Raw genomic sequence first — 278,208 nt, forward strand, 5'->3', positions numbered from 1 at the left:
CAAGTCTTGGAGGTATCTATAATTAAAATAGATTATTAGGAAGGGGGACAAGGCCACAGGGGATGGACATTATTTCTAAGTAGGTATCTACAGCATCCCATGGAGACTGACAGGATTAGCAAGGAAACAGCAAAGTCACAGTGAGGCTCAGGTGAACAGGGGCATCCAAAGGCACCCTGCACCTTTGAATACCTTGCAAACCTTAAAACTGCTGCTAGTTCTTGTGCATCTATGCCATTGTATTTGTTCTATCAGCAGTGTCAGCTCTAGCGAAGAATGAGCACTGCTGCTCTTTACCACTGTGTCATCTCAGCCACCTGACATAGCTGTGAAAATGCTTGTCTGCACTCTACAACCTTCAGGCAGTTCAGAAAAAGCCTGCTTTGGATGCAACATCCAAACACACCACGCCATGTAAGCCAGGGCTCTCAGTACTGTATTTATGCAGAGGAACTATTCATATCAAAACCACTAGGTGCTATAGATAGATAACATTATGGACTAGCACTTATAATGATGGCCCTTTAACCTTTGTGGATTGAAACTGTAGCCTCCAGGCTAGTAAGATAAAAAAACTTAGTAGTGACAACCTGAAATGCATGTGGATTAGTCCACTGTACCCTGGAACAAAATACAAAGAAGAGAGGGCTGCCATACTGGTTCATCCAGGCAAGCACTCTGTTTCTGAGCAGTAGGCAGAGAATTTGCACACCCAGCACTGTAAGAAGCTGCAGACAGAGGAAGTGTCTTCTCAGCCAGGAACAAGAGGTTATCTTAAAAAGCAGGCTATGAAAGTTTATATCCTTTCCTGTGTCACAGTGAAATTTATCCCACATCACTTGAGCCATATAAACAAGAGGCTTAGTGTAAACAAGTGGCTTGCTTATGTCAGTAAAGTGAGAGGAACATCTCAGACAGATTTGTCTCTATCCCAGGTTAGGAGAGAGCAGCACACTTTTCAGAGGTGGTTATCACTGAGTATTGCGGTGTATATATCTGACATCCATGAGAAGAGAAATGAAACCTTTGGTTCTGTCATTGTAGAAGTTTTCTGCTATCATTGCTCCCTGGAGTTGCTTGAGCCTGGTCAACATTACTTACCCAAACCCCTCTGAACTTCTGCAGCTTTGAATAAGCCAAGAATATGGGTTTCGGCATCTTGTCCAAAACCAGTGTTTTTCTGATATCATATATCCATGGGCATTGAATATGTACAGAAAGGCCACGTGCGAAGTCTCTTATTAAATGAACTGCTTTTTAAATTTAAAAAGTTAGCAAGAATTATTAGATTGCTGGGTAAGCGTGTGTGTTTAAGTATGACTCAAATTTTGCTGCAGTGCTACAGCAAGATGTAGGAGAGGACAACTGGCCTTGGGCAGCGGCACTGCTTTTTCACCCGTTGGCGTCCGGAGGGCTGCTGGAGTCCCGATGCCGGCTTTCCCAGATGAGCTCCCCAGGTCTGCCAAGCCATCATCTGCGGCTCCTCACCGCCTGTTTCAAGTCTGGGACCCGGGACGGGCCCCGGGGTGACCGGCCGGCAGGGTGACGCCCCGGACGGGCACGGGGAGCAAGGGAGGCGCGGGGCGGGGGCTCAGGGGTCTCACGGCCGGGGCGGGAGCTGGGCGCGGGGCGCACCCCTTGGCGTCCCCTCGGGGCGTTGTTCGCCCCCCGCGTCTTTCCTGCTTCCGGGGGCCGCCGCGGGGAGGATTTGCCGCAGATGACATCAGCTGTGGATGCTGGAAAGGCGGCGGCGGCGCGGAGGATGCGCCGGCTCCCCCCCTTCCTCCTCCTCCTCCTCACCAGGTCCCTGCCCTGCACCGTCTCCGTATAAAAGCGCCGCCGCCTCCCCGCCCGCCCTCACTCCCTCCTTGCCGCCTGCGGAGCCGCCGCCGAGTGGCCCCTCTGCTCTCAGCGCCCCGGAGCCGCGGGGCGGAGGCGATGGCCACCGTAGTGGTGGAAGTGGACTCGGAGCCCTCCTGCAGCATCCCCAACCCGGCCTCCACCTCGCCCAGTCTCTCCCACCGCTTCCTAGACAGCAAGTTTTACCTGCTGGTCGTCATCGGCGAGCTGGTGACCGAGGAGCACCTGCGGCGGGCGATCGTCAATATCGAGCGAGGTGAGGCGGCGGGAGCCGGGGCGCCGCAAGCAGCGCCGCGACATCCCCCGCCGGCGCCCTGCCCCTCCCTGGGCGCGGTCGGGAGCCGGGATTGCCCCCGACACCCATCCCTCCGAGCCGCGGTCTCCAGCTCTTTATTCCCCGGGGGGTCCCGCCGCAATCGCCCACCCACTCACCTTCCCCCGCGGGGTGCGGGCGCTGCGGAGCGGGGCTGCGGAGAGCCGCAGCGAGCCCCCTCCCCGCCATCGCTGGGCGGAGGGGCCGGGCCGGGAGCGCAGCGCCCGCCGCCGAGCCCGTCCGCCCGGAGACACCGGCGGGTGGGCGTGGCACGGTCCGCACTGCGGTCCCGGTGGCAGCCCGGGGCGGACAAAGGGCGGCTGGGGATGGGGTGGATGGGCTGGGCTGGGGGGCGGCTGCCGCCCGCAGTCCGTCGTCCCCCACCGCCACGCCAAGCCGGCGAGGTTCGGGGCGTTTTCCCTCTCGGCGGCAGAGGCTGCGCGGGCGGGAGCGCAGCCGCGCCTTTGTGTCTAACTTTGGGCGCTGGGACTTTTCTGTCGTCTGGAGAATTTTTCAGGACCCAAGTTCTATACATGCGTATATATATTCCAATAAAGAAAACCGATTTGAGTAACAAGGCTGTTACTTGAGTGCTCAACCTCGTTATTGTCCGACTGCGGACTGCTCTGACTCGGCGTTTATTTGTCCTTTCCTTAAGACGGCGATGCAGGATGGTATTGCAAGTCAAATGACAGTTTTTTGAGTTTTCGTTGTGTTTTTTGATACAATAGATTGCAGTGTATATGCGGATAGGAGAAAAAAAACCCCAACCCGTTGCGGTATTAATGGAATAAAGCACAAAGAAAATTATTGCCAGACCTTACAGTTTGTTAAACTCACTTGATACATGATTGTATAACATGTATTTTTTGTTCTCGGCTAGTGAAAACAAAGATTTCAGAAACTGCCATTGTTAGAATGAAGAAGAGATCCCGGAACGGGGAATTGGTAGCAGCCTTGTCATGTAGGTGTGGTTCAGCAGTCCAGCTAGGACTTCGTCTGTCTCTATTGTTGCTTTCTCAACCATTGTTGCTTTAGTTGGCTATTTCTCTGAATTCTTTTTCGTACCTGTCTGAGGTAAAAGGCATTCTCTCTCCCCTAACCAGTTTCATCATAACCTGTTCATCTTTATTGTGACCATTGTCTCCTGGGAAGAACTACTGAGGCAGGTGCTTTGTCATTCAGAGCTTCTTCAGCATTGCACTTCCTTAACTCTATCTAATTTTCAGTTGTGTTAGAAGTGAACTGGCTGCATTTTAATTAAATTGTTAAAGATTATAGAGCAAATTGGTAAAATTTCTTCCCTCGAGACAGCTAATACCCTTCCTCTGAAGAAATGCTCTTCAGTCTCTTCTTGAATCTTCTATTGTACAGTTGCTGCTGCATAGCTCAGTTGCTGCTACCTCTGCCACTAAGCATAACACCCGCTTATGGGTTTAGATGTTCAGAGGAAATATTTTGGCCTTTTAATTCATCATTTTGGATTAGAAGTCACTGTGCTGCTTCTAGTATCAGACCATCTGATTGAGATTTTTGCCTGCTAAGAAAACTCTGTGGTGAAATTTTGAGGTACATTGTTTTGGATGAATACAATGGGAGTCTGAAGCTCTTTCTGCGTGAGGCAGTTATGGGCTCAGCTAATATCTTTCTCTTTGGAAAGTCTGCTCTAGTCTGGAAAAAACCACTTCTCGCTACCGTCATCTCAGTAGAGCTTTAAATGCATTTTGGTTCTTGATAACTCTGCCTCACTGTCCTCTCTGGTACATCTCTTGAGTACCATCACTGAAAACTGTGGGTTCATGCGCCAAACTGCAGAGCAACGTGTCAAAGAAAACGTCTGCTGATAACACATCAGTGGCGTGATGCTACGCAACCTGGTGGAATGCAGAGTCATTTCTTAAGATATCGTGGGGAGGGAATGGCATGGCAAGATGTATTTTCAGTAATTACATTTGGGATGTGACTTTGCTAAGGGGGCAATCCTCCAACCCACCATCCACCAAAAGAGACGAGGGGACTCAAGAGAAAGCTTCAAGATTTTTCTACTGGTTTAGCAGATGCTACTGGGTGTGCCCTGCCTGCTGTCTCATTAGTGGCATTGCATTCCTAAGACTGCAGAAAGAAAGAAATAGCTCCAGTTCAGTCATGTTTACAGCGGTTACGTCCACACTGCTAATCCGTCATTGGATTGACCTTGGATTTTAGTTCCACGTTTACCTTTTTTCTGCCCAAAACATGATTTTGTGATATCATGCATTTAATGCATTCTGCTACTCTATGGTACACATGCGTAATTTTTGCATCCAGACTGCTGAATCATGCAGTTGCAAATTTTGGATAGTCTACCCAAATTCCAGCTTCAACTTCTAGGACTGCTGTGTGCATAGGGCATATAGGCTTTTTTCCCCTTGGCTTTGTTGTTTGGGTATTTTTTCCCCTATTTATTTTGTGTTGAGTCCTGTATTTTGGACATTGCCTGACTCAATGTTCTTGACTACATCTGATCAAAATCTTATCCCTGCAGCAAATTGGGATCGCATCTAAAGCAGCTAGAGATGGTGGATGACTCCTATCATTAGCAGCATTGATGAGTCATAGTCCATGTTGTTTAACTGACCTCCAGAAGGCTTTGTAGTTCCTCCACCCAATCTTGGTGTCATAGGCCAGGGAGCTGTTTATCTTAAAGCTTCTTGAAGTTCAGCACTCATTCATTCAGCGTTCTTCAGCTTTGTGATCAATGTCAGTTTCACAGTTATTGCTTTCATATGTGCTCTATGTGTATGGTATTATATCATCTTGGCAGTCTTGCTCTCAAATATTCCAACACCTGGAATATATTAAAGCCTGTTTAGACATATTTGTCTGCCAAAACTCATCCCAAAAATGCACCATATGGCCAAGAGCTTTCTGAGAAAACGAAGTAAGGAGAGTTGCAGAAGAGTCTTGCTGCTTATGCTTCTGAACAATGATGCATCAGTCAGGAAGTGGAGGTGGCTGTTTATAGCTCAGTTATTTTTCTCAAGTGGTTATGGAACACACAGGCAATACTCTATTTTCAAATTTTTCTGGAGATTGAAATGGCAGCTACTTAATTGTTGGTAGCATGTTACAGTAAGCTTGCTACTACCTTTACTTGGATGCTCACAAGGAAAAGCCCTGGATGCATTCTTCTTGCAGAGGCTTCAGGCTGTTGAAATGCAGATGTTCATATTTGCATGGAGAACCTACTCAGAGCTGCAGTGGGAGACTGGCACTGCAGATCTGGTTTCTCTGCTATTCCCTCTTTTCTCCTCATGCTTCATCCCTGCAACAGGGCTTCTGCCAGTCTAAGTCCTGACATTTCTGCTGCCTTGAAACAGAATATAGAGCATGGGAAGTGGCATTGACAGTAACATCCACAGCCTGAAACCCTGACAGAGTTACCAGGAGTGTTAGTTCTGGATGAGGGGTTGGAAACACACCTCTTCAGGCATCTCCTGGTCAAACCCTAAAGTGGTCTAACCCAGAGATTCCATGCAAAGGATGCTCATGTGGGGAGGGGCCACCAGACATTTCCTCACCAGAAATCCCTTTTATGTTTGCCAGTTCATTTGTGTCGATGTAATGATGTTCTTCTAGGACAAAAAAATGAGTGCAGTTTTGGTTTTCAAAACTGCAGCAATGCCTGGACTTACTTGTAGTGCTACTGCCTGCTCATTATTTCAAAACTAGAATATTTTTCAGAACAATTTGAAGACAAAATTAGAGAAAAATCCAAAGTATGTTCTTTTTTTTTCCTTCTTTTTTTTTTTTTTTTTCCAAATTATTCATCAAAATCTTACGGAAAGGAGCTAGAAACTTGTCTTTTGGCTGCAATGACTTTTTTTTTCCTGATCAAATGTCAATCCTTAAAAATCTACTTTGGAATAATACTTTTTTTGGTCATATAAGTGCCAAGTGTCTCACTTTTTAAGTAGCTGGGGGAAAAACAGTAGGGAACAGAAATGTGCTGTTTAGTTTTTAAAAGAAAAAAGATCAAGCACAGCATTTTCAAATCTCAAAACTAGAGTTCTGACACTTCATAAATAAAAGATCACTTAAATTTTAATTTAAAATATGGTATGCTTCAAAGATATTCAGTGGAGAAGTCAGCAATTTAATACTTTTTATTTAAATATTAATTAGCAACATGCTAGGTGGTGCTGTCTTTTTCTTCTTGGAAGGGCAACATGACTGAAGTGTCCTCTGGTTTTGTGAACCTGTATATTGCTATTTTAAAGTCAAATCAGGGACATTGGTAGCTTCTTGTGAAGTGGCTACTACTGCAGTTCTAAAGCTGGGGCCTTAAAGACTGGTCACCTTTGGAAAGGCAGGTTGTCTTTTTCTGATTCCTGCCAGAATCCTTCCAAGTGCATTTTAAAAAATAGCTGCGTGCCTTGAAAGGAAGTGAGGCTGGGCTTGGAATTTAGAAATATGCAAATAGCATGAATACAAGTAGAAAAATACTTGGTTAAAGCTTCCAGTGCTCGTGTGTCAAGCTGGATGTGTTTTGTATTTTGAATTTTAGGGATCCGATCATGGGACACAAACTTGGTCGAATGCAACTTGGATCAAGAACTGAAACTTTTTGTGTCTCGCCATTCAGCTCGATTCTCTCCTGAAGTTCGAGGTGAGTTTAAGAGCAGAACTAATAAATTACACTCTGAAATTACCTGGCCTGTTAGTTTTAGGGCCTTTTCAAAGTTAAGACAACTCACTTTTTGATTGAACAGTTTCTTCATGTAGCACCTATCTAGTAGTCCAGAGTCTGAAGCTTATTGTAGTAGGTAGAGTACATACAAAACGATTAACTGGAAAGGTTAGCTCTATAGTTTGGCAGAGCCAGAACTGATGTTGCAGCTGTTGCACAAATGCAGCTCAAGCCCTGTGTTTCTTCCCAAAGGACTTGGACTTTTCTCTTTCTTGGTATGAGAAGCTGAGTTATGGTGAGTCTGCCTGTACTCATAGGAACTTTCTTTGGCTTGTATGAGGAGATCAGAAATTTATAGGGCTAATAAGACTAAATCTCTCTTGCTGCCTTTTTTCCAAGCCCATTTTTCCTTGAGAGGATTCATTCAATAAAATGAAACATTTGTTTACCAGTTTTGTGAAGTGTAAAATTTGGGTTTGTTCTGGTTTCATGAGAATGAAGTGTTTGGTAAGTTTCTAAGATCTCATTACTCTTAATACAAATGTGAATGAATTTAATCAGGTTTCTCATGTGAAAATCTCTGACTTTCTCAGAGTAGTAAAGGTTTCTATCATTGGTGAAATCATTGTGGCCATGTGCATGTTGAGTCCTGTCGTACAGTACAACCTAGTACTGATGAGTGTTAAAAATTCCAGCTTCTGGGATATCTCTCCTGTGGTGAAAAAGGGCTATGAAATTTTGTATCATTCTACTACATCATGTTCCTGAGGTCAGTTGCTATACACTGTTGACAAAGAGACCCTGATGCCTTGCTAGCATGACAGCACTGACCTGATGGTTTTGAATAATGTACAAAAATGTCTTGTGTAACTAATCCTTTTTCTTGCAGCATATGTTAAAGCAGTTTTTGCTGTATCTCTCCGTATCTAGAGACAGTAAAGCACTGCCAGAGTTAAGAAAAAATTATATACTTCTATGATTCTTCCTCTGGTTTGAAAAACAACATAACTAATAAAACAATACACAGCATGAAGACTTTTGAGTAAAGACATGTAGCTCCTTATTTACGTGGATGTAAACTCGGGCCTAGAATACTTGTCTTTCATTTCATTTTAAATGTCATGAAGACAATTCAAATTCTCAGTGACATTTGTTGCTTTGCTTTACAGAGAGGGAATTTATCTTTAAGAAATGGAAAATGCAATGTATCCCATTTTTAACAAATCTGTGTTTTACTATAAAACTTCAAGATTCTATGTTTCTCCTGTAGCAAAAATATTACAGCATGACTAGTATTTTTGCTGTCTCTTTTAGATGATACATTCTAATACTGCTGCATGCATTAAAATAAAGCAAATACTCTACTTTCATGTAATAAATAAGATAAGATTTCTTTTGCAGCAGAAAGAATGTAGAAGTATTTAGGAATTTTTCTCTGGGAATTGTATTTTTGATTGATTTTTTTTTTCTTTGTTTGTCTAGACTTCCCTGTTTAGTCTTTCATTGTGTTGAATTCCAGCTTAATTGCATGTGACTGGAATTCATCAACATCTCTGACAAGCAGAAATGAATGTGTTTTTCACCACTGCTCAATCTTTAAACAATAAACTGCCAAAATCTGTGTTTGAAGAGCATTAAGGGAGACTGAAACTTGAATAGACGCAATATCAAGGGATAAAGCTATCCCTTTTGACCAACTTCTTGTCTAAAATTTTGTGGAGAAGCACATTTTTACCTCCAGAATCTCACTGTACAGATCAGAGAATTATTTTAGTTTCTTTCTGCTGTTCTCTGATGTTGAATTCTGCAGGAGGCTCCTATGTATCTTCTCTGCTGTTTGGCAGAGAGGCTTTTTTGTTGCCACATTTTAATAAGATTTCAGAATGTTTAATTTCTGTTACAGCACCCAAATATTAAACTGTGGGTGTTCAACTGTTGACATGGTCGGCTTTGATACTAAAGAGATGATTGTAAGTATGTATTGCTTTATGGTCCCAGACTCAGATATGGAATTTAGGTAACTAGGTGACCTTTTGTCCAAGGGAAATATTCATCCAAGGTGATGGGGTTGTCTGTGGAATGTAATTAAACAACTTCTTTTTTTTCAGCCCTTTGAGTCTGAAGTCTCTGTGCAACTCACATACAGGGACAGTTTACTCTTGAGCAAGGCTCCTGATGTAGTCTGGTCAGACTTCTGACTGACTGCAGCCTCTTTGATTATCATGTTTAATTATGGTAATTGCAGTGCTGGCTCAGTAATGTTTGTGTACTTCTCAGAACAGCTTGAGCATACATACAGCAGCAATGTGAAGGGTAGGAATCTTTCTCTAAAAGGAAGCTTGGAGGAAATGGGGCCAATCCTGTCCCCATACCATACGTCTGTGATGTCAAAGGAGAGACATGAAAGAGATTGTCTGTCAAAGCATTTGGGTGTTTTCACTTAAAGAATTTAAGGTTTGATCCTTCTCCCTGTGTAGTGAATACATACTGGTACTGCAGGGAGCGTGATTAGATCCCAACATTTTTTGTGTTCTTTTCAAAGGGATGGGTTACCACTGTAGTATTTGTGCACATTGTGTTCAGCTGTTGGGCAATTTATGAGTGATTTATGATTCCTGAAAAATAAGATTCAGAATGGAAATGCCAGCAGATCTTTTTTGCTACCTTGTAAAGCAGCTGAGTTAGCAGACTCCTTAATAATAACAGATCTTGGAGAGGTGATGTTGGCAGGCGCTGGTGAAAACTGAGTAACACAACTAATTAAGTGGTTGCCACAACAACAGGCAACATGACAAGGGGTACTCCAGTGGTGCCTCTGTTTTCTTTGTCGTGTACTGATAACTTCCATATTATAGTAATATCAAAAGGACAAAAAAATGCAAACAATGTACAAGCTGGAAAAGGAACTGTGCATCTGGTAGTGAGGCAGAACAAGTGGAGAGTCTTGGAAACAGCTCATTTGAAATTGCAGCTGTACCTACCAATCTTTGCTTAATTAACAAGAAAGTTTCGGCTGCATAAAGCAGCTTCACAAAAGACCCTGGTTTTGGGTGGGGGAGAGTGAAGCCGTTGAGGGCCCTTCTGTAAGGCTTTTGCACTGCTGTTTTATCCCTCAGTTTCGACCTGGAGACACTTAACTGTTGCACTGGTGCATGTTCAAGCCCTTGTCTAAATCCATTTTATTTAAATAGCTGCTCACCCCCAACCTTCTGATAAATACTGCTCGAGCTATACACTGTGGCTACTTCGTACTTTTTCCTGTGGTTATAAAGAACATATATACGTGTTTTGTATCTGAACAGTACCAGGAGGCCTCCTGTTGCCTATTAGCCACTGCAGACACCAACTGCTGACATGAGTCCTTCTTTACCTGTTCCTAAGACTTTTTTATTGCCAGCCTGCCTGCAGCCAGAGGGGACCTTGGCAAAGTGCAAGACGTTTTATTTCCTCTTGGCAGCTACCTGCATCAGCAGCAGCAGTGGGCTTGCCTCCTTCAGGCTTCCTAAAAAGTCTTTTCTCTATGACATTGTCATTATTCCAAAAAACCTTAATGACTTCCCTTCTGAAAGCTACCACTTCAAAAGTTACTGTTTGGGACAGCTGGAAACCTGTGGAGAATTTTTGGATCTGGGGTTTCTGGTCATCAATGCACTCATCTGTGTACTGCAACAAAGTGGTCTATAGTGCCATTTCCTTTGTCAGAGCAGATCTCAAACCAGTTAACGTCACACCTAGTAGCTTGCCATGTGAGCTTGTGGAGTCACTGATAAAATCCTGAACAGCACGGGTTTTGTGCTGATTTACTTGAAAACGGCAGTTCACCAAAGTTCCTTAAGTCAGGACACAGGTACTCGAGCTAAACCTATGATTTAAAATGAAAAAAAGGAAAAAGAGACAAGAGGTCAAGACCAGATTTCTCAGGTACTATCAGAGTGCCATAACTGTCTAGAAATTAATTTTGCTTAAGGTCTCAGGTAGCCTAATATGCACGTTTAGGGACATGCTACAAATATGATTCTTCAGATATTTAGAGGCTGTGATGGTAGCTGGAGTATCTATTAGAGTGGAGTCATTTTAGCTCATTATATGTTTGGAGAGGTTAATTTTAGTTGGCTACTAGACTTCCTTTGTGTCTCAAAGTAGTTGTGCATTGAAATAAAGAAAATGGAGGCAGACTAGGACTCGAGAAGGTAATTGAGCTGACTCATGCTGCAGTAGCTGCGAATGGTGTCCCTGCGGGGTGACCTGCAGCTGTCCGTGGTCCAGGGCTGCGGCCGTGGAGCTGCCCAGCAGCACAAAGCCAGGAGCCCCTGGGTCCTGGTAGAGGGATATTGATGGGAGCACATGCACTGGACTACTCCTGAGCTTTTTGTGGGGGGATGTTACCATTTTGGTGGCTTGGGAGAGGATTACAGTGTAATAGCCTATGTGTTTGGATACAAGAACTGTCAAAGCCTTCTTTTCTTAGTACTATTTAAAATTCCAGAGATGGGCTAAGAAGTCACTTTATCATCTTTTTTACAGTAAGTAAGGTGTTGCGTTTATGTGACAGTCATTCTGGCATTGACTTCCATTTTTGCTTTTTTTAGGAAAGATCTCAAAGAAAATTAGCATGAATTTGCATTCAACGGTACCTGCTGATGCTAAGGTGTTAGCGTGAATCAGCAAAATTAGTGAGAGGTTATTTTTAAGTGCCTTGTACCACAATTAAAGATAGAAAGTTCAATCATCCTAGAATAGCCCATGTTTTATGGGAACAGGTCTTGGCTTGTGTGAGGCAGCTACCAGAGGCACGGGATTAAGTTAGTTATGAATAATGATGGAATTTTAACTGCATTATGAAATTTGAATCCTCATTCCTCTTTATTGGAATGAAAAATAAGCATACCTAATGGTATATTCACAAAGGTTATTTTGTTAAGGGTTATCTGATAGAATTATAATTCTTAGTATGTCACTTGTGAGATTCCTCAATCTTTTTTGTAGTATTCTGTCTGTATGGGATTTCTGAAACTGAAAATTTCAACAATATTTTATTTTTGACCTCTGCCCAGTACTCTTTACAGATGATCTACCTCTCATCTCTTTCATCATGGATTTATTATAAATGTGTAACCAGAATATAATTGCCACTTTTTAAATCTAATTTCTGTTTTCCATGTGCAACATTTTGTTAGATGGCTGTTTTTCTTAATTTTGTTAAGACTGATGTACTTTACTTGTCTGGAATTTGTTGCTTTCTCATCTAATTTATCAGTTACTTGAGAGAAACATTAAATGTTTTAATTGGACTTTATAATGAGAAGAGACTTGATCCAAAGGCCACTGAAATAATTGGATTGGATTTTGGATTAGAGAAAATACAATCTAGTATTTTGAAGGTAGAACAAAGACCAAAATACAAAAAAATACCAAAATAGCAAAAAAGTGAGTGTTTTACCTTCCTTCTTGAATGACAAAAATGTTACTTTGTTTGAAGTGAATTGCCTACCACTATATTCAGAAATCTAACCAGACCCAAGTAACAAGAGTTGAGACACTCCGTTTTCAGACTGGGTGGAGTGGGGAGGTCATGTTTATTCCCGTTGCTATCTGTAGAATGAGAGTTGCCACTGTGGCTACTGATATCAACCTTGCAACAGCATGAAGAGCTCCAGTTGTCATCGGCCTTGTAGAGACAGATACAAGAGGTGCATCCATACTGGCTGCAAATCCATGTGATCGTGACTGTAGACTGGCAGGAGTATCCTGCAGTACCTCACAGTCCCTATGAGTAGGGGAGTCAGTAATAGTCACAAATAGAAAGCTGGATAGTTTTGTAACAAAGGTTTGTGGTTTTGCATCAACCCTCCAGATGGTCCCACCAAAAAGACAAGATGGTTAGTTTGGGGCTGTAGTTGCTGGTGGTAATCTGTTCCTAGAGCTGAGAAGAAAAGCAGTGCTCCTGGTGACCTGGATTTGCAGATTTAAATCTGTTTTAGAGTCAAAACCAGTCACTGATAGAATAAAAGACTAAGTGTAAAAAAACTGTATTCAAGTAATAACCAATTCATAAACAAACAATTTGCAATTTTATGTATTTCAGTACTTGAAAGCTTGTCTGTAATGGTGACATGAGTCGCCGTCCTGTGTCCCTGTCTCCTGCATGGCTGTGTGTGGGACATTATACCCGTCAGTAACGCTGGAAAGCTTGGGATTTTATTTGATATAAGCAATCAACCCCACAAAAGAACCCCCCAAAGCAAAACAAAAAAACCTCTTGCAACAAGATTAGCCATATTCTTAGACTGTATAATATCTGAGTGATTCTAAGGAGCTATGCAGACTTTCACCTGGAAGTCAACTCCCCACTGTCAAAGGCTGCCTTTGGAAGCTGGACCAGTATTATGGCAGTTGTAGCTCTTCTGGACAAAAGACTCATCCCAGCTTTGGCTCCCATGTCCTGAGTCAAAAATAAGCTGTCATAGGTCTTGTAAGCTCTTTATGGCAGATGGAGTATCTCCCCCACACCTGAGAGACTGGAAGGAGCAAAAGTAAGAAAACTCATGGGTCCAGATAAAGGTGAGTTATTATTAGGTGAAGTGAAAAATGGCAAAACCAAAGAAACAACCAAAACCAAACCAACAAGCACAGTGAAGGAGATTGCTCAGCGCCTCACACAGGCAGAATAATGCCCAGCCAGTCTCTGAACAGCCCCCACCTTAGTAACTAATAATCCCACCTTCTTCCTCTACGCTAGCTTTTGTTGCTGAGCATGATATTGCATGGTGGTATTTGTGTTCAGGTCACTGGTTTTTTTGCTGACACCATTGTTGAACTTCTTGAAATAAAGGGGATGAAGTTTGACAGAGCCCTAAGAGAGTCCAGCTACCGGAGTCCTTCTTCTGATCTTAAGGCTTGGAGACAGAAGCACACATCCTGTCATGGGTATTATGGCCCTCCAGCTTGCTTTCTTAACCTCAGACTGTGTCCCATAGTTTCCCTGGTCCTCTAGAACTTGCACAGCACTTAGACAAACTTAAAAAAAAATATTTTGTATGTGGCCAGTACTTTAAATAGATATAGAAAGCAAGCCTTCAAGAATATCTCAGGATAGGATTTAATGCTTGTTGCAAACTAATAATTTAATGGTATTGCTCATAATAATTTGTATGGTGCTATTGATTTTTTCCAAACCTATCGTTACTAGCTGCAAAGCTCAATTTCTAAAGGTCATTAGACATGGAAGATTTAAATATTTTCAATACTAACTAGGCTTTTGTACATATACCATTTCCAAGCAACTTTACAAATTTTAATCTTCCTGTCCACTGTTTCAACAATTCCATTCTTTTTATGTTTCAATCCGCTAGCTAGCTAGTTATCTATCCAAAACCTGCCTGAACTTGTATGAGATGGCTTTTTTCATTGTGTCCTACAATGTGTATTGCAGAATCAGATCAAAAACATGTCACCTTTCAAAATAACACATGAAAGACATCAGCGTTACCCAAAAGAAATCCAAATGGAGATGGCGTATTACTGAAGTGACCCCTTAAAAAGTAAGGGTGGGCATCTTTGATCATAACACCATCTCAATGGCCTAAATCATCTGGCTGCAGCCATTTTATTCTTGAAGACTCTAGTGAGAATAGTTGCTCTGCACCTAAAAACCCTCTGTACCTATTAAATCCTGTAATTATAACAAGAATCACATTTTGCCTTCAGCTTTGGTGGAATAGTGTTATTGTATGTCAAGCAGGGGATTATCATGTGAAAAGAGACTTTGCCGACATTCTTATTTTGTGATGAATAGCAGGATCTGATAGTATTAATCCGTTAGGAGCTGTAGAGTGGGGGAAACCCATTTACTGGGTTGTGCTAATGGGTGTGGGTTGTGGATTCTCCACAACTGTTTATAGACAGTAATCACAGGAAGGAGACCAAGGATACCAAGCCATCAAATTTCCTTAAGCAGTATGGAATTACTCTTCAGTCTCTTGAACAGTGTAATACAACCATCGTTAGACCTCTGCTTACCTAAAAAGGTATTGTTTTGATTTCTGGACTGTTTCATGACCTTTGTGCTCCCTTTGTAATTAAATTGCTTTGAATTGAAAGTAAATTCTGGGCCAAGGAATGAGCTTCTCTCAGAGAATCTAGAAAACACTTAGAGATTTACTTTATTTTATGCATGTCTACTTTTTTGAGTTTCACACAGCATGTTACACACTTGCGGAGTTGATACTCCTCTGACTTTCATTCCTAACTGGAGTATGTTTCCGTTTGGTGTTGGAGACAGCTGGGCATCTATGAAATTACCTGCGTCCTCATGTACCTTTCAGGCATTCCTAGAGTGCTCTGAGAATCAAATGAGTTTTTAACACAGTGCCTGCTGCTCTCCAGGGTAGCAGTATTCCAATATATTGGGCAGTATTCCAATCTTGGCAGATTTAGCATTTTCTCCCTTCTTGCCTTGACTTTTAATCACAAAAAACCCCCAGGGACAATGTCAAAAGAGGGGGCCACCCTATGATCTTTCTTTTGCAATTGGAAGTGAAAGAGTGGTGGTGCAGGGCAGTCCTGGGTAGAGCTACCCTTACAGGCAGAGATGAGCTGGTACCTCCACCCGGGAGAGTGCAGCCCCAGACTTCCATCCCTCGGAGAAGAATGATCTCATCAGTGATGAGCCTCTCTGAAGACCCATCAGGAGGGTCTCACCACACCAGCATTTACCTTCACCACAGCTCTGAGTTACCAGGGCTCTGCTGCCTTGTTTCAGACACAGCTTTGGTATCCCTGCAAGGATAGTTTTTGCATGGACAAAGCATAGATCAAAGACTTTATGCTGTGATACTAACATTTAAAACTGTTTTTCCTGTTTTCCTGATTTTTTTCATTTCTTGAGCACATTTTAAACCTTGTATCCTGTTCCCTTCTTTCCTGAAATGGGTGAAATGCTGAGTTTTCAAATTAGCAGATGTTTTCAAGACTTCAGAGAAGCTTGTATTCATCCTAGATGACACTTTTCTTCCTTGTCCCATGCTCTTCATCCTGCGGTCTTCCTATATGTCAGAGTAAGTCGTGGTAACTTACTGGTAAAATGTGAATGGCATCTTTTCAGTATTGGATCTTCTAGGTTTGCTGCCTTTCTTGGAACCACACCACAGCTGACAATAAATAAATGTGTACTTTCTAAGAGATGAGTGTAGGAAAAGCTGTGGTCAGGGATGACTCTGCTCACAAATTATGTTTTGTAGTTTTTTCTTTTGTTTCTGGCTTCTCTCTGCTATTAAATATGTTGGAGTTGACGTCTGTTACTTCCAGCTTTTTTGTTGGTCTTACTTTTGAGCAGATGGATGTTTCTTTGTCAGTGATTGTAAACCTAATCTAAGCAATTATCAAATTATATTTAGACCAAAGTCCTTGCTGAGCCCCACCAAATCTTACTCCCTGTACTGTCCCACGTTTCTGACTGGCTTGCAAAGATGGGACACACTCAGAAAACACTCGAGCAGTATTAGACGAGTTGTTTTTTGTTAGATAGTTTAGGTAACTTGGTTGATTGTTGGCTGTGGAACTGGGCACAATAAAACATTTCATCAGTAATCATTGAGGGGGAAAAAAGAGAACGAGAAGATGTTTTCAACCCAGCAGAGACAGTTTTGAAACCAGTAGAGATGTGGCTTCTGTGGATCTGCCTTGCTGTAGTCCTATGACAACAGTCACTGTTTTGTAAGTGGAGTTACCCGACAGGTATTGTCCACTATTTTTGGTCAAATCACAAAATGGCCACATAAAGCTTGGAATCACAGTTGCTGTAGGTGATGGCACAATAATAAACAGATTCACTGCTGGGTTTGATTTCTTTTTTTTTTCAATTTCTAGTGTAGAGGTTTAGCCTCTCAATATTCTCACCAAATAGTTAATAAAATCTTGAGTTATTTTTGAGATCCTGTGAAATAGGAGAATCACGGAATCATAGAACTTGATGAGTTGGAAGAGAACTACAAGGATCAGCAAGTCCAACTCCTGGCCCTGCACCGGACCTGCCAAGAATCACACCATGTGCCTGAGAGCATTGTCCAAACACTTCTTGAACTCTGTCAGACTGGTGCTGTGACCACTTCCCTGGGAAGCCTGTTAGAGTGCCCAACCACCCTCTCTGTGAAAAACCTTTTCCTGATATCCAGCCTAAACCTCTCCTGTCTTAGCTTCATGACACTCCCTTGAGTCCTGTCACTGGTCATGAGAGTGGAGATTGGGACCCGCTCCTCTGCTTCCCCTCATGAGGATATTGAAGACCACAGTGAGGTCTCCCCTTGGTCTCCTCCAGGCTGAACAGCCAAAGTGTCCTCAGCTGCTCTTCATACAGCTTCCCCTCCAGAAGAACAGGAAAGTACAAGCAGTATCAGTCTATCAGCTCTATTTGTATTTCCTCATTATTCATTATGCCTTTTAAATTGTTACTATTTTCAAACGATAGTCTTTTCCACTGCAAAATAAAGCTGTAATACTCTTCTTGTTGTTCAAAATCCATTCCCCACCAAAGTTTCTACATAAAATTCATTATATCATGCAGGCAAAGCTACTTTATTGAAAAAAACTTCAAATTAACAGTTAAAAAAACCCAAACCAACCCAAACCGAAAAACTGACAATCCACATCATGTTTCTTAATCTTTCCCTTTTTTGAAAGTTGCCTACCAAGGAATCATGCTTCCTTATGCTGCTTTTGCCAGCAGATGGCATTCTGAGTGCCCATGCTCACTGCTGTGCAGTAAATGACCACATTCTAAAGTCAGTATGAATACTTCCATAATGTTTTGAGGTCTTAGTTCTTAATGTGAGACATATGTTTCTATTTTGCTCTGACATCTTACTTGAAATTTAAATTTCAGGGACTTCAACTCTGTTGACTGTGAAATATGAATCCCTCAATGTGAAATAAGCTCAGCAAACTTCAGATCTCTCTCTGTTGATGGAGAAAAAGCAGAGTATAGCTCATTCAGGTCACGAACTTATTCAGGTTGAAGACCACAGATAGTGATCATTTTATGAAAATGCTTAACATTAGCTCTGCAGAGCTAGTAGGGAGAAAAGCAAGATCATTACACACAGCTAGATTTGTGCATAAATTAACACATCTCTAGATACAGGTAAGAAAATCAGCTTCACAGATCATGTATTCTCTGTATTTTCTGGATATTTCCAAGAGGCCTGAGCTTCTCCTGTTTAGAAGCTGCAATATAAACCACATCAAGACCTAGTGCCTCTCTCTCTCTCCTAAAACACAGCATGAAATAAAAGACCTGAGACCTAAGCAAGTGGAGTCTGACTCACTTGTCAAGTTTAGTATATCTCAGTTTTTTTCCCCTGTCTCAGTCTGTGCTATGACAGTCTGTTAGGAATATAGGAGTACAGTAGCAGGTAGTTTGACAAAGCAAATCAGTATTGTCTGTCTAAAAAGGTAAGTGTTTGTACAAGTCCCAGTGTGGCATTTTTCCTTTCTCAGAGATGCAAAAAAAAAAAAAATCACAGCTTTCTAGGTGACTGCAGAACACATGGTATGTCATAAATCAAGAGACCTGAAGTTTATTTCTTAATTTTTCCCCTGAACTATGTAAAAACTGACTGTGGCAGTCATGCTCAGGCGCTGTGGACAACTCATGATATTGATTATTCAATTGCAGTAATGTAATGGCATTTAATTCTTTTTGTCTTACTTCAGCTTTCCATCATGGCCAAGTGTGCCAGTAGGGAATCTAATGTCAGTGATTTATGCAGCATGGTCTTCATTAAAATTCAAAATGAGGCTACCAACTCTCTTCAAGTAATCTAGTAAGCTACTAGCCAGATGTTAATGTAAACACTAAAGGGATCGCTCAAATTGATTTGAAAATAACAGTAACAGAGATGAAAAGCTGAGATTAGCCATTCATGACATTGTGTAACTCCTTCAGATTTCTGAGCTGTATTAGGAAGAAGTACACGTGAGGCCCTTCTTATTAAACAACACCTGCCTACAACTGCACAGGCAAAATCTTTTCATATATGCAAATACTGGTAAATGGACAATCAAATACTTTTAATCTCATTTAATTGTGGAGGAGTAGCAGGGCTCCAGATGCTTACTGAAAGCAGCTGTTTGTTACCACTCATTTAAAAAACACACAACCCAAACAACATACAAAAAAATCAGAAAATGCCCAAAACTATAGCCAGCAGTTTATCTTATTGTGATTACTAAGAAACACTTCGACAAACTCTGCTTTGAATGAGTGTAAATTACGGGAAATTTCACTGAAAACAGGTCTCTCCAGATCTACCCTATTATATGTTAAGGCAGCATTGGAGTGCTGTTGAAGAACTGCAATTTGTAGATCTCATCTATAGAGAGTTTGAGGGAAATGGCTGTGGGAACTATGGTTTGTAACTGGTTTCTACATATAGTAACGTGCAACACTGCTGGGTTGCTGTGACACCACTTGAAATAAAGCATGGCAATTCACTTCTGTGGTCTCTTTGCAAGTCTGCATGGTGCTGGAGCTGGCAATAAATTGACTTCTTTTAGACTTAAACCTCTGTAGGAAGCTGAGTGTCTTTACAAAGCGTAAGCCAAGCTGGTGAAATACTGCCTGCCATCTTTAACAAAGCTCCGTGTCAAGTGGGAGTGAAATGCTTTTAAATGCTGCCATGTGGCTGAGGAATCGTGTGTTTTGTGATTGCTAAAACATTTTTGCCTGTCCTAAATCCAGGAATGCTTATAAGGTAAAAGTTAAAATGTCATGGAGAAATTAAGTAAATGACATTTTGATTGCCCCTCCGAGTTTGGCTTAGTGATTGACACAACCTTCAAATCCTGAGGAAAGAGAAGTGGCAAGGAGTAGTCTTTCGCCTTTTGTCACATCTGTTGTGCCATCCCTGCCTCTGCACGGCTGTTTATCTCATGGCTGTGGATTAATTAGAAGAATTTGAGGCTGAGGATGTGGAAGGGAATTTAAATTGCATCTGTATGGATTATGATCTGGTGGAGTTCATTAGCATGCAGGCACAGTTCCTGTGCCTTTCTGCCTCTCTTCCCAGAGCTTGCAACTTCCAGACATTTCCACACTCCCTCAGATCTGTTGTGCCTTATGGGCCTGGCCTGCAGTTTCATATTAGCACAGTTTAATTAGGCAAAGAGCGATTGCTGTGACTCCAAAATTACGTATGGTTATGATAGATCAAAATTTATTACAGAGATTTTTTTTCAAATAAATGTCTTCTCTGTTGGACAGGTTTTTCTCATTCAGAGGCCCTAGAGCCATTTACGAAACAAATCCTCTCTGGTGTGAAGTGAAATTTTAAGAATGATTAACACTGACTGACCATGTATTCTCTCTAGTTTCATCTGCATTCCTATGCTTTGCTGTTTTCATCTGATAGGTTTGACAGAGGGAGCCAGGTTCAGGGACCGCTGCCCCTTCCTTGCAGCAGTGCAGAGCCTAGTGGAAGGGTGTCAAATGGGTCAAGGCAGTGGCTAAAAACTGTCAAACCCAAATGCGAGTATGTAGCTGTAGAGTAATTTGCAAGCACTGCGCTGGGAAGAAGTTTCTATAGCTCGATTCCATTAAATTTATTCTGATTATCTAAATTTGATGTGGAAGGTGAGTGTGATATTGTCTAGTATTCTAAACACTTATGTAAGTGGCCAGGTTTACAGAGGCCATCCAATAGGTGCCAAATGAGGAGAGCTTGCATGACCATGTCATTGTCAATTTTCTTTTTGTGGTTTTTCTTTTCAAATTAATTTTAGTGTTTTCTGCAAGGTAAGTAGTTTTCCCTTTTGGGAGCATGTTGGAACAGTATGCAAATTCTGCTCAATTATGAACAGTCACAAAGGTCTTGAAACAGAAGCCATAAATCATAAGTTTTTAACAGAAAAAGAGTGAAAGATTCAACATTTAGTGCATTTTTCTTATGTAAGGCTTTATTTAATGTATGTTTGTAATACCTTATATGATAAATATTTTTATTTTTAAATTTGCATTTCTCAGATTAATGTGTTTTATGAATTACACAGTAATGTAACTTTGTGTAAGTGTAGCTGTCTCCAAAAAATACAGTAAAGATCATAATCATAAAGTTTTAGTATGCTCAAACTGGCAGATAAATCTGATTTGACTAGTACAGCACTAGTACTTTGACTAGTACTTTTCTTTGCTGGAGCCTTCAAGGATAAACTGAACTTGTAGCAAGTCTTGTGTGTAAAATTGTTCCTTTTGGAAATCCATCAGAAATTTGCACTCAATCCCAATGAAGGCAGGGTCAACCCCTCCGCTGTTTATTTCTTTTCTCCATCGGTAAGTACATTTTTCTTAAGCTAAGAAAGAGCACTTGTGCACTTGTACTACTTAGAACTACAATCAATCACAGGTCCATTCATTGACATCCAGTAAGAGTACTCCTTTTATTGTAATTTCCTTTGAAAATTAAGTGTGCCAAACTTCAAATGTATTGTGGTTAATATGGAAAAAAAGAAAATATTGCAACTCTGCTTATCTTGCACGACAACAGAAGCTTCCAGTGGAAATCTAATAGCAACATTTCTATTTCTTTTGTCAAGAGAAATATTAAAAGTCATGAGATCTCTATTCCTCAAAAAGGAGAAAATTAATACCTCATTGCTTTAATCTTTGGGGGAAAAAGTGCTACTATGTTGTTTCCATATTCCTTAAGTGTCCCCCCATGTTGTTTTTTTTCAAATGACGATGATGATGATTCTAACAGTGTATTTGAATTGTGTTCATTTAATATTGGGAGGGTTAAACATCTCACCAGTGCCAACACTTTGTCATTAAAATGAAGTACAGTTCGCAAGTGCCTGTAATTACACAGCCTGTGTACAATCGCAGAGTTTCTAAAGGGAGTCTATCACATCTAAAATAGCACTTTCTTCATTGCACAGCCTTAATTTCACCTGACATTTTGCCAGCCGGGGCAGAAACTTTCTGCAGGAAGCAGGGCAGTATGCCTGGTCTCCTTTAGACAAAGGAAGGTGGAAAATTAAGTTATTGTAAATCTGCTTCTAATTATGTTAATGAAATATTACATCATGTAGATTGACCTGCTGTAGATCTTAGGTATTTCTTTTATTGTTTTAGCAATTTGCTCTATTTCTTATGCGTGAAAAATATTTTTGATAACCCATGTTGATCGTACTTGCTAATGAACCAGTGCCTACAATTACTGCACTTAAGCATATATCTTCAGAACATACAATATTAGAGGGTTACTAATGAGCTCAACAGTAGTTGAAGACACTAATTAATTTAATCTGGGTTATTTTGCCTGCCAAAGTATAGGAGGATGGATGCTGCCACTGGAAAATGCTGGAGCATTTAACCTGTGGCTGTGTATTTAAGGAAAAAAATTGGTTGTCAGTCTGTTTCAGAAACACTGGTAATGCAAAATGTTTTCTCAGTTATAAAGGCAGTAGATATTTACCACCTTACTCAGATCAATTTATTATGAGGCAGCATGACACTTTGTACTGTGAATCTTAATAATGTCCAGAGGCCTTCACATGAAAATTGCTCATTTAATTTTCACTGGACTACTTTTTTCATTTAAACAACAATAATAATGTGAAGTTAAGTGCAGAGCTCAAATAGCTTACAAGGGTCCTTTCCCAATATCCTTAATCTAATTTTGAAATATTAATCTTTTAGAAATGCAGCTTCGCATTTCAAAGATAGATTTAATTTTATTTTTTGTTGGCCTTATGTGGAAAGCTTGTTATTAATTTTCTTAGTCCAGCCAGAGCAGTGTCCTTATCACCAAAGCATATAGGATGTTTTTTAAAGGAAAACATCTGTCAATCCAGCAGTTTGAAACACAACTTGCCCTATGTCAGTGATTTCCAATGTCAAAAAAAAAGCACCCAGCATAACACTTAGATGTATGTGGTTGGAAACCAGACATGTAAAAGATGTACTTTGTCATTAAGATGGATATTGCTGGTGGAATTGCCTGTGAGAGCGTTGTCCACCAGATAAGGAATAGATCAGCTTTAGCACAGCTTCTGGGGCTGCAGACACCCTCCTCTAAGGCAGAGTAGGAGTGACCTGTACGTGACAGGAGCTCTCAGGGGAGGAACAATAGAGACTGAGAAATATATCAAGAAGGGGATCAGTGGTAAACAGACAGACTAGATAGCTTTCACCCACCTTCTATGCAATCTCTGAGTGTCCCCCTTGGCTATAAAAGAATAAAATGGCAGAAATTTACTGTCATATCATTCACATCTACACGGGCTGAAAGAATGCCTTCAGTTCCTCAAGATTTAATTATGTCCAGTTTTTGTGTCTGCTACTGGAAGAAGCCCTGAAGAGGGAGAGAGGTATTTTTTTCCCCTTTTTTTTGGCCTTCATTTTCTTCCCTTTGTTGTGCTCTTTCCACCAAAATGCCCTCAGGCACCAATCCAGGGAGCTGGAGCTGTGGTCTGCTCAGACCTCTTGTGGTACCTGCTCATACTTTCTGACAGGCTCAAGTACTGAATGAGAGTGGCCAACCTCCTGAGATGGGGATGGCCAGAGACCCTCTCAGTTTTCACAGCTACCAGCTGCTTTCTTGCTCTCTCAGTTATAAGTACAAAACACAGAAGCCAAAGTAGACGCAGGCATCAAAGTGAGAGCCAAGTTTGTCCACTAGTTTTCTGCATTTTCTGGTTGAAAATCATCTAGGTAAGGCTGCATGAAAAGAGCTCCAGAATCACTCTGAATGTTGCAAAAAGGGCTTGGATTTGTTTCTTGTACAACTTTGTTTTGAGATAGCTTTTAAAACAAGACCACACCAAAGTGCTAAACTTGGTACATCCATCCACCCTGCAGCCAGCCCAGAAGAGAATTGGTCTAATGCTGACTGAGAGGAGGAGAAGCAGGTGATGAGGGAGACTAGAGGAAAGTTTCTTTTCCCTGGTGTTACTCAAAAGCTCATTGAGTGGGCCTTATTCATTACAAGCAAAAATGTTTTATTGGTTATATCAAAGTGCAGTGTAACTGGTATTGCCTTAATTCTACTTTTTTTTTTTAAAGCTAGTAAAAAAATTCAATCTAGACTTTAAAAAAGCCCATTATTTTCTTATATCAGCCCAAAGGAAATCTTGCTATCACAAAAGTAATACATTTTTTCCCCTGTAGGCAATACTTAGTAATAACCTATGCTGAAATTCAGACCTGGAAATAGCTTTTGTGTTCCCATGGAAAAAAGAAGTGCATTATATACTTCATGTTACATGTGCTCTTCAAACATTATTTTCAGGTTAATAAGTACTAAAGGAGAATTCTTGCAAAGCTTAAACCTTTAAAATTTTACCAGGTGAGTGGCTCTTCACTGGTCAACCTGTTCAGATCTGTCATCAGCATAAAAATATTTGCGGATGGAGAGAGGTTCACTGTTTTTGTGTTTCTTTATAGTTGGATTTGGGTTTTTTTGTTATCTCATTCCTTTGCTAACAGCTCCCTTCTACTGTATGTACCTGATAACTGGGGATAAATTGCAGCAAATCTTGATATGGTCACATACTTCAGAATATTAAATAGTCTGTTTAATTACAAAGAAATCTGCATTTGTTAACAGAGTAATAAAATGCACAAATACGGAATCAGTCCCCAAGTGGGAGACCATATGTGCCCAGGAATGCTTAGTCTGTATGAACAGTTAGCAGTTTATATGTGTATGTATAATTTGCATTAATTATATAGAGGCCAAAGTTGACACAAGACCCTTGTGAGAAATTATTTTAGTATTAAATTTTCTTCCTCTTTAATGAAACATGAGAGGTGGGAAGCCAAACCTTTCTTTTGTGCCTTATTTAAACAGATTTCCATCCTGAATTTATGTAGAAAGAAGGCTGAAAAAACTTTCATTAGTATCAGAGGAACTCATATAGACCATACAAATATGACTAGTCTTGCTGCTGCAAGCTGTTATATCTACAGGTAACTCTGCTGCTGTCACATTGGTTATATGGCCCATATGATTATGTGGACCACCGTGTAGTGCACACTAACAGAAATGAAGGCATACACAGGAGCTGACTTCCTCCATGGAGCATCCAGGTGTGCCCTTGTTCTGGATGCACAGGTCAGGGAGTCAAAGAGCCCATGGTGTATGTTTGACCTCTTGGAAACCCTTGTTCCCATTGTTACACTTGCTTGAACTTGCTCATATGTTTCTTATGTTACTCCACATCTTTTGAGGGTTTCCCATCGAGTTAGACTCTAAGCCCATCAGCATAGGAAATATGTAATTGTCATAAAAGACGTCTGGATTACTGAAAAGTCCAGAATTAGATGATTCACAGGAAAACTTTGAGCTGAGAGATGTAATTTTAAATGAGACTTCATGTTTTACCATATATATAGAAAAAACAAAAGCAATTTGAGCACTAGAAAAGTAACTGAAACCCAGTGTTTTTGTGAACTTTAATTATTCATTTCAGAATGGCACGATAGACTTTTAACTTCCCATACTTTTTTCCTAAGGGAAGCAAATTACTATAGTCAAATGATAAAACACTCAGAACAAGCTTACGAATAAAAACCCTGAAAATGTCTTATTTGTGTCTGTACTCCTGGGCCATTCCCATGATATGGTTATGACTCAGCTTTGATAGGTATACTACAAATGATCTTACGCTGTCAGATGAATTCTGAGTCGAAATATAGCCAGATCCCAGGAGGAAATAAAAGAAAACAGGTTTTTTTTGGTCAGGAAATTGTATTATGTTTGTATCCATTCTGTTGATTTCCTTTGCTAGACCACTTCACATACATTGCCATGGATGCAGATGTTGTCTTATACTTCCTCCTGCTCCTCACAGAAAGCAAAGATGGCAGGTCATGGTAGGCTTACGTGCAAGCCTTACTCAAACTGTTTAATGTATTGTTATAGAAGGTAGCCAGAATTTTTTAGATGAATCATGCAGAAATATGATACTGGGTGAGCATGAGATAACAATGCAAGAAACTCAGCTACTTCTCATCAGACTTGAGCTCCAAACCCTTCACCAGCTTGCTGCCCTTCTCTGGACCTGCTCCAGCACCTCAGTGTCTTTGTTATAGTTAAGGGTCCAGAACTGAACACAGGATTTGAGGTGTGGCCCCACTAGTGCTGAGTACAGGGGGACAATCCCTGCCCTGGTCCTGCTGGCCACACTGTTGCTGCCTGGTACAGGCCAGGATGCCATTGGCCTTCTTGGCCACCTGGGCACACCCTGGCTCATGTTCAGCTGCTGGCACCAGCACCCCCAGGTCCTTTTCCTGTCACTCTGCTTGTAGTGCTTCCTGGAGTTGTTGTGACTGAAGAAGAGTTACCTGGGAATTGTTGAAGTTCACACTATTGGCCTCAGTACAGCAATCCAGACTGTCCAGATACCTTTGCAGAGCATTCATACCCTCCAGTGGGGCACCATCCAGCCTGGTGTCATCCACAAACTGACTGAGGGTGTATTCGATCCCCTCGTCCAGATCATCCATAAAGACATTAAACAGAACTGGCCCCAGTACTGAGCCCTGGGGAACACTGCTGGTGACTGGCCACCAGCTGGATGTAACTCCATCCACCACCACTCTCTGGGCCTGGCCATACAACTGGTGTTTTACCCAGCGAACAGTGCACCCATCCAAGCCTCCAGCAGACAGCTTCTCCAGAAGAATGTGGGAAACAGTGTCAGAAGCTTTGCTGAAGTCCAGGTACACAACATCCACGGCCTTTCCTGTATCCACTAAGTGGGACACTTTGTCACAGAAGGAGATCAAGTTAGACAAGCAGGCCCTGCCTGTAACAAACCCATGCTGGCTGAGCCTGATCCTGTACATGCCTTATGATGACACTCGAGATAATCTGCTGCATGACCTTCCTTGGCACCAAGGTCAGGCTTACAGGGACGTGCTTCCCTGAATACCTTATGGCCCTTCTTATAGGTGGGCCAGTGTCACATTTGTCAGCCTCCAGTCTACTGGGATCTCCACGGTTACGCACAACTGCCAAAAATTGATGGAAAATGACTTGCTAAGCACTTCCATCAGCTCCCCATGAGTGGCTCCCATCCATCCCTGTAAGGCTTGTGCAGGTCTAAGTGGTGTAGCAGATTGTTGACCATTTCCCCTTGGATTATTATTAGGGTTTCATTCTGCACCTTATCTCTGTCTTCCAGCCCTGGAGTCTGGTTACTTGGAGAACAGCTGATCTTGTATTAACAAGAAGTACCTCAGTCTTTTCCTCACCCTTGGCTGATATGTTTCCACTCACACCCATTAAGGGAAGGAGATCCTTCTTAGCCCTCGTTTTATTGCTTCTGTATTTATACAAATGTTTTTATTGTCTTTTGTGTCAGTAGCCAGGTTAAGTTCTGGTTAGTTGGAATTTGCCCTTCTAATTTTCTTCCTGGCTAACCTCATGACATTCTTGTGGTCCTTCTGAACTGCCTGCCCCTTCTTCCAAAGATCATAAACTGCCTTTTTTTCCTGAGTTGCAGCCAAGACGCTGTTCAGCCAAGATGGTCTTTTTCCCTAGCATCTTGTCTTTTGGCACATAGGGACAGCCTGCTCCTTTGCCTTTAGGATTTCCTTCTTGAAGAATGTCCACCCTTCCTGGACATCTTTGACCTTTAGTACTGTCTCTCAAGGGGCTCTGTCAATCAGTCTGTCTGTCGTCTTCAAGTCAAAGGTACCGTATCAGTTCTCCTGATACCATACCCTATCCTACCCTACCATACCCTCCTTCTCAGAGTCAAAAATTCATTTCATGAGTGCTGTGTCCAAGATAGCATCACCCACCAGTCTGTAACTGTTCACAGTCAACAGGTCCAGTGCAGAACATTCCTTGGTTTGCTGCCTCACCAGCTGTGCCAGGACATTATCTTACATACACTCCAGGAACCTCCTAAGCTATTTTGTCTCTGTTGTGTTGCATTTCCAGCAGAAATCCATTAATTTGAAGTTCCCCATAAGAACAAGGGTCAGTGATTGGGAGACTACTCCCAGCTACTTACAGAATATTTAATCTGCTTCTTAATCCTGGCTGGGTGGTGTATAATAGACTCTCACCAGGATATCTGCTGTGTTACCCATAAACACTGAACCCTATTGTGACCATCATTAAGCTCAAGATAATCAAAACACTTCCTAACTTGCAGGGCCACCCAAAAGCCTCTCCTTCCTTGCCTATCCCTTCTGAAGTGTTTATAGCCATTCATTGCAGCATTCCAGTTGTGGAAGTTGATTTTAAGGTAATCTGTAGGACTCATGGCCTTTTTTTCTCTATTGACCTTCAAGGCATCTGAGAGCTAGACTAATTACTGGTTGCTAATAGCACTTGAGGTGGTATTGCAAGAACTTGAGAGATGTCAGAAACAACAGTATTCACCCTTACGGATGAGGGTAGAAGTCTGACTAGGCAGCTTCTTTATATTTAGCAAATCCCTTGTCTGGTCTTGTAGAAAATCTGTTATGCCTTTATTTTTGTGTCAGTTGGTAAGCTCTGTGTGGTACAAAAGGAGATCAAAAAAGACAGGCATGAATAAAATCAGACATGCTAGGAGGTAAGAGAGGGAAATGAAATAACTTTCCTTTTCATCTTTCACTTGTCCTTAAGTTGTCGCTGGATAAATATCTGATATGATTTGATTTGTCTTCAGCAGCAGAAGAGAACACAAACTAGAAGGTAGTGTTTGTGGACCAAAGAAGGGTACGAATATGGGTGCTGATTTGCACATAAAATTAGAGGAATAAGCACCTGTGAGAGTTAAAAGATAATGTTTAAAAATAATTAGCACCTTCACAAACATTTTTCCTAAAAATGCATTTTTCAACATTGCCTAAGGCACAATAAAAAGCCAATACTTGGGATGAATAGGTATGAAATCAAGAGATTGTCTCCTGAAATTTTTGTAATAACTCTAGTATCACTAAATTTCCACTACTACATGGTTGGGTCTACTTCTGAACTTCTTACTCAGGTGACTCATTCCATGGTCATAGAGATTTTGCTGGATCCTGTCCCTCAAAGGTTTAAACACTTTCTTGTATTCTCATGTATGGGTTTTTTTTTTTTAAAGAGATGTAAAAAATAGCTCTTTAAAGTGTGCAGGTTTTTAAACATTCTGTCTGTCTTCCAGCTTGTCTTCTTAGTCTTCTTGTCTTCTTAGATTTTGTTGAGAAGAGCTTGAATGAAATGGTTAAAAAGGATGCCCACATCAGCAGGTGCTTGGACCTAAATTAGTAGAATTAGACCAAGGCCTTTAATTTTACTTGGCTTTAAGCATTCTTCTGAAATACTGTTTCTTCTTCAAACTGTTTGCAGCAGCTCTTAGTCCATCCGATAGCATTACCAGAGGGTTTATGCTGGGACCACTGCTGTACACGTATGTTGCAGAACTCAGACCACAGGGGCTGTTTAGTTACTAAAGACATTCTCAAGCAGAATTTCTTAGGCCTCTTGCTAAGTCCGTGCTAAACATAGGATGTAAACCCACTGTTGCTGTGCCAATTTACATTAGATGGAATCTGTGCCATGAGAGTAATTTCCATATAACTTGCAATGGCATATAGAGATATATGAGAGAGGATGAATAATTTATGTCTGAATTCACAATATTAGACCAAGAACCAATTCACAGTTAGCTTATTCTTGAAGTCACAGGAAAATTCACATTGTGGTGCACAGTGAATATATTAATTCATTTAAAATCTGTCAACACTAAGTTTCTTTGAGATTGCTAATGAGCAAGTTAAAGTACTTTTGGCAGTGTGAAAAATCCTGTATTTTTATCTTGTAAGACACATGTTCTAGACTGTTGTTTCTAATTAATCCAGTGAGTTTGTCCACTTCACTAAAGTCAGTGAAGAAAAGGTCTGTTGTCTAAAGGCCAGTGGGAGCTGCATTTATTCTGCAACTTGGGACGTTTCTTTCATTTCCAGCATGTGATAGATGGTGCCTGAGAAAGGTATACAGTCAAGTTATTTCTGTACAAATATTGAAGGAGGAGATTCTGCCCCTCTGCTCTGGTGACATCACACCAGAGTGGAGTACTGCATCCAGATCTGAGGTCCTCGGTACAAGAAAGGCATTTCTTGGCAATTTTTATTGGAACAGCCTGTTGGAAGCAAGTCCAGAGGAGGCCATCAAGACGACCAGAGAGATGGAACACCTCTCCTGTGAGGAAGAGTTGAGAGAATTAGGTTTGTTCAGCCTGGAAAAGAGAATGCTTCGGGATGACCTAATTGAGGCCTCCCAGTACCTGCAAGAAAGATGGAGAGGGACTTTTCACAAGAGCATGGGGAATGCAAGAGCACAAGACAATGGGGAATGGATTCAAACTGAAAGAGAGTAGGTTTAGATTAAGTATTGGCAGGAAGTTCTTTGCTGTGAGAATGGAACAGGTTGCCCAGAGAAGTTGTGGATGCCCCATCCTTGGAGGTGTTCAAGGCCAGGCTGGATGAATCCCTGAGCACCTGGTCTAGCGAGAGGTGTCCCTGCCCATGGCAGAGGGATTGGGAAGAAGTGATCCCTAAGGTCCTTTCCTACCCAAACCATTCTATGATTCTATAATCTTACATTCTTCTACGATTCTATAATCTTATATTCTGTGATTCTATAATCTTACCTTCTGTAGTACTTCTGTTGTTTTTATTGCAAATCAGGTACTATAGCTATAACTGGAACAAAGATCCAGTTGCATAGCAAGTTATAAAATGCAAGTATTTCCTAAACATTCATTGAACAATTTTACAAACAGAACTGTAAACAGTAAACAGACATTGCCTTATTTGAAGTGAAGCTGTTTGACAACTTTTTTACAGCACCCAGAAAATTATAACAAAAACTGGAAAATATATTAGCCAGGGAGATTCTAAGTGGGCAGAAAACAAACTGCTTCTGGGTAGGCATTAATTTGTGACACACGAACTATTCTGCAAGATGTCAAGAGACGGTCTGTGGACAGGACCTTTATTTTGTGTCTAGCTGAGTCACCACAGTTCCAAGTGCATCCAGACATCTTTGTAAGACATCTATAAAGAGATGAGATGAGTCCCTGCAGGATCGAGCCATCCTTTGAACTTTTCCCATCAAGGACTGGAAGGTAAAATAGTAACCTTGATTCTGTCACTTTCTACAAAGATCATTTATCTAGCATTATGTCAGCTTGAAAGAGGAAAAAAAAAAGGAAGGAGTCAAGGGAAGGACTAATGCTGAACTATTTGTACTAAGGGTGCGCTGAAGAACCTAGAGGTCCATTAAGAAGCAAAGTACTCTTGCTATTAGTGTCCTAACCATCAGCTTAAGAGATCTGATGTCATAGCCACAGGATCAGTGGAGCCAATTCAAATCCTAGTGCTCCCTCACTGCCCTGCTCACCAGGGAATTATTTTGTCAGAAATGTTCTTTAGTATTCAGATACAGTATGTGTCATTTGGAGGTACAGCAGGGCATGGATGACAGTGCTGCCTGGAAGTAGGGGAGAATGAACAGAATTAAGTGTTAGACGCTTGAGACTGTTACAGGGTGTTCTCTCTGACTTTCCTGCCTTTTCTATTTCCTGCCAGAACCTAGACTTATAACTGCCTGCAGTTTCTCTGTTACACCTGACACTAGCCTCCTAAGCAAGTTTTCAAATTGTGGATCAATGCAAGTGAGAAATGACCTAAAGGATATGGCAATAGGGCTGAGATAAGTATTAGGCTGGGAACCACAAATCAAACTTCCAGGCAGGAAATGCCGACTTCTATAGCATGTGAAACACAGACCAGCCTAAGATACTGGACAAAGAAAATGGAGTTACTTACTCAATTTCTTTTCTATTACACTATTCTTGGAATTGTATTTTGAAGTATTTAAGCTGGGCTTTAATCACATAGGTGATTACCTATTGAAAACTAGGTTACCAGCAGCTGTAGAAGTTTTTAAATTACAGTTTTTGACAGATAAGTACTGTTGGTCTCACCTGATATGGTGCTCAGCATTAGGGACTGTACAGTCTTACCAAGTTTTCAGTCTTTCAGTATTCCAGCAGCTGATTCAGATTAAAAAGAGGCATTCATTTTCTCTGTAGAACTTCAGTTTGTTTTGTAGTTCATTGCTTCCATTAATTCTGTTTGAAATGCAAATAATGACAGAAACATAGGCCAGCAGCTGCAGCTGTGAGACACTCACTCCAAATGTAAATGTGGCACACACTGGGACTAGCCCCCTGTCCTTGTGGCCTGAAGGGGTTTTGTCAGGAATAAAGCAAGCAAGTGCTCCCAGGAGCTCAGGAAGTGAGCTGGAAGGCACACTTGAAGGAAACCAAAAGTATAATTTTGACCTTTTTTACTAAAAATAAAGATTGCAAAGCTGCTCAAAGGTTTTAGCTACACATATTTTGAAAATGCCCTTTCAATAGAATTCACATTTTGCCAAAATTTCTTATTTTTCTTTTTGTGCAGGATTTTCTGATACAAGCAAACATGTAAAGTCTTACCTCCTTTTTGCTGCCCCCACAATTTCCAAATTGAAATGGTGTAAAAAATTAATTCCATTTAAAAGCTTTTACCAGAAAAGCATTGTTTTCTATCTAATGTAAGCCTGGCTTTATCAGGGACATTTTCACAAAGGTCTCCTTTCCCTTAGTGTATTCCAGAGCGGGGTAAAAGAAGGAAGGTCTCCACAGCTGAGGCATGAGCACTTATCCTGACCATAAGTAGTAGTGACAGCTGTGGCCTCATGTGCTGATACTGCCCATGACCACTCCTCTGGGGGCCTTGCAGACAGAGAACGTCCCAGACATGTCCTCTGCATCAACACACCTAATACATGCTGGGATCATGGGCAGCACAAGCTGCTTTTGTGTTACTTGTTTATATTGCATGTTTGTGTCAGCTCACTTACTTCTCGTGTGAGCTCTTGCCCCTGAAAATTACAGTTTGGACAGAAAGGAGACAAGGATCAAGAAGAGAAAGGAATGAGCAAAGAAATGAGGGCAGTTTTGTAATTAATCAGCATGAACATATTCAATATTTTGTGATGCTGGTGGTGCAAAGGAAATAAAATTCCATGAGGTAAAGTGGGGCAGGACACCTCATCCTCACTGTAAGGTCAGAGAGCCAAACCTTCCCAGGGGGAAGGTTTCTTACTGCTTTCCTATTTCCTTCTAAGTCACCAGGAGCTGTGTGTATCCAGCAGTGGATTTGGCCAAGTAAAGACAGATCCTTGCAAGCCCTCAGACTGTACCTCAGTGGTGCAATTTGTCTGACTGGTGTGTTCACATCTTGGGTTTACAAACAGGAAAGATGCAAACACTGGAATTAAATTGTTCAGAGCCAGAATTAAGATCTTTTGTGATTCAGAAGGGTTTAAATTTACTGCCATACAAACTGTGGAGATGTACTGCAATCCATAATTTAAATTTAAATGAACCTATTGTTTAATACATTATCTGATGGTGAGGTAAGAAATTAATGTTATCTTGGAGATTAAAATAACAGAAAGACGGGAACTATAGAAATTGTAAGTCTGCGTATGGATGAAGAATGGCGTATACTGTAAGTCTGATAATAGTGGGGTGGTAAGTACCCAGATATCCATAATGGATAGGAAAAATGTGGGCATATTAGTGTTGGCATACATCACCATTTAGAGAAATGAGAGCGAAGCACTATCTCATAGGAACATGGAAGTCAAACGAGGGAGAAGAGAATTGTATCAGTGTAATTAGAACTTAAGGTCAGACCTACTAATTGATTTTGTGCCCGTGAATATATCCTTCTGACACACTTAAGTGTGCATATGCAATTCATGTGGCTTGAAAACTGACATATGCTCTGAAGATATAAATGAGCTCTTGATATTTTAAGAACTCATCTGACTCAGTTGAATATTGTAAGGTGTTTCTGAGAGTTTCTTGCATTAAATGAAATATTGCAATGCCAGTTGAATTCTCAGTCTCCCTAAGTAAATGAAAGCAATTAATAGAATTCAAATGAGAGTTGCATGGGATGTTTTCTAAATATTTTGAAATAAGAGCAAGCATACTGTGTCTTGATGATATAAAATGTAAGTCCCCATGCTTTCATCTCAGTGAACAGCAGGGATTTGTTTACAGTTGCAGATCAGGATCTAATACCCATGAACTGCAAATTGATTAAATCTATAAACAATGAGAGCTATGCTGAAGAACATGTGGTTTGTTTTATAACAACCAGTCCAAGGACAGTTTGTAAGTAAGTGTGCCAGTTTTCTGGAGATTCTTTCGTATTATTTTTTCATTCTTTGGCACATAAAAGAGGAACATTTCCCTCAACTGTAAATATCATTATGAGGGCTTTATTAGTGAACATATTAAATATTATCAATATGTCAGGGTCTAATACTCATACCAGACAGTATCTTTGCTTAGACTTTGATTGGACTCTACCCCATGCTTCATTGTCATCTAAATTAAAAACAAAAGCACGGGCACTCACATTATTTGGAGAAAACAGGCCAAAGAAGACCTGTTGGAAATCCAGCAATCTTGCTGAGACCCTCAAAGTCTGAATTAAGAGATGCTAGAGAGGGGGTCAGAGACATTGTTTTGAAATCTAAATCTGATTTATTCCTACCCTGTTAGTGATTTCCTAAAGCACTGGAAAGCATGGGTCTGACTCACCAGATTTTTCCTGGAAGCGATGGGGCAGTAAATTCACCTCAGCAAATCTGCTGATTGTCACAGAGGAGGGGTCCCAAAACTAGGATGTGACCTCCCAGTGGATTCGCGATGTGAAGTATCCTGAGACAGTACCAAGGCCCTCTCTTGTCTGGGTGGTACCTGCTCCTGTCAAGGGTGATCTTAATATGTTTCTAAACTCCACAGGCCTTGCAGGTGAGTAAATAGGTCTTCTTCTGGTTCTCTCCTTCAACTGGTATTTACAAGCAGCTTTAGGATAAGCGCTGAATGTTTCCAGCACTGCAATCCTAATGAGAGGATAAACATACATATATTTTCATTCTATCTTTCTTAGCTATATGCAGAGAATATATAAACCTCTTTATGGAAATATACAATCTCTTACCCCATGCCTACCAGCAGTCATATTAAGTTTTAACCTTAGCTTTCATAAAAAATGAATGAAAATTTGCCCAATAACGTATTAAAAATTGAGTAGCAGCATATGGGATTTAGCCACACGGCTAGGCTTGTGGGGGGAAAGCCACTGTAATCAACGGCTCTTTTTATAATCACCAGGGATTTTTTTTTCCCAGGTGCTTTAAAATCAGCTATTTCAGTGCCCGTTCTTTTACAGATGAGGAAGGTACAGGTTGTCTGGGTTGGGTGAGGTTTTCTTCAGCCTAGGTAGGACTGCATAGTAATGAGGGGAGTGGGATATGGAGTGGGATATGGCACACTGTGAGCTAGAAGTTGAATGACAGTAATTTTATGTACTAGCTGGAAAAAAACCCAAAACCTGAATAAAAACCTGTGCACTGACTGTACTTTGAAGAAGAGGTCTCCAGAAATTACCCTTAGGTTGAGAAATGCAGGCGATACAGAATACTCAGAGAGCACAGTGAAATCTCACCCTTTGAGCAAAGGCCGTGTTTTCTTGCTCCCTGCCACCTCTGCAGATCTAGTGCATGCTCTTCACTGTAAGACAGATATGGCTTGAGGCGCATTCATTCTGAATCTGTACAGTGCTTGACTGCCCTAATGCTACTTTTAGACTTGACTTCCTTCATTTACTGTGTACACATCTGTTCTTGGACAGCATACAATGCTGCACCATCATATCTGAATCAGGAAGATGTTCTCTTGCTTTTTCTAGAGGTCTCCTTCAAAGTATGTTGAAATGGACCTCCTTTTGTGTGTGCCTATTACAACTTCTAAATATCCTCATGGAGTCTTGCCAAATGCTATAAAATTCCTACTTTAGACTCTGCAGAATTCTTGAGGGGAAACTCTGCAGGAATTTTTGGGACTTAGATAAATCAAAATGTAGATGTTGTTTATTGATAGATAATTTATACTTAAAATTTTTCTACAAAACTACCATTTATTTACCGAATTTACCGCATTCCCTCACTCTCAACTATGTGAGAGCTGAGGGTTTTTTCCATGTTATCTGGATTTTCTCCTTTAAGAGACTCCCAAGACATGTTCTTTTTCTGGCTCTTGTGTTCCCCAATTTTTTTATCAGGGGAAACACAACATTAAGATAACTTCAACAGTATGATCCTTGGGGATACAGGTAAGAACCTCCAGACTTCAGAACTCCAGGAACACATTTCCAGGTGCAGTCTGTGCACAGAGGCAAAGGCAAAGCTTGAAGCTTGCTGGGGAGAGGGGCCAAAAACTGTTCTAAACACTCTGATTTAAATAGAACCTTTGTATCTCTAGTATCCACTCTATATTGCTCAAGAGCTACCGCTTAAATAAATTGTCAGCGTCATTATGAAATCCCTAGATGGGATACGGATATGAGACATCTTTTAAAACACATTAAATAAACTGTATTTTAATTGCAGTCCTCATTGCTGTATGCCTGTATCAGCACATCAGCTCTATTAAAAATGCTCTCGCAACACATTTATAGATTTCAGTTTTGACACTTAGAAATGTGTCATCTTGGCAATCCTTTGCTGGAGGCTACTTGGTATCAATTGCCAGGTGTAATTAGAAAGATGAAATTTATTTAAAAGGTTGGTGGTCACCATTCTTTGTGCTTTTACCCTAAAGCATCCCAACAGGATCCAAGCCAGAGGAATTAATTTTAATACAGGACCTAGTATGAACAAGTTTCTTTTTAAAGTTTTCTAGGTTTCAGATACAGAAACAGGAGTTGCCAGGGGTAATTTTTTTTCACAGCATGATGTGTCATCTTTATGATGAAACCAGCTTTAATTATTCAGTTGGTGCCTGCAAAGAGTTGCTTAGTGATTGTGTCCTTTCTGTTCAAATCTGCAGTAAAACTCATTTGTGTGCTAGGTCACTAGCTGTTTTAAGTCAGCATTACCCTGCTGATTTAATTGGCATACACTAAGAAAACCTAGTTAAAAATACCTTTGTAAATTTAATACTTATCTTCTATAATACTTAGAGACAAGACAATGCTGACCAATCAAAGAAACTTCTCATGTGTTTTTCAGTATACTAGTTTCTCTTTTACAGATGTCTTTATTTTCACTGACGGTTCTCCTGAAGAGTACTTAAAATCAGCCCTGCAGCAATTTTACTTTTGGAAAGGACTAGATGAAGCTGATCATATAATCATTTGGTAACTCAGGAAGACAAGCCTATGTGAAGTTTGCCCTGGAAAGCATCACAGTATATTAATTCCTAGCTAAACATCTTTGTATTTGAACTTTTTTCACAAAGCTCTATCGTTCACTTAAAAATATTAAAACATTAAAACAGAAACACATGTTCTTCTCAGTGGGAGAGAAAGTGTCAGGAGAATAGATCCATAGCAGCTTACAGATTAGTCTCTCAAGAAGAGCCTGCTCTGTGTCTGTGTTGTAGCAGGAGCTTTCTAGTTACAGGACACCAGGTGGTCACCTATAGTTGATCTGAGAAGCAAACACTGCCACAAATGCTATTAGTAGTGTGTAATGAGATTAACTCCCCATAGTATTTGCAATATCCTTGAGGTTTTTTCACTGAAGCAGGACAGGGCTGATAGCACCCCTTAGACAATGAAAGAGTTTAATCTTTCATTGTTGTATGCAAATAACTCTCATCAGCATTAATAGGAGTTAAGCATGCACAAAAAAGGAAGAATAAAGCTTGGAAGTTTAAGCAATCATAGTATGCTAGAGGTTTCCAAGAGTTTCACAAAGGACCAGGCCAAAATTGTATGGCTATTCCTACTGGGTGATGTTGGGTATTTTCAGAGATTTGTATTTTTGAGACATAAAGGGTGATTAGGGGTTCCAAAATAACAACGAAGATTTAGTAAAATGTAAGAAATCTTAGCGGCAAGAGACAGAACCTAAGGCAGAGCTCATATTTAATTAAATGTTTTGCTTTCTGTGACAGGGCAAGATTTTGCTGTCTTTCATTTTAATGTAACTAGTTTTGATATGTGCTGAGCATTGTGGTGGGCTTTCTGGGAGTTTGGTGGATCTTTATCCAGTTAGAGAGAACACAGTTGTCCACAGTGGTTCTTGCATATACAGGAGTAAACTGTTGGACCAGGTATGAGTTCTGTTTCCTCCTGTAAATGCTGTGACTGCTTAAGCAAAAGGGATCCTCCTATTACAAGTCTGCAAGAGTAGTCCTTCTCAGCTCAGAGGCTGCCTGAACTATTTCTGGGGGCACCTGCTTTTTACTAAGAAGAAGATTTAACAAGTTAAACACTTGAAGATTAAAATAGATGCTTCCAGAACTAGGTCTGTTCCTCACTCATCCTTATGTACAGAAGTTGGTGTAGGGAGAGGATACAGGGCCAGTAAAGAAGTAAAATCATCCAAGCTAATGCTTGACTGGCCTCTGGAATCTGTCCACTTTGGCATTTAGAGGGCCGGTTTTTGCTGTCACACTTGCTGGTTCATTGATTCCTGGTTTCCAGATCCTCTGACTTCTGTTGCTGGGTATTTTTTTCTTGTATGAGTGGGTATGAGCTATCGCTATTTGTTGTTCATGCATTGCTTTTTGTTACGACAGTTTCAACCACTGATAGGGATAATTGCTTTGTGAAATTTTAGAGGTATTAAAAGGTAATACCTATTATTTAGGTATTAAAAGACATTCCCTGTGCAAGATAATGTTTGAATATGAGTTTGTATTTCCTGAAGATATGTGCTGGTTTTCCCCCCTCTCAGTGTTTTTTATAATCTAATTAGAGGATAGTACTGTCTTTTTCTGCCTTATAATATAGTTCAGTTAGTTGTACTTAAGCACATCATCTGAAAATTAAAGGCCAAAGACTGGAGGGACTACTTTATGGCTTGTTTTAATTCCAGAAATGAAACCCAAAAGAATGTTCCCTTGGTGCTGAAACAGGTGTGCCCTCTAATTTCTTCTCTGTAAAACCTAGACTTAATTAATAGTACTTGCCTGTATTGTACACAGAGGCAATCGATTTCATATTACATTTTCAATTTGTATAAAACCATCACAGTGGAGAACTGCACACATCCAGTAAAGAATCAGAGAAGGAAGGTGTTTTGAGGCTTTTAAGAGAATCTCTCTTGTGCTCTCCCTGGGGGTGGAACAGTTGCTCTGCTCTTTCAGACCAGGAAAGTGGTTGCTGCTAGAAAGGGAAAGTGAATTTAATCCAGAAATTGATTAGCAACACTGTTTATATGTAAACCAGAATAAAAGCTTTGGGCAATTTTTGCTATGGAGCTGGGAATCAGGTGATTGCCAGGGGAAAATCTTATACCTGGTTCTCATTAAAGGCTTACAAACAGAGCATCTTGTTATATTTCATAGTGGTTGCAGAGGCTCAGGGATATTCCACAGGTGGTGAATTAGTTGAAAGTAATACTACATTCAACAGAATGCCAGTTTTCTAAAATGCACAAATGCATACCCAAGTATTAAAAAATACAACTTCTCCACTGTAATACAGTTACGATGATTGTGTGATTTGTTCAGGGAATAGCAATAAAGCTGTGATGTTACTTGAGAAAGAACTTCACAGCTCTTCAAAGAGCATCACTAGATAAATTATGATTTAAGGAGATATTTTGACAAACAGCAGAGGGGTTTTCTGGTACATAATGAACATTACAGTACAGGTATCAAGGGTGGGTTATTAACTGTGGGGTTTTATCCCCAAGAAAATTTACTGATTGCCAGACCGTAGGAAGATTTAACCATAAGTAATTTTAAAATACTGCAAAGTAAAGTGTCTAATCTGCAGTGCAAGGCTCCTGCAACAGCCTTAGTGCTTGCAAACAGATCTGTCATTCATTATTCATGCACTGCCAAGGTGAGGAAATCCTCTCTGATTTGAACTAGTAGGAAGAGCAAAAATTATACCTAAACTGAGAAATTTTAATAAATACATGGCAAAGAAAATGTGCTCTAGGGAAAGAATAGATTCCCTGTGTGTGAAGCCATTATAGGTTGTATTGACTTGTCAGATTTTCAACAGGAATGGCAGGTGAACTTAAAACTTAATTGCATGTAAGGTAATGACACCAAGACCAAAAGTGTCCTCCACAGGATTTTAATTGGCGCTTTGGGTTTGGCTTCAGCTGCCATAGTGATGAAAACCCATTAGTAAGACGCCTGCAGCAATTTAGAAACATTAGCAGAAACCTTCTGAAGTGATCAAAATGCAGATACTTCTCCCTAAGGAGAAATAAAAGACTAAAAATATATTCAGGTAGAGATGTCTGGGAAGAGGAAAGGCTAACTTCTGGAATTACTTTTTTCTGATATATATATGTCAGTATTTATCCCTTTGCTACATGTTTTAAATTTACATAATCTTTTCCCTGATGCTGCTGTGCTCCATTTTGCTTATGAAGGTGGGAGTTGCGGTGAGGTGCAGGGAAGCATCTGCAGAGTGTGCTGCAGAGAAAAGGAAAAAACTTCCCTTCCCTGGCAGTCAGGATGGTGTGGGCTGAACAGCACAGCCAGGCACTGCAGCACAGGGAGGTGAAGTGAAAGGATGTAAAAAAGAGGTTTTAGCATTGGCAACATTTGAAAGGAAATAAAATAAATTTAACTGAGGTTGTTGGGTATTCTTTTGACATACAGGAAGGCTTTTGGCTACTAGGTTAAATATCACTACGGAGAACCATAATTGCTGATGTTTCCTATCTTGTTTTCAACAGCAGGTCTTTATAATCAAAAAACCTTTTCCATTCCTCATTGACCTCAGTGACAATATTCCTGTGGAGTACACTTGGATTTGAGGTAGATGCTAAGCTAATTAATGGAGATTAGCACAATCATACTTTAAGATGTAATTAAATAAACCAGATAGTTTGGTTGGTTGGGCTTGTCTTTTTCCCATAAAGAGCAGCCCTTGGAAAAACTGCCAAGGACGTTTAGTGCACAAATCTGCTTAGCATCTTCAAAAGCCCAGTAAACAGTTTTGTCTGTAATGTGAATATACCGGTCACTTGGTATAACAAAAGAACACTTAAGCTCCTGATCAGTCCTGTGAATTATGAAGTATGATGTGTTTGCTAAACAGTGAAGTATGAGATAGAGGTATTGAGAAAGAAGTAGCATTTTTCCCAAATAAGATTTTATTTGGCTATTTGACAGTTGGGAGAGATTCCTTTTCTGAATAACTGACCAAAGTTAAAATACCATATTCCAGGGACTATTTCAAATAAATTATCCTGGGAAGTGGTCTGCTCTCCTCAGGATTATTTTAGTTCCTGGGTCTGAGATGTTTTCCAGAGGTAAAAGAAGAAATTTTCCTTCTTTCTAGATGGAGAAGGCTGTGGAAGAGGTCTGATGTTGCGCAGCTCTCCTTCTCTCCCTGCAGTACTGTAATGCAGTAACTGCACTCCCAAATGCAGTTTCAGTTGAGGGCTTTCACTGACCTTCAGGGCTCATGAGTCAGCTCTGCATTACTGCAGTCTCCCATCGCGGTGTGTGCTGGCTTCCAGTTCCTATGCAGTACCAGGGCACTGTGCTGTGCTGCTGAAAATTAAATCTCCAGGTCTACGGATCAGTTCTGCAGTGCATCCTAGAGCAATCGTTGCCATTTTCTATGTAATTAAGATTTAAGGATGGGAGAGAGATTAATGAGAGACAATGAAAAAGCCTAAAAATACAGGGCTGACCGTGGTATACTGCCGTTGATTTACTATCTTGCTTTTAAGAGCTTCTTGAGATTATTACTTCTGTAATCTTGAGATGTGTAACTCAAGAAAAATGCTTGCAGAGAATCTCACATTCACCTACCTTCCTGCCTCAATTTTGTGACATGCAGAATCTGTGAGAGGAAGAGATGAAATTGCTTGGCTTTATCCCAGACAGTCCCATACAAATTTCTCCTAAATTTCACTGGATGTTGGTTTCTGTTTTCTGTTGCCATTTGAAGCTGGAGTTTCTAGGACTGCAGTGATAACATTGTTAGTGTTAAATAACACCCAGGAAAGTAGTTTATAGAAGAATTTCAGCTCTGGGAATAGCTAACAGGTTTCATTTAAAAAAAAATCCATTATTCATAGCTTAGCTTTTTAAGTATTCAGTATTTTCTAAAACACAACATAGTGATGTACTTGCAGAACCAAAAGCTAGCTACAGCACTCTAGTTGGCTTCTAAAGGTTCATGTTTCTGTTTCTCTGTGACCTTGGAAATTGTTTCTCTGTATGTATTTTATGAGATTAAAATTCTGTCACACTTATCAGATCTGTTCTAAAGATAAAATAAATTGTGAGAGTAGTCGTTTAGAGATCACAGTGTCTATAGAGTTTTAATATACAAAAGCAATATGTGGAAATACTCTACAACAAGATTAAAATATTCATTTCAGGAAGCCACTCTGAAACTGAATATATTGGAGGAAAATCTTAAATTTTAATTATCTGGAGCATTAATAAATGCAATATATTGCCTTGAAAACAATGGAAAATGCTATATAATTCATATAAAAAGGATCAAAGGGCAAGCCAATTGATGAATGCAGCAGTCCCCTAGCATCTCTGAAACTGCTTGTTTCAAGGTTGGAAGAGTGATTCATGAGGGAGATGGTGGCTTCAGGTAAATGAATTGTTGGTGAAAGCCCATGTCAGACACTTGGGTTGGAAAGAGGTGTTGTCTTCTCAAGCTACACTGACTACAGCCATGATGTTGGTTAAGGCAATTCTCATGACTAGGAACGTTGCATAGCCCTCTAATAAACACCCATCACTCTTCCCTCTCTTTCTGCCCTGATAATAAACTGCTCCATTCTCTAAACACTCCTTGTTTTCCCCTTCCTGTAATCACAGGAGATAATTTCTTGGAGTAGGATCATAAAGCTGCACTCTCTTTCTGGAAAGCATAATTCCAGCTATTCCTGTTCATATTTAAGACCTGTGCTTGCCATCCTCTGGCTGAAATCACAGTGCTGCTAAATAGTGGTGTACAAGGCTTCTGGGGTTTAAGCTTTACCTGTCATGTGAATTGTAAGTGACACAGGTCAATGGAGGAACAGAAATGGCAGAATTCAGAGACAGCCATGCAAGGCTGTGGCAGCATACAAGAAAGCAAAGACTGTTGCCAGGGATCTGTTGTCTCTACAGCTGGCTAGGATATTGTGTAGTTTCCCCAGAAAGATGAAATCATATGTATTGGGAATAATTGGTTGTCATAGGATGGATCAGGAATGTTTGATTTCCTAATCCAAGAAGTACTCCAGCAATCAAAGGCATTCACTTCACAAAGAGGCTGGTCTTTTTTCGTACTGGTAATGAATTTTAGTGCTCCACAGCAGTAACTTGTAGCTGAACTCATTGAACAAATTGATGCTGTTGTGACTGACTATTGGGTATATTTTTTTCTTAAACAAAATAAAGGGTGAATCCATTTACTGGAAGCATTGGATTCCACTACTGTTGCAAGTTCAGTATATAAACAGCAAGTGTATTTTTTTTTGACTGTCGTTTTATTGAGGTCTTCAGAAGTATTGGTTTTAAATTTCACTCCTGTCCAGACACTCAGTGAAATCAGTAATGAAAACTCTAGGCTACTTGGTTCAGTTTTTGTAGCACATTCCCTTTTTTGGGAGATAAATCTATTTTAGTAGGCATTAAAATTATAATACGTAAACTTTTCTTGTTATAGTACTTTAGTCTGATTTGCTTTGACTTTTCTTTTCAGGGTAGTCTTTGATTTTTAATGCTTTAGCAGTTCTTCATAGAGTCCTGAAATAGTAAAGTATCGAGAATTGTCTGAGAAATACCATTTTCTGAAGGTGAGAAACAAGAGTTGAGAGTACTAATTTTCCTGACAGTAACAGATGGGAGTGAAAGGCCAGCAGTTTGCTTCTACTTGATAAATGGCTGTATTTTGACAGCAAATTAGATGTCGCACAAAGTTGGCAAACATGCAAGAAATCAATATTTAGTGTGAAAAGATGATAAAATTAGTCTGTTGATCAACAGGGTGTGAAAAGGGTGATGTAATGTCTTGAATTAACTTCAGGATATTTCAGGGGGAATGGTCGCCGATCAGTGAGGTCCCTGCAATCACTTGTAGTTCTTGCAGCAGCTCCTAGCACAGCTCAGTTCATAAGTCTGCAAGTATTAAAGTTTGAGGCAGAAAGTACAAATCCACCTATGAAAATTAGTGCAAACAGGTCAACTTGCATTCTCTCACTTCTGTCTAAGAGTCCTGAGCAAGGATTGGTGAACTCGGTTCGTGTACAGTAACTGGAGGCTGAATCTTGCAGTCAGTGTTCAGACTGCATAATCATCTTCTGTCTAACCCCCCACTTTCAGGGCTCTGTTATTATCTGGAGGTATAAACCAAAATGAGATCTGACAGATAAGGACTTAACCAAGAACAAAAATGAAATTGTATGCAACTGGCTTTATTTCATCAAATAAATGTGAGCTTAAACATGAAAAAATACAACACACTGCAGGACATCGCCTCTCAGGACTTGTAGTTAATAAATTGTTGAAAGTCAAATGTGGATAGGAAAAATATTTAACTATCACCAGGCTGCAGCTGAACCAAATTAAACTCAAATATCAATTCTATTCATGCAGGGAGAGAGAGAAAATAAACAAGACATTTATGCTTTCTGGAGAGTCACAACACAGTTTAGTATTCCAGCTGATCAGATGCAAAAAAGATTAACCTAACTTTGCAGAGATAACACATAATTCTCTGTAAGAATCATATTAGATATGAATCCTAACTAACCATCAGGTCCAGAGCAAGCAGGTTTAAATGATGGCAAGGAAAATAGTCACACTTTGCAGTTAGTGTCATTCTCCCAAATCTTGGTCTCCATCAGAGGGCTCAGCAATGTTAGCTCATTGTTAGATTTGTTCACAGGTGTCACACTAGCTCAGCATCCTAACAGGATTTTCTTTTCACCTAGAAATGTGTAAAGTATTCTGATATTTGTACATAGATAGGAGTTATTGCTGGAAAAAAATTACTACACCTTCCTTGCAGACAGCCTAAATTTAAGACGCCATTGGGCTGAATTGAGCCCTGGAGGCAGTGAATCTATCATCTCTGGTATAAATGAAGTTATGCCTGTGTTATGCACTCCCCATTGTGTCAGCTAGTTGCAAGACTGAATGATTCCGTTCCGCATTCCCTGGCATCACCTACAGGGCTTTCAGAGCTTTCCTGGAATAAGCTTTCTGAAGTCCTGTTCTTGTAGTCCAGTGCCTGGATATTAGATAGCCATTTCTTCATCAGGTCTGCAAATCATTTTCTTCTTACTTGCAGTTATAGAACTCCAGATTTTTACAACATCAGAATTTGCTTCAGTGACTCTGTAAAATCACTACCTTCCTCAGCGCTGTACACTTACCGGTTTCTCCAGCTTGCAGTTTAGTTCAGCAGGAAGCTTAGCATGCTCAACAAAGAAGGTAAAGAGGATGGAGTGCTCCATATCATTTATGCAAGATTTCTTCAGATAATTAATAATCTGCTGTAAAAGGGGATCTTGTTCCTTTCTCTGTGGCCTGGAAATGTTGTTGCAATGTAGTGCCTCCAGGCAGACAATGGGGATATTTGGGGCTGGTCACGATTACTGTATTATTTGACAATTTATACCCATTGATCTTTGTATTGAAAACAAGGAAAAATAGATTTATTCAGTTAGTACAAGACATAGCAACCATCAGATGACCAGTCATCCAGACTCTGAGCACTCTGCTGATAACATAGAACAACCACGAAGAACACAAAGTTAACACATCTGGTTTTGGAGGACAAATTTGGAGTCTACACTAGAAATAGCAGATGAAACAGTGAGCAGTTTGAAGTTACTTAAAATGTGTGAGTTATTAGATTACTGTTGGCTACACAAAAAGCTCTTTTTTTTCCAAAGGAATGTATTGCTTTAAATGTGTCATGTGCAAGGGGTATGATAACACTCCAATAACCTTCATCAGACGTGGTAAATCTGAAAGGGATTGTAGTTGAGATGATTCTTAAGCATCAGTTATTGCTTCCCAGCACAGTGACTGGCAAGCTCCAATACTGTCTTTCAAGAGTCTCAGCATCCTTAGAACTCAAGGGATGGATGTTTTATGGTTCATTTTAGAGGATTTCTCCCTGAGTGTCCAGAAATTCCTCCACAAGACAAGGGGCAGATGGAGGGACCTGGGCATTGGAGCTACTTGTAAGTGCAGAGCACTGAACGTTTCTAGCTGCAGAGAGGTCATCGCATATTCATGGATTGTGGGAAGTTTCATTAGCCAGCCTTGCAAGCTGTGCCATCTGTTAACACCACCCAGCACGGTGGCTGACGTAACACAGCAGTCATGTCTTCTGGTGGTGAAACGATACTTTGAAGTTCTTTACAATGAAAAACAAGAGATGTTTAAAGTTGCCAGAGAAATGTGTTTGAATGCCAGATCAGGTGTCAAACAGTTACCACCTTCAGGGAGAAGGAATACTTTCAGGGAGAATACTCCTTTCACCCTTTCTGCCAAGAATCACCACAGGATTTGCCGCTTCCTCTGTGTTTACTTTGTGTGGAAATGGCATTGATAGGGAACAAGTGAATGTTGATGTCTACCTGGGGTGGCAGGAGAAGCTGGTGGGAACCCCTGTATTGAGTAGCCTCTTACAGCATGCACACCCATGGGTTGGGTCACACAGGCATGCCCAAGAAAAACTGTGTGTCAGGAGTGATGCTTGGTTAAACAAAACTTGAATGAGGACTGATTTCTTTCCCTTGCCATTCATTTGCACTTTGTGTTTGCATGAATTTAACATAGTCACTGTTAAAAGTGGCCCTCATGATTGTGCTGCTTGATTGGCCTGAAAAAATTGACTGTGTAAGATAAGAAATCTGTTCAGTCACTTTTCTAGGAAATGTGACTAACACTATCCCCATCTCAATAATCACACAATAGATGCCATTGATATTTGGATGAGCCGGGGGACATTAGGATCCTATGGCCATAGAAATTGGGTTGATGAATGCAAAAGCCACTCTTTAAGCAATTTTTACATGCTTATTAGTCCTCTCTGTTCTTGTTCTGAATCAAACAGCTGCCAAGACTCTTTGCTCATATCAGTTTTTCATTTGAAGCTTTAATTAATAAAATCAAAATATGAGCAGATACTTAGATTTCTTCCAAACAAAAATAGTATTTAGATATGGAAGTCTTTAGAAGCGGCTTTGTTTCTGCTTTCCAGAAACTATAAACAGGTAAAATCTATCCACCCAACCACTCCTGTGCAACATGGAAGTTTCTTCCTTTCTTCCTCTGTCAAATCACAGAAATGATCTGTCGCATGTGTAGAGAGAGGCTGCAAAAATCCAGTAGAGTTGAAGCAACCCCAGATCTACACAAGTCTCAGATTCTCCCACTCCATCTGTAATTTAGTAAGTCGCAGTCTCTCGCCAGTTTATGGAGTGCTGTTGCTGCTTTCTGTTCCCACACTGTGATAGTTAATTTGTCTGATAAAACTGTTCCTATGTGAGACTTTCTTTCGTTCCAGCTGAGGATATCAACCTGGGCAGCAAGCCTGTGTTGCTCCTACAAAGTTGCAAATAGTTTTTCAAAGTCTCTTTTATTATGCAATCGGTGACATGGGACCATGTTATTGACATCAGCAAGTAGCTGCAAACTTCCCAGGTGTTCCATGGCATGGGAGCCCTTGTAGTGACTCACACCCTGCCAGTGCTGGGTCCCCACCCTGTATGATAATCAGTAACATGTTTATGCCAAGGAGTTGAAGAGGGAGACAGTCACACATGCATCTCTGAGTGGGCACCATGTACATGGTGCAGACAACACCTGCCTGCCTCTGGAAATCAGTCTCAGGGCCCATGAACCCACACAACTGCTACAGCAGGGAGTCTGCTAGGATGTAAGTAACCACCATTAGTGTTGGTCACCAGGAGCTGTGACTCCTCGGGTCAGATCCTTCCCAGCTACACAGACACACGACTTGGAGCAGCTTCAGTTAAGTCCTAGGTGTGTGCTTTGAGCCTAGTGAAAGCTATGCATCTTTGTGTAACTTTGCATGTGGCTAATTGCATTTCTTTTCTACCTGTGTTTAATCTGTTCATGTCTAATGATATATGAGGCTTAGTCTGGCCTGAAGCAAAGTATGTGCTCAGTGTCACCAATTATTAAGCAAGAAGTTTCAGTGTCTGCTAAAGGGTGATGATTTCTTTCATTTCCTTGACGATTAGATTCAATAAACTCTGCCTAATCTCTTAATTTAAGTGAAATCTGGCAAACAACTAAAATATCAGAGCATGGATCATCTTCTGAAGGAGTCTGCAGTAACAGAGCTATCTGGATGTTTTACTGACTGGAGCTTTATGTGTGCATTTCTGATAGGCCAGGAAGCAAAACTATAAAAATAAATTTAATTGCAAAGGGTAATACCAGAAATGGATGTTGCAGGGGGAGAGAGACCTGCCCTCTTCCCCTTTTGTAATATATAATCTGTCTCCTTCTTTCAAGGAAGTATAGCAGAAAAAATACATGTTAAGAAAACTAAGTTTCTTCCAACTAAATAGATATTATTCCTAAGTTTCTAGGCACTGTCATGCACAAGAGAATAGACTACAACTCTATCTCACATTTTACTTGAAAGCACTATTTTTATTTTCTTTCTCCATCACCTTCTATCATTTGATTGCAAGCTCACATGCTTATAAATGTAGAGATTCCCCAGAGCAACAGCAACAGACACAGCAGAGTGGGAGCTCAAGGCAAGGAGGAGGAAGAAGGCAGGAGTGGTGCAGGCAGGTCAGCGAGGAAGAGGGCATTGCTGGGGCAGGGAGGGCAGCACCGAGCCTGCCCCAGTCAGGGACACTGTGGGAATGGCTAGCTGCCCTTCCTCTCACACAATGCTCTCAGGCATGTGGAGCTCTTTTCAGCCTGACCATCCTCAGCCTTGTTAATTTATGTCTCTTTACAGGGGAGTTTTTCTAGGTTGGCAGATAGGTCTGTGTCCCATACTCCCTTTTAAGCCTAATTAATTATTTTAATTGATTAATATTGCGCCAAGCAGTTTGCTCAGAAGGGAGAGCTCTTCTGGTTTTTTAGACTAATTATCAGTCTGGGTTTCTGAATGACAATCCAATGCTAATTAATCTCACTGCAGTTCTCACAGAAAGAGACCCTGATAAGAACTTGCCAATTAACATAAGGGGAAAATAAATCAACAGTCCTGTTTTGTTTTTCTGGCATCCACTCCCAGTGAGATGAATATCACTATTAAATACTGAGACAAACTTAAGTATGAAAGCCAGTATGCTGCAAGGCTGCTCCAAACTTGCCCAGAATTTACTAATTCAGGATCTAGATGTTATTTGTACACCCTGTCACTCTTGTTGCTTGACGTTGCTTGCTCCAGCTTTTGTAAGCAGGAGGAAGATGAAGCAGGGCAGCATGGCAAGTGTCTAACAATCCCCATAGGGAACTTTTTGCAGGGTCCCAATGTTAATCCATACCAGTGGAAGGCAGAAGGGAACATTTTGGCAGTGTGGGTTCTAGTTTTCACTTGGTTTGTCAGGGTCAGATGCTCAGCTGATGATGGTTACTCCCTTACCTGCACCAGCTCTGTGAGAAAAAGGTAAGTTACAGATACTCCTCCAGCCAGGGCAACCAGAGGGCTGTGACACAATGAAACATACAGCAAACTCATGGAAAATCCTGGTTTATAACGGTTGAATTTAATTTTTCTTTTTTTCCTCTCTGCACTTGCAGGTCAGAAGATTCTTCACCACAGAAGTGATGTCTTAGAAACTGTAGTCCTCATCAATCCCTCAGATGAAGCAGTTAGTACCGAGGTAAGTCAGAAATACTTTGTTTGACATATCACAAAGGCTCCATTAAGTGGACATGTTGAGAGCATTGAAGCAGATGTGGTGGAGGTGATTATGGAGCACAGTCACTGCCTGCCAGCTTAGAGACTGACAAACTCAAATACTATTTTTCAAAGTCTTATCAGACTCTGAGAGCAGATCCTGACTGTCAGTGAAAGGGTATATTTGGAATAAATACCATGAAAAATGCCACCCATCCCTTGATCTTTTCCCTGGTTTCCCAGACTCATGACATATTGTCAGAGGCATAGGACAGAAACACACCTCTGATCCCAGAATTCCTTTTCTCATAATGCATCAAATTATCTTCTTCATGGAGTGGAGACAACTGTGGTGAACCTGCCTCTGCTATTCTTCTGCTTTGCTATTGTTTGGTAGCTCTGGATGCCTATTTTATGTATGAAGAAAGTGCCTGAAGATGCCCAGGGACAAATTTGGGTCTCTGAGAAGAATTACCAACTATGTGGTGGTGACTCTAGGTTGTTCAAAAAGCATGTGACATGATTAGTGAACCCTGGAGAATGCCCACAAGAGGACTGCCAATTCCTTATGAACTCAGTAGGGTCAAAGAACTGATTGTATAGCTCAAAGACAAAATTGATCTATTTAGCTAGTGAGACTGAAGGTTGAAATAATAGGGATAATTGCATTGCTGGTCTGTGCTGGGAAGCACTGCCACAGTCTCATTCTATGGGGAGATGAAGTGATTCTGCTGGTGGTAACTGGTGAAAAAACTATTTTGCTGTCAACTGCTGAATGATGTTGAACACAAACAGAAGAAAGGACTCCAAAACAAATGAAATTTCTGAAGCTGTAGAAATTGAAAAGTCACCTTAGTTAATGGCAACTTATTTACTAAAATACAATGCATGGAGATCTCTTACAAGCCATTAGAGGTGCTTGGTAAGGACAAGGGGGTCACCAGGATAGCAGCTCTCTATGCATTCATTCAGAGTAAAAAGCTATCAAGTGTGTGCGTGTGTGGAGGGGTAGAAGGGACAAAAAACTGCCAAAAGCAGGGAAATGCTATTTCTGTTACTGTTGCTTGTCATTCCTTTGATGGATGACTACATGGAAGAACATGATCTGAGCCCCATTAATGATTTCTGAACCCTGGGCTTACTCCTTTGGCTCTGGAAGATGTTTGGCTATGTTACTGTAAATTTTATCTCACTAGACTGTGGGAGGCAATTTTTACTTTGCTTTCATCCTGCCAAACTGGTCACAGTCAGATGTTACAAGATGAGATTTAACTTGGCTGGCTAAGCAAGGCTCTGAATAGACAGAATTCAGAAAGAGACGATCAGAAAGAGGTGGCAGAATTAAATCAGAGGTTGGAGTAGACATTATCTGTTCACTATGGCAAACGTAAAACTTAATTTCATATATCAGAGATTTCCAGGGTCTGGAAATCTGGGGGAGACAGAGATACACCATGAAGTTCTCACTTCACCAGAAGAGGAACTGGAATCTATTCACTCAAGAAAAAGCAAATCACACAAAGAAACAAAACACAAACCAAAGTAAAACGACAGCATAAAAAGAAAACCAAACTGAAACAAAAAAATACCCAGAAAGAAATAAAATATACCTGCTAATCTGGCTGCTAATAGCCTTACCTGCTGGTAGTCCAAGCATGGTTGTGCCCAGAGCTCCTGTCATGTTCTGTCAAATGCCAAATACCTCCCCTAAGAAAGAGGCCCAAAGGGAGAGAGATGGTTGTTTCCTGAAGAAAACCCTGATGAACGTTTACTTCCTTTTTAGGAAGTCCCCACTCTGTTGCTTTAATGTTCCTGTGACTGTACTGTGAGTCTGGGAAACCACTGACCTGCTGATGTGCCCGTCTCTGTTCATACTCCATTTTAACCTCTGTTTTGTCTGAGGCTACATCTTGCTGTGCACTTACTTGAACCAGTTTTGAATTTCAACCAACAGTTAAACTGAATGGAATTACCAGATTGCAGTATTTCTTCTGAAACTGAGTGGTCTTGAAATCAGGAGACAAATTCCTGGTAGTCCTTCAAAAAACCTTATTTGTACCCAGACACAGAATTTATGTGTCTCTTAAGGTCTTCCATGTGAACACATCATGCTCTGCAATCTGAAAATACTTACTTACTTTTTTTCTTGGCATAGTTTGCTAGCTCTGCAGAACATACTTTATTGTCAATTATTAAAGTAGGTTGAAGGAGAATTATATGACAGTCACATTATCAGTGGCTCACAAGTCAGGAAGTAGTTTTACTGTTGGAAAATGTATTGAGGTTACACAAAAGTTATCAGACTGGTGTGCACTGCTCATCATTTTGTTGGCAGCAACAAAAGAAAACTTAGAAGAGGAAGGCAGTTCTGATACAGTTTTAATAGAGTGATAACAGAAGATTAGAGCAATGCACATCAGAAAAATGTTTGCACTTACCTATATTTTTGTCTGAAATAGAAATAGATACACTCAATCCATACATGATCTTTCTGAATTTATAATTATTTAGTGCAATTAGTGGCAGACCAGCATTAGTCCTACATTTAGTTAAAGAAACTTTCTGGTGCCCAGCATCAGGGTCACTTATTTAATGAAATAACAGTGAAGACATGGTAGAGTTGGGACCTTCTTTTAGATACATACACTCCAGTGTCTGTTTTCTAGTTGTACTGAAAACATGAGTTGTTCAGCAAAGATTCAGGTTAAGCCTTCCTGGCTCAGCCTCCCGGCATTCTCAAGAGTTATTTAGAACAACTGATTGCTTAACAATCAATATAAACCTTGGGAAGAATATCTTGCTAGGAGAGCTGAGTTGATTGTGTCATCTCCATGGAGATGGAGCTTGGATGCAATATCATGTGGAGCTGTCCCAGATGGATTCTGCTTATTTGCTCATTTAGTTTAATATGTCAATAGCCTTATTCTGGAATCACTATTCTGGTTTGATTTAATTCTTCCTTAATAGAGTAATTAGTGGACTTGAAATTCATAGCTTACCATAGGCTGAAGTGGTTTTTCAGTGTTCAGTAAGACTTTCAAAGTATTTGCAAAGCATTTACTTAACAGTACAGAATCTTACAGAGGTTTTGTTTAGTTTTGTTCCTAAATTTAGACTATATGGCTTTCTCTTAGCATGCACATAAGTCTCCCCCTTGGGAGTGGTAAACAAGAATAATTAGTAGCTGTAGTGAGGGTCAGATAAAGTAACAAGCATCTGCTCTTAAATAGTTTACCAAGGTTGTCCTGATACAATTCTGTAAAAGTAAACCAAGAGCTACACTATGAATAAGTTTGTTGTTAAAAAAATTATTTCTTCATTCAAGTTGTGTTCTGTTCTGCTCCTTGCCGTTTTTTCCATGTCATTAATTTGATTTATTATTCAGACCTTCTTTCTGATTGCATCTTGCCCTTCCTTTTTTGCACATTTTCCCCTTTCTCTTTGTCTTTTGTAAACAGCGCTATAACTCCATAATGTTTTGAGAGTCCTGTTCCAGACACTGGTTTTAAATTAGGACAGATAAACTGTGTGTTCTCAGTGGAATATTGAAACACGTGGTTGCTCCCATTATTGATGTATTTCTCTTCTTCACTTTAGGTGCGCTTAATGATCACAGATGCTGCAAGGCACAAGCTCCTTGTTCTAACTGGCCAGTGCTTTGAAAACACAGGAGAACTCATTCTTCAGTCAGGATCCTTCTCCTTCCAGAACTTCATTGAGATCTTCACAGATCAAGAGGTATGTTTAGAAAGTCTCCCATGAATTGTAATGTGCTGGCAGAGATTTCTAGAAGACCCAAAATGGGTCTCTGTCTTGTTAGAGTTAGCATAAGCAACCTGATGCTGCTGCTCTTTATTCTTCATTAATAGGCTTTTTTGCAAAATGTTTCTTTATTTTACTTTAGTTTTCATGTAAATTGCCTAACAAAATAATTAAATATTAATTTGGGAAATTAAATTACAACTTTCAGAAAGAGAAAATCAAGGAACCCTCAACAATGGAAGGAGATAGTGCTGTATTTAAAATACACAGGTTGTTTATCTAAGGTGCACATACAAAGCAGTCAAATTGTACTTGACCTGAGGTTCTTGCATGTGGCTAACTAGTAAGTGGCATTAATAAGACAGAGAGTGGCCATCAGAATAGCTGTATTTTTTGCACCATCTATGAGCTTTGTTATAGTAGTGTTTAAAATATGGCCAGTGAATCTGTAAAACGTGTGATTTTTACATACCAAAAAGATAAGCATGAAGTATACCAGTATTTAATGCCATTTCTTTCATAACTTGTTACTTTGCTCTCTTCTTTAATGTGCCTGCAGTAGTGGGTGTGCAGGGCACACTCGCATGGGCTATGAGTAAGGCTCATTTGGCTCATTTCTGTGGCTGGCAGCGTGCTCACCAGCCAGCTGGCATGGCTCTCAGCAAGTGTTGGCTTCCAGCCTATTGTTTCTGAAGCCTCGGGGTCTCAGTGTGTCTGCAAGCTTTCATGAAACTGAAGAAAGATCATGTTGCCATACTGCAGTTCATGTGTGCAACATTTTTTAAAAATTGAAACAAAAAATTAGAAAGAAAGGTCTAGAAAAAGTGGTTACTCGTTTTCTATGTGGTGATGAGATGGAAGAATTACTGTGCTGTACTGATCCTAGTGGACTTGGCAGTGCCAGATTTACAGTTGGACTCAATGATCTTAAGGGTCTTTTGCAACCCAAACAATTCTATGATTCTATAACCATGTACAGTGGAGTAAGTGTTTCTGGCCTCTGCCCATTTTTACGTCACTGGGCTGAACCTGAACTAAGGTCAAGGAATGTGCTTGCAAATAAGTATCATTTTGGGAGATACTTGTATAAAGTCTAATTCAGAAATCCATCCCTAGCATGCAGAACTCCCTTCAGGCAATGCCTAAAAGCAGAATTTTCAATTTCTCCTGTGTGGGAAGGTGTAAAGTGTCTCATTCCCCTGCTTCTGTAACAGCAGCTAGAACAGGAAGACCTTTCTTTGTACCTTTGTGGTTCACGGTAAGAAGTAATACTGTGTTTTCTCTGAGAAGCCAACTTACTGTTTGTCTTCACTAGCTGTGACACCTTTAAAACGTAAGGATTCTTCAACAGATGTCTCTCAAATGTTTGAAAATACATTCAGGTTTACAGGTATATTTCTTTGCTCACAGAATGGTTTTGAATTTGGAGAAGAGAAAGAATGGCTACCTCACTATGTTACTGTCTATCCCTAATGTCACCATTTGAAATTCAAATCCATTGATACTTTTTCTGAGGCATGACTGAACTTGCTATTCCCAACAGTTATGATCTATGCCTCAAATAAACTTTCTTGAATTTTTAATTAGCCTGGGCTTCCAGTGGCTTAACACTGCCTGCATTATGCATGCCAACTTTTAGGAGCAAAAAAGTCAGAATTTAGAAGTATGAAGCAGAAATCCAAATATGGTATAATATAAACTGGAGAGGACTCACTCCAAACCTTGACATGGTATATCCATTAGCCCAGTATGTTATCATATAATTTTTTAAAATCTAGACAGAAAATTGGCCCTTTGTGAGAAGCAGTGTGTACTCAAGTTTTATTTCCTTATGTGTACAACAGACTTGGATTTATTTATTCAGAGGAAGTGATCTTTTATTATATTTGGCTCTCTCTATAAATGTGTTTTCAACCCTGATCAGAGACATATCATAAGGAGTACTGTTGAGATTGTAAATCCATTTCAAAGCTGTCATCTGTGCTGCCTCTCTTAATTCTGCAATAAAAACCAGCAATGGTTTCCCTATTGTCCTTATCTTTCAGCCTTTTCAGCCTCTTCTCCATTTATTCTTTCTGCTTTGTTTTTTCATTTGCTGTCATTCAGACAGGGCCATGTCTGACATATTTATAAGATTTATTTATACTCCTGTCAGATGGTTTAGATACTCAGTAATGATGATACAGGAAGGTAGAAAATATTTATTTGGGGCTTCATTTATCTATTGGATGGACTTTTTTTATAACAGCCAGTGCATCTTTGTTGAGTTCTATGTTTGGTAAACGCTAAAAATAAGTTATGTAACACAAAGAAAAAAGTGAGACCTACACACAGAGAGGCCCAAAGAGATCTAGCACAATCAAACATCATTAATCTTTTATATATTCATTTCCTCTGTAGATACAGCTTGTGGTCCAAGAATTTCCAATTATTCAGCTGTAGTGTTACCTATATCATCCTTACGAAAACTGTTCTTAAAGCTTGAACTGACAACTGAGTCTCTGCAAAGAAGGTTGTGGTATTTTGAATGATGATGTGCTGGCATGTTTTCTGCTGACATTTTATATCTGAATACTTCTTTATAGAAGTTTGGCGGTCTCTTTGTTAAGGGCAAATAGAGCAGAAATGAGCTACATTTAACTGAATTGTCAGTTAAAAAAATCAAATGAAAATATCTGTGGAAATGAGATAAGGTAAAATATGTCATACTTTTTCATGTTTGTCTACTTATCTGGGACCGTCAAATACAGGATTTTTTTAGTTTAGAGTGGAATAGAAAACAAGTCTTCATACTGTGGCATGGAAATTCATATTTTCTGTGCCTTTATTGCAGCAGTTGTTTCTGGCAGGTTAACTAATAATGTCAAAATTAATGGAATTACTCTAGATTTCAAATTTTGTGGTCCATGAGTTTTAAATCAAACTAGTGACAAGAGCATTCTTAATTTTTTTTTTTCCTTGATCTTTCTCTGGCTCTGGACCTTGTAATCTCAGAAATACAAAACTTAGAATCATAGATTCATAGAATTGTTAAGGTTGGAAAAGGTAAATTCACAGAATTGTTTGGGTTGGAAAAGATCTCAAAGATCATCAAGTCCAACTCTTACCCAATGCTGCCAAATTCAACACTAAACTATACCCCCAAGCACCACCACATCTACACATCTTAAATACCTGCAGGGATGGTGACTCATCACTTCCCTGGGCAGTGTTTGGCAACCCATTTGGGGAAGAAATTTTCCCTCATACCCAATCTAAACTTCCTCTGGTGCAATTTGAGACCATTTCCTGTCATCCTGTCATTTGTTACTTGGGAGAAGAGCCCAACACCCATCTGGCTGCACCCTCCTTTCAGGCAGCTGCAGAGAGCAATAAGATCCCCCCCAGGCCTCCTTTTCTCCAGGATAAACAAAATCAGCTCCCTCAGCTATTGCTTGTCAGGCTTGTGCTCCAGACCCTTCACCAGCTCTATTGCCTTTGTCTCGACATGCTCAAGCACCTCAGTATCTCTCTTGGAGAGAGGGGCCCAAAAACTTAAAACTGTTTCTATTTCTGAAGTACTAACTCATTTCTTAATCACAGATTCACAGAATCATTAGGGTTAGAAGGGATGTCTGGAGATTATTCAGTCCAAACCCTCTGCCAGGGCACCCAGAGCAGGTGACACAGGAGAACATCCAAGTGGCACAGGAACATGTCCAAGCAAGTGGATTTTGAATGTGTCCAGAGAGGGAGACTTCACAGCCTCCCTGGGCAGCCTGTTCCAGTGCTTTGCCATCCTCAGTATAAAGTTCTTCCTCATATTGAGGTGGAACTTGTTGTGTTTTAGGTTAAGGCCATTACTCCTCGTCCTGTCACTGCACACGACTGAAAAGAGTCTGTCACCATCCTCTTGACACCTGCCTTTGAGATATCTATATGTATTGACAAGATCCCCTCTCAGACTTCTCTGGACTAAACAGGCCTAGCTCCCACAGTCTCTCCTCGTAAGAGAGATGCTCCAGTCCCCTCATCATCTTTGCGGGCACTGCTGGACCCTCTCTAGCTCTTTGTCTTTTGTGAACTGTGGAGACCAGAACTGTACACAGCACTCCAGATGTAGTCTCACTAAGGCTGAGTAGAGGTCATCTCCCTCAACCTGCTGGCTACACTCTTCCTGGTGGAAGGAATGGTACTGACTTTTCAGGAATGGTATCCCCTAGGGGATACCATTGACCCTCTTGGCCACAGGGACACATGGCTGGCTTTTAGACAACTTGTCATCCACCAAGATTCCCAGGTCCTTCTCTGCAGAGCTGCTTCCCAGCAGGTCAGCCCCCAGCCGGTTACTGGTACTTGGGGTTACACCTCCCCAGGTGCAGAACCCTGTACTTGCCTTTGTTGAACTTCATTCTCTACACCCACTTCTCCAGGCTTTTGAGGTCATGCTGAATGGCAGCCCAGCCTTCAGATGTATCAGCCACTCCTCCCAGTGTCATCAGCAAACTTGTTCAGGGTCCATTCTATCCCTTCATTCAGGTTGTTGATAAACAGTTTGAATACAATTGGATTCTCCTTGGCTGATCACAACTCTCTGAGCTCTGCCGTTCAGCCAGTCCTTGATCCACCTCAGTGTCCATTCATCTAACCCACATATCCTGAGCTTAGCTATGAGGATGTTATGGGAGACAGTGTCAAAAGCCTTGCTTTTGTCAAGGTAGACAACATCCACTGCTCTCCCCTCGTTGACCCATCCTGCCGTGCCATCATAGAAGGCTGCCAGATTGGTCAGCATGATTTCCCCTAGGGGAATCCATGCTGACTACTCCTGATGATCTTCTTTTATTTGCATGGTGATGACTTCCAGAATGATCTATTCCATCACCTTTCCAGCGATGGAAGTGAGGCTGACTGGCCAGTAGTTTCCTGGGTCCGTCTTCTTGCCCTTTTTGAAGATGGGAGTAACACTGACTTTCCTCCAGTCATCAGCCATCATCCACCTCTCCTGTTCTCCGTGATTTTTCAAAGAGTGCCTTAGCAACATCTGCCAGCTCCCTCAGCATATGTGGGTGCATGTCATCAGGATCCATGGATTTATGGATCGTAAGTCTGCCCAGTTGATCTCTAACACAACCCCCTACAACCAAGAAGACTCTTCCTTTCTCCAGCCTCCCTTATCTCCAAGGTCTGAGGACTCGCCTCAGCAGTAGAGACTGAGGCAAAGACGGCATTCAGTAAGTCTTCCATAACCAGGACATAAGTCTGATTTATCAGTGACCCCATATTTTCCTTAATCTTCCTTTTGCTGCTGATGTACCTGTAGAAGTCCTTCTTGTTGTCCTTGATAGCCCTTACCAGACTCAATTCTGGGAGGGCCTTGATCTTCATTGTTATATCCCTGCATACTCTGACAATATTCCTATAGTCCTTCCATGTGGTCTGTGCCTTTTTCCATATCCCATAAATTTCTTTTTTCCTAGAAGCTCCCTGCTTATCCATGCAGGTCTCCTGACCCCTTTGACTGATTTGTTGCTCACAGGAATACACGGGTCTTGAGCTTGAAGGAAAGGTGCTTGAATATTGACCGAGTGTCTTGGAGCCCTGTGTTTTCTAGAACCCTAAACGATGGGATTCCTCCAAGTAGAGGAAGAGAGGTCCTTGAAGAGGTCTAAGTTCAGGATTCTAGTGCTGCTTACTGCTTTGCTTCTTCCCTGCAGGATTCCAAGTTCCACCATCTTACGGTTACTGTTCTGAAAAACTCCCCTGCAGCCAATCTTGATAAATCTGGGAGCAATACTGGCTTTTCAGGAGCCAGCCTGCAGAAAGACCCACAGTAACGATGGTGTGGTGGAATATATCCCATGAGAGAAGGAGGAAGGACGGCAGCTGCCCTTGGGAGGATGCTGGCCTCCTCTGTGTTGCAGTTACTCTCTGCTTGTTAAGAGGTTGTACTTAGTCCTTTAGATATTTGGCTGTCTCTTCTGGGTGGACTGGACCAGCAGGGAGACTCATGAGTCCACAAGAGAGATACAGTGGTAGCTCAGGCTGCATTACCCTCGCAGTCCTCATACCCTCTCAGTATAATAGTTAGTACCATCCTTCTATAAAATATGGAAGAGGGAAGAGGAAACCTTGGATACTGTCCTTTGGGCAGTACTGACCAGAAATAAGGTCTTCCTTTGTACTTAAAAAAATACAGCAGTAAACTAATTGTGGTAATATGTTACTTTAGCTTCTAGGATGGGGACTCACCAGTGCAGAACTAAATGAAAAAGGTTTTATCTATCTGGTCAGGAAATACTATGTGTTGACATTAATTCTCACTAAAAAAATGAATTTGTTTGTATCTTCTTGTGTTTTTGTTTTATAACTCTAGATTGGTGAATTACTGAGCACCACACACCCTGCCAACAAAGCCAGCCTAACTCTTTTCTGCCCTGAGGAAGGGGACTGGAAAAATTCCAACCTGGACAGACACAACCTTCAAGACTTTATCAACATTAAACTCAACTCAGCTTCTATATTGCCTGAGATGGAAGGACTCTCTGAATTCACTGAGTATCTGTCAGAATCAGTAGAAGTGCCATCACCTTTTGACATTTTGGAGCCTCCAACCTCAGGAGGTTTCTTGAAGCTCTCCAAACCCTGCTGTTACATTTTCCCAGGGGGAAGAGGGGATTCTGCATTGTTTGCAGTGAATGGATTCAATATGCTTATCAATGGAGGATCTGAAAGAAAATCTTGTTTTTGGAAACTTATCCGGCATTTGGACAGGGTAGATTCCATTCTGCTCACTCACATTGGAGATGACAATCTGCCAGGAATCAATAGCATGCTTCAGCGAAAGATAGCCGAACTAGAAGAGGAACAGTCCCAAGGGTCTACTACCAACAGTGACTGGATGAAAAATCTGATCTCACCTGATTTAGGTGTTGTGTTCCTTAATGTACCTGAGAACCTGAAGAACCTGGATCCTAATTTTAGAGTAAAGAGGAGTGTAGAAGAAGCTTGCTTTACTCTCCAGTATTTAAATAAATTGTCTATGAAACCAGAACCTCTTTTCAGAAATACAGGAAATACCATTGACCCTATCATTTTATTTCAGAAAATGGGAGTTGGCAAACTTGAGATGTATGTGCTTAATCCTGTCAAAAATAGCAAAGAGATGCAATATTTTATGCAGCAGTGGAGTGGTACTAACAAAGATAAAGCTGAATTCCTGCTACCAAATGGCCAAGAACTAGACATTCCGTTATCCTACTTCACCTCTGTCTCATCCCTGATTGTGTGGCATCCAGCTAACCCTGCAGAAAAAATTATCCGAGTTCTGTTTCCTGGAAACAGCACCCAGTATAATATTCTAGAGGGACTAGAAAAACTCAAACACTTAGACTTCCTTAAACAACCAATGGTTACACAAAAAGACCTAACTGGGAACATTGCTAGTCCAGCTGTGAAACAAGCAAAATTGAAACAACGAACAGACAGCAAGGAGAGTCTCAAGCCTGCTGCAAAGACACCACCAAATAAGCCTGTCAGAAAGGAATCTAAAGAAGAAACACCAGAGACAGTGAAGCCTAGTCCAGTACCAGAAAAGCCTCAGAAGCTGGAAGGCAAAGAAAAAGCTCCAGTTAAAAAAGAAAAACCAGCAAAAGTAGAGACCAAACCAACAGTGGTGGAAAAAGACATAGCAAGTAAGGAAGAACAACTAGTGAAATCTGAAATTCCTGAAAAAATTCCTGAAAAACAAACTACAGATGTAAAACCGAAAATGTCGAAGGAGAAGACAGTGAAGAAGGAAGTCAAAGCAAAATCTGAAGAAAAGAAAGAGGAAAAAGAAAAGCCAAAGAAAGAGGTTTCTAAAAGAGAGGAGAAAACACCCATCAAAAAAGAGGAAAAACCAAAAAAAGAAGAGATCAAGAAAGAAGTTAAAAAAGAGGTGAAAAAGGAAGAGAAGAAGGAAACTAAGAAGGAAATAAAGAAAGAAGCTTCAACAAAAGAAGCTAAAAAAGAAGCTAAAAAAGAAGAGAAGAAGGAAATCAAGAAGGAAGACAAAGAAGCCAAAAAGGACATCAAAAAGGTTCCTAAAGAAACAAAGAAGACAGCTACTCCTTCAAATGAAGCCAAAAAGCCAGCAGCAAAGCCGAAACCACAAAAGAAGGAGGAACCTGTTAAAAAAGAACCAATACCTGCTGGAAAGCCAAAGGAAAAAGGTAAAGTTAAAAGTGTGAAGAAGGACCTCAAAGTCAGTGGAGCACAAGCTGCCCTTGCAGCAGTTGGAGCCACAACTGTAGCAGCTGCAGAAATTACAGGTGGTGGAAAGGATCTTGAAGCAGAGAGATCCCTTATGTCTTCACCAGAGGATTTAACAAAGGATTTTGAGGAATTAAAAGCTGAAGAAGTAGAAACAATAAAAGAAACAAAATCTCAAGTTGCACTTATAAAGGATGATCTGAAACTCACTGACACAGTACAAAAAGACACCTTTGAAGTACAAAAAGAAAAATTGGATAATGAAGGACCTGCCGAGTCATCTGATGAAGGCATAACTACCACAGAGGCTGAGGGTGAGTGTGAACAGACACCTGAAGAATTGGAACCAGTGGAAAAGCACAAGGTTGATGACAACGAAAAGTTTGAAGATGAGGGAACTGGCTTGGAAGAATCATCTGAAGCAGGAGATTATGAAGAAAAGGCAGAGACAGAAGAAGCTGAAGAACGAGATGAAAATGAAGTAGAAAAAACACAACTGGATGCCACAAAACCATATATAGAAGAATCAAGAAAAATTGTAGGTGGCTCAGAAAAAGTAATGACTCAAGTAGATGCTAACATTAAAGATGAAAAGTATATTGAAAAGGCAGATTATGAGGCATCTGATGAACGGGCTGAAGAAGACAGGGAAGAAGCAATAGAAAAGGCAGAAACTGAAGAGACTGAAGAAGATGAGGAAGACAAAGCAGAAGACATCAGAGATGAAGAGGAAACTGAAAAAACAGAAGCTGAAGAAGATTATGTGATGGCTGTGGTAGACAAAGCTGCAGAATCAGGTGAAGCTGAGGATAAGTATGGCTTACTCATTATTACACCAACTAAACGCTCAGAGTCTCAGTCTCCAGTGATTGAACCAGCTTCTTCTATCCATGATGAGACGCTACCTGGTGGTTCAGAAAGTGAAGCCACTGTTTCTGATGAAGAAAATAGAGAAGATCAACCTGAGGAATTCACTGCTACTTCAGGTTACACACAGTCCACCATTGAAATATCCAGTGAACCAACTCCAATGGATGAAATGTCAACACCCCGAGATGTCATGAGTGATGAAACTAACAATGAGGAAAGCGAGTCACCCTCTCAGGAGTATGTGAACGTTACCAAGTATGAGACATCACTGTACTCTCAGGAGTTCAGTAGAGCTAAACTTTCTCCACTTCCAGATGCTTTTAATGGGTTATCTGAAGGTTCTAAAACAGAGGCCACAGAAGGTAAGGATTATAATGCCTCAGCTTCCACCATCTCACCACCCTCTTCACTAGAGGAAGACAAATTCTGTAAATCTGCATTCCAAGATGTATACCGGCAAAGAGAAAGTGAAATCCAAGGCACTGCCAAATTAGAAATCAAAGAACCCTATCAAGAAGATGGTGGAAAACATAGTTCAGCCGAAAGTCCAGCTGACAGTTTGTCCCCTCCATCACCTGTTGCCAAAACACCTCTGGGTGAACGTAGTGTGAACTTTTCACTCACTCCCAATGAGATCAAGGTCTCTTCTGAGTCTGTCCCCACTGCTAAATTGCCTGATGTACACCAAGAAGTTGGTGAAGAGCACTGTGCGAGCCCTGAAGATAAAACATTAGAAGTAGCATCTCCCTCACAGTCTGCTGCTGGTAGTGCTGGCCACACACCTTATTATCAGTCTCCCACTGATGAAAAGTCCAGTCAGCTTCCCTCTGAAACCAGTGAAAAGTCAACAGAAGCTCCTGTTAGCTTTGAGTTCAGTGAAGACAAAGATGAGTCTGCAAAATGCAGAATAAGCCCTATGGATGAGCCCGTGCCAGATTCAGAATCTCCTATTGAAAAGGTTCTCTCGCCTCTGCGGAGTCCACCACTGATAGGTTCAGAGACCACTTATGATACATTTTTGAGTGCTGATTTAAAATCTCCCACCAGAGATTATGGAAGTCCTTCTGAGGGGAAACCTGAAAAAGAAAAATCACCTGTTCAGATGAGCCCAGCTTCTGAAGCAAGCTCTGTAGGCCTCTTCCAAGAAAAACAAGATGAAAAAAGCATGGAATTTATGGTAATTAAGGAAGGTTTCAGCCTGGAAAGGAAAATGGAGGATACAGAACCCAGCAGCTCCCAGTCATCACTGGTCTTGGATGAGCGGAAATTAACAGGTGATCTCTCACCAACTCAAATAGATATCAGTCAGTTTGGTTCCTTAAAAGAAGATACCAAAATGTCAATTTCTGAAGGCACTGTCTCTGACAAGTCTGCAACTCCTGTTGATGAGGTTGTTGCAGAAGATACCTATTCTCATATTGAAGGAGTAGCTTCTGTCTCTACAGCATCTGTTGCTACTAGCTCATTTCCAGAACCGACTACTGATGATGTATCTCCTTCTTTGCATGCTGAAGTTGGTTCTCCCCACTCTACTGAAGTTGATGATTCCCTTTCAGTGTCAGTTGTACAAACACCAACAACTTTTCAGGAAACAGAAATGTCTCCATCTAAAGAAGAGTGCCCAAGGCCTATGTCAATTTCTCCACCAGATTACTCACCTAAAACTGCAAAATCAAGAACACCGGTGCATGATCAAAGATCTCCTGAGCAGTCAGCTATGTCAGTAGAATATGGTCGGGAGTCGCCTGAGCAGTCTTTAGCAATGGATTTTAGTAGGCAGTCTCCAGAATATCCTGCTGTAGGCACTGGTATACACCATATATCTGAAAATGGACCAACGGAAGTAGATTATAGCCCTTCAGATATACAGGAGCCTCCTTTTGCACGGAAGATTTCACCTGTGGAGCAGTCATCTTACTCTCAAGAGAAAGATATTTCAGAAATTATTTCAGTTTCTCAAATTGAAGCTTCATCCTCAAGTTCATCAGCTCATACACCTTCCCAGGTAGCTTCACCACTGCCAGAGGAAACTTTTTCAGGCAGTGTTCCACCCAGAGAGATGTCACTGCATTCTTTTACCTCAGAAAAGGGGCAGAGCCTAGGAGAAAAGATGTCACCAAAATCTGATCTATCTCCATTAACTCCAAGGGAATCTTCTCCTCTGTATTCTCCTACTTTTCCAGATTCGCCTCCTGCAATCGCAGAAGCGGTGTCAGCTAGTCACACACCTTTGTTGTCACAGAGAGTGTCTCCTGTCAAAGCCCTTGGTTATCAGGAAGCCCTATCAAAGCACAGTCCAGAACCTTTACTCAGCCCAGATAAAGAAGATTCAGAGAAAAGCAGCAGGTCACCAGAAGAACTTAGTTATTCATATGAGGCCCAAGAGAAAACTACTGGGTCACCAGAGAATATTAGCTATTCCTATGAGGCAGCTGGAAAATCTACTAGATCACCTCAAGCCATGGATTATTCCTATGAGACAAGCAGAAAAACTACTAGGTCTCCTGACGCTACAGATTATTCCTATGAAATAACCAGGAGCACTACTAGGTCACCCGAGGGTACAGACTACTCATATGAGATAATTGCAAAAAATATGAGGTCATCTGAGGTCACAGATTATTCTTATCAGGTAACAGGGAAAACCACCAGGTCACCAGGGGCCACAGATTATTCCTATGAGACAGCTGGTAAAACCACCAAATCACCTGAAGCTGCAGATTATTCCTATGAGATAACTGGGAAAGCTACCAGATCACCTGATACTACGGATTACTCCTATGAGACAAGGAAAACCTCTAAGTCACCAGAAGCCGTTGGCTACTGCTATGAGACAACTGGGAGAACCACCAGGTCATCAGAGGGCATGACTTACTCCTATGAGACAAGTGGGAAAGACTCCAGTTCACCTGAAGCCACAGATTACTCATTTGAGACAACTGGGGGAGCCACCACTGGGAGGTCACCTGAAGCTACCAGCTATTCCTATGAAGCAAGTGCACATTTCACTCCAAGCAAATCGTTAGCAGAATCCCGTCAAGATGTTGACTTATGCCTTGTGTCCTCTTGTGAATATAAACATCCCAAAACTGAACTTTCACCGTCCTTTATCAACCCAAATCCCCTTGAGTGGTTTGCAAGTGAAGAACAGTCTCTAGATCAAGACAAGCCACTAACTCAGTCTGGGGGAGCTCAGCCTCCTTCTGGGGGAAAGCAGCAAGGGCGGCAGTGTGATGAAACCCCTCCCACATCTGTGAGTGAGTCTGCCCCATCCCAGACCGATTCCGATGTTCCCCCAGAAACTGAGGAATGCCCTTCCATCACTGCAGATGCTAACATTGACTCTGAAGATGAGTCAGAAACCATTCCAACGGACAAGACAATTACATACAAACACATTGACCCACCACCTGTCCCAATGCAGGATCGCAGCCCTTCCCCCAGGCACCCTGATGTTACCATGGTTGATCCAGAGGCTCTGCCAGTTGAACAGAACTTAGGTAAACCTTTGAAGAAAGACCTCAAAGACAAGACAAAGACAAAAAAGCAGGGTACAAAGACCAAGTCATCTTCTCCTGTTAAAAAAAGTGATGGTAAATCAAAACAAGTGGCTTCACCAAAGCCAGCTACAAAAGAATCTTTAGACAAGATTTCCAGAACAGCTTCTCCAAAAAAGAAGGAATCTGTGGAGAAAGCAACCAAAAATATCTCTAATCCAGAGGTAAAGTCTCGGGTGGAAGAGAAAGATAAGGACACCAAGAATGCGGCAAATACAACAACATCCAAGTCGGCAAAGACCACAACCACAGGTAAAGAAAAATAGCAATTCCCTAGTGTTACAATTTATTTAGTTGTTGCAGTGTAGTTAGTTTACCTTTATATCAGCTGAGAATGTGGTTTGTGGCATATCCTTGAAGAAAGATCAGGTTTTAAGCATAAATCCAGCATGTAAATGCCACATTTAAATGCATGAAATTGACTAGTTCTACTTTTATAATCTGAGAAAATTGATGTGTCAGTTTGCCCAGAGAATTCATAAAATAGAAAGAGTTTAATACAAGCTGTCTAAACAGTTAATCACCTAATAGAATTAAAAGTACCACTTCTGTAGGTGAAGTAGAATCAATAGCAAAGTGAACCCCTTTATTCATTGTGAGAAATAAGTAGACACAATTCTCTTTAAGATAAATTAATGCAATTTAATATTGTGGGAGGTGAAGTTACAATCTGCCTTAGATACTCTTATTACTTTGCTGGATTGATTTTAAAAGGAGCATTTAAAAAAAATTGACATTAGTAAAAGCATTTTGAGTGAACTAAGCATGGACATCACATAATCCAGTTTTATGCCATCAGCAATGACTAAACATACAGAAAGTTAATGTAATTTTGAATGTCTGTTGTATATTCTAAGTAGCAATAAAATATGAATTTGATTACTGAAGGAGGCATTGCGCTAATCTGTTGTTTCTGGCAGACCTTGTTAGGCATCGTTTGGGGGATAATTTGATTTTTCTGCTGTGAGAACTGATGTTCTGTTGAAAGCTTTTTTACAAGGAGGAGTTTTAGGATTCCATACATAAAAACCAGCATTCACCTGTCCTTAGCTTCCCTGTTTTTGGTAGTCCATTTTTCCTTTCCCACACCATTGTTTGCGTATTTCTGTTAGAAGATACACTTCAAAGCAGCAATATAGTTTCTCATGCTGTACATTTCTCCAGCACTTCACCTCTACATTAAAGTCATTAGTCATACTTCTCAGGTATGTGCTGGAATAATTAGTAATGATATAAAAGTGTAAAAACGTAACAACAAGCATCTTATTCAGTGTTGGTGTGCACAATTAAAAAAGATATATCAGAGATTTTTTTTTATCATCAAAGATGATAAAATATTCTGTAACAAAACCAGTAGTAAAAACTCTCTAAATCAGGAAATCTTATCACTTCATTTGGCATATTGCCCTATGGTGAGTGTCAGGACATGCTAGGCAACTGTAAGGGAGTTTGCTGGCCTTACACTGTTTGACCCTAAATTGAGCGTATTGCTCAGATAATTGTTTACCAAGCTTAATCAATGTGAGAAGGCTGATAAACCATAAATGTGGATTATATGGGTAAAATTACAGGTTGAATCCCGATTTTTAGTTCACACCGTGATCCAGTTTGTAGCAAAAGATGCAATTTTTTGTGTAGTATTTTTAATGTTTTTACATGCTGTACTTCATTTTGACTGAAGCTCTTCTTAGAACAAGTACTATATATGCTATGTACAGCAGCGAAGAAATGCTTCCCCCCACTTTTTGCAATAAATGGCTAATTTGTGTATGCAAATAAGGATACAGCAGGCAAACAAATACTTGACTCTGTTCCCTGAATTGCTTTACAACTTTCTCTTTCCAAGTTCCTCCTTGAACCTCTTTCTGCTCACATGTAGTAGCTTCCTGATGCATCTGTACAGGAGCCTGCTCATATCAAGAGCTATCATGTCTTGCTATGTACCTCAGATTTCAGGACTGCTTCAAATCTTCAAATCTTCTTCTCCCTGTGTGACACTAGATTTTATAACCATTCGTACCCTAGACTTTCAAAAACCTGCAGTTCTTTACCTGGAAAATAATACCACCATTTATTGAATAGTAATTCAGTAATCACAGCTCTGCATTGTAATTGTTGGATAATAATAGATTATTACTGGAAAAGGTTCAGCCAAATTTTTGCTATATGGTAGTGATTTTTAATTGTATTATATAGTTGCAGCTTTTCAGGTTTTTCCTCCCATTACAATCATAATTGGGGTACAGCAAAGCTGTTACACGTCATTGTATGTAGGAGGGTAATGCCATAATTGGACACATTTCACCTCAGTGGTTATAACAGTAATTAATAAATGCATGCTTTTAACCAGTCTGTGATATTTTCATTTTGTTTGGTTTCCAAAGGGCCTGGGAATACCAAGGTGGCAAAATCTACAGCAGTGCCTCCGGGACCTCCAGTGTATTTAGATCTGGTGTACATTCCCAACCACAGCAACAGCAAGAATGTTGATGTTGAGTTTTTCAAGAGGGTGCGGTCATCCTACTATGTGGTGAGCGGGAATGATGCTGCAGCCGAGGAGCCAAGCAGGGCTGTTCTGGACTCCCTGCTGGAGGGCAAGGCGCAGTGGGAGAGTAACATGCAGGTAGGCTCTTCACTCCTATCTCAACCTGGAAATTTAACCCTTCTTAGCTATGAGAAACTAGAGCACCTCTGGAGTGGATGGCGGCTGCCAGAGAATGGGGCCCCCAGGCGGGACACCTTGTTTCACTGATGACATGTGAAGCACAGAACTGCTCTGCACTCAGCTGCTCCCACATCTCTGGCCCTTCAGACTTCTTCCTGGTTTTTAAAACAGTTGAGAACTGGCTTTCAGGGCCAGCTGGCTGTTTCGTATTTTTACTACACCATATATATCATCTGAGTTTGGCAGTGTTGCAGTTTTAAGTAGGGAAGCAATGTTCCACACTTTATAGAATAATTACAGGCACTTGGAAAATTAATATGCCTTTCCATTATGGTGAATAAGTAAACAAAATATTTGTCTATTATCTGAAGAGTTATCAGTGCAGATAACAGCCTGATACTCCTCTGGAAACCTGCATCTCAGCACCTTACAGAACCAACTTTTTATTTTGATAAACTATTTATTTGAAGTCATTCTACCTCACCAGCATGTTGATTTCCTTTTATCCATCAATTTATTCAAGTATTTATTGCATAAAAAAGCCACTCTTTCCAAAAGGGAAACATACTTATTGGCTGGGGCTTCTTGCAAAGACATTTTGCATATTAACTGTTTCTGCGGTCCATTCAACAAGACTTTTATTTTGTGTTGCAGGTGACCTTAATCCCAACCCACGACTCAGAAGTGATGAGGGAATGGTATCAAGAGACCCATGAGAAACAGCAGGATCTCAACATCATGGTTTTGGCAAGCAGCAGCACTGTTGTTATGCAAGATGAATCTTTTCCTGCATGCAAGATTGAACTGTAAGAACAAGACCGTGCATCACAAGATTAAACTTTGTTTCCAGAAATTCTTCAGTTTGAAAACACCTTTTCTGAAAATTCAACTCATCTATTCCAACTGCTGAACTATATACCTGCCAAATGCTATACTGTGTCACAGTGATGCAAGTCACTAATATTTTTCAGTCTTTGTTGGTTGCTAAGGGAAATAACAGTCTTCCCATAGTAGAGTACAAATTACTGCGAAAATACAGATTCAGTTGCATCTCTGCTGAACATTTTGAAACCATGCACTAGCAACCCCAACTGACTTTTGCCAGGTAGAGGCATTTGACCTCTAATGAAACACAAAGAGAGAAAGAGAGAGAGGGGTAAGAGGAGAACGTAGTAAATCATTAGGTCTGCATTAGTCTCATGGCAATAGATGTATCGCTTACTACAGTCTGCTTATGTTCTCACACAAGAAGAAAGTTTTAAATTTTTATCAATATGAGCTATCACTATGGGGATCCTTTTTTTAAAGAATTAAGTTAGCTCAAAAATAAAAAGAATGAGAACATGGCTAGGAAGGGATGTATGACCTAATCACTCACTCATCAGCAGCTTTCCACTTTAATTTGAACTCTGCATACTGACATACCGTAACAATCATAGGCCAAATGTGCATGTAATCTGCACCCCATCCAGAAGTCTAAAACCTTTCTTACAACATGCAGAATTGTTGGTCTAAGGCATGCTTCCAGCGAAAGCCCACTCACTCCAGCCAGAACTGACCAGTCCACATGCTTGAACACCCATGTCCACTGTCGATTAACTGAAGCAAAATACCAAAGCGGTCGGGAGTACATACAGTAGACAATTTGCCTTAGAAAGTGACTTGAATGTACAAAGAAACTTGATGCACTTATTTTTTAATGCTGAGACAGCAAATTTATAAAACATCTGTGTAGGATCATAGTTACACCAGTAAAGAAGCGTGAGTGTGCATGTGTTGTATTAGGAACTTTATGACTGGTCAAATGGTTTGGTGCTATGAATTACATATGTTAGTTATGTGAACACTTCACTGATGCACCTGGACAGCTCAACAAGGCAAGATGAGGTTTTTTTTGAAGGCTCCTTTTGTACTGTGGAAGCAAGATTGAAGTGGTGTCCAGTATCAGAGTTACAAAACTTAGTGAAACATTCAGAATGATGGAAAAGGTTACCTGTGAGCCTGTACAGTATTCAACCTTCCTTTGTCTTACCCTATTTTATTTGTTTAATTTAAGAGTGAACATGGGAACAAATGTACAGAAGCCTTTCTTTTAAGTGCTATGTGAACTTTTAATACATGATTTGTAACAAACATTTTCATTTACAGGTAAATGCAAAGAAAAATTTTGCAGGCAAAGGCATTTTTTTAGTAGTTTTGTAAGATAAATGGTGTTGTTTAAGATTCTAGTGAGAATGGATATTGAGGTAAAATTTATTGAAAACAGTCAACTGTCAATACCTTTTTGGGGAGAGGGGTATGGAAGGATACCCTGGTTATAAATTTTTTCTATTGGTGATTACAGAAAATGGGATTTGAGAAGTTGATTGCCCATTACTTAAAAGGTTATAACCTACATTGTCAACCCTCACAAGATCTTGAAAAAGGATAGAACAAGCAATAAGCTAAAATAAGTCTCTTCTCTTCCCTTTTCCTTCCCTTTTTTCTTCTCTTCCCCTTTCCTCTTTCCTCTTTCCTCTTTCCTCTATTCTTTCCTTCTCTTTCCTTTACTCCTCTCTCCTCCTCTCATTTCCTTTTTTTACTTTCACTCCCTTTCCTCTTCCTTTCTATGCCTCTTCCTTTACTGTTCTTTTTTCTTCCTTTCTTTTCCTTCTTCATGTCTCCCTTCTTTTCCTTCTCTAGACTGCTTACAAAGGAACAGCACCACTTCTCTGTGATTTAAGACAGTTTGGATTTTCAGTCTCAGAAGTTTTACCCCAATTTAAAAAATCTTGTTGCATTGCAGAAGGTCTGCAAATCTGAATTTAAGAAGGTGTAAAGGCCTCCAGCATGGAGTTATGTGCTGGTTGTATGAATCACCGTTACGGCTGGTATTAAGTTTTATGATGTAGTGAACTATGACCTCATTTTATTTTCCTTACTTATAATTTATTTCAATTTTACATTGTTAGGATATTTTTGTTTAATAGGTGTATGTTTGCACTCCTAATTTTTATGAGGGTTTTTTAATACTGGTTTAGGGTCTTGTAAATGTGGGCTTCTCATGCCCATTTAATGCTGTGAATTACTGTTTTTCAGTGGTTGGGATTTTGATTTATTTTTAATGTCTTCTCTTTTTTTTTTAGGTCTCTCTAGCAATGCTGTTTTATTTATTGCTATACCTTTTAAGTAGTTAAGAATAACTCAGAGTGACTATGGCACAAAAGGCAGATGGAAATGTATTGTGAAAACAAGCATGTTTGCTGGGCTCATGTCATTCACTTAAAAATGCTCTTGTAATACATAGTCTACAAAGATATGGGCAAAATTTTTGGCACAAGAGTTGTACTCTTTCTACAATTCTTTCTGATTTGTCTACTTTATTATATAGGTCAGAATTCAAACCTTTTGAGTGGGTGGGAACAGATTTTCTGATTTTCTGACAATAACTGAAATGTTTTGTATCTCTGCTTTGGTAGAAAATTGTTTTAAGTACAGCAGTGGTCTTGTGACTAATCTCACTTATGCCACTTACGCCTGTGAATCACGAGCAATTTCACTACTGTCAGGGAAGTTACAGTCATCTGATCCTACTGTAAATTAAATTGGAATCAAGCCTTAAATATGCCCAAGCAAGTTTATGATGGCCGAAGCATTTGTTTTGCTTCTGAAATAATAATGATAACTAGACAGTTACAGTTAACCTTAACATGTGCATTTGCTTTTTTTGCTGCTACAAGAATATTAAAACCCTGGTCTGGCTATTCGGAGGTATTGCAATGCCTGTTCCATCCATTCCCTTCCAAATGGCAATGGCACTTAGATTCAACACAGCGATGAGCTCCTCTTGCCCTTAATGACTTTCCTGGCTGTGGAACTAATCTACCTGTGCTAATCCTAGTACTACACAACTAGTTTAGTGTAACAGTCATCCAAATGTACTGTGTACATTAACGATGAGTGCTGTTGATCAGCATAGATTTCTAGGAGCATGGTTTGTTATTGATTACTCTTAATTGTAAAGATTCAATATCTGAGTGCAAAGAACACTCCATTTCAATGATGGTATTACCCATAACAGCATTCCCGGTCATGATCTTTATGCTATTAATATACTGCTTCATATAATTCAATGAAGAATTAACTTTGGGGATCCCATCCCACTCTTGAACTTGGACAGGGCCTCTCATGCATGCCTTTTCAAAGTCCTGTGGTGGGCCTGACTCATTGACCTCTATTTTCACCCCATCTTTCATAGAAATCACTTTAGATTTTTTTTTTACTTATTTTACATACTGTGGTGAATGGAGATAACTGTGTATATGAATGTTGGGGTTTTTTTAATTGTCTATGATAGCTTATGCATTTTAGGAGAGTTCTGGTACTCTTTTACTAAGATTTAATAAATTTGTTAATTGAATTTTCAATCCCTCCCAACACAAGTAAATGAGCTCCAAAGAGCACTTGCTGTGCATTTGGAACATTTATGTCATGCGCTTCTCTTTGTTCATCTGTCGCCAGAGGTTCTTGCTCAGTAATGATGCTTTTGAGAGAAATAGTAATTTTATTGGTCTGGATTTACTAGAAGATGAAAAAATATACTGTTTACACTTGAAAGAAACCGTAAACTTTCATCTTTTCACTTAATTGAACAAAACACTAAAAGCAACTAGGGATAAGCATTTCTTAGAATGCAATTATATTATTAACCTGGTTAAAAAATGTTTGCTATTTAAAATTAAAAAAAAAAAAAAAAAGAAAAAATCTTGTTGGTTTTGACTTTACAAAAAAAATCTTAAAAAAGAAATTAAGTAACTAAATAAAACAATGGCATAAAATATAGAAAGAAAAAAAATTTAAGAAGCAGCTTCTCTCTACTAGGCTAACTAAGAGCTCCAGATGGCAGGAGCTACCTCTTCAAGACTGGGCTGTAATCTCAACTGTAAAAGACAAAATCTGAAATATGCTTTCACGCATTTGCATGCAGCCATTATTTTCCAAACTATGGAAAGAAAGTCTTGTGGCTGGCTGAGAAGCACCTCACACACCTCCTCTCTCTTGTTCTGAATGGTGTTTGTGTCAGTCTGCAGCTGTGTATGGTATTATGTCTTATAATCCTGCATCACTTCTATTCTATCCAGTCATATCTAACGTAGAAAATTAGTTTCCAGTGAAAGTAATATGTAGTGCTTTTATGATATTTGTGTGCAATATCCCCTCTTCCATTGAGGATATTTGATGTAAAGGAATCAAACTCAGTTCCACAATAAAATACAAAAGTGGTAAAGTGGTGTTGACATGTTTCTTGTCTTTGTGTATGTATGTATTTTTAAGTTTTCCCTTTCTCTCGGTCATGATTACCTAGTATATGGGTTTTCTTCTGAAGATGAGGCAGGATTTAAGTGCCAGACAAACCCCAATCTCTCTTTAGGAACTGGAAAAATAGATGTGGAAGAATATTTTTATCTAGTGGTGTAAAACATTACCATGATGTACCATGACATGGCTTCTCTTTGTTGTTCTCATTTCTGTATTCCTCAGCAGAATGAGAAAACACCTCATTTTCAGTAAGTACACATTCAGAGATGATACGCAATAAAGTTACATCAAACTGAGCCCACTCTTGAGGTCTTTTCTAAAGCATAGCGGTTCAACAAGAGTGTGCAGCTTGTCTCCAATAGACATGGACCGCTCCTGATCATCACTGCCCATTCATCTGGCTTAGAGGAGACAGAGCATTTGGGGAAGCTGAGCCCTCAGTTCAGTTTTTTACTTTATAAACATCAGAATTCCTCTTCAGCTATTGAGGGATGCTGTAAGATCAGGCTTTCTGCCTTTGTAGTTGCTTGCTGCTGCAATGCCTGCTGTGCTGAGATGCACCTGTCAATGGTGATGGCATGAAAGCAGGTAAAGGCTGGGGCAGCAAAATGCAAGAGGTACTCACTCCCAGGAGAAGCAGAGGTCCTGTGGGATTTCCTTCATCCTCAGACAGCAGTCTTTTTTTGCAGGCCCTTACTCATCTCCAAAGTCCAAGGGTTTATGTGTAACTTATGACAATAAGAAATGCTGTACTTGGCTTGAATTGGGCGGAACATGGTGAAGTAAAATTATGACTAGATGAGGGAAGTCAAGTGCTGCAAATTTTATATCCTAAGTATAATTCTCCATATATGTACATCAAGATTTTCTAAGTTGTTGTGATAGAGTAGCTGATACTACTTAAAATATATTAAAATGATTGTGGCAAAGCAGACCAGGTCAAGCCTCAATCCCAGTCATTTACGTGCCATTGCATAGCAAAGTTCTGGATTTGATAGGTGTGACCACCCACAGTACCTGTGGACAGAGGCCAGGCCAGCCCCATCGGTGGTGTTTGGCTTGCTGCTTCTAGATGCCACATGAAAGCTCCTTTCTTCAACACAGCTGCTGAGGTTTATTTCCACTGGAGCTAATGAACAAATTCAATCAGCTTATGTGGTATTTCAGATTCCATGGGAACATGACGGTTCGTCAGATCTTTTCATTCTATCTAAAATGAGGGATCTGTATCGTGGCATCCTGGAGCAGTAGACAGTTTATTCCTGATTTCTAGTGTTCTGTGGATGGGAGGAAATTTTAGCTTTTCATTGTTCCCAGGATGGGGCAAAAAAGAGCTGTTGAGGGGTCTTTTGATTAACAGCTACAGTGACATGCCACAGATCCAGCTTGTGCCCAGCATTGCAACAAAGCTCCTTGGCTTTCTAAAGCATCCCTGGACCCATGAGCATTGCCCATGTCCTTCAATCAGCAAGCAGTTTTTGACCACTACCTGCTGCTGCAGTCACTCCTCATCTTCCACTGATGTGACTAGTCTGCACTAGCATGTACCATCCTCTGTTGTGCTGTGTGTGCCTTCTTTGGCACCCTCTCCCACAGCATACTCCTGGAAAAGCTGGCAGCCCACAGCTTGGACAGGTGCACTCTTCGCTGGGCTAAGAACTGGCTGGATGGCTGGGCCCAGAGAGTGGAGGTGAACGGTGCTTCATCCAGCTGTGCACTAGTGGTGTCCCACACGGATCAGTGTTGGGCCCTGTTCTGTTTAGTATTTTTACTGATGATCTTGATGAGGGGATTGAGTCTACCATGAGCAAATTGGCAGATGACACCAAGCTGGGAGCAAGTGTCAATCTGTTGGAGGGTAGGAGGGCTCTGCAGAAGGACCTGGACAGGCTGGATCCATGGGCTGAATCCAGCAGTATGAGGTTTAACAAGACCAAATGCCTGCACTTTGGCCACAACAACCCCAAGCAGTGCTCCAGGCTGGGGACAGAGTGGCTGGACAGTGGCCAGGCAGAAAAGGACCTGGGGGTGCTGGTGCCAGCAGCTGAACATGAGCCAGGGTGTGCCCAGGTGGCCAAGAAGGCCAATGGCATCCTGGCCTGTACCAGCAACAGTGTGGCCAGCAGGACCAGGGCAGGGATTGTCCCCCTGCACTCAGCACTGGTGAGGCCGCACCTTGAGTGCTGTGTCCATTCTGGGCCCCTCAGTTTAGGAAGGACATTGAGCTGCTGGAGCGTGTCCAGAGAAGGGCAGCAAGGCTGGTTAAGGGTCTGGAGCACCAGTCCTGTGAGGAGCAGCTGAGGGAGTTGAGGTTGTTCAGCCTGGAGAAGAGGAGGCTCAGGTGTGACCTTACCACTCTCTACAGCTCCCTGAAAGGAGGGTGTATCCAGATGGGGGTTGGGCTCTTTTTCCAGGCAACCAGTGACAGGACAAGAGGACACAGTCTCAGGCTGCACCAGGGGAGGTTCAGATTGGACATTAGGAGGTATTTCTTCACAGAAGGGGTGATTGGGCATTGGAATACCTAGGGAGGGGGTAGAGTAACTACCCTGGATGTGTTTAAAAAAAGACTGGATGTGGCACTTAGTGACATTCTCTAGTGGACAAGGTCATGTTCGGTCATAGTTGGACTTGATAATCTTAAAGGTCATTTCTAGTCTAGTTAATTCTGTGATTCTCTCATTCAAATTCAGCCCAAAACTACCAGAGGCTGCATAATGCTGAGTGCCCTTACGATACCAAGAGATTTGCTGGTTTTTAACTGTTATGTTCAGCACCATTTCCACCAGAAATGAAATCCAGAGGCAAACTACCGAACTAAATCAGCAGGCACTGTAGTCTGCAGGAGCGCTTTTTGCTGGTCCTCACGGATCCTTACCACCCGAGATAGCTGCTTCTCTGCTCTTCAACAACTCCAGCATTACCAGCCCCAGTATGAATTGCTGGCAAGGTGGAGGTTGACTGTGCATCTGATGCCAGCTTCACTACCAAAACAATTGCATGCCATGATTTACACATCATACTGCAGATGGTCCATCACCTGTGCTTGTGAATTCCATAGAAAAGACAACTGAAATATCTGGAACTTACGCCCTAATACAAACAAAGCTAAATATACAAAGCTAAATCCCCACATGCACTAAGGTTACAAGTTAAAGTTAACCGTTAAGGTCCAGAAATTAATTTTGGTTGAGCTTTTACAAACCTGATGTTATTTTACCTCAGCTCACCTGTGTTACTTTCTTAACAGCTGAAGGTAAACTGAACCACTGAGCCAGCTAAATACTTAATATGAACCCTCCTCCAGAGTGCAAGTCAGTATACCCAGAAACAGTTTCCAGTTTCCGAACATGAAATAATAGCAGCAGTTACCCTGCATAAGGATCAGAGCAGGCTTGAAAGTTTCTTTGCCCAAATCACTTAAGGGAGGAATTGTCAAGACTCACAATAAGCAAGATATACTGAAAGCTGAATTTTGTCCTGTGCTTGTCAATGGGGCTCTAATTCTAATGTTATTTCTGTGCCTGGAGCATTTGCAATTTGGAATGGGTAGAGCGGACTTGAGTTAATCAGAAAGGTTTAAGAGTAGAAAGACTCAGTACTGTGCAATTGCTAGCTGAGTTCAGTGACAACTTTGATTTCTGTGGGGAGGCTATCTAGAGTAGGTGGCACAGTTTTCTACCATGTTTAGCATCTAACGTTACTTCTGATTTAATGTTTTGTCACTAATTTTTGACCTATACTTCATTCTCCAGTTTCATTTTGGAAGAGTCACTGTCCCAAATTCAGGTTGTCACAGTACAGCAGTAGTTCCTCTTCTACAGTTGAAAAGCCTTTTCCTCATCTCATCTCAACATTTCCTATCATTAAATTTCTGGAAAGGTAAATTTAGCTTTACTCTCCACAGATGAGCTCAAAATATTCAAATACACTTTGTAGTATGTACATGTAGTTTGTACATTTAACAGGAAACTCAGCAAAAGTGGATGCTGTTCAGCAGACCACACCTTGCATCCCTGTAAATCAGTGGTGCAATTCTCTTCTGTAACTGTTAACTCCAGCTTCCTTTGGAGACAGGGGAAGAGAGGATGCTTGCTAAACTGTGCCCCAGGCTGTCTTCTGTCTGTCTCAACAGCACAGTTGATGACTGCTCAGGTCAGAAACGCCCTAGTACCAGCCAACCTTCACCTAAAGCTGGCAGGCATCATCATCCTAGTCCTACAGTTTTAGAGTGACCAGAGAACCCTGGGATGGGCAGGAAAGCAGCTGGGACAGGCCACTTAGGGAGGGAGCAAGTGCTTGACACCAGCGCTGTGTGTAGGACACAGCATATGACCAGGTCTGAAATCATCTTGTAACCTTATCTTGGCAAGGTCAGGTGTTACCATAAATAGGGCCCATCTGTACAAGGCTTCTGGCAAATTCATTTGAGCTGCAAGGGTATAAATATGTAATTTTCTTCTTGTGAATAATGGATAATGACCTTCAGTGCTTTGCTGGAACTGTTCTGCCAGTAACACTCATGGGAGGAAGAGTTACATATTTGCTTGCCTCAGCAGCAGTAAATTTGGTGTCTGCCATAGGTTTGAATTGGGATGCCACTTTTTTTCTCTTAAGAGCAGCCAAATTCTTACCAACATACCAAGCAGGGCTTTGCATTTGTATCGGCTTCTGTTTCTTTTGGCTAGTATTGTTGAAAGGTCTTTCCCACACTTAGGAAAACACAGGAGAGCTGTTAACCGTGTCTGGCATGTGTAAGTCTGGCAGTGCTGTACCATACACGCTACCACAGTCAGGTATTATTTGGGCTGCTTGTCACAGCTCAGTGACTATGCATGCCAATGTACTGCTTATAGCAACGAGAGATTTTCCCCGAGCTATAAAAACACCAGGAAAATGAGTAGGGAAATTATTCAAAAACTTGCATGAAGAAAGATGCACTCCTGTGATCTAGAAATATACTGACAAGGGAGAAACTGCAATAGCTTTAATCCTAATCACAGCTGTAGTCAAACGAAAACAGGATGTGAAGGAACATTGCTAGGAGAGTGTTCAAAAATATGAGCTAGTGTTACTACTAAGAAAGACTTTGGTCTGTCCCCTCTAGGAAATATTTAGCCAGCCCTATTCACATACAGAAAGGTCTAGACAGCTGTCTGAAACAGAACAGCAAGAACCAGAAATGCTTCAAAAAGCTTGAGAGCTTCCTAGTGAGAAAGTGCTTATTGGGTTGTGAGCTTGCATCAAATGCCAAATCAAGTACCAGGGAGCAAGGCTGGATGAACTCAGAGCTTTTTGTGTTTGTAGAGCACAAAGCTATTTTTTTATATGCATATATATATACACATCCACATTCTTCCCTTAGCATCAGAGCTCATATTTAAACAGCAACAGATCAAAAGCGGCTGTACTACTTCCCCGCCCCTCCTCCTTCTAAATGTGGACAGCTGCATCACAGCAGGCGATGGCAAACACAGCAGAGCACACACGGCCTCAGGCAGCTGGGCTTTTGACTACTTGGGGCCCAGTTTCACTCCTAGGTGCAGCTACAAGGGTTCTTCAAACTTCTTATTTAAGAGTTACCAGCAAGCAGGTAAAAAACAGGTGCTGTGTGCAACATGATTTATGCAAGGGGGCAAATAATCAAGTGTGAGTTTTCCTGGAGTGGGAAGGAGAAAAGCAGGTAAATTAAGCCAGGTTAGTTGACATTCTGTTGATTTTTCATGCTGTTGCATTTGGTACACAGCTACTGCATGTGTCCTCCTGAGGAAGATGAGCACCTGCCTGAACAGGTCTCTGAATTATCCTGTCTCACAATTTGTCCACCTTACTGCTGACCTTGCTCAAAGCCAGCAGGTAGGAGAGAGCACCAAGGAGGAGAGTACCTTCCTCCCTCTGCTCAAGCTTCATTTGCTAATACATGACTTGAATCTCTTGAGATTCAGCTCTATCCAGGGTCCTCAAACCTCAGGGTGCCTGAGCAGCCCAAGCTGCTTGCACCACTGAGATCTGGATGCAGGGCAGAGACATGGCTAGCTTCCTCGGAGAAGGGGAACAAATAAATGTGAGCTGGTACATCGGAGGAACTTGAAGGGGATCACAGCTGAGATCAAAAACGAAGCAGCAGAGAGGATTTCTGGAGAATTCAGGAGGGTGCACGTATGTGTATTGGAAACGTGAGGATTTGCTAGGTGTGAAAACAGTTTGGCTACACAAAACTTTAGAAACTGGTTGCTGTTGAGACCACAGTGAAACCTGGGGTGGGGCGGAGCAAGACAGTAGCTACTGAACCATGGAGAAATACTTAGCTGGAGCCTAAGGGGAAGAAGGTCCCTCGTGTGCATCTGGTCCAGCTGGTGGAAGTGTCAAAAGTGCCTTCTCACTCAGGGTGATACCAAAGGGACAGATAAATGAGAGGGCTTGTCAAAAAATTTGGCTTCTGTCACAAATAATCTGGATCCCCTGCTGCAGGTCTTGGGTTTGGTGTCCTTCATCTGGCCCCACGCACCTGATTTGCCTGCAAAGCATGTGGCAAAGAAACCCCCTTCTGCCAAGGGCAGAGGGCAATATGGGAGGAGACTGGGGAAAAGGCAGAGAAAGGTTGTATCTACTGGTTTAAGTTTACGCCTTGAACTGCGGTCAGAGGATTCCAATCCACATGCCTGGAGTAAAACAAAGAGGGAACCTACAATATTCACAAGCAGGCTACTCAGAGCTCACAGGAAGGTTTTTTTTTTCTCCTGTTGCTGTAATAGTTAAGTCTAAATAAATGGAAAGGGGGGTCGTTGTGGGGGAAGTGAAGCCAAGCCTGTGAGACAGCGGGGACATAGCAGCTGGCAGCTTGCTGGAGCTCAATTAGCATTAGCAGCCTAGTGTATCTACCAGCAGGCTGAGGGAGGGAGGGTGGAGGTGCAGCCAGAAACAGGCTCCTTGTGCTGCCAAGAGGCCAACAACAACCAAGGAGAAATGTGTAAAATTATAGTGCAGTGAAGATCCCAACACCTGATGCCTGTAGAGAGAAGACCATTCAGGACTTTGGATGCAGGAGTGATCATGAACCTCTGTAGCTACAACCCATGTTCTGAAACTAAAGAACTGAAATATGTGGGCAGGGAAGGGACACTACATTCTCCTGTGTCTCAATCAGGAGCGACTGTGACCTCTTTAAAACCACCAGTTTTAAGGAAATTGTTCTTAAGAGTGTATTTGGCCTTCTACTCTTCCTCAAGGCTCTCTAACTTCTCCTAGTAATCAGAAAGCATTTAGACCAAGAAAGAGAAAAAAAAAATTCAGGAGACTTTCCTCAGAAGTTGTCCAGGAAAGTCCACTGCTAGACAAGCCACAAAATCATCCACTTACCTGGCTGGAAACAGCACTCTCTTATTGCTCTATGGGAGAAACTGTGGGACTTGCTGACAAGATGGGGTAAAGTTTCTTGGACATGAAAGAGCAGTCAGGCTCTGATTGTGTTTGCTGGGAATTCTAAGAAAGGCATCTGGTGTATTTCATGTATGCTTTCCTACACTTAAAACAAGTTCACAGGTCTGCAGCATGTTCTCACTGGATTTACAGTTGGTTTGTGATTTGAGTTTTATCACTGCAAAACTAGATAGATGCACAATAAAACGCAAAATGCTTATTTAGACCCTGTGGTAAAGCACAGAGACAATAGTGCTGGTGCCCTAACAAACTGCAATTACAGCAGGGCTGTTGCTCAGGTCTCCCTGTTTTAAAGGACCTTGTCCCACTAAACACTGCAAAAAGCTGCTAGCTGTAGCTGACAAGATTCAGTGGGAATGTATGAAGGGAAGGATGATGATGCATCACAACCATAATCAATGCACTATGATTCTTTCCTCCCTTGCCATTTCCTTGTGCTCCTGTGAATAGCTACATTGTTTCAGTGATCTGAAGAAGGGGGCATGGGACCGTGAAGGGAATTAGGTCAAAAACTCCATGAAACAGTGCCTAGAATATAAAAGGAAAGTGCACTGCAGTATGAGGCTCCTTGGTGTGTGCCGAGGTAATTGCACATGTTTCTCTAGTGACTTTAGAAAAGGAGCGAAACAGCACCAGTAAATTCAGAAATTTCTAACATCCTTACAGTAAAGACACATCTGACTGAATGTACAAGTGCTAACTCACTAGGCTGAAACTCTTCAGTAGTTTTAAAAATGACCTAAAGTTAGGCTTTCAACTCCATGCATAGTAGCCTGAATTTTCCAAATGGGTTAGGAAAAAGAAAAAAACCCAATCAACATATGTTAATCCTCTTAAGTGTCTGAAGTTCAGAGTAGCAAAGACATTCTTTCCTGTGAGAAACTCCTACTGAAACAACTTGCATTTGAAATTCTTCCCTTTTCTTTTGTTCCTTCCACCCTCTAGACCTTTCATAACAGGCAAGCTACCCCTTATGGCTTTGTTTCTTTGTATTGTCCCTATCCCATCTCTTGCCCGGCAGGTGGTAGAAGGAAAATACATCATATACAGGATGAAGATTTCTAAACCACATGTGCTTTACTTCAGGAAACAGGCAAAGTGGGATGCTTAATTTCCATACAGCAGTCACACCTGCAGCATGATTGAAGTGAAATATTAATAATGGTGAGCACTTCAGTTCACTGACAGAGGAATGCATACCACTGCATTCCTAGTTCCAGTACTACGCAGATGCTTTAAGATGCTTTAGCTAGCTTCCTAGCTTCCATTTCCTGCTTAGCCTGTTCTCTCATCTCTCTTTCTCTCTCAATGAGAAGTACTTGTAGTTCTTCCCACTTCTTCAGGTTCTGCTCATGTTTTGCAATGTCTTCTGCTTCACATTCTGGCAGTTTTTCCTTGACAAGTTGGGTGGTCAGGGTGAACAGGCTTTCAGATTCAACCTTGCCAAGTGAATGCAGCTTGGAGTACAGCTCCTGTCAGAAAAAAAGAGATTTGGTAGGGAGTGTCAAGGAGAAAGCCAGTCAATCACGAAACAATCAGACACAAAATACTTCTCTATAACCAACATATCACTGATTGAATTATTATTATTATTATTATTATTATTATCATTGCTGCTGCTGCTGCTGCACAGGCCAGGTAACTCACAGGAAAGTGTTTCAGCTGTGGTAGTTGCTACCATTTCTTGAAATGCTAACCTCTAGACCATTCTTCTTCTTAGCAATAAAACCGAACCAATGAAATTTCATTTTCGTTAACTACTCGAGTTCTCTTCTTTTTCCAAGTTCAGTTATCTGGTATTAACAAAGATCAGCTGACTAGTCAACCACAATGAATAGAAACAAAAAACTTTGGTTTTGTGTCTTGCCTCAAAACCAGTTGCACGATTTCATCCACACTGCCTGCATCAGCATCCCTCCCAACAGGTTCACTCATTTCACATGTTCTCTTTCTAACAGCAAAGTAAGTAGCTCCCATAGTTTTTCTTCCTGTGTCTGAGGTGTGACTACACTTGCATAGATTATGCAACACTGTTACAGCAAGGGATATTTTTTCAGGGATATTCTACACTAAAACTAAGAGCAAAGCTTCAGTAAGAAACTCCCGTTTTCTTTCTTGAGCTTTACTTATCTGGATTTCCTGCAGCATAAAAATGTTAATTCACTTAAGATGATGAATCACCCAGCGATACTATTTCTGGCTTTCTGTAATCTTTAGCCTGATGGCTCCCTAACATTCTGATTAATTGCCTTGAAAGTGCAGATACACAACCAAGGAGATGATACAGCACTGGAAAATTCTTTATCCCTTGTTCACTCACTAGATAAAAACACATTTTCCCATCTTCTTTTAAATAAAACATTTTACTCAGCCCAGCATTTGCAAAAATATTTAAAATAAGTATGTGTTCTAATGAAAGGTACATCCATACATTTTTCATTTGAATGATTGAACTTCTTGTTTTGCATTGCAGGATAATGGAAAGAAGATGTGTGGATTGTTCTCCTCCCAACAAAATGCAGTTCTAGAGCCATGCAGATATCCAGACTTCCAGTTATCACTGAAAGTTTATGCACTGTGCAGCTGGTCCGCAGTGTTCTTCTTACCCGAGCTCATGCCAGCAATAATCTGCATGGGCACTTCCCCTCAGCTCCCATCTGGAGGCTCTGACTTGTTCTTAGGCAGGAAGCTATTATGTCCCCTCTGAGGCCTCTACTCTTCTCCCTCCCTTAGCCAACACAACTGCAGGCTTTGTTGTGTTTTACTTTGGAGGTCTAAACTGGACAGACAGCAGATTAAAGACTCTTTAAAATGCTAGACATGCAGGTCTGAGGGGCTTGGGTGTTTGGTTCTGTCTGCTTTTTGATTTTATGATGAAGAATGAAAACAAAGTCAATGTCTTCAAGGCTAATGGACTAAAACCAAACTCAATAAACTTATTTAGGTGTATTAGTCTCCATTGTATTTGAGATCAGTAAGTACAAAAGGCATCAGTGAGAAAACTGAAGAGACTGTACAACTTAGGCTTGGGGAAGAAACTTGATGGCTATGCTCATGTTACAGATTAGATACATAGTTTAAATGTAACTAGTTTAGATCATTCACACACTTCCCATTAAACTCTACCAAGAATGTGGTGAAAAGGGGCTGAACATAAAAACAGGAAATTGAACTACAGAAAGGCAATAAACTGTAAACTAGCAGGTCTTGTCTCCCAAGCCATTTACTGGTATCAGTGGTATCCTGGAATACTTCCTGCTCTTCTCTTATACATTAGTAATACTGATTTAGGAAAGCAGCAGGTTTTATGTCCCGCAGGTACCAAAAGGGCACATTCTTAAATGGCTAAATCATGATTTTCATAAGCAGTCTCCAGGGCTCTGCATGCAGACAAGTTAGGGAAGGTGCACTGCTTTTAGAGAAGGTGTTCCCAGCATTTATGTGATAAAATGTTTGCTGCCTACTGATCATTGACACAGATGGAAAGAATTGCCTGAGGAATGCTATACTGAGCAGTAAGCCCCAGCATACAGGATCTGAAAACAGGTAATTACAATACAAATGAGTGTCAGAGTCTAGATTACAACTCTAATGGGTTTTTCTGGAAAGAGCCAAATGCCCTCAAGTCCTGTTTGTTTTAGTGGAAGTAAAGGACAAGTATCCGTATCTGTTAGACTTCCATGCCTTTTTTCAGGTACTTCCACAAACGGTTGTTCTGAAGGCTGGTATCAGACACAGAAGCCATTCCATGGAGTACCATGGAGGAGCACGTGTATGTCTGGAGCAAATCCATATGCTTTTCCTTGTATTGTGGTGTATGATTTGTGAAACAGAACTGGGAGTGCAGAAGGAAGAAGCAATTGGTTTTGAGCTCAAGCAGAAAGACTTGGATGTACTGGCTAATTAATGCAGGGCTGGACAAAGCGCAACTGAATTGTTTTTAGCAGCAGAAGTGCAAACCCTGTGCTGGGGTTACACAGAAGAGGGAGATCATCTGTGCTGGGACAGCAGCTGGGAAGGCACACATAATCAGGTTGATTCAGAGCTGCCACCTTCCCTCACACTTGTATGGATTCTAGTGTGCTACTCTGCCCTGTGAACTACACCTGTAGGTGTCCCAGGGCTCAACTGGGAAGAGTGGCTATTGCTGGCCTAATGGATTTGAGAGAAGAATCTAGGAACTCCTTCAGGCTTAGCTGAAATGGCATCCTGACTCAAGAGCTCCTTTTCTCATTCAGACAACCAGGAATTTTGGCTTAATGACATACAATTACTGTTGGATGCCTAGATGCCACATAGGGGCTACGTCTTTCTCATATTCAGACTTTCCTGGTCAGATCTTAAACACTGGGACTAGTTTTTTGGCCAAAAGTCACTCACTGCCACACCAGGGAATGTCTGAATTGGGCTAATTATGGAATTTGTGGAAAGGTTGAGCTGAGAAGAAAACCACACTCTTGGCACTAGTCCCCAATTTGATATTCAGACCTCATTTTGAACACACTGCATTATTTTCCCCAAGGCTAGATAATGCATAGACAATGAGAGACACATAAAATGTCTCACTCCCTCCTTCAAAGGACACTTGTGTTTACCTAATTCACTGTAATTCATCCAGGCATTAATTACCATATGCTGAGCACCCACTGATTCCCAAACACCTCAATTAAAAAGTTTTAACTGCCTACAACAAAATCTTAATATCTAAAGATAAGTAGCAAAGTTATATAAGTAAAAATTAAAGCAAGGAGAAGTGTGTGTGTGTGAGTTGAAACCACAGGCTACTAGTCTTTAAACTTTTGAAATTTCTTTAGAACAGTCTGTATCCAGCACAACTGTTCAAGGTCACAGCCATCCAGGGGATAGCAACAATGGAAACTGATGGGCTATGGAAAGAGTACTGCTCCTGGAACTATAAGCCAGATGAGTTTCAACCTGAAGTACTCGATTTTTACCACAGCACAAATCAGAGATGATAAAAAAAATTAGCTCATTTAGCTAATTTATAGCTACGACATGATCAAATAAAATGCACTCATTATATAGATGTGCTCTAATGAACAGCTTCTTGTGTTTCTTACTGTTATACATAATTATAATGTACACAAATGGACAATAAATTCAGGGTAGTCTCACACCTATTACAATTTATTTTAATGAGCAAGACCCCACACAAGGTCAAATAATGGGTCTCTAATGACATATCACTTTTGCAAATAAGACTGGAGTTATCATCTTGATGTATGAAAAGTGAAGATAAAATTCCAGCAGACAGACTAAACACAAGTGGCCTTGAGCTTTTATGTCTTTGTAGGCTACTGTTTCCTGTTTGGAGAAGTGAAAATGCAAGGTGACATCAGTTTCAAAAATGCCAAACAGAACTCCTGATGCACTGAAGGGGTGCCAGTCTACTAGCCATAGTAAATCAGCATTTATATTTTCTAGTATGTATCACAGAGATCTACCACAGCTTAGAATATTTAGATAAATTAAACTGTCTTACCTTGAATCGGCTGTAGTACTCAGGTACTTTAGACTGCTCTGTTTCTTCTGACTCTGCACATTGTGACTTCTGCTCTAATTTCTTGGCTTGTTCAGCAGATTCTGGATCAGATTTGGCTTCAAGGACAGACTGTAAAATGGTCTCCAGGGCATCAAGCTGAACAATCACATTTGTCATGGTTAGAATAAAGAGTTTGGAAATACAATTTAAGTAACACAACTGTCATGTATTCAAAAACTTCATGAATTACCTTGTAATTTGAGATTACTTCTGTATATGCGAAACAGAAAACCAAATTCTAAAAGGAAATGAGACAATCTTGGAAGAATTTTGTACTGTGCTTTTGATCTTGAAGTGTGTGGCTCTCACTCACAGTCATTCCATTGCTTTTTGGGCTCTACTACTGGATATGTATCGAGATGCAGCATTAGTAAAGAATCAGCAAGAACTTTCTTTTACAAGTTCTTAGTTGTTCCCGGAACAAAGTAAAACATACCCTATATAGATAGCATTTCTAGGTATTACTAGTATTTACTATTTTTAGAGTATCAGTATGCAGATGGATAGGATCTTCTATGGACCTGTTGCATCACAGACAGATACAGCCTTGTTTCAACACCGGGATGTTCATCTACAACCCAGAACAAGATGAGGAGTTCCTTAAGTTTTCTAGGGTTTGTAAGCAGAAAAAATCACCAGTGTATTAAGCTAAGTTCTTCAGACTTAAGAGTAAGAAAGGTATCTCCAAAACCACACACCCAAAGTGGTAACTTAAAATGGTGGAAGTTGCAGATGTGACCTGTCTTGTACTGTCCAATATTACACTGAGAAGCTTCAGAAAACAGAGCAATAGGTAGGAGTACCTGCTGAGCAGTACCCTGGACTTTTGTCTGTCAGGGGAGACTGCAAGCTTAGTAGTGACATGAGCAAAAGGGAGGCTCCCATCACCAGAGACACCTTCAGGAAAAAGTACCAAGAAAAGGAGAGGCTTCAGTGATGTTTCTATGCTCCAGCCCATGTCGTAGTGACATCCTAAGTCACTCCTAAGCTGTCTGATTCCAGGATCAGCCTGATTCCCCACAGCACTCTAAGCCCCAAGTCCATTAGTTAGTGCTGACCTTATAAATGGACTGAATCTATCCATCCTCCCTGACTGAGGGCAGTACAAACCTTCTAGAAATCACTCTGTTGGCTTTTTGGACCAGTACCACTCAGGACATCATCTGAGGGCACAGAACACATACAATCAGCCATGAGAGTAAGATGACATGATAGTTCATCCTTACTGCTAAGAAATATGTCTCTGAGTGGTTTCAAAAAAACCACATTTCAAAAACTTGAGAAACAAAGGTGTCTTCCCATACCCACAGGCACATGATTCTTGTGACACAGACCCAGGTGTCTCTAAAGAGAGGGCAAGGCTTAGAAAACATACTTAAATGGTCTGTGGCAATAACACACACACTCATCACCAAGTGTCCTTCTTCACCAAGGACATGCCAATAGACATTATCACTGGCTCATCACCTGAAGCAGTGGTTCTGTTCTGAACATTACTTCTCCTGTCTTGTAAAGGCCTCTGAAGTTTGCAGGGCATCTTTTCATTAACAAGGCACAGAATTCACAGGTTTTACTGAAGTTTGTTTTATATGAAATTCCCCTTGTTCAGTGGGTTATAGCCTTTATACTTACAGCCTCTTTACAGACTTTGATGTCCCCTGACAATGAAGCCACATTCTCCATCACTTGCAAGGCTCTATTCAAATATCCAGGTGTCCACATCAGCGGCATTAGATTGTATACAGCTCTTAATCCTTTAGTCAACTCCACCTTCCCTGTGAAAAAAACACACTTTACCGTTAGTGCTTCAACATCTGAGTCTTAAACGAACCAGTATCAGTTGGCTCTGGTTTCTAGAAGTGACAGCAAGTGTCTTGGCTTCTGTTGTAAAAACAACACAATTCTACAGAGTTGCTCTGGTAGAATTTCCACTGCCTTATTTTATTAAGGTGCCTTCTTTTTGCTCAACTTCACATAATTATGTGCATGTTTCTAGTACCTCCCCATTCCCCCTCACCCATAAATTTTGCCGAGATGGAAATGAGAGTAAGTGGCCAGGTTTTCTGGTTGTCTGGCTTTGTAACAGCAGCTTGTAAAAGGATGTCTGAAGATCTCAGACAAATGTCTCCTTAGCTTTCAGCTAACTGTGGAGCATGTGTGCACTAAATCTGATTCTCTGGATTTACCTTTGTGGCCTCTAGGGTTTACTCACCCATAATAGCACATGTTATGGCTACGCTTAGTTTCTGCTGAGGCTTCCTAAGAGAAAATATGGGACACCTGCCAAAAAGGATTCTTGATTTAAGACAATCTGTGAACAAGGTGTTCATTGATTTTAGCAGGACCTGTGATATACTGCACCACTTACAATGTGGCTTTTCTTCTGATAGTAATTACTTGAGAACATGCAACTCCATGACGTAATAGAGGAAATGCACGTAACATTGTAGTTGGTGCAATTTACAATGATTGTCACTCTTAGGCTTTGATTTTGCTATTGTCAGCATAACAGATAATACTTCTTCAAGTGCAGCTTACAGGAGTTGTGTCCAAGCTCTCAATCCAATTTGCACTCTGGCTATAATGACACAAAACTATGAAAGACACCTTCTTTATATGGAAGAGAATAGTTTAGGAAAAGGTAATAAGTGCACAGACAAAGCCTATGGACCATGGCTAAATTAAAACAGCTGAGGTGCTTGAGGCCACTCTGTACCCATAGACATCTTTTACTCTCTCAGAGGTCAGTTCCATTAGTGTTGGCAAGGCTTTGGAATACGTGACATAACAGTAAATAGCTTTTGATCCACTGAATGTCAATGTCATGGAACAAGCACTATTGCTTTCAGACAAGAGTGAAGTGCATTTTTGAAGTACAGCCACTACTCCACCAATCTATATGACATTTAAAACTCTCCAAACTGAATGCCAACTGGATGGCAAAGTCCCCACTTGTATCAGTATCTCCACTGGATTACAAATTACAGCACTATGAAAAAACCTGCTTTCAAATTAGTTCTCACATTTATCCCCCTTTTTGACTGAAAATGAGATTTTTGGTTTACAGTCATGATAAATGCAAATCAGCATCCTAATTCTGCCACCACACATCATATTTTGAGGGGACATTTTAAGAACAAATTCACTTTTTATTACCCTCAATAATGCAGTAATGAAACAAAAATTAACAATATATAGTTGATTACTTACTTTCTAGTAAATAATCATTTTGTAAAGAAGAACAAAACCTATCTGTACTATATTCCAATAAATATTCAGAGGAAATTCAGTAATTGTTTGCCCATTTCCCTTCCCTTCGATTCTGAATATACTCTGTTCTAACTTCTCTTTAATACTATATAGCAAATTATCTACAGTGAAGACTTCTTAACAGATACAGGATAAAGGCACTGCTATCTGCTGTTCACAACCCAAACATTCACTTTACAGTGACTAGTAAAAGTTCTAAACATAGTGTTTTCCGAGCTGTGCTCTTCCATCTTCCTAAGGTTTAAAGATTATTTTAAGACACTCGCTAACCAGAAAAAAGAGTCTATTGTCCATAACCTTAAATTTGTGTCATGGAAATCTGTACTTCAGGGTATTTTTAAAAAATCTGTTGGTCAACCAACAAACCAATCCCACTGTTATTTAAGAATATTGTCTCCCTGTCAGAATCTAACCCAAGCCTGCAGGGAGCCCTAAAGCTGGTTCTGAAGCTGTCTGATGAATCAAATTAAAATCAGTTCTACCCTCCACGCTTACCAAACAGGTTCACTTGTAACTCTGAAACTGTCCTTCCACTATCTCTTTTTTTTCCCTTTGCCTTCTCCTTGATTACATTTTAATAAAGCAAAGATGTCAATCTAATTCAGCCACTGAAGACAAGAGGGAACAGCTGATAATAAGAGAGGTAAAACTTACCAAGGAATGCATAGCCATAGAGCTGGGAACTAAAACCCACAGTGTTACTTTGCTTTAGACCTGTAAGCAACAGCGATGCTCCAAGATTTCTCTCTTCTTCCCACTGCAAATAATGTATAAACTAAGTATGTGCTCCTTAACAAACACAAACATAAAATGGCAGCAAAGACAGCATGCATGACTTTCATCACATCTTAGCAATAAAGAATCATTAAACATGTCCAGTGTTCAGTTACAGTATCTCTGTCCTGAGGAACAGTACAAATTGTACTGAGGAACAACTCTCTTTCCAGAGGACTGTAAAATGTGAGTGGTTGAAATGTTGCACGAAAGTTTTCCTTACTATGTCTACCCCTACCTCTTAAATCAAACACAGAAAACTAGTGCTGAGCATTATGAGGCATTGAATGGTACTTTCAATGGTGTATACAAATAAAAATATTATTTCATTGCTGTATTTGGATGGGATTACTCCAAAATGCATATTAAGTAAGTCACAGCTATACAAATAAGCTTGCCTTAAACATGTCTTATGTTCACACCACCCTTGCTTGCACATTCAGCTTTCACAAAACACTACACATACTGACAAATGTTTATCTCTGCAGTAAGGATATGCAAACATGGACAAACACAATGGAAAAATGAGATTTTCATCCCTTTGCTTTTCACATACAAGTGACTAAGCATACTTGATTTCTAGGGAATGAAGAGACTCCAATACGGTAAATGCACTTTTCTCTTCTACGGTGAAAACTGAAATTACAACCCAGCTGGACAAAACCTGAAGGCATCTGTAAAATGCATTTTGGAAGATGCTTCATGTAACACAGAGGCTTCAAGCATTTCCCTTAGAGATGACAACATGCTATTGAAGGCTTGTGCTAAACTATATGAAAAATAGCTTCCTACAGAAATCATGGCAGAGCCCTTTACTGACTGAGCCCCTTCTGAAAAGGTAGAATAATGCCACTTCCAAGACCCTGAACTGTCATTTTGGCCTCAAGCAAGCAAGCTGTAAATAACAAACCCATAATCCTCGGAGACAGGAGAAATGTAACAAATTTAATTTTAAAACAAATACGTGTAAGAAACAATAGACCCAAAGCCAAATGGGGTACTAAAAAACCTAGTAAAAATGCTTTATAATTCTGCAACATCACCATTATCAAGCTCTAAGGGTGAGCAATACTCAGCGTAACAGGGTCCTACACAATAGGTGACACAGTTTTTTTGGTGGTAATTGATAGAGTCTGCTTTGAACTGAAGTATCAATTCACATCCTTCAAATGGGCATACATTGTATCTAAAAATCCCAACACACCCTCCTTTTCAAAGAAAGGAGCAAAAGGGGTGTTTCATACTTTGTTGTTTCTTCTTTCCTTTCTTTCTTCTGCAGCTGCAAAAATAATGGGAAAATGGAGTATTTTTCCCCCCAGGTAAACTTAGGGGAAATAAAATACATTCATGATTGAATGTCTAACTGACTGCACCACAACACTTGGAAGCAGAGGCACATTTTGAGTGTGGTCAGTTTACCGTATGTCCAGACTTGGTTGCCAGGTACTGGTATAAAACATAGAGAGAAAGAAGCTGTGTTGATAATTCATCAAAACTTTCTTGGAGCATGATCTCTGTTACTATTGACATAGCATCTATGGAGGAAAACAATACATAATCAGCATAGCTCCCAATACGTATCTCCCTTTTGCACCCACTCATGTTCACTGACATTTTATTGCTGTAGTATGCTTTGAAATAGTTAGGGAGAAAGTTAAACATTTCTTACAACTAGAATACACCTATAGAATTAGCCTTATTCATTTGGCTTGTTCAAACACTGCAAGAAGGAAGAATGGGTTGAGCAGCATAAAGCCAAGGAGCTCTCAAAATCATCTTAGCTCTACACACTTCACTTGGTTCTTCTTTCCTCAGCTCTTCAGTCATTAAGATTAAAAAAAAAAAATTTAAATGATTTCTTTGTTCTTGTGTTTTGATTACAAACAAGAGAAGACCAGCTTAATTTCACTAGCCTTAGGGCGACAGGAGAGTACAAAGGAGCAGAAATGTTGTCACAGGTCACCCACAGTGGTCTCTATATTCAGCAAACAATGCTCTGGAGGAGCTCTACAGGGAGCTCCAGTGACACCCCCCGTCAGAAAGGACAGTTTGTTAAAAAGGCCTTCAGCTTCACATACAAAAGAAATATGGATAAAATAAGGAGGAATTAAAAGATAGGGGTGTGTCTCAAAATAAATAAATACATGTATTAATTTGTCATTTAGCAAAATCTTTCAGTTCCTCTCAATTATCTGTTTTATATGAGCTTTATGCAAAGGAAAGCTTACTGCAAGTCTACAGTACTAGAAAACTCGAAGTGAAATTAAAATCTTAAATATCTGTCATCAAACATGTGAGGATTACTCATCCAAACACTTAAACAGTCAATAATGAAAGGTAGCCCCAATATGGCAATTCAGCATAGCTGGCTTGCTCCAGTGACAGACAGAAAGCCTACACAGTTTAGATACATAGCTTTTTGAACAGCTAAATGTATGGAAGATGAATACCAACACATATTTAGATTCTGGTAACACTTTAATTGTCACTAATAACTCCTATGATATCATTAGCACATACATCAGACTTGTAACTGAAGAAGATGGTTTACACTTGGAATAGGATTATTAACAGTAGAAACTGTGAATCACACAAGTTTCAAAACTACAAAATGAATAAAATCCCAACAAAAATGAGAAATAAACATGCAGAAAAATACTTCAAAGGAAGGTGAAGTCATGTTTCATGATGAATTCAGAAAAAATATGGCTACAAGTTTTTAGTTCGAAGAAAAGCTCTGTAAATATAAGAGCATACATCTAAGGATGAAGTATTGGTATGTATTTTCTTACCTTCATATTTCTTCTGCTTTATAAAGCAATCCAACAAAATATTAAATGTAAAATTATCTGGAAAAATTCCATAGTGAACCTGAAGGAAAGAAGGAAAAAAGTTCAGTGTGCAAACGTGCTGTTCAAATCTCCCCAAGCACAGTGCTGTAGACACCAGAAAGAGCAGAACCATGGCACTGCACACTGATGCAACGTACAGTCAAGCAACACAAGAGATCAGCATGGCACCTGTGATGTAGGCCCTCCAACTTCTGATGCACTGCATTTGTTTTGGCATTTTACCTGAGCCTTTGGGACCAGGAATGGGATTGCATATCATGTTATTATGCCTCCCCCGCACCTAGCATGTTTTGGACACCAACGCTATTTAAAAACAAAAAGCTTTCTGAGAAAAAAGAGTATTTAAAAGCTGTGAAAGGCTGTAGCTAAAATTCAAGTGCAACAGTAATTTTTATTTTGATGAAGAAATCTGAACTTAAAACCACAGTCTACAGGACCTGGCTGCAACAGGAATTCCTGTCAAGCCACATTTGAATCAAAAAGCCAATCAAATATATTCGTGTCTTTTCCTTGGTAAAACTTACCTTATTTTTTATTGTGTATAAGGCTTTATCTTGAGCGCCATATTTTAAGCACTGTCTGATCCAGCTGTGAATGGTCCAGTCTCTCAAGTACCAGGAATTTGGGCTATGCCGAAACCTAAAGATGATAAAATGGTTTGGGTGACAATATGACTCTGCTATCACATAAACAAATTCTGTAATCAACAAACTTTGAATTTCAAAACCACACCAATCATGAACTCAGACATAAATTTCTCCATGTTTGACTTTGCAGTCAATCACTGCTCTCTAAAGAGCTCCAGATAGCCCTTTCAAGTAAGAGAAAGAAAATTTTGATACATTAATAGTATGTACAAAGGGGAATCTGACCTTTTCACAGATGCATAATATTTAAACTTCTCACTTTAGAAGAAAAGCCTACTGCTTTTCTCCTGAAGAAATAAATACCAAAAAAACCCAGTTCGGTATATTTATGAAGGCCAACTGAGACTGGTATGAATGCTGCAGTATTTTTTAACTTCGTGCTTGTGATTGTGTAAGATTGTATAGTATAACATTTTGATGTATAATATTGCTGATCTTGTCAAAGAGATATGACTGATGACATCAGCAAGTATCAGAATTACATAAAAATATAACTGCATCTGAAACTTCGGAGCTTGTATAATCTGGTGTCTCCCACCCTCTCTAAATCATGCCTCACTTCACACTTAAGAATTCATTATGCCTCAGCACAGGTCATCCCTGGGCTGCTGCATGCTCCATTTGCCTTAGAAATGCTTCATCAGTGAGGCATACCTCATGCACAGGGAATCTCTGCTGGAGAGCCCTTCCCTGACCCTCTGCACTGGTTTAACATATTCTGAGACACCTCATGCCATGGCTTCAACAGTCTTCCAAGGCAACCCACTCCAGTGCTCAAACAATTTGTAAAATTGAATACTTTTGCTTCCATTTCGTCCTTATTCAGATATATGGGCTTTGCACTGTATTGGAAGAAATGGTGGCAAAGAGCACATGGAGCTTTAGTTTTGGCAAACACTCAAACATCAGTTACAAGTTCAGTGGTGGGACCTGCTGCCTTGGTCTTGAGCTGATTTTCACAACCCCTTCTGAAGAGATGCATGCAATCTTTCTCAATTCAAATGAAAACTGATCTCAGTCCCCAGCACAGAAGTGACTGCCACTTTCTGTAAAGAACACTGATGACTGAGCTGGGCTCATGTGCAGATGCTTGCAGCCCTAAGCCAAGCTGCAGCACCATTTAGGGGCAGGGTTGACTCTTCCGTCTGAGCGAGCATGCTTTCCAGAACGTTTATCAGATTAACGTGGCCACCAACCCTCTTTCCCCCCTCAGTAAATCTCGTCTATCACCGAGGGCTACACAGATGACCAAGCCTGGAGAAGTACTACAGCCTAAAGAGCCTTCAGAATGAAGAAGACAGCCATGCCAAAAGTGAAGCTAAACAACTACAGAGTCTAAATACATGTGTTTGTAAGTGGCATATGAAATCACGCCATTAAATTAGGATTTAACAGAAAATGAAAAGCATGCTTTGAATATTAAATTACAAGCATCCATTCTGTTGCTGTAATCGCATTCCATTTTCTTCTCTCTGGAGTTCAAATACTGGGGAGTTTTTGAACTCAGATACTGGAGTTCAAGTTTGCTTCCATTAAAGTCCTGTATCATGGACAAATGCTTTCAGGAAGTATCAATTACAGGAATTTGGATTTAATCATATTTTGATTAAAAAATTATCTAATTGCTACAGATTCTTTCACCAGCCATTTAAGAAAGGTCAAGCTGGAACACCAGCACTCAGCAATAAAGCTGCCAACATTTTTTAAAGTTTCAATAAATGGTTAATATTGTTTCACAGGTGGAAAACAACAGACTTGTCTTTCAAAAAACATGACACTGATGCTCTCAAATACTTAGGCTTTCTATTGACACAGTCTTTTCAAATGAAAAGCAAGTATTCAAAAAACAATTAAAAAAAACCCCCAACCAGCTGTTTTTAATGCATTTGAATATTCAGCTTTTTCCAGAGCTCTATTTATTCTCTTGAGTACATCATAGTGAGAGAGAGAGAGCACTCCAATACCTCCTGCACCTTGGATTGCTACAGCTTACTGTAATGAAAGCTTCTAGGTTTCAAAGTAAAGTTGGACAGCAAAAGGCCTAGCAGGGATGCAATATGGTCTAGAAACAGAATGAAGCTGATCCTCAAACAACACTCATTGCTGGAACCAATATACACAAAATCCAGAGGCATGTTATAAAAATCTGCACATCAGCTTTTATAGGGCCAGGACTGATTTTTGTGTGTGTGTCTGTATGACAACCACAGGATCTTTCAGATCTAATTACTGTATGTATGTTACTATTAAGATCTTTATGCTGATCTTTATGCTCAGATCAGGTTTCACCTGCCCTAGGTGCTATGCAAATGAAAAGCAGAACAGCTTCTCAACCAAGTAATTTTCTAGTTAATTCTAACAATTAATTACAAATCAGTTGCACAGGAATGAAGAGAAGGGACTGGTGCACAAATGCAATATATATGTATGTACAAGATCCCTCAGCATTAGACATTTCCATTAATCCATTATGTGGTGGGAGAATTGGAAGTGAGAGGGAAGCAACTACACTGCAATCTTTAATTGTTTCTGATCCATATAATGCTGGAATAAGCTCTGTCTCCATAGTACTAGCCGAGAAGAGAAACCAACAGAGTATCTGGGTTTTTTTTAAAACTAGACAAACCAACCAAACATTGTGGCAGGCACTTGTATTTGAAACTGAATCAGGAAAAAGAGGAGGTTGCTCATCATTTTGACAAGCATTAACATCTTCCTCCTTCTCTTTGTTCACCAAACAGGATATAATTAAGCAAGGCAATATGTTCAGGGACAGATGAAAAGACAGAAGGAAGTTAAAACTAAAGAAAAAAGAGGATTGAGAATGATTTAAATAAAGGAAACCTCTAGCAACTGCTGTGTGTTTAATGGAAAGACCAGAAGGTTATCTTGCAGATGCCTGGTGCTGAAACTCATTTTTCTGAGAACTAATAAAAACCTGAGACGCCCAAGATTCTTATAATGTGTTCAGCAAAGACAAGAAGCAACTGCAACAGTATTAGGGAAGCTCTCTGTTGGTACATTTTAACGTTAATGGCTAAAGAATCAATATGGTCATCCTTCCAGTCACTGAACTGAGAACATCTGCCTCTGCGGGGAATAAAAAGAGAAATATCTGTAATACAAGGAGATCCTGAAATACCAAGGTCATTGTGAATCTAACAGCACACAGTGCATTACTCTAGAATTCTCTTTATTTTGAAAAGTCGTTTGAATGATGCATTCCAGAAACTTGATTTTCACTAACAGTTGCTTTGTACTTGCAAAATGATTATAACTTGGAACAGATACAAGGAATGTACAGCCTCAGTACAAGGCAACCAGAATATTTCTAGCCAAGCAAGTACACTCTCTTGCTCACAAAGAGGCCAGCACATTGGGTTAAGAATACATTGTCAGTTTACTAAGTTACTGCATAAAGCCCCACTGCTCATTATTTACAACAGTGCTGGGGTGCTCATGCTGTGTGAAAGAAACCAAACAATAAAAAAGTTTAACAGATGCTGAGAGTGTTTCATGATGTGCTGTACTACTACAGCAAGCGTAACTTATTTATATTGGTGCCCCCACATACCGCAGAAAAGCTGAATTCCCGCCCTATTCATTTATTTCAGTCTTCCAACTTTCTTTGGTGCCATCAAGTGGTGATGCACTCCAGTGCTGCTTTCACACACCCTGTCTTCTCAAGGGAAGTAATACAGCAGACCTGAGAGCAAACAGAACCCCTTGCTGGTCTGCATTTTTTCCCCTAGGTTTGGTAGAGGGGAGTTCATTGCTTTGAGGACAGTCACAAATGAGGAAGATGGTGAAAGAAAATCTGCTGGATTACAGAAGAGAAAGCGCTGTAGAAATAACATACCATGAGGAAGAGCTCTGCTCTGCTCTTCCTGGTAGTATAGAGGGAAAGCCAGCTCAGCAGATCAGTTCCAATTCTTTGCTGATCACAAGTTCCATTTTGTACTCTATGGCTTTCTTAAGGGCCAGTCCAATTCCTGGTACTCCCAGAAGCTATCCTTATGCAAGACACTATTTTTTCTCCTCCCCGTGAAACAGAAAGAAGAGACCCTTCCTTTTTCCACCTTTACCTGACCTAATGAGAAAGCACCTTGTAATCATCATACATCCTACACTTCCATCTCTCTTCTTTTAGAACCAGAGAGAAATATGGGCCTGCATGTTCATATGCTTTCATCAGGAAGCAAGAGTGCCAGATTTCTTCTCATCCACTTAAAATTCTAAATACAGTATGAAATATCTCTGTAAACCAGGAAGAAGCTCTCTCAACGGAATGAAACCAGAGCAACTCCACATTCTACACGAGTCATACAGGGCTGAGAAGCATCTTACCATTGCCATGTTTTTTTCTTCCCAGGCATATTTTTTCAGCTACAGTGCATAATGATCAAATGAATTCCAGGCAAGCTTAGCTTAGAAACCGGAAGCCTGTCATCCAAAACTCTCCCTTTGTTTGTCATTTCAAGCCACAGGCCTTGGGGAAAATCATTTACATTTTAAATGGACCCAGAGGCATTGCTCATACAACAGTGTCAAAGAAAACAGTCCTGGAAAAGCAATCGTTATTGACAGAAATTTCCTTTTAAACATTAACAGAACTTTATTTTTCCATCTCTTCTTTGCTGCCATTTTAGCCTTCACCTTTTTTTTGTGTAAATCCTTTAAAAATGTCTTGTGTAAACCTACCAGTCCTATAGTAAATACCTCATGCATTAACGGCCTACACTCAAATAACAGAGAGAACACATTGCTTTTGCGTTGAAATAAAAAACTCAAGTAAGTATGTGTACAATAAGAAATCAATTAACAAAAGCAGTAATAGGACAGGTTAAAAAATTAGACACGACAGCTGTAACAGAGCACAGTCTAAGGCTGAGGCAGAATCTTACACAAGCAGAAAATTGGTTTGCAGACTCCCTGAAAAAACCCCCACATTCAGCCCCTCTTCTATTTTAAGTTTTATTGACTTTCCCCCATCTTTTATTTTGAACTAATTTAACTTGACTGCTTTGATGCTAAAATTAATTCTTCTAAATTAAGGTCTCTTCACCTCCACATAAACTCATATTTCATGCCACCATTTTTTGTCCAAGATTTGCACAGAGCTCTTACACCACTGGTGCATGTCTGATGATGGCTCCAAAACAGACCTAAATGATCAGATACGGAGAAACTGCAGTGCAGTACCACAGTCAAACATTAAGGCTGAACAGGAGACTTAAAGGATATTTTTAGTATCAGGTCTTGTTTCATGTTATACCATATTCAGCTTTTATTTCTGTTCACTCCAATGTTACAGGTTCACCTTTTTTTTAACCCTTAAGCTTAGTAATAAGACTAGATCTGGAAGAGGAGAAATTTTGGATAGAATTATATACTACAGTTATTTAGGAAGACTGAGGACATCACCTGGGTAACTTCCCTCTTCCAATAACTGAAGGGAGAAAATTCACTATTCAGTAGTTTCAGGGTAGCTACTGCATTGCTTAAAACAACATTCACTCAGCTTCACAAAGTCTCTTTCTAACAACATCACATAGCATTCACCATATAGCAGCTAGGATGTAGTTTATCCTTTACTGACCTATCTATTTTGACAGTTTTTAGTGTTGAGTAACAAATGACAAGCTGAATTTCTGACACAACAAGCATTTCTGCCCATTGCTGTCTTTAATCACTAAATGCTCTTCCCCCTTTTGATGAATTTAAGGCAACTTTGAGAGCAACACGTAAGAAACAAGCCTTACTACATTGAAAGCAAAAACAGTTCTATCAAAGAGTTGCAAAATCCTAGATAAATTTTATAAATTTCAAAATAATGTATGAATAGACAAGCAGTTTATCACAACATGAAAGAAATGCTTTGCTTATACACAAATAGACGTAAGAGCCATCACAAAAGAAAGCCTATGGCAAAGTTTGAAGCAATTGGTATTTGCAGTATTGCTATAGTTTAAACAACTACTGGCACTCCTGAAAAATACCTGAACTATTTATCAGTCCTTCCATCCAGAGGCAGTAAGCATAACAGAACTGCAGTGGAGCTGCTCTTCCAACCTTTTGCCACCAGGTTACACCAAGCAGCCTTGAACCTCTCTGGAAACATTTGCAAAGCACAAAGCAGGAATCCTTCAGACAACTGGATTAATTTAGTATCTCACAGGCTCACCTTAAATGTCTCAAACCCTTATTCTAATTAGTTCGTAACCAAACTGAAAAACCAAAGCCAAGGCTCAAACAACATACACTCGATACACTCTTTGTCCTGAGGAAAACTCTTCGAGGCTGTTAAATGTGTTTCTTAAAAAGCTTCTCTAGTGATGTAGATTCAAAGTACTTCAGAACTATGCACTCTCTGGCAGAACTCCAATGGAAGTTCACTTCTCAGAAGAACACGAATCAGGATTACTCTGTGTCAGCTTGGTTGAACATGCTCTGTGTGCCTAACCTGAAATAAGATGACATCAGTCACAGGCCTTATCTAGCTACAAACTAAAGATCTTAACATTTAAAAATACAGTATCAACATGATTCCTTGTTCTACATTAAAGGGAAGGTCACCAGCTAGCTCACTAGAAATGGACACTTGGGGATCCTCAGCATGACCTGTAGGTGAAAGAACATTGCTACCAAGAAAAGGTGGTGATGCCTGCTTTAGTTTCATGAAGAAAGTAAATATATCACATTCAGTTTTATTTCAAATGCAAACTATGAATAAAGCAATCCCCCTTTTTGACTTAACAGAATGATGAGGTAAACTGCAAAGACGGAAAACAGATTTTTGAATACAATACTTGTATTTTTCTGCTCTTCCCAGGGTAATAGTCACCCACCACCCTTCACCTCTCCCACTCCTTTTAAAAAAAGACAGTCAGGAAGAATCCAATTTTCTTCTCACATACATGAAGGATCCATACTATTTTCACCATAAAGCTGGAATTCACTCAAAGAGCAACAGTTAAGAAGAAAAGGTCATGTCACAACAGTAACAATAATAAAAAGCCCAACATCTTCCCAAACTATTGACTGTAAAGGACACAGCTCTCTGTGACAAATACTTCTGGACTTAAGGTTAAAATGATTTGGTTTGAATATAAATGTAAGTAATACTCTATAGAAAGCATCACAGGCTGAGAAAACACACGGGGAATGATGAAGTGAGCTGTTGCTATAGTGATTCTGATAAGATACTCTCAAGTGCCTCTGCTTGTCCCCATGCAATCATAATAAAGCCTAATTTAAAACCAACTCTTCCATTAATTATATGTTTTTCTGGTATGCTGGCATACAAAAAGAGACACATTAAGAACCATACAAGATACTACATTTATTGCTTCAGGGAAATCTTTTTAATCTAAGCAATTTCTAAGTGCATCAGGATAAAACTTGCTGTTTCAAAGCTCAACAAAGGGACAGTTCTGCTGGATTCTTTTACTTGGATCCCTGAAAACTGATTAATACAAGGCTGTAAAAAAAGGTACATATGAGTAAAGCACCGATTTGATTGTTACCATTTTACTAACTCAGCTATGCCTGTCATTACTTCAACAAACTCAACCTCATCTGAAAGCTAGTACACAAGTTATCAACTTATTTCTCAAAATGAAGAAGAAATGTTTGTGAAAGCCGACTTGCAATTTCTAGTTGCTGTTATCACCTTTTTACCCTGTTCACTTTGCCAAATGATCGCCCACTAAAGACTGCCAGAAAGTCAGTTTCCAGCAGAAAAGCAGCTCCCACTGGCTGTATTTCGGAAGTAAGTTTAAAATCTTTTGTGTACCAAAAAGTACTTACATCATGGACTTTCTACAACCACAGATAACTATAATTTTACGTCATATGAGGGACTAAATTGCTTCAAAGCTCATTATGTGTTTAATTTTTTAAAAATAAATTACAACAGATGTTTTAGAAAACCTCATCTCTTAGCTATAAACTACTGCAGAGATGTCACAGTGAAGCTTGCTTTCCAGCAACCATTAACCAAGCTGCACAGAGATGTAGCACCAAGGGCTTTCCATACAAAACAGTGGCTCTGAGTTCTATGATAGTTCAAAGAGTGTCAGAGGGAACTGCATCACACATTAAGGTGTTTCTGCCTTTTAGCACTAAGCTTAAACTATGATAGAACACCCCTTTCACATTATATTAAACAGGCATACTTCAGGCATATACATAAAAACTGCTCTATCAAGAAGAGCAAATAAGGACTTCCTTTTTTTATGGCAGGAAAAACCCTCAGCCTTTGACATTGCTATTACTGTATTTGCAAACAGCAACTTTTTAATAATGCCCAATATTCAGCGTAAATTTAACCTGGGCCAAAATTAACGTAGTTTTGTTAGAGATCTAATTCAGTGACAGCTGCAGTCCACACTGTAAACATGTTGCATTTTCCATTTATTTGACTCAAATTCTTTATGGTTCACAAAATAGCTCCCAGAAGTACATCACACATTAGCTTCAAACTACTGTAACATTACACCCACTGACATAACCCTTGACACTTTTCAGTTTGATCACAGTTGAACTTGCACAGATCATAAACAATGTACTTCTACCTTGAGTATCTCAAAGGCTGCAATACAGAAGTGTACAAGCCAAACTGTTTATTCTGCAGAGTTACTCAGTTTCATACCACATGCGACCAGAGCAAAAAAGAGATGCTGGGAAGACAGTGCTTCAGGAATACAAATATTGAATGGATCTTAGTAACCAACTTAAGCAAAAGAAGAGCCAAACTATGCATTTGCTGCCAAACACTTCACAAACTGGATTTGCACAGTTCAGGTTTCACCTTTTCAGATTTGCTGCCACAGGCACACAGTTCAAGTTAGCCTTATTTTGACCTAATACCTGTGCTCTTTCCATTCTTCACTGCTACAGTCCAATGTCCTTGTGTATTGCTCTCCTTCTGCACCCCATGAGTGAAGGGGAGGCAAAGCTACCTAAGCTGTCAAGTTAAACAAGTAAGGTTTTTATATTAAATGTAAACACCTACAAAGAGGACAAAACCCCTGATACCTGTAGTTTCAGCCACAGCCACTGTCAAAAAGGCAAGCATTTCAAAAAGGTTGACCATTGGCGCACAGGCAGATCTTGGCTACCAGGCAGTTTATTTTTCATGTCATGTCTCAATGAGCAATGCTTATTGGTATTTCTTTTTTCTTCCAGCCATGCATTTTCCTAATAAAAATACTTCTAGCAATGAGTAACAAAAAATGCTCAAGTCCTTTAGAGATTTTTAACTGTTCCCTAACCACAGTACTTCTGAGGCATCTCGTTAGCATATCTCTTAGTGTATCTAACTTCTGAGACTAGTGAGACAAAAATGTCCTTTACCGCACTGCATACGTCAATCCCAAGAAACAGCAAGTAAATCAAGGATAAACATGGCAAACCTGACTCAAGCATTTTGTAAGGCAGTTTGAAATTTGTGGGCTCTTACCAGCTATATGATTGTTTTACTCTTAATTCTTTTTGGAAAAAGACTGTGCCGTCAGATCTGTTATTTAAAGAGAGAGACAGCAGGTACCTCTCTTTAAGTACTGCATGTACTGTAGGACAAATGTTCCCTTGTGTAGGTAGCTACAAGCTGCACAGTAAAATGAGGTCGTGCTACCCAAAAGAGGCAGAGGATTTCATAATGCAAAAAGGTTTCTTTGTAGTTTCTCCCCTTTTGAGACAGGAACACATCTAAGACTGCTATTTATAAATTTAGGGGTCACAGCACCAAGCCTGCCAGAGTCCAATAAGCATTCAGACAATGCTCTCAGGCACATGGTGTGATTCTTGGAGAGTCCTGTGCAGAGCCAGGAGTAGGGCTCGAAGAGTCTGATTGATCCCTTCCAACTCAGCATATTCCATGATAACTCACTAATGCTTTGGGTTCTGCTAATGATTGGTCCACAATGCAAGGCCAGGATGACCTGCTACTTTGCCCTGTTACAGTGGCCTACTCAGACCTTGTATTCAGACTCCAAACTGACATTTACAAGCACCAGTTCTCCAAGGCATGGTATAGAGCCCTTAGACATGTCATTTTACCCACTGCACAGGAGAACAGAGCAGACAGAAGAGCAGGAGAAACACTACAACTGTGTGCATTTATGTACTGCATGCATTTCAGTCTGGCTTTATTTCTCCAATGAATCACAACTTTCAAAACAACACAATAGTATCTTATGTAAAATGAACCTGCTGCTTCATGACTTAATCTGGGCAAGGAAAACTGCAAAAGTAAGTGATCACTGCAGGACAGTAACTTCAATGAAGAGAAAAAAAGAAATCCTTTTGCTGGTAAAGTGGACTGTACTGCTTCTGCTGCACATGCTCTGCTTTCATGCTCTTACAGTAGCTGCTGTACCTTGTCCACCCCCAGTCAGAGACACAGCCAGTCTGGTTTGTCAACTTTGGCGCAGGCAGTGTAGACAAGGGGGAGGGAGATGGTGTCCATTTTACACCCAGCTGTCTGCTGCCAGAGGCCATCTATTTAGCTTGTAGCTCAATTTAGTTCAGCTCTGCTCAATCCCTAGTGGAACTCTGAAGAAAGGAGTATTTTTCCCCTTTTAAAAATGAAAACAGTAGTTACAGAGGAGAGATCAGAATTAAATAAATGACAACGTAAAGAGGATTATCACAAAGTTGACTTTAGAGACTAAAGGCAGCTTTATATCCACACCAATTCTTGAAAAAAATATATTAGTCATAAAGGGGGAAATCTGCTTGCAAATCGAGTTGCCAAAATCTGTATGCTTTCAGCCTGGCAAGTTCTAGACTGAAGGGAGTGGGGTTATGGGGAAAATAACCAAAATCCCTGTTCACTTTTCAGCAAGAGAAAGGAACGTTCATTGTGTCTACATTTACAGCTGAGCAAACAGGCATTTCTATCAGCTGCTCTCTTGTATATCCCTCTTCAATTTTAACAACAAACCCAAGAAAGCATTCTTTGTTGCTGCTTAAATGCTCCCTAAACTAGATCCTGGGTCTAATCCTCACCTGGTCCAAAACACACAAGCTTCCAGGGACCTGCCTCAATCAGCTGAGGACCTGGCACAACACACAGGCACATGATCATTAATTAGATGAAAGTTGGGAGGCAAGGACAACCCCAGCACCTTTCTAGGATATGCAGTCTCACATCCCACAGAGACACATGAGTGGTAAAGGCGGAAACCAACTGCCGAAAGCAACCACAGTGTTATTTCTGAAATTACCAACTCCACATTTAATTGAGTCCCTCAGGCTTTAAAACTGATGTAGCAAAGGGGAGACAGAGGCAGCCGAAAAGCCTGGAGACATTCTCCTTCAGGGACAGAGGCACGTCAGGATTTTAGGAAATAGGTAAGTGGATATAATCAGCTGACAAGAGTGGCTTGGACTTCTATCTAAGCTTTTCCCAAACCCATACCATTCTTCCACCCCACAATGCCCTCCACAAAAAACCCCAAAGAAAGGTACGGAATGGATTATTCAGGGATTAGTCAACCTAATTAGGAACCAAGGATTTACCAAGTAAATGTCAGAAACAGACATAACAGGGACTATGGCAGAAGGAGCAGTTGCAGGTAGCTGAGCAGAGTGCTTGGTACACAGAAGCACAGAAAATCCAACTGGACTCATTCCCGCAGACAATACAGACATTTTATCTGGAGCATGCAGCTTTAAAAATAGCTCACTATTAAAGCAGCATTTAAACAACAAAAAAAACCCCCAGCCAACCAAGCAAACAACCGACCAAGCAAACAACATAGCAACCAACCAACGAAAAACTAAGCACCCCGAATGACCGGTTTGGTTTGGTTTTTTTGTTTTTTTCATTTTGCTACGTAGCACCTTATATTCAGAAATTTGTGCCTTAATTTCCCTTTTCTGGAAAGAGTAATAACCACAGAAATCACCCCAGGAAAATGCTACACCATGATCTTTGCTTATCTACTGATTCAATATTCCTCTATTCAATTACAGCAAAGCATTGTTTTGTGGGTCCATCTGCAATCAAGTTTCTGCCCTTAGGGAGAACACTCTTCCACAGGCACGAATGTATATACAGAAATAAGCAGATATACAAGCTGAATAAATGTACCTACTTATTTTCATTTTTCTTCTGCACTCTAATATTTTTGGACATTTCTGAAGACGGAATTATTTAGGAAAAAAATGGAACCATTGGAATAGAGCTTTTACTATTAACTTTTCAAATTTCTTTATTACTGGGGCAAAAAGGAATGTACAGCCTGTTGGATATAATCAGGTAATTTTCTAAATTTCTTGATAACTGAATCTTGACGTAACATTTTCAGTCCTACAGAAGTATAAACATCAATTTTTTTCTAAATAAAAAGGCAGCTACTTGAAAATTAACATGCCAAATCTTTTAGAAACTAAAGAAAGATGCATGCTAATGTAAATCTACCTCCTCTCCGTCATAATACTTTTGCTTTGGTTATAAAACCATTTTGTCTAAAATGGAGTATAACAGAACAAATTAAGATCAGATCTATAACTGTGGTGCATTACTCCATCTCTTAACATGGTTATCTTAAATGTTCTTTCCATTTCCAAAGGCTTTCACCTTCTGGAATTTGTATCACACCTGCTAACTGTTACTACATACTGTGCAGCAACATGCATCAAAACCAAAGATATTCTCAGAGTGCAATAGATTAGACTGGATCCACTCTACTGGATCATGTTACTAAGCTGAACATCTTCACTGTTACCAACAAAGCATGGAACACTTTTCTTCATTACTACGAAGTACAGTAAGATGGTGTAGTCCATTTTTTATGCGCTTGATCAGACCATGTTCATCTTAGAAGCCTGTGAAATAAACCAAGATTTAAGGTAACAATGATTTAAAATCATACGGACTTTTCATTACATATAGTAAAACTAAGGGATGTCCTCACTGAAATAGTGCATAAGCCTTGTATTTCATATGTCGGCTGAGGTACAACAGGAAAACATATTTTAATGCCTTTGTCCTTCTCTCCATCAGTCTACCCTACAAACTAGCACATGACTTGCCATTATTCAACCATACTGGCAGTTTTCTTAGTAAGTGTGATGTAGAATAGGAATTCTCAGGCAGTGGAATGTTAGAGATGCTTTGGTCCCAGCCCTGGTTCCATGCAACCTGCAAGAGCATACACTATTTGCATTAAGAAAACCAAAAATACCATGAAACTGCTTGTATAAGTCTTACTAGCACTCACATTAGTCTCCTGGCAAAATTTTTCTTCAAACATTGTAAAGAAAAAAAAAAAAAAAGAAAAACAGATAGACATCCCTTTCCATGTTAAACTACCATGTGATATGTCCTGGACTGTTTCAAAACATTTCACATTCTTAGTGGATGTCCAGTCCCACTTTCTTACAAGCCTTCCTTTAGTTACAAGTAAGAGAAAACAATTATAAGAAAAAATACAAAGTAAATCCTGGTAAGTGGATCAACTCTACAGCATGTACATTTAACCCAAGATGTATTTTCAACATAACAGCTGTGGCAAGCTATGCAACTCCTATTTCCCAGATTGAGGACATGTGAAACCCGACACTATTTACTGCGTATCTTTACTCTCCAGCTCCTAACTTAATTTTTTCCATAATAAACTTAACACAATACAGGCTCTCAATACTCATCCTGTTCTTAAAATCCATTCTCAATAAAACTCTTGTTCTCATCCGCAGCTGCTTGCAGAGTCCATTTAAGCCAGAAACACTCTGATTCATCCCTTGGAAAACCACCTTTATTGGCAACAAAATAACAATCTCAACTTACCTCAAAAACTACTTTTATTCTTTCTTTTACTACTGATTACAGTAAAAGAATCTTGATCACTGACATTCCTAAAGCCTGGTCTGGAAGCCTTTTGACTTAGTACGTAGCCCCCTCTTTGTGACATTTAAATTGTTCAGCATTTTGAGTAGGCTGGTTGCAGTAGGACAAAAACTTGAATCTCCCAAAGTATAGGATAAATGCTCTCCCATTTTTAGCCTATTTTATTATTTCGTATGTGCTGTGTAATAATAGATGAAGTTAAAATGGCCTAGTATTTTCATTTGAATGCCTACCCCACAACCCAGTGCTACTCAGCACTACGATTCTGTAAACTAGAGCTAAAAAAAAAAATCAACAGAATTCCTATTTGAAAAAAATAAACCAGCTCACAAGCCCCACAAATAAAAATCTCTATTAGATGTATTCGTTTCCCCAAGAAACATATACTGTGCCACTAGCTTTACAAGCAGGATAACACAAACTAGAGAAGGCTACTAGCTAAGCAACAGAAAACAGAATTTTTAATAACTGTTGCCGCTTTTACAGCTGCAAACATAATACACTCTTCCCTCTTCTTTGTTATGTTTAGTTTAGCTCAATAATGAGTAATATGTGACTCAAAACATCAGGAATGCATGCTTACCACATCTAAAATAAAACAGGAATAAAAACTAGCACCTACAACTAAAAAATCCTGACATATTGAGAATCTGCAATTTCACCAAATAAAAACAAGATTTCCTTGTATTGTTAAATTTTAAATACAAAATATGTTCTAAACACTTTCCATGCTGTATTTAATATCATGAATGTTTACACACTCATTAAAATGTGAACATTTGCAGAAAAGTAATACTTTAATTTAAGGTTCTTTCTCAAAGGTGGCTGTCCACACCAGGAAAAATACCACTCTGGTAAACATTTCTCTTTTTTTTTAGAATAAAATCAGATATATAAAATAAACCTGTAAAGAAATACCTGTTAACCTTGAAACTATCTACACAAGAGTGTCTCTTTGCTCAGTAAGAAAATGGTTCCAAATTGAGTACAATCCTTCCAAAGAAATGAAACTGCTTTGAAGAACTTGTTTTCTGCTGCCAGAAAACACCAATAAGGCTTTCTTTAGAAAGTAATCTAAATTATAAACAAGAAACATTATTAAAATATTTTATTTGAATTAAAGTTTCTTGCTTGCCGATCTAAACTGAGATCAACAATTCAAATAATTCTAATTCTGATCAGCCTACCTGCAAAAAGACAGCTCTGGTCTACAGCATGTCAAGATTATTCCATAAAAAGTTGATAGTAACAAGTAGTTCATAGTTATTTTTTCTACTGTATTTATTTTGATTCAAAAAGGAAATACATACTTGCACCACACAAAAGAATGATTTAGGTGGATGGATACAATAATCACAAAGTTAACAGTTCCTAAGGAAAGGTCCGTGGTAGCCCTCGTTATGTTTGTAGGCCTAATAAATGGGCAGCTGGTGGCTGCCACTATCAACATAACTGAAAGAGGAAAGATTGCTGTACTGTTTAACACTATTCGGGAAAGCTAAAAGACAGGGAGCTCAACAGAAACATTAACTTCATATACTTTTTCTTCTATTTACATGGGATTGGAGACAGCTCAGGGGCTGTAGTGGAAGCTGAAATTCCTTGCAGAGGAAGCCAGATGGAGTTAATTCTCCAGTATATCTTTACAATTATTAGTTGCATTAGTCATTAACTAAAGCTAGCAAAGCAGCAGATCTTTGCTTGTACTTGTTTTAAATTCCAAAACTTGTAAAAGGTTTTAGTCTGTCCAGGTCATTTGTATTCATACGAACAGCTCACTCTCTACATTTTTGGCTGCATTTAACCTCTGTCTGGACTTTCAGTATTTCTAAAACATAATGCAAGATCTGCCTCCAGACAGGCTGTTTGCTGATGCAGGGGTTTACTGTACAACTTCTAGAATGCCACCGGATATAGCAAAATTGACCTTTAAGGATAAGTATGGGTCAAACTCAGATAAAATTGCCCTTTCTCCTTCAATATACGAGTTCAACAGTTGAGATCTGGTCACATTGTACTTCAGACTATTTCCAGTAGAAGCTACTAGACAGAAAGCTTTGAGCTGCTGGCAAGAAAGATGCTGGGTGAAAAATAGGGAAGTCCTGCTAATATTCTTTTCCTCCAAGAATTGTAATGAAAGCCTGTCTTCCAATACTAAATGAAAAATGTATCCATATGGTGGACGAAGTGACTTCTGTCAATTTCTGAATCTGACTGGCTTTGTCTTTCTATTGACATTGAAATATTGTGGAGGAAAAGGAGAGATTACCCCCAACACTGATATTGCGTTCTGTTTGTAGAAGAATCCTTTTTTTCCTCGTTTTAAATACGAAGTTTTAAAATCCAAATGCTTACCCTTCTAGTGTCAGCAACACACAAAAAAAAAAAAAAATTAGTGTTGATGGAAAGCCTTCCAACTTTTTGTGCTTTTATATGCAGTGCCTAGAAAGTTCTTGTCCAGTTTCTGCCAAGTTTACAGAAAAGTGTATTCAAAAGGACAGATGAACGATGAAAAGCAGATGACTGAAAAGGCATGTATTACAGGGAAAGATCTTTCTGAACCCTCTTCAGTGTGCTATCTTTATTGATCGTTCTCCTGCACTTCACAGCATGTTACGCTGAGCACACTGAAATCTGATGCGGTTACAGGAAAAGGTTTGCTGAAATTCGGCTCTGAGTTCTGAAACATAGCTACTAATTGTTTTTTCCAAAGATTCCGACAGTTCAGACTGTGACAAACCAGACAGACGACGACAACAAAGAAACTGTGAAAGATGACAGGGAGAGTAAGAACATGTGCCCCTCAGTGCAGAAATGAGTGAATGCTGGAGCCAGGAGCACAGTGCAGTCTGTACAGCCAGAACACTTATATCTGACAGCACTGGCTTGGATAGTTACCAATATTTCTTCACATAAAGCAGCATCGCACACTGGCAACCATAGTGGAACAGCACTAAACACTAGTATTTCTGTCATTCACATGAAAATAAGTAAATATTCCAATGAGGTAAATCTCTCTGGTGTTTCTCTTCCTTGTGCCTGCCTACCTGCTGAAGAACTGCCCAAATCTTTTGCAAATGAACTTATTTTAGAACACTCCACCTAGAGGGGCATCCAAACTGGTAAAACATACCATTTGGCCTACAAGGTGTATTTTTCCCTACAGACGCTTCCACCACTTCTCAGTATCATTTCAAAATATAACTGCAGCATTACTTGAATAGCAGGCAGATACTTCTGACTCATTTATTTTTATACCTTTTTATTAACCCAAATATTTCTCTAGAGGCATTGAAAACCAAGACCTGATCAGTTAATGAAATCTATTTCACCTACAGTCTTAAGAGAATGAGAACATCTCAAAGGAAGAATTAAATATGTTACAGGACTGTGTCTACATCTCTTTTATTTGTGCTGGAACAGGTATTATGTCATTATGTACTGTAGATTTATGTACAGAAACAAAGAGAATGAATGCCATGTAAATATCATTCAGGAATACACTTTTTTTGGTCCATTGTGATAATTTATTATAAACAATACTTTAGAGTAACAACATTTTTAGAACTGCTTGACTGGTATGAAAGCAAAACTTCTGCACCCACAGAACAGACATGCATAGAAGAGTGCAGGTGAAACTTATTTTGCATGTAATGTTGCCTTAAGCAGTGATACACAGGTATTACTAGGAAAAAGCACAATTTCATATGTACAGAGATCACAGTCCCAAAATGATTTAAAGGCTGAAATCAGGCCTCAAAACTGTAACTTACTACCATCCAACCTAAACAATTCTATGATTCTATAAAAGACATTACATTTAAGAATAATTTCTAATCATTTGCTATTGTCCCATTTTGTGATTACAATCAAGCATGGACCCCAGGTAATAAATCCTGAAGTCTGCAGAAACAGGTCTGTTTTCAAAAAAACCAATTACCAATCACAGGAAGGTAATAAAAAGATTTAGGCAGATTGTGCAAGAATTTGCAGAGCACATGCACATATAAACACATTCTGCAGACAGCGTGCATACTTTTTTCTACATGGTGGGTCATGGGTTTAATGCAATTAAAAATTCTCTTGAGGAATCTCAACATAAAAACTTCACCAATTCTTTTCACACACATTGAAAAATCTTTGTTGGCATAAAACCTACATACAAAATCAGCAGTTACCTCATCACAAAACCTCTCTTCATTATGCTAATGTTTCAATCAAATGAAAAACACCCTGATGTGTGAAATAGTGACATCTCAGTGAGACAGGACAAAGTAAGGCGAACTGCAGATCTTTGATCTGGCTGAAAGTGCTCTGCATTCTGATGAGAATTTTTGTTGGGATCCTAGGAGATGAAAGGATTTTTTTAAAGTCTGACAGTTAACAGAGGGGGGGAGTTATTCAGAGAAGAACAAAAAGAGGAGCACTGAAAGCAGATGACATCATGCCTCAAACTGGCCTTTACCATCCTACTGACATGTTCCACAATGTAGCATAGCAGTTTCCACACAGCTATTCTTGAGAGCTCAAGATCCTCTGTGGAGGCAGTATGGCTGGAAATCCACTGCTTCAAATGGATAGAAAATAGAAACAGGTCTAAATATAATACACATATCTTATTTTGGCTTCGTAAATGCATTATGCTAATGCTCCAGAATACACTTTTTGAAAATATGTTCTGTGCCTCACATAATAGAAGAAAAGTCTCCAGTCTACGAAGCTAACAATTACAAGTTCTGTCACTCCCGTCTTCAAGAAAACCCCACACCGCAAGCATGGAAGTGCCATTACTTCCCTCTGATTCTTCCCACAGGTAGTTTGCCTTTTGTATCAGGAACATCTTCCAATCGTGTAGGGGCCTTGGAACTGTTTACCCTTCACCTCAGATTGCCAGAGGCACCAAACACTGGGGAGAGATATCAAGTTCCCCTCTCTATTATTCTACAAGCAGCTATGGGAAAAACCAAAGGACTCTGGGAGCATTCTGATTATTTATGTTCAAGCAAATGCACATACAGTCAACTTACCAGGCCACATACATGACACTTGTTTGCAATGCATTTGTATACCTCAGAAGACGTAAAACATAAAAAACAGACATGAAACCGGTTTTACTTTGATACTGCCTTTCTCCTGTTTAGAAGTTTATTCTTAAATAAAAAGAAAAATTGTGCTTGGAACCTTCTCGCTAAGGCAGAAAAAGAGATTTCTCATCCTTGTCAAAGCTTCGCTGCTTAACTTTCCCTCTCTACCCCCCTCATCTATGTTTCATGGTGTAGCCATTTACACAGGACACTTCTCAGTGTCAAACATCCTCCCAGCTGCAAAGACCTATCTTTATAAAAATGTCTTTCATTTAACCTCCAGCCTAAGCGCAAAATGTAAAGACCAACTAAAGGGTCTTGCAAATACCCACCAGATCTCCTATATCCTGAAGCCAGAACATTTATTTTCACTTGACAGAGAAAATGCTATTATTATTAGGATTTTTACATTAATTACAGACCTCTCTACGCTGTTTCACTACCTGCATACACATCCATTTTGAGAATAGTTTCATGGATCAATGCTGGAATGAAGTCTCCTTGAAAATTGATGTTAACATCACCAAAAGACTAACCATTTTGCAACACCAAAACAAAGCAGCATTACAGGGACACACAGAAGAAAAATTCCAGCCAGAGCATGTCTGACGGGCCATGTAACAAGCCAATACTTTTCTATTTTCTCCATACAGACTACTAAAATCTGTATCAATGGCAAATGATTATATTTAATATGCACCTAACTATACTCTCACTAGACACAGGAAAATTTTATCTTAGGAAAATAGTAAATAACCATAATTGTTTTTGAATTGTAACTCTCTCCATTAGAATGTGTACTTAAAGATAGAAATCCTGTATTTTTACCTGATGTACTAACCAGGCACAGATTAAGACTAAGAAGGATATTTTTACATGTTAAGAGATTCCCACAATATTCTCTCCCTCTTACTATGGACCATTTTTTATGCTTCTAATTTTTTGTCACTCTTTCTGAACTTCTTTTTTCAAGAAGAAAGAATCTGTAAGATACATTACAGACACCTCACTATCTGGATTTTATCTGTACCATTTTGAGACTTAGCAATTAAAACTACCACACTTTCCTTTGCATGTCAGGGAAGTCAAAGGTCTCTTGGAATCCCTGACCCTAGAGTGCCTGACTCCATCAGAGAGGACCTAAGTATATGTGGCATAATATAATGCATTCAAGAATGTCACTAAAAGGTACTAGAGGGCTTGCATTAAACTGGCTTTACCTTCTCCTGCTTCCATGTCTGCTGCTGCAGGATGGAGAACTGATTTCTGATCACAGATTCTGATATGACTAATGAAATCTTGGTCAAAAGGAATGAAAACTCCACTAACCTCCTCTCTGTAAAAGATTCTTCTTCCTACTTTTATTCTTAAACTACAGGATACTGCTAGTATTAACCAGCTGGGTTTCTACTGTTTCCATCTTGAAGTTCCGAGGTTCAGATACTGTCCCAACAGTACCACAGAATCAGGGACATCAGAAGTCTAACGCAGTCACGTACTTAAAACTGTGCATATACATAAACCAGCTATCCAGAAAACACCGTAACTAAAAAAACCCGATCATTATTATTTACAAATAACAACCTGACATTATTTGTAAGGATGCTCTCTCATGTGCTTTGACAGGATGCGTTACTTTCTCCTTCACAAAACTTAGTTCTCCAAACATGTCTGCAACCACCATAAAAGAACTAATTTATTCTAGTGATCAGCAAGAATTGCTACCCTCTTAAAGTCAATATTAAGAGGTATTGACACGAAGCAAGCAAGCATTCAACCTGACACTACCAGAAAAGGTACCCTGTACACTTCAATCAACACAAAAATAGTCACTGAAAACCCTAACAACCCATGCATAAAGTGAACTATACAGCTTATCTGGGAAACACAGAAGTACTAAGGGGATAATGTATTTCATTCAGCCTTGACTTGTGTCTTGGGGTGACTTTGTGATGTGTATCCCATATCGCTGCCCTATGCCCAGAAGTTAATTCTTGTGCCTTTCCATGCCTCTAAGCTGAGCCTGAGAGGGAGAAGGAAAAACTGAGCAAAACTTCTTCAAAGCAGTTTTCAGCTTGTTCAAGGTCACACAGAGATGGCAACTCTTTTTTTCCCAGCTGCGGCAGCGGGGCGAGGAAGCACCCGGCTTGCTGCTCCCGGGTCAGTTTTTGGCCAGTTGTTCAGTTTCTTTTTCTCCGGAGAGAGACTGAGAGTTGAAGTTTTTTTTCCGCCCTGGAATTCCAGATTTTTTTCCCTTTTCTGCTGGACTGCTCCAACTTCAGAGCACATCTGGAGGACTTTCCATTGGGCACAGAGGGCCTGGCCCTGGGCCAAGCCCCAGCTCCAAGGAGACCAAAGGGAGGACTCAAACGCTTTCCCAGGCTTTTTTCTCCACAGCAAAATTTTATTATTTAGCATTATTTTCCTTTTCCCGTGTAGTTGTTAAATAAATAGTTTTTATCTCCTTCACTTTCCTTCGAGGAAAATTTATTTTTCCCGAACCTGGTGGGGGAGGGGGGGTGACCTGCCTTCTCTCAGAGGTTGTATTTCTAAATTTGCCCAAACCAGCACAACTTGATCATTACCACAAGATGACCATTTTCATTTTTTGGTGTTCTAAGGCAAAAAGCTTCCTAGAGTCCTCCACTTAAGACACGTCAATATCATATAGCCAATCTAGATAAATATAGACTCAGAGAACAAAAAAGAGTTTCAGAAGGAAAAACTGTGAAAAACATGATTCCTTGTAATTTCAGCATCTCTAATGTAAACCACAGCTGGAGGTTGCATTAGCTGCTAGTTCAGTATCGCAGATTAACGTGCATGACAGGAGACATGCCAGAGGTCCAGAGAAGGGCAGCCATAGCCATGGAGAGGTTGCCAAGAAAGCCCTTGGCTGTGAGGTGCAAGACAAGTAGATGTGCATATTTTGCAAGACAGAAATCAAAGCCAAGAAGCTGGAAACGGTCAGTCTGCAAAGGACAAGACTTCATGGTATTTACTTGTACAACTCAAAGTTCATGCTGGGGAGAAAAGATGCTTACTTGTAAAGGTAGTATTCGGCTTGATCCACTTCTTCTCGTGAAGAAATGTTGTCAACAAACTGATTAAAAAATAAGAAATAAAAGCTTAAAAGGGGAGCACTCACACAAAGCATATTAGAACAAAGCGCAATAACAAGACACGTTTGTTTGGCATATTTAGCTGTCTGACAGTACTGGAATTCTTCACATCTTTGCTTGCTCCTAACTCTGGTTTCTTCTAGACTGCTAAAACTCAAACCTTTTTAAACTGAGACAACTCCCTTCCTTAATTCTGAAAAACTTTATGCACCTTGAAGGCCATCTGATGATTAAATACCTACAGCCCTGTAATTCTGCTGTTCCTCCAAATCTTTTGCTCTTTAATCACACCCTTTATTTTAAGCGTACATTCAGATCCTTACATTTTTGCCAGAATTTTGAGTGAGTCTTGACATGCCTCATTTCTTTTTCCAAAAAATATTCTTTTCCCTATAGTTTGCCAGTTGTGCCTATTCATACTACATATTCTGAAGCATAGGGACAGCAACATTTTGTATTTCACTATACTTATAAATAATGGTAAGAAAAAAATCAACCCCCATGCTGTAAAGTACAATTGTCCTCTCATTTACAATCCTGTCTTCTTACAAAACTCCCAGTTCTATCAATTACTTAAATACAAGCCAAGTTTTCAACCAGATTTTGTCTTATGTTAACAGTGAATCCTGTTTTCCTGTAAGTTTTACTAACATAAGCATAAAGATGCTGGAACTCTACAGCATCTTCATAATATAATACCTTCAGTTCAGAATATACAAACATGTTCTCAAGGTCAGTACTTCTCTTTACCCTAAGCCTAAGCTAAAAACAGTAACTTCAGCTGCCTGGTATTTGGTCTCCCATTTCTTAATTCTCTTTCCATGCGGTATACATAGAGATCTCATCTTCTGAGCATGGCAATACCATGCCTGTGTGCTTTCCCTACATTTCAGAAAAAAAGAATATGATGTTAGCTCCAGGTATTGGAAAGTGGTGCTGTTTGACAATCTGAAAATGCCATTTCTCCAGGGAGGTCAGCCCAAAGCAAGAAAGGAATAAATCTTCATAAAAAGGAAACGAACACCCATATCCCTCATGGACACTGTCTCAGAAGCAATCGTCAAGAATGCTTGATCTGTATAAATGCTTGCTCTTGTAACTGAACAAAGCCTTCTGCGACACCTCAGTTAGTGGTGCAAATTATCCGAATCAGTGATATTACTAATTAGGGATATTTACTGAGGTAACTCAGCTTCTCTGGGTAATTTTGAAGACTGAAATTAGTTTGCTGTTTTGTTTTTTAAACAAGTGACATATTTATTTTCCTGTTCATTACAAACACTCATTTACACAGGGAATTTAAAAACAGATCCTGTATCTCTGCTTTACCTCCCCCCTTTCCAGATTAACCCATCCAGAGGATGGAACTGGTTACTAATTTCAGTAAAAGCAGTGGCTTTGCTTAACCCATGTCAGCATCTGTTCTGCCTCAGTCTGCTGCAATGAAAGAAAACTATAAAAGCAAAATATGTCCACCTCCGCCTCACTCTGAAAGGAGCCTGGAAGTGGAGGAAGACAGACAATGCAGCGTACTAATTCAATGCATTCCCTTAGCTGCCTGGGTTCTTATACCAGTGCCTCAGGAGGCTTTAAAGCTCTCACAAAGACAGAAAGGCAGGAAGGCAGGAAACACATAACCCAGTAACAGTGAGGCCTGATTTTACCGAGAAAAAAAAAAATTCTGTTTTGAAGACCCTATGGTCTGGGTACTAACTAGCGAGTACAAAGTATCAATAAAACAGCTTTATACAGCAATTTAACAGTATAACAAGACATTTATGATCCCAGAACTCTCAAAAGAGGTGATACCATTTATCACCTCTCAGCTCACTTGATTACACAAGCATTCCACAGTCCCTTCTACCACTTTATGATTGGGATTTATTTCCTTACCCGGGCTACTGTCAAAGAGCTGACAGGCAGTTTTCTTTCATAGGTTCTGTCCATTAAGTGGGCTAAGTCAGCTGGAGAAAGCAGAAAAAGAGTGTGTTTAATCAACTGGGACAACAGGAAAATCTGCAGAGCCATTATATAACCTAGAATAGAACCTGTGTCCATGAAATCAAATTCTGGGTTCTTAACGTCTCATTTTGAAATTTTATGAAAACAGTACTTTCCATTACTGTGGAACACTTTAACAGAAAATAATACATTAAAAAGTTCTCAACGTGATGATCCTAACTTATTAGAAAAGGAGGGGAAAAAAGCAAACTACTCTATATATAATGTGCTGGATGAAATTAGTACAACAAACGTAAGTAATCTAAAACAAAAACTTGGCAGATGTCCTTAAAATTCCCACTTGCTTTCAAGCCTAGCACATGCTGGACAGTGCTTTATGCATGGACTTCTATTTTATGGTAAAACAATGAGACACAGAAACATGTAATACCATACTGCTAACCTTACAGTCATGAACAGCAATCCAAAGAAATCCTGTTAATCAAATGGGGCACTGTGCCAGTAGCTAAGTAACTTTATAGCATTCTGCTTCAGCAGTCATACAACAATATTAATCTGACCATGCAGGAACTTAAACTTCTGACTGTTGAACAGGTAGCGAGCCATTGCATTTAATGAACTTAATTGGAAGTTAAATTAATTTAATTTGAAGGTTTAGTTTTGTACTGCTCCTGGAAAATAAACGTGACTCATAAAGAGTAAACTGTTCAACATATGCTGAATGTCATCTGTTTGACCATGAACTGATGATATCAAATCCATAAGCTGTAGAGACTTCAATTGTACTCCTTTTTGCTATTCTCCCCCATCTTGAGGACCAGGAACCCAACATATTCCCTCTGCAACATTTGGAACTTGCTTCACCCTTTGCAACTGTTACTAAGTGAGTCACTCCTTTGACACCTCTCAGTAATGATGATGGCTCAGATGACCGCTGGCCATCCTTGATGAGCTGATGGGTTGGCTCTTTTTCCAATTAATTTTCAAAAAAGGTCATCCTGCCTCCACACCTGTCAATGAAATGTGAGGTAAGCAGAAATTGCAGCACCACATCAGAACTGACTAAACCTTCTACTCTTGCAAAGATGTCAGGGGCAGGAAACAGCACCACACCAGTAACATGCTGTGTCTCTGAGGGATGCTGTCCACAAAACAAGTGGTACTCACTATTTTTTACTTTAAAAACACACCTGTACTGCAGCGAACACTGGAGGGTACAGTTTTAACAGTACAAATGACATTCATTGCTACTCTGACTTTACAGGTAATCTGTCAAATTACAGCACATGGATGAAGTTTTCTCTTCAGTAAAATGACAGAGCCCTGACTTGCAATAGAAGAGTTGACTCCTAGTCTGTACAATGCTGCTGTCTGCCACATAGCAGTATTCCTTGTTTACATAACAACTTTCTTCCTGAGGAGTTCTTCAACACACAAAATGGGCATTTATCTTCTGGCTGAGGGAAGGCAAACTTTTCATGACTATGAAAGCAAAGGGAAATTTGTGGCAAAGTTAGTAAGGCCAGTACCTGCTCGCACAAAAAACAGTGCAAGATGCTCAGGTGACATGGGTTATCAAAGCCATGCTATACAAGATAACCACTAAAAAAACAGATAGAATTTTTTAATGGTAAAGAAACTTATATGGGAATATCCTTACAAGAAGTGTCTGTATTTGACTCTTTATCACCCATCTCTCCAGAACTCACAAAAGACATAATGAAGCCCATGGGAAGAGACAGAGGGAGCATTCCCAATAGTGCTAGAAGTTAAAAAGAAGGGGTGCTGCAACCAACTCAGCTTATCTAGATCAAAGCACTGGGTAGGTCCTTGCCGAACTGAATGAAGTCAACTGTCATCCACCATTCTTAATCTCCATTTTGACACCGCTGGAAAGAAGGGTTTGCTCCAAAATCTGGTATGGTTGATGACACAGCAACGTGGACCTGAGACTCAGAGTTCATTTACCTAATCCCGAACTGTTTTTCTTATGCACCACTCTCACAAAACTACAAGGTGATCCCTATGAGCATTTTTTTGGGCCACGCTCAAGCCCTGAGCTTGGCATTTCTTTTGTCTAGGTGCTCATGAAGATGTAGAGCCCACTTTAGAAAACACTGACTACTTTAGTAGAATATAAGCCAAATTGATACAATGCCATGAATACAAGATCACAAGACTGTTAGCCATTATACAACAGCATCCTCTAGGAGAGTTCACACATAGAATTTTAATGACTGACCTTTAATGCTGTCTACAAAGGTGAAACTCTCCATCAGATCTATAGTACGGAAAGCACATATCTATGAACTCCATATAAATGTGAAACACTTATCTATCATCTCCAGTGTAAGAGTAACAATAAAATGAGGGCTGATTAAATCTAAAAGAATAGCAGACAAATGAAGATAATGGGAAATTTAGCTTTGTTTTCAGATAAATTGCTGCTTCTGCGCTAGTAGTATTACAGGAATTATTAGCAATGAGTAATTATTTCCTAGCTTGTTTTCTGTGAAGAGCACCTAAAACCAGACTTTTTTTTCCTCATATTCATAATTTGAAATAACTCAGCCACCTTCTTTAAATCAAGTCTGCTCCATAAGTTGCTATTCAATAATCAAGATTAAAGCTTTTTCTTAGTTAAAAGATCCTGACAGCAGTACTAGAACCCAAGCATGTGAATGCCCAAGCCTCCTGGCATTGTTGGTGGTAAAACCTAAGTGCTTATGCTGGTGTATAAACCAAACTAGTGTTTTAATGGCCAAATCAAAATTCTAAGTACATTTTAACAGATACATGTTGCAAATGCTTTTATCTGACTCATCAAAAAAACCACTAGTCTCTACAATCTCTCATATATGCTGCCTAAAAACACACTTCTCCAAGATTAACTCCATAAATTTAACTTCTCTACAAATGTATTACTGCATATTCAAGAATCCAATGGATTTAAATTAACAAAACAAACCATAAATAGAAGCTTAGGTAATTTAATTTCAGGCCATGACTTCAGAGTGGTCTCTAGAACACTGGTATATGAGATACCACGTTCACTCTTTTTTCATTTGTTCATAGAAACTCAACATCTTTTTGCCTGCAACAGGGTGGCTCAGGACAATGACTGGGGAAATACCGACCCTCACCTTCCAAGTCAGTGATTATAACTTCTAATACTAGTTTGGTGGCCTCGGAAATTATCATAGTTTCAGTTTGATTTACAGGGTGTACCTATCCACAGATTGTAGCCACATCAGCAAGTAGCACATTATCAATAAGTGGCACATTTGGCCACCATGTAAAGTCACTTTTACAATATTTATACCCTTCTATTCTTAGAAGTGGTTCGCTCAAGACAGAGTTCTGATCCAGTGGTGGGGAATGATGATATAACTGAGATGGAAAGCTTAGCTGTCCTGGCAGTGATGGGCAGAGCTAACACCTTAATTCACAGGCTAACCAGCGCTATAAAGAAAGCCTTGTTTTATTTTAAAGAACCAATTAAAATATAAAGGCCAAGGCAAATATTTTGCCCTAAAAATTTGTATGTTCCACATTTATCTCTATTTCCACATAACTGGAAAGAACAACAGCTTTGTACTGAACAAGGCTTTGAATGGAAATCATTCATGTCTGTAAGGGCAGCACCGCCATCTGGTGTTGCAGATGAACCAATTTAGGTACTGTGAATCTTTCTAACAAAAAACCCAAATTTCCTATCTCACTTGGATTCTGCTATCCCCTGGGATTCTGGTTTCCTTGGTACTTCATTTTTAATAACTGGAATTCAAATTACTTCTAAGGAGGTATCTTCCAACCAGCAAGCAGTTTGCAAATTCCAAATTAATACATTTTCAATTCCTAACTTCTTGAACAAAAGTGCTTTGGTACACAAAATACAGTTTTGCTCTTTCCCATACATTTTTCAGTACTGAAGTTTGCTAAACTCATTCATGCCTGGATTCTAAACTGAGGTTGCAGAGAAGACAATAAAGCATGTCTTACATAGACACAAGTAAATGAGTTTGTGTCTGGGATAGCACATCATTGCAGCAGAGAAATGAAACTGACTTGAAATCAAAAAATACTTCTTTTTCCTTTAAAAGTATCCTCACAACACAGTTTTGCATAACAATAGTTCTGAAACAACGTTTGAAAGACACAAATAAAAGAGCATGTCCTCAACACAAGGAACTCACTCTGGCTGTAATCACCAGTTAGTACAGACAAGATTGTATGTGCAACCATACACCTGACAGCTACAGAGCAGACGTCTGCATGGCTGTCTCCTTTCTGAAAATGCTAATACAGCTGACACCGTGTTAACTTGTTTTCTCTTTTCTGTGAACACAAAATGAAAATGCAAAGCAGCTCTTTGAAAATCATGGAATAGACATCTGCTTTGGCTCAAGATCATCAGCGGAGGAGTGGAAAGAACTGTGCCTGCCAAACAGCCACAGAAGGTCTCGCCAGGCCTGAAGAAAGCCAAACATGGACTGTACGAGCACGAGCACAACGTTTTCTTCTACAGTGGACTTCTACTGGCTATGACATTTGTCAAAATAAGAACCCATTTTCACCTGGAGGTGACTAGTTCAAATGTATCCCAGGGCACAAATCTGTGGCTCCAGCCCAAAACACGCTGCATGAGCAGTCCTACTGACAGCAAAGTGTAACAAGGTATTAACAGTCTCTGCAGGTTCCAAGCTACAGTTATGAGGACCCACTGGCTGTTTCTGGTTCATGCACAATACAACATGTTGACAATACCCACCTAGATGCTCATTCATAAAAGAAACAACTTAGTGCATAAAAAACATCAGTGTGATCATTTTGTCTGTCCTCCTGCCTGACAAAAGTCCCTGAATTTCACCTGCTGATTCTTCTTTCGGCCTCACAATCTCTAAGGCAAATAACAACCACAACTCAGGGGCCCAGGAATGAAAACAGACTATGAATTAAGGAGTCTCCAAAACACTTTGGTACAAAATAATGAAAATCTATCTTTAGCATGGAAAAATGCTTTGCAAGATGCCTTCTATTTAACATAGCCACCAAAAAGACAGGGGAATGTAATTTCAAATGTAATCTAGACAAATAACTTATCTATAAAATTTCCACAGATCTCAGTACCATGTGCAGATACAGTTTAACATATAACTTCTTGAAAAGTTTAGTTCCATTCCCCACCCCCTCCTAAAAAAATCCATAATTCAAGAAGAAACTGCAAAACCCTGACAAAAATTTCCCCTTTCAAAAATGTCTTTAAATATGATTATACTGTAATACTTATAGAATAGCTTTTTTTCACACTGCAGTACTGTTAAAACAATGTCAATGAAGACATCAGCCAGAGAGAGTCATACGCTTTGGAAGTTGTAAAAGAAAAAAATCAGCTTGTAGAAACCAAACATTAAGTAAACAGGCAAATTCTAACTAAAGCACTATAGCTTTGAATACATATGTCAAATTTTTAACATGTTGAGCGCTTTTTGACATAGAAGCTCAGAAGCATATTGTTTCACACACTTTTTTATTTTGAAGGATTTACAGATGACAAAACAGCAAAAAATGAGCTCAGGACAAAGTGGAGACACGAAACAAACTTTTCTCACCTAGGCTATGCTCCTCTTTCTTTCTCTTTTCCCATTTTGAGCTATCCACATAGGCTGAAGAAAGAAGAGATCTTCGACCTACTGAAGAGAGAAATCACTATGTAAGCTAGGTTTCTTACACAACTCGAAACAAACATTTTATAAGGTACCACCTCTTTCTGTCACATTTACCAAGTGGGATGCATTAAACTGTCTTTATGTCAGTAGCTATTAATGTAACAATTCAGATTCTTTATATGTGGATGAGCCATTACAATGTAATATTTAAAACTGAAAAGCTTTCCCCGAAAGTTTTTTTTCAGCATGAAACAAGTACTTCCAAACCCTAACTCTGTATTAAGAAAATGACAAATTTGCAAAGGTAGAAAAACCCCTCAAACAACAACAAAAGCAACTTCTTTGTGCACAAATAGTTATAATTAGCTCAATTTTTTTTTTTCATCAAATGTTAATAATTAGCTGAATGTAGATTCAAAGCATAAGCGACAAAAAATGGCTATACATAAACACACTTTTCTGTTGTTGCTGAATGGTTATTTTTTCCCCCTATAAAAGTGTGTCTCACTGAAAATACTTTCATTTTTATAATCTCCATTCTTCCATCTCCGGTGAACTGCAGACTCGCTAAAATATTCTTGAAAGCTTTTTCCAAGTACTCTTTGTACCACCAAAACTGCTCAACATGCTGTGCTAGCTTTTGAAACAAAACAAAATGCTTCAGCTGGAAGAATTGGTATATCAGTCACAGATGATGAGGTCTTGAAAATGCATGAGGAACACCTAGATAAAATTCGTTGAAGGAAGATACAGAAATACATGTAGAAGGTTGCAGGAAGTAATGTTATGAAATAAGAATATTTTTAAAATAGACACTACAATGCTACACAGAAGTCTTAGCAATTACTTCCAAGTCTTTATCTAAATATCTGTCTGCTACCACTAAAAGTTTTGTTTTGGTTGTGAAACTGTTTTCCCTTTTTATCATCCTTCTGACACACAATTATACACACGCATCCAGCACTGAACACCTCAGAAAACTATTGGCAAAAAGACCCGGAACACAGAATTCCACAGGCAGACTTCAAAAATATGTACAACACTTCACCAAACAGTTAGAAAATAAAAAAATAAGATATTTCTGGTTGGTTGGCCGGCATTTCCTTTAGCACTCTTTTTCGTTATGTTGATAAAAGAGGCACACAAAAGATCGGGGGGGGGGGGGGGTTGGTGTGGCGGCTTTTGGGTCTTTTTTTGTTGGTTTTTTTCTTTAGCATAAAGGAAAAGTCGTTCATTCATTCACAGCTAAGGAGGCCACTAGCAAGCACGAGGCTTCCAGGGCCTATTTTCCGCAGCACAGGCCCTGTGTGTGTGAGCGCCGAGGCCGGGGCGGCGCGGTGGGGCCGCGCGTCTGCAGCTACCAGCAAGCAGCACAGAGAAACGCGTGCTCGGCGAGGGCGGCAGCCACCCATCACCACCACTACCCAAACGTTACTGGGCTCAGTTCTTCCCAAAGGACAGATCTTTAGCTTTTCCAAAACATCAGCCTTGCTGGCGCCTCTGTCACCGCCGGTACCAGTTTTGCTGAACGCGCACTGCCGCGGGTTTGGCGGCCTCCTGTGCAATTCCGCGTGGCTTCTCCTCACCCAAAAAGGCAGGTCCTACCGTGTCGAGTTATGAAATCGGCACAGGCACGGGGGATTATCTACTAAAAAACAAATTGCGAACACTCTCCTGCACTACATACTAGCCATAAAACGTCTTCTGAGCTGTCTCCAATGCCACACATGCACACAGAGAAAGGGGGAAAGGTGAATGAAGTCGCTGCGCAGCACCCCGTCCCTGCTCACGCTCCCTCACCGCAGCCTGCGGCAACCACGACGACCAGCGCCGCGCCCCCCGCCCCGCCAGCAGCGCACCGACCTGGGGCCGCACCGAGTGCGCTCCCGCTGCAGAGTACGGCGCGCCGGAGCACGGGGGCGGCCATGGCGCCGAGGCCGGAGGAGGCGGGCGGGAGCGCGGGGAAGGCTATGAGCGCCCCGCCCCGCGCGCCCGGCCGTGAGATGGCGGCGGTGCTGGCGGGCGGCTCCGGGCGGGTGGTGCGGGAGGCGGCGCGGCGTTCGGCTGTCCGCCCGCCCGGCCCAGGCGGCTGGGGCTGCGCGCCCGGAGGTATCGCGGGCTACGCGGCGGGGGTGGGCGCCGGGATGGCCGGCGGGGCGCGGGGCAGCCCGCCGGCTGGGGAGCTACCGGAGTACTGCAGCTCCCGGCAGGCCCGCCAGCCGCTACCAGCTGTGGGCCTGACGGGAGCTGTAGTTCCAGCGCGGATGCGTCTCTCGGCGCGGGGTGCCCGGAGCGCCGCGGTTTGCGCTGCGGTGTGCAGGCCGAGCTGACGCGGCAGAGGTACCCCATGGGGAGAGTCGGCGTCGTCACAGAATCGGAGAAGCAATCACGTAATGGCCTGGGTTGGAGGAGACTTTAAGTATCATCCAATGCGAACCCCGTGCCATGGGGACACCTTCCACTAGACCACATTGCTCAGAGCCCCATCCAGCCTGGCCCTGAGGATGTCCAGGGATGCTAGATCCACAGTTTCTCTGAGCAACCTACTCCACTGTCTCACCACCCTCCCAGTAAAGAATTTCTGCCTCATATCTTACCTAAACCTATTCTATAATCAAAGCCTTTGACTAGCTGAAAGCCATTCCCATGTGTCCTAGCACTACCTGCCCTTGTGCATGTTCCACTCCAGCTCTCTTGTAGGCCCCACTGAAAGGCCGCAGTAAGGTCACCTCAGAGGTCAGTGTTAGTGTATCCCCTGCTTGCTGCTGTCAGGATATGACATTTAAAAGGAAACAACCAAACAAATAAACATGCGGCTTTGTAAATATGTATTTATTCTGGGAGGATGACAGCGTTATCCAGACCCTGGGATTCGGGGATAAATGGGGGCACATGGAAAAGCGGCATATGGCAGAGGGCTCTCCAGCCTAGGTCCTGGCTGGGCTCCTGGCCCACTGTGCCAGCAGTGGTGAAAGTTTTGGTCAGGTTACACCTCTGTTATACTCCTCAGAGACATGGAACCCCCTCTCTCGGAGTGGTGCTCTGTGATCCTCTTCACTGGCTGGCCATATAGAGGGTTGCAGTATGCTTGAGGCTAAGCAGGTTGGTTGGTTGAATTCTCTGGGATAGCCTGCACCACCTGCACATGCCAGCCCTCATATCCATCTCCCTCCTTTTTCCTTGGTGGTGCCTTTGGTTTTGAACTGTTTCTGTAACCCTGTAAAGTGTGAATCTAAGGAAGCAGTACAATTCAGGAAATTGAATTCTAGAAGGATAACATTGTGCTGCCCCACTCTCTCTGTTGACACTGTGTGACCACTGAGTGTTCATGATGTGTGGTGCGCTATCCCCACCCCAGGCCAGCATGATTCCTGCACCAGCTTTGGAGAGGCCCAAGACAGGGATGGTCTTTCACTGCTAGACCAGCAGAGGTCGGTGGAAAGGAAATGGCAGTGTAATACAGGTCAATTTCATGCTGAATAAAATGTATTTGTTTACCCATTGGAACGGCTTCAATTAAATTTAATGGATAAATGTGCCGTTTAATGGATTTTTTTCTTCTGGTTTTATGAAGTGTGTCATTATCATGCTTCACTTGCATAGCAAACAAGTGTTTTTATTTAAATGGCCAGTTACATTTTCCTAGGCATATGCAGAATGAGAATAAACAACATAACTCAGGTCAATACTTGCTCTTGTCCTTTAGTGGTTAGAATAGTCTTTATAAGCCAAAACCTTAAAATATTAGATTGTAACAGTGTCAGCTGTTACTGTGGCTCTCTGTTACAAAGTCTGTAGTTGCAAATAAAAATCTACTGGACACCTGGTTTTGTGACAGCAAAAACTTGTCAAATAGCTTTTGCATGATTCTTGTTTTAAAGCAGCTTGCAACACAGTACAGTTAAGGTTAGCACCCAAAGTTAATTTTGACACTCTAGACTCAGTGACTGTCTTAACCTCTGATGTCTGTACTGCAGCAGAACTTCACTAGGTCTCCCAAGTGGTACTACAATCCAAGTAACAGGCTTGTTGTTTTTTAAAAATAGGCTGTTTGTGTCTTCCTACTGCATTTGGAGCTTCCAGAATGATTCCTTTTATAGTAGCAAGGACAGCACTTGTGGGGTGAGCAAGTTGTGCCGGTAGTGAATTGTGGAAAACAGAGGAAAACAAGGCAAATCCTTATAAAAGGATAAAGGGGTCTGGGGGGAGGCGGGGGCAGGAATCTTGTGCAGAATCCTCTTGTACCTTGGCTCAGTGGAGAGGAATGTAGCCTCTAGTTTTTCTTTTGCACATCCAATAACTAGATACTTCTTCATTCCTGTACACATAAGCTCTGGAAAGCTGTGATGTATTATTTGGGTTCTTTTGTCAGTGATGTGAGCAACTGCAGTTTTTGCAGTCTGCTTTTTAGTGTCATATCTCAATGGTCTGTCATCACACAATTGTAATTCATAAATGCAAGGTTCAGTATTATTAAATCACAGTGCAACATAAAACTGAGCCTTCCTCTTTTTTTCTTATGGCAGGGAAACGGTATCTGCTAACAGAAGAAGATATAAAGTTACAAGAATTTCAGCAGATGAAAGTGGAAATTAGAAATGAACTTCATGGCAATAAAGGTATAGCATTTAATTCATAGTCACCATTTTAGCATGAGTCTTAGGAAACAAACAGTCAAAGTCATAAAAATATGACACAACTGACCCCATTCAAAGAAACAATTTATGTCTTCCTCTTGCAAATTTTTTGTAGTTAACATTTTTGGAAGATCTGAGGCTTTGTAGAATGAAACAGTATTAGTTATGCTGTGTTGAGAATACGTGTAGACATGCTTTGATGTATGCAAGGTGTTCACATAAGTTCTGAAATGTTTGTGCCCTCTCTTTCCCAACTTTTTTAGATAGTCTTATAAAAAGAACTGTTTCTGTCTACAAATCTTGCTTCAATTATAATATCATCACAGAAGACTGTTAAGACAAAGCTAAATAGTTGCTTAACTATTTAGAAAAGGGCTATCACAGTATTTTTTTTTTTTAATTTGCTCCATACATTTTGTTAGCATTTTTTTTAGATTTTTTTCTTTTGCCTAATGGGAGTTCTCAGTTGTACACCCGATTCCAGATGATATATGATACTCAGAACATGGAAAACAAATTCAGGTTTTCCAAATTCATGTAGGAGCAGGATCAGTGGATTTTTTCTGATTTTGTCAAGCTACTTTAAATGTATACAAATTCCTTTCTTTAAGAATCATAAACATAAAGCCGCCCTTATTATTTCAGAAAAGCTAGGTAAAACTCCTGGTTTATCATGTGTGGATGTGCTGGTGATACAAATTGACAACGGTTGCAAAGGTTGTAGTTAATTTTAAGGCAAGAAGAGACAAATAATCAAACCTAGTTTTATATCAACTACTCTTCTGGGACAGAGAGGGAAGTAAAGTCATCCTGATGGTTTTTCTATATTAAGTAGAATTTAAATTGTGCAGTTGTAAGTCATAATATCATTACATTTTGCTGTGATGATGATACATTGTATTTTATTCATCCTGTACTTGAGAAACGTTGAATTTACTGCTGTGGGTCAATCATTCTTGCTAAAGCAGGTTAGTAGAAGCCAAATATTTTGCTTTATAGTTCACAGTTGACCTTCTGGTTTCATGCAGACTGGATCCTCTGAGAACTAATGAAAACATTGTTCCAGGCACCTATTTGTGCATATGTGTGTGTGGTTTTTGTATTGAGTGTTTAATGTTATACCTGAAAAATGAAAAGAAATAATTAGGGCTAGTAATAAACTTGATTTAGAAGTGGGAAAAGCAGCAATAACTGTTACACAGAATATATAATAGCTATTATTTATTATTGTTATAAGGTAAATATTAACTACAATAGTTATACTATTAGCTACAGCACTTATACATTTAGCTAGAATAATGTAAATACAGTTCAGATCCCAAATATTTTTGAAATTTCTGCACACCTTTGAACACATCCCAGCCATTATATATGGTACTTGTATGCATTCTTCTGACTTCGCAGGGTTCAACTCTGCACCTCAGTCTTGAGTAAGGACTTGTATTTGCATGTAGTGACAGATTTGTATTAAGTAACTGCACACATTGTTCTCTGGGATGCCTACTTTGCACCTCTTGTGTAGGTTACTAGCTTGGGAACAGCAGTGGCCCAGCAACTGCTACAAAAAAGTTCACTTCCCTGCCCAAGATGGGGGCAGCACCATGAGAGGAATGGAGCTGCCAGGTAGTATATGTGATTTTAACCTTGCGTATGTCTGAGTCAGAGGCTTGAAATTACCAACTGAAGGACTGGTCTTTGTGCTTGCTTTGTCACAGGAAAATGTGCTGGATAGAGAACCCTCTGTTTTGGGGCAGAAGGGTAGCAACTCTAAGTTTATAGCTATTTAAAGAAATACGTAGATTATGTATGAAAGTCTTTATGCGTTCATCACCTGTAAAGGAATTTAAGTCTTCTGTATGAACAGTATTGAGCAGAAGTTCTTACAGTCATTTGAATGCTGAGTGGAAATGGTTTTGTTTGTTTGCTTGCTTTTTAGAAAAAGAACATAAAATGTCACAAAACTTTGTTACTTGTTAAAACTTTTGCATTACCCTGATATGCTCCATAACACAGTGAAATTAAATTCACAGTAAGCATCTTCTTGGTTTTCTGACATGTCTTTATGGGAACACAATGGCATGCTGGTCTGTAAGAAGTTTTATGCAGTTTTCTTGGTGAAAAAACAAGAGTTCTGCTTCATTGAGTCTCCATGTTTCAGGTATCAAGTATGTAACTCAGGTAATGGAATTGTCTATAGACTGATGCTGTAATGCGTTTTATTTTCAGATCAATATTTTAAAAATATTAAAGAAAAACTAAACAAAAATGGAATAATTTTCAGAAATGAATTAAAAAATTTGCTGCATTTATGTCAGACTTCATCTGATGTGGAACTAGCCAGAAAAGTTATTTACAGGTATTTTTAACAATCCAGGTAACACTCTTTTCTGTCTTTATTTTGCTTTTATTAGATCATCCCAGGTTATATCTGCAGTTGAGGTCTTGCCCTAATTCAGTTGCAATATGCATAGTTAATCCTTTAAGGCTGTATTTTTATTTAAATACTTTGGATCTTCCAACCCTCTAGACTCTGAAGTCAAAGGAGAGTTAAGCTATGGGAGCAAAGTGGTGTCCTACTGTGTGGTGAACCACAGAGAAAAATTATCCCACAACTGCAAGGCAGAGGTGTTCAGAGGCATTTCCAGCCAAGACACACCTGGTCATAAACTGTCCTGCAGCCAGTACTCAATAGCAGGAGGTTTTGTGAGTGAAAACTTTCCCAGCAAGTACAATATAGGGCCTATAAAGAAAAAAGTGAAATGCTTTATCTTTTTGTTGAGGTGTTTTAGCAGCTGCTGCTGCTAAAATAAACTGCTGCAACTTCCTTTGCTATTGTTCCATGAATAGAAGGTAAAGTAGCTTGGAATTTTCAAGGCAGAGACCCATTCTATTATTTATCCAATGAAGGTTACTTTATTGGTAATAGAAGAGATTATTTATTATTAGTTAATTTATTAGTTTGATCAAAACAATAATTTTCCTTAGAATTAATTTCCTGTTATCTATATATCTTTGGCTGGTGCAGATAGGAAAGTGTGCTTCTGTCATTGCACCTACAGATCTTGCTCTCTATTTAAAGCTGTTCTCCCTTGGCAAATTCCATGCCCTGTGTGATTAACTTTTTAATCTTTCCCATAGGTACCATGAACAGAATGGAATCACTACCTTACATAATTTTAAATTTGGGCCACTCTTTATGAGGCTGTGTTATGAGCTAGACCTTGAAAGACCTGCAGTAGAACTTATCAAAGATCAGGTAATTCCCCTATATATACTGAAAATATTGTTGTTACTATTATTAGTCAATTATGAGTAATGGTATGCTACACATGAGCCTTGCATGCGCTCATAGATTTGAAGGTGTGTTGCCTTAACAAGGATGTCTATGACATTAATGTAGATATGCAGATTACGTGGCTTTTATTTTAAAACAGTAATTAAAAGGAAATTAGATCTTAGTTTGACTGGTAACTTTATTTTATTCCTGTATGATTTCATAATTTAAATAAAAATTGAATAAAAAGTATTGATGAAGAAATAATTGCTTAAATGAAAACAGCTAGTGCATGTTTTCCTGCATCTTATGTTGCATTAAATCATTCTTGGAAATGATCACTTGTGAGTTTTTCTGTAGTAGTCCTCTGAAATCCCTTGGGTCACTTGCACCCACAGATTCACTGTGTTGCTCTGTACTTCAGTCTCTCTCTGAACCCTGTAGGGGTGGTATGATACTCATCAGCTCAGGAACTTGGCCATTTTAGTGCTGAAGAAACTAAAGGACTTGTTTCTGAACATCTCTAAAATTCTGTGTCTGCTATTATGGCAAGATAATAATCAGGTCCAGTGTGTGCAATGATGTTGTGACTTCAAAAATCTCTGGCAGCCAGTGAAAATCTTGCTGATATTAATTCAGTAAGGCATGAGATATGTCTAGCCAGAAACGGGAGAAGTCTTGCTACTATTCTTAAGTTAGGCGTGTGTAAGAAAGAGCCTATGTAGTTTCTATTTTGGTTTGGTTTTTTTTAAATTGATATCTGTGTCATTAAGACAGGAACTGCTGTACTTATAGGACCATAGTAAATGGTGGATAGTAAGGTACAGTAACACTTCTCCAGATTCTGCTGCAGAAGCACAATACCTCTGACATTTTACTGGTCTATTCCCAACATACAGTGTAGTTGAAGTGAAACATAAAATTTAGTTCCTCTCTCTCCTGCTACTCTTGCCATCATCACTCAAGGTCTTGTGCTGATCATGTGATATAGTGAATAGCAAAAAACATGTTCAATTTCATGGTGGTGGTACTTTAGGCCAAAGATACTGTTCATCAGCTACAAGCTGTCAGTGACTTCTGCTTGCACTGACTTAGAGGTCATTAAAAAAAAATGGTAGCGGGACTCTTTGGGAAATTTGTGTTTCATTTTAGTGAGCTTTCAACCATAATGAGCCACTGGTATTTTAGACATCATTTGACAGAGGGACAGTCAGTCAGGGAGCCCAGAGACTTGAATGTTGAACTTGTAAAGATGAGACTTATTCCAGTAGGAAGACCTGCTAAATACTGTGCACAGTAAGATTGTTCACTTTCCTGACTTTTTTAATGCTTGTTCTATTTCCTCTCCAGAATTTGCATGGTTTTTTCTCAGACAGTACATCATTCCATATTTTGATGACTATGTTGTTTAAAAAGGGCCATTTTGAAAGTAAGTACTATATTTGCTAAGGCAAATAAATTTTGGGTAGGATGCTTCTCACTGTAAGTGGTGGGTGTGTGGTTGGGGGGGTGTATATGTATATGTATATATTTGCTGTATGGCTATGATTTTAGATAGCCAAACATCATGTAAATAGCTGTAGGTGTGAAGGAGTTGCACTATAGTGTGTAATAAAAATGGAAGGGTCTATTTTTCATACTTCCCACAGACTTTTTGTCATTCAAGTTGCACAGAACTGTTGTTATCTCAGAGAGCTTGTTCCCCAAACCTGCTTGTTCCCCAAACCCGCTTCGCTGAAGTGTTACTTCTCTTTGCTTTGTAATTTCCCATAGCATTTTGTTTTGGAATGGTAAGTTTCTGAACAATTTTTTCGCCATTCTGCATTTGTGTCAGAGCAAGGAAGTGTACCTTTTGTCCAAAACCAGACCGTATTCTTCTCTTGGTTTGATTTACTTGTGTCCTCATGCAGAGTGGCTAGTGCAATGTAGAAGTCCAATGCTTCAAATCAGTTTGGCCCTTTGTGAAGATAATCTGACCTAACTTAAAGGAGGAATAATCTGACCTAATTTAAAAGACTTTCCATGAGAAAACCTTAAAGCTTTTCAAGCAAATCCTTTTTGATATTTGTTGAACTCATAATGGTTGGTCTCTTGACATTTGGCAAATTTAAGTTCAGCAGTTGTCCTAAAAGTTGAGACCGAGCCACTGTAAGAAAAACCTAGATCAGCACCTAAATGCAGCATTGTGAAATGGACCATGTGAGTTAATGAGGAGATGCTACGTAGTTTACTTACAGTGGTGGAAGTTTTCTGGGCAGTTAGGAAGAATGAGGGTGTCTTTGTCAAGTATACAGAATTTAGTTTTAGATTTTCATATAAGAATAATAGAAGAGTAAGGCCATGTGCTAGTGTAAACTGAAAACCTCCTTGCTAAATTGAAAGATCCAACTGACCCTGAGTTACTCTTTTTGAATTTTTCGAATAACAGATTTCAGTTTACATTCGTATTTTCAAATAAACTTATCAAACTCATATCTCATTGAATTGTTTCTTCTTTTCAATTATGAGTCTTAAATTTATGAAGTGAGTAACAGTAATATATTTTTGATAGGTGCTTTGGAAGTTCTGGTAGAAATGAAAAATCAAGGTATACCTTTCAACAAAGAAACCTATCTTCTTGCATTTGCAATATGCTATAAACTGGTAAGTATTATGAATGAAAAAGTTTTTGAAATGCCTTTTATATCTCTTGCTTTTTTTTGATTTTAAAATTTCTGTATGTTCCCTATCATGCTTTCGTATCTCGTGCAAGTATTTTAAATGTATTTGAGTCCTGAGGTGCTTCATGATATGTGATATGGTGCACATATATAGTTTCCCATATAAACTAATGTCACAAAGCAAATCTCCAAAATGTTGCATGGACATAAGCATTAAGGAGCAAATTCTTTTAGTACAGCCTTTGATTACCTTAGAGTATTCTTTCTGTGTGATTTTTGCATCTCTTCAGACAATACTCTGTGCTTCAGCCTCAGTATTGGTTTTATAGTCTCATTTCCTTAAGGCATATACATGATATTTTCTGTTTGTCAGACATCCCCTATCCATTTCTCCCCTCCCCCAACAAGCAGTCTTGAACCATTTTAATTGTACACAAATTTGACAAGGAATAGGGTTGTCAATGGTAATTGTTCCCTACATGTCTGATGAAACTGGACAGCTGGGGGGAGAAAAGAAACCTAAATGAATGCCTTCAGATAGACAGGCAGCCCCTTGAGCTTACCTGTATTTTTAGCTGAAAGAAAAGGAGCACGAGCATGGTAAGAAACCAGAATACATCAGTTCTATGAGTGTTTCCTTAGAACTGTTTCCCTTCCATAGCAAAGTGAGATCCCAAAACTTTTATTTTGATCTTGCTCTCCAGATTTGAGTCAGTTCCGCAATCTGAAGTTTGAACGTGAACCCTTCCCAAACTCATTTGGAAAGTCTTCTTCCGTGTCATCATCTTTTCCACTAGCTGAGGAAAAAATTGTACCACTGGACTAAACTTCCTCAGGTTTCTCAGTTAACATACAACGAAACTGAGTGTTTATGTGATAAAAAGGAGGTAGCCTAAAATGGTACCTCAGCAGTAGTTTGCATGGTTTTTCTAAAATTCTCAGTTCTAATGAATTAAGCTGCCTTTAGGTCTGCTGTAGCTTCTTTTCTAAAATTTTTTCAAGTTTTTTTAACATGGCCTGCAGTTAGAAGGCTGGGATCCAAGGCACATGCAACAGGAATAGTTTCCTGAGGCATCTGTTACTTCTGTCCCTACATATATTTTCAATAGACAGTCCAGCCCATTATTATTATTGATAAAAAGAGAGGGGAAATGGTTCTGCACTGTCACCTGGTTGGTTGAATAGTCACAATAAATTTGTGGATAAAATACTGTCAATGAGCAAATAAGCTGTAGGAGACCTTTATGCACTAAAGAGGATTAGGTGGAGCTCTTTTAAAAGCTTAATCTGTTGATTCATCTGTTAGGAGGAGGAGAAAACATGAAGCTCAAATTTTCTTTTTCTCATGATGCAAGATAAGAAATGTCAGCAAAAAATCTTGAAGTATCTTCAAGATGCACTACTCAAATAATAGAAATAATGGTACTGGTATCATTAAAAGCTTTGCTGGATTTTTACCGTTCTTGGTTCTTTAGAATAACCTTGCCAGAGACCAAGTAAAAAAAAAAGTACAAGGCTTAAAGCTCAGATTATTTCCAGTAGATAAACAAAGGAATTAATGTTTAATCTTTGTACAGAGGTATTTTTAAGGTCAACTCTAAAACACTTCTGGGGTGGTTTAAATCACTGATGCACTGCCATACTCAGAGGTAACAGATTGTCTTTCTTTTCGTGCAGGAAAGAGCTATAGGCCTTTTGATGATAAAAAAAGTATTTATGTAATAATAATCAATATTCTGGTGGTCGAAATATTTCTAAATTTTTAAGGAATGTATTTTAAACAATATTTTGCAGGACTGACACTTTGAATAGGAACAGAAATCAACACCAGGTCTGAGGACTCTTACACACATTGGTGGTACCAGTTGTTACAAAACCTTCCTGCTGCCAGCTTTTAAGTTTGGCAGATACTATTTTGTTTGGGGTCCAGTCAGTTCCACTCATAATTTCCAGTATGAGCAGCACTGGTTTGGAGAGTTGATGGTTTGAGAGTTAGCACACCGATAAATTCATTGCCTTTTACTATCAACTGTTGAAAATTCCCAACAATAATGAAAGCTTTCTGTGTTGGAAAAAGCTGAATGTCTAAGCTGTCATATTAGAATATATACTTTTTTCAGCATTTTTCAAAAATTAATCCTTAAGAGAGGCTAAAAATGGCTAAATGTTCAAATTCACACATACCCAGATTTCTTTAGTTAGTGGTACTGAATAGTTCAGTGCTTAGAAAATGTTGATTTTCAGTAACTATCTAATGTAGCTTTCAGAATAAAGTAATGACAAAAATTAATCTTCCTTCCTGATTTGGAAATTATTTGAAAGTGAAAATGAAAATGTCTGTTTGTTTAGGATACTGCTGGGGCTGTTTCATCAGTTGCAGTAGCCCAAGTAGTTAGGGTGAGGTGTAGTTGTTAAAGCAATAGAAGTTATTTTTACCCTCCTGTGACCTCTGTCACTTTAAATACCATATTTTGATGTTGTGTTTCTCAAAAAGTGCTGCTCAGAATCTGCTTATATCTGGGTTCAGATACATATTGCCTTTGTGATAGCACAGTGTGTTGACTTCTGAATACCTTCTGAATGTGATTGCAGGTGCTTACAGTCCTTTCAGGTAACCAGAATAACAAGCACAACTTCCTCTGATATTTCTATGCAGGGCAACCTGGAGTCTTCCAAAATCTCTATGAGACTGCTTGAAGAAGCACAGCTAAAAGGTGACACGTTACCACTGAGAGCATACTGCTTTGCGATGGCAACTGCTCTCAAGCAGGTGCAGTCTCTTTTGTTTTCGGTTGTGCCTGGGTCTCTATAGGGAGAGAGATACTCTTTACTTTTTTTATAGACAGATAGTGAAAGGAAGCTAACATGGAGGAGGCACAATGTAATAACTTCAAGTATTGGAACTTTTAGGGATTATTGGAACAATAGGATTATAGACAATGCTCACACAAATTGAATATGGAAGTTCTTAAATCTAAACATGTGTCTTGAGTCTAATGCACACATATTTTGTGCTGGTGACAATACTATCTAGAATATTAAAAAATTACAGAGTTAGGTCAACAGGTTAGATGTCAACATCTAGTATCCTGCAGATACTGCTATTTAGTGGTGATTTCCTTTAAATAGAATTAAAATTATAATCTAAAATATTTGCACAATCATCTCTTTAAAATGTTTGTCTTGGGAGGCAGTCTCAAAGGCTTTGATGTGTATTTCCCTACTGCCTGGGAGGTGGACTGTCTCCTTCTGCCTGTGGAGGTTTTCCTATACCTCATATGCCTAAGTACTGATATGAAAAGGCTCTGAGGCAGCACAGGGTGAAAAATGGAGCAGGAGAATAATAATTAGGAAATTCTAAAGTTTGGAATAAAGTTTGCATTTCCTCTGCCATTAATTTGTGTGTACAGGTTGAGTATGTCCTGAACCTTCTCTGTTTCATGTTAAAACAGAGGTCAGAGACACTGGAAGGGCTGTAGATTTGATCTTATTCACAAATTTGAATGAATGGAGTAGAATCGTTCAAAGTTTCTTAAGCACTGTGTGGTCTTTTTTGCTCTGTCTCTGTGAATGGAGACACTGAACAATAGCATCATTGAAATAAATTTATTCATGTGCACAATGGCATGGTGAAATTCTTTTTTTGCAAATGGAGTAATGCTCCACATTACCTTTAATTGTTCCTTAAGCAGAATGCTTTTTGACAGTACTTCTTGCTGTAAGGTGTTTCTTAACCGCAAGTAACATTGCTTGGTCTAGTAAATGTCAGTGTAACATTTACTGTCTATACAAATCAATTGATGACATAGATACAGTACTGTAAATGTGTATGTCCAAAAGGTTAGAGGGGCCAGGCAGGATAAATATCCACAGTAACGTATGCGGCACTTCATTACTCTGACATGTGTTGAACTCAGCATGTGTGTAGACCTTCCATCTTTTAGGTGATCTCGTACTCAATGTTGGTTACATGTGACAGACACACTGTACTAAAGAGCCAGATGACATGGGAACTCCAGCATGGGGTATTCCTTTTTCAGGCTGGGTGCTCTTTGGTGTCTATGGGTCTTGGTAAAGGGGTTCTAGATGATGCTTTGTGATTTATTGAAAAATTGTGAAGGACTTTCGTTTTTCTTGAACTTTTATTGTGCAAGGTTTTGGCATGTGTATGACTTTATTATTATTATTTATTATTCCTTCCCAGAATGATGTACCACAAGCCAAATTTTATTGTTCCCAGATAATGAGAACAGAGAACAAACTATACAATAATCTTAAAGTAAGTATGCTTGCCTTGTATTAAAATCTTGCAGAGTATGCTATACTGGCCAAAAACTCCAAGTGCAAAGTAACAGACCAGCCTGTTACTAGCAGAGGCCTGTGTTGGTGGTGTTGCTGAGATTTTTTTTTGAGCCAACAGACAATTTCTGTCAGTTGGATGACTTACATTCTGAACAGTTAACAACCTCCACCCATTTTTTAAAATCACTTCCTACCATAGGTGGGAATGTAAAGTAGACAAATCCTACATTTGTGAGCATAGACCCCTAAACAATTTCTAGTTATGATTTGTTCTTTCTAGCTCCAAAAGATTTAAAAAACCCAGCTCCAAGTAAATGCTCTGCCCACTTCAGACCTCCTTCAGCCCTACAAACATTATCCACACATGTACGTACAACAATTTTTTTGTTCACTTGCACAGTCTACAATCCGAGAGAAAGTCTGCATGTGCCATGTAAGTGACCTCTCTAAACTATGGTAAAATGCACTTTATTCAAGAGCAGGTAATGCAGCTTCATCAGAGGAGCTCTGCCTCAAGCCTCACCCTTCGTTTCCAGGTCCCAGCTGTTAAAAAACCTGAAATATTTGAGGAAATTGATTATTCTGTCACTTTCTTTGCAATGAATGGATTTTTCTCAGTGCACCGTCTGGATATGTATTTTGTCCTGCTTTGCTTCCTGTCTTCCTCAACCATTTTAAAAAAAAAATTGCATTCTTATGATACGTGCTATTTGTGTGGTGTGTTTTTATTTTATTTTTAAGGTTCTTGTCCAGCTCAGATCTGGTTTGCTAAAAGAAGTAATAAATACGTTAGAGGCAGCAGTGGAAGTAGATACTCCACCCTTTGTGAAAAAAACTGAGTTTTCTGAGCAGGTGGTAAGTATGCAGTGATGAGAATGTTCATGGTACTGGGCTGAGCCATGATAATGATGGTTAACCTTCAGAGCTTCAGGTGCCTAACTTCACTGTGCTGTAGTTTTTTGGGTTCTGATGCATTCCGATGCCAAAGCAGCTGGCTGGCTTCCTCTGCTGTTGAACAAAACACTTAGCTGTTCACTTCATTTTTTATTGTGGATCTTGCTTCTAGAAGCTCTTATTTCATCTGAATGTAGATGACACTTTCCCTGTTGGCATTAAATAATTTAATCCCTTGCCTCCTATGCTATTTTCATTTCATATGAAATGAGAATAAAGTTTCTGGTAACAGTGATATTGTTAAGTTGGTAATATATGAAAGACCTATGATGCTATATGGGGAAGAGTGATATAGGAAATTGTAGCTTTTGCTATTTAACTATATTTCACTGTGAAAACTAGCTTTTACAGTCTTGATCAATAAGAAGGCTTCCTTCAGAGCACATATGTAGCCCCTCTCAGTTTGTCAGCATTGCTGCTGCTTTTCCTGAAGCTTATTTAGCATATTCATTTTGGATGTGCCTACAGAATAAGACATTTAAGACTGTGTTATTAAATAAATACTTAGTCTTTCCCTGCTGCTTTTAATTTTTGTAAACAAAATTAATAACTGTTTTGCAAAATAATAAACATTAGGAGAAGGGGGGAGCCAAGTTTTCAAAACATAGCCCATATATATTAGCTGCTATGTCGAAAAGAAATTGTTTAAGCAGCTTTTAGTTTTGTAAAGTCATTGCAATAAATGTTGCATGTGTTAGTGTTGTATTTTGACTTTGGGAAATTTTTAGCTACCAAAAGATGATTAAGCATTAGTCCTAACAGTCCGCTTCCACAGAATTTTATTGATAATAATATTTTTTAAGGGATTTACTTAACACTTCAGCTCATACTCTTATGTTTGGCATACAGAACTTCTCAGTCTTCTATAGCCTGAATTTTACTGATTTGTACTGTACATTTACAAAGATATTTAATAGTAATACAAATTTTGCTGATCTGGAAAGTGGATTCCAGGAAGCAATCACATTTCCTGGATTTAAATAGAAAATAAATGTGTTTGTTTGTACTAGGACTTAAAATAGGATTGTACAACTTTGAGGAAGTTTTAAATCCAATAAACTCTCTCTAATAGATAACCAGTGCATTTCCACCATTTTGTGGTGATGCACAATGTACTCTGCACAAAATCCTCGTGAGTCATTGCCTTAGCCACCTATCTTACACTGTGCCCTTTTTTTTTTTTACTATGAGTTATTGTTTTTCTTCAGTGTGGTGGTAGAATGAGATCTCCTCTTGCTGAACTGTAACAATCTGTCATTTTCTCTTCCTTAGCTGGCTACAGTCAGGGAAAAGATGGAAGAGAACCCTGACCTTTCTGTCAAATTAGGAAATATTTATACGAAACTACAAGCTTCAGGACAGATAACCATGTGCACACTGGAAGACATGCTTTTCCAGATTCCTAGTTCAAAGAAGACCACTGCAAAGCTTTTAAAGCATAAACAATTGGGCTATCAGGCTGCTAATCCACTTTGGTCAAATCTATTGTTAGAATAGTTCAGTATTTGATGCCAAACTGAACTGCTGATAGCATCTTTTATAATCCAGGTTCAAATGAAATGTCTTTTCCCCTTTTCCACAGTGAGCAATTTTAAGTTATTTGTATAAAATTTCATTTTAAATACTGATCATGAAGGTTCTGTGTTTCAATTTTGATGCTAAAAACAAACTGTGACAGTGGGTATTTGTGTGTTGTTCAGAAATTGGAGTGATAGAAGGTTTGACTTTTTCCTTAGGCTCTTGTATCAGGATTTTCCTGTGCAAAATGTTCTGGAAGTGAATGGATGGAAGTGAACAAAGTGGTATGAGTATCTGACCTGACTCCTGTGGTTCATGAGAAGAAAATTTGGTCTTCATCAGATGTAATGTTCTGACTGAAAGGATAGAGGCAGGCAAGAGTCCAAATAAAAGAGTATGGAAGTGCTTGAACTGTTAGTTCAAAGTCTGTAGATCTCAAGAGAATCAGAGTGAAGTAAGCATATTGTGTTCACTGTAACATCTTTTTCTTCTAAAGAAATATATTAGTGGGGTTTTTTTCATATCAACTGGGATCATGGAAATGCTGTGGGAATTAGCATGGTAACCAAGTGGTTGCTTTCTCAGTTGAAGGAGATTCCTGATCGAAAGTCAGTCTCAGAGTGAGTGACTTCACAAATTGCTTCCTTCTAATTTTCTAATATTAAGATTCCTAGGATAAGCAAATCTTGATGCAAATTTGCAACTAAGTCTTACAGAGTTTCTTAGAGCAAGTATGATCACGTTTTTAGCTATAATTACATCATCTGCATAGTTGACCGTATTTTTTGATTGAAAAAAAACCACAAAGAAGCTTCATTTTGTCCCAGCTTTAATGATTCTAGATCAAATGTGCTTAGTTCTAGCAATAAAAAGCTGTTTGTATCTGTAAGTCCTGTATACCCAAGAATATGAACTCTTTCAGCATCCAGAATAGAAGGAATTGGAAACAGGTATACCTTAACTAGCATTCCTGTGCCTTTAGTGCCTTTGCAGGTGAAGTGATGAACATGTTGATAAGAGAACTTGGTGGTCTTGTGAGCACAAGACTAGGTGGAACTCAGCTTGGTACTCTGTAAGTTGGGCTGCATTATTTCTCTTCTGCCTTCTGTTTCTTTTATTTTGTCTCTGCCCCACTCAAGCAAATTTCAGAACTCAGAGTATATTTTCTGTGAATAAATCTCTGCATCTGTATCACTGAAGCCAGTGAGACACTGAAGAAACAAGAACCCATCCATGGGGAAGCACAGCTTCAAAACAAATGTGATTACAGCCTGTGGGATGTTTCCTTCTGAAGCTCTAACTCTATAACTTATTTCTGTCGCAATTTCTGTTAATATGTAAAAGGTACAAACACTGTTACAAAGTAGATGGAATTTCATGCAAGTGTAAGTGAAGAATAATTTGAAGTGTGTATCACACTTTTGTGCATCGTATGTACCCTTTTTATGATTGGTGGCATAGACTAAAGTATTACATACATTGGTCTGAGAACACAGCTATTACTTTTTCTGTAATATTGTGTAGTATGTAATTTCACACATAATTTTCCCTTAGTTGAAAATTCTTTCAACATTTCCAGTAGTATGTGGACTCTTGAGAAGTTCCCAATCTTTCCTCCACAAATAAATTTGATACGAGATTTGTAAAGGCTGTTTGCAGTGTGGCAAGGATTAGTGGCAAAAAATTTTAAGGAATTCAGTTCACTCTGTTTGTATGGACAAGAGAACTGTCTGATATCATCTGGTAGAATCAGGACAGCTGTTTGGTGTTAAAAGTGTATAAATGCCACATTTTTAAAGGCCATCAGAGACAGTTTGACTGATTTAGCCTTACATAGCAAATACATGAAGTCAGTTCTGTTTCATTTCCTTACTTGGCACTTTAAAATTTGTGTTAATTGCAAGAAGCTGTTGCATCCTAGGACTGTGCATGTTTGCTTGTTCATTCTAATCAGAATTGTTTAGGTTCCTGACTAAGGCTGTATCCTACCTGCAACTGAAGTAATCATAACTTATATTAAAATTGTCAATATACCTGATGTTTTCCATTCTTTGTTCTCTTGACTGCTTGTTTTCTTGGGGTTTATTTACTCAAGGTAACAATACTAAGTTGATTTTTTTAAAAGAAATAACATCTTTGTCTTGAGAGGGAAAGGAGATGCACTTAAATATCTAACAGTACTTCAGTAGAAGAGGAAAGCAGGGACTCAAGATTAAGAGGTTCAAAGAAGCACACACAAAATTTAGACAATTAAAATTAGAATATTGGGTGTTGCTCTAGAAGTGTTCTAGAAGACTGGTAACATTTACTCCTAGGAAAAAAGCTGGGAAAAAAAAGCAAGTTCTAATATTTATGCAGCTGATTTCCAATGAAGTCTAATGTGTGTCATGCAAGTCCCAGAGGCTGTTATTTGGGTAATCTTGGATTTGGGTGATAATTTATGGATTCATCTTCTGGTGCATCAAGATTGTAAGCGCACTGGCTTTTGTGTTGATGAGTCTTCACTCTTGTGCTTAGTTGAGTGTACTTAGGTGGTGTTGACTCCTGGTATCCCAGCACCCAAGACCAGGAACCCAGACGTAGGGGTTTTGCTGGATTAGAGTGGCTGGATTGTCAAGGGCTGAGTCACTAGGCAGCTCTCATGGAGACAGCCTCAGAGAATAGGATGTGCACTGTTACTGCAGCCGATACTAAGTTTTTATCAATGATGAACCTTGAACTTAAAGAGAAGTCAACATTCTTAAAATCAATTACTTTTCTTTAACAATCTGAAAGAAACCGAAGGCATTTACATTTCAAAGTGAATTGCTGCATTTTTTTCTCTAGGTTTCACAGCAAAATATTGTGTAGGAAGTACTGCTTAAAAGGTTATGTGTAGTAAGTAGCTTAGATGAGGATCCGAGAGCTCTTTGGGGTATTCTTGTGTGGAAAAGAATTACTCTTTATCATATTCAAATGTTTGCCCTCCAGTAAAATGAAACGTGAGTTTTGTGCATGTCCTTGCACTGCAGCAGCTTTTTGGAACAGTGATCCAGGAGACAGCAGGTGGCGTTTCTTGACCATACTCTCCTGCAAACATTATTTCCAGGGATGGCCTGCAGTGTCACTTACGTAAGGGCAGGGCATGAATGTTTTGCCCGTGTGCCATCTTAAAATGGAAAACCAGGCAATGGAAAGCTGCCTTGCATTGTTGGTAATGGTTGGAGATGACTGCAAAGCTAGAGATTTACAGCACTTACTTTGAAACTTACAGCATTTATTGAAACAACTCATCTTTGTCAATGATCACAGTACAGTGTTTACAGTATTCTGTGGAAATCCTAGTCAATTAACTAGATGCCAGGCTGTTGATGTTGCTTCTTGTACACCAATGACAATTATAAATGCTTACGTTGCTGTACCTTTAGGAGAATGTTGGACCCCTTTTCTGACTTGAATTTTAGAAGCCTTCATTCTTAACATTCAGAGCGGATCTGGATTATGTGCAGTCTTCAAAGGACTGACATTCCTCTGCCATAGATGGTTCTGCTTTTCTCCATGAGTTAATACTTTGTTGTTTTTAATATTTCTTTCCACAAACATCCTGAGTCTTGGTGTGGAAGGTGCACATTTTTTGTGCTTCTCCCAAGTTAATTCTCTGCTCCAACACAATAAAAATGAGTGTGAAAGGCTTAGTCGTTGCAGGAGAGTTCAGGAATGCTTCCAGGCCTCAAGAAGAGCTTTCTCATATTTAATGTACTTTCTAAACAAGTTTAAATAACATGAAACAAAGATTTGTTAGAAGTTTGCAGCAGAGTAGAAAGGAGAGACACCTACCATGCATAGCTCTAAAGATACTCAACTTTGTTTTCCTTTCAGGCTTTTTTTCAGGGTTGCTTCAGGTTTGCATTCTTCTAAAAATTTTTTATTGCTAAATAAGAGACTTGTTCGTTTTTAAAGTACATCTGTTGTGGCTGCTTGACAGCCCTTCCACTGTCACATTCTCCTTAGAATAAGTTTTTAAAAGAAGATGTCATTCACCACCTTCATCTTCTGTTTCTTTTAACCTGCTTCTTATGAACAGCATTTTAAACTCAGCAAATGTCTGATTGCCTACTCACAGACTACTTTTTAAGCAATTGCATTTTCATCTGAACGATAAATTTAAGCAAGGATGGCAGAGAGGAGAGATTGAGCTCTGTATAGAGTAGGTGCATGGACTTTGCCTTTGGACAGATGATGAGTGAGTAGTGAACTTGTGGGTAAGGATCAGAGGACAGATCAACACAGGGATGCTTCAATGGGTGTCTGCTGCATCCTACCTGATAAAGAAGGTGCACACACACAGAGACACACACACAGACACAGGTGAAGCATTATTTCGGCAGCTGGAGAAAGTCTCAGTCACAGACCCTAGTTCCTATCTGGGCCTTAGTCAGCCAGCTGGAAGGACAGCATAGACAATCAGTCTAGGAGATTTCTGGAGTGTTCTGAGGACAATCTCTTGGTGCATGTGACAGAGGATCTGGTAAGGGAAGATGCTCTCTTGGACCTGTGACGCACAAATGCAAAGCAATTGCTGGATAGTTTAAAGGGCAAGGGCAACATTTGCTGCAGCAACAATGATTCTTGTGGAGTAAAGAGTGTGAAGTTTAAGATCCTGAGAGGAGTAATCTAGATCAGAACTCCAGAAAAGTAGTTTTTGGCATGTTCAGGGACCTGCCTCCAGGATCCTGGAGGAAACTACCCCAGAAGGAAAAAGTCTGGTGTGATCTGGTTGATCTTCAGAGGCAACATTCTCAGAGCACTGGAATGATCTGTCTCAATGTGTGTAAAGCAAGCTGGCAAAGAGCCAAAATGAATACAGAGCTCCTGACTGAGCTCAGAAACAAAAGAGATGCACACAGAAGGTGCAAGGAGGGTAGGCTACCCAGGAGGAATGCAAAGACATTGCCCCTGCATGCAGAAATGAAGTCAGGAAAACCAAAGCTTAGCTGCAAGTGAAACTAGCAAAGAATGTGAAGGATGGCAAGAAAGGTCTTTTCTGTGGATATTGGCAACAAAAGAAAGGTTAGGGAGAATATGGCCCTACTGGTCAGTGGAACAGGGGAACTAGTGACAAATGACAGGGAGAAGACTGAGGCACTCTGCTTTTTGCTACCAAGCTGGTCAGAGGAAAAGAGGCTGGGAGAAATGGGTTTGCTCAGCCTTAAGAAGAGAAGGCTTAGAGAAAACCTTATTCCTGTCTAGAAAACTAGATTCCTGTCTATTCAGCATCCTGATCAGATGACAAACAGATGGTGGAGCTAGACTATTCTCAGAAATGCATGATGATAGGATTGGGCACAATGGCCACAAATGGAAACATGGGACGTCCTGATTAGGTACTGGGATAAAAGAAGTTGTGATGAGGTAGATCAAATACTGAAAGAGTTTACCCAAAAAGGATGTAAAATCTCTGTTCCTGAAGGCCTTCAAGACTCACCTGGAACTTGGACATCACCCTAAGAAACTTGACCTGAGTAGACCTGCACTGAGCTCAGGTTTGGAGGTCCATTTCAAACTAAATTGTTCTGTTACACATCTGGATGACCTACTGACTATCCTGTCTTGTGAGAAACAAATGAAAATTTCATATTCCCAGAACACCATGATGTAGCTGTCTTCTACACAATTATATAGAAAATGTTCTCTTTTTAGTCTCTTCAATACTGAGGCTGGTGCTTATCCATCCTGGCCCTTATTCTCACTTGAGGTGTCGTCATTATGAGTTACAATGAAAGTTCTTGACTCAAACCTGGCCTCTCTACTGCCCCTTTTCTACCCAGAATATAGCAGTGCAAATTCCCAAATCATATGAGGACCATGTGCTCTACAAACAGTATGATGATAGCTAGTCTGGCTAATTCCATCACAAGAGGATGTATGCTTGCAGCAGCCAGCCCCTGCATCCCCTCCAGCACCTGGTCCAGAAAATAAATTGCTATCTTAGATTACATGAAGGTGGTTTTTTCAAGGTTTTGTATTCTAGATAGATGTAAGATGAGCTTTTTATGTCCAGTTTCCTAAGTGGTAAGCTAGTCCTTGTTTTCAGTTTCTATGCACTTAAGGGAAGTTTGTGGACTCTTGCTCCCACTGACCTGTGTGAGGTGCTTAAAGAGAGATTAGGGCCTCACCCATATCCAGCAGGAACCACAACATCAAAATAAAATAGAAAATTACCAGTCTTGTGTCTGCTAGGCAATTCAGGCTAGCAAATTATCACATTTACTTTAGGAATTGGACATGTCTTGTAGCCAAAGACTTGGCAGCACCAATCTTGATGGAAAATTTTAGAAAAGAGTATTGGAAAAGATAACTTAATAGTAACATTTGAAACAGCTGAGTGAGAATCCCCAAGTGTTGTGGTTTAACCCCAGCCAGTAGCCAAGCCCTGTGCAGCTGCTCACTCACTCCCTCACCAGAGGGATTAAGGAGAGAATCGGAAGGGTGAGAGCTGGAGAACACATGGGCTGAGATAAATACAGTTTAATAGGGAAAGCAAAAGCTACATATGCAAGCAAATCAAAACAAGGAATCCCTTCACTGCTTCCCATGGGCATGCAATGCCATGGCAGTTCTCCAGGAGAGCAGGGCCCCATCATGTAAAATGGTTACTGGGGAAGACAAATGCCATCACTCCAGGTGTGCCCCTACTCCTCCTTCATCCCCCACTTTAAGCACTGAGCATGGTGCCACAGGGTCTGGAATATCCCTTTGGCCAGTTGGGGTCACCTGTCCTGGCTCTGTCTCCTCCCAGTCTCCTAAGCACCCCCAGTCCCCTCCCCAGTGTGGCAGTACCAAAAGCAGAAACAGCCTCGGCTCTGTGCAAGCCCTGCTCAGCAACAGCAAAAACATCTCTGTATTATCAACCCTGAGTTCAGCACAAATCCAAAACGCAGCCCCACGCCAGCCACTGAGATGAAAATTAATTCTCCCTCAGCCCAAACCAGCGCACCAAATAACAACTCCCTTTCAATTATTCCATCTGTAAGTACTTAAAAGTGCTCTAACACTTCTTTCAGCATTATGACAGTAAATGAACCTTGCTCTAGATGGCAAAATTTTAATGACAGTTTTTTTTGTTTCTGACTTAACTGTTAGAAAGAGTAGTCCTGCACTCCTTTCAGCCACCATGTGCTGCATAACTGGAGACAGAGAGTCGAGCATAATGTGTTAGAACAGGAAAGAGAATCAGTTCACAAATTCACTTTACATAATTTAAAAAGTGGTACATGTATACTTAAACATGAGCAAAATAGTTTGAGAAACTTCTCATCTTCCTTCTCTATAATACCATTACTTGGGGAAGGGTAAAGGGAAGGGAGGAATAAAAAGGAGAAATAAAAGGCAGAGACATTGTTGAGAACTTCTTCTTTATGTTTGAAGCTTTATCAGTTCTCACATCAGAACGACAGAAAAAGAGAACTGTGATGGAGAAAGGATGATACATCTACAGAATTGCTGTAGTGGTTAAGTACTTTCAGGGGAAATTCAGACCACAAAATTTGTTCTGCTCCACTTTTACTACCCTTTGGAAGGGTTTAAGATTTGTAAGCATTGGCAAGTTAAAGCTTTGAAAAATTTCTCACAAAGTGCAAAGAAAAGTGTATGCTTGAATTTAGGAAAGAGCCTGCAGTGTCTGTTACCCTAATGCAGTTCTTTATGGACAGTCACACAGATGAAAACCTCAGCATGTCAAATTTCCAGCCTGAGAGTTTACACCACATGCACCTTTGCATGGGCTCAACTGGTTGGACTGCAAGGCATTTCTCCCTTGAGTTGTCACGTATCTTTATCTTCTCTGCATTTCCAGACAAAGCAGATTCCTACCTTGAAAAATATGATGGGAAAAGTGTGGTGCCTTGTAATATTCACATTACCAAAGACAGTGTTAGATTTTTCTTTTTTTCACATGTATTTGTAACCACCTTAGTGACACCTCTATTTTGGGTTGATTTTTTTTATTTCCTACAAACGAGCACTGAACTGTAGAGTAACTTAAAATGGAAGAGATTTCTGGAGCTCATCTTGTCCCACCCCCTATTATGTATCAGCAGAGAATAGCATGAAACATCATCAGATAAAGGAGATTAAAAGCCTTGCCTGTGCAATTGTAGCATGTGGGTGTAGCTTGCTTTTCTACCAGTGAAATCAACCTTGTTCTTTCACTTTTTATTCCTTTTAGGAAACATGTATTTTCAGTTAACTCTCTTGCTTTGCACATGGTTACAGGTAGCTCCTGTTCTTGCCTACTCCTAAAATGACTGTGAGTATTTTAAGCATGGGCTGAGAACCACTCCAAATTAGGGCTTGCAGTAGTAACTAGATTTTATTGTTTTGTCCCTAAGTTGCCTAAAAGTATCCTGTGATCTCCAGAGAGTGAAGAGCTGTTCTTGCACTGAGAGGTGATTTTAAGTAACTCACTGCTGCTCCATTCTATTCTGCCCACAGACTATTTCTTACCTGCTAGGTAAATATAATCAGTCACCTTCTGCTACAGGTGAATCTCTACAATAAATAGTACACAATTTGAAGTCCCATATACTTCATTAATGTTCTTTTTGTTTTTACACTATTCTTTTAAATATCTTTTCCTTAGGGTCAGAGTATATGTACAACTTCCTGAACCAAGTCAATACCTCCCATGCCACTTATCTAATGGAGTACTTATATAGTTAGCCATTTTTTTCCCTTTAAATCCTAGGGGTTGGAGCATTTGTGATGTTTTTCCCAAGGATATTTGCCTAGTGAGGTTCTTCCAGATCCTGATGACATATCTAGAAATGTCCAGATCAAGAAAAGTACTTTTCACGCTGCCAAAATAGCAGCAATAAGGAGCAATATCCCAGTACAGCTCTGATTATTCCTGTGTGAGACTATGTTGTGTCTAAGGCTTATAAGTAATATGGACTTGCTGTGCTGTCTCTTCTCCTTCACTCAGGTTTGGATGCCCAAAGAGCTGCTTTCTCTCCAAATCTGAGCAGTCAGGTATTTGCTCTGGTCCCAAGGTGACATGTCAGTGTGTTTCTTTGCTCTTGTGTTCACATATGAAGCCAGGTGTGATTTTGTTCCTCCATTGTGTTGTGCTTGGTCCTATTCCTTCCCTATAATTTAGCAAGAGGTCTAAAACTGTGTTAAATTTGCCAATTATCCCACATGTTGTTATAACATTGTTTGCCTAAATGTTTATGTGCTGAAAGTTTTCCTGTTAGCTACAGGGACTAATTTACACATGTGGGGTTTGTCTTTCAAATATTCAAGGTAATTTCTATAAACAGTGACTCAGGCCAATCGTTAGTGTGTGTTTTGAGCAAGACTGCTCCTGTAATTAGTCTAGACATTCATGCAGACAGCCTGGGAGCTGCAAGTTAGAGTCATACTGTTCTGTTCTTCTGTTTGGTTTCTTAGTATTTCTATTCTTAAACTTGCACACTCAGAAAGGAGACCCATGAAAACAGGGTGTTGGGGAAGAGGAAACAAGACCTGCTTCTCCATGGCAGAAGAAAAATACATCACTGTGTGTTTACTTCATCAGAGCTGATTTCCTATCCTGGCTGCAGTCACAATTCCTGGTGTGAATCAGGGCAAATAGAAGAAATGAGGAAGGGTAGTTAATAAATCATCTGGTTGATATTTATGCCAAGAATGTTTCCCATTTCCTTCAGCACCCATGATACCCTATTAAATAGCCCAGTATGCTTCCAATAAATGTACACATTTAAAAGGAAATACATAAAAAATTCTTGTAATGCTGAATAATTCAATCAGGTCCACTATGCAATACCTTAGAAAAGTTCCTGTGAATAGCATGAGAGACTGCCATCTCTCTCTGATTCTGAGTGAAGTAGAGGTATAATCTCAATATGCTGCTGTGCCCATAACCAAAAAACTCATGTGAGAACTGAAATCTGTTCCTTGGAAACATGTGAGATAATTTAGCTGTCATGATTCCTCAGCTTCTAGCCAGAAACACCAAGGGTCTGAGAAGTAATATCCATGTGATGGGATTATTCCATGTATTTTATAGACAAATATGTGCTTACAGCCAAAATGTTGATATTTCCCTCCATTTTAAAGAGACTGTTTCTGGAAATTTAGGGACAGAATTTCAGGTACTGTTTCACATGGCAGCTCAGAAAATTGAACAATATTAGGTGTCCCAGAAATGAGGCACCTCAGACTGGATGCCTTCCTTAAAAGTGTTGTTGGCAGTTTTGGCTGGCAGCTATGTGGTATCTTGGTGACTTCCTGCTGTGAAATTAGTTAATAGCTCTTGTCAGTCAAGTCACAGTCAAGTCACTGTAAGTGTTCTTAACCAGGGTGGTTTACTTCACAGGCCCTTCCTTGTGCCAGAAATAGATGTGTAGAAGGATGATGGGAAGCAATGTGATCTTGTATTTTTCCTACATGCCTTGTAAATCCAAAGATTCTGAAATATTGAAAATTAATCTGAAAACTTCCATAAAACATACCTTATCTTGAAATAGAACTAATTTTGTATTACAATATCTCAGACAACTTCATTCAGATACATGAACCACCTGGACTTCTCTAGAAATCAAGAAAATACAGAAGCCAGACCCATTAGTATAAGTTTTGATATGTCACTTAGCTTCATCTCAGCTCTGATTACTTCTGCTGTAAGAGAGTTTTTCACTGCGTTCCAACACCAAGCACCCAGTCTGTAGACCTTGTAAATGCATTCAAAAGCCCAGCTCAGCAAATGCTATTGTTTAAACAATAAGCAGAAACTTAATACATTAAAATACTTCCTGTTTCTCTAAATGACCTTAAGGAGAAAAATGAAAGTATAAAACTGAGAATATCAGACATTTCTTAAAACTGCCTTTTTGAGTAATAGGGAAAAATTCAGTTCAGAAGCACAGAAAGATCCACAGCAGATTTGCAATTTATTGTACAAAGCTAATTTTGGCCTGGTCTAATCTAACTTATTTTCGTCATTGTATGAGTCAATAAATGCCACATTTTTTTTTAAGATTTATGCCTCATCACTGGCAAGGTTATTTTGGTATGCCCTGACCTTCAAGGAAGCAGTTCTCCCTGTATTGATCTTTATCTGTGCACATAGTTTTGTCTCTGTGGGGGCAGTATTACTGCTCAGCACATGCCTCATGCTCTGCCAGGTAAGAGAGGAGGCAGAGGCCTTTGCTATAGAGGAATCTTTCTTTGTGCATTTCGCAACTGCACCTGCTGCTGCTTGTAGCTGCACCCATTCTTAATTGTTTCTTGTTCCTTTACATATATAGACTAAACTGAGATTCTGAATTCACCATTTTTACAATGAAACAGTGATAAAGGTGTCTGCTACATCTGGACCCATCAATTCTTTTTCTGCGAAGCTAGGACGAGACTGTAATTAAGTTTACTGATGGATTCAAGTGTTTGAAAACCAGTAAGGCCAAAGGGCTTTCTGAAAAAAAAAAATGTTCTGCTTGCATACTCCACTGAAAGCCATCTGGTGCTTCATGCACTTCCTCTCCTTCATGATGAATGTGATACTGCTCTTCTGGCATAGAACATCTTTTTGTGCGTATAAACTTTACATTGTAGTTGTAGGCTATAAATTTCAGCATGGACAGAAACTAGGCAAATCCACAGAACGGTATTTTGCTGTTTCATGCAACCGGGTAATTGCATGTGCAATTTGAAATATGGTAAATGAAATAATGTGAGATCAGCTCACAGTATTACAAAGCATTTACATCTGGAATCAGACCTGGCAATACAGACATCACCATGCTGAATCAGCAACAGCAGAAGGCAAGTGAAGGCAAGACAAAGCAAGAACTTTTCAGGCAATGCAAAAAGAGCTGTATCTCAAAATTCTCTATGTCACATATAGAGTGACCAGTTAGAGCAAACTCTATCTACACAAGAGAAACTTTCTTCAGCTGGGGAGCCAGGCAGAAAGTGCTAGTTATGCTGGATATTCCACAGAACAAAATCTAGTCATAGAGTGAAAAAACAAAACAAAAAAACACCCCACCCCCCCGAAAAAAAAGCCAAATCAAAAAACAGACTAAACAACCCCCCCCCCCCAAAAAAAAAAAAACAAAAACCCAACTAAATAACAACCAACCAAAGCCCAAACAACTAGGAAATAATGTTTCATCTAGGCAATAGTTACCTAAAATTTACTGTGTCTGTTGAGTGACATATAAATAATATTCATTCTTTACATACTGTGGATGTAAAGAGGAATGTAGATAACATTTCGGATGTGTTAGCAGGATAACTGCAAGTTTGTCATTGACCCAGAAAGCACGGTTTACCTAAGTCCAATTAGTTGGACCCATATTTTGGGTAATGTATTGGGTTTGCACAGCCTGGTTTTTGGTAGCAGGGGGGCCATAGAGATGGCTTCTGTGAGAAGCTGCTGGAAGCTTCCACCATGTCCAGCAGAGCCAATCCCTGATGGCTCTGAAGATGGACATGCTGCTGGCCAAGGCTGGGTCAATTAGAGATGTTGGTAACTTCTCTGTGATAACATACTTAAAAAGAAATCAAAACAAAAGTTGTGGGGCAGTTGTAACTGCGGCCAGAGAAGAGCAGAGTGAGAACATGTGAGAAGAACAACCCTGTGGACACCGAGGTCAGTGAAGAGGAAGGGGCAGGAGATGTTCCAGGTGCAGCAATTCCCCTGGAGCCCATGGTGCAGACCATGGTGAAGCAGCTGTGCCCCTGCAGCCCAAGGAGATCCATGGGGAATGCAGAGATCCACCCGCAGCCCATGGAGGAGACTCAGAGTGGAGCAGGTGGATGTCTGAGAGGAGGCTGCGATCCAGTGGGAGATGCGTGGAGAGAGGGGCCCTGCTCCAAGGCTGAGCAGCCTGTCCTTGAAGGACTGCACCCCGTGCAAGAATGACCCACGCTGCAGCAGTTTGGGGAGGGCTGTTGACCATGGGATGGACTCACGCTGGAGAAGTTCATGGAGAACTGTCTCCCATGGGAGGGAGCCACAGTGCAGCAGGGGAAGGACTCCTCTCCCTGAGCAGTGGGAGAAGCCACAGGTCATGAACTGACCATAACCCCCATTCCCTGTGTCCCTGTGCCACTGGGGTAGGAGGCAGAGCTGGGAAGGAGGGAAGGTGTTTTTAAGGGTTTATTTTACTTCTCATTATCCTGCTCTGATTTTGTTACTGATAAATTCACTTCGTATCTCTAAGTTGAGCCTGTTTTGCCCCTAATGGTATTTGGTGGGGGATCTTTCCCAGTCCTTATCTCAACCCATTAACCCTTGGTTAAATTTTCTCTCTTCTGTGCAGTTTGCAGGGGGGAGTGAGTGAGTCGCTTTGGTGGGTGCTAGCATCAACCCACAACAGGTATTTTCAACACAATTCTTCACTCTGTTCAACACCTTTACAAAAATATTGCTGTTATGGATTCTTTGCAAGTAAATGCAACCTTTGATTTGTATTGCATACTTGCTGAATTCTGTACTGCACTTGCTGATAGAATAAGCATCTACTGGCAACAATAAACTTGTAAGTACCTAGAAGATGCTCTGCTTAAACTTCCCTACTGCTTTTGCAACTTTGTGTGGCTATTACCTTAGTTTCAGCTATCAGAAGACAGAACATTGAGGAAACACATTCTTGTGTAAAAGCTTTTGTTCACAAAATTAAAATTTGTCTTACTGTGAGACTGATAAAATAAAAATATGCCCTCTATCATTTAGAGCATGAGATGTTAACTCTTAAGACCTTCATAAACTGTTATTCTATCAAAGTGATTGCATTTTTGGAATAGATTCAGGCAGTAATGGAAATACAGAATAATGCTGGAAGTTATTTATGTATGTATTTTAAAGATGCCCCAGAGGTTACAGTGACCTTCATCCATCCACCTCTACACATAAAAGAACAATTAGAAGAATTCTGTGGTTAAAGATATTTACTTCTCTTGACTCACAATATGCGCATTACCAAAATTCTAAATTAAAAAAAAAAATCCCATCATATATACTAAACATGATGGACTTTCAGAATATTCTATTCTGAATACATGTTATACTGTTTTGTGTTGGTGCCCCAAGTTTTGTGTCCCTGGTTCTCTGCAGCAAGAAGTCAAGTATTACCTGACCAATACTGTACCTAGAAAATCTCCTGAAATGTCTGAAAAATGCTCACATGCTGTACAAACATATTCCACCGAATAAAACTGAAACTTACCTTCACTAAATGCAAAAACAGAAATTCAGATTTCCCTGTTCTTGCACCTTGTCTCTGCAGCAGGACTAAAAATAGACCTTCATGCATCACCATAGTTACAAAAGTTTCATCACTGAAGGAATTATGTTCTTAATGCTCTCTCCAAGATTTTATGTCATTGTATGAAAATGGTATTTTTCCAACAGATTTAGGATGCTCAGCTATGAAGGCTGGTGTCATGTGAATCTGCAGCTTGTCCAGACAGGTACTGATGTTCTCCTGCATATTTGCTATGGGCATGACTAGAGGTGCTTTAGACTCCACAATAAAAAAGGTTAACCATTCCAATCACTTTTTACTAATACTCTGAAAATGAAGTTTCTGGAACTTGTTCTCTTAAATTTCTGTGTTGTATGTGATTGGAGGGAAGGTGGTTTCCCTGAGAAGAAGCAGCTGTGCGAAATAGTCATCCTTTTCCAATTAAGAGGCGAACTGACACCAAGACAGGTTGACTGACTATTTCTCCATGCTACGTCATTTATTATTAATGCAGTTTTCCAGTATACATTAATGCAATTTCCTTTACAAGTTTCCCGCTGTAGATCTTCTTACTTTTCCTATATGGAAGAACAATAGCAGGAAGGAGAAATATGTGCACATTATTTAACTGAGGAAAGGACAGGTGCAAAATTAAGTGATTTTTAGCAGAATAGCACAAAATGTTTACACAAATTCAAATGGGAACTACTTATATATATGTTAATATGGGGTTTGCAAGAGCTGATGTCATGCAAGAATGACACAGGAGCTACAATTCTAATACTTTTGCTGCAAAGTTCAAGGAAGTAAGTACAACATCCTGAGAAAGAATGCAATGGAGATTTGTTAGAGCACATCAGTCATTCAAGAGGTCACATGGATGTTGGACACATCCCACAACAATGTTAACTTTTGTAAATCTGTATTGCTCTCCTTCTTTATAGGAATTTGTAAGAAAATAAATGGACCAGCCACACTGTTTGATGTGTTTTACAACAAAAACAACAACAATGATAATAACAATAATAATAATAATGATACTAGTTGCTATTATTATTAATATTGGATATTCAAACAAATACTTGAAATATTTATTTGAATAACTGCAACAAAAGTTTCAATAGTGGTTTGCAAGCAGACATTTTATTAGTAGTGACTTGGGGCATTACACACAGTTTACATGAGTGTCATTAGTTCTATCTTTACTTTTAAAGGACATGACTTAATTTTCATCTAGGTTCTAGGGACTCACCACACCTAACCTCAGCCAACAGATTGAAAATATTTTCTGGCTGAACTGTTCTTTGACAGAAAACTAAATTTTTTAATGAACATTTTCCCCAAGTATATTCTGTCTTCCATGAAGAAAAATCAACCCTTGTTTTGGCCAAATAATGGAATTCCTAGAATTCAGTAAAGGTTTTCTTTGTGGTTGAAGTTTATTACATTTCAGCTGAAATTAAAGACCTCTTCTCTGAATGGTGTCTTTGCAAAGTGTCATCTATCAGCAATGATTAAACAACATTTTCTATCACATGTCTTAGCTTTGCAAGCACACACACACAAAAAAAGAAGTCTTTCTTTTCAGAACAGGAGAACACATAGTGCCTTCCCAGAGGCTTCAGGCAGCCAGGAAACATGGTCAGTAAAGAAAAATAGCATTCTGACTGGAAAAAATGTTTCATATGCATGTTGTGCCAACTAGCAGGGGGCATAAGACAGTGCAGGTCTCCTTTCATGGGTTCCTGTTCCTCTGTTTACCCTTTTCACATGATTTTTGAGGTTTCAGACAGTACTGTGTTAAGTGGACAACAGAAACCCGAAGTTTTAACTGTGTATAAGTAGCAGAGTAAAAACTAGAAAAGAAATTAAAAGAAGCAGGCAAAATTCAATAAATCAAAATGAATCCTTAGCAGCTCAAAAGTCCGTGCTCCTAAACCTACTGACTCCTATTATGAGATGGCTGTACCACACTTTGCAAAGCTTTTGAAGTGATCTAATGTAGTGTCCTAGTACCCAGGCTGGTGAGCTAGAGATTGGATATGCAGGCAGTCAAATACATGGAAAACTGGTGTGACTGCAGGACTCAAGGGTTTGTGTGACCATGAGTACAGAGAGTGTTCACTGGTTACTCACTGTGTCTCCCCAGGGAACCAGTACAAGACCCATTCTGCTTAATGACCTGGATGATAGGAACTTCACCCACAGCAAGCCTGCCAGTGATATCAAGCCAGGGGATGGCAGGTATGCTGGAGCGCATGCTGAGAGGAAGATGAAATTCTTGAGAACCTGTAGAAATGAAGTGTCAGAAGCCTCAGGGAGTTTAACAAGGACAAGTCCAAAGTCCTGGTACAACACTACAGAGAATGGGAAGCTAACTTTGCAAGGAGTATTTTAGTGCTATCTGCAACTGCCTCATGGGAAGACATGAGACAGTTGCAGATAGAGACAAAGCCAAACCCTTCATGGAAGTGCCCAGTGACAGGACTGGAGGGAACAGGAACAAATCAGAACACAGGAATAAGAAACTATTTTCGTTGGAGAATTTCCACTGCACTGGAACAGATTTCCCTGAAAGATGGTTGAGTTTTCATCCCTGTGATATATTCAAAACTCAGCTGACATCTTCAACCACCTGATCTAGTTGGATCCATTTTGAACAAGACGCTGGACTAGATGACCTCCAGAGGTCCCTTCCAACCTCACTTATCCTGTGATTCTTCAATTCTATAAACACTGTGTTCTCTTCAGCTGCTGAAGTTATTAAGACAACAAATCTATTTTCCTTTGTCAGTCAGGTGACTGGTAGTTTTCATGGCAACAAGGGGAATTCCTATATCTCAGTTTTTCCTGCTTGTTAGATTAATTACCATACTTTAGGAAGATCTCAGTGAAGGTGAAGGAATTCCTGATTACCGCAGGATTATCTTTTTTTTCACTATGCTGTTTCTTTATCAGATGGGGATTATGGAAGACAGTGTTCAGTAAATTGTCTGCATGAGACTGTTGGTAACAGTAAAACATGTGGAGAGACATTTTACCATCTGCTTATTGCACAGAAGTAGCTAGAGAAAGGGAAACTGCTCTTATCTCTTCTACCAGAGTTTCATTAACAGCCTCTCATGTAAGAACAATTCAACGTTAAATTATTATTCCTGGTTTATACCATAAAAAAGTCAATGAAGTTATATTCCTGGATTTAAAGGTATTATTAAGAACCAACTAACAGTTAAATGTTTTACTTGACTTGCTTTGGAAAGGAGCAATTAGGCTTTATATATACACAGAAATCCCTTATTCTGTTTCTCTAATTTTGTGTTGCTTTTTAAGTGATTTAGAAACATTTCAGCAGTGTCTGCGGTCCTGTAACATGAAGTCTTTGCTAATTGCTATTTACCTTAATAGTTCTCAGATTGCATCCCACATAGTTACAAAAAGGGAAACATCAGCTATATTTACAATGTCAAGAAAGACAACATTTTTTTTCCTTAAGCTTTCATCTTGTTTGCTGCCTTAAAAGCACTAAAAATGAATAGAAAAGAATTTCCTGGGGAAAACTCTGAAACACTTAGATAAAATAGAAGGAAATGACAGTGAAAGAGAATGACAGGCCTGTGTGTCATGGATGGGGGTGGGAGACTCCAAATTATGAAGCAGAGGGTAAAAAGCAAAGTCTTTCTTCATAGTCAGTGGCTAAAAAGTCATGACATTATTAATCATTTGTATAGGACAAGAAATGTGCATGGCTCTGTGCTGTGAAAGATAAACAAATAGAAGGATCTGTCATGGGTTTACATTTTAAAGGAAGGGGAAAAGTCAAAGGAACACAGTACTGTACATGTAACCATCACAGCTTTCAACTTTTAGAGAACAGTTGAAGTTTTTATAAGGTCAGGAGTGGTTACAACTGAAAATTGCTTTCTGAGTAACTTCTGTCTGAAAAAGTTGTTTCAAATCAACCGTTTTCTCTCCTGCAAAGCTGTACTGGTTTCAGTGAAAATTTCTGCAGTCAGGAAGGGTTTAATTCAGAAAAGCTTCAGACTGCATTTTGGAATCTATTCTGAAAAATAATTATTACTTGATGTCGTTAAATGATATTACATAAGTAACATGAGTTGTGCTTATAAATGTTTCTGGGCACCTAATAGAAACATCACTAGCTCTTTATTTTATAGTGTAACATGTGAGTTAGATTTCCATTATACTGTAACTTTTTGTGGACAAGAAGTTGGTATATATGCTACAAACTTTTATCCAGGTAAGCTGGGTGTTCACTAGGAAGACAGTCTCCTTGCACAACCAGCAGAGAAAGTGCTGTGTGTATCTGTTTTCTCTGAGGATGAATCACAAGAACAGGGAGAGTAGATTTGGAGGCTGACAGTTACTGCCCTCCATTTGCTGAAAGGGAATCCTGGAAAAGCTTGAGCTCAGAAAGCAGTTTTCTATGGCAATGTTTCAAATTACTCTTCAGCTACACTAACAATAAAACAAGTATCAAATTGCCGTCTAATTAATACAGATTCAGCTGGCTTTAGGGCCAACCCACCAGCTTGCTCATGCCCATTTCCCACTGAAGAATTAACTAACTCTCCTATTTGAGTCCTAAGATGGACTAGCTAGGGATATGCCACATTTCCAAACAGCCAAGCATTTACTAAATCGAAGTAGTTTTGTCTCACAGCTAATAGCCACTGCTGCTAAGAGCAATTTTGGGGTCGCATTGTTATACCTTCTGGCTTGTATATCATTAGCTGGAGTAATTTTTCAGAACAATGCTGAATGCTTATTGCATACTGCTTCAAGCATGTCAGTACATACTAATATTACACTGAACAGACATATTTCATTTCAGAAGGAGTCAGAGGTTTAGACGTAAAAGATGACACTCAAAGATGTGACACGAAATTAATTTTAAAGTACCTAAGGTAAGCTGCATTTAACCTTTTTGAGTACTGTTTTTAAGAATCAAATTTTTATCTAGTTTAATTCATATTCAAAGGGAATTTAATCAAGTCCTATTCACAGTACTGTAGCACTAAATAATCTAAATCTGTAAGAATGCTCCTCTTTACATGCATACTTTCATATAGTTCATATTCATCTTCTTAATTCCCAACCTGCCAGTTGAACTCCTGCATACGTAAATTTGTTTTCTTTTAACAAATAGAACACTTCTAGACTAAAAGATGCTGGTAGCTGTCAGAGTTCATAATTTGACATACTGGTGGTTCTCAAACTTCAGTATGGCTGGCTAGAAGACTCTCATATAGATCTCACTAAGAAAATTATTAGATACCTTTTTATTTAGTAAGAGATGAAACGGTAGAAACTGCTATCCGAGTCACAGACCAGCAAGGTTCTAAGGAAAGCCTGGTCTGTACCGGTCAAAAAAGCTTTCTTTAGGGTATTCTGCAAACACAGATGATTATGAAACTAGATCATAAGGGTGCATATGTGTGAGTGTGACATGAATCTAACAGAAATGCAGTCAAAAAAGAGGCAGAACCAGCCGAGGAAGTACCAGCAGCATGGATGGTCCTGGAAAAGATCCAGAGTGGGAGAGAAAGTTCTAATTTTGGACAGAATGCTGGCTTAAAACAGATTTGGTTTTCTGAACAAAGAAACTGCCTCCTGTTGCTTGTCCCTACTGTATTCAAAGAGAGAGAATTTTGTGTACTTTCTTTGTAAACAGAGAGCAACACACACCCCAAATTGCAAACTTTCCAGATTTAACATGTTTTGTGTAAAGGCTCTTGGCTGAGAGCAGAAATATACACCTCAGGGTACTTGATACTTGATTCAAATCCACTGCCTTTTCAAGTTCTACTCCTCAACTTTTTTACAATTACAAGTGAGTATTTATCTTACGCAGAAAAAAGTAGGCAATTCAAAGATCTAAACAAAACTGGTTTTTTTCTCCGTGCATATTGTGCATTGACATAAATAGCAGAGCAAGTCACTGTATCTTTCTCTCCCTGTGCTGCTGCCCAGTGATGTCAAGCACGCCTCCAGAAAGGCATAGAATCATAGAATCTATATTTGAAAAGGCCTTTAAGATCATCGAGTCATAACACTGCCAAGTCCGCCACTAAAAAATGTCCCTCAGTACTATGTCTACATATCTTTTAAACTCCTCCAGGAATAGTGACTCAACCACTTCCTGTGCAGAATAGTCCATACTTGACAACCCTTTCTGTGAAGAAATTTTTCCTAATATCCAATCTAAACCTTCCCTGGAGCAACCTGAGTACCTCTTCTCTTGTTCTATTGCTTGTTATTTGGAAGAAGAAGCTAATCCCCACCTGGCTACAACCTCCTTTCAGGCAGTTGCAGAGAGTAATAATGTTCTCCAGAGCCTCCTTTTCTCCAGGCAACGCAGCCGCAGCTGCCTCAACCACTCTTTACAGGACTTGTGCTCCAGACCTTTCAACAGCTTTGTTGTCCTTCTCTGGACACGCTCCAGCACCTCAATGTCTTTCTTGTCATGAGGGGCCCAGAACTGAACACAAGATCTGAGTGCTGAGTACAGGGGGACAATCCCTGCCCTGGTCCTCCTGGCCGCACTGTTGCTGGTACAGGCCAGGATGCCATTGGACTTCTTGGCCACCTGGGCACACCCTGGCTCATGTTCAGCTGCTGGCACCAGCACCCCCAGGTCCTTTTCCTGTGGGCAGCTTTGCAGCCACTCTGCCTCAGCCTGTGGCACTGCCTGGGGTTGTTGTGGCCCAAGGGCAGGACCTGGCACTGGGCCTTGTTGAACCTCACACCACTGCCCTCAGCCCAGGATCCAGCCTGTCCAGATCCCTCTGCAGAACCTTCCTTCCCTACAGCAGATCAACTCACACCTGACTTAGTATCATCTGTAAACCAACTGAGGGGATGGTTAACAGTCTTCATTCCTGGGGAAGCTCCCTGCATGCTGGCCTGGGCTGTTCTAAGCCAATGTGGACCCACATCCTACTCTGCAACTTTGTGAGAATGTCCCTTGCCTTAATACACCTCTCAGTCTTCTGCGAAACTGGTGGAAACTAGTGGAAATGATCAGCAAGAGGTAAAAGATTCTCATGAAGTATTGACTCAAAAACTTGCTATGGTCACAATGATGAAGCAGCTTGGAGGGAAAGTTATTCTGGCAGAAGTATGATATTCTTCTATGAATACCTTTACTTTATTCCTGTTGTGGATTTTTTATCTCTCTGACTCAGTCAAATAGACTATACAATACAGACCATATGGCTGGATATTAAAAACTTCAAATTATTCTAGTTTCCTTAAAGACTTTCTTATCAGTGACTTTAATTTCCAGTTGCTCAATTAAACAGCAAAACTATAAGGGTGTTAGGGTATAGGCTGTAACAAGGCTTTTTGTTTCAGTTGGAGACGAAAATAAAGGTTCCCCATTTCTTTCCTGCTGCTAGTCCAAGCTTCTCCTTCCCCTTGAGCTAAGGAGCTAAGGAGAGCCTTATTCAAACCTGTGGCTTATATTGATGTCTTGATGTTCGTAGACAGAAGTTTCTTCTAACTTTCTGTCCTCCAGGAAGAATACTATGTATCAGTTTAAGTGACCAGACTATGAAACCTGTTTGTGAAACCCATTTCAGGCTTTTCTTTAATAGGATTAGGAGTTTCCATGAGGACAGAAAAGAAGAGGAATAAAGTGATCTTGTATAACCAATTTAACCAACAAGTGATGAAGCCCTTCCTACTGCATTAGTATTCCTATCCAGCAAGATAAAGCTAATCAAACTCCGCAGTGGTGCCTTGAATTCCTGTTTTGATTACTACCTTTCATGGTCCAACTTTTCCCAGAGATTTGCAGGTTACAAATTTACAGCTGAATATGGGGTAAGTGCTTCTCTAGGAGCTGTAACTGTGATTCTCTATTGCAAGAAATAATTTTTGCCTTTCCCGGTTTGCCATGGGTAATGATAGTTTTTTCTGCTGGCTAGCACAATAAAGCTGAAGTAAAGCCTTGGGTCAAGACCCATATTTTATAGGGTCAAATTGTTCTTTATCTAGCTTAGCATCTTTGACTGCATGCTGCTCAGGCAGAAGAAGAAGGAAGTTTGCATGTCAGGAAGATTGCTTCCTATTGCAGCATGAATAGCCCAACTGGTAGCAAGTTGGCTGTGTGCCACGAAAAATTGAACAGCCAAGTCAAACTGGGTCAGGTTTACACTTTGCCAGGGTAATACTGTCTAGTCAGACACCAGCACAGGAGCATTTGCAGATCAGAGTCTGCTCAGCCATGGGAGGAGGAAGAGAGAGAAAAGGAAGTTTGGCTGTCAGAAACCTTATTTTATCTTCTATTGTAAATACAAAACTGGCAGCTGGTCAGGCATTCAAAGTTGAAAGGTCTACTGGCACCTGTTTTAGGTACAGTAACATACCCTTCCTCAGTAATGGGCTGAAAGCATAAACTGCAGACAGCAGCCTCAACTGAGAGCTAAAGCTGTTTTCCATCTGAACTGTGGGGTGGACTATGCTGTCCTGTAAGTTCTGCCTGCGTGCCTTACCTAAGGATGAACAGCTCAGGTTGATATCATCATTGCCGTTTGATGAAGTGACCAATCTGCTGCTGCCCATTAAAGACAGGAGACAAACCTGAGATGCTGTTCAAGCATGCTGAACTGTCTCCATGAAGCCCTCTTTACTCTCACATGTGTTACACCTGGCTTGTGGTAAAAAAAAAAGTCAGTTCTGAAAGTCAATTCAACTTTCCCATAGATCATGGTTTTAAAATTTACCCTTTAAAAAGCAACATTAATAGGACGGCTGAGGACAAGAGAATTAAAAATTGCATTTAGACATGGAGAGTGCAATCCAATCCTCCACAAGTATGGAGCTACTCTTACTTTCTCTCACAGTGAACCTTAACACACTTTGAAACAGCATGCAGTTTTGCTCTATATTTGGTCTTACTGTCTGACTAACATAACTGCCTACAGCTTCCCACTTGTCAAGAGGATGTGCCAGTAGCAGCTGCCTAGAGGAAAGAATAAGCTAAAGGAAGATAGAGCAGAAGGGGAAAAAAGATTGCTAGAAAAGACAGCTGATGGCACTTGAGGCAAGTGACACTATTCCTCCTCTCACAAAGGAGAGCTCCATAACAACTAAATGTATACCCAAAAAGGACATTATTCAGGTTGTAAAGTCAAACACCTAAAGGTTAGCAGAAATAAAGAAGGTGTGAGGAGATGGACATGAAATTGGTTCAAATGTATCCATCAGCATGGAAACCAAGAGAGCTCACACAGTGAGGGAGATTGGTCAGTCACCTTGCTGAGGGAGCAGCAAGATGGAGAGAGGCATTCAGGAGGGCTGAAGGGAAGGAGTACTGTTTCCCCAGAGCTTGGTGCTAAAGCTGAGGGTTTGGTATGTTTGTTTTACAGAGGTTGGAAACAGTAAAATGAGAAAAGGAGCACAAGGGCTGGATATCCTTGTCAGATGTTTGCTGGAGATTGGCTGTGAGAATGGCTTGTAGCCTGCAGTGGTGAAGGACCTGAGAAAATGGAGGTAGAGCTAAGTGAGGAGCTACAAGCAGTGAAATACACAGCTGCATCTCAGTTATGACTGCATTTTTCTCCCTTGATTGAGCTATGGGGCTGGTTTTCAACATAATTGACTGCTCCTCAGTGTATTCATGCTCTCCTGAAAGGCAGATTTCAAAACTATTTCCTAAAATAATTCCAGCCAATGTACAGAGCAGGTCTAATCAAGACCCTATCTCTTGCATCCACTGAGACTGTGCTTTATGGGAGAAATCGTAAGTGCTGACTCATGGTAGTCGTGGCATAATGTCCTGGGTTGCAGTGTATTCTATTACCATCCTCAGGAGCCGTTGAAACCAGGTGGGGCAGTGTTTCCTTGCCTCCTCCCCCCAGACTATCTTTCTGTTAATTGCCCATCATTGTCCTGCCGCCTGACTCAGAGATAACTCCCTCCGGACTATCTCCTGTTAATGAGCCTAATCAACACTTGGCCTCATGACTCGTTACCCCATTGTGAGATGCTCCGCCCAGAGGGAGGAACCAAGCATCCCATCGTGGATATAATCTGAGGCTGAACACCAGAGACACCGGCTTCCCACTGGATTTCCAGAGGACAGGAGCTACACAGCCACCATTGGACTTCCTGAGGAAGAGCAGACTGTTTTACTACAGGATCACTGCTTCAGAGGACTGCAGCCACCATTCTACCAGACTGCTACCACCACCCTGCCTAACAGGGTGTCAGGTTGTACCTTGACTCTGTCAGTTTGACAGTGTTTTCTTTTACCTTTTTTTTCCCCTTTTCTTTAATTTCCATTAAATTGTTATTCTGACTTAGTGCCTCCCACTGGTTTGTTTTCAAACCAGTACATAATTTGGCGCCCAATGTGCGGCTTGCTCTGAGAAAAAGTCAGAATTACAATTTTGTATAAACAGAAATCTATTCACCATGGTGCTCAGCTGGTCTGCATGGGTACTGTATCTTGCTCTCTATATTTTTCCTCACATGGGGAACTACCTGCCTGTTGTATTACTCCTGTTAAAACCAGGGAATGGTATGAGAATTGCTTTATTGGTTTATTATGTCTATAGCATAATAACCTGCGAGGCGATGAATACCATTCGGAATATATACTCAATTTTGTTTGGCTGTCCTAGTCTGGGCTCCTATGTCTGGGACCTCTTCAACAATCACAGCCAGCCCCTGGTGGGAGGAGTAGAGAGTGGTTTCTTCCAGCCTTTCAGGCCAAGCACAGCAGTTTTTGAAAAAATTGAGTTCCCTCTGGATGTTAAGGATGGTATAATCTTCTTGTCAGTTCTCTTCTCTTTTTTCTCTATGGCCTGCATTGTGTACACCATGCTTAGAAACAAAACACTACTTAGTGTGGTGCAACGTCTGCTTGAGGAGGAGGTAAAAAGGAGCAAAGCAGCAAATACCATGTCTACACAGACTGTCACACAGAAAGGAGCCAAAAGCAAAGCAACCGCATCCATTTCTACGCAGACCGTCACAGAGGAGAAAGGAACCAAGAGCAAAGCAACCGCATCCATCTCTACGCAGACTGACACAGAGGAGAAAGGAACCAAACAAAAAGCAACAGTGTCCATCTCTACACAGACTGTCACAGAGGAGAAAGGAACCAAATGTAAAACAACAGCGTCCATGTCTACGCAGACTGACTCAGAGGAGAAAGGAACCAAAAGCACTGTCAGCGTCCCCATGCAAACCATCACTGAACCAGAACAGCCTAAACCGATTGCAGTTGTGTCTGTTCAGAAGAAGAAATCAAAAAGCAAATCAGTCCGCATAGTGACTGACGAGGATGCAGCAGGACCTTCGCACCCAGCAGAAGAGGCAGAGCCAGAGATCATCACTCGGTCGCTATCCCTGGGTGAGCTGCGAGACCTGCGGAGGGAATTCACCCACCAGACGAACGAGTCTATCCTGACCTGGCTGCTCCGCATCTGGGACGCTGCAGCCAATGACACCATTCTGGACGGAAGTGAGGCCAGGCAACTGGGATCTCTGTCCCGGGATGTGGTCATTGACCAGGGGATCGGGAGAACCCAAGAAACCCTCAGCCTCTGGCGGCGACTGCTTACAAGTGTAAGGGACAGGTACCTTTGTAAAGAAGACCTCCAGGTGCACCAAGGAAAATGGAGCACAATGGAACAAGGTATCCGGTGCCTGAGGGAATTGGCTGTGCTGGAGATCATTTTCTCAGAAGATGAGAGATTTCCTAAGAGCCCAGATGGTGTCCAGTGCACGTCACAGATGTGGTTGAGGTTCGCACGCCTTGGACCAGAGATATACTCCCGTTACCTGGCAACGCTGCAATGGAGGGAAGGCGAGGACAGGGTGGGTGTCTTGGTGAACAAACTGAGGATTTACGAGGACACCGTCACAGCCCCGTTTCGCACCCATGTCTCATCCGTGGAAACAAGTCTTTTGGCTGAGCAAGTCCGGAGCTTGATTGAAGAAGGCCATCAGAAATTGAAAAAGGAACTTAAGGAAGAGATTTACCAGATCTCACCAGAACCAACAAGAGTCTCTGCCATTAGGAGCCGGCGACCCCCAACCAGGGAGAGAGGATACACCCCACGAGGTAATCTCTGGTTTTTCCTTCAGGAACATGGAGAAGACATGAGTAAGTGGGATGGAAAACCCACCTCCTCCTTAGCAGCTCGGGTACGTGAACTAAAAAGAGGGACAACTACCACAAGAAGCGCATCTAGAGTCAACATTGCTCCGGTCTCCCGCACACAGAACTCCAGACGGTACCGGAATGATAATATGACCGATCCTCTTGAAGGGACCTCAGGAACGTATTCACCGGAAGGGAGAAACATGCAACATGACCAGGAATAGAGGGGCCCTGCCTCTAGCCAGGTAGAGGAAAGGGAGAATCGAGTCTTTTGGACTGTGTGGGTCCGATGGCCTGGCACATCTGACCCACAAAGATACACGGCTTTGGTTGACACCAGTGCTCAATGTACTTTGATGCCATCAAGGTATGTGGGAGCAGAACCCATTTCTATTTCTGGGGTGACAGGAGGATCCCAGCAGCTGACTGTACTGGAAGCTGAAGTGAGTTTAACTGGGAACGAGTGGCAGAAACACCCCATCGTGACTGGCCCGGAGGCCCCGTGCATTCTCGGCATAGACTATCTCAGAAATGGATATTTCAAGGACCCAAAAGGACATCGTTGGGCTTTTGGGATAGCTGCTGTGGAGACAGAAGATATCAGACAACTGAGTACATTGCCTGGCCTCTCAGATGACCCCTCTGCCGTGGGACTGCTAAGAGTTGCAGAACAACAGGTGCCAATCGCCACAGCAACAGTGCACCGTCGGCAATACCGCACCGACAGAGACTCTGTGGTTCCCATCCATGAGATGATTCGCAAACTGGAGAGCCAAGGGGTGGTCAGCAAGGCCCATTCACCTTTCAACAGCCCTATATGGCCAGTGCGTAAGTCCAGTGGAGAATGGAGGCTGACGGTGGACTACCGTGGCCTGAATGAGGTCACGCCACCATTGAGCGCCGCTGTGCCGGACATGTTGGAACTTCAGTACGAGCTGGAGTCCAAAGCAGCGAAGTGGTACGCCACTATTGACATTGCCAATGCCTTCTTCTCCATTCCTTTGGCAGCAGAATGCAGGCCCCAGTTTGCTTTTACCTGGAAGGGTGTGCAATACACCTGGAACCGACTGCCCCAGGGGTGGAAGCACAGTCCCACCGTTTGCCACGGACTGATCCAGACTGCATTGGAAAAGGGTGAGGCTCCAGAACATCTGCAATACATCGATGACATCATCATGTGGGGAAACACAGCAAAGGAAGTGTTTGAGAAAGGAGAGAAAATCATCCAGATTCTCCTGGAAGCTGGCTTTGCCATCAAAAGGAGCAAAGTCAAGGGACCTGCCCAAGAGATCCAGTTCCTGGGAGTAAAGTGGCAAGATGGACGACGTCAGATTCCCACCGAGGTCATCAATAAGATCACTGCGATGTCTCCACCGACCAGCAAGAAGGAAACACAAGCTTTCCTAGGTGCCATAGGTTTCTGGAGGATGCACATTCCCGAGTACAGCCAGATCGTGAGCCCTCTCTACCTGGTTACCCGCAAGAAGAATGATTTCCACTGGGGCCCTGAACAGCAGCAAGCCTTTGCCCAGATCAAGCAGGAAATCGCTCATGCGGTAGCCCTTGGCCCAGTCAGGACAGGACCAGAGGTGAAGAACGTGCTCTACTCTGCAGCCGGGAACAATGGTCTGTCCTGGAGCCTCTGGCAGAAGGTGCCTGGTGAGACTCGGGGCCGACCACTGGGATTCTGGAGCCGAAGCTACAGAGGGTCTGAAGCCAACTACACTCCCACAGAGAAGGAAATCTTGGCAGCCTATGAAGGAGTCCAGGCTGCCTCAGAGGTAATTGGCACTGAAGCACAGTTGCTTCTGGCACCCCGACTACCGGTGCTGGGTTGGATGTTCAAGGGAAAGGTTCCTTCCACGCATCATGCCACCGACACCACATGGAGCAAGTGGATCGCCCTCATCACACAGCGTGCCCGTATTGGAAACCCGAATCGCCCTGGGATTCTAGAAATTATAACAAACTGGCCTGAAGGTGAGACTTTTGGATTATCCTCTGAAGAAGAGGAAGAGCAAGTGACTTGTGCTGAGGAAGCCCCACCATATAACGAGCTACCGGAGACTGAAAGACGTTATGCCCTCTTCACTGATGGTTCCTGCCGAATTGTAGGCGCTAATCGAAAGTGGAAAGCTGCAGTATGGAGCCCCACACGACGAGTTGCACAAGCTACCGAGGGACAAGGTGGATCGAGTCAGGTTGCAGAGCTTAAAGCCGTCCAGCTGGCTTTGGATATTGCTGAACGAGAGAAGTGGCCGAGGCTCTATCTCTACACCGACTCATGGATGGTAGCCAATGCTCTGTGGGGATGGCTGGATCGCTGGAGAAAGGCCAACTGGCAGCGCAGAGGGAAACCCATCTGGGCCACTGAGATTTGGCAGGACATCGCCGCCCGAGTAGAGAAGCTGACCGTGAAGGTTCAACACGTGGATGCGCACGTACCCAAGAGTCGGGCTAATGAAGAGCATCGCAACAACGAGCAGGTGGACCGAGCTGTCAAGGTGAAAGTATCACAGGTGGATCTGGACTGGCAGCACAAGGGAGAATTATTCCTAGCTCGTTGGGCCCATGATGCCTCTGGTCATCAGGGGAGAGATGCAACATACCGATGGGCCCGTGACCGAGGGGTGGACCTTTCCATGGACAGCATCTCCCAGGTCATCCACAGTTGTGAGACCTGTGCTGCAATCAAACAGGCCAAGCGGGTGAAGCCTCTGTGGTATGGTGGACGATGGTCAAAGTACAGGTATGGTGAAGCCTGGCAAGTTGACTACATCACCCTTCCCCAAACCCGCCAAGGCAAGCACTACGTGTTGACCATGGTTGAAGCAACCACTGGATGGCTGGAGACCTACCCTGTGCCTCATGCTACAGCCCGGAACACTATCCTGGGCCTGGAAAAGCAAGTCCTGTGGAGACATGGCACCCCTGATAGGATCGAATCAGACAACGGGACTCATTTTAAGAATAGCCTCATCAACACCTGGGCCAGAGAACACGGTATCGAATGGACATATCATATTCCTTATCATGCACCAGCTGCTGGAAAAGTTGAACGCTGCAATGGACTACTTAAAACTACCCTAAAGGCACTTGGTGGGGGGACCTTCAAAAATTGGGAAGTGAACTTAGCAAAGGCCACCTGGATAGTCAATACCCGAGGGTCCATCAATCGAGCTGGTCCTGCCGAGTCTGAACCCCTGCACACAGTGGATGGAGATAGAGTCCCTGTGGTACACCTGAGAGGTATTTTAGGAAAGACTGTTTGGATTAATCCCACCTCAGGCAAAGACAAACCCATCCGTGGGATTGTCTTTGCTCAAGGACCTGGTTGCACTTGGTGGGTAATGCAGAAAGATGGGGAAACCCGTTGTGTACCACAAGGAGACCTAATCTTAGGTGAGAACGGTGTGTAGGTTTCACTGTGTGTATATATATATATATATATATATATATATATATATATGTATGTGTGTTTTAGAGTTTAAGAAGGTATTGGTTTGGGATAATGTAGATGGTAATAGAATAAGGGGTGGATAATGTCCTGGGTTGCAGTGTATTCTATTACCATCCTCAGGAGCCGTTGAAACCAGGTGGGGCAGTGTTTCCTTGCCTCCTCCCCCCAGACTATCTTTCTGTTAATTGCCCATCATTGTCCTGCCGCCTGACTCAGAGATAACTCCCTCCGGACTATCTCCTGTTAATGAGCCTAATCAACACTTGGCCTCATGACTCGTTACCCCATTGTGAGATGCTCCGCCCAGAGGGAGGAACCAAGCATCCCATCGTGAATATAATCTGAGGCTGAACACCAGAGACACCGGCTTCCCACTGGATTTCCAGAGGACAGGAGCTACACAGCCACCATTGGACTTCCTGAGGAAGAGCAGACTGTTTTACTACAGGATCACTGCTTCAGAGGACTGCAGCCACCATTCTACCAGACTGCTACCACCACCCTGCCTAACAGGGTGTCAGGTTGTACCTTGACTCTGTCAGTTTGACAGTGTTTTCTTTTACCTTTTTTTCCCCCTTTTCTTTAATTTCCATTAAATTGTTATTCTGACTTAGTGCCTCCCACTGGTTTGTTTTCAAACCAGTACACATACAGATATAATTCTCTTTTGTACACCTTTTCAACCCTTTTGTTCCCTAGTGCGAGGCTGACCCCAATTTCGCTGTGTGCCACAGGGAAACCCTGACCACTTTCTCCCTGGGAGCCACAGGGAGAAAGATTGTGACCCTCTGTTGTAGCGGGGAAAAGCCTCAAGTCTCTCCCACAAACCTGACTGCAATGGTTTATACCCCATAATCCCAAGGTGAAAAGTTTTTCTCCCTAACCAGCTTGTAAAATGCAGGAGACTCCTTGGCTGGAGAGGATAGAGCTACAGGGTGAGGGAGATGTGGTTCCTCTGGTGGCCTTGCCTCCAGGCATCCTTCTGTGTAACTGCATCAGAAAGTGGTGGGAGGGTCAGTACAATACTGGGAAAGTACAACATAGCAAAGAAAAAATGCAGTGTAAATCTTGAAAACCTAAATGTTTAATTAAATGGTTTTGGAGGCCTTTCAGGTTTGAACAGTGTAGGACAGCTTTCCACTTACTGGGTAACTAGGCCTTGTCTGTGTGTTAACAACATAAAGCAGCTCTAAAACAAAAGGAATTTTAGGGATGTTTACTATACAATTTGGAAGGCATTTAATATTAGTAAGATTATCTATTTTATTAATCAAATAGACCTCCAAAAGGATTATGCTGTCTTTCCCTGCTTCCCTAACTCTTTTTGCATGACTCATGGCTGTTTCGGATGAGATTTTAAGGTGAAAAGTTGAAGACACTTGAAAACAAAAAATTGAAAAGGGGAAATTTTCTGATGTGCAAGAAATTGCTCCTTTCCTTTAGACAACACTGTAATTGAGGTGCTTGAGCTGAAAACAGAAGGTGGCAGATAATTCTTGGCAAACAGATCTTTAACTTTGCAACAAGCCCACACAGACTCAAGAGCAAGTGTAGGTTTGCTGGCTGTGTTGCTTTATAAAGCTGTTGCTTTGGGATGATAGGAACAGGATGGAACCACTCTTCATAATCTGATTGCAGGATTTTATGGTTGCTGTCAACCCAAAGCAATTTTTTTTTTCATTTGTCTTTGAAAAATCTCATATGTGGAAATTGACTCATCAGAAGTATACTCTGTTTAACTAGACTGTTAATTCATGAGATCTAAAAATAAAAGTGAGATTAAAAATTTTGACCACTCTGTGCAAATCTGTGTGTTCTGACTGTGTGCTATTACTCACATATTCACTCTGTAATCTGAAAAGTGTAAACCCTGAAAGAGTTTTTTAAAATTAATCTAAAATTTATTAAGTCTTCATCTTGCTTAGAACAAGGACTGTTGTACTGCACTCACAGTACAATCTCTTGACAATGGTAAGTGCACCCATGTCTGTCATTCTGTCTGCTCATCTGTCACACTACGTTGTTCTTTTTACTTTCAAGCTTTTCATAAGAAAAGGACAGAAATGGCTCTGCAGCAGTGCTCTCAGAGATCATCCTGACCACTTAGAATCCCCTGTAGAAAGGTTATTGGTGGTCTAAGCACTAGGGCTTGGGAGTTAATAAGAACAAGTAGAATGAAAAGAGAAGAAACTTTTTATTTTTAAATACAAAATTTAAAAAAAAAGAGCAGAAGAATAAGAAAATATATTTTGCTATTTGGCCACTATCTGTCAAAAACACATGCAATTAATCATTCACTCTCCTCTATATGCATAATAGGATCTACACAAATATTGGCTCTACATGAAAGCCTAAAAATGCACAATTAAAGCCCTAGAATAAAATAAATCTGTTAGTATGGGGTTGCAAGAAACTGAGGAAATAGGTCAAGATATCTGTGATGTGGTTAGACTCCTAACAATGAGACTACTAGCACAATGGAAATTCAAAGGTTCTACATTATCCAACAGGTACGAGTAGTGGGGTGGTTTCATGCTGTACAGGTATTGGATCTGCTAGTACAAGTCAGGTAGGAAGACTGCTGATGTCACTGCTGAAATCAGGAATGCTAGTGCATGTCCTCATCAGATGTTCATTAGTGAAATGGCTGCAACTATTTAAAACATTTCTGTCTCACAGCTGCATGTTACAAAAGAGTGGGTTGGACAGGCTGCAGAAGCATGCCTCATACCCTTCAGAGTGAAATTAGACAGGTTTGCTTAACCAGGGGATAATATATTTAAAATGAACTAGCTGCTGTGTAATGGGTGACATTTGCACAACTCTCCCTCATGATCCATTCTGCCAGCTGGCTGGGGGTGGTTTCTCCCACAGAGAGCTGGTAACAAACATGTATGAGCCACTGTGGTCGTGAGCAACCCCAGACATTTCTGTAGGAAATATTTCCGTGGAATTAGTTTTGCTGGTGTCTAGTCTTGACTGTTCATGTGAGGTCTGCCTCATGCAATCCTTTTAGAACTTGCTATGTAGTAGCTTTAATGAAAACTCTCATTAGGGAATGACTTCTAATTTTTTCCACCTAAGATTGTATTTCTTTCTAAGCTTCCAGGCAGTGTCTGCAAGTATGTTTATCAGACTTATATAATTTTGGACCTGTCTGATCTTGATGCTTCTCTCACATGCTTCCAGGATAGATTGTACTAAGCACAATACTGTTTCAATTTTAGTGTAACTTTCTTCACAGCAAGACTTCACCACTGTTGTCAGTTATCATCATATTTATGTTGCTGGCTGGCTTTATAAACTGATTTTAAAAACTCATCTTGGCCTTTGAAACAAATAGAAAAGATCATGATTTAGTGTTTCTTGAAAGGTCCTATAATTTGTAGTAGAAATTCTGTAAAGAATAAAGCAATTTGCAGAATTCCTTTGCAACTTATCACTCTGTATCAATAAATATTATTCTGAGTTTATATCTGCCACTTATATAATTGTGTTTCCTTTAGACATTTATGTGACATTTTTAGACAGTTCCTATCTCCACCTCCCCACAAGGTAGAAATACCTTTTGGGTTTTCACACAACTCCATCATTTTCATTTTACTGCAACACATTTTTTAGTTGGCTAATTGGTGTCTTGAACATCATTTATTCTTCAACGATTTTCCATTCAGCAGTGTAAGGGTATTGAAGTACTGAAAAAACACAGTACAATCAGAAAATCCCAACTCCAAAAACACAGGCTAACATTGTCTACTGATGTAAATTGACAGAGGTCTTCTGAATAAAATGTTCCCACTACAAGAAATAATTCAGTACAGGAAATAATTCAGTAAAGGGAAAGTCTGGCTTCATCCAAATTAAGTAATTTCTGTGATGGGATAGGTGTAAAGTATTTTTTCAGAGAGTGTAATCAGAATGATAGGACATCAGAAGACTTATTCATAATGTGTCTGTTCTCTGTTCAGCTGTACTTTCATTACAGGTGATCATTAGGGAAATTTATGCTATATGATCCATCATAGAGCATACACCATCATATCACACATTATCATATATAGAAGCAGCATTAGCAGTGTGTTTCATCATTTGTAAATGCTGAAATTACTGGCATCCTGCGTGTGTTTTTAGATCAGATTTTCACTTTATGAACCAGTGGGCAAATATATTTAGCTGTATGACGCTATGTGAGCCTAAGAGTGTATTAATGGCACAACTTTGGTAAGAGGCTGTGTATTAATTTGGCTGTCTCCATATCTTTAGGTACTCTGGGCCTTTCAGCATGTCGTTATAGTCACAGAAATGCCCCCCGGGAACATCTGAGAGGCTCTCTTTCTCTTGTACTTAATTTCAGCTAGTTTGAAAATGTAAATGAAAACAAAAGCAAACATAGCTCAGTTTTGAACTAAGTTGAAGAGGAAGTTTGTGAAAAATACCAAACATATTTTTCTAAATCAGATTTTTGTGACTGACAAAGGAGAAACTTCAAGATTCACTGATACCGAGTCACACGGGAATGAGCTAGGTCAATCTCTAACACATCCTCATCCTCCTTATGTAAAGGTAGCTTGTAATCCTACAATCAAAGCATGAGGGACAACAAAAGAAAATGGGGAGGAAAATAAAGATTTAGTTCTGGGGTTCTTTTAGCCTCTGGCATGTATTTCTAGTGTTTGCATAAGCCTTCTTCCACTTTTTAAGGCATATACCTCTGAGAATTAGAAACAGAACATCTATTTTGTTATTACTTGAGTTACCATATAGCAAATATCCAGTTGCTTTCTGTATGCTCAAAACCACTTTGAAATGCTCTCTCTGAAGTCTGATGATGCCAATTCAATCAGGATCTCATTAAAGCAAACAAATTCAAGAGGTTAATTAGTACTTAAAAGTGATTCTTTCCTCTAGAAAAAGTAACATTAGGTCTGATTTCAGTCTTCTGCTTATTCCTTAAGCTATAATGGTATTTCTATTTTCTTAACTTCAAACTTACAATACATCTGGTTGTTTTTTCCTCTCTTTTTACATGATGCAGTTCTTTGAAAAATCTCTAAGAAAAAGATCTTTCTCTTTTAGCTTGTCTGAAGCCATGCTGACAAATACCATAATCACTCCAGAGCATTTTTTACGTCCTCTGTGTAGTCTGTAATAATAAAGCGATCTCTCTTCCTTAGAGGACCTGGCAGCTCTTCTGCTCTTGTCGTCTAACTAGTCCTCCATCAGTGATTTAGCCTTCCCTTTACAAGAACCACTCTTCAGTGGTGCTCAGTGATGAATGACATTGTCAGACCAGACTCATGCATTTGCCATATAAAATACCTAGAACAGCAAGAACTCCAGATCCATTTCAATACAAAGTACAGCAGCTTCTCCAGTACATATTTATTTGCTTAAATTAATACAATACATCATACATGCTTTTACTATTGAGACAGAAAGCCAGAAACTAAAGATTCACATATAGTTGGTTCACTTCACGAGCTGTGGCTTTAAATAGGAACTTGATGTTCTACATGAAATAAATATGCAACATATTATTTGCAAAATCTGTTAGGAGTACAAAATGTTAGCTCTATTACATCTTGTTCAGCTAAGCAGACATGACATTTTCAAAAGTGTTAATAATTATTAAAATTTCTAGGAATAATAAATACAGTACTTATATTACTTCTTAACTGTACACTCAAAACAGCAGAGTCCAGCAGCACCATATGAAGAGAGAAGTCAAAGAATAGGTAGTAGACAAACACAGAGTTGTGAAAAGGTGGGTGCAGTAACTTGTTTTACAGGAAACAGCATAGGATAAACTTTAATTATGGTATTATCATGAAGTATTTTACCCTTTGAGCTTCTGAATACAGAGCACCTATCTTTGCCCTCATAAACTGAAGGCTGTCTGGCAGCCAGGAAAACTCAGTTTCACAAGGCGATGGCCGAGTCCTTGTGGCCAGACTGAAACACCTTGATCCAAGGTCACATACGACTTCACTTTCCCTGTAAATATGTTGTCTATCTTCACTCTTAAACTTTACTAGCCCAGCTTTTGGCTTTTCCTCCACCTACTCTGTACTCCAAAGTGTCTTGCAAAACTCTCCCTGCTATCCTTAACATCAGAAAAGCTTCTAACTTAACAAACAATGTGCCTTCAGTTGCCCAGATACATTATAGTAGGGCAAATTTACCTTTTCTCAGCAGGACTTCTGGAAGCATCTCAGCCATCTCAGCTGTACAAGTTTGTAGCCACTCTTACTTGCTGTAATGCTCTCCAAAACAATGAAACAAGACTGCATATAACAGTGCAGGAAATTGGTATAGATGTGATTTTATATAGAGGTGGTGGAGACTGGGCTATAGTTTCATGTGTCCCCATAAACTGAAAACCCAAATAACAGAGAGTAAGATAAAAACTATTTTTCCACAACATAGCTAGAAGAAGGTAGATGAACTCACATTAGGAATGAGAAAAAGAAGAAAATATATCCCCCAATGTCCAGGACACAGGCAATGTCTCCACTGGACTTCTGAGCCGCTACGCAAGGCAAAATAAGGAAGCTAATCTCTTGAAAATTACAAATGGGAAATAGCTTCATTATGAGAGCAAATTTCTATAAAGCATTTTCAAAGCTATTAAAAAGCAAAAGCTGTTACTGTCTGTTCCCAAAGCGGTGCCAATGTAAATAGTGTGAAAATAACTTATGTTTGAAAAGCAAGGTGCTTCACAACGAAGGCTGTTATTTCACTTTTAAGTTGTCCCTTGAAGCCATTTTGTAACAAGTGTCTTAGATCCATTTGCATTATGTTCTACAGTAGGGAGGTCTATCATCTCCTAACCACTTCGCTTGAGTCACTTGGCACTGTCTCCTTACCTCAGTAATAATTTTGTTTGCAATTTCTCTTATTGATAATTTACCGTTTTAGATGAGTTTTTTAGAATTCTATCATGAATTAGACTTAGGTGTTTGTGAATTAGCTTAGTGTGACTTTGTGACTGGGCAGAATCTCAAAGTCTCATTGTGAAGAAATATTCTGCTTTCTAGAAAAATGCAGTGAAAAGGAGTTCACATTATGAATTATTTGCAAATAGTATTGCCATTCTGGGATTTCTTTCCATCTGTCTGTATGTGGTTGTCAGGTGCTTCTGCTCCAATGAGAACTGCAACTGTAGAAGTGAGTAAATTGAATGCAGTGAGTATGGTTGAAGGAGTTTGGATTAACCGTTTAGACAACCCAGAACTATCTGCAGTTATTTCCTTTCCTAGGGACACATCTGACACATTCTCTTACAAGGTCTGTAAGGAAACTCTGGACTGCATGCTTCCAGTAGACATAATTTTTGCAGTTGCAGAATGATGTCATCACAGAAGCATTTAGGTAAGAAAAGACCTCTAAAATCATCAAGTCCAACCTTTGACCAATCACCATCTGGTCAAATAGATCATGGCACTAAAGTGCCACATCCAGTCATTTCTTGAACACCTCCAGGGATGGTGTCTGGCTTCATTGCCCTTTGCTGGACATGCTCCAGAACCTCAATGTCCTTCTTGGAGTGAGGGGCCCAGAACTGAACACAGGATTTGAAGTGTGGCCTCACCAGTGCTGAGTACAGGGGGACAATCCCTGCCCTGGTCCTGCTGGCCACACTGTTGCTGGTACAGGCCAGGATGCCATTGGCCTTCTTGGCCACCTGGGCACACCCTGGCTCATGTTCAGCTGCTGGCACCAGCACCCCCAGGTCCTTTTCCTGTGGGCAGCTTTGCAGCCACTCTGCCCCAGCCTGTGGCACTGCCTGGGGTTGTTGCCCAGCACTGGACCTTGTTGAACCTGACCACTGCCCTCAGCCTGTCAATCCAGACCCCTCCTCAAAGCCTTCCTTCCGCCCAGCAGATCAACACTCACTCCCAGCATTGTGTCAGTGGCAAAGTGACTGAAGTGGCTCTCCATCTCCTCATCTAGAGGATTAATAAAGATATTAATCAGGGCTGGGCCCATTACTGACCTCTGGGGGACACCACTGGTGAACATCTGCCAACTGCAGTTAACTCCTTTAACCACCACTCTCTGGGCCCAGCCATACAGCCAGGTTTTTACCCAAGTGAAGAGTTCATCTGCCCAAGCCAGGAGCTGCCAGCTTTTTCAGGAGAATGCCATGGGAGACAGTATCAAAGGCTTTGCTGAAGCCCAGGTAGAATACATTCTTTGATATTAGTGGCTGGGAGCTGAACTCTGCTGAAAGTGTCTCCTTTGCTCCATTTGTCTGGACTGCAATTGATATGTAATACTTTGTTTCTTTCTTGATAAAGGCTGTCTAGCTGTCCCATAGCACTCTCCAATGAACAGACAATGGAAGGGCTGTGTACCTTCCTGCTTTGCTTACTACAGGAGTGAAGGGCTTGCTAAATTCAACCCATCTGCATGATCACCTTTCCAGAAATTGTGAAGAGATTCCTGATTTCTTGGTTGTTCTTCTTATCATGAGAACTAATATGTCTGGAAAGGTGGAGTGGACTGATCTGGAACCATGCACATCTGGAAACTACACCACCAAGAGGGAGACAATTCTAGGAGTTAGAGACTCCCAGCTCTTGGCTGTATACATACTCAAATGGGAGCTTTTGTCTGGCAGAGACAATCTAGAGCCAAGTTAACTGAAGGAGTTGCTCCCATTTCTGAGGGACCACCTACTAGACCATGCTGAATTTTTACCTGACCATTTCCCCCATAGTCTAAGAAAGACTACAGCTACACTCATTATTCTAAAAATTTTCAAATTTTCCTACCTGACCACAATGTCTTCCTTGGAAGAAAGATGGCTCCTTTTTCAATAGGCATCATCTTACAGCTAAAGCAAGGAAGAGGAATGTTTATGATACATCTCTTCATCCCTGAAGAAACATGACTATGTACCTCTAAAATACACGTCACTTTCAAAGAATTTTAAATTCTAGGTTTAAAGTGACCTGCCTTTCTGTTCAATTTGCCATAACCTTTCTATTTTAAAAAATATGCACATCTGGCATAGAGTTAATTTAGAAGAATCACCTGTATGTTACTGTTTCTTTTATCAACAGATCTCTCTGCATGAATTTCTGCATGTGTTCTGCCATGTTTCAGCCTTGAGAAAAGAAAACACCATCTGCAGCCAAACTACACAAACCCAGTTTTATATGAGGAATAAGGACTTTGCCCTGATTAACTTGTAGGCATGAGGATCATTAGTTTGAAAGACATGTTTTCTTATAGGTGCAGAGAGCTGCAGCTACATGACTTGTCTTAGCAAACCATAAGATATATTTAATTTTAACTTGCTATATATAGAGAGCATGACTGGAATGTATTTCAAATCAAGAACTTGGCAGGTAAGTGAAGAAGGGAGTAATATTTGGAAGAGATGTACCATAGATATGGATTTCAACCTTTTGACCTGGGGTGTCCGAAGGACTTAGGACAAATTTTATGACTAATTAAATTTTTATTTCCATGTAAGCAATAGGATGGTGAAGGGCTGCTTTTCACCTTTCTTGAAGATGAAGGAACTAATATGCTGTTCAAAGTATTCATGCAATTAATGAAAAGTTTAGTGGAAAATGCTTTTTCCATGTTTGTTATAAACCTATAATTGTATGGGAATCAGAAGATGAAAAGCTGGGTTTGACTCCATAAAAACATCATGAGTGAAATTCATCTGAAAGGCCTGCAGCTTACTGCTCAAGATGTGTGTAATACAAGAAAATTTCTGACTCCAATAAGAGGAAGGTTTCCCTCTGTGAGGTACTGCTTGTTCTAGAAGGGTTATTTTTACCTTCTGAAACAAAAATTGATCAGATCTGTGCAGTTCAAAATTATTCTTACTGGTCGTGATAAACTGAAGAGATAAATGGCAAAACTGCGTAATTTTTTCAGTGAAATGACTCATACTGCGCTCGTGTAACTACGGCAAGATTGCGAATGCTGCATGCTGATGCTGCCCAGTAAATGTATAGGTCTAAGCAGGCACTAGAGCAAAATGTCAACACAATCTATGCTATTTCACTTCAAAAATTTCTGAATACTCCCATACTGGCTGACACACAGCAAAGCACAAATGTTTCTTGTGCCAGAGGACTAGATTTTTTTAAAAATTCCAGTCCTTTCAAAGCATTACTGAGCTGTCCTTTACTGCCTCCCAAGAAATAGTATTTCTTATTAATTTGTTTCCCATTTCTCTTTGTAAGTAGTTGAAGTAAGAGTCAACTTACTTCAGTAAACCAAAGGATTTGGACTGTGTTAGTTCTGAATATTGACGGCATTTTCATGCATGCTGTGTTTAATAGTACTCTGGCTTATAATGTGAAATACTTAGTATTTTCAGATATTTTTGAGGCATATGGTTAGAAGTGTTCATATATATTTAGTCAGATAATAAATCAGATGCTGAAGTATGTTGCTTTCTGCTAAGTAGAAAATTGCATGTAAGTATCTATCCCCATATAATAGGAAGTAAACTTCTGTACCCAACCCATTGGCTGTTATACATCAAATGGATAAAGATAAAAGTGTTATTTTTCAATATCTATTGCATTTCTTGCTGACCTCGAGCTGCTTTATTCTTGTAATGTATGTGTTTTACCCTAAATTATTTTTAATAATTTGGCTTATTTATTTCTAAATACTACTACAGACTTCCAGGCTTTGGTAGCTTACAGTTCATGTTAAAATCTGTCTGGTTACCATTTTCCAGCTTTTTTAAAATGTCCATTTTAAATGCCTATTAGCATTGTTTGTTTTTCCATTTTTCTTTCCAGCAATTCTTTCAAACTCTTGTTCCTGTGCTTGAAATACAAGTAATCAGAGAGAGAGTGACCAAGTCTGGCCTTTTCAAAGGATCTAAAGCTGAGGTGTTCTTTGTTGTTTGCAAGCTCTCCCTCTCCACATCTCTCCTCTTTGTCGGAATTTCCTATTCTCTTCCCCAGTCCTCCCTCACTTAAGACTTCTTCCTTCTCATTGCAGTAGGACTCTCTGAAGTCCTTCATCATGCACTCAGGTTTGCCAGAGAGATCTTGAGCCATGTACAGCTTGTTGTCATCATGGTGGTATGTAGCAGGGCTGTACCGCTCTGCCTCATAGCAGTTGTCTTCCTCTTCTTCCTGGCATGAGCTTCCCTTGGCACTCTCACCATCAGAATGAAATGAGATTCCCTTCCCTTGGCTTTTCTGGGAAAGATCAAATGGCTCTTCCTGTTCCAAGCTTCTCAAGACATTTGTCTGGGACAGAGTAATCCTTCCTCTTCCAAAACCTTGTAGTGGTTTGAGGGGAGGAGAAAAGGAAAAATTTATATATAGGAAATTTTACTACTTGATACATGGCTAAAAAACAAAATCTGAAGTGGCTTTGAATTTCATACTTTACCTTTGTCTTCCATCCAGCTATCTCCAAGTACTTCATTGTTTATGTCTCATGGCATCTCCTTTGAGATGCTGCAAAAAGAAGTGCTATTGTGTACACTTCACAGCCAGGTTAGGACACAAAAAGCATTGTTTTGTTCATGCCAGACTCTGGATGATGCAGCTGGGAATAAAGTAAAGTGGTCTGGCCTTTTGTAAAGTGAATTTTGCCAACCAACCTACTCACTTCCTCCTTCCTATTCTTTTTTTAAAAGAAAACTCGGATCTAAAGCATCACAGTCCATAATATAAGTCCCAGGTTTTGTATCTTATTTTTCAGAGGAGTGGAAGACACTAAAAACATGTTAATGTGTTTCTTCTATGGACACTGTGGTTCAAAGTTAATACTTTAAAAATGAAAAGACAACAGTCTCAGCAGCCTATGACTCCCCTTAATTTTTCCTCTTTCATGCACAGAGAAACCAATCAACTGAAAAGCTCTGTGCACTGGACAGTGCTTCAGCTTGAGGAAATCATTACAAACAAATGATGATTTTGAACAGTGTAGTATAAATCTGCATCTAGTCCTGGATCTGGTTTGTCTTAGTATTTGTCAGTGTCTTCCCTTTTGCTGTAAATAGAGACTATCCAAGAGGCATCTGTGGACTCATATATGCCCCAAACATCATCAGGATATACAGAAAAGAATTCAGATACTGCAGGCAGAGTCCAGCTTCAGTAAAGACTAGTGAAAATACAGGGTGAGGATTTCACCCAATAGCAAACAGCTATGAAAGTCAATATTTTACTCGCTTTTGCTTTCTTTGGTTTCTATTTTCTCCTCAGTAATTGAATCCAGTTTCTGAAGGATCTATGCAGTCTCACTAGATAGCAGATGTAACTTTGCAACAAGCCTTATTTGTTAAAAGAGTTCATAAACAGGTGTCAGGCCTCACAAATAGTCTTGTATCTGATAAGCCTCAAAGGCTGCAGAATCTCTGTACAATGAAAAGCTCTTAGGCAATCTCCAGTTACAAATAATTGTCTAACTAGCATGGTGCTGTAGGAGATTTACAGAAAAAACACTTATTTCATTAGACATTAAGATCTTCATAAATTTTACACTGAATGTCATTAGAGGAAGCGTTTTACATATGTGCTAGGCTGCCCTAAAGCTTGAATATGAGGGACAACAAGAAATCTTGCCCATTAAAGAATTATTTATCTGCAAAATCTTGAAAAACATATCTTGCATACCCAAACCCTCAAAAAAATTATCCTTAATTGCCCCACTTCTTTAGATAGCATTGACATGGTTACACACATGAAGATGACTTCAGGAAGTATATGTGGTAGGTGGCAGACAGGAAACATTTTGCAGGATACCGTCGGTAGTCAAAAATCCTTTTACTTTGAGATGGGGGAGGAATATCTCCTCCTGTACACGTGCTTCTTTGTAAATGAGATCTTGAGCCTATGGCCTTTATCTGACCCCAGCTATGTCAATACAGCACAGAATGACCAAGGCTCCTAGATGTAGACCCACTGAGGGGTCTGAGGATTCCATTCCCATTCTTGATTGGAATCCAATAAGCAGTGAGAAAGAACCGTAAGTGTTTTAGATTCTCTGTTTCTGTGAATTTAGGATTAATTTAGGATTTATTGGGGATCTCTGATATGTAACATTATAGTAATATAGCTAATAGCAACTTCCTAGGCTTATGGGATTTTACCTCTTGCAATAACATTGGATCTATGGCACAAGTTGGTGGATCTGTAGTACAAAGCCCATTTGTGTTTACTGATACGCATATTCAGATCCCACAGAGAATAATCTTGCTGAAAATTATTACCTTGAGAGTGAAATCCTCTTTCCATGACTCCATGTTTGACTTTCATGTGCCTGGTTAGGTTCCCCTTCAAGGTGAATTTGCTGGGACAGTAGAGGCACTTAAATGGCTTACTGTCTGAGTGCAAGTGCATGTGTCCCATTAAATTGTGCATTCTGTTAAACTCCTTTCCACACAGCTGTAAAAATGGTAAAAATGAAAATTATTAGTTTGAAGCAGTGTTTTCAAGGACAACATTTTTAAAGGAAATAGAACCTACAATTCTCAACTTAAACCCTGACAGTTTTTGGCTGCAATATATTTTTTCAAAGTTCCATGCAAAAGTCCTACAGACAAAAACATATGGTTGACTATCTAAGGCGTTCTGAACTGCTGACATTTTTTAATATTGGTGACCAGGACACATAGTCAAGGATTCCCCAAAAGCAGTCCATGTTGTTGTCAGGAGGGGAAAGACTTAAGGGAGTAATCTGCAAGGCTCTTAATCTGGATGAGATTCAAAGCACAAGTTTCTGCCCTGGTGAACCACTCCATTTGTTTATACATCTAGCCTTTAATCAAGGACAGTGTCAGGCAGAGATGGAATTACAAAATAAAACCAATTAAGGGTTTCTGTGAAACAGTCAAGAAGAATATTACTTCTCTTTAAATGGAAATTAAATGGCTGCACATTTTGCTAAAAGTTAGAAAAAGCAATTCCTCGTTTTTCTGTGTTTCTTGCTCACCCTTTTTTCCCCTGATGGCTTTATCTTTTGTTTATCAACTGGTATGTTTTGGTGTCTCTGGTGAGCAAGCTGCAATTTAAACACTCCTGAGCCTGCAAGAATGACTCAGCTTTCCCTGAAGCATGTTTCTGCCAGCTCAAGCCATTGATCATTCAATTTTCCCTTTGATGGAACAATAAGGGTGGGTTTTATTCATTGTTGTTGTTTATTTAGATGGGCCCTTTTGTAGTCTGGACTCTTATGCATTCTTAAGACATGAGAGTTTGACATCACTATTACAGGCATCTAGTCTTACTTGTCTTCTGGGCTTTCCTTATCAGGATTTATAATTTTATTCACATTCAAGTGGCTATTTCCATCCTCTGCAAACTTCTCTCTTTGCTCTCTACTTCTTTTGGTTTTTTTCCCCTGACTTGTTTTACCATAAGATTTTAATTTCTTAAGGTTTTCTTTATTACTATATGAGCCAGAATCACCATTACTGAGTAACTGAAACCTCCATCTAGCAGAGCAACCATCTGGCAGACAATTACTAAATAGAAATTACTAAGAATCCACCAGAATTTTTGTATAATCTGAATTCTGATTTTATTTATTGGGTATTACAGAAGATCTGATTCAGAACTTGTAGATTAAAATTCAGAAAGTCATCACCTGGAATATCTGGATGAAATGTAGATAATAAAAGGGTCCTTGGAGAAACAGTACTGTATGTATTGTGGTTTAAACCCTCTCTTGAGTTAATCAATGAATGTTAATTAATGAATCAGTTCATTAACACAAAATTTAGCAGGTATACTGTTTTAAAATAAAAGCTAGAGCTGAGTCAAAAAGCAAAAAGAAAGACTCTGAAAACATTCACTTGCTTTTAAAAAAATTATTTGCTTCACCTGGTTATGTACCCTTTTGTGATTTTCTGTTTGTGATTTTGCTAAAATAAAAATTCTAGCAAATAAATTTATCAGCAAAGTGTTAGACAAGACAGTTGGTGGAAAAAAAAAGAATAGCCACTGAAAACTAATTTTTCAAAGTAAGGTATCTGTTTCCAAGGGTCATCCATCCACTGAGGAAAGAATACTGGCTTCTTCACATTCAAACAAAGGTAACATGCAGGATTGTTTATACTCAGAGAAATGCTGGAACCAAAAAAATAACTCAGAAAGTGCTGGAAGGAAACAGAGGAGAAGAAGTACTGATGGGCACAGAAAATTTGCAAGGAATAACAGCAGCTGATTGTATCTTGACAGCTGCTGGAACAACCTGTAATATATCAATATTACTCTTCCTACAAAAATGTCAACAATAGTATCTCTCTAACACCTCTTTGCTGAAGGCTTCTGGTTATCTGCTTGTATTGTGGCTGACTTATGCTGTCACCAGGACTTGCTTTCCTATAGCAGGTCTTCTCTGTCTGAACTGGTAACCAAGGAAAATCATGTTGAATAGATGAGTGGCTAGAGTACTGCATGCAAAACTGTATCTGTATAAGGTCTTGAGTATTAAAACTGATCTAGGAGGAGCATTTGGTTTCTTTCCATCAAGGCAATATTTGTTTCTCTTTCTTCATACTAAAAAGACAGGGACTTGGTAAAGGATAGTTCTTTAGCATCAGAGTTCTGTGTTTCTCAATAAAGTTGACAGGTTTTCCATGTCCCAAAGTCAGGCACATCTTAGAGATATGTAATGTGTTCATGTCCTGAAATCTTCTCTGGAGACATGAGGAAATGGTGCTAAAGTGCAGAGGTGTGGCAGGAAAATTAAAGTAATGCAGATAGGAAAATTGTTTTTTGGAATGATGGGTCTCTGTGGCGTAATTTCTGCTTTACTGGTCCTTTTAAAAAGGCAGAAGACACCTTCCAGATGAATATCTATGATCCAGAGGTAAAAGGAAGTAGGTTTCTCACTCATGCTGGAAGACTGCAATTCAAATATAGCTGGAGTACACAGGTAAAGCTCACTGAAGAGCCTGAGTCTGCAGATCAAACTAGAAGATGGTACAAGATTTTCTTTCTCTGTGACATAACAGGCTTGTGAGCACTGACTAAGCAGAGTGTGAAAGATGACCCTGAGGCAGCTGCATGGCGGGGGGCTCCAGCAGAACTCTCTGCAGTGCACCATAGCGCTCAGGGAGATGAGACGTTTATGCAAGAGGACTTGGAATATCAGGAACAACATGGTTTACTTGTGGACTTTCTGTTAGGCTGTCTACTTGAGACAAAACAAAAATAACATCTTGAAGAGAAATACCTCAGCTGCAAGTCTGCTGAAGAGACTTTGTTGCACTGGCTGATGAAACGGACTTCAGTATAGTTTGCTAGAAAACTCTGTTAGTTCAACCCTAGATTTTCTCCTCCTAAGTCATCACGTGAAGTATCATCCTTCTAGATTTGTCAGCCTGTTTTGTTTCTTCTCAAAGTACTTCTCTCTCACATTTTCTTTGGTTTTGGCTCCTGTTTAAAACACACATTTTTAGATGGGGAAAAAGGTGGAGTTCAAAATATCTGCTGCAGTGTGTGTTTGTCTGGGCTGAAGAAAAATCCGTTGAATCCCTTATTGGAGGTCTGAAACACTGATTACTTCAGCACTAAAAGCAACAGTAAATTCCATGGGATCTTTCTCTACAGATCAGAATTAGTACTGTTGCACCAATTGGTGTAAAACCTTCATAACTCTTTAGTCTTTTTTTTTTCTTAAACAGAAATAAACAAGGCAACATGGGCTCAGGCCTTTAAATTCTACAGACAAGTTCACTCTTCAGAGGAAAATTAAACAGAGATCCAGGCTGCAGCTGGATGAGGAAACAGAAGGGACAACTATTTGCTACTCCCTCACTTCTGATAGTCTGTGCTTAGTTGTGATTAGACACATAGGAAAACTCATGTTTTCCTTTGCTGTGAGAAAAAGGTAAAGAAAACCATTGCATGTGGTGAAGTATAAAGGCTACTGCTGTGCTCTCTTTCCCTTGCATTCTTCTTCTTTTTTTTTTTTCTTCATAAGAAGGGTGTTCCTTTCCTCAAAGAAAGAAGGAGAGGGAGAATGACTGTAAACTGTCCAAAAGGACCGTGAGAAAACAGGAAGCTTTGAAAAGTACAAGAGAAAGCAAGATGAAATCTATTTGCAGGCGGTTCCCCGGGGACATGTGAGCCATTGTTAAGCAGGCTGTTCATAAAGCTATATCCTTCCTTCTGCTGAGGAGGAGCTTGGTGCCAAAAGGCTGCTATCTGGTCATTGCCTTAACCCTCCGAGTACCAGCCAGAAATATTTGCTTTCAAGAGTCTTTTGAGGGCTCTGTCAGAGAGTTAATGTTAAGATGTTCCTAATACAAAAGAGCAATTCCTGATTCTGCCTTTGCTTATTGTTGCAATCGTCTCTGTCAGGGGCACTGATGTTGGTTCACACTGCTTCAGCCATACGAGAAACAGATTCGCTGTGCTTACTTGTTTCTTTCCTCCTAGGGACACTGGGTGGGGACAGAAAAGTAAAAAAATAAGAAAAACAGGTGTTCCTGTAGAGCTTTTGTTACTGGCTGGAAAACATACTGGTGATACTCTGTTTCCCAGTTCCAACTACTGCCCTCTCCAAGTTTCAATAATCTGTCATCATCAAACACTGAGCTGAGCACAACCTTCCAGCTTATCTGCGCGTACCTAAAAAGTCATGTGTATCCACATACTGCACCCACAAAATCTGATCCAAAAACTGAGTTTCTTTTCTGAACTTTGAGGAGTCAGATGAGGACTTCAACCAAATAGAAGCAAGAAGGAGGTTTGCAGATGTTCTCAAAGAATGAAAATCTCCAGCAGACCTGACATGTTACAGCCTAAGAATTTCAGTAAAAGAAATTCTTTTATCAACATGGAATAATGGAAGCCATACTATACAAAATAATATTTTAATAGGACATAAATTAAAATAAACAAAGTACTGAAGTCGGTAGAATTTGCTGCTAGTTTTTACAAAGGAAAATTTTTTGAATTTAACAGAGAAAAATTATGAAGTCAGAAAGATTCATTTTGACATTTTCTTACTAAAACTAGCACTGAATATCATATATTCCTATGACATTTTGAATTTCTACATTTTTTCAAGAGAAAATAATTCCCTTTAAATTTTTCATCCATCTCTGCTTCTTCATGAAATATTCCTTTAAAGAAAGTGTTCAATACCATAAAGATGTAGGATGAAGGAGTTCTAGAAATTGCTTCCAAATCAGTCTTCAGTTACTTATGCACAAGCTGGGTAATGCTCCACTCTGTATTTAGAGCCCTCTTAGAGCAAATTAAAGTGGGGAAAAAATCTATGACCTTTGACTTCACAAGGTATGACTACAGTAATGAACCAGACTGGCAGCAAAAGAACTTATGTAGCATCCAATACTGAGTAAGAATATAGACATGAATAATTCATAAGGAATATATTAGAGTTGAACAGGGTCAAGAAAGCCTTAATGTTTTATGGGGAGGGAGGAGAAGAGAGGATGGAAAGGGTATGTCAGCCTCCAGTGCTGGGGGGAAGGAGCAAACTGGAATTTGCACAGGATTGTAAGCAAGGCCAGATGGTCTCAGAGGCTGTTTTGTTAGCATACCGGTGTCCTGCCCTGAATTTCAGTCTGGTAATTGCACTTGGCCCTTTCAAATCCCTCCTGTAGTTGTATTTTGCTGTGGCTTTTTCTGACTGCTTTCTTGAACTGTTGCATAGCATCACTGTGGGAAGTTGTAGCTGCTGCTTTTCCATGATCCTCTGCAGGGTGCATGACTTGATTAATGCTTTTTGTAAGTGTTTCAAGCTATTAAGCACTTAGACTTCATTTGGGTGGTTGTACAAAGCAAATGTCAGATATGTTTATTGTCCTCAAACATCTGTGGCAGTTAAATTCTCACAAGGCAAAAAACCCCCAAAATTATGTGAGGATGAAAGTTACTGATATTGAAGGGAAAGGGAGTAAACCACAGGTATTTACCTCCATTATTTTGTGCTACATAAGCAGAACCTGGATAAAAAAAAGAAAACCAGACTGGTTTATGCTAGTTTAAGTGCAACTGCAGTATGTGTTGGCATGTTTTGTTTTTCTAATTCTACCATATAATAAAATGCTATATACTGTAGGTTAATGCCTCTGCCACCAAATGCACTTACCTTGCATTTGAAGGGTTTGACATCAGAGTGAACAATCATGTGGGCCTTGAGAGTCTGCTTTTGCACAAAGCTCTTGAAGCACAAATGGCATTGATAGGCTCTGATATTGGTGTGGATCAAGACATGTCGCTTCATGTTGGCCAGCAGGGTAAATTCCCGACCACAAATTCCACATTTGTGCTCTTTCACACCCTGAAAGAAAAGAAAAATTCTGTAGATGGAAAATTTTCTAGATAATTTAATCTTCAGTACAGCAATGTATGAATTATTCATTCTGTATTGGCAAAGCTGATAATAAATTATTTCACTTTTAATATTTTTTCAAGTAATAGGTACCTGTGTATTTTTTCCTGACTAACTCTTACAAGCTTCTGAGAAGCAGAGAAGTAAAACAAAATGTAAGCTTAATGAAATAATGAAGTTTGTTTACAAATCAATGTGACACAGTGTCAGAGCTTCCCTGTCCTGCTCTGCTCTGCTGCTTAAGTAAAGTATTGATCAAACATATACACGTATTGACCAAAATAAAAGCCCACCAGTTAAAAGACTAAAGTAGTGCTTGCCTTTAATAATTGAATATTACAGGATTATGAAAAAGACACAGCCCTATTTTGAAGAAAGCTAGAGAAAATAATCTGAAGTAATTGAGAGTAGTCAAGCAATACCACCAAATAAGATTTTACATCTTGCATTTATTGAAGAGAGAAAAATCTGTTTATTCTTAATGGGATTTTTAGTAACCCTAATGGAATGATCTCATTTTAGATGAGATTTATAGAACATTTTTATCACCTTTTTTGTTAACCACTCAATTTACTACTGCATAATTCAATATTCTTACTCACACCTGTGTGGTCCGTCAGCTTCTCAAAGAGTGATTTAGATACTATGAAAACCAAAGAATTTGCTACTAAACAGCCTAAGAGTTTAACTTGCAGAAGGTAATAAGGGTTTACTAGGTGAGAGCAATTACTCCTTCACAGGCCTTCTTTAAAAACATGTGAAATGACTGTCAGTGGAAGTTTTCACAGTTAATTACAAAGCTAAAACTGAATGTCAACAGCAGCTTCAAGTGTCTGCTCATCTGATATGATGCTGCCTTTAGTCAGCTAACTACTGTGAACTATATTCACAGCTGAATCCACCTGCCGCTGTGGACAAATAAGCAGAAGCTCTCTAAGGGCTCAGGGGCATTTTGTTTACTGTGACAAAAAAACGACCAAGTCTTCAATTAGTGGAATCTTGCATGGTAAATTCAAAGACCAGGGAATCTCCAGGAAGAAGAGAAATTATAATCTTGAAGCAGAAAAGAAAAAGTAAATGTGGAAGTAGAGGTTGTCGGGTTTTCAAAGAATATGTGACTATAAGACTCAAGTGCTCTAGCTTTCTGTATTTTTAATGCTTTTCATGTAAAAGCCAAAATTCAAATGTTAAAGGAAAAATATGCAAACCTGGAAGAAAATTTTTATTAAAGTGGGAGGTGTTATTATTGTCTTACTATTTTTGTAAAAGTGGACAGTCAATTTCAGAGGTTCTTGAATAGAACAATTACATTTTTCCTATTTTTGAAAGCAACCTTTTTTGGAAATGTTCCAGAGCTTGCTTCTACCCCAAGCTGACTCTGCTGTTACCGCTCTCAGCAGTGGCAAGACTTCCACTTGATATGAATTGGCTGTGATTATGATCCTGCTTGTCCATTTCTATTAATCGGCATTCTGGATAATATACACACAAAGGGGAATTTTTCTTAGGGTTTTTTGGTTTTTAAATGTCTCATTATAATGATTCTTCAAAACCTGATGAGTAATAACTTTTTTTTTTTTTGGCTGCGGTCCGCTACAAACTCATCTACTACCTAATTAAGGAAACAAAGTAGGAGAACTTATTTTCAGTAAAAAAAAAATTTAAATTTTGGGGTTGGGGAGTGGTTATACAGCTCTGCAAAATTATGTTATTTTACAGAAGGTCATTCTGAAAAAATCCCCAAGAAACAGAGAGATGTGAATCCAGTTTGGGGAAGTAATACAGGTGGTTTAATTGAACTCCTGCTTGTAACATAGTTGGGCTGTGTGTGTTCATTCTTAAGACTGACAAAGACATCTGGCTTATACTACTGCCAGCAATGCTGAGGTTTCTGCGTAAGCCTCTGCAGGTGGCAAGAGGCCATGTTTCTGAGGAGGTGGGTATATTTGTGTTTAGTAGCCTGTAATCCTCATGCTACCTTCAGATGCAAGGCTTACCTTGTGAGTCAGGGAGTGTTGCTTCAGGTGGTGGGGCTGCACAAACTCCATGCCGCATTCAGTGCAGATGTATGGGCGGATGTCTTTGTGCTTCATCATGTGGTTTTGCAGCTGACTTGGGTACTGGAAGGTCTTATCACATTCGGTGCAGTTGTACTGTATAGGGCCACGGTGGGTGGTTAGGTGTCTCTTCAGTTGGGCCAGAGTTGGAAAGTCCAGACCACACTCCACACAAATGTTCTCTCGTCCACTCTCGTGCTTAGACTCATGTGCTTTCAGCTCACTGGGGTAGGCAAATCCCCTGCCACAGATCCTGCAGTTGTAAGGCTTGATGTCACTGTGTTGCATCATGTGTCTCTTAAGGTGACTAGTTTGGGTGAAAGCCTTGTGGCACACCTGACACTTATGTGGCCGAGTGCCCTGATGTGTCAACATATGTGTGTGCAAGTGGCTCAGCTGCTTGAAAAGCTTGCCACACCGGGTGCAAGCATGTGGCTTAATGCCACTGTGCCCCAAGATATGGGTCACCAAATTGTACTTGGATGTATAGGACTTCTCACACATGGGACACTGCCAGCGTTTCTGTTCACCCCCCACATCAACATAGTAGCTGTCATCTATCTGAAGGTTGACATCTACTCTTTCCACCTTCTGTTTGTTTTCACCACTTTCTCTTACTTCAGCCCTCCTGAAGGGTGGTTCTGGAGGTCTTTTCATTTGAAAAGGGTTCCTGAAATGAAAGTTTGGTGGCACAATGAAAGGAAACATTAAGCCAGGGTGGACTTTAGGATAATAAGGGTAAGGAGCCTGCATGAATGCTGGGCTATTGGGCCATGCCATGTTAGGCTTCACTGGTTCTTTCTTAATGGGCTTGGCTCCAAAATGCTCCAGAGTTCTGTAGAATTGAAAACCAAAGTTGCAGAGGTCAATCATCTGGGAACTGTACTTGGGCTGAGCTGGCTGTTGGAACACCAAAGGGAGACTGGAAGGGCCTATGTCATTGTGATCTTCAGGTCTGTCTGGTGGTGATGAGGAATCCTCAAGCGTGATGGGAGGAGGCATTTTTGTTGGCATGCTCTTGCGTTTACGAGACCCTCCTTCCAAGGACCCCTGGAATGTTTCCATGTTTTCAAGAGGAGGAGGACCATAGCAGAAATGTGAGAGGTGTGTTCTGAATTCTTCATCAAACGGAGTTGTTCTGTGTGGCTTTGTAACAGGGCTGAGTGGCTGCAGGCAGCGGGAGAAGGGAGAGGCTCGGGTATTGTCCACGTTAAAACTTGTTTCTTCATTCTTCATCATATTCGATTTTTTTCTCCGTGACCCAAATTCCTTAAAATAAGCAAAAGAAAACCCAAATGTCTTTATTTCTTCCTGTTCTTCTGGATCTAACATTCTATTGACTATTTTATTGTTTTGAAGGTTGTTGGGTTTTTTAACTAAATACAATTAAGGACGTCTTTAATCTATATAAGACAAAGGCCTTTTAAAGCAGAATTAAATTGTTAAGTGAAAAGCAAAAAAGCCTTGGTCTTCATGCAGCAGATTTGGCCCACACAACATTTTTACAACATAAACATTCTGTACCATGACACATTACTTCACAGCTGAATCTGTATGGCAATGTTTCTGCTTAATTTAATTCAGTCAGTCTGTTTGTGGGCAAAATTCTGTCCTTGGCTGCACATCCACAGGCTCTAGAAATTGGCGGTGCATCCAAAGGATATGGCAATACAAACAATAATATGCACATTTATTATGGTTGTGACATGAAAAGCCAAAGCCAAAAAATGTTAAACTTCTTTGTATCATTAACATGTGCTGCTGTGAGAGAAAACAATGGCCAAGTGATCTAAGGACACTGTGTACCATCAGGTTTTGCGCCATGTTTCCTGGCTACTCTCACTTTGTATTGTAATAAGAAGGCGGAGATAAATTTATTTTCTTTGTTTTAATCCCAGAGATATTTGCCTGGCAGATCTGGGGGAGGAAAGACATTTGACAACTCTCCAAATTAAATTCAGTTTAGTAGGTTTTATCTACGATTTGTTTGTTTGTTTGTTTCTAAACAGGTGGGCAAAATCATCACCATAAAACTAAATACAGAGCTGATGTCAACAGAACCCTTGGGACTCCAGAGTAACTGACACCTAAAAATGCTCTGAGCATATCTGATGATACAATGTGATAAAGCAGATTAATAATTTTCGCCTAGCAAAATTTTATGTTCCACTGATCATATGGGGAGCTTCATCTGAATTTGTGGTTCATCTAAAGCATTGATTTTAAATTTTGGTTCATCTTAAATAAGGCTGCTACCTTTTCCCTTGTCCTTCTGGAGTCATAGAATCAGAAAACATTCATGTCAGAAAAGACTTTTAAGGTCATCAAGTCCAGCCATTAACTGTCAAGTCCACCACAAAAACATGTCTGTAAGCACCACATCTACACATCTTTTAAATACCTCCAAGGATGGTAACTCAGTCACTTCTGTGGGCAGCCTGGTTCACTCCTTGACCACCTTTTCTGTAAGAGGTTTTTTCCCTGGAACAGCTTGAGGCCATTTTCTCTTGTCCTGTCACTGGTTACCTGGGAGAAGAGGCAAATACCCACCTGGCTACAACCTTCTTTCAGGCAGTTGTAGAAAGGGATAATATTCCCCTGAGTCTCCTTTTCTCCAGGCTAAAAAATTCCAACTTCCTCAACCACTCTTTACAGAACTTGTGCTCCAGACCCTTCCCCAGCTCCACTGCCCTTCTCTGGACACGCTCCAGCACCTCAATGTCCTTCTTGGAGTGAGTGGCCCAAAACTGAACACAGGATTTGAAGTGTGGCCTCACCAGTGCTGAGTACAGGGGGACAATCCCTGCCCTGGTCCTGCTGGCCACACTGTTGCTGGTACAGGCCAGGATGCCATTGGCCTTCTTGGCCACCTGGGCACACCCTGGCTCATGTTCAGCTGCTGGCACCAGCACCCCCAGGTCCTTTTCCTGTGGGCAGCTTTGCAGCCACTCTGCCCCAGCCTGTGGAGCTGCCTGGGGTTATTGTGATCCAAGAGCAGGACCCAGCACGGGGCCTTGTTGAACCTCACACCATCGGCCTCAGCCCATGATCCAGCCTGTCCAGATCCCTCTGCAGAGCCTTCCATCCCTCCAGCAGATCAACACCCCTACCCCACTTGGAGTCGTCCACAAACTTAGCAGGGCTACTCTTGATCCCCACATTCAGATCAGTGAAGATATTAAACAGAACTGGCCCCAGTACTTAGCCCAGGGGAACAGCACTGGTGACTGTCTGCCAGTTGGATATAACTCCATCCACGACCACTCTCTGGGCCAGGACATCCTGACATTTTTTACATGCTAAACAGTGCACCCATGAAGCCATGAGCTGTCTGTTTCTCCAGGAGAATGCTGTGAGAAATGGTGTCAGAAGCTTTGCTGAAGTCCTAGAACACAGAATACATTCCCTCTTCCACTAAGCGAGTCATAGAAGGAGTTCCTGTTGGTGAAGTAGGACTTGCCTTTCATGAACCCGTGTTGCCTGAGCCTGATCCCTTGGTTGTTCTGTATGTGCTGTGTGATGGCACTCAGGATGAGCTGCTCTACAACCCTCCTTCCAAACCTTCTTGTAGGTGGGAATCATATTTGCCAACCTCCAGTCAGCTGGGACCTCCTCAAACAACCTGGGATGATGGTAAATGATGGAAAGTAGCTCGGCAAGCACTTTTACCAGCTCCCTTGGTACCCTTGGGCAGATCCCTTAAGTCCCACAGACTTGTGCACGTCTAAGCATTGTACCATGTTGATGACCATTTCCCCTTGAATTATGGAGGCTTCATTTTGTTCCCTGTCTCCCAGCTCAGAGGCCTGGGCAGTCTGAGAACAACTGGTCTGACTATGTCAGACTGAAGCAAAGAAGGCACAAAGTATCTCAGCCTTTTCTTCATCGTTCAATGCTAAGTTTCACCCCACATCCAACAAAGAATGAAGATTCTCCTTGGCCTGCTTTTTTGATGTGAATGTACATATAGATGCTTCTTGTGTTATTTTTTGTGGCAGCAGCTGGATTAAGCTCCAGCTGGGCTTTGGCCATTCCAGTTTTCTCTCTGCCTAAGCTTGTGACATCCTTGTGGCCCTCCTGAGGGACGCACTTATATGAATGTGTGTGTTTGTGTGCATGTATCTAGCCAACCAGGCAAAGGTTAGGTTGGAAAACTAGACACATTTTCCCTCTATCACCTGTGACATGTTGATGCTATTTATACCATCATTCTTGGAAATGCTGGGTGGAGAGCATGAAGGTGAGTGGAGCACTAAATACACTCCTATTTCTATTTCAGGAAGCTACATGCTGGATAAACCTTCTTCTAAAGATAGATAAAAGCACATCTCTGTGACCTAGTTAGGCCATGGACAAGAGAAGGCATCTTAAAAAACTTCCTGCAAAGAGATTGCTTCTTTCTAATAGTGTAGACTGAATAATTATCTTTGAGATAAAAAAGTGAAGCTAAAGGCTCAGCGACAAAACTCTTAAGACGGAAAGCTTAGACAATGGGATCAAACAATGCACAAAGAAGGACTAACTGAAGGAAAAACTGAATGCTATCTGAACTTATAACTCAAAAACTACATTGGATAGAGGTAAAAGATAAAATAATTGCTTACAAGTTGGACAAGTATCTAAAAATTACACCACAATATTACTTTCAGTTGATAGTGCACTGACTGGAAGTAGTGTACCTATATATACACAATATCAATTCATGTAATTATGGAACATCCTGATTTGGAAGGGAGGGACCCACAAGGATCATCCAGGTCCAACTCCTGGCCCTGCACAGGACACCCTCAAGCATCACACCATGTGCCTGAGAACATTGTCCAAATGCTCCTTGAACACTGTAAGGCTGGTGCTGTGACCACTTCCCTGGGAAGCCTGTTCCAGTGCCCAACCACCATCTGAGTGAAACACCTTTTCTTGATATTCAAACCAAACCTCCCCTCACTCTGCTTCAGGCTGTTTCGTCAATTCCTGCCACTGGTCACCAGAGTGAAGAGATTGGTACCTGCCCTGCCTGTTCCCCTCATGAGGGAGTTGTAGACTGCAATGAGATTTCCCCTCAGTCTCCTCTTCTGCAAGCTGAATAGGACAAATTAACTCAGCTGCTCCTCATATGGCTTCCCCTCACGGCCCTCCATTGCCCTCCCTAGGATACCCTGTAACAGATTTATATCATTCATATAATGTGGTACCCTAAATTGCACACTATGTCTGCATGTATGCATATATATATATATGTATATATGGTATTCATCCTACTGTTTCCTTGTCACCCTAACTCCCTGGTGAAAATAACAACAGTTAGATCTTGAAAACTCTTTGGGTACAAAGGTTTGACTTATTAAAAAGGGAGAAGGGGAAGGGAATCCCAAGAATATTGAAAACTTCTCAACTTCTTTCCCAAAGAAAAAAATCTGCTTTAAAAAATCCTTTTTAGCAGAGTGAACTCACACAATTTTAACATAATGCTTTTAGATCAAGATTTTCCCTATAATGTATGTGCCTCAAACATCTTTCAACTTTGTATCTCACTTTTTTCCCAGCAATAAGTGTATAAAATTCTTTAGAAAGCCCAAAGCAATTGAGGACCCAGCTATGTTATTTACTGCTCTTGTTGGATTATTGAAATGCTGCCAAAAATACACAGAAATTACAGTGAGTTGTGTCTAATTGCTCTCTCTTTTCTTGGCTTCCAGTTACTCCCTTCTTCCACACAAGAGTTTTGTGCAAAGTTTCACTCTTTATGGAACACAGAGATGAAGAACTCCTTGAAATAAGAAAGAAACTATTTCCTTGTGCTACTAACCTTTGACTGCTTTCAATGAGCATATGGGCTTATTCCACTGGCCACAGCTACAGGCATCAGAGGACCAATCCTACAAGGGAAAGTGTTTAAGTCAGTGACCAGCACAATCAGAGACATGCTGTATAATCCAACACATAGAGGACTTAAAAGAAAAGGGGAAGTCTAAATATGGATCACCTTGTTGGTTTTTCTCCCCCTTAAATTGCTGTAATATATACATTAATTATTTCTTCTTCCATTCTGGTAGCAAAACCTTGCTAAATTGAATGGAGGCATGATCTTAACTATGTCCAGAACCTAATTCCACAAAAACATGAGTTCTGAGGAAACCACAGAAGAGAAAACAGATTTGTCTCTTGGTGAAAATACAAAATATAGTTAGGGAACAGTCCCTTGTTCTTTAAATAACTTCAGCAGAGAACTTCAAAGTTTTAGTACAGGTCCACAGTACACTCTTTCTACTCTCTGGCTCTGGAGTAGCAGATGTCATTTTAATACTCAGCAACAAATAAGGCGGGAAGGGAGTTTGAATTTAAATTTTTTTGCATTATTTTAATATATTTTTTATTTAAATGTTTTTGTATTCAAATTATCACCTAAGAACCCTTTGTGTTTCTTATATAAGTACTTTAAAGGTTTTTTCTTTCTGCAGAATTTATTATTTAAAATGTAGTGCTATATAGTGTGATTCTAAACATTGGATGGTCATTGCAAATTCTAGCTTTTATCAGTAATATATCAGCTACTTGGTTTTGAAAAATTGGTCTGGAAACTCACTGAGATGGAGATTTCCATGCTGTATTGGCCCTTAAACATAGCACCCTCCACTAAACTGAGCACTCCAGAACTTATTAAAAAGTCAGTTTCTGTAGAAGAGACAAGCATCCCCAAATTTTATTTCTTTATGCACATGGAAATACAATATTTTGAAAAATAAAACCAAAAATTAGCTCTTATTGCCCTTTCAAAACAAGAAAAGAAATGTTACAGTGATTTGAGATAGTTGTTGAGGAATTTCCAAAATAGAATATCTATGCAGCGGCTAATAATCTTGTTAACTTCCATGAAAGAGGAAGAGAGCTTAATGCAGAATATGAATTACCATTTACCTTCTCATGTCCACTCATTTCTAAGACAAACAATTCAAGAAAGTATGTAAATGACGCTATTCGCTCTACCAGCAAATATGTTGTTACAGGCTCCAGTTAATACCTGGTACTGGAGTCAAAGCAAATTTTCTTAAGAATTCGGTAGAATCAAGATTCTGCTTCCTGGATTAATCTTTCTGTCTATAGACTAATAATATGTCCAGCCATAAAAACGTGAGGTTATGAAGTTTCTCAAATTTAAACACTGACTACTACAGTTCTGATTTTTCTCCTGAGCAACACAATCACAAAGCCAGAAATAAGGCTGAGTGAAAGTGATATGACAAAGGGAAATGGGTTACTTTATTAGGAGGTTTGCACTTATGTTTGCTCTTTCAGAAGAAGATGAAACAGATAAAAGTGGAGGAAGTCTAAAGGGGGCCAAATTGGCCAAAGAGCTTCTCTTCTCTGGAAGAGAAATGCCATGTTTAATTGAACACATAGGACTGTAGAAACCATGCCCTGTAAGAGTGCAATTTGAGGCCCTGAAATATGGCCATCTACAAACAAAGAATGAAAACTAACAGCTGTTTCTGTTGGATGTGGTAAGGATTAGTGATGAATATAACACTAATACATTTCTTGAGCTAAACTTGAGCAGTTGCTGAGCTTCAGCTTTATTGAACAAGCAGCTGGGTTTTTTCAATCACTGATTCTTGTCAACAGTTATTATGGGGATAATTATCATTTTCTTAATAGGTTTAATGAACTCTCGGTCTGCTCTTGCAAATATGTTTTGGTTTTAAATGTATTCGGTTATACAGCTGTTGAACTAAGCAGCTAATTATTTACACAGTTTTCTCTCATTTGCTACTTATGCAAACCTTGCATCTGTCTCAGGATCTGACCAAGGGATTTTATTATAATGAATTCATTTCATTTATATAGTGAAGTGCTCCAAACTGAATCTGCACTACTTTAAGCTATTTGTCAAACTTTGAAAATGACAAGAACACCTGTGCAAAGGTGAATATGTCCATTACTGGTAAACAAGTATTTTCAGGTAGTACATATCTGATCCCTCCTTACAGTTTTCCCTGCTATTTTCCTTCAGTGGCAGCATGAATCTTTCTAGGCAGAAGGTAAAAAATCACATCCAAGCTCACATCAGACTTCCTCTAAAATCAGTGTCAAACCTACTATCCTATTCTTTAGAGAAGTCTGGGCAAGATGTGTGTTCCATCCATGTTCTCCAGGAATAAACATCCACATTTCAAGCAGAACATTTTGAAAAACGGGCTCCATTAACACATACAAAGTGTATGTTAATAAATTCAATCTGAGTATATACACCGTGTGCATATTATATATAAACTAAGTATATGTTAAGACACCCAAATCAGCCGTCATGTTTCTATGCTACAATATCCAAAGCTAACCTAAAAGATTATTTACATTTTAAATGAAGAGATTACTTCTGCCACAGTTTGGAGCTGGGAGAAGAGAAAAATTTGGACTACCTTGTGAAATTTGGACTACCTTGTAAAAATAAATATGGATTTACAGAAAGTATCCAAAATCAATGAGTGCAGATGCTGATGAGGCAACACAAATATAATGGAAGCTTTTAGAAAAACAGACCTGATCTGGGAATAATAGTCATTGAGTTTAGTAAAATCTTTTTCAATACCACTTCTACAAACACTTGTTTCCTCACTCTCACATGCATGTAGACCCAGTGTACAAATGAAGTCCATGATTCAATCATTAACTTAACTGTCTATGGAGATAAGGCTTCTTGCCCCATGCCTTTTATGAGGCATATGTCTGCTTAAATGGAGAACACTATCAAGATAAAGATATTGTTCTAAATATTTCTCTTCCCATTTTGGATTACCATCACTAATAGAACCAGAACTGGTAATAAATAAACAATTGTTCATGAACATGACCTGGAATGACTGAAAATGAGAAGTGAGCCAGATCAGGTTTTTTCTTCCTACATTAGTATGATAGTACTAAGAAGCTCACTGTCTTTTCACTTCTCCCTGGGAAATTACCATCATCTGCTGGTAGCAGGTTTCAGGAAAAAACTTCTTCTTTCCATCAAGAAATGTGGGGGTTTTTTCACAGTAAATGCTTGGTAAAAGAAAAGTGATAACCTTGATAATTTTTCATAGGACATAATCAGAGCTCACTAAGGCTTGTGGGAAGACTTCCAATGAAGTCTGAAAGTACTTCTCACAGTTTGCCTTACTATTTGTTATACATTCTGTTTCCCAATGAGATAGGAACCCATCTATTCCACAACCAACTGAAAAAAATACTTACATCTTCAGAAAGTATGTCAGCAGGCGGCAACCTCTGCAGACAAGCTTAATGAAAATCAAAGAAAGTTAGTTGATTAAAAAAATATGACAGCTTGACATGACAGAGTAAACAGATGCAACAAGCAATGAACTTTCAAGGATATCTTATTTATTAAATAATTTTTTTTCCCTTCATTTGCTATTTTGGCATCATCCCAGCTTCATGTTTGAAGTTTGGTTACTTTAGATATTCCTTCTGGTCCAAGGGCTTCCTATCCAGCATAGCTGCATTAATATTGTCTGGGAGGTGGCACCAATACAAAGAAATGGGACTTCTCACAGAAAACTCAGCAGTAGAAATAGTGTCCCTGCATTGTCTTTGCTTTTCACAAATTTTAGCATTTTAACTTGCAAAATTTTGTTGTATGTTAGCTGGGAAATACAGAATTTTAACATACCCATTTGCCTGCACTGACTATAGACTAGTCTTTTGAAATAATCTTGTATTTGTGTGTAGCTTGTATTCGTTTCATCGTTTGTATTCATTTTTAGAAAGCAAGACACTATGAGCACTTTCACAGAGTATAGTTTCTTTGGTATTCATTATAATAGAGAAAATGCCTTAAAAGAGTATCAAAATTATGCACATTCATGTTTCCATAACTTACAGATATTTTTATTTTGATAATTACTGAAAGCATTAAAGTAGGTTTTCAGATTTCCTCTGCTGAATGTCTGGAGCAGTCCCACCATGCAGACTGCCAAAGCTGTGCACTGTTTGTGGCATCAGAAGTGTTTAAATTATTATGGCATAATTTGCTTTTCTATGTTTGCATTGATTAGACTTAAACCAAAAATAAAGAAGTTGGCGGGTGCTGTAGTGAGGCAGTTGCAGATATATTTCTGCTCTCCAGTATGAGTGCTATGTTGTCAGTTTAGCAAAATGGTTTGCTGTCCCTTTGTTACTTTTATGTGTGCTCTGTCCTTGCTCTAGGGACACCTTTGCTGTCATTCTCTCCACTCTCCTCTCTGGTGAGGGTGACAGAGAAGTATGGCTGGGTTCCCCACAGATCACCTGCCCTAGGGCCTTACTAGCAATGCCCCTAGCAGTACTTGAGCCCTGTGGACCTCTAGTCATTTCAGGATATGTACAAAGTAGTTTTCAAGTGTACTTTAGGCTGCTGGTTTATTTTTCTTTTCCTTATCCTCCTTTCTCCTTTTTTCTGTTTTTTCTTCCTCTTTATGAGTTTTCTTAGTCCTTCTCTTATATGTTCTTCCCTCTTCACTTCTGTGCTCCATCTGTTGTTCACTCCCTCTCTACTTCTCTATTCTGTTTGCTAAAATGATCAGCAACACAGAGAAAACCTGCATAATGAAACAAATGTTACATCACAGACTCTGAATTCAAAGTTAGCTGTTTACACAAAGTCACCCCAAACCACAGCTACATATAACGGGAGCCTGCAAGGCACAGCAAATTATCTGGTCTAAAAGTGTGTAAGGGGGCCAAGACACTATGTTCTCAGCTGAGTACCTCCATCTGCCTGAATTGCTGGTACAAACATGGAATTCAAGGCTGCTTTGGAGTGGGAAGGAAGGGGAGAGGGAACAGCTGTTTGCTAGCAGACCTCTGGGTCCAGAGTGCAGCCCTGCCCCATCTCTGCCCACAGCAGGGTGGCTCTGGCCCAACCTCTTGCCTTTCTCTGTTCCTCCAAAAAAACCTGTTAAGCATAGCTTAGAGGAAACAGAGCCTCTGGTGAGGCACAGGAGGATGTAAAACGAGGCATGTCAGCTCAGGCTAGCAGTGTAGCTAACCCAAGACACTGGTCTTGTGAAGAGTACAAGAAACAGGAAGGCGTATTATGTCAACTTTCCAGCCTGATCTTCAGGCATCTTAAAAAACTTCCCACAAACAGATGGTAGCCTGAAGTTACACCTGGGAGGAATCCAGATTCTAGAGGGCTGGAGTCTGCAGCCCCTAACAATCACATCTGACTTCTCTCTGCTCCCTGCCCCTTGGCACTTGCACTTCTGTTTGTCTAAAGGTCCAGCTCCAGCCAAAGGAGACCAGAGTCACCAGCACAGGCTTTAGCTGGGGCACTCCCCTAAGAGGTTAGAGGTGTGAGTCCAAACTCCTTGAGAAGGAAATGAATCAGCCTATCATCTTGTGCTTGTTGTATTTTGCCCCAAATTTGATGTTGTCAGTGTATATTCAGCTGCATGTAAACTTACAGGACTGGGTTCCCAAGAGCATTTGGGTATAGGTATCCTGAGTTTTCAGACCCTGCCCAAAGCTCAGGGCTGACAAGATCAAGTTGGCCATAACAATGATATTTACAGCACATGTAGTAGAAGACTTTCAAATATGCAAAGTGTAATTGGTGCCAGCAGACAGGGTGGAAATGCAGTTTTATCCTGCCCTCACTAGGCATTGGAATTAATGATGGATTGGCCAGCTTTATCAGTTACTCAATTAAACAACTCTCATCCTAAGCAGACGACTTAATTCTCTCCCTGACATCACCTTTTTTGTACTGAAATAATTATGGAATATCTGGGGTGTAGCTGAGAACAAGATTTGGGATTAGACTGCAGTGAGGTGATGACAATTAGACAAATTTCTTCCTTTTCTTAAGCAGATAAGGAGATCTCATGTCATAGACTGGAACCATGGATATGTCCCTGCCTTTATAAAGCATGTGGAGTCACTTTAAACACTGTTTATAGAAGTCCTATCACTCCATCCCTGTTTCCTGTCTATCCCATATCTGCCACAGCAAATTAAAATAATACATTTTTGGCACTGTAGGAATCCTATGTGTTAAATAGTTTTTCCTCTGGAAAATTATCAAATAGCGTCCATGAAGCTTTAGGAATTTTTTTTTCTCTCCATACAGATATTATAAAAGACAGGGTGAACAGAAGAACAAATGAATAATATAAATATTAGGAAGGATTTTGTAGTAAAATACCGATGTTTGATAGAGTGTGGAGTCCTTGAGGAGATTGGGTATAATCTTTCCACCTACAATGCACAATCATTAAACACTATAAGCAGAATGGAGAGTGTTTGAGCTATTATTTTAAGAAAAAAAAAAAAAAAAGAGTATGCAGAACATCCAAAATTAGAATGATCAAAAAAGCATGCCCTTCCATAACCCTCATGCTGTCCTGCTTGAGCTGTTATTTTGAAAGCAAACCTTTCACTGGCATTCATGACCTTTAAAAAGGAAATACACTGAGCTTTCCTTCCTACTGTAATCCCAGTGTCCTTATCACCTATATGGAGGCCAGAGAGATGGTCTGTTCTCCTCCCATGTCTTTGTTATCTTAAAGGGTAGCTAAGGGCCACCTTCAGCTTGGTTCTTCAAGCCAGCCCACTGGCTCCCTCCATCAGCAGTTAATGGCACCTTCTGGGCATCACAGGCGCCTCAAAAAAGAGGACCAGATAAAATGTGTACACACGGCTGGAGAAGGGCCAAGTGAGAAGAGGGTTGTATGGAAGAAATTTCATAAAAACTTTCCAAAACAGATTAAGTTTTAATGAAAGGCTAGTTTTTCTTAAACATGGAAGAGGATTATTAGTCCTCAGAAGGACTATTGCTTTTTGTATTTCTTTTGTGCTCATTTCCTTGTTTCACACATTCAAAACTCATAGTGAAACTGAAGGTTGCTAAAGTGGTATGTATTTCATAAAGTGTGTTTCAGGAAGACATATTATATCCTATAAGAACTGAAAGAAGAGGATTTCACCCACAGAGTGACAGAAGTGTATATATAAAAATGTGTGTGCGTGTTTATAAAAATATATCTGCTACCAAACACTTCTCTTGGTGTCCAGTTATTAAAAGTAATTACCAGATAATTCTTTCCTATTTGTTTAGGAAAGATGAATAAAATTTATTTCAGTTGAAGTCTGAGCAGATTTCTTGCTGGAAAAGCTGCTTGGCTATAAAGACTGATTAATCCTTATTAGCCTCCATTACTCACTTGTAATTAAGCTGGCTTAGTAGTGACTTAGATATTTCCCTCTGAACCTAAGTACAAGAGAAAACAGTAAAGGAATTAAACATATCAATGCTATTCTTAGGACACCACTGTGTTTATTTTGTTGAGGCCCAACAAGAAAGAAAATTAAGAATCATATCAATAAGACAGAGTTTTAAAAGGCTCTTAAGGCAAATTGCTGAGGCATTGGAAGGAACTTCATTTGATTTATCTGCAGTTTGATTCTGCCTTCCAAACTGCCTGAGCATAAAACCTCTGTTAAAGCATTGAAACTGTGCTGAATATGCCTTTATTGTCCAGAAAAAATATCACTTGCATATACATCTCACAATTTCATTCAGTGAGGGTTCATTTTTTAAAAATCAGTTTATTTAGTTTGAAGAGAAATGTGTTTACTTCCTCAGTTCCAGCAGAGAATGGTATTTGCATCTGATCATATGAAGTACCTGCAAGAAATAATTTAAGACACCTTGCTCACTGCCTTTTCCCTTCACTTGTGGTGCCAGACTTGAATCTTGTCCTTGGCTGAACAAAATACTTTCCCTGTCTGATGCCCAAAACACATTCTACGTATTGCTCTTAATTATTTTGTTAACTTCTAGAAAGTCTTAAAAAGAAGCACAAGTTTGTTGCCAAAACTACAGAAAATCGGAAATTTGAAACAAATTTTATCTTGCTTCTGTAATTTTCATCAATTGGAAAAGAAATTCCTATGGTAAATATGGGGGGAAATACTTGAGGTTAATTATTTTAAACTGAAACAGATTTAAAATGCTAGTTTTACTGAATTCAATAAACTAACATATGGAGTGGGAAAGACAGCTCAGACTTAGCCGAGTACCACCAGGAGATACTGGAACACAGACTAAAATCACAAATAAGTAAGCAATTATTTTGGGGCGGGGCGGGGGGGGGGGGAAGAAAAGAAAGAGAGAAAAAAGAAAAAATAGTGAGAAGAAAATCAATATAGCTCAAAACCTGAAGTTCTGAACATTTCCCAAACTACTCTAGTACTAATCCTTCACCGTGAGTGATGACAAAGGCTTGTTCTGGATACTAACTCAGTTCAGATTTTCATCACAAAGAAAAGGAAACCAAAAAACCCCATCAAACCACTGTGACTCTACAGCATGACTGCATGAATGGCCAACCAGCATTATAAAATGAAGTTTTGTGAGAAATCACCATATTTATTAATATAACTGTCTTATCAATCCCTGCCCACACCTCCATAACCCTACCCCCGATCATTCTATCCAGGACTTTTTCCCTGGGAAAAAAAACAAGTATCACATACAAAAACCTGGAAAATTTAATAGGAATTATTGCTGTCTTTTATAAAGAATAGTAGGTAAGGGTCTGGTCTGAGCATGGGAACATTATCCAGTGAATTCTGTCATGACTTACTGTCCTAACCACATTCAGTGCCTTCCAGTGGGAGCCTGATCATGGTTTTTTAGCAGGAAACAAACTAGTCAAAATCCTTACAGCAAGTAATTAGGGTGACTCCTGAGTCCTGATCATTTTCCTGCAGAATCCAGTGATAGCCATTCAACTGCTTTCTTTACCTGTGGCTGAAGTTTAGGTGGGATTCACTTTCTGTGGGATGCGAAAAAATCAGTTAATGTGTTTGGAATGAAAGATTGGTGTTTCCATTTTTCTGGCAGAAGAAAGAGGAGTTGATGAGCACCATTTCTCTGATGTATGTGACTCTTTCTGTGACATCCCAACAAAATGCTGCCTACAGACATACAAAATTCTTCTGGAAATCTTGATGACTTCATATTGTGAGTGCAGCATTACGCAGGAAAACTGTTGGATATAGCATTCATGCTGGTGCGATTCCTTGCTGTGGTTCTATAGAAAAAATATTTTCCTGCACATTTACAAATGGATGGGTTTAATTTCTGGTGAATCTATGAACAAATTGTTGTCAGCTTGCTCTTCCAGGAAGTCCTCTACAGTTTTCTGGAATTTCTATCACAGGACAATGGTTTTGGACAAATACAGGGTGATCTTCATAGCTTCAGAAATCTGCACTAAGAAACTGACCCAGTGTGGGCTGGTGCCTACCAGATGGTTCAAACAACTTCTGCTGTTCCTTAGAAGCTGACAGATGCTCTAAAAACAAGTCATCGTTCCCTTTCCACCTCCTGATATTGTTTTCATTACACACATACTCTAAATAATTTTAAGAAAAAGCAGACTAATAGAAAAATATTATGCTAACTGGAAGTATTGTATGATAGACACTCCATTTTCAAGTAATGCTCTCTAATAATTTTTACCTGGAGCTGGAGCACCAAGCTGAAATACTACATGGCTTAAAAAGCAACTCAGAGAAACAACTAAACCTGAAAGAGTCACTACTTTCTGATACATCCATCCTGGACAACTTTAAAGTACAAGTTTGGTTTAAATCCAGTGTACTGCATGCTGGTAAGAGCACATACTCCTTCCAATTTACAAAGACTTTAGTGGCAGGTCCAGCTTAGAGCCCACCATAAAACAGAAGGTCTTTCATCACTGCAAAAAGAGTCTAATAGTTACATTGCAACCCTGAACACAGAAGACTGAAGTGGCTCTTTTGGAGCCAGGAATAGCAGCAATTGAATGAAAAGAAGACTTGAAGAGATCTTGTCCTTCCCAGGCAACACACTTGTGGCTTATCAGAGTGGCTGGTGTCAGAACAAGAAGGAGCGAAGCCACATGCTTCTCTCCCAGACCCACCACATCTGGTCCTCCACTGTAGGAAGACCAAGATTTAAGATTCTTCCGTGTAGGGAAATTAGGTGGTGTCTATTCTTCGTCAGGCCTTCATCAGAGGACTGCGTGGGTGGTGCCTACTTGTTGTGCACTAGTATCCCTTCTACTACAACATCATCCAAGAAAAACTAAGCTAAAAATGTATGCTGCTTCTCATAGCCTTGATTTCTATCTCAAATTGGTAAAGATGTTATCAGTGTAGGAAACTCACTTTACCTTGTAGCTTTTAGCAATTAAACCAATCTTCAATTTTGTATTTTTCAGTGTTCTCTGAATTCTAGTACTTCTAATGAGCATATGCAGATGAAAAACTGCATGTTTCCAGGTTTGCTTTTTCGAAGATTCACAAGGGAAAAATAGGTTTTCAGGAAACACGATCTTTACCCTAAGATTTTTCCTTTAAATCAAATTAATTCCTGCATATCCGCAAAGTAGAAGGAAAATGTGTTAGTGTTTTAGCTGTCATGGTAGAAGAGGGAGGAAGGGAAGAGAAATTAAAAACAGGGTGGTATTTTCATCCTACATTTAAATAATTAATAATGGGGTTTTTCTAACATAAAAAGCAGGAAATAAAAAATGAAAGTTTAAAAAAGGCAATTATTCACATAATTTCTTCCCATAACCCCCAGAGCACAAAAATATTTTCTTTTACTACACGATTACTTAGCTTAATTACTACCAGTGACATTACAAGTTTTTACAGTACATTAAGAATTGTTGGTTGAGAAAGAAAATGCTGTTTTGTTTATCAAGAGCAGAGTAACATGTATAAAACCATTTGCTTTACAGAATCAAGTCAAAAAGTTTTAAAGTTTGGAAGGAATTAACCAAACATTAAGTAATATTTTTCACTGGATCATTAGTATTTTAGAAGTCAAGCAAGAAGGAGTAGTCCCTGCCAGATAGATATAAACAAAATATACACATCCAGCATGCAACTCTATGTGTGTTTTAAGTAACTGCTGAGGATTAACTTAGGCCTCTTCATTGGATAAAAATCTCAATATCATTTATAAAGTGCCCCTGCATTTTTACAGCAATGGAAAGCTGCAGTCCCAATTTCAGAATATCAGATTTTCAGAAAAAAAGAATAATCCCAACTAAACTTTTGTCTCTTTCCCCACCCCCAACGCCAGATTTGTTTCTTTCTTTTTAAAGGCTTTGCATTATTTGTGTCTCTGTAATTCTTTCACCTCCAAGATGACATTCCTTCCTTTTCAGTGGTCTTCTGAGATCGTAAACTAGGTCATGGAAAACTACTGCACTTAAGAAGAAAGTAACTATTTGGTTTTCATAGGTGGTTTATTTTTAAAAATTGGTTGGGTTATAAAAGTAGTCCATCAAACAAATGAATAACTTGACAACAATCTGTAGCAGTCTCACAGCATTTATAAGGTCTGTTTGAAGGAGTAGTTTGATTGGATCAGTTGCTACTGAAGAACGTGCGTTGATGCTCAGAAACTATGGATCATTTTTTATCAACTAGTAAGTAAGATGTTGCCTTACACACTGTTGATTTGTGTCCTTTAACCACAGCCACAGGAAAGCCCTATTACCTTCTGCAGCCTTTACTGCTTTTGATTATTATGGTGCCATTCTGCTGACACATACAGAAGAGTGGAGCAGTCCACTCAGAAATCTTTCTGCACCATTGAGTCTGCAGTTTCAAAGACTGGAAACAACGTAAGTGCTGTCTGAGATCCATACTCTTCTGTCTCAGTATATGGGGCTTGTCTTGGGTTGCTTCCATGATTCGCATCCCCTCATGTGTATCCTACTCTAAATTGTGTATATCTCTCTGGCACTACTAGGAACAGCACTTAAAGATACGACTCTACATTTATCCGTGAAATGCACATCATGTCTTTCAGACTACCACTGCTCTGCACCTGGATAGTCCTAAAACAGGCTCTGGTTGATAAGCTTGTTTGTAAGACTGAAAAACAAGTGAAAAAAACCTCCTTGAGATTCAAATATTCAAATTATCTCCTGGTCAAAAATATACTTTAGGCATGCCAAAATGTTAGTAGGAGTGTAACTCAGTGCTACTATTCTGTATCTGAAAAGTGTCAATAGTTTACACCATTAAAGAGGCTGGTCCTAAATATAAAAAGGTAATTGACATTTACAGAATAACTTCTCTTAATTTCTATGCTTTTTGAACCAGATCTGTTAACTTGGGATTTCCACGGGCTACAAATTCTTTCTGTAACTTCTCTGCCATTACTGGTATAGTTTTGTTTTTCTATTTCCAAACAAAAGCAATATTCTTCTATATTTTATTTCATTATAATTGAGAACAAATCAAATGGAAATAATGGTTTTAAATAATTCTCTGAGGAAATATATACACTGACTGACCATTTACTTATTTATGTTATATACATAACTGTGGCTATAAGCAGTAGAAGCAGTAAGACTTCAAGCAAAATAAACACAACCTGTCTCTTTTTATTCTTGGTTTGTTGTGTGATAATTGTTATCATTTTAAGATTTGAGTCATTAACTATTAACAGTCCAGTTTCTCACAAATATTGGGGTGAATAACTGAAAATTCATTTCACAAACATTTAATTTGTGCTGTGAACTGCAGTAGTAAATCTGTACCCAATCCAAAATCAGACTATAGCTTTCTCTGCTTGTAAATATCTCAGTGATGTAGGAATAACATGTCAGCAAAACAAAAATCATCATCCTGACACCTCAAGAAAGATATTAGTTCTGTTACAGGCTCCTGTTGTATTAAATCATCTTACAATAGTTCTGGCAATAAATTATAGAGGCGAAAACAAATAAACTCCAGAAGATTGCAAAGATATATTTTTTGAAGGAAAGTAAACCTAATAGGTAAAATCTACAAATGACATTCAAACTTCAAGGTCTGTTTTTAACTGTCAAATTACCAAGTGTTCCTTTAAAAAACCTCTTTCTCTGTGCTCATTATTGGGAACTGGGTTTGAAAACAGTATATACTGGTTTTTTTCACCTACCAGGATTTGAACAAACTTGTTCTTATTTATGTATTTCAGACAGTGTCTCAGAGAAAGAATTTATTGTTTACATGATCTAAATCAAGAATACACAAATGTTTATCATGTTCAGAAACAAAATCTGTACCTAAAGGCTGCAGCTTGCTCTTACCTACATGATAAACTAAACTTCTGAGCTAACCAGACCAAAACTTACAAGTGAGTGCAATCCAGACTAATACCCTGCAGTTTGAACAAAATACCACTAAAAACACAGAGCTTGTGTAATTTTTTGTGTGTGTTTGGAAGACTCCTATACGTCTCACTTGATGTAAAAACTGGTATTCCAGGTGTTTGACATGTAACTGTCAAAATAGCTGTCCAAATCATCTCTTTAATTTGAATCAGTATTTAGTCACATAAAAATAAACCCAGATATCCCGAGTGGAAGATGTGGCAAATGGTTTTCATGGCAAGAAGTGGCATACGTTTGTTATTAGCAGATAACAAATTGTTTGTGGGTTGTGTATAACCAAATAAACTATTGACTGGTAGCAAACTAGACTGAGCGGCAACATTAAGCTAAGGAGTTCAAGAAACAAGTTATTCCATCTCCTTTGGCAGAACCCCCTCTGGCTGCTCCCAAAGCAAAAGGAATTTACAACTTACCCAGAAACTGGGCTGAATTTGTGGTAGATCATGCCTTCTTAGGGGAAGAACTTGCAGAAAGACACCGGATAGAGGGAGGCAAAAAGTCCTTTCCACTAGTTGTTTCAGTGAGGAGTGGGAGCAGAAGGCTGTCCCAGGGCGGAAGCGCAGCCCAGGTACCCTGGCGGGAACAGGAGCTGGAGCAGGGCAGCTGGACCTGCCTGCCAGCCCTCTGCAATATCTGCCCACCACTTGTAGCCTCTCTGTCTGGGCTCTGGGCATCCTGCAGAGGACCCTGCACTTCAGAGAGCAGCAGCTTGAAGAAATACTGAATCATAAGGTGAACAAGTTCTCCTTCTGCAAAGAAATGGACACCTGCCCTATATGTGCCCCACTTCTGCATTCTGCTTCTATAAAAGTGTGCAGGGGGGGATTTTTCTCATGCCATATTTGAAACATACGCTTGCATTCAATCACTCATTTTCCATGGCAATTCTGATCATTCTGATGCATTTATGAACAGCGTGAAAAACATTATTGATGTCTACAAAAATGCAAACAAGAGATACAAAATTGAGTCCATCCTACTACTGATGTGGATGATCAGCCTCAGTGTTATGTACTACGCAACATGAACTTTTTCTTTTGTTTTGTTGTATTTCAAGTGAGAGCCAGGAACCATCTTACCACCTCTTAAATGTCACTGTTCCTAGACTAATCATATACACAGATGAGTAGAGATAAACATGTGTAATCCTAAACACAATGCAGTTTGAAGGGAACAAAAACAGCCCCAGTAATTCTTCTCCCAGTATAGCACAGGTTGGCATGTTGGAGCAGACTTCAGTACTGGCAGATGATAAATGAAATACATCGATTTCTCTATGACAGCTCCTCTCTATATTTTACAAATGGCCCATTGAATTTTGCTGAAACTGTTGGGATAAAGTTAGTGAAGCCTGTAAGAAGATTCTGGTAGCAGAACTTACATATGCAAAATTCACAGCAGGTTATATTATGACTATTATCATCCTTGTTGGAAAATACTTTCCTATCTGCATAGGTTAAACCATACGGTAATAGCACCAGTATCTAAAAACCAGACTGCAGGTATCTCTAGCGTAAATAGACTTCTTGTTAATGCATATGGTTATTATTCTTTTATCAGTTAAATGTGTATCTGATTAACACCTTTTCTTAATACAAAAGCAGATATATATATTGCAGTTCTAAAGAGTTAACCATAAAAGCATTTTACTTAACTTACCAGTTGTTGAAGCTGGAAGGAGTCTTGCCCTAAACTCTACCTGCTCTCATGTTTGTAATATCTGTCTCTCTCTCCCACTGTCTCCCTCCCCCCCGTGCAGAGATTGCAGTAAACTTAGAAAACTAGCAGGGACAATGTTTCAAATGACTTAAGAAGGAGAACAGGAACAGTCATTTCGTTCTCTTTTTTTTTTTCAGATGAGTACAGTACCTTCAGAAAGAAGGAAGGAAGGGAGGGGAGAGGAAGTCAACAACCCTTTGCTTTCCTGCAAAAAAATAAGGAAACAGCAGATAGCAATCTCGTTTTCTCTCAAACAAAATGTTTGGAAAAATAAATATATCCAATCCAAAAGGAATTCCTCAAGTATTATATCTGCATTAATGGCTTCATAAAACCTTCTTTACAGCTTGTTATGTGCAACTACATGAAATGAATTTCCTAAGTAGTGGGTAGGAATAAGACACCCATATCTTACGCAGAACAATTAGCCGTAAGCTTGCATAGATAATGAAGGCTTTTACTCTAGAGAAAGACTAATCATAGATGTATACACGGATCTTGTTTCCATGGTGATATAGGTAAAAAAATGCCTAAACCCCCTCTTTACTCTGATCACAGGAAAATAGCGCATTGGCTATTTATAGAACACTGTGGGGGAAAAAAAAGGGGATAAAAGGGGTCAGAAAAGTGGCAAGGATCCTAGCCTGATACTGGCAGTGCAATAACGAATAATTAATTTCAAAGAATGGCAGCATAGGAGGCGTACTGATTTATCCAAACAAAACCAATGTACTATGTTCTAGAACAGATTTTATACTTTATTCGTTTCTTTCTTTCTTTCCCCATCAAACATATTTTCACAACCAGATACTGGCCAGCTGGCTGAAGTTATACTTGGGATAAGTTTAGCCCATTGTGCTCCACTGTGTTTTTGTTTGCTTGTATCTTTTCCCCTAACTTTATCTATCATCTGAAGGTCATTTATAGTGATTAGATGCTCCCTTTCTTTCCCCATTAATTTTTTTCATCCTAACATACTTGCCAGTAAACACCTTCACACTGTCACGGGAGCTATGTTTTTAGTTTGTCTGGTAATGCAGGAGTGAATTTGGAGCTGCTTCTCAACAAGCAATTCAGGTTGATTTCTGTGAAAGACTTTTTAAAAAGCCTTTTCAAGAGGCCTTCTCCTACACCCTCTGCATCCAGAAGTTGCTCTGGAAGCAATATCTAGATCAATGCTGCTGAAATAATTGTATTACTGCTGTAAATCCAGTTTTAATGGAAGGACAAGTTGGTATGTTATCCCATAAAGATTACTATTTCATTTATTGTACAATAATAAGAATAGATAGGCTCTAAACCAACATAGGAAGTAGCTCTTTAGCACCTGTGTTTCTTTATGCGATTCCTGGTGCTATTTCCTGAAGATATCTAGCAATTATTTTGTTGGAAAGGCTTCTATCTTAATATTTAGAAACTGAAATCTTTGATAAGGGACATCAGTATTTGACAGAGTGGTGCAGGTGCTGTGAGTGATCTCTGGCCTTACAACATCTCCAGGATTTTCTGCAATGGGCAAAACCATAACAGGAGGGTGAATTTTAAAAGCAAAAGAATACAATGCACTTAGATTATATACTGCAAATTAAGTCCTTAATTCTCTCTTGGGAATGGAGGTCCTAATCAAATATATCTCCTGTGCATACTGAGCACAAGGGAAGGAAAGAGGTATGGAAGGCCACTGAAGTAATGTATTGTCCTGCAGGGTCAGCCTAATAGCACAAAACCATTAATTTTGTTTCAAAATTGTTTTTCATGATCTTGAAGATAGTAGAAACTTCCAGGCCATTCCAGACAGTTTAATTTATTTATTTGCCAGGCACAACAGGCTAATGAGACCCTGTAGGCTGCCATTATGCAGGGTTTTGTTTCTCTCCACTGGGAACCCAATACAGAAGCATATTTGAAAACCTATGCTGATTAAGTTAGGATCATTCTTAAGTAAGTCTCTGAGGGTATGTGATAGTCTGCATAGTCCTCTGTGAAGGACTTAATTGTCACAGTCCTATACTTGTTCTTCTCTTTCCTTGAGGACAGCAAAGCTAAGGAGCTGGACACAAATATCTATGAAATGCCTTCAATAGGTTATAAGACTTTTCTATCCTGATTGAAGGGGACTGTGAGAGGCCCTACTTCAGCAAGGACAGCAGGAGATGGGAGGTCTTCCTTCACTTAATCCTACCTCAGGTTCCACTGTCAGCAGCCTTTCTACCACCCAAGAGGTCAGGACTTAGTTGCCCCAGACAAGTCCAGGTAGAGTAATCTTGCTTCCTAGGATGCAGCCACTGAAGTACTTGACCTGTTCTTACTTTTGCTGATTTCTCCCAACTGCTGCCAGAAAATCACAACCCAATGAGAACGAGGCACTAAAACTGTGATTTTCGTGCCAGAAAAATACCTTGCAAGGTCATGTCTTTTGCAATGCATGTCTTTTGCATGTCAGGTCAATGTGCAATTAATGACCGTGGAGAAAAAAAAAAAGCATGTACAAAATCTTTGGTATCTAGAGTCGTGCAAACCAAGTAACAAGGCATGATACTATGACATTTACCCAAGTTTGAAGGGACAAGTTGATGTGTTTTGCAGAACATTTCTGGAAGAAGTGTTTGCCTGGTTTTCTGTTGTTTCTTTTTTTACCTTTTCTCACTCTACTGTTACCAAAATGAAGGCACTGATACAAATTCAGAGAGATTCAGTGTCTGCCTCAATGCAGTTAGAGGAACAACATTAAGTGTAAGTAGTTCCTGCGTTCAGTACATAATGTTCTGTATGGACAGGTCATGAAAAAGCCATTATTGTGTTCATGGTCAAGGTAAGTTCTGAAGACCAAGAAAATTCCTCTAATACATGTTTAGACTAGAGCTTTAATTAGATTAGGATATATGAAATTAAGACCCTTATTTATTTTTTTCTTTTTTGCTTCATTGAGGAATAAATTTTGTTTCACAGTGTCCTTCCAATGAAAGCAGGGATACTTTCCTATATGTTCAAAATAAGAATGGAATAAACAAGCTCAGCCTCTATCCAGCACAATAGGAGACAGCACAGAGGTAACTGCACCAGCAATAGTATCCCATTTCATCCTGAGGAAATGAAACCAGAGGCAAAACCCAGAAACATTTACTGGTTTTCTTCATTGCTTTATAATCGTATATATCTGAACTGCCTGTCAAAAAATAAGATTAATAACTTCCTCCAGGTCTACAGCACACCTGTGGCATTTTAGCTGAGTAAAAATGATACAGTTCACATTCAGAGACAAAAAAACTGAAAGACCTAACAGTTTTGCATAAATCGCTCTCTTCTGTGCTTTCCTGATCTCTTTTCTGCGTTGCATATTTAACATAGATTGTTCAGGAACAAGCTGGCAGAAGGCTAATGGGACCAGAGACAGGTACAGGCTGAATCTAGAGAACTCCTGTGCTGCAGCATGTGGAGGATATAGCTCTAGTTACCAATATGAGGTTATGTTTTGCAATTTATTATATTGTGACACAATAAGCCTGCATACTCTGTGTTTCATTTAGTTTCTCAGCTTATAAAATATTAAAAGGCTAGGAGATATTCCAAAGGTTTTACTCTACTGCCTGTCTTTCATGACTATAGTATGACCAGAGCATTCTCATGAGTATGTGTTTGTACAGCCAAATTTACTACTGTTTTATCAATGTATTTCTTACTTTTGAGACAGGTAATGCCTAATCGCCACTTTAAAGAACAATTAACATTTGCAGACTATAACTTTTGGACCAACCACATACGTCAATTGTTTTGGGGAGAGAAATGTGGAAATTTGTACCAAAGAGAGTAGTGTTCCTGACAATAAACACTTTATTATAATTTAAAGTGGCCTTTACAACTTATCCTGGGCCAAGCTCATTTCTGGTAAATGACATTGGCTGCAGTCTTTTAAAGACATGCTTTTCCTGTACTCTGTATGCAATCATCACAACTACCTTTACTAAAACAATACGATCAAAAGCTATTTTAAAATGTGATGGTCTGATTAAGAGGATGTGTTTTCATCTTTTAACATGCATGAAGTTATGAGAGCAGGATTGTGAGCCTTATTCAGGTCAGAGGTGGACATGAACTTGGCTTTGGTCAGTATGTTTGAATTTGGTGTCACTTTGAAGATCTGTAACATGTGGAAAGTTGACAAAGTATCCACCAAGTCTTTTGGTGGTTTCTCAAACCAGCCATTTGACAGCAGTTTTACCTGCAGTTTTACCTCTACTTAGACTGGAAAATAAATCCAGCATTTGTTCCTGTCTTTCTTGGTTATGTTGCTCAATTAAGTATGCTCATGGACTCTGATGTCCAATTAACATACTGTAGCACCTGAAATTACTTAATATGTTTATGGGTGAAGGCTGGGAATCTAATGTTGTAAAATGTGTAAGGCTTCACAAAATATGAAGAAAAGGCTTGTCTGCATATTCTTCCCTGTATAGTGATGCTTCTTACCTTGTTAGGTCTGATAATATAACTACTTGTTCTAGAAGCCTGATATTCTATCTCAAAATTAATTTGAAAAGAGTATGAATTTATCTCTTTCTTCAATCAGTCTCCAGCTGCTGTCATTTTCATTTTAAATATTTTAGTCTCTTAGCTAATGTAGACTCTGTCTTATATGAAATGAATGGCAGTACTGCTTTTTGAGCTTTAGTTTCTGATACTTTTTCAAAGTATCCAGTGATTGTGCTACAGCTGAAATCCTGTGGGCACTGTACAAAGGTCCTTTCTGAGAGGAAAAGAATGAAGTGCTACCTAGTGGTGCACCACTGATTTATAGCTGCTAGACTGTAGAGACAAAAAAACTCTTGGGAAATAATGTACGCCATACCAGTGTGAATGCTGATAGATTGTGTCCCTACAGCTTTTTTGTAGCATGAGTGTGGGAGGGTGAGAGAAGGAGAGAGAGAATGGGAGAACCAAAAGAAGGTAGGAATTTGAAAGAAATTCAGAAGGAAGGAATTTGGAAGGAAGGTAGGAATCTGGAAGGAATTTGGAAGGAAGGTAGGAATCTGGAAGGAATTTGGGAGGAAGAAAGGAATAAGGAAGGAAGGACAGAAGGAAGGAACTTCTAGTTGGAGTTTGGGGTTGTTTGTTTCCTTATTTTGGGTTTGGGGTTGGACTCTCTTGAGGTTTGTTTTTTTCCTCAGAATATTAGGCAGAGCAAACACTCCTGAAGTCCTCATTCATTTGATGCTCTTATTGACTGCTGTAAGACTTCCCCATAACTGGAGATAATTGTGTTAGGCCCCATACATGTATTAAAAACTACAGCCAGTAGTCACAATGCAAACTGATTGACTGTAAGTGACAGGGCATATGGATTGACACATGAGCTTACAGTACTTCAAAGCTGTTATTAATAAATAAAAAGTGAGTGTTAATATATGTAAACAAGAATAATTAGGGGAAAAGAAAAGCAGACCTCTTAGGTTTGTTAGATTTCCTCTCTTCTTCCAAAAGTTTAAATGGGTTTTGTTTTCAGACCTTACTCTTTATTTTAACAAAACACTTTTGCTAAGACTGCTATTGTTTTGCAGAAAAGCATTTAGTTATGATTTAAAGCACAGGGGAAAAACACACAGTAAAAAACTCTGACTACACTAGAATTCTTGTCACTAGAATTTCTTCAGCTCTACACTCACTTTTGGTTATTCAGAGCTGCTCGCTTTGATTCATACACCATAAGCATACTTTGATAGAACTCTGTTGGTGATCATTCTGTATCAGCATACTGACAGAATACCCCTTCTGGGAAGTCATCACTCCCATAACAGTGTTGCAGGGTTCCCGAATATTTCTGAAGAAGCTGTCTTTGTCCTAAAACTTCTTTAATGCAATGATAAAAAAAAAAAAAAAAAAAAACTTCATCGATTATGAAGATTTTTTCCTTCCTTTTCTTCTAATTCTCCCATGTCTGCTTGAAATATAGATCCCCTTTTTATCTTCCTTGGCAACAGCTGTCACTGAACCAGATACATGGAGAGATAATCACACAGAGATCAGCTGTGTGTTATCAATAACAATTTGCTTCTATAACCTACTAAGAAAACAGTCTTCAGTCTCTGGTGCATCGCATTCTCGCATCAACACAATGTCACTGAATGTAAGATTTGAAGCACTTTGCAATTACAAAACAGATCACAACCTATGCGGGAATAAAGTGGGAGATAAACACTTCATAAAATTATCAGCTGTTCTTGGAAAAGACAAAAAAATATTCATTTTGTAGGCTTTTTATTTCATCCTATGTATCTTTGATATAACAATCCTAGCCTCATGGGTCCCTTTGCCATTCCCTTGGAAGACAGAGGAAGCTCAAGCATGGTTGTTCATGTCAAAGGGGTCTCTTCAGATGAGTACCACAAGGAACTTGTGGGCGCAAACACACAGCAGTGCTTGCTGACAGAGAGACCACCTCATGCCCCAGATGCCACCCCCAGCAGGGGTGGTCCATCAGGAGAAGAAATGCTGCGGGAGTTTTTCTTCCTGCACCAGCTAGCAGCTCCTGCTGCTGGAGTTCAAGAGAGTGGAGCTTCTGCAAATATATGGTCTCAATATTTTAGACCACTTTGGACTTATAACTGCAGGAGACAGTGCAGAAGAACTTGGGGAGACCCTGGATGCCTGAGCTCCCACAGAGTTAATGGAGAGAGAGACAGGGCTGTTCAGAAAACTAGTCAGAGCACACACATTAGATGTCTAAAATTTGACAGTGTTAACACACCTCTAGGGAGCTTATGTTGCCTTAGATAAGCTCTACTTGTCCTATGAAGCATCCTAGGAGATGATCACAGCTCAAAGGAGAAACTGAATCTACAAAAACCCTCACTTGTCTCATGGCTGTCTCACTTCCCTCTCCATCTGGCCCTAAAATGTCTCTATGCCCTGGGACCCCTTGGAATACAAGGAAGAGCATGAGAGAACCTGCTGTATGGCTGTGACTTCCCTAGCAGGCTCCCCAGAGCTGGCAGTCATTTTTCTTCCAGCTGGGCTGCAGTGGGGCAGGAATGAGCTACTGGTGACAGAGGAAATGAAAAGTTAAGACAGACCTGCAATGCTTTGGGCAGAAAGTGCTGAGGTGCAGAGACTTCGTGGTTAAAAGTCACACCTGGTACAATTATTCATCCACCCCAAAGTAAAGGAATAGTCTCTGTTTGCCAGGTCTCTTAGAAACTGCAGCACTGCCACACAGGATGCATGTAGGGTGGAGAAATCAGGGCTCCAACATCTTGAGCAGGTTCTGTCACCAAAATGTCATGTCATGAACCCACAGATTCATCAATCAGCCACCTTCTGAAAGGTGTATGAGAAAGAAAGGGCAGAGGTGATGTTTTATCCCCTCATCCCAAGGTGACCTGGGAGTTCCACAGAGCTCTTGGATCAACAACTCCGCATCTGCAGCAAAGAGAGCTCCTGGGACAGCCAGGGACTCCCACCCTCTGTTTCCCTTAGGGAAGGCTAGAGTCAAGTGGTCTTTAGTTCTCCCATTCTTGAGCTGTTTGCTGCTGGTTTGCTGCTGTTTGCTGCTGCTGGTTTGCTGCTGTGTGTCTTGGGACAGCCCATAGAAATAGACTTCCTATTTTTATATCCTTTTTTGCTACAGCAGAACAATAATATTTGGTCTAGATGTACTTGTGGGGTATTCCCTATTGAATCAGTTGATTTTATTTATGTGTTTTGGATAAAACCCCAGATAAGTAGATTGCAGCATATAATCCTGGTTCTTACAGTATCGAAAATTTGACTTTCAGGGTGAAAATAATTCTCCAACCACAAATTTACTGAGGGAACATTTTCTCAGATTTGCAGCAAATTACAACAAAACACAGCACTTAGTTCCTCAAACATAATCCAGTTCTTGCAAGGTGCTGAATTCACCGATCCTCATTAAAAAGAAGAAGTGAGGATGTTCAGCCCCGTGCCTTGTACGGGCCTCTTCTATTCCCAAGCAGGGAAACTGTGATTTGAAGAGTCAAATAGCGAAGCTAGTACTCCAAAGATGAGTCACTCTCTTCATTGTCACAGCAAATGTTCATGCTTCAGTGTTTTGCATAATCTGTTCCCATGATAAGTCTTCTCACTAGCTTTTAAAAGGTGTCCAACTTGTGATTTGAAATGCTAACTTCAATATTTAAGTGTACAGGTTTTGTTTATGTGGTTTCCTATTGGAATTCAAAAACATATCAAGTAGAGGTGATCTGTATTAGAGTCCTGCGCTAATTCTTCCAGCCTCTGACCTGCCGTAGATGAATTGCGCCGTCTGCCTTACTTTTGTACACCAGGTGTTTATTTTGTCCAAAAGTCATTTGATAAAAATAGTGCTCTATTGCTGTTGAACAGAAACTTTCTACTTTAATATTTATCCTCCTCTTCTAGTTTTAATCTGATTATAGGAATCGATTATGATAAAGTAAACATAAATGCTCAATAAAATAATTTTCTATGTATGTATACATATGTATGTATATATGGGGTGGGGATCCTACTGTTTAAAGTTTTGAGATGTAGCTAAAAACACAGAGCTTACAACAGTCTGTAAAACTTTCCCCTTTTTGAAATGACATTTTCCAGAATTAATAGGGAACTCCTTGTGATTTGAAATGGGTCACAATGATAGATTGCAACAAATTGTTTAAAACCTATCAGCATGAAAATACTACCAGTTAAGCTTTGTGATAACTCACAAGAAGACCATTTCAGCTACCAGCCTCAGCCTTACATGCTTCCCTTGTCACATCATACCCAAGGAAGAAAAATTATACTAATACATAATTGTGCTATTACTACACCTGTTTTGCACACAAACTGTCTGTGGGCATCTAAGAAAACAGATTTTTTTCCATTTGACTGCCTGCTTGGCTTTTCTCCAGACAAGGCCCTTTCCAATTGGCAGAGCAGAGAGCAGGCTTTCCACCTGAAATCCACAGGAGTGCCCATCCCTAGTGGCCGTGATCCAGACATGTGTTCTCCTCATCCACCCTGAAATCAGGGTCAGCATCGTGTTACTGACTGTCCCCAGATAAAATCTACCCTGTCAAGATGAACTGGGGGTGGGGGGGTGGGACAGTTACCCAACACTCTTTGGCATGCCTTAGGGTTGGAAACAAATCCACAAATTCAGCCATGCATGACATAGGAAAAATCATGTTTCAGCAATTAGTTTTGTGGAGCTTCTCTGTCCCAAGCAGCAAAAAATAACAAAAATAACGTAATTTTTTGGTATCCCAGTTAATAGACCTAAGACTCAACAGGTGGTATTTGGTGTGCTTTTAAAAATCAATCAGTTTTTTAAGGATGATCTCTCCCCAGAGATCTTAAAGAAAACAAGGCTGTTTTGAATGTTTGCAATTGCAGCATTTTTTAAAGGTTCTTTTTCATTCTGTAGGGTTTTGACTGTGAAATGTTAGTTTAGTCCTTTTGAGTCTCAGTTGACACTGTTCTGACTTTCCTGCAATCAAACCTGAGATAAATGGAATAATATGGGTTTCTGATGAGAAAATTTTGTGAACTTTGTATTTTAACGAGAAGTGTCTATACTGCTAAATTTCTATATGAATAGAATTTTTTGATTTCCTGTTTAGAGGTTGAAGTATCTCATCAGTTTTTTCACAGTGTTGAGGTTCAGTGTCAAGGCTCAGTGTCTGTGATACATATAAACAAACCAAAGGGTATTAAAAACCAGCCCTTTCAATTTGAAACTACAAGAAAATTGAAGGTAAACACAATAGAGGTAAATCAATTTAACAAAGCCAACACGGAGCATTCTCTTATTATTGCGCAAAGTGCTGATGAGTTTTAGTCAAAGTTATGAATCCAGGATTTCTTATCACCTTGCCTGAGCACAAATCCTTGCTTCAACCAATAATCTGTTACTACTAAGTTATCAGCAATAAGATTTTGGAATAACTTGTTAACCACTTCAGAAAGTTGTTGCACTGGTCAGGGAGTTTCACAAGAAGATCCACAAAACAGTGGGGATATTTAAGTGTGGCAATACATTTTCGAAGATGAGATTGAAAGACATATTTGTGACACAATATGTTTAATATGAAGGAGTGGTAAAGGCTTTTAAAGAACCTTTAGACCTTCTATTTGTCTTGAACTGCTTATTTATTTTCAGTTCTCTTTGACACTTTCCTCAGCATCTGAGTTCAAACTAACTGTATATATTAACACCCTCATCACTTCAAATTTGGAAGAATATCCTTTAGAGACTATCTTGATGCTATTTTTGCATTTACCTCACAGGCAAAGGGAAATCCAGTTTCTCTGATTCTTCTTCAGCTTGCATGTGCTTGAAAAATCAGCCATAATATGGCTCTAGTTGAGGGAAGGAATTTTTTACCTGGGTGTTTAATTACGAGTAGTGAGATGAAATTAAGAGAAGGAAATTTTAGGATGGATGTAAGGAAAACCTCTGTGACAGCAAGACATTTCAAGTTATGGAATAGTCTTCTAAAGGAAAAGCTGGAAACTCCAGTATTTAGGACTTTTAAGGTGACTGGACAACTATGTAGTGGAAATGATAACACAGGAAGCAAGCAAGCCATGTGGGCAGAAAGGTGTTATGCCTGAGCTAACTCTTGTACTCTACATCTGCATTTCATTGCATGGAACTGCAGCAGGGCCATGCTGCAAGCTGAAGTCTACCCAGAATTATGACAACCCATAAGAGTGTGAGCACACAAGCCTTCTGAAGCCATCAGGGAACCATAGCACAGCTGGGGACAGTGGGAATGCAAAGACACCCACCAGGCCACTCCTCACGTTTCTTGCTTGATGGAGGGGAACACCTTTGTGTCTCAACACTGGTAGAGCTTCGCTTCCATAAATGCGTGTATCTCCTTGCTGTCTCTACCTACTACTGTAGGAACGGTGGAAACATAAGGTCAAGGTACTTTGCTTGGAGACAGTTCTATTCTCTGTGGGGATTATAGGTGGTGAAAGTTAACAGGAAATGTGTAAGTGTACAAAAGCTTAGTAGAACTGATGAAAACTGCTGTCTCTGATTCTGACTCCTAAATGAACTTTTCAGCTTTCTCCAGAGCACTTTGTTTCAACAATAGAAATTTTTCCCCCCTTTTCCTAAACTGTAACTATTGTGGTTCTGAAAATACAAAAGGACAAGACTGATATAACTGGATGGGGGCAGTCCCCATCAAGAGAAAGATAGAGCTTGTCTGTTGCTGTGAGCATGTTGTAAGCCTTCTCATTTTGTTTCCCAGCTCCTGTCAAAAACACAGAAATATAGGAGTCAACCTAGCACTTACAGCAAACCAGCAATGTATACCACGAAAATAATTGCTGTTCCTCTGCAAACTGTTTAACATTCATGGGTCATTGGTGAGTGAGTGGCTGTCTTTCTCCTGGATGTGCTCTGCAGTATGTCAGTGGTTATCTAAATATGACCCCTAGTGTTCAACTTGCATGGAAGTAATTTAAGAAAATTATTGTCCTTACTAGACTTCCCTAAAGAAGAGGGTTATCTTTTCTGGTTATCCTAATATCTTACTTGAAAAAGAAAAACCTAAATTATTGCTGATCAAAAAGTAAAATTTGTCGAAGATGTGCTTTCAAAGCACAAAACACTGGAGAATCACTTAAGGATTTTAGAGACAGTTGTTACAGACAGGGAATAATCTACATTGAAAAATTGTATCCCCATCTGCATGGAAAAATATTATTAATGGTAGAGCACCACTGGAAGTAGTTATACACTTCTATGCACTGCATTTAAGGACAATGAAGACTCTATAGTACCATGGCTGGTACAAGATGGCTGCTGAGAAAGGACTTCTTTATTTTTGTTTAACTCTTGGTGCTGCCACTAATTGTCGGGTATGTTTTTCATTTGGTCATTTAACCTCTATGTTCTTGTGTTTTCATCTTGACAAAATGCACAGACACATTTTCTTGTATGAGATTTGTGAGGTTTAACAATTGAAGTTGAGTGAAATTTGGATAAAAGGCAAAATAAAATTGACTTGTGACCTGGTATTTTTTAATTATAGGAATAGGCTCAGAGAAACTCTACATATATTCTATTTGCTTTAAACAATCAGAGACACAACAAGGGATCTTAGGCTGCAGAAGAGTGCAAGGCCACTCTGTAACACTGCGAGTTGCATGATGTTAAGAGAGGAAGGGGAAAGGTGCAGTGCTTCAATGTCCAGGCTGCAGACGCCTAATACTTGCTCTGCTTTGAGCAAGGATTGACACAGCTAAACTTCTGCTTTAGCGATGTTTCTTTCTTCCTGTTCTGATGCTTGTGTTATTGCCACATGTTTTTTAGAAGGACAAACACCAACAATATGGTCAAAACAGAGGTCACTGAAAGCTTAGAGAATCAGCAGTGACAAACCGCTTTGCAATGCAGTCCTTTGCTGTTTGTTTTACAGTGTGTGAATCTGCGGATACCAACAGTTATCACATCATGATAGAGAGCAATATGTATGACATGTATTGTGAAAACACGTAATTGAGCCTCCTGCTTCCTGATTGTGTTTGTTAGCACTGTGCACACAAGCGTCTTGCAAACTCCACTACTTTGCATCTTGTTCAGATGTGGAATAGCTCCAGCACGCTCACTTCTCATCTCATCTAAATGCTTTAAGCAGTAATGTGTATCTCGTAACTCGGATGTGCTCTCAAAGCCCTGTGGTTTATTTGCTTGAGTACTGTTATCACCAGAATAATCAATGCCACTTCAGCTCTGACCTACAGATCCCTTTCACAGTATGCTGTTTCTTACAGTCTTGTAAGAAGCAGCACACTTTGTTGTTAGTAAATGTTTCTTTGAGCCTGTTCAAATCTGATCTCCCTGGTAGGAAAGTATGCATCTCCTGGGGGCAGAAATCACATATTATTTTTAATTTCAGTGCCGTACTCCTCTTAATGCTTTTGAGCTTAAAAATGGAGGGCTACCATTTCCCAGTGCTCCCATCTTACTTGCTTATGGTGGTGAGACAGGAATCAGGTCCAAACTGTTACTTTGAAAAGTTGGTGGTGAATGTTGTAAAGGCTTTCTTCTTTACAGCTTTTTCCTTGATCCCTCCTGCCGCAAATGGGGAGGGACCACAGGAGCATGTGCATGCCTTGCACACAGATGTGAACCAGTTTGTGGTTACAGCCAGGGTGCGCATGGTGTTCAAGGGTGGAGTTTATTTTTCCAGTTAACATAACCAGTGCCCTTTCTGTCTGAGGACAAAATTCATTCTAGGTGCACACAGTGTGAGAATCTTTTGCTTCCTTACAGCATTCAGCTCAAGGGTCACATCCCTCAAACACCCTGTGGCATCAGGGTCAGAGCGGGGAATTGTCACCAAGGACATAATTTATGACTTTCCCTGTAAGGAAACACTTTGCTGCAGGACCAGAACCAAGGCGTCATAAAGGAAGATAATCAACCTACCCTGATGATCCCTCCTGCCCTGACCTGACAAGATTCTAGTACAGATAGTGCTGGTGCCTCAGTGTGAGTGCAAGTGTGAAAGTGAAAATCAAGAAGGGCCAAAATACGACTTTAGGAGTAGGCACAGCCCCACAGATATTGGGGGGGCATTGCCATCAATAGGACATCCAGGGTTCACTGTGCTAGGTGATGGTAAATGAAGGAGCATCATCTACAAAGAGTGCCAGCTCCAAGGCCAACTCCTACAGAGTCACGGGGTTATGGCTGGGACCTCTGGCTCAGATAAGAACTTTTAGGGAAACACAGTCTGCTGCAGAAAAAATTGTTTGGTCAAGCACAGGTTCTGACACTTTGCCATTGAAAGAAAACCTGCTTCAAAGGGAGCAGTAAAAGGTCCATCCTGTCTTTCTCTTGGTTTGGGCAAGGATGATGCAAAACACTCAAAGCAGCAGCAAAATTAATACATTTGGAATCTGCAGTTCTGTGCTCTGGCTCCCAGGCAGAACGGCAGGAAGCCAGCAGGGGTTTTCTGCATGCCAAGCATTCCCAAACATTGTGGAAAAATTTTCCCATCCTTTCTTTCCCAAAGCTGCCTGTTTTTCAAACAATGATTGAGTCCTGGCAATACGTTTCTGAGTGCTTGGATGTGGGCAGACCTGTTTGTGCTGATGCACTGCAAGGTAAAAGAGATTTTTTTTTTCCAGAGGATAAAAATGGCAGGCTTTCAGTTCTCATCTTCTCAGTCCAGAACTTCTATTGCTGCCGAGTGTTAAACAGACTGTGGGGGTATCTGTAACTACTGAAATTATTGCTGTGTCTTTCCAAAAGGTCCTAAATCAGCTCCCCCCCTCCCACCCCACCCCCCCCATAGAATTCCTGGGGGTTTTTAATCTTTTCCAGTTTGCTATGAAGTGTAGAATTTGGGAAGGTTTTGAACACACCTGTGCTGCTCTCTTACTTGCCTGTGCCCTTGCCCACGTGATGATTTGCTGTGAGTTTCTTGCCTCACCAAGTCACAGGCAGCCCAGTCCCAGCATTCACATTACGCTTACCCTGGTCAGGGCCTGATAAGGGCAATAGTTGTGACTCTGCGTTTCCAGTGCAGGGTGAAAATGTTATAACAGAAACAAGTCATATAACATCACATGCTGGCACTGCAAAGCCATGTTCTCTCTTGTCCAATGACTGGATGTGCCTGTAACATTTACCAAAATTTTGTTTCTGTCATCACATGTCTGGTGAGAATCTGGGTAAGTTATATCTCCATCATTGGAGGGGATGTGAGGTCTGTGAGTTGTCTCAACAATCTACTGCCAACAGCAATCTCCCTGTCCCTGAGAATCTTCAGCACACTGAAAAATGAAAAGACTCTGTTCACGCACTAAATTTTGAGGACTGAAGATAAAAATTCCACTACATATTGAATGGTTTAATGTTTAGAGGCAGACAAAAAACAAAAAAATTAAGTTTGGTTTGATTTGTTTGCTTGCTTGCTTTCCTGCTGTAGTGCTTTCACACTCTCAGAAGTTGTAATACAACTCCTGAAATCTGCACTTTGGTCCTGCAATTCGAAGAAGGAAAAGATAATTTGAGAGCATGAAATTTTTTATTTTAAGTTTGATTGAAAGGCTCTGCTCATATAAATTAAGCTGCGCTGACTTACACCAGAATATTTGGCCCAGCAACTCAGTATAACATCACAGATGGCATATTATCTGTGATCTGACAGTCATTTGCTATTCCATTATGGTGTGAACCACAGTTCGTTAAATAAGACATAAAAACTACATTTTTCTCAAGTTCCAGAAAAATGAACAGATGAATTCTGAAAATAATGACTGCAAAGATGAAGTGGTTATGTACAGCATTAATAATAATAAAAAAGAATTTGCAGCCTAAGCAGAGCTTCTGTATATCTTTCTACTAGAGATTGATGGCACAGATAAAATGTAATGTCACAGAGAACAGGATTTCCTTGAGCAATACAAATGAGATAGACATGTTATTAGAGCAGCATTGCATTCAGTCAGAAAGTCAAGTTCAGTGTAATGCTTTCCATTAAAAAAGATCAGAAGTTATATAGTCCTGAGCCTGTACATTTCACAAACAATGTAGGACTTCATTGGCATGCATTACCTACGCCTGTGTATAGCGTACAGCCTGAAAACAGGACATACGCAGACCTTAGGAGTCTGAGGGCATTGTGGTAAAGCTTCTGAGATGGTGTCAGACCTGGCTCTGAGCCCAGCAGGTACCTGGATATAAAAGTGATGGGCATGTAACTCCGTGGAGGGACTCAAAAAATGAAAAAAGAGAGAAAGGAGCTCAGGCACTCGTTAAACTCCAAGGCAGCCATGTTTCCCATCAGGTCACAACATGAGATAAGAAGTGGCAGAAGAAAACCTCTGAGGAATCAGAGGCTACTGCTGTTCCTGTTCCAGGTCCCAGCAGTGGTTGCACTAACCATAATTGTTATCAGGCAGGACACCATAAAGTTCCCCTTTCTCACCTGGATATTAAAGAATCTTTTGGTCAAAGAAATCTTTGCACAGAACTACAAAAACAAGTTAAGACAAGTGTAGAGGAAAATGAATGCTTTCCCTCTCAGATCAAAATATGAGTGATCAAAAGGATCAAAAAAACGTTATTTTGCTGAGAGCACCTCAGATCACGCATCCTTCTGTTAACTGGAGCATATTTAGCATAAGCCCATGTAAGTCATCACTTTTCCTGGATTTACTGCTTTGTAACCAAGAGAGGGGAAATTTTCCATGTTCCTTTTGCTTCTGTGTTTTTGTCTCATTTTGTTTCTCAGTCAACCCTCCTGCATGTAGGTAAATGCACTGTGATGGGGTAGTTAACTAGATGAGAAAGCAGTTGCCAAATAAGATCCTTAATATTTTCACCTGCCTGCAGTGAGGTTTGTATTTCAGCTACATTAATTAAAATATTCTGGTGTATATCATCTCTTTGAACCATACATACAATTAATGTTAATGAGACTTAAGATCTCACACCACAAAGCTACTACAGGCTTTAACTTTGAGTCCAATGTTTCATATCAGTATGATTTCCACTTAAAAAGCAGCACACTGAATCTTTAGTCCAAGTAGGCTCTTCGTATAAGAACACCTTAACCGATTTTCATATATTTCACTGATTGCCAACCGTTCTTGTTTTGGGTGTTTGATGAGGAGCTAAACTCCTGCATGCTTGACATTAAATTATATGATGGAAATATCAAGAATGGAAATTATCCCATTTAGATTAAATAGCATCACCGCTTTGAAAAGTTATCCAGATTTGACAGAATTGGAATAACAATTTCACTAAAGCTATTATAATTTAGAAGATGAGATGACAGGAATTCTGAAGCTTACTCTGTGTGTGTACTCAGGCCGACCTGACACCTTTTAATCTATCAGTTTGGTGATACCAACTACTGAAAAAAAGTAACAAGATTGATTGATTGATATGATGGGGACATGACCTTGACCTGAATGGAAGAGGTGAGCAGACTTAGACTGGGTTCTTAGCAGGAACTTTACACTGAGATGGCATTTGGAATCTGATACTTTAGACTCTTTGTCCCTGAGAACGTTGGAAAAGGGCTTGCCACATTCTTGGAAAAAGTCTTGGAGACAAGTGGCCCAGAAACAGATACATTATCTTGTGAGGACCTTTTCTAGAGAAGTTGCCTAAAACTATTTTCCATCTGTATTATCTGGATTATTAGCTTCAGATGAAGTTGGGGACTTTGCATGTCTTCTTTGTCCTCTTTGTACGTAGGGAAAATTTGTATCCAACTGCAAGTCTACATTGAAACTTTTACAGTTATGTCTTAATTTGAAACAGCAGTGACTGACAGAAAGGCCAGAGAGTGAGACTGTGCTGCATAGAGGGGTTCCCAAGTTCAGGAACCCATCCAGCAGCCCCCAAGCCTCATCACAACTCTGAAGCCCTTGGGCAACAAACAGGGGCACAGCAGTGGGGGCATGGCAGGGTAGTGAGGGCACAGCAGGGCAGTTTGTACAGCAGTTCCTGCAGCAGGGCGAGCAGGAAGGACAGCTCTCTGACCATGTGAGAGCAGCCAGTAGAGTCAGGAAACAGACCCAGTAGTTGGTATGGAAGAGCAAAGAGATCTTTTCAACTCCAGTCTTTTTAGCATGCTAGATTAAGCTTCCTCAAATATGGTACTGACATGTTCTGGAGCTCAAACCCATGTAGCTGTGAGGGTCACTGAACCAGCCATGTCACAGGCCTCCAGCCAGCCAGACCTGCTGAAGGTAGACACAGCTCTCCAAGTCACAGGCTTCTGGGAGTGCCTGGTGCCCCTCCGTGAGGCTGGGGCAGAAAGTGTGCTGCGGTTGAGGAACTGTGTCACCAGGTTAAGGAGCTACAGGAAGAAGTGAACAGGCTACATAGTATTCAAGTGAAGGAGCAAGAGATTGACCAGTTATCTTCAGAGAGGCTACAGCCTCAGGATTCTCGGGAGTCTGACCCTCCATTGTAGTGGAGAAGCAGGTGGACTCAGAACCCTGCAGGGGAATTAGTCAAAGCACTGTTAGCCACGGGTCAGTTAAAGATGAAGGATGGAAGCAGGTCATGGTAAATACCAGGAGGAAGGTTCCTCCTCCTTCCCAGAATTTGACAAAGAGGACTTGTACCTCCCACAGCAGGTATGAGGCTCTGGAACTTGAAGGCCAGACAGCTGATGAGATGAGTGAAAGTCCATCTGGAATAGTGGAGCCTCCTAAAATAACACCGTTATCACACATCACGATCTCCTCTGTTAACAAGAAAAGAAAGGTAGTTTTAGTAAGGGGCTCCCTTTTACAGGGAACAGAGGGCCCAACATGGAGACTCTCAACTCACAGGGAAGTCTGCTGTCTCCCGGGGGCTCAGGCAAGGGACATCCTGGAGAACTCTCCAGCCTAGTAAGGCACTCTGATTATCATCTGCTATTGATTCTTCAAACTGGAAGTGACAAAATAATAAAGAGAAGTCTGAGGGCAAAGAAAAGAGACTTCTGGGCCCTGGGACAATTGGTAGAGGTATCAGGAGCACAAGTGATGTCTTCAATTTTTCCAGTAACAACAAATAATACTGCTAGGAATAGGCGAATCCATGAAGTCAATGTATGGCTCCAAGGTTGGTGTCAGGGGAAAACGTTTGGGTTTGTTGACCATGGGATGACCTACTCAACACCTGGTCCCAGATGGGACACACCTCTCTCAGACAGGAAGAATAGCTGTAGCACAGGAGCTAGTAGGGCTTTTTGACAGAGCTTTAAACTAGCTTGTAAGAGGGGAAGTGGCAAAACCACTGATGAGTGATGGGATGGAGTGCCAAAACTTGAGGAAATGTGCACTAATGAGATGTCTTAATATGCTTCACCAGGCATTGGCTACAATGTACCATATTTGAAATGTTTCTACACTAATGCACAGAGAATCCGGAACAAGCAAGAGGAGCTCAAAGTTCAAAACTTTGGCCCAGTCCCAGAGATTTGACATCATTGCCATAAATGAAACCTGGTGGGATGAGTGTCTGAAGTGCTCTGATGGATGCCTCCAGGCTCCTCAGGAGGGGTAGGCAGGGCAGGAGAGGCGGAGGGGCAGAGGGATGGCAGTATACAGAAGGGTTAGGATGTATGGAGCTCACAGTCAGCAATGGCACAGTTGAGAGCCTCTGGGAAAGAATCAAGGGGCAAACAAACAATGCAAATGTCATCATGGGAGTCTGCTATAGACCACCCAGTCAGGACGAGGCTGCTGATGATTTATTCTTTGAGGAACTCAGGGATGGTTCCAAGTCAACTGCCCTTGTCCTTACGGGGGAATTCAACTTGTCAGAAATTAATTGGGAGCATCACACAGCTGGTAAAACCTGGGCCAGAAGGTTCCTAAAAAACCTGGTTGACAACTCTATGGAACAGGTCCTAAGAGACCAGACTTGGAAAGCTGTCCTTCTTGATCTACTGCTTGCCAACAGAAAGAGTCTTGTGAGCAAAGTGGAGATTGGCGGCTGTGTTGGCCAAAGCGACCACAAAGAGATTGAGTTTAAAATCTGTTGACAGGAGAGAAAGTGCCAGCAAAACCTCAGCTCTGGACATGAGGAGAGCAGACTTCAGGCTGCTCAGGGAATTACTGAATAAGGTACCCTGGGAAAATGCTTTTGCAGGTGCTGGGGTACATTAGTGCTGGTCACCTTTTAAATCTCCTAAGAACAAAGGAGCATGCAATCCCTAAACGTTGGAAATCAAGCAGGCAAGGCAGGCCAGCTTGGCTGAACAGGGATCTTCTCTTGGGAATAAAGCAAAAATGGAAGGTGTATGCCCAGTGAAAGCAAGGTCAGGTGATGTGGGAGGAATACAGAGATGCTGCTCACCACTGTGGGGAGAAAATTTGTGCGGCCAAAGCTCAAGTGGAGTTGAAACTGGCCACAATTGAGGCGGACAGCAAAAAGAGTTTTTAAAAATACATTAATGGCAATAGGCAGTGCAAAAATAAAAGCAGGATGAAGATAGTCACATGACAAACAGGGACAGGGACACAGCAGAGGTGTTTATGCATTCTTTGCCTCTTCAACAGAGGATGGAGCAAGGGGTTCTCAGTGCCCTGAGCTGGAGGACCATGACTGCAAGAATGATCAACTATCTGAAATTGTGCAGGATCTGCTGCTCCAGCTGTATCCAGCTGTATAAATCTACGGGGCATGATGGGATTCATCCAAGGATCCTCAAAGAACTGCTGATGTCAGTTCCTCTCTCAGTGATTTTTAAACATTCTTGGGAATTCAGAGAAGTCCCAGCTGACTGGAAGCTGGCAAACATTGTCCCAGTTTTCAAGAAGGGAAAGAAGGAGAAAGAAATTACAGGCCTGTTACAGTCTCACTTCAGCGCCTGATAAAGTTACAGACAAGGTTATTCTGGGAGGTATAGAAAAACACCTAAAGGACAGTGCAGTCATTGGTCATAGCCAGAACAGGTTCATGAGATGAAAGCCCTGCTTAACAAACCTGATTTCCTTTTACAACAAGGCAACCCACCTAGCTGATCAAGTGAAGCCAGTTGTTGTAATCCTTTTGGATTTCAGTAAGGGTTTCAATACTATCTCTCACAGGATCCTTCTGGACAAAATGTCCAGCACACAGCTGGATAAACACATCATGTGATGGGTGAGCAACTGGCTGATGGGCTGAGCACAAAGGGTTGCAGTGAATGAGGTGGCATCAGGCTGGTGACCTGTCACTGGTGGGATTCCACAAGGCTCCTCCTTAGGGCCAGTGCTCTTAAACATCTTCATTAATGACTTGGAGGCAGGACTGGAAGAGATACTAGGCAAGTTTGCAGACAATAAAAAACAGGGAGGAGCTGGTGACTCTCTCAAAGGCAGAGAGGCCCTGCAGAAAGAACTAGACAAATTGAAGGGCTGGGCAATCACCAACAGTATGAAGGTGAACAAGATTCTGCACCAGGGTTGGGGCAGCCCTGGATGTACAGACAGACTGGGAAATGAGATGCTCAAATGCAGTGCCACAGAAAGGGAACTGGGGTGGTCTTGGTTGATGACAAGCTGTGACTTGGCAGTGCCCTGGCAGTTCAGGATATTCTGTGATTTTGTGATTCTGTGATTCTATTATGAGTTGCACAAGTCTCAGTGCTAACTTTAGCCATTGCTTCTGAAATAACATTGTGATGCGAATCCAAGCTTGTTTTTTAAAGTAGCTTAAACTACAATAAGAAGAAAAAAGCTTGAAATGGGTTACCCACCTAGCTAAATCATTTCAGCCATGTCACTGCTGGCTCCTCCCTCTCTAACACAGTTACCCATCTTCCTTCTCACAGGCCTTCTTTAGGCCTCTCTGTCTCCCATTCAGTATGACAAGATCAACTCTCAGATCTTATCACTCACAATGATCCTAGAGAACTCCATGATGGATCTTCCACACAAGCCCTTTTCTGCTTGTTCTGGTTATCACCATTTAAACCCAGCTGGCAATTAAAACCCACTCATCTGCCCACTCACTCTCTCACCAGTGGGACTAGGGAGAGAATCAGAAGAACAGAATTGAGAAAACTCATGGGTGGAAGTAAAGACACTTTAATAGGTAACCAAAAGCCACACACGCAAGCAAAACAGAACAAGGAACTCAATCACCACTTTCACTGGGCAGGCAGTTGTTCACCAGGAATGCAGGGCTTAAGCACACACAATGGTGATTTGGGAAATGACATCACTCCAAATGTGCCATCCTTCCTCCCTCTCCCCCCAGCTTAATTTGCTGAATATGATGTTACATGATATGGGAAATCCCTGTGGTGAGTTGGGCTCAGATGTCCTGGCTATGTTACCTCCCAACTCCTTGTACAACCCCAGCCTTCTCACTGACAGGGTGGTGTGAGGAGCAGGAAAAGCATTGATGATGTGCAAGTGCTGCTCAACCAAAATATCCCTGTGTTACCAACACTGTTTCAGCACAAGTCCAAAACATGACCCCACACTAGCCACCATGATGAAAATTAACTCTATGCCCAGGACTTGGACACTGCTTTATGTTTTGTTGCTCTTTACATCTCCTAGGGGTTCTCCTGCTCTGCCTCAGATCAGTCTCATCACCTGTCCTCTTGACTGTGACATCTACAAAAGACTACATCTTTCTTACAGCTAAGTTACTAAGTCTTTGGCTCTTCTTCTGCCTTGTAATTCACTGTCTGACAATATTTATTTGTTTATTTTGCCTTACATTAATTGTCAATTTTTTGTTAATGAAGCATCTGTTTGTATGTAGCTGTAAGTTTTGGGTCATCAGTTCGGTTTTGGTTCTCTAAACAGCAACATTACCTCTAGACAAGAGAACTGGAGAAGAGCACCAAGACTGAACAGCTGTCACTGCTACTATTTACTGAAGAAACAACACACAGCTAGGCTTTGGGAAAATCAGTGCATAGTTACACTGTGGAATGCAAAGAAGAAATAAAGAAGTGACTGGAGAAAAGAGAAAAAGAGGAATAGGACAGAAGAAGATTAAGACAGTACAGGAGAAATTAAGAAATGTAAGACGAGGGAAAGAAGGAAGCTGAAATTGAAGTAAGAACAGCAGGGAGCCCAGGGAGAAGACAATATGAAAAAATCAAGTCTCTACAATTCCCTGTTAGCTCATTTCACTGATGCACCACTATATTATGAAGTTCAGCTGATGGATGTTAGACATTTTGCCATGTTTTTTCACTTCCCTGTAGAGACTCAAAAAGCTAATTCCAACCACCCACGAGCATAGCAGCCCAGCCTGGATCCTCTCTCACAGTATCCCTGCCCTGGGAGACCAGTGGAGCTCAACGCCAGATCCTCCCATGTACCCCTGTGCTTCCATCCACACACCGCATCTACTTGGCACAGCACAGCTAATTTTTACGACACTTCTTTAGGTTGGATATCCCCAGTCTTTATTCCCCCAATTTTTCCTGTATGAACAATAGATTGCATTGCATCTGACATGTTGGTTTGATCTACAACGGGAAAAACAAACCAATAACCCTGCTTTTCTGTTCCTTCTGTCAGGCCTCCTAGTTTTCCTTTGCCAGATGTTTTTTCCTGGACTTCTTCCTAAAGATTTCTATTTCATATTCAGTACAGCTATTTAACTCGGCTTTCTATTGGCTGTCTGTTTCTTCTACACAGTGCTTTATAAACACCGTGCTAGTTCTTCCACTCTCCTTTGAAGCAGTGAGACATTGTTCCCATTTCACATAGAGGGAAAATGAAGGAGGGAAGTTGTGGAGTTCACAGAAAACATTCTGCCTGCATCAGACCACAAAACCACAGTATGATCTCTTATTATTACTGTAACCAACATTCTGTGTCATGGACACAAAGACTTCAGTGCCTACATATTTTGGTTTTAAACAACTTCCTTTGAGCTTGGAGTGCAGTGATATTCATAAGTCAGGAGACACTCTGTGAACTCCCTATTGCCTGGCAATACAAGTACAAGATCAGCTACAAGTACTGCACCCTGGGGAATTGAATAAACTGTGTTGTTTCACTCTGCCTTTTTGAAGGAACAGTGCAGTCTTGAAGACATGAAAGGCTTGGGTTGGTGGCTTGGGTTTTTTTTTTAATTTTTATATTCTTTGACCAAATGGAAGTGGAGAGAATTTTCAACAAATAGCATGGGAGAGTAAAAGCTACTAGTTCAGCTTAAAAATGCTTAAATATAGAGCTAATTTTTGTAGGTGATTATTTGAAATACCAATACCTGTGGAAGTATATACTTGTCAAGCAAATAACATAAATTCTTTTTTTGGCCAGATGGTGTTCCAAAACACTGTTGTGACTTCTACAGAATTAATTTGCTTCCACCCCTCTAGACAAAAAACCAAAAAACCAAATAATTCACACACATGCTTCCTCCTCTCTGAAACAAAAAATTCTGTTATATGTTCATTTCAACTCAAAAATAAAGCCTACCGGTTTTTACATGTAGGGAGTTCTCTTTATTTGAGCTATTCCCATTATAGTTCATAAGTAAGATTGCTTTTTTTTGCATGCTTAACCAAAAATTGAATTTTATAATGGGTATCAGAAATGCTCTCACATCTGGGAACAGAAACAATGTTACTGCTATAATTTCACTGTTTCACAACAACTGAGTAAAATAGATAAGATTTAACTTAGTTCTGTAAACAGCACAAACTGAAATTGGCTAAACAAGTTTAAGAAAAATCTGTTCTTGGACATTTCAGCAAAAGGAACTAAATTCTGTGATTAAATTGCTCGGTCTTGTTGATCTTTTACTAATAATGTATTCTGGATGGTCCTTAATTTTTTGGGAAGCATACAATAATTATTCCACTCACAGTAATGTACATTCCATTCTTCTCTGAAATGATCTCTACAAAGAAAAAAATCTTTGTTCTATTGAAGCATCTTTTTTTAATAGAAGGGGTTTTTTTAAAACCTTTTCTGTCCTGCAGGGTGGTGGAAAAGGTTACTTTTTCTCAACAAATATTACAAGCACTTGGAAGGCAGATGATTTGATCAGATGATGAGTAATGAAGTACATTTTATGAGCAAGTTGGGGGATTTTTGTCAGCTGTCTCTTTTTTCACTTGGACCTACAATAACTATTTTTGCATTATTAGAAAAGAAGCAGTTAGAGCTATCACCTGCATGACAATATACAATTGAGTCAGTTCTGTGGTAAAATCACCATCATCATCATTACTGGTTATTCGCTGACAATTTCTTTCCAATAGTAATGAAGAATATATTTCATTCATCATTGTACATTCGAGTACACATTTATTTTTCTGATTCATCCAGTCTTTACTGACATTTATATCCCTAAAAGACAGAACTCTTTTTTTCCCTGGGCCTTCAAAGTTGAATCTATAAAACACTCACGCATAAAAACAGTATCAGATTAGATAACCTGAAAGGAAGTCCTGTGTCTCTCTTAACACAGCTCTGCAATACATTAATGTACAGAGAGCCCAAAGTAACACTTCTGGCAGTAGAAGTATACTGACACAAAATCTCGGTGGCTTTCAGAACTTTCCTGAGGTTAGATAAATTGAAATAGGATAATTAACATATTTTCTAATTAACGTGTAATTTCAAAGATTAAAAAAACTCATGGAAGGACCTGAAATCCCCTAGTAGTCCTTGTCTTCTCAGTTGCAAATTCATCTACTTTTCTATCTGTCTCAAAGCAATTAACTCTATACATTTTTCCAGAGGTCCTTATAGGAAACACATTTCTTCTTAATAATTTCTTTGGGAATAAATTAGAATTACATCTGGCCCTGAGGAATTTGCCCTCCCTGTATGTAATTCTTAGCATTTTGTTGGTCTGTGCTGAAAAAGAGATACTCTGATTATCATCTTCTGATAATTTCTGCAGCAGGAGGGCTCTTGCAAATTCCCACCAATAATTTGACTGTGTAACAACATTTATACATTTATTTAATGGGTATTCAAACATGTTCAGTTCTGTAAAGTCATTGCTGTGTGATCTGCTTGTATTCATCATGATGAAGCTCATATTTAGCCATATTCTCAGGTTGCTCCAAGAGAGTGATGTTTGCCTAGACTGCTAATGTCTTGGAATTGGAACTACAAATGGTACAAAGACTTTTTGGCTAGGTTATTCACCAAATGTGTCTGTTCTGGTTCAAGAATCTAAACCTTCATTTCCTGATAAAGACTATTATTTTCCTCATTCTATTTTATTTAAGTTTAGAGTAAAAATCCCACCAATTACTTGCGAATGTGACCAATGGTACTCAGTTCTTAAGAGCTGCACTGCTTATCTGTTTGGTATTGATGAGTCAAAGCAAATTTTGGGCTGTTTGATTTGTCTTTGTGAGGTGGGTTTTTGTGTGGGTCAGCTGTCTCTGGTGGGAAAGTACCAGGATGGTCATGGTACTTCGAGAGGTGATGGTTTCATTGCCATCACATCATGGTGAGACACATTGCCAGAAGGTAGCAGTGAGACACCCATCGTCCCACACCCTTCACAGTAAATCCTCTCCCAAGCACATCCGAAAAAGGGGCCATAAGGATTCTTCCCATACTTTATTTCCTTTGTTGTATTTACCCGAAACATGAGAAATACATTCAGATCTCCAGGACCACCCATCAATGAATTGTCTGGGGCACCCATGATGAAGTACCTCCAGAGATCTAAATACACACTGTTCAAAGCTTTATTTAAAGACCAATATACATAATAAATACTTCAACTATTTTTTGATTTCTAAGTCCCTGCAAGGCAGCTGAAGTGAGGGTTTTCTGTATTTGTACAAAGCCCCCCTCTAGCACAGTCAGTATTCCTCATCCCTGTGGCTTCAAGTTGTGATTTTATTTATTATTTATAAAGAAGCTGAAGGATCTCTCAAACAAACAGAAAGATAGTTCCTCACATCAGGAGTTCACAATTTAAATAATGAAGCCTTGGGGTCAAACCCACTTCTGACACAGACTGCACAGCTCCACCTTGTTTAGCTGAGTTGCACTTGCACATTCTAACAGCAAAAGCTTAATCTTGTGTTCCTAAAATCAAGTGCTGCTACTGAAATACTTTTGATGTAGGGAATTTGATTAAATGATTTTACAGCAAGAAGAAAAGACTGCTTATCTATTGAACAGTCCTTGTTTATTTCAGTGAAGTTCCATAACTAAGATTTGAAATAACAATTTTAAAAGCTGAACAATTATATACTTGCTTCATCAGGGGCATATAACTTAAAAAGCAAAATGTTTACATTGTTCTTGCTTTTCTTAAGTGGAAAAGCAAGGGCTACAGACTTAAAAGATATAAGAAAATTAAACTAAAGCAGCACTCTACAGTTCCAAGGGCATACATTGTCTTGGGGTGACTTTGTGATGTGTATCCCATATCGCTGCCCTATGCCCAGAAATTAATTCTTGTGCCTTTCTATGCCTTTAAACTGAGCAAAACTTTCTCAAAGCAGTTTGCATCTTGTTCAAGGTCACATAGAGATAGGGATTTTTTTTCAGCTGTGGCAGGGAAGCGAGGAAGCACCCGGCTTGCTGCTTTCCAGTCAGCTTCTGGCCAGTTGTTTCAGTTTCTTTTTTCTCCGGAGAGAGACTGAGAGTTGGACTTTGCTTTTCCTTCCCTGGAATTTCGGATTTTCTCCCTTTTCTACTGGACTGCTTCAATATCAGAGCACATCAGGAGGACTTTCCACCGGGCACAGAGGGCCTGGCCCTGGGCCAAGCCCCAGCTCCGAGGAGACCAAAGGGAGGACTCGAACACTTTTTCGCAGTTTTTTTTTCCGCAGCGAGATTATTTAGCATTATTTTCCTTTTCCTGTGTGTTTGGTAAATAAATAGTTTTATCTCCTTCACTTTCCTTCGAGGAAAATTTATTTTTCCCAAACCTGGTGGGGGAGGGGTGGTTGTGCCTTCTCTCAGAGGATATATTTCTAAATTTGGCCAAACTAGAACATATGTGAGCCAGAGCACTCTTTGTGAGGAGCTGGACCTTTCATTCCTCTTGAACAGCTTCAACCATCTTGACCTGTCTTTCAGCTTATCTTTGTGCCATTAACCTCAAAGAAGCAAAAAGGCTTCACATTCCTTATATTCCATCAATTATCATTACACCCTTAGTACTGCAAGTATAAGCACTAAACTTTGAAATGTGTTGACAGTTGTGGGAATTAATATCTTCTCAGTACGCATACCACAGGCAAATAACAGACTTTAGATATTTCATACTTGCAGTGAAGATACAAAACCATAAGTCTCAGGATTGCTGTCTCCATGAGGGAAATAGTAGAATGTACGCTATGTATTTTCCAGATCAAATCTTCACTGTTTGACACTTTTGGGCAGTTAAGGTCCTTGGCTTGCTTAGTGATTATTGTCTTTTTTCTGACAGTAAAACTTATTTTCTTTGTTTTTCTTTACCAGATCTTGTACTGACCTTTTGAGCACTGATGTAAAAGGACATATAAGCCAAACTCTGAAACTATGAGGTGTTGAAGGAGACCTGTCAACATCTGCCTCATTTTGGTAGAGTGGTTTTTGGCCACTGCTGGGGGGACACAGTCAGGGCCCTGACAGAAAGCACAGTGCTCATCTCTGTTCAGCCCTATCTCAACATGATGCTGTTGAGGAGTTCCTGGAAGTCAGTACAGATTATATTTTGCAGAACAATTTCCCACATTTTGCTTTTTATTTCTTTGCAGAGTGTAAGACGGCTCCAACACACAGTCCACCCTGCACTGAGGATATGGCAAGATACAGTGTGGGAGTGAGTCACTTCCATGGGAAGCCTCTAGCTCTTTCTCTGAACAGAGGAAACAAGAATTATATAAATCTCACTTTTTCATTCTTAGCACACTTAGAATAAGTCTCAGAGAATAACAGTGGAATCAAAGCCACAGAGGTCCTGCCCTGGTAATCTGTGTCCAGATGATGGAGGTTTTTACCTCTGAGTTCTGAACTAGAATGACAAATGTAATGCTTGCATATACTGTATATTCTCAGCCATTTCTCATATTTTCAATAATCTCAGAATACTGATATTTTTTTCTTCAACAGACATACACTAAGACAGACATCATGAATGACAAGCACAATCATCAAACTATTTCAGATTCTTCTATCATTTTTACATCCAATATTCTTATTGATTTCTTTATTGAGCACCGAAGTAGGATGTTTATTACTTAATGCTGCAAAATACATTAAATGAAATTTAAAACACCATTAACAAGGATTTTGTGAATTTATTTCAATTACAAAGAACGTAAGTTTATTGCCCTGAGATCTACCTTCATATTTATATTGTCTGATGTTTTCATCAGAGAGTTTTAAACAGACTGCATCATTTAATCTGATTTCTCTCCCAGGCTGTGCTCTGCAGTGTGCCTTCTCCCAGACCCAACCACTGGAAAACTAGTCAGTCCATAGGACTGATTTCAGTGTGACACTTCTACTTTATCCATCAAATATAGTGAGATGACAGGGTCTTAAAGACCGAGAGTGAGATCAGCAAAACCTCTCTGTGAGTGAACACAGCTTTGTTAGCTGGAGTATACTCCACCAAGGACCCGTCTGCGCCCTTGGTGCACCTCCATTTGGTTAAATTAGTTCTGCACTCCCTCATGACAAGTCTGAACTTGTCTGTGGTCGGAGGAGTGCTTTGTCATAGAGCTATGAACAGATTTCTACATCTGTAACTGCTTGTAGGCTTTGACCCAGGGGTGGGTGAAATCACCACATTCCAGACAGGTTTTTAGATAGTTTCTTTTCAAGGGTTTAACATACTTGGCGTCTCAGCTACAGTTTTTGTCTACATTAATTTAGATATTAATCACTGTCACCACTTGATCACCATGATGTCATTTAAACTAGAATCTGATCTACTGCACCAGTCTTCAGAGTAACTATAAATTAGCTCAAAGTGGCTTGGAATTGAGCAAAAACATGTTTATGTAAGCATATTTTTTTGCATATTCACATCAACAAGTTTTAAAATCATATTCAAATTCAATTCTCTTGCTTGTATGTCCAATGTGACCCATTGACACATTATGTTATTAGAATGTCATTGCAGATTTTGCTTTGATCTATACATTCCTTTTCCTGCAAGTTAGATCAAAGCCTACAGGATCAGAAACAAATCTGAGGGGAAAGAAAAATTAAAAGTGGACCATTTTTGTTTAGATATTTTTCATTATTATTTCTATGTTTAGTTTATTTGAAGAGGGAGGGAGAGGTGGGTGGTATGCACATGCCAACAGCATATAGGTCCAACCTACTCAGAGCTAACTATCATGAAGCTCAAGAAAACAGCAACACATAAGGCCTCCACTTATTTTATGGGTAACATGTTGTACTTTCTGTCAACTTCCAAAAGAAAACAAATACTGTTTTCCTGTAGAAATCGAGATGGACTGGAAAAACAATGAAGGGATGAACAGAAAAGCAAACAAATTCCACCAAGTGGATGTTGATTTTACCTCTCTCTGAACAGTGTCCAGGAATTAAATAACTGAACCATGATGTTATAGCAAGTAGCTGAAACTTCTTAGATCTAGATATAATCAAGTTTGTTTTCACACTTTTTCTAACATACAGACACAAATTAAAATGACTGAGAAGATGTAATAATTTGCAGAAATAGATTTGCTGCTGTTTTCTAGCAAAACTTAGAATCCATGGTTCTGTACCCTGGGGACCTGTGGGCTAATTCCACAGTTCCCAAAAAAAAAGGAGTTGAGGATGTCAACTCTGCAGCCAATATACTCTCTCAATATACTCTCTCAGTAGTCTCTGGAAAATTTTGAGGGATCCTGAAACTGTGCCCAGTGAAATTATAAATCTCCATTTTATGCTACTTCAAAATCAGGGTATCTCAGACGAGGCATCAGAAATAAATAGCAAAATCATTCGAAGGTTTAGTTGCTGGAGGCCCCTTTCTTTAAGGGGCAACACTGATCAGGTTTGGGCAGCATTGTCCCCAGGGACTCTGTGTGAGCAGCACCCCTGCTCGCAGGCAGTAAGGTAAGTTATTCCCATGCGGATCCTGCCGGGACCCGTGCCAACCCCTGGGATGCAGCTGAGGGCGTCTCCTGGGTCCCCGGCTCCTTTCTCAGGTCCCTTCTCAGGCAGCTCTGCTGTGGCTTCCCCGACCTCCCACGTCCCTCCCTCCTCAGCAGCGCCCTGGAGAGAGCCAGCTCAGGGCGCTGCTGGGCGCTGAACCGGGAGGGGCGGCCGAGGGCTCCGCGGGGCTCCGCGCCCCGTCCGCCCGCACGCGAGGCGCAGGGACGCGCACCGGGGCGTCTCAGCCGCTCGGACTGAGCGTGCCAGCAGCATACGGGTTTTGTGTTTCTCTTCAGCTGAGAGCTGCGTGGCCTGGCCAAATGTCAGAAACTGTGTAAACGAATGTACAGGTAATTTTTTCTCTCTCTTACATAGCAGAGCTGTTAACAGCTGTGCTCATGTTTGCTCAGCACGTGCATAACTGTGCAGCAGTGACTAGAAAGTTTGGAGGGTTGGCTCAATTTCTGAATTTCTGGTTTACTTTCCACTTCTTCTTTTTTTTTTTTTTTTTTTTTTTTTTTTTTTTTTTTTTTTTTAATAGGGAGGGAAGAATGGCTTTAACCTCCCGAGGAACAAAAAAGCCCTTCCACATTCCTGCTGACAATGCATCACTGCTAGATTTTTTTCTAAGCTTCTTGAAGCACATAATCAGATTTCTAAGAATAAATCATTATTACATCTTAAGCAGTTTTCCAAAACACAGGGGGTTTTCCCAGTGTCGAGGGATGGGGTCAGTTGCTAGAAAATGTGATGGTTTTAGAGTCATCATTTTTTGTATGGAAAAAGAGCATTCTGTCATGCACAGAAGGATCTGTGTAGAGCTTATGCACTGGTGATACAACTTCATGGATATTATTTTTCAAATATTTTCTTGTTATACTCTGTTGCATTCTTTTTTCATCTTGAAAGAGAAAAAGAAATCCCCAACATCCAATTCTGACACAGAGAAATGTTAAGTTATATGCCCCTTCCCAAAAGCCTCATTTTTATGAGCATGGAATAATTAGTATGTCTTTTATAGTATATAATTATATATAAAAATAATATTATAATATATAACAACTCTGTGTTCCTAGAGTGTTTCTTTGAAATGGAATTTCTGTGATTTTGATAATGCTAGGATTTTTTTTATTTAGTCCCTGTGAATCTCTAATTGTGTTTGTAGAATTTGTAGAAATGTAGAATAAGCTATTTGTATTCAATTTTTTTTAAATTAGTTGCTAATTATTATTATATGAAAGCATATTTTGTCAGCATTTAAAGTAATATCACATTATTGGCTACATGGTAAGTGAATGAATGTCATGGTTTAGCATAGTTTTTGACATAGAAAGAGTAGCATCAGCTTCTTTATTCATTCCACTGCCTGGAGGCACTGAATAGTCATGTCCTCTGCATTTCACAAAACATGAGTACCTCTGAGAAACGAATCTTCATAATCTAATCTGATCTAATGGAAGGGTGTTTAATCATACAGATATTTTCAAAAATCCTGAATTCATGCAAATATGTGTCAGATCAACAACTATTTCATCTGGATATCACACACAGAGGAATATTTCTGATATTACATTACATCCATTAGATCCCATTAGAGAGGCATTTTATTAAAACTGAGGATTTAAAAAGTGATAAATTATTATTCTGTTGGGAAATTAAAAAAAAGCATTTCGACTAGAGGAGGGAGAATTCGTTTTTGTGTTTATATCGGCAGTGGAAAACTGCAATATTTTGAAGTAATCTGATCATTTAATGAAAAATAATGGTTGCAAAAATAACAAAGCAATTTCCTAGAAAGTAGTGATAAATTTCTTTAAAATATAGTTACAAGAGCAAAGTCATTGTCAGTAAGTAGTGATATTCCAGAAAAACTGGCTAAGAGAATGGCCCTCAATGGTCTATCACACAGCAAAATTTAGGACAGTTTTGAGTCCTAGAAGGTATTTTTTTAAATTTTTTTTCAGAGTTTTGGCTTAAATATAAATTGTCTTGTCATAAGAATGCTGTAAAGTGCATCCAAACCTAAATTTCCAATAATAAATCATCTTATTAATGAATTTTTAGACTGTGAAGTCCCTTAGCAAATTGCACTGTCTGGCTAATCCACTAAATACTAATCTGCAGAGAAAATACTTCCTCTGGTTACTCACGCTAGTTTTTATCCGTTGAGGTTAGCTAGATCTCCACTCTCCACCTTGTGTGCTTCATATAGAGAACTTGTCCAGAAAGCTTGCTAGTCTTGAGAAGACACTGTGATTTCTAGTCCTCTTTGGCAGAACAAGTTAATCCACATAAAGGTGAAGCTTCTTGGTGAAGTATAAACATGACCACAGGAGAAGACGGAGCACAGAAGCTGCTCAACTACACTCCTGCTGGACTGTTTTCCCTAGCCAGGCACCAGACTGAGCCTTATAGCTGTGTAAGCCAACACAGGAGCTACGCTGCACCTTTCCACGGTGAGGATGACCAAGAGGAGATGGGCAGGGCTCTGCACTATGGTGTTCTGTTGATCTGAAAGCATTGCCAGTGGATGATCCACAAAGTGAGGTGGGGAACTTAGAATCCCAGCCACCTACGGAGATTTGAAAGAGCTCTGGCCCTGAAGTAGGTGGCATGGTTATGTTCCCATTCTGCCTACTTTTGTTGTGCACAGGGCCATGGCATTGTGTCATTCATATAAGGATCTGCTGTGTAACCTCTCATGCTGGTAAGGCTCTGGGACATGAGTGGTTGGGCACTATGCTGTGCACCTGCTTCTGTGCCACAGTCATCCCAAGATGAAATAAACATCATCACCATTGGGGTACAGCTGGATATGGTGAAGCGTCAAACCTAATTTTTCTCACAGCTCCTGCATGCCAGTAGTTTGCCATCAGAAGAGATACTGGACTGAATTACTATGCAATTTCCATCACCAAAATGAAAAAATTGCTGTGGGCATTCTTGTCTTCAAATAGATGGAAAAGAAATGCCAAACAGTGTAGTTCAGCAGCACAGGGTACTGCAGAGTTTCGTGGTCATTGCTACGTTTTGTGCTGGGAGCTGTACTTTATGGTAATTGATTATATAAAAATTTCTCAAAATTTAAAGTCATATTGAAACAAAAGAGAAGCTTGCTTTGTACATGACTTCAATTTACCAATTACATATAAAATTCTACAAGAAATTCTGGCAGATGTTGGCTACTTTACTGCCAGCACTTCCATCCAAACACTCATACCTCAAAGCTGCGGAGCTTCATTTGGTGGAGAGCCACAGCAACAGAAAGAATTCACAAGAAAAATGCTCCAAATGCATATCTGAGTATGTGCATGTGCAAACAATCAGGGTTTCCTGAGCATGAGTCTGCTGAGAGGTGGCTTGGCATCTCCTCCCACAGGTTTTGGCAGACCTGGACTTGCCCTGCAGGAGGACCACAGTAGCTGTGAGTCCTCCTGCAGTGAGTCTCTCACAGCCCGGTATATTGTTGGTTGCCATCAGTGGCAGTGAGCCACACAAACTCGCATCCCTGCTGATGGTACTGCAGGTGGCAAGTCTGTGGTGCAGGGATGGGGTTACACAGTTCAGAGCAGAAAAATCTGAGATTTTTCTGGAGATTGTTGTGGTGGACCACATCTGCAGGAATCCTGCTTCCAAACACCTCTTTGGAAAAGGAAAGAAGTTGTCAAAGTTATTTGGAGCAGAGTAAGACCTCTAAAAACACAGGCCCTTGGTCTCACCTTGGGGATGTGCTAATAGAAAAGACAACCTTAAAGAGTTCCCGATGATACAGTAATTGGAAATTAAGTAAATGCTTAAACACTTAATAGAGCATTGTATTGAATGGTTGAACAAACATGGTCTGTAGCTGAAGGAGTCTGTGCACTTTCAGCTCATTAATATCTATGTGGGCCCTTCAAAACCTGTATGTACAAATCCACCTTTGCTCAAGCTCAGGTGAAGGATAAGGGGCAGGGTAACAAGCTGAGATGAGAGAGAGTAGATGGAAGGGGATCAAGAATGTCATTATCCTTACAAAAGCTGAAAATAGTTTTCTTGTCATCACACATCAAACAGATCTCCAATGATGGTTCAAACACCAAGAATTGATGATTACATAAGTTCTTGCATCAGGATAGATGTGAAGTTTCTCTACTGACTGTCCCAGTTATAGTTTTTAAAACACCAGGCATTGTTCCCCTATAGTAAGTAACTGCATATACAAATTGTCAAATTATATATTGTATTTTATGTATTACAGAAATTATGTATTGATATCTCCTAATTGGAGTTTTAAGGTATATATTGTCCAAACATACAAACAGATACCTGATTTCCTTACAATTCTCAAAAGTACTGAGATAGTAGTTTATGTATTCACATGCCTGTGTATCTTGGCAAGGACAGTGATGTAATCTCTGTTTGTGCAAATAATTGCAGTATACTGGTTTGAGCCTGTGTAACATGATTGAAAAAACCAGAGATCACAGTAAGACAAAAATCATGCAGCTGTGAGGTGGCACCAAGCTTGTCCTTGAAGTTCTGCTGTTTAGATTGCTTTTATCTTTATTATTTTACAGACAACAAAAAGACAAGTGAAGTTACTGAAGCAGTAAATGAACAAGAAATAGAAAGGAAAAAAGACCTCACAGTTTATCGTGAAAGGAGATAGTCAATATATTTGTGTTTCTCATGACAGTCAAAGCTTATGGGCAAAACAACTCACCTAAACAAAAAGCTTAAAAAACATCTGTATGGAAATACATAGGTATGTGTCTGCGTACCTCCACATGCACAAACAGGCACACACCCACATGTAATGTACACATAGAAGAAGTTTTATGAGACAAGATGCTAGCTTCATCTGCTTATATTGATGAGATCTGTTCCAGTTTGATCAAATTTAGAAATATATCCTCTGAGAGGGCACAACCACCCCTCCCCCAACCAGGTTCGGGAAAAATAAATTTTTCTCGAAGGAAAGTGAAGGAGATAAAAACTATTTATTTAACAAACACACGGGAAAAGGAAAATAATGCTAAATTATAAAATCCTTTGCTGTGAAGAAAAAAACCTGGGAAAGTGTTCGAGTCCTCCCTTTGGTCTCCTCGGAGCTGGGGCTTGGCCCAGGGCCAGACCCTCTGTGCCCGGTGGAAAGTCCTCCCGATGTGCTCTGATATTGAAGCAGTCCAGCAGCAAAAGGGAAAAAAATCTGAAATCCCAGGGAAGGAAAAAAGTTCAACTCTCAGTCTCTCTCCGGAGAAAAAAGAAACTGAAAAACTGGCTGAAAGCTGGCTGGGAAAAAAAGAGTCTCTATCTCTGTGCAACCTTGAACAAGCTGCAAACTGCTTTGAAAAAGTTTTGCTCAGTTTTTCCTTCCTCCTCTCAGGCTCAGTTTAAAAGCATAGAAAGGCACAAGAATTAATTTCTGGGCATAGGGCAGTGATATGGGATACACAACACAGAGTCACGCCAAGACAGATCATGTGGGAGATGAAGTCATAGAAAACAAATTGGAGTAATGGGTTTCTCACTCACAGACCTGCAACAAGGTGTTTTGAAAGTCATTGTGTTTCCCTCATCCTATTTCTTTTCTATTTAGATAGTAATATAAGTTCCAAGGCCTTGACAGAGCTTGCTGCATAGCTGCAGGATGCTTTACTCTGTGGAATCCCAAACTAGTTGAAATCTCTTGGCTTTGATGTAATAACACTAACAGACAAACCCATTTTACTATTTTCGTAAACGCAAGTGCATTTTCAAGAACTGAATGTCACTCTCTCCTGGATGTTTTGCAGATGAGCTGCAGTATACCACTTGAATTTAACCTTATGTCAAATTTTGGATCCTTGCAAGACTGCTCAGGTACTGTAAAAGGTTCAGCCAAACGAACCTCCAAGGTCCTTTCCAAAACAGGTTGACTTATGATGCCATGATTTATCAAATGTAATTTGGACCTCTATTTGGCAAGTGACAGGAAAGAGTGAACAAGCTGGCCAAGTTCATTCCTCAGGTGATGGATTTCAGTGGGACTGTAGAGCAAGTTATTTCATCTAATGTCTGTGGATGTAACTTTTACCTATTTTGTTTTACAAAATGTTCAGTAGGAGGAACTAGAGGATTTCACAAAGTAACATATCACTTAGAGCAACAATGGGAAATAGAAGGGAGGTCATTATACCAGGTTAAAATTCTAATGAAATGCAGCTTCTATATCAATGTTATTTCTCCTATTGATCTTAGTAAATGTAGTGATAAAGATAAAATTGAAAACCTCAACAGATTACTGGGCCTTGTGAATTTCATTTTCTGAATTAATAATGAAGAGGAATTGTGTTTTGCAGTGCTCGTTGCCTCTTAACAGGACATTTGGAAGGCTAAACGAGGTAATGAGATTAAGTAGCAGACTCAATAAAAAGGAACCAAATAAGTTTTACTGATGGAATGAGGAAAAAATAAGACAGTCAGAATTCTTCTGTGCCTGGGTCTTCCTGATCTTCCTGGATCTCTAACTTGAGATAATGGTAGTAAAAGCTCAGTCATCCTCAGGTAACATCTTCAAGGTCTTGAGTAGTTGGTGAAAAGTACTGTAAAAGAGATGTTCAACACTTTAAATAGCAGACTGTTTAAAAACAAAATCCAGATGTGTAATTTAGTAACTTGACAAACTATTTGTCCTGTTTTTCAGAGGCATTGAAAATGTACCATAATCTTTCACAACAGTTAGCAGCCATGATAGTTTGAAAAATAAGCTTAAGTGAAGGCATCTACATCTGTGTAGTCATTACATTAATCAGGCTTAACATGTTATCTGCAAATCAGGATTCAAGCAGTTTGTGTTTGGATTACTTCTTTGCATGGGTTTTCTCTTTGAAAAAAAGCATGTTTCACAAAATGTTGAAGACAGCTTCAGTTTTTGGTTTTGTGATTTGGGTGAGAGCTTGGAAAGCTAAGAATGCCAGACTTCCTCAAAAAGAAATGTATTTTCACAGACAAAGCCAGACTACATTTTCAGAAAGAAGAGGAAGGAATAATTGAAGAAATTGTCCCATATGTTGTCTGTAACATGAGACCTCTCTCACATCCTTCTCTAATATTACTAGGCAAAACCAAGAGTTATCATCACTGCCCCTAACAGCTTGACACAATATTCCCTCTTCTTCCCTGTCAGTAATATCTTACCTGGCTGCAGACATCAGGACAGAAAGATCTTTCTTGCCACACATGATCCATTGCACATACCATCTCTGTGCTACCTACCACGGTACATTTGCTTCATTCACAATTTCAAGTAATGCAGGGCACAATTCTGCCTGCTTCTTAACACCATGGCCATGTTGAGAGGTGCTTCTGTCTGCAGAGCCCCTGGGAAATTGTGTAAACTGGTATCTAGCCAGGATTCTGGCCTACAGCCAGAACACTACCCAAATGAGAGGCATTTTTCTATATTTCTATATTTCTATATAAATCACAGTTTCTAAGGACATGCTGGGAAGATTATTATCAGTAAAATAAACCAAATGCTGGCATGATCATGTATTTGCGACACATTCTGCACCTCCCTGCAACTTTATTTCATTGTTTCATCAGCATCAAGCATCACCCTGCTTTCCCATCTGCTGGGGATGGATGGTGTGAGCCCCTTGGAGCCAGTTGCTGCTGCTGACAGTAAGGAGGACCATTAATACGTAACTCCTCCTGCTGCACAAGTCCAGTAATGACTTGCAAAGACAAGTCACTTCTACACGATATTATGGAGCATTGCTTCCCACCAAAATACTGCTCCAGTTGGTTTCATTCTGCAGGGGTTATCCTGCATGAAAATTGCACTGCAAGGTGTGCCTTACATGGGTGGCTATGGGCACACACAGTTCAAGTATAAAAAAAGGTACTATTTCTATACTTCTGGACTACAAGACCACAAGCTTTCTTTGAGAAGCTCACCTAGATGATCCATTGAACTCCATGAGTTGCAAGTACTCTGAGCAGATGTCACCCACTGCCCCATAAGCTCAAGCCAAAAGTTAATATAATTGATACATAAATTTCCGGTCTGAGCGATGCAGTGAAAATTCTATTGGCCTCAGAAGTTCAGAGATCCTAAATGTACAGCTAGGCATTGGGAAACACCTGGCACAGGGAATTAAAGTAGGCTGGGTGAGCAAGATATTAAGGCAAATTTACACAGGCCAAAATTCCCTGTACTTACAAAAAGTGAACATGGCTGTTGTCTATGCTAGTGATAGAATTAACTGAGAAAAAATGCTGTTTTAATTAATTTACTGCTAGTTGTAATGATTCTTCACTGCCAGTGCATTACCAGATAAACGACTCATCACTTACACTACAAGCAACTGGCTACTGAAGCCACTCTTTCAAGTGGGCAGAAAGCCAGCTGCTTCAATAGGCATGCTGTAGTCTCTGACTCATGGATCAGCACACCAAGCTACGAGCCTATAGCTGAAATATGAGCACAATCTATTTCAAGTAATTCCTGATCACAGATAGCCTTCCATTAAATTTTTAATATACAACTAAGAGTAGGTTCCTCCTCTACAGCACTTTGATACAGGAGTCTTTCAAAGAACAAACTACCTACTGAGGCAAAGATTAAAATGAAGAATTGGTCACAGCTATACCTTTCACCTCTGAATGAAATGTGGGACATTTCCAACGTCAAAGCTCTACTAGGTTGCATGTTCTCATGATTTGCTACTGTTGGCAAGGCTTGGTGATCAGTGCAGCATAGGCCCCTGTAAATGCCAAGGCTGCAACCTGATTACAGTGCTGGAGCTGTTGAACAGTTGCCAAAAAAGCCATGTCTCTACAACCATTGCACTGCTGTGCACTTGTTAAAAGGTTTGGGATCAACAAGACAAACTGTTCATTCCTCTTACTCACATATTACTCAGACTAAGTAGCCAAGGAGTAACTACTGAGGACGACTAATAGCAGTACAGTTTGGGGCTTTGCCCTCAGTGGTATTTTGCAGCTTTAGGGATTTCTTCTATTAAAATCAAGTGGACATTTTGTAGCCAGTTTCAATATGCCTTGACTGTGTGGGTATTAAAGAATTCATTAATGCAGTGATACAGAAAATTCTCCATTAACACCTTGACTATCTAAGATCTCTGTTCATTACAAGACAAGAATATTGTAGAAGAATATTGCCAAAGAGTGTTTGAAAATTTCATCTTTAGAGAGTCTTACCATGTATGTTTCTTGAGTCACTTTATTCAGCTGCTTCTTGTACCAGTTTTGACAGACATACAGTGAAATTTGTCCTTCTGCCCAGAATGCAAAATAAGTCTCAGTTCTCAGACTGGCTTTCTCTCAATCCTTAAAGATTTTTCTCTCAATGATTGCTGTTATAGTACTATACATAACTTTCATGTGTATCTACCATCTATCATATGGAAGGTTTCAAATCAAGGTTTCATTTTGAAATTATATAGTTGGTCTGCTTCAACAGAAATTGAACATGTATTCTACTATTACACGGTGTTTCATATGTTTCTCTGCTCTCAAAAATTGTCTCCTAAACAATTCCCTATATCTCCACATAAAGCACTACCACCATAAATTTCATGGTTTGTAAGAGCAGCCACAAAAGGAAAATATATGAGCTGTGATAGGGAGGGCAGCTGTTTTGTTGCTTAACCATAAGTAGAGTGGCAGGACTTTCTTAGCCCTTCCAAATAGCCCTTTAGCAGAGGATTTAGTTCACAAAACTTAATTTCTTTGCGTAAAATAAACCTGTGTTACGTATTTTAGATTCAATAATTCCGCATTAATATGCTATAAATTGACCTGCTGTTGACTTAACTGCAGGAAATCAGATTTTGAAAGTGACATTAACAAAACAGTTAATAAGCAAAATAGCAGTTAGAAAACTTCAGCGCTTACACTGACAGACTCAGTTTGTAGTTTTGTCAGGAAGGCTTGAGATACAAAAATGCAAAATTTCTGGTGAGACTTGGCATGAAGGCACACTCATACATTCTTGTATAATTCTTCTTTTTGCAGAAGACATGTACAATACTAAAAAATTCTAATCCATTCAAAATACTGGGGGCCTGCAGTGGTTCTTCTTGTACACATTAATAGCTTATATACAAAGAATTTTGTATTTCTGTTTCGATCTTCATGGGTACTTCCATGAAATAAATCATAACAAAGTTGACTTCAGCTGGAGAAATTCTGTAAAACTATGGGACTGGGGCACCAAGACCAGTGCACAGAGGTTTTCATGTCCAGTTTGCAGCCGTGCATCTGCAGAGATGCTTTGGTTGAGACTCTAGGCATTGCAGCAGTACAAATCGACAAGATAGCAGCTGCACTATCTTTTCTCTCTGTGTGTTTCAGGAATAAGCATGGTATTCAGGAAGCTTTTATGTGCTGGTTAGATGCCTTACTGTGTCCAGAGTCAGGATGAAAATCATGTTCATCAGTGACACAGAGAAAATAATCAACTCATGGCAACAGAAGGTCAGTTTACTTTCCTGATAGATGAAGTGAGAAATGAGAAGGAAGAAGTAGCTTTGGAATGTTCTCAATTTCTTCCTCATTCTGACTTCTGAGTTTCAAAAGCCATAAATCATAGTCAGAGCATCTAGGGTGTTTTCCTTTTAAAGAGTCTCCTTTAAATACTCATAAAATATTTAACAAACCCTCAGTCTGGGCAGTGAGCCAAGAAAACATCACTAGACAATGCTGCAGTTCAGTTCAAGATCCCAGCAAACTCCAGTAGGTCACTAGACTATGATGGTCCAGACCAGGGCACTGAGCAAATGGTTGCAGACAGAAGTCGCTGTCCCAGAGGAGGAAGGGACACTGTACCTTCGCAAGCATGTAAGCAAAATTCACAGGACTGAACCACAACCCATGATGCAGACTTCTAGGGGGCACTAATAACACCTGGTGTTTTCTGCATAGGTATACTTCTCATTATATTCCTGTGGGAAAACTGTTCTAAATGATCAAATTATTCCTGTTTTGTTTATACCACATACACCACATATATAACATACCATCCCGCAGATAAAACAGCTTTGGATTAACTTTCTAATGCATTGAGGTATTTTCCAAACTACATTTGAACATTTAACCTTCTATTCAGCCCCTTCTTGTGTTGCATTCAATCTTCCCCACACTCAATACAGAGCTGTCAAATATGGCCATGGAGCATCAGCTTATTTCCTTCTCCAGTTTTCTGATTTTCTGTCTCTGTTCATACTGCCTTCTTGCCTTCTTTCTATTTAGATCTTTTTCAGAGACCCAGTTTATTTATGATCTCACAGACACAGTAATCAGCTGTCTTCCCCACCCACATGTTTAAGATGAAGAAAGTGAAAAGAAAAATGGTGCCATTTTCCAAGGGAGTGTCAGAACATTCTAACTATTTATTTCCTAAATAGTTCGGACAGACACACTGGGGTTTGGTTTTGTTGTTTGGTTTTGTGTTGTTTGTAGGGGGGAGTTTAATACAGAAGTAATGTAAAAAGCATAATAATAATAATAATAATAATAATAGAATTACTATGTATTTCAGAACAGTACAGTCTAAAAATTTATGTGTTCAATGCAGCATGCATGTTGCATTTATATATGTTGCATAAAAACACAGACTTTTATATCCTATGAATATATAAAGGGATTCTTGTCATGAAACTCCCTGCCCTAGAGAGTTTATAGGGTTAGGCTAATGGATGGGTTTTTTCTGTTACTTCTTTATCAATACACATAAAATCCATTGTTTTAATGCCAGTCTAAGAAGGTTTTTCTGGGAAATAGGTTATGCTGAGCTGGCTGCGGTAGTGTGGACTCCCTCATCTAAGCCTTTAAAGAGTCTGAGGACCTCTGTGCATTCAAAGACTGCAAATCATAGAAAATCTCTTCAGTGAAAGGGGGCATAACTACTGTCTCTTTCCAGAGAATGTTATCACAGTTTCTAAGGACATGCTGGGAAGATTATTATCAGTAAAATAAACCAAATGCTGGCATGATCATGTATTTGCGACACATTCTGCACCTCCCTGCAACTTTATTTCATTGTTTCATCAGCATCAAGCATCACCCTGCTTTCCCATCTGCTGGGGATGGATGGTGTGAGCCCCTTGGAGCCAGTTGCTGCTGCTGACAGTAAGGAGGACTATTAATATGTAACTCCTCCTGCTGCACAAGTCCAGTAATGACTTGCAAAGACAAGTCACCCAAAGTTTTAAACCATGAAGTTGATAACGCTGTAACTTACTTTCTGCTACAGCAAGAACACAATGTTCTATTCTGGGAGATGGCTGTTTCCCCAAAGTGTTCTCGTTTGGCTAATGCATTTGTTGAAAGATAGGACACTATCAGCCTACGCATAAAATGCAAGAGTGGTGTTATTCCTCCAATATGCATTATTCATTCAGAAGGAGAAAGCTTTTCTTGTTAAAAGGAAATTTGTTGGGCTGACTTGCTGTGTCTATTACCAATAAATAACTGAAACATTATTTTAGTCATCTAAACACAGAACAATGCATTTTATTTGCTTAAAAGCCAGAACCAAGAGAATAACCAAAAGTTAATTTTGGTAAAAAGGAATACAGTAGATTCTACAGAAAGAAAAGGTTGTTACAACACATTTTTACCTGCAGAAAGGAAAGGGGGGAAAAAAAAGAAATTAAGGAGGAAAACAGAGTTCTGACAGTTTAGGGTACTGAAATTCAACTTTTGAAACTACTCTTTGTGTAAACAACAGGGCATAAAAGGCAGGCAGAAGAAGGCCAAGATCAAGCAGAACAGCACCATAGAATTGTTTGAGTTGGAAAGGACATAAAAGATCATATAGTTCCAACCCCCCCACCATGGGCAGGGATGCCATTCACTAGATCAGGCTGCTCAAAGCCCTGTCCAACCTGGCCTTGAACACTTCCAGGAGGGGGCATCCATGGATTCTCTGGGTAACCTCTTTCAGTGTTTCATCACCTTATGAGTAAATAATTTCTTCCTAACATCTGATCTAAACATGCCGTATGCTGTATGCCATATTTCAGTTTCAAACCACTACCCCTTGTCCTGCCACTATCTGCTCATATAAAAAGTCCCTCTCCCTTGTTTTTATAAGCCCCCTGAAGGTACTGAAAGACTACAATGAGGTCTCCCCAAAGCCCTCTCCAGGCTGAACAACCCTGAGTTTCTCAGCCTGTCTTCATAGGAGATGTGTTCCATCCTTTGGATCATCTTTCTCACCATCTTCTGGACCTACTCGAACAGGTCCACGTCTTTCTTCTGCTGAGGACCCCACACCCGGATGCAGAACTCCAGGTATGGTATCATGAGGGCAGAGCAGAGGGGCAGAATCCCCTCTCTTGCCCAGCTGCCCACGCTGCTTTGGATGCAGCCCAAGACACGATTGGCTCTCTGGGCCGTGAGCACACACTGCTGGGGCATGTCCAGCTTTTCATCCCCAAGAAACCCCAAGACTTTCTCCTAAAGGCTGCTCTGCTCCCAATGAGTTCTTCTCCTGGTCTGTACTCGTATCTGGGACTGCCCTGACCCAGGGGCAGCCCTTTGTGCTTGGACTTACTGAACTTCATGAGATTCCCATGGGCCCACTTCTCAAGACTGTCCAGGTCCCTCTGGATAGGTTCCTGTCTTTTCATTGTCTCAGCTTCTTGTCATCTGCAAAACTGCTGAGGGTGCACTTGATGTCACTGTTGATGTCGTTGAGGAAGATACTGAAGAGCATCAGTCCCCAGACAGAGTCCTGAGAAACACCACCCCTCACTGGCCTCCACCTGGACATAGAGCCATTGACCACAAGTCTCTGGCTGTGTCCATCCAGCAGATTCCTTATTCACTGAATAGTACATCCATCAAATCCATGTCTCTCCAATTTGGAGATAAGGATGTCTGGTGGGACTGCATTGAAGGCCTTTCAGAAGTGTAGGTAGATCACATTGGTCAGTCTTCCCTTGTCAAATGTTGCAGCCACCGCCTCATAGAAGACCACCAGACTGGCCAAGTGAAATCATGCTGGCTGCCTCAGATCATGTCCTCCTTTTATGTGCCTTAATATATTTTCTAGGAGGATCTGCTCCATGATCTTCCCAGGCATGGAGGAGAGGCTCACCAGTCTGTAGTTCCCTGGGTCTTCCTTTCCTACCTTTTTAAATATGGGAAAGCTGTTTCTTTTTTTCTAATCATCAGGGACTTCATCTGACCACTAGGACTTTTCAAGTACAATGGAGAGTGGCTTGGCAACAATTATCGGCCAGTTTCCCCAGGACCCTGATGCATCCCATTGAGTCCCATTGACCTGCGGCTAGCAGAGATGATCAGAGCCAGGCAATGGGCTGCAGAACAGGCTCTCAGGTATTCATTGTTACACCCCTTAATGTGGGACTGCAGCAGCAGCCAGATCCCCAGAAGTTCAATACATCTATCCTGGTTTAGAAACAGCACTACAGCTGCCCTTCCCCACCCTTCCATCCCTCATCAAAATGGATAAAAGGCAGAGATTAAGGGTTGAGATAAGAACATTTTACCGGAAAAAACAATGAGATAAGAAAATGAACTGGAACAGCAACAATATTAACAAAAAAAAAGTGTACAAAGAGAGGGTGATTTACATGCAAAATATGTTCACCCTGATCCAGTGTGGCACAACCCCAAGACAATGTGCAAAGTGGTGGATGAACCCTCCCCGCCCACACTTTTCTTTCCAACTGCAGTCGACACACCCCTCCTTCTTGGAAGTGAAAGTACCCCAGTTCCATCCTCCGCGGTGTGTCCATGATATAGAGTAACAACCTAGACATGCCCAGACAGCTCCAGGCTCCACCCCATCAAGTTAATATGGAAAAAATTAACTCTGGTCTGGCCAAAACCAAGACAGTATCTCACAGCACTGTGACATTTGGAACTGATGGTTTTAACACGTGAAGTATTTTTTTCACATTTCACAGAAACATAAATTTGGTACCACTCCCCCTGTGACAGAAACCAGCTGCATAGAAATTAAATGCTTTTCTTTTTGTCATGCTATCTTAACAGCATTTTTACTATTCTGTTTTTCTTAATTAATTCATAGCTAGAGCTTGAAAGTGTGGGAAGAAATATTTGAAAATACAAAGTTAATCTCTTCTCCAACATTATTTAGCTTTGCTGGAAGTTAGACTGGCAAGGCTTTTGTCCCCTCACTTTTCCACATTCAGGTAGTACAAACCTTCTGTTTCTGTCGCTAGTGACACAAATTTGTGCTACTTTGAAGAGTGCTACCTAAATCTATCTCTCTGTCAGTTTCCCTTCAGTAGCATTAAAAGAAACCTTTGTAAAAATGTTTGATATTTAAAGACATAAGTGAGTTGATGAAGTAAAAAAATTATTATTTGGTACTTTATAAATATTATTTGATATTTCAACATGAGAGTTTAGGATAAACTGTGTTGGCCAAGTGTTTTGTTCCTAAAATGCCTACCTTCTGTATTTCCTTCAATCTGGTGTACATATGTGCTTCTGTAGTTATGGTTGTTGTGACATGTTGCAGTGATATTATGCCTGTTAACAAGTTGTTGTGTCAGTTTTGCATGACACACATGACAGCAAATGAATGGATAGATGAACAGTCTGCCTAAGCCTACTTGCACCAGCTTTCCAGTGGGAAGTCCCTTCTGTTTGGTGCTAATGCCACAGTGATGTACCATGGCTCTGATTTTAGCTGTGAATATTCATGTGATATTATGTATTTGTACTTCAGAAAGTGCTAAACTCATGGACTGTCGCAATGACCGCCACTGACCACTGCCCAGGCTAGCCCCTGCGGTGTGCGGCAGGAGTGGGGAGCAGCTGGAGGCTCTCGGCTTTAAAGCTGCCCCTCAGGAGTTCAGCTCTGCCCACGGGAGCTGAAGCTCCCTCCAGGCACAGTGGCTGTCAGCAGTCCCAACAAGGGAGAGGATAAAAAGTACCAAGGAGGCTTGCCACACGGGAAAACCCAAACCTGCGGAGACAACCCCCAGGAGACAAGCCTGGAGCAACTCCAGGGAACCTCTTATAAAGGGAGGTGGTACAATGGGGATGGCTTAACTGGGGACCAATAGAAATCTCTAGGGGAGGGATATGGACGAGGATAGACATTTCCTTGGGCCAACAGCCCCAAGCGGAGGAGGGAAAGGGATCACATGCCCCAATGGGGCATCGAGGTTTAGGGGATTTCCAAAGGGGGAGGTATCTAGAGGGGTAGGGTCTCGGGGGATTGATGGGGACCACATAAGGGTAAATTGGGAGGTTTCAGATGATGGACACTGGACCTTCGGGAACAACAGGAGGGGTTTGGGTGATTGATAGGGAAAGAGCTAGAACAAGGGGAGGAGAACAACCATGTAGGGAGCAGCGGGGGAGAGGCTTGGGTCTGGGGGAAGCCAACTGGGAATAGGAGTGGGGAAGGTAGGGATGAACCATTGGGGTACAGAAAACTTATATAAAAATACAATAAAGGTATCGCATCACCACATCGGACTATGAGGTTTACAGATGACTACACTTTATTTCTTTGGGAAATCTGGGAACTCTATTAAGAGGCAGAGCAAAATACGTGATACATTCATAGAAATCCTGCAGAGTATGGCCAACTTAAGCAATGGCTTAAACAAACAAACAAAACTGAAGTGCATTCAGGAGTTACACACTTACCCTAAAAAACTGAGTACAGACTTCCTTCAGGCTGGTATTTGATGTTTAATACTTTTTAATGAGATGCTTAAATTAGTGGGGTTTTGTTATTCCCAAAGCGCACACATTTTTCAATGACTCAAGAGGAAATAAGTTACTAAAAAGTAACTTTCTTTAAGAAAACAACATAAAAGAGTACAGTACAAACATCTTGCAGTCTATACATTCCAACATACATAATCAATGACAACTGTAGTGGCAGGCCTAACTCTAAGGTACACATAGCCCGTTCCTTCTTAGAAAAAAAGAGCTAAGACAAACATGGCTATGTCAGAACTCATTCTCACAGTGAAGTACAAGTAAGCTTTTCTATCTCAGCAGAGGAAATACCTGTGTAGGGTCAGTTTCTGTGGCATCATGGAGTTTCCCACCTCCCAGCTGGTAATTTCAGAGGACAAGAGAGCGTGTTTACTCAAGAGAAGCCTCTCTGCTCACCAAAGGCAAGACAGTATAAAATAAACTTTCTAAGCTCTTTTTTCTTTCCTGTGGCTTAGGGTTTGGTGGGGTTTTGTTTGCTTCTGTGTGTTTCTGGTTTGATTTGGGGTTTTATGGTAGGGAAGATTCTTCAGTGTCCCAATCCCAAAAATTCTCACATACTTTTCATGGTTTAGACTGAGCTTCACTTTTCCGTAACAATCTTGAGTACTAGCTCTGCTTTTTTTTTTTTTTTTTTTAATTTAATTGCATATTAATACATCTGACTGAACAACTGACAGGATAGCTGCCCCTGCTATCTGTGATGAACAAGATCTGAAAAGCCAGACCTGGCCGAAGAGGAAGAAAATGCTGGCCATGAGGTGCATGCTCTTCTCCCACATAGTGTGTGTTATTTGGGTATTGCTGATCTTTTCATCCCCCTTCTATTTCACTAGCCTTAGTATCTCCTTATGTCTTCCTGACTTCACTGCTGTCTTTTCTTTCATCCTGGAGCCTGTTTTGCACACCAGCTTTGTAGCCTGACCTTCAGCCTTACCTCTGACCACAGCTCCTGCACAAAGTCGTGGAAAGGTACAAATTTCTCCACTTCTTTACCTATCGGTTTCTGGAGATCTCTTGTCCTACTGAGCATGTCACTTGTCACTGGCCATGTTTGCCCATATCAAAATAAGTATTTCCCTGCAAAAGCAAGAAGGTAATAGTGTTGTATTTTCCATGCTGAAAATTCTGTCTGTAGTGAGTGCTTTCATTTGTTCCTTTTTCTTACATAAACATCCAGCTCACTGTAGCCAAAGGAGTCAACTGCTGGGGCATCAGACACAATGAGAAATTAAATGTGATTTTTGACAGGCTGTGGAATTGTCTGAACAAATATGTTTTATAATACACCTCCATACTCACCAAGACACAGTGGAAGTTGAGATGCCTTTCATCACCATCAAAGATCAGAGTCCTAAAATGACAGTAGAAGGAGATCCCTTGTTGCTGCAGCAGCTACTATCCTTCACTGGCTTTTCAACTCCTTAACACGTTTTTGGTGGGAAAGAGACTAACAGAGTGAGAAAAGAAGGTACATAAGGGTGGTAATTCTGGCACCAAGTGAGCAAGCAGGCTTTCACTTGGCTATGAGTGCAGTTTTTGCAGGGTCTCTAGAACAAAATTAGCTTCCAAGAAGTTTTTGAAGGCAACCTTGCATGTTAAATGATAGATCCTTTCATTTTACCTGCTTTCTGTTCTGTCTCACTTAATTGAACAAATCCTTGTCCATTAAGCAGTGAAGCTTAATCCTTGTCCTTAAAGCCGCAAATTCGGTGAAATACATTCGGTGAAATTCGGTGAACTACAATGACTATACTTCTTGTAGCATTTTCTTACAGTGGGTTTAAGAGACCAGAGCCTTATGAATTTTGTCTTCACTGAGTACACCAATCTCTCTTTAAAAGCGCAGTGCAAGTCTATGTCAGAACAATTTCAGGGATCAAAATCACATTCACCCAGCATGAGGCAGACTTGCCTGACTAATTATTTAAACAGCTTAGAGCCAGGGTTAGGTTGATTCCTTCTTTCTTAATTGGAATAGATAAAAGTTATGTGTCTTGTAAATAGTCAAGTTGCTCTGTCAAACAGAAGACTAATAAACCCAAAGAAGTCCTATGACTTATTAATAGAGTCTAACTAAGGCAATTTAGTGCTGAGAATGGAGTGAATGCTGAAAAGAAAAAGTCCTCCTCTTCTAGGCATTTTATGTAATGCAACTGTGTACATGAAGAGGAACTAAAAATTCACACTACTGGCAACCTGATACACCACTGATGTGTCATTGTTGACATTCCCAGAGAAATAATTTTGCCAGCAAGGGTGTGTCAGATGTAAGGAAATAAAATTTGGATTTGCTATTCTGGTTGTCGCAAACAGAGATCTTTACTGTTGGAAGCCAGCCTCCTAAATACCCACCATTTGAATCAGCACCTCCTTTTCTTTCACAAACCAGACCTTTTTGTGTTCTTCAGTACTCTTATTTATGATTTTTTGGGATATTTTGGGAACCCTTTTGGAAGATAGTTTCCCCAGCATTATGCTGCATACAGGCTGCCTCAGAACTCACCTACTCACCTCTTGAAGTTCTGAAGGAGAGAGAGAAAATAGGGTATAAAATGGAGGAGGTAGAAAGGGAATAGATGTGTATGAGGAAAAGGAAAAGAACCTGAAATAATTATCTAGGAGATTAACTATACCTGTAGCCTTAGTCAGTCCTTGGTGTCTCATTCTCCCAGTAACACAAATATATATCTTTCTGTTCTGTTGAACCAATGTAATTATGTACGTCTGCTTCCCAGTCTGTCTAACTTATTCCCAACCATTTCTTTTCAGATGGACCTTTCCACAGTCGAATGGTCCATAACTTTAAAATTTTCGCTCTGGTATCATTCAAAACCTCATCAGTCCATTTTTGATTTCTCCAAAGCCTCAAATAATCCTTTAGCACAGAGCCAATGTAAACTTTTAAGCAAAGTAACTGGAAAAAAAAATCAATTTGTCAATTTGTCTAAAACTGCTTTTTCATTCTTATGCTCCAGAGAAATTCCTGCAGAAGATACTATATTATAATTTTAATAATTACTGGGTCATTTTAGTATACAAGCTTGCTTTGGTTGCCACATTAATTACCAGATAGCTATAAATTAGGAAAAAATTGCTCCCCAAAGCATTTAGCATTTCAGCAAACACTTCATGATGCTATCAGCAGCAATTTTATACCCTCAAATTAATAACTGGAATTATATGCTATTCTGTGTCACAAAATTATGCCAATATTCAGGTGAACTGTGTCCTGGATTTTTATGGTATTTTTATTATATTGATTTCCAAAATATATTTAGGCATTTGCAAATCCAAACATCATTTTTAGTATCTCAGATTTATTGAAAAAACAGTTGAACTATTGACCCAAGAAACAAACCACCGAATAAATTTGTCAGATTTCATAAGACAACCCAGATATTAACTTGCAAGGAAACAGCAGAGTACTTAGAAAGATAAATTATTTATTATCTATTTAACTGTAATTTCTTTAGTCATAAAATAATGCAAAATTCTTATATTAAAGAAATGATGGTTCTTCTCTTTCTTTACATTTTCAGACCCATTACAATGTCTCGGAGTACAGTCTAAAAGTTACTTTTAGAACATAAATGTCATTCGTTCTATTATTAGGGGCTAAAAGGTACCCAAGCAATTAGGTCAATGTGTTTGTATGTGCTAAAACAAGTAAATCTTCAGGAAGTGAAGCTATTTCTTATCCCATGGCCAAACATTCTCTTTACTGACTCAAAAATTAGAAGAACCAGTCAATAAGAAAAAGATACATAAATAGGCATTTTTTAACTGATAAAATGTGACAAGGTGGTCTACTATAGATAAAAGGCATCAGTACTGTTATGTTCCTGTCATCTGGCTTTCCTGATAGGCTACTTTCAGCCTTTATTTCATTAATTTATTATCAGTATAAATATATTTTTTAAATTGTGATCTGGAGCTGTGCCTTTTTATTTATTGTAAAGACTGTTCTCTTAATTACATTGTTAAATATAGCTTCATGAATGGACAGGAGCACAGAGTATAACACAGTGCAGTCTGGGTTAGGGTCATCAACAGATTATCTCCAGATTATCTGGATTACATGATTACCCTTGTGAAATGTAGGAGTGTTACAAATTGAAAATTAATCAGATTTTACAAAAACTATTATTAAGTCAAAATAACAATGGTTGGCCTACATGTATTTAAGTCATGATGTATTTTAGGGTGGATTTGATCAATAATTCAGTGAAGCACAAAAAGAAAGTTCAAATTTTTAAAAGGTCTTGCACTGTCTTTACTGAGTAGTCTCAGTACAGGGGTTTTGCTGTTGCTACCCTTCCCATTCCCAAGTGAATTTCAAATATGTCTTTACCTTGACCATTTTTCCCTCCTACAACATTCTGCCAACACTTTTAACAAAGCCAACTTCATTTTTTCTTGGCAAGTTGGAGATCTGATTCTCCTTGGAATATAGTGCAGAAAAAAGCTCAGGCATTTCCCCAGCTATGTGAAATTCAGTGTAATGTGTTGAAAAAGTTCAATGACTTCGGTGGGGAAGACATTGCAGAACAACCAATATGATTGATAAAAGCAAGCTCCGTTTATTAGCAATCCAGAGGCACTTATATAGTATCCCAGCTTGTTAACTCTTAAGTGGCTTAAACCTATCAAAGTGCATTTCTGCTTCTACATAATTAGACTACCTTGGCAAGCTTCTACTAGTTATGTTATGATTAAAGAATTCAGAGTTCACCCTCCCTTCTCCTGGTCAGTACATCTAACCTGCACAGCTGCACATCCTCAAAGCTCCCTTTTTGTTCTCAGGCCTGTTTCTTACACAGGTGCTTTCTCATGCAGGCAGTTTCTCACACAAACCTTTGCTTGCAGGCCTTTTGCTTGTACAGTTCTGTTATTGATTTGTTCCCTTTATCAATAATCCATGTCCCCGATCCTCTAATCATTTTGCAACAGTAATGGGTCAAAAATGTTGTGAAGGGAAAGAACTCCTTTGGAATTCTTCTTGTGAACCAAAATGTCCATTCCATAAGATCTCATGCTCTGACCAGAAGAAGCAAGTCCATTCCAGGGATTATCCAAGAAGACTGGCACATAAAATAACCCTGCTCACCAGCAGCTGAGGGCAAAACTCACTGATCCCTCTGCATTTCTTGGGAAGAAATTACTTGATGAAATTGTGGTGAAGACAGAGTTCCACATTGTGCACATATCTTAACATTTATATACAGAGACATTGAAACCCTTTCTGCACCTATCATGTAACAAAAGTTACCTTTTAAATAAGGGACTGGAAAATAAATCAAAACATACCTTCAAAATTAAGTATAAAGCTTTCTTGCACTCTTCACTAGGAAACAATCCATGTTACAAAGGTATTGCTAAGATCACTTCTTTAAATAGGAAATGTACTGGAAAATGTAAGCACAGAGACGGTTAGTGCTATTCTGACTGTGCACTGTGGGACCTCAGCCCAATAAAGGAACTACATGAAAATACTGACTTAGATATGAAGGTCAAATTTAGTTCAGTCAAATTTACAATAAAGCAAATATGAAATCAATGAAACCACTCAGAAGAGACAGCTGAATGACATGAAAATATATGAAAATAGTATCTTTCTATTCTTAATCATTAAATACTCCATGTGAAAGGAATTGTATTTCTCCTGCCCAAATAATCGGGCCCAAAGTCTGTGGGTTAGCAAGGTTAATAGAGAAAGACATACACAGATCATTGAAAAGCTCTTCTGGACATGCTTAAAAACTACTTGCTAGTTGTAATATATCTATGTGTGATTTAGGATTTCATTATTTGTAATGCAATCTAATTACTATTTGCATATCTACCACTGAAGATTGTCTTTATTGTTTGTTTTAATTTGCATGCTACCGATGTTTTTGGCAAAATAATTTTGATATTCTCAGATGTTATCTTAAGGAAGTACTTTGTCAACAGCTGTCAGAGCAACCTCAGAAGTCCTGGGAGAGACCAAGGCAGTCACAGGTGATTCAGGATTTGCTCCTGTAATAGCCTGTTAACAGCAGTGATGAAGTTCTGAATTATTTGTCCATTATGACCAGGCCTGAAAACCAAAGTTTTTTGGCTTATAGCCTTGTAAAAATCAGGCTGCAATTTTCTAGCTGTTTAAGCTTGAAAGTCTTATTTAGATTTTAGTAGATAAGAGACTTCAATCTGCAGTGTATCCTACCAGCTGTTAGACACTACTATGGAATTTGAGAACGCCAGCACATCAGTGGATACATGCAGAATCTTTCATGCTTGCCTCTGTGCACAATAAGCTTAATGGCCTGGACTTCACTGCCATATATTTATATTTCAGCTTTTACAGGGAGAAAGACAGTCATATATTTCACCATTGTGATATATTAATAAGTGGAAATAGAACACCATTGTTATACAACAATTTCTATCTTCTATTACTTCATTATTTTCATGATTAGAATTTTTATTAGAAGGAAAACTATTGGTAGACTACTGCTATGACATTTTAATTTCTACTGTGGATAGGATTACTGATACCATTTCATGGCACCAGCATACATGACTATGGGATTTATTACTCAGCTCATGTCTGCTCTTATATGGATTTCATCCAAGAGATGCTTGAATACCAAGCTCTTGAAATGTCTCCCTTGTGGTGATTCAACTGCACTGAGCTGCATCAGCAAATAGCATTGACACGAAGGCAGCTACTGTTACATTCCAGCATAGCTTGATTTAGAGCAGAATTTTTTTAGCTGTATTCCACTGTAACCCTTTTTTACCCATTACTTAATGCAAGCCAAGTCAAAATATCAGTTTAATGACATTAAAAAGATTCCAGTATTCCTCTGAAATTTTATCTTGCAAATATGAAAAAATAGCAGCACATGTATGATTACTCATGTGAAGAATAATCAAAATGCACTATATTTTTTTCAAGTCATGCTTAAGTACGTAAAGAAAAATGGTTTAAGAAATCTCTAAACAGCTAGCATTTTTGTTTACATATTCAATGATGAACTGAGGATATCAAATAACATTCAGGAAGCCTGATGCATGCATAAAAGTACTTGTGAGTGAAAATTTGGGCATGGAATCATTGGCACATCATTAAATATTTGGCTCTAAGCTTTACACTGGTACGTCAACATGCAGTGAATATAAAGCAGGTTAAAGGAAGGGGTCAGTATACTGCTAGTTCACTAATCAGCCACTGGCCTCTTACCAGAAACAGCATGTAAATCTCATTAAACTGCTCTTTATCTAAGTGGGGGAAGAATGTATATCAGCTGCCTTCATTGAAGGACAAATGGCATACAAGTGCTAAGACTCTTACTGCTCTCAGTGGTAGAGGCAAAGAACAAAAACATAAACACAAATAGCATCGGCCAGATGTTGTATTGTAATTGTTAAATAATGGAAAACACTGGAACTAGAAAAGACAGTGGCTGAAACCTGATGACAAGTATGAATGAAGCATTCTCAGTTTTGTGGTTATAAAGTGCAAGCCTCAGATCTGATAGATTAAAGTCAGTTTTACCATAGCACAAGTTTCCAAAGCACTGTATGAACTTCAAAGCAACACTAAATTCTGCATGTCAATAATAATTCATTTATGGATTTTGTTCTGGGAAATTATTAACTGTGCTGAAATTATTAACTGTTATAACTGTTCTGAACTACAAAACTGATGCACTAGATGTGGGGTATTACTTGGAAACTACATCTAATTATGTACTACAGGTTAAATAGTGAAGTAAATCCTGTTTATGGTTGATTTTAGAAAAATTACTATCATTACATTGTCCCTGAGAAAAGCACAGGAATAACAAAAGGAATGTCTTAAATGCCAAAAAAAAAAAACCAACAAGGTAGTTTTCTCCAAGTAAGTCTCTTTAAAAAAAAAAAACAACAAAACAATACAAGAACATGATTTCTTATGTAAAGACCTTGCTATAAGGAAGGCTAATGATATCCTGGGTGGTATTATAAGTATTACCAGCAGGTCAGCGGGGCTGATCTTTCTGCTTTCCTCAGCATTGGTGAGGCTGCATCTGGAGTGCTGTTTCCAGTTCTGAATAGTGCATTGCAGGGCAGATGTGATCATACTGCAGAGAGCCAGAGAAGGAATGTGAAAATGGTGAGGGGAGAAGAGAATGCTCAAGGGAAGTATCATCAATGTGATCATGAAGGAAGGGTACACAGAACAGGTGTCCAGGCTCCTTCCAGTGGTGCCCAGTGACAGGACCAGAGGCAGAACCAGAGAAGATTCCTTGTGAATGTAAGGAACAACTCTTTTTACTGTGAGAATGACTGAGCACTGCCACAGGTTGCCCAGAGAATTAGCAGAATCTCCATCCTTGGAGATCATCAAAAGCCATCTTGGTCCCAGGGAACCAGGTCTAGATGACCCAGCTTGAGCACAGAAGCTGGACCAGATGACTTCCAGAACTGCCTTCCAACATCAACTATTCTATGTATGAAATACATTAGAATTTGAAAAATACCTCCAAAAGAAAATAAAGCCATTTCTGAAGTTTATATGGAATCACATGCTGTTATGTATTCAGAAATGTGGTTTTTCTCACCTAGAACTGCCATAGCCATATGCTTCTTCTCTTAACAGCAAATTATTTACCTCATCGTTCCAAAATTAAGCATACCAAAGGAATGAAAGAAACATGTTAAATTGACTTATTGTAACTAAACACATTTTCTGGTACATAACATTTTTTTTTTCTAATTGGTATTTTGAGGGAGTTTTTTATTATTTCTCAAGAAGGATGCAACACAAAGTTACAAACATGGGAAATCGGTCTTGAAGAATTATATCTATGAAGAAAATAATTAGCACAGGTTTTAAAGAGAAAAAAAAAGAAACTGTTCTCCAGCTGGGCAGTAATACAAGTCTTGTGAGAAGAAACGTCAGTAATGATTTCATTTTTAATTGCTAGGGAAGAGAATATATTTATATTTGATGAATATAAATTCTATTTAAAGATGACAGGCAGAAAGGATGCTTACCCTCCCTGTGCAGAGGAACAAATAGGTTCACTAGTATGCAGTATTTTCTATGGAGTAAGCACACTGGCTGTTGAGCTCTGCTGCAAGCTGCTGTCTAGGGAAATGATTTCCAGCCTGAAACTACTGATGATCCATGTGGTCATGATAAGTGGTCACAGACATATAGGGAACAATATAAGCCAGCAAAAACAAAGATGTGGCATTTAAAAATGTAATGTTAAACTGTGCAAAAAAAGGAAAAAAGGCCACAAGAAAATTAGAGGGCTGACGGAAGTCAGTTAAAGTCTGTAGGAAAGGGTTTGCAGTAATGCCAGGAAGCTGACAGAGTCTAAGGTCTGCAAAATTATTACAAGCTCCCCTTATGACAAGAGGATCTACATATAAACTAAATTCACAATCTGAATATGACAAAGGATGAGACACTTTAAGAATTTCTTAAGACACTTAAAGAATTTTCTTAAAGAACGGAGAACTGCTTGGGACTGAAAACTACCTTGTTAGTAATTTGGAGAACAAAAATAGCTTTTAACAGCCTAGAAAGATTTCAAACTAGAAATGTTAATGTCTAAAATTTTTATGCTTATATTGATTTTTTAACAGAAACAAAAATTCCACAATTGTAAAATGTTGCCCATTATGGCTGTTCTTCCTTTCAACAGCCAAAATTAGAAAATAGCACTGGATGAAGATCATGAGAGCCTTTTACTGTCGGCCAGTGAATGAGAGCCACAGACATTGCATAAAAATAGATTAAGCGTATAGACTTTCTTTTTATAAACGAAAACATTATCTAATAACAGTGCTAAGAAGATTGAAAGATACAGACAGCTGACTTTCATCCCTGATGGGGCACATTCCTTTCCTCAGCTCCCACATCTCCAAGGGAAGTAAGCCTGGTGCAGAATGAAATGCCACTCTGAGAGCCGTTATGTGTCTTCCTGGAAGCATCCTTTCCAAAGTCCAGGCTCTCAGAGGCACTGGAAGGGTATGTGGGAGAGGACCACAGCTGCCGTGTCCTCCTCACTCCTTTACCTGTGACATGAAGGCAAAAACCAGCCATATTACGTGCCTGAAGGTATGCAAAGGGAATAAAAGACCATCGTGTAACCTCCACCCCTCCTTTGATATCTGCAATACGACCAGGCACAGTTTGCTCACAAATAGTGAAATTATCATTGCTTTCAAACTTCACAAGTGAGTTCAAGGAAGATTGCGCAATAAATGCCTTCAGTAATCTCTGGAATGATTCTGGACAGCAGTCAAAATGCCTCTGGAGGTCATGATAAAATACATGTCAAATCGAGAGCTCTGGTGCCATTCAACCAAACTTAATGCCTCATGTACTCTAAATTAACTTAGTTCTGTTAATGTCTGTTAGGAACTATGATTTTTTTTTTCAGGCTCATCTCTGATATTTTATAAAAGGCTATTTTGCAAGGAAAATGTCAGTAAATCTATCTCCAAACATGTTTCCTTAGCAAGAATTTTTATAGCTTTTACAGGAGTGCTTTCCAGGGACGCTTGTTCTTTGACAAATTTCCAATATTCAAAGTAAATTCAAGTCATTAAGTTACTTATTCTTTCTTTTGGGAGCTTAGGGAGAGGGAAAAATTTTTTCTCTCATGCCTAATATGTTCACAATTCTGCCTTTTTTTAAAATCAGATTTGAATTCCTTGTTTTTTATTGGGGAGAAAAGAGAGTGATGCTTTTTAAATTACAGTGATTGTGTCTTGCTAAAGAGATGCTATTAGACTTATTGAAGATGGTTGCCACAGCAATACTGTGATAACAAAGAGTTCCTTTGGAATTACTTTTCTGAGTTAAACACAAGCATTTTATTAAATATTTGACCTCATGATTATATCTTGGTGGATATTCCCATGTTTAAAAACTTGATGCCCTTGAGAAATTCAATTCTTTGCCCTATTGGTCTACATTGGGCACTGAGTGAAATCCTAGTACCACATAAAATGTGGCAATGCTGCCAATGCCTTTGATGAAACCAGAATTAATTAGGGACTATGTCATAATTTTATATTTACTATACAACTTTCCTGACTATCGAGACCCAACCATTACTTGAATGCTGTAATATATTTTAAATTGCAATTTTGAAACACATGTAATTTCTTCTTTATATTTGTAAGCATAACAAAAAAACCTTAAAAATTTAAACAGAAGAAAAAAGCAACCTAAGTTTGTTTGTAATACTGAGATGTTTGATAATATAGTTCTTATACTTCTTGAAAGTCACATTTGCAATGTCATCATTTTGGCTTTCAGTACTAAGTTATTTACAAACATGACATGCTGGAATGCAAACAGTTGATTTCTCTATTTTTATGTCATCATGGCTGAGTACTTGGGATCATGTATCATAATGGTCCAGTAATTGAATTTCTTCTTAATACAGCATAATGCATATGAGGATACACAAATGGCAGCTATATCAAACCTGGCACAAATCTAGCTGACCTGTCTACAGATGGAATTTAATAGTTAGGGTATTTTTCATGCATGAGATGAAGATTCATTGAGCAGAGTTCTGAAAAAGAAATAAAATTATTATGTTACTTGAGAAAAATACTGCAAGCATGTGTTTTTATCAGAACATTTAGGGGCAAATATATGTGTGTCCTTGGGTATCTCTTGCATCCAGAACCTTGAAAATACCCCAAAGACAGCACACTCTCTGTGTGTGGCACTTCCAGTAATCACACAAACCAATAATCTCTGCAATTTCTAGGCCACTCTTTCCCAAAATCTTTTTAGCCAAAGACTCTCTTCAAAAAATTAGTGATATTCCACAGAGTGCTCATTCAGCATCCCATTCCTGTCACCACCTCTCCTTTTCCCTGTCAGCTGTACTGCTGGTGCTAAGAGAACTCTCACCCAGCCAGGCTCACCAGCCAGGCAAGCAGGCAGGATCCTGCATCAACAATACAGACAGATCTGCCCTGGCTCCCCAGCACACTTGTCGCAGGAGCACAATGCAACAACTCCCAGGCTGCTTCTCCAGGCCAAAATAGTTTCACCAGGTACACTCCATACCTCATCATTTGGAAAGTGGTGCTTTCATAGAATCACAGAATCATGGAATGGTTTGCATTGGAAGGGATGTTTAAAAGTCTTCTTGTCCAACCCTCCTGCAATGAGCAGGGGCATCATCAACTAAGCTTAAGTGAGGCATAATAATTTTTATTTCTTGTTGTTAGCACAGACACTATCTTGAATAATTACAGAAATGAACATTAAAATAACCAACATCTCAAAATCTCATGGAAGATCTCAATTTCCTATACAGTTTTCCATTAAGTTGACATGGAATTGCAAAAATCGGTAATTTAAATATTTTTGAATTAGTAGTTATCATGCAACATAATTCTGAATGTAACACTTGAATCATCACAAGCATGAACTGAAAACATGAGAAAATCCTACCCTAAAATTTGATCCTACCCTAACAAACAAATAAAACCACTGAAGATTAATAGTCTTGTTGTTGAAGTCTGTTGAAATCAAACTCCTTTCACAATTAGATTCTAAAAGTTCACAAAAATGTAAATCAAGGAGTTACAAATTAAGTTATAGAACACTTTATCATAAGAAAGAACTAGGTAAATTACAAGGAAAATGAGAGACCTGGCAATATTTCTCTTCCCTTTCTCAGAGTCCTTTTTATTCCCAGCTTCACTGCCCACAAATCTTTGATATCTACCTGACATCTTCACTAATTAACTCAGTTTTTTTCTACAGTTTTTTTTCATCTTTATCAACTTAGCCAATCTCTAACCTCTCATAATATTTTCTTTCAATCTCCTCCAGCACAGTTGTCTTGGAGATAACCCACAGAGAGACCTTCACCATTGGTTAATGTAGTCACCAGCACTGCTCCTGGAAAGAGGAAAAGGGGCTTTCAACACTCTTTTACTGCTGTTGCCTCCACTCCCTGTAAAGACAAAAGTAGGAGGACTATGCCTGTGTCTATACACCACGAAACAAATCTTTGACTGGTAAGCACTTACATCTTTTCTGCTGGTTCTACTACTGTCCCTTTTCCACTCATGCAAACGAATTGGAAAATAAAGCAGTCATAGAGACAACAGATTACATTCTTCATGCAGCTCATTCTGTGCCTTCAATTATCTCCAAAGATTTCTTCTCAGAATTCCTGCTGTTTCCAGATGGAAAAATTAACTTTATGAAACATGAATCAAACAGGTTCCACTGAAAAAACTCCAGTGGCCAACCAAGAATAACATGAGGATTTCAGAAAATGTTCATAAAGAATTTTCTGTAAAAATGGTACCTCGACAGATGACGAATAGTTTTTTTATGTCAGCAGCTGCTACCAGCCTTGGTTTACATGTTGATGGCCTCCTTCACATATTTTTCCTATTCTTTTATTTAACATACCAGCTTTTAACTTTTTTGACCTTCAGCCAGCCCAGTGAAACTATATGCTTAAAGCATATATTTAATTTGTTTTAAATGCATTATAATCAATACAACTTGACATTTATTCCAGAATATTTGTATTTTAAATTCTACTTGAAATGTACTTGGCATGCTATGACTAATCTCAGAGAATTGGCTGGTGTAGAATGCTTTGGGCAATAACAGCTTTAGTTGCTACTGCTAAATTTATCTTCAATTGTGAATCAAAACCTTTAGGAAAGCAGCTTATTCCTTTGTAGTGATACAAAATAGAAACTAAGTTGAAATAGATCGCAACAGCTAACACTAAACACCATCTTGTCAGAATGTAGTTGAAAAAATATTTTTAGCTAAAAAAAAAAGTGGATCAAATTCTTACAAACAATTACACAAACACAAAAAATTGATATGAAATTTCTCTTAACAGTGAGTCCCCATATAGAGATAGTTCATGAACTTCACTAAAATGAAGTACTCTTTGGATAGGCAAAACAGCAGCGATATTTTCAGACTCTCGCAAACCAGGAAATAGTTAAGGGTGTAACTTTGCACATACTGAAAATCTATTAAAAATTTTGTCCATGAAATTAATTAACCATGCCTATGAAATTAAGCGATCTGTGTTATTTCTGTCTGACCAGGAACACTGGTTAATCATGTATTTCTCACAGGTACTGACCAGGTCTTTGCCGAGGTTACCATTTTACTTTGTTTTCATATATAATGCTTCCAAAACATGTAAACTGCATATTGTTGAACAAATCCTGCTTTATTTTACTATAGTAATTAACTGTATGTGAATATATATTTCATTTACTACTTAAATCTTCCTTCCTTCCTTCCTTCCTTCCTTCCTTCCTTCCTTCCTTCCTTCCTTCCTTCCTTCCTTCCTCCCTCCCTCCCTCCCTCCTTCCCTCCTTCCTTCCTTCCGAATTCCGAATTCCTTCCAAATTCCTTCCTTCCTTCCAATTCCTTCCTTCCTTCCACCTTTTTTCTTCTTATCGCCTTAAAAACAGTGTAACAATGCAAATACTCACATTTACACCTTGTTAATCTTATTTATGGGAGTGGTTATCTGTCAGATTTCTCTCTTTTTTTTTTTTGTTAGGTTTCTTAATCTGTGTTATTTCTTGTCTAGTGACTGCTACTACTCTGACAAATTTTCCAACATTAAGTAAGAATAAATGTCGGAGACTCACAATTTTTGGTTGTTTTCCTGGTTTTGATGATCAACAAAACAGTAATATTAGCATTTAAACATGGTCCATGACTATGTAAATTGGTATCTCACTGATACGTATTGGACAGTAACACCTCTTTTGCCTGCCATTTTCCAAATTGCAAATTCATGCAAATACCAAAACATCTTTACATTAATTTCTAGGTTTTATTCAATCCTAACTTATTCTTACCTATAAATGGAAGACTAAACCTGGAAAAATTGCAGGACACATTATCAGCATCTGTACAGCACCTCAGGTTGTTTCCGATTCCTCTGTACAACAATCCAAATACTCATTTAAGTCATTCTTTGTAAGCTGGAGGGCAAATTTTCACGGGAACTGCACAGCTTCATTTATTACTAAGAAAACTGCCCTTGCAGTTTTCAGATGATGAATCTCTGTGCTTTCAGATGATGAATCTCCATGCTTGATCCTGTCAAGAAAAATCGGGTGCTTAAAATCCAACAAATGATAACAAATGATAGTGAAAATAACTAAATCTGCTCCAAAAAAATAACCTGCAGTCACACAGACAGAACTGCAGCGTCAAATTAAAAAAAATTTAAATGTATATCAGTATAATGCATCATCAGCGCAATGTAGACATGATTAGGCTGGTTTCAAATAAATTTAGGAATGGTTTAGCACAGCCCTTTGGCTTTTTCAGTCAAAATTATTGTATTGAGAAAACAGATAAATTAGCTCTGCCTTGCTATGTGCTATCATGACTAGGCTGCATCTAATACCCAGATACCTCACCATCCCTAAAGACTTCGATGCCTGTATGTGAACATGGAGACAATGCTCATTTTTCAATAACCTGTTTCCTTCATGTTTTGCTGATAGCATATAATCAGCAGCTGAAAAGGACCACCAGGGAATGACCTTCCTTTGTATGGAAGATGTCTTTCACAGATGATGTCAAGTGTGCATGGAAAGCAAAACTATTTAAACATACTCTGCTGCAATCTATCACTAGAGTAAAATGGATAAATAGATTACAGTTTTATTTGCCTTGTTTAAGTACAGCAGACTGGTGCATCAGGTCTGAAAGTGCACTTCAACGAAAATGCATTACTTGCTTCTAATCTTCCATTTTATGAAAACAAAGAAATCATCAGAAACTTGGCAGAAAGTTAGTAATCTGCATTTACCTTAAATCTGGTTAAAGTCAGGCAAAGGTAGGTCTTATCTTTCATTCTTCCATCTACTGATCTCTAGCCAGCAGAAGGACACACTAGGCCTGGTTCATTTTAATTATGCCACCAAAAAAGCATTTCTGCAGTTGGAGATGGTGATGTACACCAGCAGTGTGGTCATACTGGCTTCTCTGTCCCCTTTAGTAGAATCCTTGAGTAGTTGACTATGCTGCTTTTGTAGCTTTCTTTTATTATAAACTGGTTTAAAATACCTATATCAGGTACCAAGACATGCATCACAACTTGAGTATTTGTAGTTCCCCATCCCATATCCACTAAACCCTGTTACCACAAGCTCCCTCCCACATCTCTGGGCAGACAGCTGGGCCAGAAACAGTATTACAACTCTCATTTTAAATTATGCATGTCGGCTGGACCAACTAGTATGTTGTCAGTGATAAATTAGTAGGATATCAAACAGGCAGAAACTATCCCTTCCTTCTATAATTTCCAGCATTTCCTCATTATCCCAGCCCCTCTCCTATACCTAGCTCCCGGCTCTTTGTCACAAGCCTTGAACTTCATTATCTTTTGGAGACCCTCACCTGTCAGTCAGATTTGACTGCAGCTGACCAACAGGTTGAAAACTATCAGGAAGAAAACAGCAGAGGATTTGGCATGCAGGCAGACCATGATCACACAGAATCTTTTCACAAGGAAAGCAGGCCAGCACTTTGCCAGCAGATTGCTGGCAAAGGTGGAAGTAAGCTATAGGACATATGTCTCTGTACTCAGGAAGGCTGAACTGGATGACACAGCCCCACATACCTACTTTCCTGTTAGCTGAGAGATTTTATTACAAGATAATGAATATACAGTGACTGTTGCAGGTGTAAGTATTAAAGTATAAATCACAATTCAGCATATAACTGTATTACAATCTGCTCAGAACAATACACAGTAAAATAATACTTGTGGAAATTAACTGGTATTTAATTTGACTGTGTGGGCAGGAGTTTCAACAGAGGGAAGCAGCCTTTTGAATGTGCACATAACACATCTTCCTGCATGAGGAGATTTAGACGTAGTACTGAAGTGTTAGTATTTGCAAGATTACCAGACATATCCTATGAAAAAAAATAAATTGAGGTAAGTGTTGGAGTAATAGATGATGAACGTATCACAAGTCTAAAATTCTGGTGTTCAGACCAGTTGTGTTTTCAAGTTTTCCTCTGCAACAACAATTAGGAAATGTAGTCTGGCACAATGCTAGAGCTGACCTTATGCAGCAACATTTGAGTG

At 39.9% G+C, this 278,208-nt stretch overlaps 4 protein-coding genes across 18 annotated transcripts; 2 read left to right on the forward strand and 2 right to left on the reverse strand.

The window, feature by feature from the left end:
- The first annotated feature begins 1,819 nt into the window (after positions 1-1,819).
- Positions 1,820-71,268, forward strand: MAP1B (microtubule associated protein 1B). The gene is made up of 7 exons (XM_048290746.1): positions 1,820-2,116; positions 6,720-6,821; positions 49,650-49,732; positions 53,347-53,487; positions 59,867-66,422; positions 68,555-68,793; positions 69,490-71,268. The coding sequence occupies exons 1-7, from the start codon at positions 1,939-1,941 to the stop codon at positions 69,643-69,645; spliced, it is 7,455 nt and encodes a 2,484-aa protein (XP_048146703.1). The 5' UTR covers positions 1,820-1,938; the 3' UTR covers positions 69,646-71,268.
- Positions 71,269-82,625: 11,357 nt separating this feature from the next.
- Positions 82,626-126,386, reverse strand: MRPS27 (mitochondrial ribosomal protein S27). 2 transcript variants are annotated; one of them, XM_048290668.1, is made up of 11 exons: positions 126,238-126,386; positions 124,318-124,398; positions 118,637-118,707; positions 116,666-116,724; positions 94,557-94,671; positions 93,973-94,051; positions 92,600-92,715; positions 91,061-91,163; positions 88,769-88,911; positions 87,077-87,232; positions 82,626-83,045 (listed from the first exon to the last, which is right to left on the reverse strand). In XM_048290668.1, the coding sequence occupies exons 1-11, from the start codon at positions 126,299-126,301 to the stop codon at positions 82,809-82,811; spliced, it is 1,224 nt and encodes a 407-aa protein (XP_048146625.1). In that variant the 5' UTR covers positions 126,302-126,386; the 3' UTR covers positions 82,626-82,808. The 2 variants fall into 2 exon arrangements, with proteins under 2 accessions (XP_048146625.1, XP_048146624.1); XM_048290667.1 differs by having other exon boundaries at positions 124,318-124,395; positions 126,238-126,340.
- PTCD2 (pentatricopeptide repeat domain 2) lies at positions 126,366-143,757 on the forward strand. 2 transcript variants are annotated; one of them, XM_048290669.1, is made up of 10 exons: positions 126,366-126,483; positions 128,901-128,993; positions 131,238-131,367; positions 132,150-132,267; positions 133,636-133,714; positions 134,837-134,928; positions 137,602-137,715; positions 139,150-139,224; positions 139,989-140,102; positions 141,938-143,757. In XM_048290669.1, the coding sequence occupies exons 1-10, from the start codon at positions 126,378-126,380 to the stop codon at positions 142,007-142,009; spliced, it is 993 nt and encodes a 330-aa protein (XP_048146626.1). In that variant the 5' UTR covers positions 126,366-126,377; the 3' UTR covers positions 142,010-143,757. The 2 variants fall into 2 exon arrangements, with proteins under 2 accessions (XP_048146626.1, XP_048146627.1); XM_048290670.1 differs by lacking the exon at positions 126,366-126,483 and adding an exon at positions 130,534-130,634 and having other exon boundaries at positions 128,907-128,993; positions 141,474-143,757.
- A 36,080-nt stretch (positions 143,758-179,837) lies between these two features.
- ZNF366 (zinc finger protein 366) lies at positions 179,838-213,902 on the reverse strand. Of its 13 annotated transcripts, none has more exons than XM_048292084.1 (8): positions 213,779-213,902; positions 202,143-202,186; positions 198,724-198,793; positions 195,319-195,443; positions 192,858-194,186; positions 190,618-190,809; positions 184,760-184,934; positions 179,838-182,818 (listed from the first exon to the last, which is right to left on the reverse strand). In XM_048292084.1, exons 5-8 carry the CDS (start codon positions 194,154-194,156, stop codon positions 182,283-182,285), a joined length of 2,202 nt encoding a protein of 733 aa, XP_048148041.1. In that variant the 5' UTR covers positions 194,157-194,186; positions 195,319-195,443; positions 198,724-198,793; positions 202,143-202,186; positions 213,779-213,902; the 3' UTR covers positions 179,838-182,282. The 13 variants fall into 13 exon arrangements, with proteins under 13 accessions (XP_048148041.1, XP_048148043.1, XP_048148044.1 ...); XM_048292086.1 differs by lacking the exon at positions 195,319-195,443 and adding an exon at positions 206,111-206,157; XM_048292087.1 differs by lacking the exons at positions 195,319-195,443; positions 213,779-213,902 and adding exons at positions 206,111-206,157; positions 212,533-212,692.
- Positions 213,903-278,208: the final 64,306 nt, after the last annotated feature.

This window comes from Corvus hawaiiensis, chromosome Z (genome assembly GCF_020740725.1).
Source record: "Corvus hawaiiensis isolate bCorHaw1 chromosome Z, bCorHaw1.pri.cur, whole genome shotgun sequence".
NCBI classification, from domain to species: Eukaryota; Metazoa; Chordata; class Aves; order Passeriformes; family Corvidae; genus Corvus; species Corvus hawaiiensis.

Excerpts from the sequence above, each read along its gene's own strand:
- ZNF366 (XM_048292082.1), bottom strand. The coding sequence starts at position 205,162 with ATGATTGTGCATTGTAGGTGGAAAGATTATACCCAATCTCCTCAAGGA. Across the intron at positions 202,187-205,092 it reads CCACACTCTATCAAACATCG|CTTGTCTGCAGAGGTTGCCG; the intron begins GTATTTTACTAC and ends ATTTTCATTAAG. Across the intron at positions 194,187-202,142 it reads CTGACATACTTTCTGAAGAT|GAATTTGGGTCACGGAGAAA; the intron begins GTAAGTATTTTT and ends GCTTATTTTAAG.
- MAP1B (XM_048290746.1), top strand. The coding sequence starts at position 1,939 with ATGGCCACCGTAGTGGTGGAAGTGGACTCGGAGCCCTCCTGCAGCATC. Across the intron at positions 2,117-6,719 it reads GATCGTCAATATCGAGCGAG|GGATCCGATCATGGGACACA; the intron begins GTGAGGCGGCGG and ends TTTGAATTTTAG. Across the intron at positions 53,488-59,866 it reads AGATCTTCACAGATCAAGAG|ATTGGTGAATTACTGAGCAC; the intron begins GTATGTTTAGAA and ends TTATAACTCTAG.
- MRPS27 (XM_048290668.1), bottom strand. The coding sequence starts at position 126,301 with ATGGCCGCCCCCGTGCTCCGGCGCGCCGTACTCTGCAGCGGGAGCGCA. Across the intron at positions 88,912-91,060 it reads CTATGGCTATGCATTCCTTG|GGAAGGTGGAGTTGACTAAA; the intron begins GTAAGTTTTACC and ends TTTTTTTCACAG. Across the intron at positions 87,233-88,768 it reads TCAAAGTCTGTAAAGAGGCT|CTTGATGCCCTGGAGACCAT; the intron begins GTAAGTATAAAG and ends GTGATTGTTCAG.
- PTCD2 (XM_048290669.1), top strand. The coding sequence starts at position 126,378 with ATGGCGGCGGTGCTGGCGGGCGGCTCCGGGCGGGTGGTGCGGGAGGCG. Across the intron at positions 126,484-128,900 it reads CTGGGGCTGCGCGCCCGGAG|GGAAACGGTATCTGCTAACA; the intron begins GTATCGCGGGCT and ends TTCTTATGGCAG. Across the intron at positions 132,268-133,635 it reads TAGAACTTATCAAAGATCAG|AATTTGCATGGTTTTTTCTC; the intron begins GTAATTCCCCTA and ends TTTCCTCTCCAG.